At 41.9% G+C, this 288,358-nt stretch overlaps 1 protein-coding gene and 1 long non-coding RNA gene across 2 annotated transcripts; both read left to right on the top strand.

The window, feature by feature from the left end:
- Positions 1-170,972: 170,972 nt before the first annotated feature.
- znf536 (zinc finger protein 536) lies at positions 170,973-286,057 on the top strand. The gene is given in 6 exon segments (XM_085767663.1): positions 170,973-171,299; positions 174,791-177,093; positions 213,740-213,898; positions 221,753-223,516; positions 285,761-285,981; positions 285,983-286,057. Coding segments are annotated over 5 exon segments (4,506 nt in total). The 5' UTR covers positions 170,973-171,299; position 174,791; the 3' UTR covers positions 286,043-286,057.
- On the top strand, positions 237,678-266,467 carry LOC146990024 (uncharacterized). Its single transcript, XR_015034743.1, has 3 exons — positions 237,678-238,860; positions 239,417-239,522; positions 263,830-266,467. It is a non-coding gene; the product is annotated as an uncharacterized LOC146990024 (long non-coding RNA).
- Positions 286,058-288,358: the final 2,301 nt, after the last annotated feature.

Raw genomic sequence — 288,358 nt, 5'->3', positions numbered from 1 at the left:
GTTTTGTGTTAACGTGACGTGGGAATGCAGTTAATGGCAGTGATGATTTCAATAAGCGGGGAGGAAGATCGCGGTAACGATCGCACGTGGACGCACTAATCGGTAATCACACGCACCTAATGTGCACTATCTTTTGTCACCTCTTGAACCCACTAACAGCAGAACATTCAAGACTGTTTATTTCACACAAGACACTGATTACTCAGAGATTCATCTCCATGCAGAGTGATTGTTTATTAGGATGCATGTTCACTGCTGTCTGACGGCTGTCTGCTTTGTGCATTCAAATATTAACACTTAAGATACATTTTAGCAAAGTCTCATTCATAGAAAATCTAACCCTTTTTTATTTTTTAAGGTTTATCGCAGAAAGTAGAATCCAGGAAGTCTACCCTCTGGGCTTTATCTCCCCACGGCCTGCTGATTAAATATGAAAACCTATGGAAACATTTCCACTTCTGCACCTTAATCCAGCAAATAAGAGAGACCAAAGAGAAAGGGGATGAATGGTTGACAATGGCTTTCAATTCAAACACCCTTTCAGAGGAGAAAATCCTCACCTGTCACTCTTTAGTCTGTCTTGCAAAAAGTACAAATGATTGCAGTGCAACAGTACAACTTTGCTGCAAATCCAGTCTCCAGTGAATCAGTCCATCTTTAATATTTCCTACCAAGATCCGTCCTTTTTGCAAGTAAGTATTCATTGCAGGGGAATTTGTTTTTAGTTTTTGAATAGTTTAATGGCAGCTGTCATTAATAAAGGGAATATGGGTCGTCACATGCTACCGCTTTAACAAACGTGGATCTATTGGGGAATGGTGAAAAGGAAAAAGAGAAATAGAGGACAGTCATCCTCATGGCTCTGGTTAGGATTTTCTTTTCTCTCAATCTTCTCTTATAGATGCATATCAATACGTATCGTAGTGTCTGCATTGAGCCCGCCACATCCAATATCGCCTGGACATTTTACATAATTATTATTTTCAGGAGTCACTGAGGTCTCATAGAAGGGAATGTAAGTGACAGGCGTTTAAAATGGTTTTTAAATCATGCGGGATAACCAGGGCCTTTCAGAAATAATTGTGTCAAACTGCTTTTCACCTTTTCGCCAATCAATATGCACACTTATTCATGGGCAGACCACTATCCATCAAAAGCAGCGCTGCTCTTTAATATACATGCTTGCATTTTAATGGGCTACTTTCACAACAATACTGGAGACAACAATGTGTTTCTGTGTAATGTTCCCGAAAAAAAAAAAAAGATGATACAGCCACTTTCATATAAACCACAGCACAAGGCTCACTTGCTTTACTCTTGCATCTATATAAACACACACACACACACTCGCACAAATACACCTGTGCATTAGCAGCGGGTGCGCACACACACTTACACAGTTTGTTAAAGTGGTGGCCTAAGACGATGTAATCTCATTCGCTTTCTTACACGGCTCGTACATGATTTAAAACTAGATTTCATGCATGCTTTCATACTAATTCACTTGCTCATATTTTTCATTTGACTGCAAAAAACTCTGAGAACAATCAAGAATTACTCCATTCTCCAATTAAGCTTATAAACAGGACCAAGACAGGGGGAATCTATTCATTTTCTTTTGATTAAAATTATCGCCACTTGCAAGGAGCTTTGGGGTTTATATATTAAATAATGCATCATTTCATAATTATATAGAATATATAGATTTTTTTTAAATAGGATACTGGGCAAAATGGTAACTTTAATTAGATCGGTGTGTAAGATATCTCGGGGGTATGATAAAACAATGTTAAATATCTCACAATGACTGTAAAATATGTTCTGACAGATAATGAAACACAAATAGGGTCTCGCTTTACCATGGCTCCTATTTGTCGAAACATCCCCACATGCATTTTCTGAAATTTCATAATTATATTGAAAATGTGATCAGGGGATAACATAGCTAGGTGCTAAATATGAAGCCGCCAGTCCCCCACCTAGTCAGAAGGCATACATTATCATGCTATTACTATAAGAGCAAATTACTAGAGAGAGTCGACCATAACGTGCGTGGAGCGAGGTTGAGGTGGGGGGGGGGGGTTAGAAGGAAAGCAAATTCAGGGCAGAAGACTCCCTTAAGATGCCGCGTTTCATCTCCTGTCACACACACATTCACACAGACACATACACACACAGTACATCTGAGCTAATAAACAGGCCTAGAAAGTCATGGGTGGCGTAATATCCACACTAAGATGAGCTAAGGCCTAAGATTAGCAAAGAACTAAAGAGCACTTGGCAGAGTGAGAGGGGGGAGAGACGCTTTTACAATTAAAGCAGAATTAAAGATGCACTATAACAGCAACACTTTGCCAAGCAAACAATGCCTGCAGTCTCTTTCAAAATTACAGTAGGCTAATTTGAAATGAAGGACAAACAGTGGCTGTGTGTGCGTATGTGTGTGTATATGTGTGTGTGTTTCCACAACTTTCTCCTATTATGATTGCAGCCGTACAGATTGGTCTATATATAAAGTATGTAAATGTCGTCTGGCTGCGACAGTCAGAAGCGTCAATAGAAGTTGACAGCTGAATTATAACCGCAGCCGAATCCATCAGTCTTTTGTTTTAACCGGAGAATGGAGCATTTTTAAAACTCAACAAAGGCCTTTAATCAAATTCTCAAGGTTGTAGGCTTTAGCATTGTATTAGTTTAATAGTTTCTGCTGCACCATTGACGTTAATGACACATTCCTATGTAAATATAATGTGGCTCCCAGAAGCCATCAAAACATTTTAAGGTCCAGTGAATACAGTTGTATTTTTTTTCCTCCTCTCTCTCCCTCCTTCTCCTCCATACAGAAATGTCTTTTTATTTAGCAATCTCTGCGCAGTGCATGGTGATACAATAAAAAGGAGGGGAGATTGATTAATGGAGACTTTAAGGTAGTGATGCGCAGCACTGATACAAATAACTATGGAGAGACAGAGAGGAGAGAAGATTGTTCCTCCCCTCCCTGCCTCCCTCACCCTCCACCACCACTCACCAACACACACACCCTAATCTACACACACACAAGCCAGCACATGTATACACAAGACTTTTAAAGAATTCACATATGGAAACACACATTGACCGCAGCTGTGGGCGTGCATGTGCACACGCAAATGCGTACACACACAATACACACACACACACACATATGCAAATCTAAATAGCACGTACAGTTTAGAGGCCTTTGGCATAGATTCATCACCCACGTTTGAACGATAATGAAACTGCACATTTTCTCCGCATTCAGAGACTGATGAAAGCATTTAAGAGTAATATAGGAAAATGCATTAGAGGCTCTAGCATATTTTGGAAGCCTCATAGAAAAAAAAAGAAAAGAGAGAAAAAAACTTAGGACATATTGGTCCATATCTTAAGTACGGGTGATTAGCTTTTGTATGTATGAATTGCTTAATCAGCTCTTTGGGGGGATGTGCTGTATTAAAGTGGTTGTTGATAATTTTAAAAGAGGGAAATATCAGATACTTGAGAGCTGGCATTGAGATCACACCACATATGCAAATACGCTTGCACACACAAAACTGAGTTGGAGGGACAGAGAGATGTAATAGAGATTGCTCATGCTAGACATGTACATATTAGCTAAGAATCAGCATTCAATCATGAATTCATGTTGTGTTTTCTCGATTCTGTTGTTTCTCTTCATCCATTGTTTAATAGCTCAACTGACTGAAATTATCATCCATGCGTCTCATGTGATGGTCGACACCACACATTCTTTAAGAATCAGTATTAAAACATCCACAAGGTAAATGCACATTAGTTTTCCACAGAGCTGCCATACCTTACGTTAAAACATCAATGCCTCATTATATATATACTCAATTATAAAAACTAGAATTCAAAGTATTACTTATGTTAAAGTATTTACTTAGTTAGTTAGGTAGTATCGAGTATTATCAGCAAAATGTATGAAATGTACTATGTAATATATCATTATTATTATTATTATTATTATTATTATTATTATTATTATTATTATTATCTTAGATGTCAACATTATGTAAGGTTGTGACTTGTTGCAAATCAAATTGTAACAATTTCCTATCCTGTTGTATTTAGTAATCTATCTGTGATGTGTTGTGTTATGTGTTTTAAATATTTGTCTGTATCATGCCATTTTGTTTTTGCATATATCCACACATCTTATACAAGTAATGTCAAATCAGTTAGTTTAGTTTCTTTTCTTTTCCACATGATGGAATTCCATGATACGACTGTACTATGTATATCAAACATGTATGAGCAACAATTACAGCACAGCATCAACAGAAAAACAACAATCACAGCATTATCATGGAGGTCATGGAGGTTTCATTTATCTAAGGGAAATAAAATAAATCACAGATTATAAAAATACATAAAATGTGGCTTTGCATTCGTTGTAGCAGTGTTACTCTGTTGTGATGAAACTTTGTCGTGCCACAACATATCACCCCGTACTTTCTCACTGTTCAGTGTGTAATACAGTTTATATTATGTTCAGATTATTGTGATTACAATTTGCTCATAATCCATTTAGAAAGTGCTTATACTGCCTTATAATAGCATGTGAGCACCACTTGGAGAAAAGTGCCACCAAATAAAAGATCAAGTGCATCTGAGCATTTCCATTACACACACACACACACACGCTCACACACACACTCTGACTCCTACACACATTGTGCAGATTTCTCATGCATCGTCTTCCTGTGTGCTCTGGGCTGTAACATTTGCTTTGTTAGTCAAGGAGAACAATCTAATTTGCAGGGAAACAAATAAGAAAAAAAAAAGATGTAGCTGTAACAATACCTCAAATTCCATCCTACTAATTTTTCCCCTTTCTTCTTCTTTTTTAATTTACAATGCAAAGTGTAAAAATAAACATTGAAGGTTCAATTTAGTGTGGTTCTCAGCCGTGGCATCTAATCCCCCCACCCCACCCCTCATCACAATGTGCTGGAGGTTGTAGAGTTTCCCTGAGGGGTGGGGTGGGTGGGGTGGGGGGAGCTGGGTGGCAGGGTTCTCATCTAGTGAGAGATAGGTGGGCAAAGAGGAAGGTTCTTTCACATTTCACACTTTTACACACACACACACACACACACACACACACACACACACACACCGGGTGTACCCTCAGGCCCTAAGGGAGCCTCAACAATACAGGCTGTGCCATAATCTCTCTCTCTCTCACACACACACACACACACACACACACACACACGCACACACATGCATACGGTATAACAGATTCTTATTACCTATAAAGGTGTCACGGAAACAAAAACATGTATACGACTCTGCCACACACCACCGTGGAGAAACCGGGAGACGAGCAACTCTTAACACGCAGACAAACGAGGAGTTTGTTTGACAAGGATCTCCACAATGAAAAAAAAAAAAACACATTAAAAAGGAGAAAGCTGAACGGGAAGAGGTGAGAGAGGAAGATGAAGTGCTGCTGCGGCGTGCCCCTGAGTCATACGGCAGGCTTTAACCCAGTGCCTGCTGTCAGTCACAGCGGTGGCCCAAAATAAACAAACTGATCTTTTCTACTGATATCTTTGCATTAATTGACATGAGCTGAGTTTACACTGCTATATACTGCTTCCAGGAAATAGTCATATACGTGTATGTTTGTTCTATAATGTTTTGTATTTTTTGGGGGAAAACTTTTTTTTTTTAAGTAACCCAGATGGTCTTTATTGGTAGCATCTTTGTACCTATATTTTTCTCTTTTTTGGGACTCTCCATGGTATCAAAATCTACATATCAAATGTTAGACTGTCTCCTGACATCACATAACAGATGATTTGTCGTTACACATACAGCCTTCATGAAATAGCTGCACACACACACTCTAATTAATTAATTCTAACTGCTGACCATATACATTTAATAATGTTGGAGTAGCACACTAAAGTTTAGTTTTTGACTGACTGATATGTGTTTTTTCCCACTGGACTTTGCGAATCTGCCTTTACTTGCTGCTGAGAACATTCATTACCATAAACTGGCACAAACCTGTATTCCCGACTCTATTCAACTGGATTCAAACTGACTGCGGGTCTGGTACAGACTCACCACGCCACCATATAAGCCATATATGAAATTTCTTGGGACCAACAGGCCTTGCACGTTTCATTCATGAAAAACACAACTAACTAAGCACTACAGTCTTAAAGCATTAATTAAGAGTAAGTAGAGATGTACTTAATGTAAAATACACACAACATCAACACAATTATCACAAGTTAAGTAAAAACACTTGACTGATTTAAGTGATGCTATCAGGTGTGTGTTGTGCAGGTTATGATTTTGGGTGGTAGATTTTGTGTGTTGTCTTAGTACCATTTGATACCAGCATATCATGGGAAACTTGAAATATATACACTCAAAGCGCCACATAACTTATACCAAAGGAACAACAAAAAAAGAAAAGAAACACACAACGCACTTGAACATCCTGTCCCTGTGCGAGCTGTTCAGCTGGAGACATTTTTTCCATTTGTGTGACCTTCTGAAATGATTGCTCATCTGGATTCACTGCTTCTTCTCTCCTGCCTTTAAAGAAGAGAGATCAGAGGGAAGTTGGGGAAAGAATGTGTCATTTCAAAGCGTCTGCAACTCCCACTGATACGTGTAATCACTAAGCCAAACCCGTCTGATTGTTAGCCCCTTGTTCGCCTCTCCGACACACCTGAGCGCTACGCAGCAGGAGGCTATCTACGTGATGAGAAGGACCTCACAGCAGGAGGCACGGCAGGATTAGATCAACTGTCCCGAGCAGACGGACAGAGAGAAGGAACAAGGCAAAGAGAGAGTGAAGTTTCAGATAATTTTACTTGCTGCTGAGTAAACATACAATGTTTGTTAAGTCTGCTGCCATGGCCAAGCCAAGCGGCAAATGACGGATGCAACAGCGTGAGCTATAGCTGATTAAAGCCCTATCTTCTTCAAAGTAGGGGGGATTTTCACTCTGACATTTAAAGAACAAACACAATGCTCAGTTGGGTGGCATATTTGCCTATTGTTCCTTTTAAAGATAAAACTTATGTCCATGTGGAAGTTTAAATCGTCTTGGGTAGCTGTTGTATCTGAGTGTGTTTCTTTATGTCTGGGCGGCTCAGCTCCTCTGTTTGTGTGCATGTGTTTCTATATAGTTCTTCAAGGCCGTACATGTGTGTGCGTGCCCATGTGTGTTCCTGCATATAAACCCTCATTTAGATAGACCTCGGTCCAACTTTGGTGGTGGCCCTCGGCCACATGGACTGGTCTGATAGAGCACTGGGGTCTACGGGAGTCGCACACACTGCTGTTGTGTGGCGGGGCCTCTCTTATCGGAGCCGCCAGCACGGTAAGCTAGGATTAGCATCTAGATCTGCGAAGACTGGACGTCAGCACAGGGGACAATGGTGACAGAAGAGAGGAGAGCGCAGGATGAGAAGTTGGAGATAGAGGGGATGCATAGAAAGGGGCGGGTTACAGCAGATAGAGGGATGTCGTACTCACTAGTAGCGCAGAGAGAAAATGTTCTGCCATCCCCCACTTGCTGGTATGAACAGTTGTTTTCTTTCCTTTTTCTGCTCTTTTAAGCCACGTTGTTCCCTTTTCTTTCGCATCTTTTGTCCCCGTGGACAAAGTGCACGAGAGCAGCATGTGTCCATGCCTACTTGGACAGTTTTGGTGGTCTGATGTGGAGGACGCACTTCAAAACCACAGAAACATCACACTCATGGAGCAGGCTAAGTGGGCCCTGTTTTTGAAGTCTTTCTTTGAAATAAGCAAGGCAATCCCTTGGCCCAGGGATCATATTCTATTTACGTTCCCTTTGCCAACGACACAGGCAACGCTGGCCAAATTCACAAAAGAAGATCCACATTGGAAAATCCGGCTAATCCCTGATTGAAAGTTCATGTGTTGGCTTCGATGGATAAGCTCTGGCAGATTTTCCCAGGAAAGGGGAGTAAAGGAAAAAAAATGCAACAAAACTGGGATCCTTTTTGGTTAAAAAGTGGACTCAGTGTCAGTGCCAGGCAAGCAAAGCTCATGTCCGCATGTCAAGAGCTGCCTTTCATGCTCAAGGCTGCAGTAGGTTGTGTCTTCTCGCCCTCAAGGGGGGGTTATGTCGTTGTCTTCAGAAGTGGTAGGGGGTGAGTTGGTTGTTCCAAAGGTTGACTTAAGAGAAAGCACTCGGGAATGATGCTTAGTTTATTCGGCTCCTCTTTTTCCTCTTTGTACATTGCTTCCTCAAATTCTCACCCACTTCTTACTCTCTCATGTTCCCAGCCTGTGTCTTTCTCTTTTTCCTCCATCCTTCCCTCCCTCCCTCCCTCCCTCCCTCCCTGGCTGCCTCTCTCCTCTCTCTCTTCCAGGGGTGGTGGCTATGGCTAGAGAGCCTGCACAGATGGCAGGCCAGCTTGCCTTCAGGGGAAGGGCTCCACAGCTTAAACTTCCTCCATTTTCCCTCTTTTCTTCTTCTCTTTTCTTCAGCTCAAACTTTTGGCCTGTAACTTTTCATGCCTGGCGAGCCTTTATCTCGCCAAGCATGATGTCAGGGGGAAGGAAGAGTGGTTGAAGGGGGTGTGGGAGGTTTCGGGGGGGTGGGTTGGTTTAGCTGTCCTCAGATCAGAAGGGGCCATCGGTGTCGGTGGAAACGCAACACAGAGGCCGGTGGCGTGTTAGTAGTGGCTCTGTGAGGCCTCCGACTGGCCAATAGCACGGCCCTTGAAAATTGTTGTATTTTAAAGTCCAATCGTCCTACAGAAAGCTGTGTGTCCTGATTGATAAATTACAGGCACTACTGAGGGTTTTCTGCTTAAGTTCTCACATCCAGTCCTTTTTGCTGCCTCTTCACATCCACAGGCTTCTCTTAGACAATAGAAGCATTAACAAGCACAAGTGTTATCACAAGTCAGAGTTTACTACTTTGCGTTAACAAGAATCCTCAAGAATCCATCAATGTCTTCCAGAGATGACCCTGTGATAATGGTAATATCACCTTTCGCCATCTCTCCACATGTCATTTCACACTCGAGTCAATGTGAACGCTGTTCCTCTAATGGCTTGCTATACTTACAGCCATCACCACCATAAGTGGTCTTGTTAGCAGTGGCCCCTTGCCTCTTCATGGGATCAGCCCAACAACTTGACCCGTGTAAAGTGATTACCTGATAGCCAGCGCTCTGTGCTCGGCCTTCTCCCATTCAGCACAGCGAGACTCTTTAGACTCTCAGAACTTCTGACAGTGTACAGCAAATCATTTTAATTTAATCCAACCTAAGATACTGTAACACACCACGTGTTGTGTATGACTGTATGCACACGTCTCATGTCTGCTTGCAATCACAAGGTGTCACAAGACCACGTCTTACTGTTCTTTTACCACATCACTTCATTGAATTTCATCACTTTAGAAAAAAACATGTCAAGATTTACATCAACAAGCTTTTTCACAGAAAGAAATGAGCATGTCAGCTACATTAAGATAATAATAGTAAAAACGCTGTTCGATATGCATTTATGTCATAACTAAAGCAGGTGATGACAGCTCACGGTTGTCATAGTAAACTAATACACTTTCTGACACAGACATGGTGACTGTCAGAGAATTTGATGGAATGCATTGTGTAAGACAATTTGTGACGTCCACACAGTCTGACTCCAATCCAAAGCTAGGCCACATAGTTAAGCACTTTTGTGGAGAGTGTGAGGCTCCCTCATCTACAGGGAAAACCTGATAAGCTCAGGAGGCAACTGGAAAGTATACCAAGCAAATAAAATAATATTTCCAAAGCTAAAAAAGAAATCATGGGTGGGCATGCAACGAAAAAAAAAAAGTGTCTTATGTTTTAAAAGGCCACAATAAGGTAATGCAGTTTCTGCTCATCAAAAAAGTATTTGCAGCAGCAAACAAAATTAAAGAACAAAAATCAGAAGTTGGATGATAACTGGTGCATGTATCTTCAGTTCAGTTCAGTTCAGTTTTATTTAATTTTAATTTTATTTTTTATCTTAAGATGATTCAATATTGATTTTATATTTTATTTCAAAGGAAAGGTTCATTAATCTTCTGTTGTCTCTTCCAGCTGTACAATAGGTTTGAGTTAAATTGTGCAGAGGTGAGTTGAGTTGTTTCTCTCAGATTCGTGTCTCCACACAGGGTTAATGTGAGTGAACATACTGTATGTGTCTGTGTGTTGGTATATATGTGTCTTAGCCACTAGCTGTAAAGTGAATGTGAGAATAAAGCCATGAAAAAGACACCAACATTTAAGAAGATTTTGTTTAACTGTCCTGTTTTTTATTTTTTAGGCCTAATAATAACAATAACACTTTTTTAGCATTTTTCATTAATCTAACAGTGGTAGTGTTGTCATTGTGCTGCGGATGAGGTTTTGTGTGAGAATTAACACTCACCTTGACCTGTGACTTGCACTCTTAATTACGCATAAAATTCTAATTATATAGAGAGATTATAACATTTTTAAATATGATTGCAGCATTTAATACACTTTAAAAGTTGTACGTGCCGGTAGACTGGCTGTTTTTTTTTTTTTTTTTTACAACGTTCCTAATTAAAGATTAGAGAGGATTTGTCATCAGTGTGCTTCAAGCATGTCCTAATTCTCATTTTCATAAAACATCTGTGAAATACTCTATATTTAACACATGTGACAGCTATTTTATGCACTTTTTATGCTTGTTTCATGGACATCTTCATGTGCTGAATATGGTACAGTCAGCACGGTCGGGGGACTCGAGCACCCTTTTGCTGAGAGCAGAGGGCTGAGCACGTGCCTTCATGGAAGACAGGCAGAAGAGAGTCATATACAGAGAGAGGGAGAGACAGAGGAGGCAGAGGAAGGGGATTGAGGAGAGCTGAAAAATGATTCTGGACTTTGTCAGAGAAATCAATTGAGAAACACATAGACATGGACAGCAAATTGGGTGATAAGGCCCCCGTGTCCTCCCTCTTCTTAACGAGGAGCACTGAAGCATGAGGGTAAATAAAAGAGACATCTCTCACTTTCTATCTTTCCTACGTTTTCTCTCTTACACACACTCTTGTTCTTTTAGCAGCTCGGTCGCTCCCTCTTGTCATTATCTGTGTCTGTTTGTTTCATTAGACTCTGTCTTTTCTATATCTTTCTCCCTCTGTATCGATACATTTATGCATGTTAATAATGGCTGACAGGATGACAGGATGCTGCTGTGACGGCACTCTCTGGATGTGTGTGTGTGTGTGTGTGTGTGTGTGTGTGTGTGTGTGTGTTTAGGGATATAATGTAATCTGAAAGGCCTATCCTCTGTTCCCAGGTTTGGGTGAGGGCGACCAGAGGTTGTGGCAGAGTATGCCCGTACTTTGTGTAGAACAATGCGAGCAGGCAGGCAGTCGCAGCTCGGAGGTATTCTGCAGGTGTCGCAGAGAAGGACCCTTCTGTAGCAGTGTGTCTTGGAGCCGATCTCCACAAAGCTGCCTCTCCTGCTGCCAGATGGACCCATGCTTTTCCCCACACTCTTGCTCTCACAGCTAAGACCTAGGCTTTTCTCCCTCCTTTTTTTTCCCTCCCCCCCTCCAAGCCTCCCCCCTCACCACCCCCTACAAAAGAAAAGCGCTTTGGCTGAAAGAAAACCACAGCTGAATTTTATGGTGCCGCTTCTTTTGCCAAGCTGATTCCACAATTCAAAGGGACAGAGTGCATGGAAATGCTGTTTTTGAGCTGCGTTGTCGCTACGCCTTTTTAGATGCAAGTTTGCATTGGCGGATATGTTTGCCACACTAATATTTTTCTTCCCAGTGTGAAATCTTGATAATATTCAGAGTTGTGGAGTAACACAGCTCAGAGTGTGTTTGGAGTGGAGCTTGGAGCAGATCTTCCGAGGTCTAATTCCTACAAGACCTAAATAAGGTGACAACAGTGTCAGCGCTAAATGTGATCACACCGTCTATAGACATCGTGCATTGCACGTCACTCTGTGTGCGTGTGTGTTTTGGTGGTAATGTGTACGCCAGTGAATGTGTGCCAACACACACACACACAAATACTGGCACGCATTCTTTGGCACATATACCACCAAGCACAAAATCCATTAAGTTATAACAGCGCCCTCCCTGTACCTTAAATAACTGAACGAGATGCAACACAACTTCAATCGCACGACCCTGATACTGCTACACCTCGCACTGAGCGGAGGGAGCGCTTACTTACTCCGGGGACAGAATTAACATCCAATTTCCCACTTCTCATTACAATTCAATAAAAGCCAATCTGCTTTTACCTTTAGAGCACTGTTTTGGGTGGATGCTTTCAGGGGGCCCCACTCCACTCTGAGCCCAATTAAGAACATTTAAACATATTAAAATCTCCCAAGCTCTTCACTGTCCTGATTACTGCTTAAATATAATCTGCTTTTATATCCCCTCTCTGCCTCTTTGACTCATTTTTCCTCTAAAATTATATCCATCAGTGATGATTTTTTTTCTCTCGCTCTCACTCTCTCTCCAGGGGATTCAGGGTCGGGCGAGTAAGTATATCTACCTTCCATGCAAAGATATTGAACTGCCAAGTTTCTCATACATATTCTGCCTTTTCTTTACAATCAGCCACGCACTGCAGAGGACACAAACACACACACATGCCAGTGACTTTAACATCGCTTGACGTCCACCCTCGGCCCCTCGCACTGTTATTCTCACTCACTATCAGGCTTGACAAGGATGTATTGTGTGTTTAGAGAAGTGCATGGGTGAATATTGATGTGTATAAATGTTTCTGATAAAAAAAAAGGCCCCACACTCGCTCTCTCGTCATGTCACATCTATCACAGGAAATCCACTTTGCTCATCTCCATCACCAGTGTGCCATCCAATGAGGATGGCTAAATGGGCCACAAGTCACATTGGAGTGAGTGCTCACACAAATGCATGTTAACCCCTTATTTACATGATACAGATATTAACTGCCAACATACAGAGCTTTGTGATTTTTTTCTGAGATTGCCAATGATTCAGTGCTCGAAAGCTTCGCTGATAATATAAAGACAGTGCTGAGAAACCACAGGCTTCTTCAAGTTTATCTCATTTTAATGGCTTAATGAATTAGCAAAGACTATTTCTGTAATTCATGAAGCAAAAATGCCCTACAGTGGTGTGTTTTGGCAAAGACAAATAATGCTATGATTAAAAAAAAAGCTCTTCCTGCTTTTCTTCTAGATGTCCAGTTTGAAGCAGCTGTGTATCACCACAGCCAAGGTTTATCCATACACTGCTAAGCTTGGTGATGTAGTTACATCTTACAGGGCTCAAAGCCTCCTCTCTCCAGTTTGACTCAGAGACCTGGATGCCTTTTGGTTTTTAAAACCACAGATATATCTTCTTATTCATATCAACACTTCAAAATAAAGGTAAATTATGGGACATTCATAGGAGGAAAATTGACAGACATTGACATTGGGAAAACACGCTTTTTAAAAATAAGCATCTGACATTTAGCTCTGTGGCCTTTTCTGTCGGAGCAGTTGATACTCCTAACAGAGAAGGATATCTACAGGTGGATGGTGCAACACTGATGTTAAGTTGATTTTGAGTTTGAGTCAGTCTACTGACCAGGGTATTCATTCTGCTAATCCTTTTAGAGTCGCTAAAGCTGGTTGAGGGCACACAGAGTACCATGGAAAGACTGCCAGTCTTTCACAGGGCTGACATATAAAGACAAACAACCCATCAAACATGGGTCGTTTAGAGTTTCCATTTATCCTAATCTGCATGTAGTTGGATTGTGGGAGGAAGCTGGAGCATGAGGAGGAAACCCATCAGCAGATCTAAACCTTGAACCTGGAGTACTAACCACTACACCATGACCATAGTAATGGCCTCCAAAATAAGTAGTAGATTTAATCATTTTCAATCAACAAACCGGGCTGTCAAACTTTCTCACTATATAGCTGTGAATTTCCACCTAAAGGAGAGAAAGGCACATATGGAAGGTGTGTGTTTCGTGGTGTGAGATGTCAACTGTGAGCAGAACACAGAAATTGTTGGGGGTTTAACAATCCATAATAACAAGCAGAACATCTTTTTTTTTTTAAAGACATGAATGAAGTGAACCAAACAGACTCAATCATGATCACTTCTTTTAGAGTCTTTAAAAGGTTGCTCTTAGTGTAGTGAGGGCTGCTGGGAAATGACCCATTATTCCAAGCCTGCTGAGACTAAAAAGCACATTCTGCAGGTACATCTGCTCACTTAAAGACAGCTGAACTTCAAATTATTCACAAGGCATAATTCAGAGCCGTGTGTAAGTCAGGCATGTAAAAAAGGCACCTTAAATTATACCATGCAAACTCCAGTGTCTCATTAATATTACAGGGACTATTCTTTGACTTCATTTCATTTCACTTCTCCGTCTGAGCGGGGACAAACGTTGTAGGAGGGAGGAATTATAAGGTGTGCAAATCACATTTCAGGGTTCAGTGTACCAAAAAACTACTGAATTGTTTTAACCTTTCCTTCTCAGCTTCTGCTTCCTCTGAGCTTTTGAAAACTATATACTTGTTTTTTTTTTTAATATAACTATCCCTGTTTTATGGGGATGAATTTGTTGAGCCTTGTCAGGGTTGGCTGCTAACAGGACAAAGATCAGCTCTGTTTTCACTGTTTTTCAGCTGTGTGTGAATGCGTCCTTCCCCAGATAGTCATCTCTCTACAAAGACCTTCACAATATTCACAACTGTATTTTTTAAGGCAGATTTTATATCATCAGTGCAACCTATGGATGTGAATGGATGTTGCAGTGTTTCCACAGTGCTGTCTGTCTGGAACCACTTGAATGGGGCTGACCTTTGCCTTTGTTTGTTTGTTTGTTTTAAATTCTTTAACAGTGTGAAAAGTGAATCAAAAACGGTTGAATAGCATTGAAAGGTATATAATAATAATATTCTCTCATGTATATGATATAATACAAATTTAACAATGGGTGTAGCCATGATATGTAATATCCTAAGTTACAAAAGTGATGCTGAGAATGTGATATTACAGGCAGCACTGTGTTTTCAACAAGTTACTTAACTATACCACATGTGTTTAAAATAGAGACGGGGCTATCATGTGTTTTGTTTTTTTAATGATTCAGTAGACTATGCATACTTAAGGCAATTTTTATACTGTGTTTATGAACAAAATTAGTCAATAAATTATTCAGTGAGTGGGGAAGAGGCCAGTGGCATCAATTTGTATGCTGGATAACTAAGTTTCCTAGTCAGCTATAGCAGAACAAACAATGTAAAAACTTATCCCCGAGTGTCAACAACGGTCAGTTTAGAATTTAATGGTGCAGTTCCTTATTCTTCAACACTACAGTGACCGCGCGGGAGCTGTCCCTGTAAATGTCCAAAAACAGACTGGATAGAAAGGTGAGGAGCGGAGCAGACGTCAAACATTGTGCTTGTTTAGGCCCGTAGAGGAGGGTGGCTCCTAGCTACAGCAGCTTCGCAAATAAAGCGAGGGTTAGTGAGTGACATGGTTTTTGTTGTTTGTATCAGAAGATGTTAGCTAGGCACATTTGTTGGTTATAAAACTAAACAAAAACAAACTTGCTTTGCTCAAGGAGGTTCCTAAATTAAAGAGGAATGACCTGGCTGGAAATATCTGAGCAGGAGCCATGATAAGAGCTGGTTGAGGTCATGAAGAAAGGAGCTTCACTGCTTCCTATCTTATTTCCTTTAGCAGAGGAAACACTAGAGCTTCCTTTATGAAAGGAAAGTATACAACATTTCCTTGCTTCAGAATCATTTAAACTAATTAATGCTGTCTCATTGCACAGCCACAAAAGTTTTACGTTTTTGACCAGATCCAGAACTGATACCCGACAGAACTTTGTATAATTGACTGAAGACCAAATCTATATAGGGTTGGGAGGGTTACTTTAAAAATGTATTCCAGTACAATTACAAGTTACCTGTTAGAAAATGTAATTAGTAACTTACTCTAAGTACCACAAAATTAAAGTAATGTAACAGATTACATTTAGTTACTTTTGGATTACTTTAATACCAAACATGCAAATTCAGTCACGCACAAGTGGAACTCGCTGCAGAACCACAACTCCAGCATCAGCCCCGCCCACTCGCCAGCATCAGCCCCGCCCACCAGTTCCAGTTTCACCTCTCTGGAGGAGATCTATCTATCTATCTATCTACAGCACCAACTGCATTAAGATATAGGCTATTTGTGAAAGATGGTGACACAGGCTGTTAGTAAATCAATTTTCATATCACATTGATTACTGTTTTAACATCTGAACTGTACCGGTATATTTATAATATATATGTATGTAGCCTACCTGTTAAATAGATAGAAGTTCAAGGTATCTCTTGTGTAATATTGGTAGCGTAGTTGGTAGGAATGTTAACTTGATAACGGGGGATCGGTGTTCGATCCCCAAGGGAATCTTTTTTTTTTTTTTTAATTGCATTTTCCATTTTGTATCTTTAATATATATGTATATACTTGTGCTGTCAAAGTTAACGTGTTGATTTTGGAGATTAATTTTAAACATTTGACGTGTTAATTAATGCAATTCACGCCGTTTTGTTGGTGGCTGACCCGTTATGTGTGCAGGCAAGCATGTACCGGCTGTAGCGCTGTTATTCCTCACTTTATTCAGTTTTAATATTTTTTCATGCAAGTAAGTAACCGTTTAGATGACCAATATGCTGTTAGTTTATCCACATGATGATGCAGTTTGCTCCGACGACGGAGCAGTGACGCTCCACCAGCAGCGACCATAGCGGAGCATCACAGAGGCAGCAGCCCGGTCAGCGGAGCCGGTCGGCCGGGTACACAGCGCCGTCCCTGGGGTAAGTCAGAGAGCCGAGCAGCGACCGTAGCGGAGCATCACAGAGGCAACAGCCCGGTCTGCGTAGAGATTAATTAGTTTTTTGTTTTTTTTTTAAATCTATTGACCTGTTAAATTAATAGAAGTTCCAAGTGCCTTACTGTTCATATTACTGTGTAGGGTAATGCGCATTTACCAAAATCACTTTTGCCTCTGTGATGCTCCGCTACGGTCGCTGCTCGGCTCTCTGACTTACCCCAGGGACGGCGCTGTGTACCCGGCCGACCGGCTCCGCTGACCGGGCTGCTGCCTCCGTGATGCTCCGCTATGGTCGCTGCTGGTGGAGCGTCACTGCTCCGTCGTCGGAGCAAACTTCATCATCATGTGGATAAACTAACAGCATATTGGTCATCTAAACGGTTACTTACTCGCATGAAAAAATATTAAAACTGAATAAAGTGAAGAATAACAGCGCTACAGCCGGTACATGCTTTTGCCTGCACACATAATGGGTCAGCCACCACCGGAAGTAAACAAAACGGCGTGAATTGCATTTTTTTTTTTAATGCGTCAAATGTTTAAAATAATCTCCAAAATTAACACGTTAACTTTGACAGCACTAGTATATACATATATATTATAGATACAAAATGGAAAATGCAATTAAAAAAAAAAAAAAAAAAAGATTCCCTTGGGGATCGAACACCAATCTCCCCGTTATCAAGTTAACATTCCTACCAACTACGCTACCAACATTACACAAGTGATGCCTTCAACTTCTATCTATTTAACAGGTAGGCTACATACTGTTATAAATTTACCGGTACATACAGTTCAGTTGTTAAAACAGTAATCAATGTGATATGAAAATTGATTTACTAACAGCCTGTGTCACCATCTTTCACAAAATAGCCTATATCTTAATGTAGTTGGTGCTGTAGATAGATGCACTGTGTGTGCTTCTCCGCTCAGTCGCTCCAGAGAGGTGAAACTGGAACTGGTGGGCGGGGCTGATGCTGGCGAGTGGGCGGGGCTGATGCTGGTGGGCGGGACTGATGCTGGAGTTGTGGTTCTGCAGCGAGTACCTCCTCGTCACGCAGCCGTCACGCATCAATCCACGCAGAGGAAACAGGAAATGAAACGCACCGAGTATCCGCTAAATTTCAAAATAAAACACAATGGATAAACTCTCGATTGTAAATCATCACTTTATCAACATTAGTGACAGCCGCCGGCACAAACCACGAGTTTGGGGGGGTCACAACAAACAGGTTTGAGGTAAACAATGGTTTACACTTTGCACAGATAAGTCTTAAAGTGTGTTATTGCAACACCTTCTCATCACAATCCACGCCATCTAACTTACAGTGAGTACACAGATCAGCTGTTATTAAAACCCAACTCATAAGAAACAGAAAAATTAGCTACACAACAAACCGTTAACAATTAATCCACACTCAAACCGAAGCAACAACAATGTTAACTGTACTCAACAAGCTATTATTACAAGGCTTACAACATGACAGACAACCTGGGCTGTGTGTGTGTGTGTGTGTGTGTGTGTGTGTGTGTGTGTGTGTGTGTGTGTGTGTGTGTGTGTAAAGAAGAGAGGGAGAGAAAGTATGTAACCTGCTAGCTGTTAGCTACCGTAGCTCAGGCGTCGGTCTCCCGTCAGGTAAAAGCTGCCGTTTATTCCTCAAATGAAGCTCATTGCGTTGTTGAGCCTCTCCGGTACAGTTATCCATCACTGCAGTTGAATTAGCTGCTAAACTGCTGGACGCTAAAACCGAGGGAGCGTCTGTGTGTTTACAATTCACGAAAGCAACGTGAATTTACGTGCCGCTCACACTAGTAGAGTTACGCAATGAGGCAGCTAGCCTCAGCCACACACACACCGTACGGGCAGAAGAGGCAGAGCAGCTCTGTGCCTCTCCCCTGAAATACAACGAGACGGCGAGTGGCTTCTACGGCCGCTCTATAGCCTGTGGTTGATTTTTAAAATGTGAAGTCATCAGCCAAGTAGGCCTAATCTCAGTTTCTATCATGTACCGGTAATCTGATTACGGGTTCTTTTTCTGTACTTGTAACTGACTACAGTTACCTTTTTTTTGTATCCTGATTACGTAACGCCGTAGCCGTTACATGTAGTCCGTTACTCCCCAAGCATATATATATACCCCCAATTATTATTATTATATATTTATACTTAGTCACGTCTAATGTGTTCGGTTCAGTTAGAAGACCAAGCAAAACGCATAGACTGTAAAGGCAAAACGTCAGTTTTATAAAGTTATTTAAAAAAAAAAAAAAAGAGAGAGAGAGAGAGAAAAAGACGAGACGAGAAAGAAAAACTTGCATGAGGTCGGATTTTCCCCGCACAGCAGTTTCTTTCCTTGACTTCGTAACGTTTTACATCCTAGTCCAGGCTAAAAGTTCAGGGAAGAGGATTATTTTCGACTTTCGACAGGAGAATAATTAAACAAGACCAAACAACGTGGGAGTCGTCTGTCGCCGAGGGATGGCGGTAACTCGCATGGCGACTTCAATGTCTGCTGCCATTTAAACACTGAAGAAGAGGGCCAACGACCAATGTTGAAGCAGTGAGGAGGGAATTTACCTGAAGGTTACCACGGACTATACCTGACTGAATTACACAATGTTGGATACTTTTAGGGAAAACCTCTTCTTTTGGTCTGCAGACCTTTACAGTCAAGGAACACAAAGCAACAGATGGACAACGCAGCCTCATGGCCTTCAAAGGTAGGAAGTCAACACCATTTCACAGCTTTGCTGGTTTATGACATTGATGAATCTGAATATATTCATCCTTGTGCTCTCAGTTTCTGTGATATGAAATGAACAGGTGAATTGTAGGCTGGTCCACAGCAAGCAGATGGAGTTTAAGTTTCCTTAGTTTTATTTTTTCCACCTTCTGTTTAAAGTCTCCTGTAGAAATACTAAAAACCACAGTTACACTGGACCATCTGATTGTAGTAGAAAACAGCGGGACAGGACAGTTTTAATTTAGTCTTAAAAACACAAGAAAAAAAAAAAACTTGTCTCAGTTTAATATTTGGCAATGAAAAAATCTTTAAAAAGATCTAAAATTATATCCACTGAAAACCTTAACAACAGCCTAAAATTGTGGTGAATGATGCCTGTACTTGTTTTTCTTTAGAGAGAATTTTAATATGAGCTGTTTTTTTAATCAGATACATGAAACCTGGACTGCTCTGCTCTTCTCGCTCTCTCTTTTTTTTTTTAATCTCATAGATAAAATGTTGGAAATTTCAATTGCATATCTACTGTTTAACTAGAATTGTCCCTGGTTTTAATGTCAGAAATCTCATCACCTCATGTGAGTGTGGGATATTTAAGTAGCCTATCTAAGTGTATCCTGTGTTTTAAGTCTAGACAGAGATTTGGTATAGGTTATGCATAGTTTTGGCAATTTTTATACTGCGTTTATGAACAAAATTACTCAGTAAATTATTTATTGACGGAGGGATCCACTAACGAAACTGCTCTCCTGTCCTCGTCCCTAGCATCAATTTGCATGCTACCTAACTCGTTAGTTAACACTGGTCAGTATAAAGTCTGATGGTGTGGTCCGTATTCATGAATACCTCTGCCAGCAAAGTGCTGTTGATACATGGTGTATAACATCTGGCACGATGTTTGAGTGCTGTGTTTGAGTGCTGTGTTGCCTTGTTTTCCTCTACATGTATTGGGATTTTGGGTTTGCAGTGTATTTAGAGTTCTAAGTGTTGGATGTTTCTGTGCATAAACTTCAAGTTTGGCTAAGGTTTTGGGTATCTTGATACTAAGTGGAAGCAAAGCAGTCCTTGGTTGCTGTAGTTAACTTGAAGTTGATGAATCATGAGATCTAGGTGTCATTTCCGAGCTGTGATTGAGTCTCCATCCTTCCTATTGATCTACCTGGGCTCTCCACTTCAGCAAACTATCCAGAAGCTGGATTCACTCACTTTGTCACAATGCACTGTCTAGGCTTAGCCCAGATGGAGAAGCCAAAACGTCAGTTAAGGTAGTGATATTTCTCCTGGGAGAAGCTATATCTTATTATTATTATTGGTGTGCTATTCATCAAGCTCAGGTCACTCAGGTTGATGATATTAGCACAGGGGTGTCAAACCTACAGTATTTTAGTTCAGGGGCCACATACAGTGCAATCTGATCTCAAGTGGACCGGACCAGTAAAATAATAATAGCATTATAACCTATAAATAACCTCTGGAACTTTTCCCTTTTTTTTTTAGGGCAAAGTAGTACAGGTGCATTATTAAGATGTTCACATAATGAACTATCCTTTTACAAAAACATGTTATGAACAACCTCAAATTTCTTGAGAAAAAATATGTGCACTTTCAACAACATTCTGCCCCTTATGTCTATTATGTGATTTTCACTGGCGAATTCATCCTGCGGGCTGGATTGGACCCTCTGGTGGGCTGGTTTTGTCCCGCGGGCTGCGTGTTTGACACCCCAGTTTTAGTACATCAGTCTGTTTCTTTCAAGATCTAGTAACGAGGATGCAAGATTTTGTTAATTAATGCAACAGGTTAAGATAATTAAAAGCAGAGATATTTTGGGTGGTGCAGGACAAACTGCAAGTTTTTTTCCGCATGCAAGCCATTGAACAAGACTTTGCCTTCAAGCATTTGATGTGGGGTTGTGTGAGGTAGGTCAGTCTATCACCTGCAGTAGACTTAGATCGTTGCCGTCCCAGTTTGTAGAAGTAGACATTGGCACTGTCACGGAAGCCAAAGGATGTGTTTGATCAACAAACCCAGTTTTCTCAGTTGAAGTACAGCTGAACTGTGGTATTCCACACAAGCACACCTACGTTCAGCTCTTTGTGACTTAAATAGCTGCTCTGAGGCATAACACAGTGTGTGTGTTATAGGTTTAATTGTGTGTAAATGTTTTGATGACCTCTTACTGCTAGTCTAAGCCTAAATAAAAAAAACTGATAATATGTATTGAATAATACTCACTGAAAAAATCTGACATAAATTGAGGTGTACACTTTATTTTGAAAATGATCACAGCTTTCACGTCAAGACAGGTTAAATTGACAGGTTAGGAAAGCTGAACGGCCTCAGCAGCAGGTGCATGTTCAGACAGCTCATGGTGTGATTCTAGCGGTTTAAGAAGCTTTTCTGTTGTATTCACAACTCACTTCTTTTCAATAATCACAAAATAAACAAAATTCGGAAGTTTTGACTTAATTTTGATTGGAGTTTTTCTCAGTCAAAATGTTTCCCTTTGCACACACAAAAAGATTAGTTTGATGTTATTTGTGAGAAATCAGAAATAACCATTTTCATTCAAGACACAGAAAATAATAAAACAATAAAAATTACAACAAAAACCAATGAGATGACTAACGACTCGGAGGGGGCATCTTGAGTCTAAACATTTTACTCATCATTATAAAAAGCTTTTATTTCCTTGTGGCTCTTACTCTATATATCAAGACTGAGGTCATTGGCTCTCACATTAAAGATTCATAAAACCAGTTCTAGGGATATGGAGAATTTATGAAACACTCACTCTGCCAGCTTATTACTGTAAAATTGCTGATATGCCGGTGGGTGACGGTAAAAGAAAACAATGATAAATTTTTCTGCATACAGAAGCCACTGAAGATGCAAAAGAGTCGCGAGGAGCAGTCTGTAATGGAGGGCATCGGAGTAAGCGAATAAGTATTTCGATGCTAATATCGCCAACCTGATGATCTCTCACATACAATACCAGTTTTACACTCCCCCACAACCACTACTGTCTATGGAGGATCATTATGCATGGAAATGACTGGTGTCTTAGAGAGCTTGTTTAAACTGAGAGAGGGGCTACGCTGAGGAGAGATGGAGGGATGAAATAGATGAAGAAGACTTAGCTGTTTACTGTCAATGAGGTGAGATAAATCCAGAGTGAATTTGGAGGAAAGAGAGACAGACAGAGAGAGAGAGAGGGATGGATGGATGTGGGGAGGGAGGACGTGGGCAGATAAGTTAAATGACCTGTATATATGTGTAGACTTACTGTTTATGAAATGGAACTAATGGTGTCGGAGGTGGGATCTTCTGTCTGCTCCTCGATAGGGGAAATCTCTTTTTTCTCTTTGTGTTGAGACGGCGTGCGTCCGTCCACGCCTGTGTACCCTTAACACATATGCGTGTGTCGGTTGCATACTGTAGGTGTGTGTCCATCTTTGTCTCTTGGCAATACTTGTGGCCGTTGTGTGCGCTTGTGCGAATGTGTGTGTAAAAATTAATCAAAGCGGGGGCGATGATGAACAGTTTCTGTAGAATTCTGTCAAAGGTTAAGAGCTAGTTATTTTTAAGAATGACATGAATCTCGGAGAGACAGTGATTGCCTAAATGACCACTGTAATTACCAATTACTTCTTGAAGCAGAGAATATATTCACGGCATGTAGCCAGCTAAATACAGACAGGCATTAGCCCATTTACGTACTAATGCACATAATTTAGATCCTGAAAAGGGCAGATGGGAACACAATGGAAGATATAATAGATACCATCTAATATCATTCCAAAAAGAATATTGGATTCATAGGAGATGAATATTACTTTATGTCAGATTGTTTTTCCATAAAACATTCAAAATACATTTCATCTTTCTTGCTCTTGTTCTTGCTTTCCTCCCTCTCTCATTCCCTTTTGTATGCTACCACTGCCATGCTGTGATCGTTAACGAAGGGTACTGCAAAGGAGACTTGTGCGGAGACACTCGCCTGTTTGGCAGGCTATTATCCCCCTCTTTCTGCATTAAATGACAATGAGGGCTTGACACGTCTCACACAACTAGCCTGCCACCGTGCACTAGTTACCTGACCTTGTCTGTGGCACGCAGTTCAGAAGTTAAAACTTTTGCAGCGACGCCCACAAACAACAAAAGGGGCGCGAATCAGAGAGAATATATATCGTTCGGATTCCCAGACTTAATTTTTCTCTGTCACCCAGCGACTGGAGATGGAAGTGGTGGTGGTGGTGGGGGCAGAGACGGAGATGGGGGAGAACATAGGGAAGAGAGAAAAACAATGGCTGACAGGCCTGACTGGCAAAAGGATATTTACTAAATTAGACATAAACTGCAACGCTCTGCATCTCCACCAAGGAACTTGTAAAGTCTCATAAATAAGTAAAGCAAAATGACAGAGACAGAGCACGCAAACAAAAGTGGTGTACAAAATCAGACCGGAAAAATGTGAGTGCACACTGCATGCATGTGTTTGTGTGTGCTTGGGATGTTTTTTGGGGTTTGGGATAATGAGTTGTCATTTCGCTGCTCTTCTCCACTCAACAACAACCTTTCCCCCTCTCACTTACACTACATATTGCTCTCTTCCTCTCCACCCTCATTTCTAACTCTCACTCTGTCACCTCTGTTATTCTCAGTCTTATGAGTCCCTCCTTGGCAGGATAATAGGGACACATATTTGCTCTCGATGTAATCTTGTCTGTGTTCTATCTGATAAATACTTGGAGGAGAAGCAGATTATTATAGTTGGCGGTGGGGATCAAAGGGAGACGCGCCGAGAGAGGGGCGAGTGTTTTGAATCCAAACTTTGAGCATATGACTTCACCACCATCCTCCTCCTGCTGCTGCTCCCCTCACCGCGCCGCTGTCGCTCGCCTGCTGCAAAGTCATGTCCGAGCTGGCCGCGACCCGTTTGAAAGGGATTAGCTTATTCCATGTGGGGTTTTTCTTTAGCGAGTGCTGGCACTACATGGAAAGCAAATCCATAGGGGCCCTCGGATTCACATAGTAATGGTAGTAATAGCTATGGGGAAGAGAAAAAAAAACTTGCTTCAGAGCCATTTGAAAAGCTAGCCCTCTCTTCGCCAATATTATCCCACCCCCTTTATCCGCACACAGCCCCATCACAGAATGTGTCAAGATTTAAAACGGGACAGGATATTTTTAAGTAGCAGAAACAAAGTGTGTTGACTGTTTATTTCTTTCACTTGCTTCCTGTCATCTCTTGCCAAAGCTGTTTAGCAGCAGTTATTGTCACTCCTCTCTTTGCCACCGGCTCCATACTCTCACTTCTTCGTCTTCCTCGTTTTTTCTTTATCTTTAAACAATACCTGCGTTTTACAGTAGCAGCACTTTTTTAGCAGTGTCTTTATTTTCCCTCCTCTTTTTTTTTTTTGGCATCATCACTTTTGTTGGCAGTTGTCTTCAATAGTTAATGCCTCAATGAAAAGGGGTGACAAACAAAAAACCGTTGGGAAAGGGAGGTTTATTTGCTACATTTTAGAAGTGAATTTGTCTTTCTCCACCATCTGCACTAACCTTATACCAGATGCCCCTTGGTATTGAAAATAAACTGATCTTTATGTCTTTATGCCTTCGGAGGCCTTAATCTCACACTGACATCGGCCTTTTTGTTAGTATATTAGTTTGTTTTTAAGGCACAAACTGTTGAGTGTGGCCTCTAAAAGATAAAACACCACTTCTGTTTTTCCCCCCAAAAAAGCTGATATGAATAAACTTTAGCCTCACTTTACTAACCAGTGGAAAAGTAGCTTGTGCTATCCAGAGAGATCTTGCGGACAAGACAGGAAAACTGTCAGTTCTGTGCTCCGTCTGCGAGGACTTTGTACTTCTTGCATTTCAAAACAAATTCCTGACTCTATAATTTAGCAAGAAGCCAGACACGCTCGCTCTTTTGTTCATTTCATCTTCAGATTAGCTCAATGACACGAGGAAATAAGACAGTTTACAGATTCCTCATAGCAGACAGGATGATGCCAGTGTTTTCTAACAGAGCTCCATGCATGCTTTTAAACAGCGGACCACATGTCCCGTATTTATTTGTTCAGTTGATCAACGGAAATTTCCTTTGTAAGAATTCTGATAAATGATTAATCGTGCAAGCCATTTTTTAAAAATGTAAAAATCTATTTGATTTATTTAGGCAAATATGAGGAGCTTTGTTTTTCTTCCTCTCCTGTTGCACTAAATGAAATGAATGAATCCTGTTTAGTTTTTGAGCTGTTGGTTAAACAATACAAAATGTTTGAAATATTATTCACAAATTATTGACATTTTATTGAGCAAATAATTATTAGTGAAAATAACCAGCAGATCAGTCAATGATAGGGGTGATTATTAGTTGTTGTAGCCTATTGTTTGTTATCAAATATCGGACACATGATTCTTTTTGATGTGATAGCAATATCTACATTGAGTAAACTGTCTGCTCAATCATTAAAATTACAGGTGAAATTATAAAATGACTCTTCACACAGTTCTCGCGAAACCTCTCCTATCTGCCCCTTTTCTCAGTCATATATTATTTGAATAATGTATTCATAATAATCTAGTAATTATATCGTGTGAACATGTCATTATTGTGACCTTTGCGTCTTTCCTCAGTTATCTGTCACGTTGTTGATCAGAGACTTGAAGCTGGATCTTTCTCATCTCTGATAAATAAATAAAAATGTTATTTGAGTGGAAATTGAGTAAAAAGATAATTTTAGTGCAGTTCATCTACACATTGGTAAAAGTGAGAACACTGTTACCACCACAGATAAGTACTAACCCTGATGTACATGAGCATAGAAGTATGTGGTGGCTGCGAAGCCGTGGCATTTGAATGACACATTGATGGCCACGGCTCGTACGTGGCATGCCAAGAGTCCAGAAGATAGAACCAGTCTGGATCGGAGCAGGCCAAGAGCTTAGTGGGGAGTCCACAAACTGCTCAAAGCTGACATTTGTGCCTCCAGGAGGTACGCAAACAGGGATAGACAGACAGTCAGATCCAAACCCCCCCCTCTCCCCTCCCTCCTCCTACCTACCCCCCACCCAGTTGTCTTCATCTCTCCATCAATCTCATTTAATTGTTTTTCCATTGGAGATGTTGTACATAGATAACTCACTGTACATTATTCCTCCTCCTCCGTTTTCTTTCAGCAGAAGTGCCATTTTGAGAGCGGGCCCTGTCTCGGGCTGTCTGGGGGGACGGTGGGGAAACTGCTGATGTGCTTGTGGATCGTTTTTCCTCCAATAGCGCCGGAGTTCATTTAATGGGCTCAGGTTCTTGTTAAATCATGCAGACTGATTGCTTTTATGTACTACCGCACTGACTTTTCTATTTCGCCACAAAATAAACAAAGTGTTTAAATATGCAGAGTACACGAAGGGGGCGAAAGTTGCGCCTCAATGTTAGAACACGGACCACCGTAAAGTCAAATTTTCTGAGGAGAAGAAAGGGAATAAGACATGTATTTTTAATGATAGCAACATATCCTCAAACCTCAAACCAATATCTTTTATGAGTCCAGGAAACAGGGATTAAAGAAAGGGATTATGTCTTTCTCTTCATCCTCAAGGTTTCTGCCATTACTGCAGACACAATTCATAGAACATGTGTAATGAATGAACAGAAGAAGAGATTTTAAAGCCATAGCAGCTTTATTACACAGAAATTCTGATTCATGCCTGTTGCTGATTCATAGTATTGATTAAATCTGGTGTCTTGCAGTAAACATTTGAATCTTAAGTGAACGTCTGTTCACTGCAGTTTTATCTGTTGGCGTGTTGTTACCGACATCTGTTCCAAGAAATATTGAGACTTCTAAAATATAGAGATGGACTGGATTGTGGACCCACAGTCTATCTTTTTTAACCAGACGCAGTCAAAAGGCACAATGACCCGTCTGCCACCAAGTCCCTGTTTCAACATCGACCCAACTCCTGTTCACTGTGAAGACGCACTGTCCTGCATCTCCACTGCTCTCACTTAAAGGTCCCACATTTTACAAATTTACAAAGTTTCAATTTCCATAAGGAGATATATTTGTGGTTTAAAGACTCTGAGAGAAAGACTGTCCACAGAAAACCAACTTGTTAACATGCCGATATTTTGTTTTTTTCTATAATGCAACACCTCTAGTCTTTCTACAGAAACAGTGACAGTCTCATAAATACAGCCAGTTTCAGACAGCCAGAGTTTTTATACCTCATATAACCCAAATAACCATTCCTGTGGGACAGGGGGCGGGGCTAAATTAACCTGAAACATTGTCAGCACAAAATCTGAGAGTTAGCATTACCACAACGGCTAAGACTGTGTAAGCCACTGCCATTTATAAGCTAACAAACAGCATAAAATATGCTACCTACGCTAACTATTCTGATGTCTGCTAGTCTCTGGTTCTGGTCTCAACAGACTCTTGATCTGAGTCTGAGTCTAAATGAATAGTTGTGCTTTCAGCCAAATCAGAAGAGAGGGGGCTCTGAGCCTCTCCACTGATTGGCTGACTGTTTTTGAGTGAATACTCAGACAAACAGAGGTTACACAAGGAGTTAATGTGGGTGGGGCTTGGGGCCAGGCTGAAAAAAAATGTCTGCTGTGTTGTGACATCATAAAGTCACAATAGTCCTCATGGCTCAGGATCAATTTTCTGAATATACTGTAGACTGTGAGTGTCTCTCTGAGGACTGAGGCTTTGATACTTACGCAGTTTTGTTTTTTATACAACCTAGACCTGCTTTATAATCAACGACGCAGACATCTACCCTTACACAATTTGGGGCCTTAAATACAGTCTCGCTGCGGACTGAGTGAGATCAACTAAACTCCTCTGCACAGCGCCAACCAGCACTGATGACTTTCATAAGGATGCTTTCCAACAAAATTATGCAGGGCGCCATGAAAGTGGTATGCATCCACTTTAACAAGGACTCTTTGTTTTATGCTGTTGCTTGCCATGTGTCATTGACTTTAATGCCTTATAAATACCATTGATATATTAAATTGGTATTACACTGCCATATTTTTATAATCTCCATGCTTGTTTCTGGCACTTTTATAGCAGGAGGGAATAAGAAAAAAGAACAAAAGATGAAAAAGGCTTTTTTTTTTAAGGCTGATGGTTAGTTCTGTTCATTTCACTCAGGGCACTTTGTGTTGATAGCTTACTGTGCACATGAGAAGCGTGTGGTGCTAGAAATAATTGTTCTTTTCATGGTAAGAAAGGCCATATCAATTAAGGGTAAATAGTCTCCTTAGTTATTACAGTACAGCTCAGTGGTATGCCGTCAGTTTGTGCGCGCCTCTGTTCCCCTCTTTTCCCGCTGTACTGTATGTGCGCAAACTGTATTTAAGCCTTATGATGTTGTTATCAGCATTTGAAATGAAAAAATACTCACAATATGTGCTTATTTGTGAGTCATCGTGTAATGACTGTACACGGGGGGAAAAAAAAGAGGATGGCAATTTAAAAAAAAAAAAGTGCTCAAAGAAACTATTCATTTCCTACTTAAAACAGTTCTTTGTGGATGACATGCTTTTACCAATTACACAACGCTAACGTCTGGTCTGTCTATTAAGTGTTGACTCTGGCTCTTTGTTTTGATTTTTGCTCAGAAGCTTAGGGGTATATACTGAAGGCCTATTATTTCTCATTGCCTCGGGGACTTGCTCTTGAAAGGAAACAGACATATTGTTTAGAAAAAAAGCAGCTAGAAATCACTGGGGAACACAGTGATATGTTTGAAATATCCACAAGTAGGTTTCTTCATTCACATAATGCGTCTGTATTACATTCTCAAACATTTCCTGCAACACAGATGTGTCTATTATTACCTTGCTGATCCCCCCCTCCCATCTCTATATTTCATATTAGGGATGATACCATACATTATTCTCTTATGTATTTCATAATGTATATGCATCACCACCAATCCTCAGGCCTATCGTTTCATATTCTGCACCATGTTTAATGTATGTGCAGAGCTCCTAAGCTAACACTGTACCGTAACAGAGACATCAGCAACCCCAGCTAACCTCAATCCACTGTATAATCGTGTCTCAGTAGACGTAACATTAAACAAGTAGGAAAGATACAACTCATAGGGCAAATAAGCTCTGGTCTAATTGTTAGAGTGGGGTCGTACATCAGCCCTAGCCGTGATCTCAGGAGCGAGGAGATGATCATTATCACCTGTATTAATGAATGAAGGGGAGTGATAGTGTTTCATTAGGGTAACGACCTTTGACCTCCATGTGTGTTTCCAAAATGCTGTGTTGTATATGTAATCTTAGCTTAGATTTTTAAATGATGAGTTGTGAAAATGAGAAATGAGAGCAACAATAATAATTGTGTTTCCTCATCAGCTTCTGTTTTTGTAGTTTTGCAGGCCTTTTTCTTGGGTTTTTCTTAAAGTGACAGTGTCACTTTTTAAAGAGGAAACAACTCATTCTTTCCCTTCCAAATGAAGGGCTGGATTTATAAGCAATAAAATTCACCCATGTTTGTTTCATTACCCTCAGCCATATTTGGTCTGGTATGACCAATAGCTTAGTGCTCACTAAGTTAAGATAAACATTGCTGTGTCACTGACACAACTGAGTCAGAGAAATTAGTCTGATTACTGCTGCTCGTGAACTTTAGTTTAGCATTTACCATTAACCCCCATTTGCCATTAAAAGCTGTCCTGCATAGGTCTGCTTTAAGCAAAACTATCAGACACAGAAGAAGAATGACTCAAAAGAAATGTATCAAACAGCTGTGAGGTATTTCCATGTATGGTTCTTTACCCTTACCTAAGTGTTACATTTCACATTAAAGTCCAGAACCAGATCAAATGCATCGTTTACAGTTTAACCTTATTTTAAAGGTTAATTTGAACCTTGACATCTGTAACATTAAAATGCTCGGCAATAACAAAACAATAAAATAAAATGTAGAAACTAAAACACTTCAAAATGAATAATTCTGCTAAATGATTTTGATACTCCACATATTTAAATTCTGATGTAAAAGCAGAGTGTAAAGGTTTTAGTTTTGCTACTTTCATTCAAGTGAATAATCTGAAAACTTTAGTCAAGCAAGAATAAAAAGTGAATATTCAGAGTGAATATGATTTCTATTGTACTTGTTACATTTATATTTCTTTTGGTTTATTTTAAACAGTGCAATTTTATAAAAAAATACTTTTCTGCAAAATCATAATACATAATCTGAAATATGTTCAATATTTCCCAGTGTCAGACACTGTCCGGGACACGCAGCAGCACAGTACATGTCAGTGTGTCTGCACAGTCTGCTTACCCAAAGCAGAGCATTAGCAGATCAGCAGCCACAGTTGCAGTCCTCTGTTCATGTCTGCACAGGATGCATTAAGGTACAGCACTGAGTGTAGGTCACCCACATCTTAGCAGAACTCAGAGAAACTGAAAAAAAAAAAAACTGAAAAAAAGAAAGAAAAAGTTGGACCTTTAAAATTACACTTCAGGGTGCGTTTATGTGAGTACAGCTCAAAGTTAAACATGAGCTGAGGTGTGGCCTGTGTAGACAGCTGGATAGTTTAAACTGGAAGTGTATGTGATCCGTCAGACGTCTGTGAGGGGGACAACCGAGAAACTGATGTGTTTCCTGTGTAGACAGTCACAATCTGCAACACCGGCAATCACAGCGACAGGGCGTCAGTAAAAATAAACAAGCTCCTCTGTTTTTTGCATGTAGCCCGACCGTTTTAACGGCATGTGGCTTCATATTCGTGGTAAACTGGTGATTGTTTCACAGCTGCCACCGAACCCTGCGCCACAGCAGTGAGCAAACGCGGCTGTCTCTCCGTCTCCATCTTATATTTCTTAGCAGTGCAGTAAGATTTTTTGTGTGTAACAATGTTTAACCATGATCACAGGGCTTAATTACTGCCACACAAAAACATATAAGGTCATCTTTTATTCTTGCCTGTGGAGATGCAAGTTTCATGTGGGGACACATAAACACACCACTGCAATGTCACTGCAGCAAATGTAAAGCTTTCAAATAAAACCGCTCTATATAGATTTAGTTACTATGGATCACTGCTATTTTGCAAGCAAGCAATGACAAAGTATCTGTTCAAGATTTAGGATTTTGAGTGAGTAAATCATAGACGGTGTCTCATCCCCATTTATTTTTATAATATACAATAATACAATATATACTGCAGATCTTTTAACGTTAGAGTCTCTTGAATATTTTAAAGACAAATCAGTCTCAGACCAGATGAGACGGTGAGTATTTTGTACACTGAGTGACTTTGGGAGTGTCCGGGGAGAAAGAAGGTCAGGGATTACAAGTGAACAAGACCTTGGTCTCATCACCATGAGTGTATGATTGACTGGTGCCAAGTCTGGCCTTATGCTTTTTGTCATGGTGCCAGCTGCAACATCCCCTGGTAGTCCCCAGAATGATGCATCTTCTTTGATACATTCTTAAGTACACATCAGACACAGTCAAATATTAATCTGCCACGCTTGCCAGCCAAACAACATCTGTCTCAAAACATGAACTAACATTCTCAGTTTTTCTCTTTTTGGCTTGCAAGAATGTGCCCCGCTCAACTTCAGAACATCCATCCACACAGCTCTGCGTACATTTGTGCAGTTATTTACCAATTCATAAAAATTCAAATACTCAGAATAAAATGTAGCAAACAGAAGAGCAACCATAAGCATGAAAACACATCAGATTTATTCTGCCTGCCTTGTTTACCGGTTCACGGAACACTGCATGCAAACAGAATGCAAATGCATTTGATTGAATCAGGTGATGCCGAGGTAATTGTATTTGGAGAAATGTCCAAGATTTTTTTCATCATTATCAGTGGGGGGTTTCCTTTATGAAATCCATCTTAAACAAAAGCTATCGTCACTCCCGAGCCTTGTGATCTTCCTTTGTCACATGCGGATGTGGATGCGTCTTTAATTTCCTTTCAATTAAAAGTAAATATACGCCTTTATTTTTTTCCCCCACTGTGAAATCCAAACAAGAGGAGTCAACATGAGCAGACAGGTGAGGAATATTCATTTATATCTGCCTGCCGTTTTTTCCTTTTTTTCATTGTTGATGCAGATGATGTGCTTCAACAGGCAACACTGTGCCTGCATGCCTTCTATCAAACACACCCACGAGTTTGCAACCAAAAAAACAAAAAGAAGAAGAAGAAAAAAAGAAAACCTCTCTGCTGGCTTGTCTTGTTCAGAGCTAGATGGGAAAGACAAACAAACACCAAACAAGTGCAACACAACACAAACTTTACTTCATCATTAAATGGCTGTTAATCCACGTCTCCTGTAGCTGCAGTCGCTTTGATCAGAGCAAAATCGTTACTAAGACACAACTTTTTCTTTGTCTGGTAACTCGTCATTTTAGATATTCATGCAGTGACAGCAGTATTTCTTATTGACAGCCACTGCTGTGAATTTGTTTAAATCCATGTTACACTCCATCAGCCCAGTGTGTCGGATGATACATCTGAAAGCAGGTAGATGTTTTTGTGTTGTGAATAAACTTGCGCTGTGCCAAATTTACATACCATATTGGGAAGAAAATGGTACTTTCATTGTGCTGCAACTACAGTACTTATAGTACTAATACTCTTAATACAGTGATCACGAACCTTTTTAGGCCCAAGATCCCTGACCTCAGCCTTGGTGACAGGCAAGATCTACCTATTGAAACGTTGAGAGTAAACAACGGTCCAGATTGTATTTATAATTTGAGGCATTTTATCAAGCCTAACTGTATTGAATTACATCAAACACTTCGGTCGAGCTTTCCAATTGATGCCACCAAGAACTGCTGTAACTGTAAGGCCATCCCTGTCTTGTTAATAATTCACATTGCTGTATACTTTGATTCTAACTTAATTCCAGTGCATCACAAAAAATAAAGGCATGTGGCCTATTTCCCAGCTCTATGAGGAAATTTGATAATAGTAAACAATAAAGAAAAAAAAAACAGATCATACTAACTAACAGTATTAAGTGTTATGTTTATCAAGTGAAGCTTCATGCGAGTCACAACATAATCATATTTCAGAAAGAACTGTAATGTGTGCAGTATTCTGGCCCAACTTAGTTCGTATTACCAGGAGTTGGGGCTGTCCTAAACGATTATTTTTCTCCTGATTAATCAATCGACTATTTTTTTGATTGGTCGATTTGTCAGAAATACATTTTTCAACTAATCTAGAAATTATTTTTTGGTTGGCAATTATTAATTTACAAAAACACTGTGGTGCGCCATCTCCATTTTGCAAAGGCTGCAGATAGGGATGCACATGATTAATCATTTAACCTTTAACAGATAACAATAACTTTGCTGATTAATACTATTGGTTAACTTTTTGCCCACTTATGTTCCAGTTTTGCAGCACAGTCCCCATGATGGACATCTGCATGTTTGTCACTTGTAAGGACGGTGCATCTTAAAAAAAAAAAAAAAAAAGGACGGGGCTGCCTCACCTGCAGCTGACCGAGCTGTCAGAGGCGCTGTGCTGTTCCTCTCTCTTTCGCCTGGTGTTTGGCTGCACTTTGTACAAAAAGAGTTCAACATGTGAATTCCTAACCTCCATCTGAGCACCGTCATCTGAGCCAGAGCTCAATGGATGTGGAGCTGCACAGCTGTAGCAGCATGTGTGTTTCATAGCGGCAAAAAACAACAACACATCGATCGTCTTCTCAATTTGGGCTCACGTTGCTGATCGGCACAAGCCTAGTCACAGACATTCAATAGAGCATTATAATCTTATCAGTTAATGGTTATTAATCGGTTAACAGGAGTCCACTTCTGTTTGTGAATGTTAACGTCTGCTGTGTGTGTTTGTGTAAATTGCGTTATCGACAGTATGTTGTACTGTATGTGTCAACGTATTTACGTCACTGACGTAATTGATGAGATCGATTAATCGGGACAGCCCTAGTGTTATGTTGTTAAACAGTACTGACCAGAGATTATATTAAATAAAATCAGTATACTTTTACATGGATTAATAAGGAATACGTTGACATTTTTAGGGGTCAACATATTTGGTGTCTACCAGGAGCAATTTTTTCTCTTGAGTTGGTGGAGACCAAAACAGAGCTTCAAACAATATGAACATACATTTTTCAAGCCACCAGAATCACAATGTCAAATTAAAGTTTATGTTGCTCTTCTCATTGTCATTACAAAAATGGTGGCAGATTGGGACCGGATTCCCCCCAAAATCAGCAAAAGCATTTGTTGGCAGACCTGATAACCTCACTTATGTTTTCAAATCTTTGTGTCCCCTGGATGCTGTAAGTAAGTCTAAGTAGCCTTAGTTAACTGACCAGTTTATTAAGTACACATTACTTTCTTATTTTCACTGTTTCTTATACTTGAGTATGTACATTTTATGCTCCTTTTTACTTCAACTCCACTGTATTTCAATGGGAAATATTGTACTTTTCACTCCACTACAGTTATTTGACATCTTATTTAAAGCAGAAGTAAGTGGTCCGGTCGTTTTCGCTAATGCTGCGTTCCAGGCAGGCTTTTGAAATCGTAAATTACAGCTTCAAGTCACAACTTACGACTTTGTAGCTTTCCAGGCAACCCACTCGTGTTTTTCCGACCTGTTTTACCGGTGAAAGTCACTATAACGGCCACTCGTAACTTCCGACCGGTGAACTCGTACCAGATCGAACTGGTACGAGTTCACGGTCGGAAAAACACGAGTTTCCTTGAACGCACCATAACAGTCCTCGTCCCTACGTCGCCACATTCACGGCGTCCCTTGGCTGCACACACAGCCCTGCATGCCGTTCTCTCTCCTCATTGGATAAAAACTGTAGGATACGATAAATGTTTTCTCCTCGGCTCAGAGCAGAGCAGAGGGACTGAGAGACCCGTGTTTCGGTCCAAACACTCTAGGTAAGTGATTGCTGTTGGAAGATATAACTATTTAAGACTTATATTAACACAAATATATCACTTACTTCTGCTTTAAGCAACCAGGATACTGTAACCCTTTACAAAACCATGCACCTACTGCACTGGCTTCTCTTGCACCCTGTTTAGCAAAATTTGACCCACATGATTGTCATTTGTATAATTTCCACTCAGCTCATTGTGTCAATGAGACAATTTATTTTGCACAACAACTCTGTAGGATAACAATAAAACATGTGAGCCTGTGTCTTTTGGGTTATTTGAAGGCAGCTTTCATTGAGATTATCTCAGTATTTTTAAATTAATGATGATGTAACAATAATAATAATAATATTTTTCTGGCTGCCTCTGCTGCTCAGTAATTTGATAAGTAATGTAATTGCTTTATTCAAAAAGTTACAAGTAATAAGCAATTAATTCAATTTGTCCAGTAGCCTGTCCAACATTGACAACCAGTACTGTTCCTGCTAGCACTGCTACTAATCCTATCCACTGCTAACACCATTTCTAGTCAAAACTTCTACTGTCCCTGCTGTTATTATTGCTATTTATTGCTCCTGACAGCGGCTGCTACCAGAACCCACTTCTTAGAAACCATGTGCAGATACTTGATGTTTTCTTTCGTAAAATCATTTTGCACAAACTGCATCCAAAGTTGAAGCAGTAAGTAAAACCAACAACTCTGTATTCAATTTTCTCATTTCATATCAGGAAGGACACTGGTTTACCTTAAGTAATACTGAGTCAAGGACTTGATTGAATTTCACTGATATCATTAGGAGGTCACATTTCAGTGTGTAATATGATATAAATTTCGTTATCCCACCCCTCCCCTCTCCGTCTGCCCGCCCTGTGCTGGGGACTCTTGTTTGTGCTTTTAAGATAGCCTGCTTCCCTGTGCCCCACACAACATGATGGATGGTCCCATCCTTTACAAATGTTTTACTGCATCTGTCATTAGCCAAAGGTGGCGCAGGCATACTGTAAGAGTATGCATGTGTGTGTGAACCCACCTCGCTGCATGAAATCAGGTACACACACACACACACACACACACACACACAAAATTCAATCTCCTCTTCTCCCTTTCTTGAGCTTATACACAGGTGTGCAGCCTTTTGTGCAGACACACTCAAAGCTATAGAGCAACACCATGAATCAATCAGAACAGGGTAATCAAGGAAGGCCTGCTATGTACTGCGTGTGCATTAATTGAAATGGGTTGTATATTACATCTGGATACACATAGGAAAAAGTTGGTTTTCTAACTGTTCTTTAATGCCAGCCACAGGGAGTGCGACAAAGACTTTCAAATATCCTGAATTATACGGATTGATTTCTCGACAAATGTATTACAGGAAGACTGTTTTACAGACCATGGGTAGTTGTGTCTTCTTGAAAGACACAAGAAAGGCATCTATTGGAGAGTAATACTGAAGAGATACTATGAAGCTTTATTACTGGAAAATGTGGGATCCAGTATTTGAGACACATACAAGGGATTCTGCATACAGCATCAGTTTTGACTGGTCTTCAGTCTTTTGTAATCCACCCATTTCATTGGAACTGCCCTTTTAATTTGACTTTTGCCTTGACTTTAATGACTTCCTTCAGCAGGGCTGGGATTGCGGCCTTGTAGCTACACAATTGTAGGTCACCTTTATATCAAATTGACCTAAAAAAAAATACTGAGTAAAAATACTCACCCATACACAATCATCAAAGTGTACTGTATTTAGAATTATATTCTTTTAGTGTCACAATTATACAAAGTGTTTGTTTGATATAATTTTAGCTTACTCTCTGAGTAATTTGGTGTTACAAAAATTAACAACACAAGACAAAACAGAAAAAAGAGATATAAGCCACACTGGGGTTCAGCGTTTGGTTCATAAACCAGTATTGGACCAGGTTTGGTTTCTATGGGCCAAAAACCATGAAAAACAGAGGGACTGCTTTGTCTTATGGTGCAGTCATGGAGCTTTGTATCTGCTCGTCTTAACACATCTATGACATGGATTCAATGGGGATAAAGATCACAGAGATGAGACTGCTCAGTGTTTCCGCCTCGAGTTATGTCATTAAAGGCCTAGAATAAATACAAGTTTGCTGCTGCAGCTTCGGCTAGAGTTTACAAATCTAATCAAGCACTTAGACCTGCTTCACTGCAGTCCTGAGATCCATCCATGCTGCGGTCACAGCACTGGCTCTGTGAAAGACTAGTGGACAGGTGAAAAATAAAATTAGAAATAGAAATTTGGCTTATCAGGTTGGGCACCAGATAGGGGGAGGGAGGGGGGGGGGGGTTGTATGACCCTCGAAGGAAATCCAGGTTTGCTCTGCTGTAATGAATGCTTTTTATGCGGGCAGGGTGGTCTCTTTTGGGTGGCGGCTTGTCTTTCACATGCCAACCTTTCCTCTCCCTCCCTCCCTGTCTGTCTCGCTCTCTGTGAGGCTGCTGCAGTAGCCCAAGGTGAGTTATAGAGTTACACTGTCTGCCGCTTCCTCCTTGCTACTGTTTTGTTGTTTTGACCCTGCACCGTCTGAAGAATTTTTTGAATAACAGATCTTGCCGTCCTGGATGTTTTTCAGGGAGGCCTCATGCAAAATGAATAGGGGTGGCACGTTTTATTGAAGTTTGATTTAAGGGGGGTGGGGTGGGGTAAAAATGGAGGACATAGAGAGAAGAAAAGGCAAGAGAGAAAACGGAGGATCTTATCATAAATTATTTTACTCATATCCAGCACTGCTGATGTATGTTGGATTGGTAAATAATGTATCACCCCGGTGCATAATTAGGACAACAACACTATTCTTTTTCCTCACTCATGCTTCCAGATGACTATGTAGCTGTTGTTTGATTCCCTCTCCTCTTTAATGGATGAAGAGGCCACCTGACTGATCATGATTTGAAATAAAAAAAAAAGGCTCACTAAATGGCCTTTAAGTGCTTCTGTTCTTGTGTGAACTAAATTTTCTTTTTTAAATTCATGTTCATATCTACAGTGTATTGATATAGGTTATCATGTGGATGCTCATTAACATTTAGACACAAAATAAGCGGAGGTAATGTGTCCTCGAACACGGGATGTGCCCCGGTAATGTTTGTTGCCAGTCATGTACATGTACATTGGCTGCACAGACTCATTACAGACTGAACGCTGCTGCCATTGATTCTAATGCAATGTGACAAAATGCAAAGCGCTGTTAAAAGAAAGGCGGGAATAAGAGACAGGAAAGAAGAGAAGGTTATTATTAAATATATGTGTCTTTGTGTGTGTGTATGTGTGTGCGTGTGTGTGCGTTTTCCTCTCTCATCTTTCTTCGTAGGAGATAACACCTTTTGGAGGAACTGCCTTGAAGCATTATCCCCTAGACAGGATACATGGCTAATCTTCAGCTTTGAGCCATTACGCTATATTTATCTGTGACCCCCTCTCTCTTTATATTATTACAGTTAAAGTCCATAAAAGTGTGTTTAGACAAAGATGAAGGCATTACCTGCTCAGAAACCCCAAGTGCTATTAGAGGCTTAGGCCCCTGCCGATGTGCACTGGATATTAAATATCCTTTATCTTAAACTCTTTCTCTCTCTCTCTCACAGCTCTCTGGGTAAGCTGATATCTCACTCTGCCCTGCCTTATATTGCCATAGACGTAATAAATACACAGTAGTACATATCAATGGACCAAGTTTGTCCCAGTCCCAAACGATTATGTGAGGCATGCCTCCCCTTTATGTAGTGGGAGAAGCAGCAGCAGAGCTTTAATTTATTTCCGTGGGAGGTTAAGGACAGATATAGTTACAAAGTCAGACAGAGCGAGCAGAGCAGGTTATCTGCTGAACTGAGGGGACAGGGTGACCCACTCTGACCTCGATTTCACACAAATACACGCACGCACGCACGCACGCACGCACGCACGCACATCTGACTAACACTCACACAGCTGACAAACACAGTACAGTACTTTTACTCTATATTCTATCAAAGAGGGAATACAAATTGCATGTCAAGAAAATACACGAGCGTACAAGCATGCTACATAATCCATAATTAACATACAGTACACATGCACAGTCATCGTCAAATGAACAGGGAGGACTACCTAGGACAAAGAATTGACTTTATAGTTTTAAGGGCGCGTGTAATATACACCGAATCTTCACCCTGTAATATTCTTTGAAAAGGACACTTCTCTCTAGGGCACAGAAACTGGAGATCCAAATCTTTAACCTGTGATTTTATCACTGGAGCATTTGAGACTTAGGACCAAAGTTATCAGATTAAAACTAACATTAAGGTTTCTAGTCTGAGGGCAGTAAAATGGTGCACTGGGCTGACAACTCTTCAGTTCAGCACATTTCTGTCTTGATGTGGAGTTTTTTTATGTTGGAGGTTTTTTCTAATATTCATTTGACAGTAGGCAACTTAGTGCCTGTACATATGACCAACATATGCAGATGACATCCCTTTCTTATTTTGGAGGAAGTTTAAACAGCAGTACACTCAAATAATATACGACAAAACTTCCAGTTTTAGCATTCTCGGTGGAGGTGCAGCAAATGCCATGTCACCATGTTATTGTTCTCGTGTCGCATGTCGCACTTGTGACTCTTCCGGTGACAACGCTCTGGCCAATCAGTGGAAGGCAGGTGGACCTCACGTTTTAGTATAGATAGACTTTATTATTAGACTCCAGGTCCATTTAAAAAGACACATACAGCACACATTTGAAATGACAGTTTGTCATTTCACAAAAAAATCATATATCGGAAATCGTTTTTTGAGAGAAGAAAATCGGGATTTTATTTTTGGGCAAAATCGAACAGCTCTACTTCAAGTAAACAAACCCCTCGATGTATGTTTGAATAGCCATCGCTGCCTGTGGGAAAATATTTGTGGTTTTGAGGGATGTAAACAGCGTAAACAGGTAAGATTGGTCTGCTCCCATTATAAAGACTTATTGAAGATTATGAACTGACGTGAAAAAAACGTGACGAAAAAGCTGACGCTGGCCGGCCGGACAATCTGTATTACAACCATCCTTAATGCCTTGATTGTTTTCCTTTTTAACCAATTAATTATCTTAACTCAAATTCAAACTCTCAGTCAGGTCTGTGCCCCCACAGCACTGTTGTGAATGAGGGACAATTAATCAGCGTATTTTCGCCGCCTATGAGAAGTCCCGTCTCAAAATAATCCACCCTTTCAAGAGTACGATCTAAAGTAAAAAATAAACAATGCATCAGCTGGTCGGAAATAACGTTTTTTATTTTTTATTTTATCTGTCTATCCCTAGTTAGTTAGAAAATAAACAAGAACCTGTGAAGGACATGATTATGTGTTGCACTTTTTCTAACAAGCCTTAGACATTCATTTTTATTATACAAGAGTAATATGGTACGTTCTTAGTTTAAATGACTAAACACATAGTTAAAGGTATGCTTACAATGGAGTTTTTACTACCATGACAAGCATCCTTTTGCAAAATCTATTACAGCATAACAAAACTGTGAACAATTACATCAAAAGACTAAAATGAGACTAAAACTAAAACTGATTTCCACGGACTAAATTTTAACTTAAAAAAACTAAAATAAACTAAAATTTGACTTTAATAAAATCCAGTCTTTGGTGAGTGACTAAGACTAAAATTAAATTAAAAATTCTTGTCAAAATTAACACTGCTTGACTGTCATTGTAGACTGCAAAGGCTGAACTGAAATGAGATGATCTTGTCACCATAGGATTTATGCTATGCTTCACCAGCTGTCCAGTTGTGCCTGTCGTAACCATTGCATCGTAAAGCGTGGCCTTTGTCGCCAAGGAACCATGGCAACATTCAATTTTTTTTCACAAAACCTTGAGGTTTTAACACCCTTGGATTTAAGAGATTCACTGTTGGAACTGAGCTGAAGCCCAAAGCTTACTGTACATTTTTCTTTTTTTTTTTCTTTCATTACGGTCATGCAATGAATCTTGAGATTGGTTGGGCCAACAGGTGGATCCTTTGTTGCCCCAAGAAAAGAGAGCTGTTTGAAGGAGCCTCCGAAAACAGGACACTCTTGTTGCTCCGCTGTGACACAACCAGTCTTCAAATGCAGCCTCCAAAAGTTGAGACCCATATTTGGGACACAGCTACAGTGTGAGGTGTGGGAACTTGTGTGTAAACTACTATATCCAATCGATTCATTTTGCCACAGGTCGACGCCAATCAGGCTCTGGACACAATTAAGGATAATTAAGGCAAACAGGATGCATCTGGTCACCATTTGAGTGACACAGTAAAAGGAGAATTTTTTTTAATGACAGAATACATTTCAAAAAAATTCCCAAAACATGCTTTCACTTAATCATCATGAGTGATTGAGTGTAAAATGTGCAAATTAATTTATTTTATTAATTCAAAATGACATCTTTAGGACAAAATAGGAATTAAGTGTCACACATGTGCATGAAATCTAAACTGAATACTAACAGAGGTGATGCAGATTTTACGTAGGGTTGTGAGAATGGTCACTACTGTAGCAATCAGTTTGGCAAGGTGTGAATACTCAACCTGATGGCTGTAAACATACAAATACCTTGGTGACAATGCTGCATGACGGATGCTCTGGTGCTACCAGAAGACTACTTGAATTGAAGAATCAGAAGGGAGCACAAGCAGGCCCGGCTCTAGCCATTTTGGTGCCCTAGGCGAGATTACTCCCAGGCGCCCCCCCGTAACGTAGCAGTGTATCTGTCTGTCCCCTCTGACCCCGAGATACACAACTTGCACAACAATCAGTAAAATTTCATTAAGTAAATCCTGGGTGAAGACATGAAAAAAATTTGTCTGCAGTCATGAGAATAAACTGTTGTGGTGCTTGAAATGGGTATACGAAAGTCTTAGCTTCACAAAAGCAGTGGAATATACTGTATGAATAAAGGCTAATGGATAGGCTACGTGTGAAATTTTGTGAAATTGCTTTTTGAGCATAAATGTTATCTGTCATTCTATTTTCACCCAATGTCTCAAATGTAAAATAAAAGAAGCTGAATATTGACTTAACATTACATTTCAAACTTCATGAGATGTGTGTAGCCCTAAATGAGAAATTAGCCTTTTTTCTCCAAACAAAATATCAACTAAACAGACAAAAAACACAACATTTACAATATTTAACCTATCCATGTGTTGTTACTGTGGTGCTGTTTGAGAGGTTAAAAAAAAATGGTTTGAGAGCTCAGCAGGTCTGTATACAGAGCTGGAGCTGTGACCCTGCTGTCTAAGCAGGCTGAAGTCTCAACTCTCTCTTCTTTTTTCAATATCTTCCTCATCAAATGAGTCAGAATTTTCAGCTTCTGAAGCACCGTCATCATCCTCACTGCTTCTCTCTCTCTCCTAACGATTCTGCGGGTTCGAAGCGTTTCAAAGTTGTTCTTTTGATTGACAGGTCGTCAAGGGCGGCGTAAAATGACCAAAATATAAACAAAAACATATCGAGACGGTCGCGCAAACGAGCCGGCATTTGCGCCGACTTTGAGGATTAATGCAACCAAGTATCCACACATCTAATTAAAAATGTGGCGTTTATAACAAGAAAACGGCTTGAAAGCATTCCTGCTGCAGACAGGTACCTCTGCTGTGTGTGTGACTGCGGGGAGAGCGGAGGGCATGTACCAATGGGCATGTGGGGGGGGGGGGGCGACTTAGTAAATAATGTTGTAACATATTATATTAATACTTTTTAATAGGTATTGCTTTGCATTTAAATTAACGTGGGATTATTTTTTGTATTAAGAAATAATAGTACCAACTAGTTATAAAAATAGTGAAAGTTACACTTTTTTTTCTTTCCCATTTGTGGCGCTGGCGCCCCCTGGATGGACGGCGCCCTTAGCATTTGCCTATACGGCCTATGCCACGGGCCGGCCCTGAGCACAAGTGTTCAGGGACCACAATGATCATCTGGCTCATGACAATGACTGGATAAGAAGCCAATTTAGATTCCCCAGAGCCGTGGCCTTGGAACTGTGGGATGAAGTAGGTCCAGTACTAGAGCAATAGACAGACTGAACCGAGACAGCGCAAACCTTTCTTGCTTACCTCTGGGCTGTTTCCAGTGGGAATCAGTGGACAGGTACACTATATGTTTGATAAGAAAATTAAAATGGCCACGGTTACATTATGTTTTTTAATTCGGAATCAATAATTACGAATTAGATAGTTCAGAATTAAAATATTCCCCTTCAAGTTTACATGGAAATAGTAATTTCGAAATGGGGTTTACATGGAAAACACGTTAATTCGCCTTTATTATAACGTCTGGGGGTCAGGAAGGGTTCTGATTGGACAGGGGGCACACGTGTTTACGTATTTGCGTCTACCGGAAGAAAACAAACTCCATTCTCAGTGTGTGAAGAGAACTGCAGCCACTCCTAAACTAAACAACAACGACAACTTAGTAGAAGCAGAACATTTCTCCTCTTAAAGCAGAAGTAAGCGGAATGTTTGTGTTAATATAAGTCTTAAATAGTTATATTTTTCGACAGCAATCACTTATACTGTATACTGTAGAGCAGAGGTCCTCAACAGGGGGTCCGCGACCCCTAGGGGGTCCGCGGAGGTACTGCAGGGGGGTCGCGAAAGTTTTGGCTGAGGGAAAAAAAATATGAAAAAAGATATGAAAGTTATGAAAAAAAGATCCATTGTGAATATAGGGATGTTCCCTGCTGCTGAACATCTGATTTTTACATAGAAATCCTTTGTTTTCCTATAATATAGGTGTCAGGGAGCCTTTGTATTGTATCTGATACAAACACGGCGCACCGTCTCTCTCACTCTCTCTCGCTCACTCCCCCCCTCCGACCCCCCTCTAAAATCAGCCCCATCGCGCGCGCGCGCGCACACACACACACACACCACTGTCAATGGTGCTGTGACACTCGGTCCCTGAACCGTCGGCTACACAACACAACGATGGGACTTTAGTTTTCATTCTCCATACACACTCGTTAATTAACAGCACACACTCATACGACGGGGACATTTACGCGCGCCGCCACGTCTGCTCATAGCGCAGCAGTAATGAAGCAGCATCAGGCCGTCACTGAAACGCTCGGTGGAACCGAGACATGACACGGCGGGGCCGGGGCCGGGCCCGGTGTAAATGTTCCCAGAATCAGCTTTGGTGACCGCGGCGCTGACGATTGGGGGTGAGTCGCGAGTCTTGGTAGAGCACGGCCGCTGCAGCGACCCTCAGACAGTCCCATTGCTGCGTGTCAATCCCCCCTCTCACTTTCTCTCCGTGCCCCCGTCTCTCTCCAGCTGCCCTTTCAAAATAAATGCATAAAAAGCCAGAGAAAAAAACAAAGTAGGGGGCTTTGTTTTCTCTGTCTTTTTATGGTTTAGTCGTGAAATTCTTTCATTGGTGCAATAGCAGCGTTCAGTTACCGAGCGTAGTTGTGACCTGTTGTGATCATAGATGACATGGCATATATATTTTTATGTAAGTCCCTTTGAAATATAGGAGTCCCATGACCAGCCAGATTTATAGTCCAGAATATGGTACTTTTAGCATATGGCACCAGGGCCGTTGCTAGGAATTCTGGGCCCCCTGAAAGAATATTAAAGTGGGCCCCTGCCCCCTGACTTTTCCACTTTTTTTCATAGACTACGTTTGGTCATTTGTATTATTTTACTTTTTTTTGATGCTAATGCAGCACTTTGTTTTGTTGCTAATGCAGCATTATGAGTATAGTATCAGTCAGTCAGGGTCTTATGCAGAATAATTCAGTCATACAAAGATTAGACTACTGGGGTTTTTGTGGGCCCTACTGGGTGCTGGGCCCCTAGAATTATCATCACCTTTTTCCCCTATACAACAGCCCTGTATGGCACTACAGGACCAGTTAAATATAAAACACAATTTTATACAATATATATATAAGTAGGGGGTCCCTGCTCCATCTCTCCATCAGTTTGGGGGTCCTTGGCCTGGAAAACGTTGAAGACCCCTGCTGTAGAGTGTTTGGTCCGAAACATGGGTCTGTCAGTCACTCTGCTCTGCTGTAAACCGAGGAGACAACTTTCCTTGTATCTAGAGCACTGGAAAAGAGAGTAACGACACCACCATTGACTCCCGTGGTAAGGGTTTTGCGCCCTGAGTGGCAGGATATGGGTATTGCAATAGCGCCCAGAAAACTCATTCACTCCAATGTATGTGTGTTGCCCACTTGCCGTGTTTTTGTTTTTAGGTGTCTTGGTCATATCAGATTATACTTATAATTTGTTTATTACAAAATGTAGATTGAAACATTAATGTAGACAACTGTTTTTTTTTTACCTGCCTATGTGTTAATATTTATCTGTAAAGGATCCTCAATGATGCTATTAACGTGGGTGATCTATAAATGTCCTTAAATTATTGAAAATACCACACTTGCTCATTCACCAACAATGCAGAGATGTCAGTTCTTGGGCGCTTTTGCAATACCCATATTCCTCCATCAGGAGGCGCTTCCATTGAACCAATGTGTGTCGTTACTCTCTTTTCCAGTGCTCTACTTGTATCCTACAACCTTTATCCAATGAGGAGAGAGAACGGCATAAAGGGGCGGTCCTCTCTGTGTGTGCAGCCAAGGGATGCGCATGAATGTGGTGACATAGGGACGAGGGCGGGGACTGCTAACTCCATCGGCTGACAGAAAGTTAGCCAAAACGACCGGATTGCTTACTTCTGCTTTAACTGCCAGGATCGCCTTCCCTGGGTGTGTGGCCAGGCACCGGGGTCGTGGAACGGGTTCATGAAGTCTGGTTGTCCCGACATGACTCACTCACAACACCGCAGCCGTAACTTTATGTTGTGTGTGTGTGTTGTACTTTTGACAGTGAAGTTATCACCTCGACACACACAGAGCAGATAACGTCGAGTCAGTTAAGACGCATGTGTAGAATGACCGGAATTCATTTTAAGATGAATATCTATCTAACAACGTTTACATGATCGAGGAATTAATTTATTCGGATTTTTCAGATGTGGCGCATTCCATCCATCTCCTGAAGTGCAGATGGTGATGTTTGGATGCATCAGGAGGATGACATTTGTGTCATCAAGCACAAGCACCTTGATCTCTGTGTCAGAGAAGTTCCTCACCTTCACTTTCTCATCACTTGTTACCATGATTCATTGATCAATGCCATAAAGAACTGTTGATCAACAGGGTAATTCATGTGCATCAGCATTCATGAGGTGCTTTGCATTGACCATGTGCCCAGTTGGGTGCATGGAGGGCGGCACCCATGGGCGCTCATTTCCAAATTGATTGTGATTTTTGACAGGGAAGTTTGCCTGCACTTGTGCATGCACACTTTTTTTTTGTGTGTGTGTGTGTGTGTGTGTGTACACCGTTTTTCAGCTTTTATGCATACATGCTCTGACATTACATGTCTGTACTTTTTTATCCAAGTGCGACCACTGGTTGTTCCTGCACTTTTCTTGTTTTTGAACTGCAGCTGCAGTTGGAAAGAATTTGATGTCACATACTTCATTAAAGGATATCAGGATATACCACACATGTTTTAAATGTTATATCAGTGTTGCTGAAAATACATATATTATATAGTTTGATACTGAATAAATCATGAATGTTTTATGTCATAGAGGCCTCAGTTGGCTTGGGATAAATGACACCAAAGGTAAAAGTGTTGATGTTGTTGTGAATGACCACATTTGACAGTGGTGCAGAAAGTCTGCTGATGATTTGTGGTCTTAGCAAGTTCACTAGTACAAATGGAGGTAACAGTGCACATCCATATACAACTGTGCGAAGAATCAATGAGAGTTCAAACTGTTTATTTTCATATCTATGCATAACCAGTTCTCGGTTGGAGAGGCGTGTCAGATGAAGCATACTTAGGCCTTCAGATGTTTAAAGAATTACTTCAATTATTGTCCAAAAGAAATTAAACTGTATGAAACCTGTAAAATGAAGTAGGATTTTGCCACCGTGCTCACATTGCCAGTTATATTTGCTGTGCATGGATCAGCTTCAGACTGTTGCTAACTGCAGTCACATATCTTATCCAAGATCATTATGTAAATTCTCCTTTAGTGTGGATGTTCATTACGCCATAACACTAAAACCACTGTCTTTCTTTCACTCTAATAAGGCTAACAAAGCAGGCTCACTTTCCTCAGGTTTCCCCTTCTCTTTTTTCCCTCCTCCCTGCGCTCACATTTGCTCCCACTCCCCCTCACACACCAAGTCACTTTCACAACTTTCATTACCTCTCTGAGGGCAGGCTGAGCTAGGTGGCGGGGGAGATGGGTATATATCTCCTAACTATAACCCGTCATCCCCAGAGTGTGGAGGTCAATGAGATTAACCTATAGCTCCTTTTTTCCTTCATTACGCACTCCAAATTACACCCACTTACAGACGAAAGAAAGAAAGAGGGAATCATATATGAGCTGATATCTATTTAAAATCTAATCCCTTTGGGTGAATTGCTCAGCCTTTCCATTTCTCTTATGTTTCTGCCTATTGCCTCCGGGCTCGATTGTGCCGTGGTGCGCTGCGGTGCCATTTAGGAAGGTGCTATAACCTCGCCCCTGTTCGTATTAACTTTAGATTCATCTGTGGTAATATGGGAGACACTTCAGATTGTAACTTCCTATCTTTTGCTGTTGTTTCTTGCTTAAACATGAGAGACTTGCAATGAGCTAACCACTCGACTAGAGCTTCTTATTGACTGTGGATTTCTCTGGTTTACCTGCAGGCACATCATGGTCATCAAGGTAGGAGCTTGTCAGCATCCTGGTGCCTGTGTTTTCTGATTCAGTTTACCAGGCCATATTTAGCAATTCTGTAAATCCAAAAATGGTTCAAGTTTGTGACATAGTTTTCAGCTCTCTCTTTATAGCTGCGGTTTGAATGTTGTGATTGTTGACATACTCCCTGTGCATGTGCCATAGCAGCCAGTACATCTGAATTAGTAAAAGAATTCCTGTGTGACTCCAGTCAAATCAAGTGCTACATATTTCAAGAATGCCACTTAGTAAAGCACATACCTCAGCCAAGGCCAGACAGTCCCACTAAACTATACAAATTCATAGATCTCAACATCATACTGTAGATGAGTCTGATTTTTCATATCATGTGTTATTATCAAGAAATGCCCTTCCTGACAATATTAAGGAATGTGATGAAAGATTCTGTGATTCACTGCACAATTCAGCCGTCTTTACTCTGCTCCATGTACCGCCCTGCCACTAAATTTGGTGCTGACTGGTTTAGTACTTTTTGTATAACCCTTCCTAGAGATAAGAGAACTAACCTTCTTGGTACAATTCATAGCAAATCTAAATATTTTTGTAACATAATGAATTAACAAAAATCTCCAAAAACATGTTTTTACATGATTTTTTCCAGTTATTGAGTGGAGCTTAATGAGCAAAACTGGAGAACTTAATCCGCTAAAAAGTAAATCTACAACAAATTGAGGGAGTGTGAATACTCACGGAAGCCACTGTATGTCAGTAGTGACAAAACACAAGGAGACTGCTTTGACAAAGAGAAGGGTTGAAGCACAGTTTCAGAGGCCTTTTTTCCTGTTTCTTTTTTACATTTGTGTATTTGTTCAACCTCTGTACTTTAGTTGAATACCTTTATGTACAGAAGAGCAGCTATCTTGTGCCCCAATTGGCTGAAGTCATCTGCTGACTGATTCAAAGGAAACAAACGTGCTGACTACCGGCTTTCCAGATCAAATCCCCTAAACTAGCTAAACAGAGTCCGGTTGTGATAAATTGTCCCTGGAGATCTGAGGATATTTTGAAATGCAGATGCAGCTTTGAAGTATCAAGAACTTGAATCTTAAAGCTGTGCAAACCAATACGTCTGTATTAACTCTTTCGCGACCATTGACGAGTAAACTCGTCACAGCCTGCCGAACGTTTACAGATTATGATAATAGACACTCTGAGGTACCCTGTGTGTGAATATGGTAGTCCTCTGATATGTAAAAACTGTTTTAAACTAAAATCAAAACATAATGTTTTTTATAAACTGTGTGATCTTGGTTTTGTTTGAGTAATCGGTCTCCTTGAATGCTGCTCTGGGGACAGCGTGCAGCGCTGTGTGGCTGTCGGCTACAGTGTTGCGACTTTCTCGCTGAATCTGGCGACTTTCCAAACCCTCTTGGCGACTTTTTTTGTCAAGCGACTAGCGACAAATCTAGCGACTTTCTCCGGTGCTGTTACAAACGTTTCTGGTTTGGAGATTCGGATCTGAAAGCCCGTTATCTCTGCTGTTTTCACCGTGCAGCGGAGCGGGCGCTGTGAGCCAGCCGCCCCCGCCCCAGAGCACTCATCGCCGGCCAGTCACACAGGAGTGTCACGGAGCTGCTCCGCTGCAGCCAGAGACCCGCACCGCTGTACTCCACGCTGCCACACCCCCCAGATTTGCCTCTGAATATATTTATTTAGCCGTAGAAATGATTTGGGAGACATGCCACACTGCAGAGTAGCGGTAAAATGAGCCGATTGCCACTTGACACAAAAGTGCATTTTTCTCGGAAACTAGAGCGGGAGCTCCGTTTTTGGAGAAACCCAGCTCTCTTCTTCTCCTTCGTACTCACGAACGAAACAGCGGAAAAACTCGCTGTTTTTTCGAGGAGCACGTTGGAAAGTCACTCTTCAACCACGTGAAAACCATTTGTTTCTAGGTGATGTACAGAGTTCGGTTCGACGTGAGAAAAAAGGTAAAAAAATAGCCAAAAACATGTGGTCCTGAGCGGAAGTGATGAGAAATTTGTGTGGTCGCGAAAGAGTTAATGGTAATTAACTTATTGGATGAAAGACAAATGCACACCTGACTGTGCTCATTCTGATAGTTTTGGAGGGTTTTATTGTCTTTCAGCTGACTGTTTTGGCCTACAGCTCTGATCTTATTAATCTGTCCTCAAGCTAGCTCTCCCTGTCTGGTACCAAAGAGGAGATACAAGATGCTAGCAACTAAATAAACCAAATGGCCAGATGTTTCCCTCAGGAATGGGTGGGAGACCAAACCAAAAATCCTGCTATATTGCCGTCAAGGAAGACCCCTCACTATTTCGGCCGCTGCCACAGTCTCGTTTGGAAGAAATTATTATTGTTATCATTGTGTTTTTTTTTATAGCATTTCACCATCTCTCATCTTTGTCAATCAGCTCCTCCTCCTGCTGGACTCGGTCTCTCACGCAAACAAACACACAGACACGTGCGCATGGACAGCTGTCGTGCTGGAACGCTAATAAACTAAGGTCGTTTTCACACCTGACCAAGAAGACTCGGTTCGATTGGGGAGCTAAAAGTTGTAACATTGTTGCATTTATCACTTGGTTCGGTTCTGCTTTCGCACTGCCATTTCTGAAGCGCACCAAACTTTCTGAATAACGTCACGCAGTTGAAAAGGGCACTCGTCGATTGGGCAAATTCGGTGGGGAAATCCCTCCCTCCTGACCCACAAAAACAAACAGCAAACATGGAGCAGCATGTTAAATTAGCTGTTTTATTTTATATACGCCACCGTATGTGGTGTGTTGACCACAGTTACCTCCGTAATTATCCGCTTTGAGGATTGCGTTCTTTAAAAAACATTTTTTATCAGATGCACATGGCTCAGCAAGCCTGGCCATCAGGTTAGGCAGCGAGGCAGAGAACATTTCACTCTTACAGTGAGAAAATGAAAGAAAAATGGGACAGGAGGAAAATACGATCGATGACGGACTACGAGGTGTTTGTGTTGCTAATGTCACACAGACGCACTGTGTATAGATGTAGTGTGTATTGCGGCACTTTCTACATTTGGTCCTGTGTTTTGTCCAGTGAGCGTTCACACTGCATACGAACCGCATCATGGTTCACTTGCAAGCGAACCGAGACACATGTTTCGGGCGGCCCAGGGTTCGCTTGTCTGTTCTGCTCCAGAGTTCGGATGAGCTTTCATACATGCCCAAAGGAAGCAGACTATCCCAGGAAACAAACCCTGCTCTGTTTAAAGCAGACCAAACAGCTCTGGTGTGAAAGCGACCTAAATGTGGTAAATCGCGCTAAAATGAATTGTAAAACCAAAAACCTGCGATCCGTAAGGGCGTATTGTTTCGTGCAGGGCGGACTAAATCAAAGGTCAACAAACACGACCATGACAATGTATAAACAATTTATTAATTTGAATATCAGCAAGGAAAACCAAGGCAAAGTTTTATTGTGAATATTATAGCGTATTGCATATCTCAGCATATGGATATTGTAGTTTTATTTATGTTAGGTCCTTATCTTATCCTTTCTATTTAAGGGGCCTGTTATTAGTTTTTCACAATGCCCAAACATCTTGTCCTGGATCAGTCATTGCTTAACTCGCAGAGGCTTCCAGTGACACATACAGCAATTATCATCACCAGCACAGTTCAGAGATCAACCCCAATCGGACGCTGCCATGAGACAACAGGAAGCGACGTTCAACACTTATCTTAACAGGAGCGGTGACGAGCAAATTTGTTTGTCGGTGAGCACATCTGAGGTCGATCAGCTGGAGGATGGCGTGAATGATAGAGCATCAGTGTGGTGGGTGTGACTGAGTAGGCAGCAACCCGGCTCATGTAACTTCCTGGTTATGAATAGCCTCCGTGGAAAGGTCAGTGCCATGACAACATTGTGATGGATGTCACCGACGTCCAATTAAATTCTTCTAAAAAAGGCGCCTCGGAGGCTCTTGTGTGTGCTTATTAAATATAAAACAGCTAAATCAAAAGTCTGAGGGTCTGCTTCTCTGTGTCTAATGCCCACTAGGACAACCGAGAGCATTTTCTATTCCTCAATTATTCATGTTTTTGATGAGGGGGTCAATAAGGGGAAGAGCACTCGTTATGAATGTTTGGAACTAAGCACAAAGGTCACAACACAAAAACACACACAAGTACACATCTTTTTAGACACTTCTAACTTTTTTTTCCCTCCCTCACTTTTTCTCTTTGGATAGAGAGGAGCAAAGAACAATACTCCCGTGTTTTGAGGAATGCAAATATTTGTCGCCAGGTTGTTGAAGCTTTCTCCTCGGATTTATCTCTCTTTCTCGCTTGGTCTCCCTCTCTTACGCACACACACACACAAACACATGCGCACGCGCGTGTATGTAAACACACAAGCTGCTTTGAGGAAACTAGGACAGACAGTCATCCCATGAATAAGAGGATGCACGTTTTAATTTGTGTATTATTTGGGCCTTTGAAAATTCCAGCACATGTGGATGTGTGCACGCATACACACATGCACACATACACACACAAATCCAGCCTCAGTTTCCTTCCTCCAGTCCAACAGTAAAAGTCCTTTCACTTTTTATGCCTACCTTTGGTTGAACTTATGCTTCTCTTTTTTTCCCCCATGTCTTGTGTATCCACTCTGAAATTATAGATGGGGATAATAATAATAATGTCATTTTGTACCAGAATCTTAGTCATTACCTGCAGTAAAGTGCTTCTAATTGATACCACCAGAGAGATAATGATTGCAATGCCCTCCAGGAACATATTATTGCAATATTAACCTTTGTATATACTTTTATGCAGAAGACTCTGGCACATTAAAGGATCTCTAAATCTTACTTGTGTGGTGTAATGCCATTACAAAAGAATGGATACTCGGAGGTGTGCCCTTTTACTGATTAAGTGTGTCCAGGGGTTTGCAGCCATCTTCAGAAAATGGATGATATGGAAGTGCAATTTCCAATGTATCTCTGCTCTCTTGCTGGCTAAAGCTTTCTTTCTTTCTTTCTTTCTTTCTTTCTTTCTTTCTTTCTTTCTTTCTTTCTTTCTTTCTTTCTTTCTTTCTTTCTCATTCATTCTCATTCATTCTTTTCCAGCAGTGTGCTATTTTTCTCATGCTTGTACGTTCAAGTTTGTATATATCTTGTTTGCGTAATAGTCGTGTTTGCATGTTGCCATATCTCCAGCTGCATGTGTGTGACTGTCATATCAGCAGCGCGGTTATGAGTGTATGTATTTGTGTGTGCATCCTCAACATTTGGCCGAATGCGACGCCACACTTGAATGAACCCCCCCCCCCACACACACCCACCCACCCCACCCAAAGCAAGACTGCATCGAAACCAGAGGCTATTTTTGGACACAGCGCCCCCACCACGTTCTCCTGTTTACATTACACGATTGTAGACGGTCACATGGTTTTCCTTTACGTTTTTAATTCAATTAATAGGCTACGTTCTTTGTTACAACTCACCGTAATATAATAATCAGTCATCTTGGGGTGATGGTCCAGTCTACTCTGTAATCTTGATTTGCTGCTGTCACTGCAGAAAACTCAGCTTCACAAAGATGTTTGTAATGGAAGCAGGTTTTCAATGCTCTCGTGGCTTGGAGCCTGTGAATCACCTGTTGAACCCGTAATTTAAACAGGACTCTTGTTTTTTCTCTTAAAACATCTTTCTTTTTGTTGGCAGTCGTCGGGTCTTTTGTTGTCTCATTATTGAGTCTCTCCCGGCGACGTGTGATTTTTACTCTTCTGCTTGTGGACCTGCCTGTCAATTGTGCAGCGCTGGGAAGATGCACAGACGGAACTGGCAAATTTCCAAAATAAAACGACGGAAGTGTAAATTAAACAAAGCGAACGGTTTTATATTTTTTCATTCTCTCTCTGCGGCCTGGTACCAAATGATCCACAGCCCGGTTCCAGTCCACGGACCGGAGGTTGGGGACCATGGCACTATATGACCCCTCACTGCACTTTGGTTTATAGCTGTCTGACCATGGTATCTTTTAAGGCTACATGCGGCAGCGAGCTGATTCTGAAGATGAAATCCTGTGAGAAGATAGAGGGACCTTTTGCTTATGAGATCTCTCCGCAGCAAAGACCAGAGTACTGCTGACAGAGGGCAAAACAAATTAATTCAGTGAGGACTGCTGTTATATATCTGCGTGCTGTGTGTATGTGTGTGTGTGGGTGTATGAGTGTGTGTGCATTGGTGCGTGTGTCTAACTCATGACACAGTCCAAAACAGCTTCTTAAGACCTGGTGACACAGGACAGGAAATTGGGATATCTGAATACTCTGGAGACCTCTTGGCTTGGCCTCACACATGGCTCCCACCCCCGTCCTCCACCCACCTGCAGTAGCAGGCTTCAGCCTCTAGTGGGCAGAGTGCAGAGCACCCCTGGCAGGATTACAGTGTTGTGCTGTAGTCTTGGTTGAAGAGACCAAAAAACCTGCAGGAGTGCGTTTTTACAGACTGTGAGTTGGCTGTTTTGAGGTTCAGCACCAATGGAAAACTTTTATTATGTAGAGAAAGTAGATAAAGGAAGTCTCAAAAAACAAAATATATTTATGTTTAAATGATTCATCTTTTCAGTAGACATAGGAATTATAACAATTGACAGTAGTTTTAGAACTTGCTTCCTAAACAACACTATACACACATCTGTCTCTGCTAGGCCTGGGTCGATAATCAGTAAATCAATTAATCACACAATAAATGAAAATAAACTTGATAATTTTCTGGCCTCGATATATTGCCTTGTGCATGCACATGTGTTTGTTTTCCTTGAATCTCACCTCCAGATAGGCTGGATGACAAGAGGGTTCACTTGTTCCATAGCGGAATGAACGGAGTGAACCCTCTTGTCAGTCATCCAGTATCTTTGTTTCCCAGAATGCATTTCGTGACAACCGAGAGCAATGGCGGTAAAGCTAAGCAGCTAAAAGCTGTTTTAATTCTCGCTGCAGCGCTATTAATACGTCACTTTTTGAAGTTTTAATATTATTTCATGCAAGAAATTCACGGTTTAGATCCCCAGTCTGTGGTCAGTTTATCCAGATAACGCCTGTTAGGAGATTTCCTCCAACGTTATATGTTGGTCTCATTGATGAAATCTAGCAACTGTGGCAGTCACCTTAGTTTGTTCAAATGAAAAGTGAAGCTTCGGGTGTTTATTGGACAGAAGAGCTGCACTGTGCTGTTTATTATTTTTTGTTTGTTTTATTTATTTAGGATATTTAAAAGTTATTGACATTCCAACTACATGTACAGTGGTAAAAAATACTCATGAGAAATAAAAGTTTATTGCATTTGAAAGGGTGTACTTGCATTATTATGAAATATCATTATTACATTAGTGGTTAATTTGGTCTCAAAATAATGTTGACAATAATATCGTTTATCGGCAATAATTTGTGGGACAATATATCGTCCAGCAAAATTTGTTATCGTCAAAGGGGCCAAGTCTCTGTCTGAGTTAAAAGCCATTTTTAGCACCTTTCATGTTACTCAATTAATTTTTGCTTGCAGAAGATTTTTTATAATCCCAAAATGGGTGCTGTCTGTGTCCTGTTTTCAGTCTATTCACTGTGTTTTTCTGTCAGGACAATAGTGATGTTCTGTCTGGTGCAGTTTCTCTTGTAATACTACAGTACAACCAGATGGACAGATGTCAGGAATAGTTTAAATAATAGTATATGCAAAGAGCTACTGTATGTATGGACTATATTATTATTATTATTATAAAGCGGTGGTTACCCTTATGATTACATTAACACACACCTACTAGAAAAGTATAATTTATACTACTCAGGAGACAAATGTATTTATATGTTACCAATGGAACCAGTGACAGTGTGTAATGTGGAAGTTGTAGCTTGAGGTGATAAAACTGAGGCTAAATGTTTTTGGGTTGAAGGCAATTCAATGGCCATTTTCGTTTTTGTTGGGAGACCATAACGGAGTTGAAAAGGGAGTAAATATTGGTTTGGATTCATCAGGGTCCAAAGCTCAAATGAAAGATATTATAGCAACAACCTCTTTAGAATAGTTTTAGATCTGCAGCTTATGTGACGCACAAGTCCTGGGTCCTCGTCTGGCATCGGGGTCCTGGTCGGGTCAGATCCATCGGGCTTTCCCCTGAAGACCTTGACTGAGTGTCTTTCACAACAGACCGACTGAGTGCTATTACTGTTTTCTCAGCATTACCATAGTGTACTGCTGTGCCAAGCCAGTGACATGGTCAAGAGTACAACAGCTGTATTTACTGTGTCACGGGGTTTACTCAGTCCGGCTGCACGTCGTCCTCACAAGCATCACTCATCTGCAGCTCAATTGTTGAACACACGTACCTGTTTCTTATTTCCAAGGGTAGAAGATGGCCTGGAAAGATAGTTGATAGTTGGCCAGGAATTTTTTTTGTGTGTGTTTAGTATTCATCTCATAGTTGTAACACAAGGCCCACTTGTCCTTGACTGCTTGTTACAAATAACCCACATAATTCCCACAGGCTCAGAGATAATTCACTGATAATTTAAGGCACTGGTACTGTGTTGCATTTTCCCCTCACACACACACACACATTCACACACATACACACTCACAAAAATCAGCACATTCCTTTGTTTTTTTCCCTCATTGTTTCCCTGCTGCTCCTGAGCCTGACACTAACCTAGTAAAGCGTCTCTTTTGTTCTGGGTAACGGGAGACTGTTGCCGAAGTGTATACAGAGGTTAGTGCGACTGAGCCCTTTTGTGGTGCGGCGGCACCTTGCACTTTATCTGCCGTTTAGCTTCTCTTTTCACTGCGAAGCCACATTATCTGCTGATTTAAGGAAGCGCTGCTGAATCAGGTCAAGGTGGTGCAGCCAATTGTCAGCAAGGTAAGAAAAAAAAGGGCCTGAAGTGCCAACACTGAATGGCAAGCTTTTTAAAAAATGATTGAATTTACTCTGACACTGAAACCACTTTTATATGTTATTATACCGATAACCAGACCTTGTGTGAATGTAGCAATGAACATTCTCACTTAATGTAGTTTCCCAGCACCTACAGTACAGGAGGAATATTTTTGTATTGGGGCACCATAAAGAGATTAATTTTAGTGGTAGTCTTCCCACCAGGGAGTCAATGTAATCCTACAGAGCATTAGAGGAAAAGAAGACAAGGAGGAGGAGGAATGGACAAGAGAGAAGTGGAGAGATGAGAGCAGGAAAAGGAAGGGAAAGGAGAGAGCAGAGGAGTATGGGCGAACGCAGAGGGGGAGAGGAGTAATCACGTGTGTCCGGCGGAGGTCACCACTGGTCTGCAGGTTCTAATTATGTGCTAATAGCCACTGAGGAGGTCATTTGGAGCCATTAGCCAGCGCCTGTAGGTAGTTAACGGCCCACAGCATAACCCAGCCTCCTTAATGTTCCCTGTGAGGCCGTTAGCGCTCTGTCACCAGCCAGCTAGCTGCCTCGTTACTGCGATTAGAAACCAATTGATAGGTAATAGTAAAATATGATAGCGTACTATCCAGGAAATATGGACTCTGGTGGAAAGGTGAGAGGACAGAAGACAGGCGAGCGGGAGAGCTTGAGAGTGGAGGGCGAAAAGCAGACGTAGCTGCGAAGCTTATAGGGCAGCGACTGGTTGATAAACAGGTTGAGGAGTTGGAGCTGCACTTGGACGGTTAGCTGGTGTTGGAGGGCTGGACTCTTGGCACTGACTGACGCAGGATTACAAAAATATTAGTAACAACTAAAACACAGTTCGTGTTCTCCAAGTGTTAGAGTAACGTTGGAGCCACAAAGATAAGCATCCGATTTTCTAGTTTTGATGAAACTCAGTCCACAGTCACTCATTCACACCAATGACACATCAGGGGTAAATTGCGGTCATGTGAGGATATTTAGACATGCAGACCGAAGGGCCTGGGAATCGAACCACTGACCCTATCTATCTATCTATCTATCTATCTATCTATCTATCTATCTATCTATCTATCTATCTATCTATCTATCTATCTATCTATCTATCTATCTATCTATCTATCTATCTATCTATCTATCTATCTATCTATCTATCTATCTATCTATCTATCTATCTATCTATCTATCTATCTATCTATCTATCCTCAAGAGGATTGCTTTTCTTTTTTTTATTGAATGTTGTACAAAAAAAAGCAACAATACAACTTGTGACGCAATTTAAAATGTAACACCGAAAGTAACAGGGAACGTCTGTAAAGTGCGATACGAATGCATAAACAATGTTCTAATGGCGAAAGGAAACAAAAGTAAACTCGAGACAATACGCACATGTCAGTCACGAAGTAATCATTATATATCAGTGCAGAGTTCACAAGAACAAAAACAGTTTTTCGTGAATATTTTTCCATTCACATGTTTGGGAGAGTCTGTCTGGAGCACCTTCAGAACAGCAGTCAGTGTTGTTCAACGACCTTCTGGCTAGTTATATATTTTTGAAACCCAGACGCTCAGTGCATCAGCACACACAGCAGTTCCTTTTTCCCTTAGTCATGGATGAGAAAGAAATCAAATCAGTCTCAAAACAAGGATATTCTAGACCTACTATGCAGAACATTGTTCTTAATCAATTAGAGTCAGATGTTTTCATTTAGATATATTTTATTTCTGCTCTGGGCAGACTTCGATTCATATGATTTAAATTAAAATCACACTGGTTATCAGTCAATGGCGGTATACTTCCTGCTCCTCCACATTCGTCAAGCCCGGACAAGTTTGATCTCGGGTATACTCTCTGTCCGGGCGAATAAAGAAATACAGCGTTCCCTGAAGAATCGCAGATTTGTCCGTGATGAAATCTCCAGGCTGGGCCTCTAAATATTTGCCTGTACTGTATTTGTGTGAGCATTTCATTAACAATCAGAGCTGACAAACACGCACACTCGCTGACCCCGGCCATTGGGGGAGAGCTTGAGACAGTAGTGTGTATTTAGTGTGTATTTGTTGAAAACATAAATGCCTCACATGAAGGATTGATGTCACCAATAGGAGAGATGATTGCAGTGGAAATGAATCTGGTGTGGTGAGCGTTTTCCACAGCCGGGCTCCTGGCTCTTATTTAAGGCCCTGTCAGAACTTGAAAGTGTAATTGATATAAATTCTAAAGTTTAATTTTTAAAGTTTACAGTCACAGAGGGTTCAGAGCTTCAGATTGTTTAAAATTGCACTCACTCCCTTTTCATTAAAGCAGGATAGTCTGAAAACATTTGTTCATCAAAGGGTTGCTACAAATTAGACTTTGAGAAACTCAATTTGAAGTAAAGAAAAAGCATTTCTTTTCCTCTGGGGGAAGCCAAAGTCTCGTCTTGTTTGCATTTAAATATAAGCTGGGCACAATATCTGGCTTTAAAGATGCAGTCATTATACAGACACAAACTTGGAGGACTCACGCCACACTTGCCATATGCACACACTACACCCCCCAACTACATAATTTGATAGTTCCCTCTAAACTGGCGCATACGATGCCATGAAAACATTGCTATCATGTTGCACCCATGCTCTTAGCTTGTTGTGTCTAGTCCCTAAGAGTTGAAATTAGCAATAAGGCCTCTGAGGGAACAGGCGGGGTGTGTCGTTTAAAAAAAAAAAAAAAAAATCTGGTTCTGGTAAGGGTTAAAGAGAGACAGAGAGTCAGATAGAGACGACCAGAGCTGTGGAATAACGTCTTAATCTATCTGAGAAGTGAACAGTGGCTGGTCTGTGTTTTTTTTTTTTTTCTTTTTTTTTTTTGGAGCACGCTGTCTTGGATGACTCCCAAGCAGAGGGGCAGGGAGCAGAGCCATCTTCAGCTGCTAGTCACTAACATGGCAGTAATAAGGCAGTGATGACCCTCCTAGGACTGCCGGCCAACACTCCCTCTGCCTCTCCCTCTCCCCTCAGCACAAACACAGGCCGTACACTTGAGCAGACAGTCTATGTAGTGCAGCTCCACACTTCTCCCTCTCTCTCCCTCTGTGATATATAGTATGCTGACCTCCCTGCTGGCTCACCAGCGTCCATTCAACCTGAGTGAAACGTAATGTGCAGACGACCAGTAGGTTATGGCCCACAACCGTCAGGCTGCATGTTTGAAATGCGACCCTGAAATATAAAACCATTGAAGTATCATAAAGCTTCATATACTTAAATGCAAATAGAGAATTTAAACCAATGCTCAGGGGCGATTGTGCCGCTCTACACCTGTTGCAGAAACAAATGAAAACACTGCCGAACTGTCTCCTATCCATCTTTATAATGCCTGTCAGTCACATGCTGGACTTTATAAAATGAAATATAAAAAAATATAAACATGTTATCACATAATGCTGGAGCCTACAGAAGTTGAGGATTTAAACTTGTGAGTTTTATTAACTCAGTCAATGGCAGATAAGGCTTCACATGTAAAATAACTTGCATTAATCTGCATGAAAAATTATGCTGTAAATCATTTAAGCACTGTATTGAATATAAAACTATATACTGCATGTTTTTTTTTCATGAATGGCTTTTACCACCTTAAAAGCTTCTAACTCCGTGCAGCAGAAATTAGTTTCATACCACTCACTCTGCCTACAATTAATCTAAGCCAGTAAGATCTATGTCAGCCTGTACAATACAGGCTGGACAACAGTTTTGCGTGACTGCTTACACATATATATAGTGGTGTGCCTGTGAGAGTACAACCCTCACTGCTATGTATTGTTAGAAATTTGCATGCTTAAGTCCATATGGCAACTTCCTTTTGACCTGCTTTCCCATCCCCGATGCATTGTCAGGCCTGTCACCCGATAAAGAATCACTTGACTTGCTATAACAAGTTCAAAAGGAGCTGATGACGCGCTGTTGATCCATGGAGAATCGGCAAAAGGAACACCCCTACTGCTTGCTGCTATCACTCCCATAGAGATAGCAATATTATTGATGGGGAATGGTTATGCTAATTTCTGTAGGGGAGGAATTTTCTTTCTTTTTCTTTTTCTTTTTTTTTTTTTTTGGAAAATGCTCAAAAAAAAGAGGGGAAAAAAAAGAAATTCATATGCATCAAACTGAATTCCATATAACCATTTAAAGGAGCAGCATGAGAATCAGATTTTCATAGTGCATAATGAATGTGGAGTATCTTTTAAAGAGGAAGATATGTTTTGTCTGGGAAGTGGGAAGAAAGCATATTTAGGCTATCTATTAATGTCTCAGAACACACACACACACTCACATGTGCACGCACACACATATTGTTATGTAGAGTCTTTTAAAAAGCATAAATATTTAAGTATCAATGGAGTCAAAAGATCAAAAAAAAGAAAAGAAAGTGACAGATAACTTAATGTGTCTGATAATAATGATTTCTTTAAAAAGCTGCCAAAAAAGGGGGAAATGTTTTTCTCTAAATAGCAGTTTAGATTAAAAAGTTCCATAAACAGGCTGCCATAAATTCCCTAAATAATAAAAAATTATTATTATTAATAATAATAATAACTCTAATGTGCAGCTAGGAGCGGATTTGTGTCACCCAGGGATGGAGTGTGTTGCTCTCTGACAGAGTGACCATTTCCATGTGTGTATCTGCCTCTCTCTCTCTCTCCCTCTCTGACACATTGAGCATGGCACAAGCGGAGGGAGAGGATGATTTGAAGGGGAGAGGAGCTGGAGGAGGAGGAAAGGGGGGGCTGTCGTGGGGGAGAAGGAGGAGGGCTGTGTGTGTGTGTGTGTGTGTGTGGGTTGGTGTGGTGGTGGGAGGAGGGTGGGGGGTGTTACGCACAGGGGCTGTTATGAATATGACCCCGAGATATTCCATTGTGGGCCCATGTCCGGTTCTGAGCACATCTGATAGTATCTCAGTCAGTGGCTTTAATGTGTCTCTCGGTTCGACATTTTGAATAATCGGGGCTGTCTGCCGTCATCCTGCCACTAGCTGTCAGCAGCACCGTCTGTCTGTCTGTCTGTCTGTCTGTCTGTCTTATCACACTCCTCTACTCATGCACTTACATTATAGAAAACAAGCTGCCCGTGCAAGAGAGCGCTTGATACTTTTTTATTATTACCAAACCGTTCCCATAATTACCCCATAATCATTATATAATCCTGTAACAAAGCCTCTATTGAAGCCCTGTCTTTTGTCAACGCTGGGACACTGAATCTATAATTGCATTATTTAGTCTCTTCCAGCCCTCTATAGAAGCGTAATATATCAAAACCATCCCGCTAGGCAGGTTTTTTAGTTCCAACAAACACTTCGGCCTATGCGGGACGTCTTTTTTGGTCGTCTGTGTTTTTTTCCTCCCTTCTTTTTTAAACGCATCGCAAAAAGAAAAAGTTGTGCCAACTTCAAGTTCAGGGCTCCTGTTGGAAAATATCAAGGGAGACAGAGAAAAAAAGTATTTGCGTCTTTTTTTTCTTTCTTTTTTTTTGCTGACAGCGTGGCTTGCTCTCAAACATCTTCAGAGAGGTGTGTAGAAATGCACTCATTCACAAACTGGACCGCTCGCATCATTACTGCCATAGCATAGTCTCAAATAATTATGTTCATTCCCTCCTGCGCTCCCAGACAGAAAGAATAAATCGTCAATACAGTGAGAAAGAAAGAAAGAGGAGAAAAAAAAGCGAGTTCCTGAGGAGCGGCTTTGCGTTTGTGTGCACGGGGATTGGCAACACAACGGGGCTTATTTACATTAAATACGCCACAAGGTTACAGTGCAGATAGATGAGCGTCATTTTTATCACTCATTACTTCTCTTAAGCGGTGACTGACGCTCAGGACGCACAGGGAGGCACATCACTCATTTATCCTGGAGTTTTTGCTTTCTTTCTTCTCCTTCCAAAGCGAGCCAGAAGAAGAGGATTCACACTCGAAACAGTTCACTTAAAGAAAAAAAAGGTAATGAATTATACTTTTTTTTTTTTTTTGGAGTGAATTTGTGACCCGGGTGTCTTTTGCACAGAGGGGGCTGTTATCCAAGGCAATGCTGAACGCGCGGTGCCTCAGCGGCGAGACTGAGCTGTGTGTGAACGCTCATGTATTAGTGGAGAGAGGGATACGGTTTGAAATAAAGCACTGTTTGTGGACAGGTTCAAGGTCAGAAACAAAGTTAGGTGCTTTGGAATCGGCTTTTTTTCTTTTGCTCTCGTTGGGGTATCAAGGGGGAGGAGGAGGAGGGTTGAAGGGGCATGTAAACGTTGAGGAAGAGAAGGATGAAGGAGGAGGGGGGGTGGATTATTTCTTTAAACCAGGTTCTTGTTCACCGCTGGGCTCAGCTGCCTTTTTTATCACCCCCCCTCTCTGTCACAACGAGCGAATACCGCAAGACCCGGGCTGCATGTACCCACAGCCAGTCAAGCTCCGCGTTGCCTACAATGGAGTTCCCTTTTAACGGTAGCCGCGATGCGTTTCACCTACCAGATAGGGGGAGTTCAAGCTGAAGAGGGAATATGCTGATCTGATGCCCGGGGATCGGCATCAATGCAAACGTTTACTTTTAGCAGGCAAAGCGGCTCACACACAGAGAGAGGGAGAGGAGAGAGAAAGAGAGAGTGAGTGAGAGAGAGAAGGGGCAGAGTGGAGAAAAAAAAAAGGCAAGAAGAGAAGAGACAAGTAATAAAAAGCAGCGTTTTTCATTTCAAACTCGGGGTGCGCGGCAGGGAGCAGTTGTTGTGTTGTTAAGGGACAGGATCGAGGAGTGGACAGTATTTAACAGGTCCCGAAGCCACTTTTCAACACCCACGTCATCCGTAAAAGAATATGATCGGGTGAAATCATATGGACATGCCTCATTATTCAATGAACGCTGTCTCTCACAACGCGGCGTTTACGCGCAGGAGTTAACCGGCGCTTCGCCAAAAATTCAAAAAGGTAAGAAGTGTTTTGGGGGGGATGAAGCTTGCGGTATTATGAGTGTGTGCGTGTGTGTGTGCGCGCGCGCGTGTGTGGTGTGTGTATGTGGTGTGTGTGTGTGTGTGTGTGTGTGTGTGTGATCCCTTCTTCTTTTTTTATACTGGGGGGGTGCTTGGAGTGTGTTACTCAATGGGAAGTCAGTTTTTTGGGGAGGATTGTGGTTGTTTGTGCGGGAGCATCGCAGCGGGGGCCACCCCGATGTCTCCCCAGTCATGATTAGAAAATAACAGAGCAATTATCCGTAGCGAGTGACGATCGTAAAAAAAAAAAAAAAACGGTGACAAAATAGCAGCTGGGACCTTAAAAAACACAGACTGCCGTGCTCGACACCTTGCAACCAAAACGCGCAATAAACATTTTTTCTAAATTATTTTTTATTTATTCCATCGGAACGTCTAAATCCTCTAATGTGTTTATGTTTACCGCTGCGTGTTTCACTCTGTGGTGCGGGTTGCACCGCTTTGCAACATTTCAGCCCGCACAGATTCTCACATACAAAATCTGTCAGGAGTTTAGTTTTTTTTTTAATGTTGGAAAAGTCCAGCCGTGTTCCCCGAAGAGAGTGTGCACGGAAAACTTTTTCTACCGACACCCGCACTTGTGCTGAGTGGAGAGGGGGGGTAGTAGTGGTGGTGGTGGTGGTGCATGGTGAAAGAGAGGGGGGTATAGTAAAGTTTATTTTTTAATTTTAGTTTTTTTTTTTTGCGTTTGCTTCCATGTGTCAAAACTTGTGAGATGGAAGAAGAGCCGGTGAGACCTGCCATTTTGTGCAGTGATCGACCTCTTATGAATAAGAAGTCCCCGCATAATGCTTTGAGGAGACGGTTATGATGGCATTCACACGAGGGGCGTCCATGTCATATGTAAGGCAGAGGAGTAGGAGTGGGGGTTGGGGGGTCCTCATGGTAGCAGCCACGAAATTGACATTTTAGGGATCGGTGTCATATTTGACTCTGGGGAATGTGAGAGAAAGAGGGAAGTAGAAATTACACCAGAGTTTAGTCTGCTGTCAACAAAAAGATCCAGCAGGTTGAACTCTGGAATTCCCTCACAGTATCTCAATGATTATTATTATAAATATTATTATTATTATTATTATTCTCATTCATTTAGTCTATATGATGAGGGCAGCAAGTGAATTATCAGTTATATGTTGCAGCAGGGATGAGGCTTGTAATCCCATTTAAAGCCTCTGTCTCACCGTGCGTCTCGGGGCGGGGAGGAACCTCTTCTTGGAACTGGAGTTGACCCCTGAGTGATCTGACCTGGGTTATCCAGCCACTTCCAACAAGCTACCAGCGCTGCACAATGGCTGCGAAGACACATGTCATCTGTCTTAAAATACTCAACAATGTCTATCACATTGTTTCACACTGTTTCTCTAACCTTCCCCGAAGTTGTCTCGAGCCAAAACACAAGAGAGAGGAAAAAAAAAAATCTTCCTCAGATTCATTGCGGAAGGAAAAGGGATAAATAGATGTACTGTACGAGTTGAGATGCTGTCATTGTTTAATGGTATGCACAGGGCGGATATTATGTCTGAAATAGTGTCTGGGCGTAAACCCTTTTTTTGTCAGCTCCTTTCATTCCCACATTGGAGATGAAATAGCAAGTGGATAACTGTCCCTGCTCCTCTGACAGTTCAGGCTGCTTCGCAGACCTGTTTGCCCTTTCGCTGCACCTCCCTGCTCCGCTGCGAGCTGAAATGTTGTCATTCTTTTTGGGTGAAAATATTTGGGAAGAGACACAGTGTTTTAAGAGGAGGCCTAACTTTTCAGACTGGCCTGTGTTAAGGCCTCAGTGGTTTGTGTTAGCAAGTTATTTCATATTCATTAGGCCTAATTCTGCTTTATTTTTCTGCACTCATCTACTGGTGAGGTTGTGTGTGATATTACATGTTGCTCATTAATGAATTATACATTTAATTATAAACACTGCTGTCAGTGAAATAACTATTCTTATAAATTGTGCAAGCAGGATTTATCCTCACTTCAAGTCGGACAGATAAATGCGTGTTCAGTGTGAGATTTGTTAGAGTAAAAAAAACAACAACAACACACACGTTCCCCACACAAGTATTTTGACGTTTTCTCGTGCTGCAACTTTCTGACCAGTGGAGCTCAAAATCTGCTCTGCAGCGGCCGCTGCTGATCCTGTGTTAGTTGCTTTCCCACCTGTGCCCGTGTCAACGTTGCACATGGGGGCTGCGGGGTACGAGTGAGCGCGGCGATGCACGTCTCTCAGCTGAAAAACCAAGGAGAAGGGGAGTGATGGGAGAGACGGGAGGGAGAGAGGGAGAGAGAGAAGGAGAGAGAGGGAGCGTGGTATCCAAAGGATGGCATCAGAACAGTCCTCTTTTCACCAGGCTGTCAGTCAGTCAGTCAGCCACTCAGTTCACCGTGGAGTAGACCCACTCGACTGAAGCCGCCGCGTTGTCAGCCCGACTCACAGTGAATTATTTGCACGTTGACATGTACACAATCAGATTTTTTGAAGGAAAAAAAAAAAGGACTGAAAAAGCAGTACGGTGTAAAAAAAAAAAAAAATCCCACACTTGTTTAACAAATGCACATAAAGAAGACGGCACCACGAGCAGACATCGCAAAGACACACAAACCCACAGTGAAGTGGTTGCACAAATTACATAATCTCGCAGCACAGAAAATACATGTGTGTAATCAATTGGACAGCACATAATTCAAACACAAATAAGTTATCCTGCATCCTGTGATATATGCATCTGCAACACAGTGCAGTCCACAGTCAGACAGGCAGCCTGACTGTGGTTAGTTGATCCCCATCTCATGTAATTATAGGGGAGAGGGCTCCAGCTGTACAGGCTGCGAGGCCAGGGCTCCCAGTCCGCTGGGATCAGGGCGGTGGTGGGCAGGCCAGATCAGGCCGGCTCTGCTCATCAGCCAGCCATTAATTGATATGTGCAGTCATTGTAAAAGCAGCACCCCCCCACCACCTCATACCCCTCCCCCCTCCCCATCTATTTGTGTTCATTTCCATTCTGGTTCTGATCTGCAGCCGGGCAAGGCGGCTGACTACATGTATTCCAGTGTGTCAGTGTATTTGTGTGTGTGTGTGTGTGTCCCGTAGGAGGGTGCTAAAGGGGGCTGTAACACACAGGCGTTAGTCTGGGTTGAGCCTTGTAGCTCCGTGACCTTGATCTCCAGGGTTCAAGCCGGTGAGAGGGGAAAGATGCTGGCGAGCCGTGTGAGGCTAATATGACAAGCACACACACACACACACACACACACACACACACACACACACACACACACACACACCAAACACACTTAGACGCACACACACACACACAAACACAATCGAATGCCTTGGATCAAATTTGGGATGTGTAGTCAAGAAGCGACTTCCCCGACCACAAAACCTCACACACCAGATTACACACATTACAGAGAGAAATCTGAAAGAATTTTTTTTATCACATTTGTTTGAATTTCTGTCATCGTGATGAAGATTTGATTTATCCTGCCGTGGTGACAAATTGAAGGGGACACGAACGACTTCAGACTTTTATCAAGTTTGTGCCGCTGACCTTTGCTCATTATTTGGCCTTTTTAAGGCAGTGATGAGGGGGTTTTTTTGTGAAATGAATTGTAAACTGATGACAGAATGACTTCATCCTTTTGCACAGGACATGCGTGTCTCTCACAAGACAAGTCAAATATTAACTAAAAGCCAAGAAACAACGTAAAGAAAAAGGAATCAAGTGAAATTGTCTGGATAAGAATGTAAAGAAAGTGCTGTACCTCACTTATTCATGAGATAAAAAGAAATGGGAAATATGCAATGCACCATTAGCTAGAAATGAATATGCTATCAATTAAAATCTAGCTGTGTGAATGATCGTCTTTATTGAATTGTTGTTTAAATGAGACTTTATGTATAATTTTCCTGTTTAGTCTGTGTGTGTGTGTGTGCAGTATCGTGCTGTGTGAACGCTTCGTTCTGCACTCAGGAATGCGAGTGTATATTTTCCCTGATATTCTTCTGTGCTTGATAAAGATTGGGGCAGTAGATGGAGGAGCAGAGGGGTGGATGGGCCGGCTCGGTATGGGTGGGGGGGTGGATAATCACAGACGTCAGTTTGATCTAAGAATAAAGAGTGTGGGGCAGACGAGGCTCTGACAGATAGGCTTGACTCAGTCCTCTCATGCCGGGGTGCCATCACAAGGAGCGTCTGCCTGTCTGGGGCAGCTGGAGGAGTCGTGGGGTTGGGGGGGTGAGGGAGGGCGGGCGAGGTCTGGCTGATAAGAGGAAGTGGTCTCCATGAGGAGAGGTGGGCATGGGAGTGAGTAGGTGCAAGGGAGAGCCCCTTTTTTTTGCTGCAAAATCTTTTCCTCGTTACTGTTTCCAGCCACAGACTTTGTTAAATAAGCGTGAGAATGTGCGTTCAGGAACGTGTGCTGTGCATGGGAGTCTTGCGTTTGCATCTGTGCGCCTATGAACCTGCCGACTGCATGTGTTTATTTTTCGGGGCTGGTTTAACTGCTCAGTCTGGAGAAAGTCCAGTGTCAAGGTGACGGCCTGGCCTTGGCCTTTCTGTGTAATCAGTTGGCTTCAGCTCGCTTCAACAACACCAACGAGGAATGTGTTCGGAAAAAAATGTAAAACACCCAATCCTTACAACCCGTGATATTCCTCCTTTGTTTTTCACCCTGGCTTCCCTGTTGTTATCACCCCCCCCCACCCCAACCCCGACCCCAACCCACACCCTCTGACATTAAGACATTATTAAAGAGTTTGGCTCTATTTTGTTTTGTTTTTTTGTTGCTGTTTCTTTTTCCTCAAAGTTCGTTAGCACTTTGGATGTAAGGATATGTCATGCGATGTCATGACCATTTTCCCTTTTGATGTGTCGAACGGCGGCTGCGTTTTCAGCCGTGTCATTTCAGCAGACAACAGCTTAACACAAACAGGCAAGCACACATCAATCAGAGGTCCTGAAGCAGAGAATTGTTACTGCTTAGCATTCAGCCACGCTCAGCTAAGACTGTGGTAAATACCTCCAGTGTTCATGAAATGGAAGGTTACGCGCGTGTGTGTGTGTGTGTAAAGCGTGTGTGAGGCAGGTTATGTCTATTACCCACTTCACATACCATCACTGACTGCATCCCACATGTCATGTCTGCTCTTTAGCTGCTCTACCTCCCGGATGTGACCTCTGTGAAAGTCCCAGACCTCTGCTAATGAGCACGCCAAAGTAGCACAAGATAGAGGGATAGGAGGAAAAAAAAAGGAAGCAGAGGAGAGAAAAAAGAGGGAGAAAAGGGAGGGGATGACGATGCTGGAGAGAACTCCTGCACCTTTAATTATGATCAAGAGGTTTTCACCAAAGGACGGAGGCGTTGCAGTTCTGTTGCGCTCGTAAATCTGGCCCCGGATGCCGTATATTGTGTCGAACGATTACTGTACACCATTATAGTGCATATTCAACTGCCTCTCCAGCACCTGATTTGCATAATTGGATCTTTAATGAAACTTGCCTTGTGGAACAAAAAATACAAAAAGAGAGATGAAAAAAGTGGTTTGGCATGAGGGCGGGGGGTGAGAGAGAGAAAATAACATGATATAGATGAATGATCCCTCAAATATTTCTTGGACTCTTTTTTTTAATTTTTATTTTAAGAGTTTTAAAGATGTGGGAGAGGAGAAAGTGTGAGGAATTGACAGTGATTAAGAAAAAAAAAATAATAAAAAAAGATGGGGGTGGGGGTGACCTGCTCTGGCCCAGTCGCTCACACGTCAGTGGCAGTGCTACAAATAGGATGAGAAGTGACTGTGAAAGCTGTACATTCCCCGCCAGGTCTCGCGGGTTAAGACTACAATAGCGGGATATTCTCTAGCCCGGGGGGGATTTCAGCTCCTCTTCTGTCGACACTCATTGCACCAACTTGTTACTCAGGGAAGATCGCTCTTTTGTAGAGGAGCCGATTCCGCGCTCGCCTGGTGGAATTCCTCCATTGCAAATATTTTGACAATGCCTAATCAGGAGCCATCGTCTTTTTTTTTTATTCTTTATTTTTTTTTACTCTCCATTTTTTGTGGGGGTGGAGGGGCTTGCTTAGCGCCTTCTTCCACTGACAGAGCAGCAGCAGCAGTCTTTTCTTCCGTGTGTGTGTGTGTGCATTTTCATGCGAGTTAGGAACTCTTCTTCCATTCGAAGCAGCAATTTGTCTAATTCCCAGTTTCTGGTGTATGTTTATGTTTGTGTGTTTGCCTAAAAGTTCCCATTCTCTCTCCCCGCCACTTGTTTGTGGCTGTGGCACGACATCCGTCTAATTGCTTAATTAAATTCCAACGTGTCCTGTTTCCCTCGGCCTTCAGGAGGTGAAGGTTAAAATCCTCCTAGTGCCACTTTCACGCCAACGTGAGGGCCACGGATAATAGCAGGTTATTTGTCTTGTCTTGCTCAAGGATCTATTGCTTATAACTGACAGTGAGAGACAAAAAAAGACGGAAGAAAAAACTACATTTTTTAATCAACATGTCATGAGAGAGACTATTAGGTAGCTCTCTTGTTTCAGCTGTGAGTGCCCCTTCATTGAAAAGTGGGACAGGCAGTTGTTAATCGAGTGCTAATGTTAAAAAACAACCAAGCGTTGATGGCGCATTAAAGCGTTTGTGCGCGTTTAGCTGCCTGCAAGCAGTGGTTTCTCTCCATTTCTCTCTCTCTCTCTCTCTCTCTCTCTCGGTGTGAGTGTGTGTGTGTGTGTGTGTGTTTTTCCACTCTACATCTGTGGGAGTGGATCATGTGTCAAAGCGGTTTACAGGTGGCCTGCAGGGCAGCAGCTCTACAGAGAGGTGGAGGAAAGGCAGGCAAGGTTCAAGTACCTCAGAGGCTCTGACGGCGCTGAACTGAGCAATCCCAGCATCTGAGAGGACCCTTCAAAAGCCTCCTTATCGCACTCCTCATTCCACCATTTCACTCTTTTTTCTGCCTCTCTCCGCCGCAGCCTCTGTCATCTCTCCATCCTCTCTCCCACTCTTATCTCTTGCCCCCCCCCCTGCTATCTATCGTGTCTTTTTATATGTTGTTCTCTTTTTTTTTCTTCTTCTTCTGACACTCTATTCACAATTCTTTTTCATCGCCGGACTTGTTGCTGAAAATGACAATAAGTTACCTTTAATTTGCCACATACCACACCCTGCGAGCGGTGATTCATCGCACCGACTTAGTGAATCAGATCTTGTCTCTTCTTTAAGTGATAATAAATTTAAAGAAATAAATTGAATAGCGTGAGGAATGAGGAAAAACTTGTTGGAACTCAAGTCTGATTGTTTGTATAGCACCAAATCTTATAGTACAGTATAAAGTTATGCATATATAATCTGAAGGCCTGTGTTATATAGAGAGAGACCCAACAGTTGCCAAAAAACCAACCCATGCAACCTGCTCAGACGAGCTGCTGGAGGATGATCCATAGGCTTTTCTTTAAACTCATGACACCTCTGATGCTGTTAAATACAAAACAATTTTACCTCAGTGGCACAAGTGCTTTTGCACCCCAGGACTCATTAGGGATTTTTTTTTTGTTCTTTTAATTGGCCAAATTTAAAAATACTTACTACCTATTAGCCTACAAAGCACCACATCCATTGGAGCGGTAGATCCAGGGAGAAAAAGAGATGAATATACAGTAGGCAGAGCGATGACAGGACGGAGCGTGGAGAGAAATGCAGGGAGCAGGGAGGAGAGAAGGAGCGAGGCAGAGAGACAGAGAGGAGGGATGATGTACTTAACGGTATCTGTAGGCTTCCTCCTGAACAAGCTGCTGCCAACGATCCTGGGAGCCCGCCGTTGATAAATTCAGTTTGATAAAAGTCACTGAAATGCCGGCCTGTCTGCACACCTCTATTAAGCGCTGGTACATTTGTCACAGCCAGTGGAAGTCAACCAAAGGGTTTTAATGTCATATCAGGCTGAATTAAAGAATCAATCGAAAGCCCTGAAAGGTTTAGGTTTTTATTTCAAGTGACAGCGGTGGTGGTACATCTGTGGCTGGCGCTAAAGATTACTGGGCTCTAGTTGATCAAGGCAGTCGTTTTACGTTTTTATATTTGGCTATTGGGAATTTTGTGATTATTTTAGCCTGGATGCTCATTTTGTATCTGATGACTTTGAGTGAGGGAGGGGGGTGGGTGGGTGGGTATGTGTTTGTGTGTTTTTGGGGGGTGGGGGTGAGGGGGGTGAGGTAGAGTGGGGGTTGTGTGTGTGTGTGTGTGTGTGTGTCTGTCTGTGTGTTGGGGCTGAGCTCTTCTCATGCCTGGCATTATTTTCCTAATTTATTTTTTTAATCAAGAGAAATTAGATCTATGTTGCATCAATCATCAACCTTCCTTAATATAGAAAAACTGAGGGAGGCTACGTTTAAAAAAAACACACACACAACCTTCCCCCTGAGAAGCCCCTTAATACCACATTACTGTTCTCCATTTATGCAAAAGTAAATAAGTAAACCCAAAAGGCAAATGAGCATTCCAGGCGTTTAAACACACAGCCTTCTGTAAATGCCTGGTGCAGCCACGACCGCATCTCTGAGGCGTAACTGGCAAGAGACACAAAGTAGGGACTGCTACTGTGCTTTATATATATATATATATTTTAATTTTGAAAAACATATATGTTTTCTAGTTTATTCTTGCTCTAATTTGAGGACAGAGTCTCCAAAACAAGTTGTTTTTTTTATGTTTCCTCCACATCATTAAAAGGCCTCTGTTAAATTTCATTTGACAAGTTAGGGACTGTACAGAAATTATTTGAAGGAGGGGGCGGTGGGGTGGGGTGGGGGTTGGGATGGGGTGGTTGTATTAGCTTCACACACATTGTGTGACATTTAGGTCTTCACTAGTTCCTCTCTGAATGTTTCTCAACCTAAACCAACCGTCAGTTGCTGATGAAACCGCTAATGATGAACTTAATGAAATTCATCCAAAATGATCTTCTCCTTCTCTTCACCGCTTCCCCCTTCTTTCCTGTCCATGCGCACATGCACACACACACACACGTACACAAATGCACACACACATGCACACACTCGCAAACAATCAGTCGATACCACCTGGTGTTTTATTTAATTAGGTAAAATACACAGTACATGTGTGCGGGGGGCGCACGCGGCGTGAGGATGCATGTTTGTGTAAGTGTATTTGCTCGCCGAGAGCTGTCAGTCTTTCATGAACTGCGTTAAAAAGAGTTGTTCAAGGTGGGAGCTAAATACTATTCATCTATTATTTATCTGTGTTATTACTGGGGTTGAATTTAAAAAGAGAGAGCTCTCTGACGTGGGAGAATTCCCCCGGCGCCTGGCTCTTTCCTTTAACACCTCTTTTTAAGTCTTAAGATGAATTCCCACCCATGCTGAAAAAGAAACCTTTTACAGATCTCCCGCAATTTCCGACAGCTTTCTTAAATCGTTTTTTTTATTTATTTTTTATTTTTAAATGGCCCACCTCATCATCTTTCTCTCTCCCCATCCCCAACCACCTCCCCCTCCTCCTCCTCCTCCTCCTCCTCCTCCTCGCCTCTTTCCTTTTCCTCTTTTGTTTTTATCCCTGTCTTTTTGTTATTATTATTATTCTTGATCGTGAGCCGCAGTTGTTTTCTTCGTCTCAGAACTGCATTTTATCTCTTTTGTTGTGTCATTCACACCAATCGCAGTAATAGGGAGAGAGTTAAGTGGAAGTGCTGGGGCCCGGGCCCTTGTTCAGCTCGTCTGTCGGCTGCTCTGGTAAACAGGACTGTCAGATCTGCAGGGAGAGAGAGGGGGGAGTTGGGGGGGGGGATAAATATTTGAAGCATTTTCATCCACGTTGTGGTTGATGACACTGATAGGCTCAAAGGAGGGGAGTGAGTTCACACTTTAAGTTTGCTCAATGTGTGTCCCGAAAAACTGCGGGGTCATTTTGAACAGATTCACGGTTTCTAATCTTCTGTCACTCTGTAGCTTCCAGAGTAGAAGAGAAAGAAAAAAATTTCCTTATTTCTGAGTTTGAACTGCGCTGTGCACTGATGGTTTTGCAACTAAAATCACCAGCAGGAAAGTGACTTTTAAAGGATTGTTGGGGTTTACTGCAGCTTGGATCTTCTTGTCTACAGGTTACGGTGAGATTGTACGTACCAAAGCAAACGCTGAGATCTTGGACCGCGATTAAAAAGATGTCAGACGCAAGCGTTCAGACGTTTGGATGGGTTTTAAACAAACCCACTGAGCGGTGTGTGGCACAGTGTGTCAGCCTCACTGCCAGACTGTTTTAGAAACCAAGCAGGGTACCACACATACACACACACAAACACATAAAAATCCCTTATAAACCAAAACACATTTCTCCCGCAGGCCACCAGTATTAAAAAAAACCCAGGAAATCTCAAATTCCCAATAAAGAAAATTGGTGATACTACATAGCTGTATGGTTGTAGTGAAGGATAGTGATGCTTGTTGACTGGTCTATCTCCATCTTTGGTCTCGAGCAAAATGCCTCAACAAGTATTGGATGGCTTACCAGGAAATTTGTAAATTTTTGACCTTCATTGTTCCCGTAGGAGCTTGACGCCTGCTGATCATCTGACTTTTCCTCTTGTGCTGCCATCAGGGTGACATTTTTGGCCTTTAGTGAAATGTCTTGACAACTCTCAAATGGATTTCCGCGCATGCCGCGCACGCATGAACTTTGTTTTCATTTAGCACCATCATCAGGTCGAGAAATTTTCATTTGTTCAATACTTTGATTTTGGGCCGAACAATCCCCACCAGTCTGTGTTTAGTGTTAATATAACTCCCTGAAACCCAGCCGGTGAACGTGATAAATATTACACCTGCAAAGTTCATCCATCCTCACAGAGCTGTGAGACTCACAGTCATGTTGAATCATGAAGGTTCAGTATTTGTAAAACTTCCTCGGAGCCTGGAAACAGTTATTTTTATGTAGCTGTCATCTAGATTCAAAGTCTTGGGTTTTCATTTGAATCAATGGGAGCCATCATGGTCATATTTAGCTCTACAGCTTCCTGGTTCCCCCTCTGTTAGGTTAATGCAAACACAGTTTCTTATTTCCAACCCATCAGGCGTACAATTTCCAGTTTTGCCTCTAAATAAAGAGATTTATTATCAACCAGTTGGATTGTCTGACTGCTCTGGTTTTCTGGCTGTTTTTGACTCTTTGTTCCCAAATCTCAGTAATTATTCTCCCGCACAAAATCTCATCGTAACTGATAGAAGTGGGGGCCAAAACTGTGACAATGAGATCCAGGTTGTAGTAAACCTAGTTTTCCTCTCAGCCAGAATGGTTAGTAGAGAAATTCTTCAGTGTGGCTTAAACTGAGAAACAGCCCAATCGAACACCACACAGTATTCACTTATTGCCCCCTTCCTGCCCTGACCCACGCCTCCACACTTCACCCTGCCTATAATCCCCCCCCCCACACTCTTTGACCAGTACGCACTCTGCCACAGGAAGTCCTTAACTGCGTGTTCATATCCACCTAAACGCCCTCATCCCTCCCACCCAACAGGACAGTCTCATGGCAGAGCCGCTTCAGATCAGGGATCACAGAGGTTTGCTCCAGAAATCAGAGTTTATTTCTCTCTCTCTCCTGTAGCCTCAGTCTTTCTGATTGCCGATCAGCCCCTGAGGGCTTTGAGGCGCTCTTTTGCTAGATCCCTGTGATTAGACTAAATGCCCCCCTCCCCACTTCTGTCTTGCTTGCCGGAGATCAGGGTCGGTTTGCAGGGGTGGGAATGAGGTGGACTGAGGAGGATGAGGTGAACAGCTCAGAGAGAAAGAGGCAGGAGAGAAAGAGAGAGAGAGAGAGAGAGAGAGAGAGAGAGAGAGAAGGAAAGCAAAGAGCAGAGAGAGTAAAAGTGAGAACAGAGGGAATAAGTTAAGCGTGGGTTTGACCGCTGGTCACTGCGGAGGATGGAAAAGCAGGTTTGCATCAGATCAGATTTGTGATAAAAACGTCAAACATTAGCTGCCTGGTGGTGAGTTTCAAATCTGATGAGTGTGTGCCATTTATGTGTCCCACAAAAAATCAAACAAATCAGCAAATCTCAAGGTTTGAGGTGCAGCTCGTTAAATATTGAATAAATTATAACTGTATGAAATCTAGGAAATCATCTCTCAAAATAATGTGGCATCAGTTTTTTTCCACACTTAGCTGCTTTACATCAGTGGATGGATCACCTCTCCATGTAGTTTTCTTAGCCGAGACGTGTGTGTGTGTGTGCGCATGTGTGTGCGTGTGTGACCTGTAATGTAAGCCCCGAGGTGCTGGTTCCTCTCTGTGTCGTCTGCCTCTGCCTGTGAAGAAGCGTGGCGTTCCCTCTCTCCGCTGTCTCTGACTCTGCAGTATGTGCCGGTACCTGTCAAGTGTGTGTGTCTGTGTGTGTGTGTGTTAGTAAGTGGGAGAGTGTGCGGGGGTGGGGGGCATTTGATCCAGCTGTGGCTCGTGTTTGTGCGGAACTCTGCGGAGGTCAGTCTCCTCTTCAACACCCCTTTTTCATCCAATTTCTGTGGCTGCGGGCGGCCGCTCGCCGCGCTTTTGTTGCCGGAGGTAATCTGTGAAATGATCTTAATTATGGAGGTTCGGCCTGTTCTTCTTCTTCTTCTTCTTCTTCTCCCCCCCACCTCTTCCTCCTCACTCTCTCTCTCTCTCTCTTCATTCTTCCTCTCTCTCTCTTCCTCTCTGTACATGCTTTTAATCAAACAGTGTAGTTAGCTCGTAATGAGGGCGAGGAGAGCACGTGTGCTTCTGCTTACACATGCTGCAAGGCTTCAATGAGGAGGAGAAGGAGGATGATGAAGAGAGTGAGGAAGGGTGGGAAGGGTGGGAAGACAAATGATTATACAGTTTCCATGACAGGTTTGTCAAGAAAATTATAAGGCAGAACAGAAATCATAAATGTATCTTGGATCCTGCCATAACCAAAACCGAGTGCTATGAAAAGTGTTTGACTTTAAAATATCAATATATTGCCCAGAAGCACAAAGTATCCATCATTTTTACAGATTGTAATTAAAACAATTTGACCTCTATAGGTCAATTTATCAGGGTGGAAAAAGCCTCTAACCCCACATTTAAATCACCCCGAGGTGTTTTAGACTGAAAACATTATCAAAACTTTAAATATCACGGAAGAAACACATGACGTAGTCGGGAGGAGGATTTGGCTTTTTCCTTTTAGGGCTCTGGCAACGTACAAAACACTGAATGCAGATCTAAATCCACTGTCTAATATTAAAAAAAAAACAAAGGATGATTTATAAAATTGTTGTACTCCTCTTAAGAGCTCTGAGAGCGGTTATGAAGAAACCAAGGGGAAGATGTTGAGAGAGAGAGAGAGAGAGAGAGAGAGGAGGGAAAGGAGGGGAAGGTGTAGCAGGGGCAGAGGGGGCAGAGAGGAGGAGGAGGGAGGGGTGGGGGGGTGGGGGGGTTTAGCTGGGATCCATTACACATAAACAGCCGAGGCATTGATGAGATGATCCAGCGAAGATTAGGCCGACAATCCTGATGGACACTGAAAAGGTGACCACACGGGGAGGAGTGTGTGTGTGTGTGTGTAAGTCTGTGTATGTGTGTGTGTGTATGCTTATGCACACATGGGGGAAATGTGTGTGTGTGTGTGTGTGTGTGTGTTCGTAGCACAATAGCATATGCCATATGGCCTCATTATGATACTCCCCCCCTCCTCACCCATCTCTTCCTCCCTTTGCTGCCGCCGTTGCTCTTTAAGGTCGCGCTCGCAGCCATTTCCAGGTCACAGCGAGGCCAAAGGGCAGCGGCTCGGCCATGAATGCCAATCAAGTGGGAGCTGCTTCCCTTTGAATGCTCCTTGTTCCTCGTGTGTTGTGATATCACTTCGCTGGTTCGCTAGCTTAGCGTAGTCCTGCTTTGTAATTTCTCCAAAGGAAAGCAATGGGCTGTGCTGGAATTTGGTGGAAGAGCAAAGTCTTTCAACGGGTTCTTTTGCTGATAAATGATGGCCGAGACAATCAAATTGATCAGAAAAAATATTGATAATCAATAATGAAGACATTTTTCCAGTAAATATTCCCGACTGTTGCTGAGTTTTGCAATCTGAACATTGTCTGTGGCTCCGGGATGTTTTTGGAGGAATTTGTCCCTTTTTTTTCTAACATTTGGAGACTAAGAAAGAGATTAATCAATAATCAAATAATTCACAACTGAAACAAATTAATTGATATGTTGATTCTCAGAAAATGTATCTGCAGCAAATCTGTTGATTAATATTTTTTTTTATCTCTTTTGAAACAATAACAATAAAAAAACAGCCAGTGGCTTCAGCTCTGATTGATTTTGGACATTTAATCGACTCCTAATAAATCAATAAAGATCCTATGAGTCACCAAAAATCTGATCACAGGATTCTATTCTTTGTGTTCGCTTCAATAATCAAATGGTGTTGATTAAAAACTGAGGTAGCAAACTCCTTGTGTGAGACTGTGGGTGGAGGGTAGTTTGTCAGTTGAAGTGTGTGTGTGTGTGTGTGTGTGTGTGTGTGTTACAGTGAGGCTGTTAATTCCTTCAGGGTCAATGGGAGGGGCCGGGGTTAAATGCTGTGGCAGGGGAGGTCAACAGTGATTAGCTGCCATCTGAACTAATGGCTGGATGCTGAGGATGAGAATAGACAGGAAGAAGTAGAAGAGGAAGAAGAGTGGTAGGGGAGAGGGGAGCTTTCCCTGTCCCCCACCCTCCCACCCCTCCAGATTCTTCTTTCCCCTCTCTATTCCCTCCTTTCCTCATGTCCCTATATTATTAAAGGTTGCCTCTGTGCTTAAGTAAGGCAAAGCAGATGGCCCTTTTCATAAATCATGCTTATAAGATGATTATAGGCGTCGCCGCCCACCATTCTCCCCTTCACTTACAGTAGTGCTTACAGTTTTCCTCCAGGCCTACTAATCTGGCTGTATATTCAAAAAGAAACACAAAGCCACCAGTTAAGATAAAGTCTGATTATTTTAGCGAGCAGGGCCAAAGGAGGGGAAAAGTTTGAGAACCTAAAAGTGATAAAAGAAAAAAAACAAAAAAACACACACACACAGACAAAGGTGACAAGTCATGAGAAGAGAGAAAAAAAATGCAAAGATAAAATTCCATCCCCTGCCAATGCTGCCTCCTCTCTCTCTCTCCCTCTCTCTCTCCCTTCTGCAGCCTCTCAGCGTTACCCCCCACTTGTTATGTTCCTGAGCTTGGCACAAAGTTGCAGAACAGAACAGGATGTTAAATATATAGCACAGGGGAGGGAGAAGAAGAAGAAGAGGAAGAGAGATGGAAAAAGGAGTAAAAGGAGGGGTGCAAGTGCAATGTGTGTGTTGGATTATGTCTGTGCCGTTGCACTATTCCTTGATGTATGCGCCATGTCAGGCAGTCATTGTCTCCTGGGTAAAGAATGATAGTTCAAATACCTAGCATCTCTCCCTTGGTGCTCCAAATGCTCGCCTTTGAAGTTTTTATAATCCATCTGTCATCTGCGAGCAGGGAGGGCACATGTTCTGTACCACTCAATTACCAAATTCTCTTTTTGCCAGCTACAATGTGACAGGAAGCAAATAATATGGGTGACCCTGAAAAAAAAAAAAACTGGGGGGGGGGGGGGGGTGTTGGTTGGATGGTTGGATGGTTGGAGGGTTGGAGGGTGTTGGTGTGAGTGTGTGTGTGTGTGTGTGTGTGTGTGGGGGGGGGGTTGTATATAGAAAGAGAGCGAGAGAGAGAAAGAGGGGGGAATTGCTTGAAAATCCTATGTTCCTGGCTTTCTCACGCACTTGATTGTGTCCCTTCGCTGCCTCTCATAACAGGAGAACAAAGCCTGTTTGTTGTGGGTGGAATGCCTAAAATGCTTCCTACTGTTACAATTATGAAGAATTTGATTGAATGTGTATTGTTTCAAGGGTTTGGTGATTTTGATCTTTTTTTTTTTTTTTTTTTTTTTAAGTGCCTTAGATTGTTATTCCGCTTCCCCACTAGCAATAATAACCAGCCACTTAATCAAATTCCATTTGATATAAACATTTCACTAGTTTTAAAGGGCAGGTAGATGTTGTCAATGCAATGTGTGAAAGAAGAGGGAGAAAAAAATATAAGTGTGTGTTTTGATTATACATTATTCATTACCAACGTTTAAAGATGGCTTGTGAATGGCTCTTTGTCAGCAGCTAGATGGAGAATCTAATGAAGTTTTGCTGCAGTTCTTGGTGTTAAAATCGTCTTTAATTGGTGAGAGCTTTGTTGTGTGTCGCTTTAAAGCTGCACTGAGGCGACCAGAGAAACTTCTGATAACTGTCTGAAAAATAACAACAGCAGCAGTTGCAAATTATGGCTCTGAAACATATTTCATTTACATACACCACAGGCCCCTTTTAAGGCGTCTACCTTTTAATTCCTCTTCATATTTAACACTCAATACAAAACAATAAAAGCCTCAGATCTCTGTGTCTGTATCCTCGTTTACATCGAAAAATACCCCCCCCCCCTTCCCAACCCTCCACTCCTCATCCCCAGCCCCCCCCCCCCCCCATCTGAAAGCATCCTCACTGGGTAGAAGATGAAAAGATTGTTTTGAGAAACTCAAAAGGAAATTTGACATTCTTTGGTTGCTTCTGAAACTTCCAATATTCTGCCGTAATTGCTTCATACACGTTATATATCTTCATTTGGGGGAATGGTGGAGATGAAGAACATGTCGGCCTCTTTCTTCCTGAATAAAAGGCAGCAGAACCCATCTGGTTGGGTGATCCACGGCTGGCCCTCTCGCGCTCATCGCTGAAATAATACTCCCTCTAATGACTCCCACATATTCTGAAATCTCCCTTTTGAAATTGGTCTTGGCAGATTATTTGCAGGTACTTGAGTTGCATCTGTTTGCAATTTTGCAAATGTGGAAGACTTTAACGCTGGGCAGGGGCGGGTAGCAGGGAAGAGGCTATTTTAATCCCTGGGATAACACCGGCTGTCAGTGTGAACCGGCCCGGGCAGCGGCCTGCACCTTAGCCCAAATTCCGGTTTTCTTTACCCTGGTGACAATATGTTCATCTGTAGTACTCTTGCAAAATGCATCTTTCTCTATAAGGAGCAGATCTGGTTTTATTTTGAGCCCGTTTGGTCATTGCAGATGGTGGCGTTCATAAGGAAACATAATGATCAAAATAGAAGTGTAAATGCTTTGAATTACAGCACATAGAAGTAACTAAACAGATTCAGTAGTAATGGTAGTACAGATTTGAGTCATATGCCATCTTATATTTTTACCCTACTGACAGCTGTTGTCACTGTCGTGTATCTGCAAACTTTGGTGATATATTTTTCAGAAAATCTGAAGAGCTGAGTGTTTGTTCCTTCCTAGGTTGAGAAACGCCTCCTCCTCCTCCCTAAGTAGAATCATTAAGCTGAAAACAGGCCTGTTTCTCACGGCTCATGAAAAGCCAATGTTGGGGAGACGTATGATTTTGCAGGTTAGTTTCAAAATCTGGATTTTACATTGAATAACATGATCAGCTTATAAAAAAGTATTATCCTACCCATGATGTAGTTTGACTTTATTTAGTCCTGGACCAAGTACAACAATAAAATGTTACTCAAACATTAATGCACAAGCAATAACGATCTAGTAATAGGATCTGTATGATAGTGTAACATTAGAGTCCCTGCAGCCATGTTTTAGATTAGCTTTGAATTATGATTTACGGTCTGATGGAAGGAGAAACTAGAGCTACCTGATTAATTTTTTTTCTAGTGACATCCTCCCCTCATTGAAAAACCCAGACTCTGTCAATATGCGTATATTTGACGACTGTGTCGGTGTTTGTGCTACGCAGGCCTCAGGTTTCCACGTGTTGCCTGTTGGATCGGATTGGCTCCTAAACCAGTAGTGATATCACAAATCATGGTCGCGTGATGTTAGGTGAGCACAGAGGAACTTTCCACTCTTGAGTAGATGAACTGAACTGAGCAGAGAGGGTCAAACTTATAAAAGAACTAACATTGACCGGCACTTTTATGAGCGGAAAGAGAGACATGAAGTACATTTTGTAATACATATATACTTTTCCTGGAGTCAAATGCAGGACTTTTACTGATGAAGAATTATTTCCACAGTGTGTTATTTAGAAGATAAATACTCCTCGCTATTGTGTGTAGTCATTTAATCTGTGCAGCAAAGGGAACGTGTGTCAGAAAGGCCTGGATGCCCAGGAGTTTGTCAGGTGTTTGTATTGTCCAGTATAAAGTGCAGTGATCAGCAAAGCTAAACTAAAGCTGAAATGATTGTGACTTTAGTCCTTATTATTTCTACCATGTGGTGAGCAGCTGACCAGCTTAAGCCTCCCCCCCTCTGTTCACCCTCCTCTCCCTCCCTCCCCCTTTTAAAACTGTAATAAGGTGCCCTATTGTCCTATGGCAGGGTGTACTGGGGCCACAGCCGAGCCCACCCGGCTGACTGTAATTGCATAGGTGGTTACAATTACATTAATTACATATTTCATCAACAATGTTTATCCAGCCACACAGTAAATGAAGAAGCCAAACTTTTAACTCTGTCTTTTGTTTTTGCATTTCAGCCCCCCCCTCCCTCCTTTCCCACCCCAAACCCCTCTTTCTCTCTCCCCTGCTTTTTCTTCTTCTTCTTCTTCTTTTTTTTTTTTTTTTTTTTTTGTGGTTGTTTTAATAGGAGCAAGGGGAGGGGAGGTGCCAGAGGAGGAATTATGCTGAAAGTGTATGCCTTGCAACTTTTCCCCTCCCTGTTGGAAATGTTTATTTGAACAGTAAGCTCATGATTTGAATATTTGTAATCCATGCTTAAATTTACAGGCCAGATGAACTTTTTGGCACAGAATGGCAACCATAAGTAGGATTTTGAGAAAAGCTTTACAAAATTTTAAGCCATGTGCAAGGCTTATATAATTTAGAAGGGGGGAAATATGCACAAATAAAACAGGCTCTGTCTTATTTACTTTACATGGGCAGAAAAACTGCATCATATGGCGTCTGATGTATATATGCGTTGGTTATGTCTCCCTGTGCTTTTAGAGGACAGAATCTAAAGCTAACAATCAGTGCTCGTCTATGAATACGTGGAGGAATAAAATAGCCCCAGAGGCACCAGCACTTGAGTTGTTCTCCTATGTTGGATGTAAATTAGTTGTACTCCATATTGACTTGTGCTGGTGGGAATGCCACCCATCTTGTAGGCTGGGGAGGTGGGTGGGTTGCCCGGGTGAGTGGCAGAGAGTGATAGAGGGAGAGGTCACCGAGGCTGGCAGAAGACGAAAAGGAAGGCTTTCTTAAATGATGCTAATCAGTCCGGAGGGGCCTGGCCCTCTCTCCCTCATCAGCCTGCTGTAATTCAGATGTGCTGAGAACCTGGAATTAAATGTGTCACTGTAAGGGGCGCACGGGTGTGTGTGTGTGTGTGTGTGTTTGTGTGTGTGTGTGTGTGTGTTTGAGTGTGCACGTGCATGTGTTTGTCTGCCTCTGTTTGCCATGTATCCACTTCTGTGTGTGTGTGCATATGTGCGTGCGTGTGTATATGTGTGTGTGTGCGGGGTGTTTAGGGGTTAAGTAGAACCAAATTAGTCGATAGGAGAACTAACATCAGCAGTAGCTTTCTGTATGGCTACTTCTTGGTGAATGTCAAGATGATTTAGCTGCTCTTCTGCTCGCCGTCTGTCTCTGAGCACTGGCCCTCCAATCACTGCTCTGTGCTGTCTGTTCTGTGGCCTTCCGTGCAACAAATGAATATTAAATCTGCACTGGGCAACTTCACACACTAGCAAGAGGTTACAGTCCCAGAATAATTAAAGCCCGGAAATCCTGCAAGGTAACATCAGTAAACTGTCTTCTTCGGTGGTATCTGCAGATGGTGGAGGAGCTGTATGGAGAGAGAGGCTTCCTCTGCATTTGTGGATTTCATCAGTCAAACCTGCAATAATAAGTCATGGAGTCAGCCCCTTTATACATACATAGGCCTACACATATTGATAATTAGAAAACCATGGCGCTTTAACTTAATACAGACAACATTAGGTCATTGCTGAAATCTTTTTGATACTTATTTGATACAAGTTCATATAAAACTTACATTATTTGGATAACTTGCACTGAAGAATAGAGCATTTTACAATTTACAAAAACAAAAAACTTAAAAAAAAAAAAAAGAAGCTTAACATGATTTTTTTCATTTACAGACATCTGTGCAAAAAAAAAAAAAAAAAAAAAGAATTATTTCAGGAGCTGTCTGATAAGGTGGTGAGGAGGAGTACGACTCCATATCAGTTTTTGATACTTTTTTTTTTTTTTTTTTACCAAAACCAATATTGAGGTCTGAGCTGTATTGTTGTTCACTGTGTCCCTGCATGAGCTGACAAAGGTGTCTGTGTCGTCTTTCTTGCCAGCGACGGGTGTATGTGTGTAGTCTTGCTAACATATTGTGTGTATGTGTCTGTGTGTGTGTGTTGCGAGGGGTGTGGGAGTGGTGAGGGGGTGCTAGTGTGTGTGTGTGTGTGTGTGTGTGTGTGCGTGCGTGTGCGAGCGCAGGGACGCCAGTTGGGCTAACAGCTGAATCATGGCTCAGCCGCTGCCCCTCGTAGTCCTTGGCAGTTAGCGGTGTGAAAAAGCCTTCTCTTTGAGGGCATTATATAGATTAATGTGCTGTGCCTCGGGCAGAGACACACACACACCTCGCCAGGGAGGGATCTGACCGTGTGTGTGTGTGTGTGTGTGTGTGTGCGCAGGGAGGGAAAAGAGAATCAGAGGAGTATAGCAGCATAGGATTGTTGAGGTTTAAGTGTGGGTACATGTGAACATGTGCGTGTTTGTGATTGTGTGCATATGTAGTATGTGTAGATTTGAGAGGGGACAAGGGACTAAGAGAAGGTGCTGTGAGTAAGCTGTGTGTGTGTGTGTGTGTGTGTGTGTGTGTGTGTGTGTGTGTGTGTGTAAGAGAGAGGCATTAGTTGTATTCTTGGTCAATTTTCAAATGATTTGCAAAATTCACAGATATTAAAGTGCGGCCCTGCTTTATGAGTTTATGTATTGTACACTGCAGTAAAAACAAAATACAGGAAGTCACTTTCCACCTAATTTTTAAGTATTCAGAGAGGATCACCCTCTCCTATAAAACGACATATTACGACCTGTAGTTAGGTTTTACTGTTAGCTGATGTCGAGCGACTGTGCTAAGTACGACAGAAGCAAAACAGGAAGTCAGGTGGATGGATAAAAGTTACCAAAAGACACGACAGTGGTTCTGTTCCACAATTGTCACTGCATATGTATTATCGTATCCATGGTGACAATCTGTAACCCAAACAAGGGTGACACTTCAAAACTAACCAAGTTGTTTTTGTACCTTTTGTAGCTAACGTCTCCACGGCCTGCTACACCTGCCACCATAGGGGGCACTATTTCAGGACGTACTCCCAAAAGCCCTTTCCCTCACTATTTGATTTCAAAGCATATAGGAGGACCTGTGACCGACCTCTCAAATGCAAGTGTTTAGTTTTGTCCTTCTGGGCTACTGTAGAAACATGGTGAGCTCCCTGCGTGGAAGACTGGTTCTAAGCTAACACACACACAGTGATTCGTAGTTTCAGGTGATCATACATTAATGGAAACATAATTATAAACATTATAGATCCACCTCCTAAAGCCTATACACTGGTCCACTAAGCATTAAGCACCTGAATGTAAATCTGGTCAACGCGGTAGCCTGAACACTGGGGGCTGCAGGGGCGTCTGGGGAGGTGAGAGTTCTCTATCGAGGAATTTTTATGTGAATTAGAGGGGTGTTTATGAGGCCCGGGTGAGCCGAGAGGGGCGTCTCACCACCCAGAGACCCTCTCTCTCTGTCTTTCTCCCCACACTATCCTGCCATTAACTCTTGGGTTAGCCGTTAAGATCGGGGGTGTTGCCAAACTGATGTTCAGTATCACAAGAAATACACACTGATGCCACAGTTGCTGCAAGCAAACGAAAATGTAAAAGTATCACTGCTCCAGCTGAAGTTAAAGCAAAAGCCTTGTAGGGGTAAACAGGATACTTAAAACTTTTAAGGCCTCTCTCCTTCTCTCTCTGTCTCCTGGGCTGCGTGATTGCTCATATTTTGTGAGTTTCCCCTTTTTTTATTTTCCTCACTTTACCCCGTTATCAGGATTTTAGCACATTCCATTCAAGATTAGGCACATCTGTTGTTTTGTGTATGTTGGTGCATGTGACCAGAGGTTCTGCTCATGTACTGTAGCTGTGTATACATGCACATGAAAGTGCAATATGGAGTGTATATAGTATATGTCCTTATGTGTGAGCATGTGCATGTGTGTCTGCTCACACACCGTTCTCTCTAACCAGTGGTCTAAATAACCTACTTTTGTCTGACAACGGCATCAAGTCGTGGAGGTGCACATATGCAGAAAGCTATTTGGAAAGGCCTCCTCGTAGCTGTCAGCTTTTATTATGCGCTGAGGTGTCATGTTTGTTAGGAAGCTGAGTGCAGATGGCAGAGTGGAAGAAATGGATCACTAATTTTAACAATGATTAATGAACAGAGATGGAAAATGAATTACATTGGACTATTGGAGGCAAGGAATATTTTCTCTGAAAATGTTAACTTCGGCTGCCAGGCAGCCGGCCGTGTTGTGGGAGTATATTGAGGAAGGGGTGGGGGGGTTGGGGTGGGTGTATGTGTGTGTGTGTGTGTATGTGCATATATGTGTGTTTGCTTGTATTATGCCTATGTGTGTGTGTGTGTGTGCACCAGGGTGCAATTTTTACCCAGCATTTTATGTAGAATCAACACTTCACTGCTCTTGCCTATTACTTTACTGTTCGCCTGCTTAAACACTGCCAGCTTTATACACATCGCCCCCCACCCAGCCCCACCCCTTTGTGTATTGCACTACCAGTTAAGGTACACACTCTTTAATAAGGTAAACACAGGAAAGGTTAGACTGTCTTAAAATGTTAGCTACTTTCATTACTCTGCGGTGCGCTTTGATATCAAATCATAGATGTAAGAGATTTGATCGAGCATCAGGAGCTGTGGTATTTCATTTAGATAGAACAATAACCTACAGTATATACTGTGTATGTATAGTCTACTATAGCTACTTTCATGATTCCATATTTAGATGTCATCATCATATATAATTTAGAAAATGGTCCTCTAATTTTTAAGTCTAACACCTTTAATAATCATGTTCACACACATTAAAAATGAAGAGAAAATACACGTGTTTACCCGCTGTGCATCAGCATTACAGTATCATACAATAATATGTAAAACAGACATGACATTCCTCATTGCCTCTGAGAGGAGTTCCTTGTAAGCCTCTCCTGTCTTCCTACCACTTCTCTCCCTCTAAATGAAAACCTGCGCCCCTGCCTGTGCCGGTGTCTCTGTCGAGGTTTGTCTGGCGGGCGGCCGACTGGTGCAACATGGTTTGATAGGTAGATGTGAACTATTTTGAATTTAATTAAGGACCTGATGAGAAAAACGTAATGGGAGAAAACACAGCAAGTTGCAGCAACATTGTGTGTGTGTGTGTGTGTGTGTGTGTGTGTGTGTGCGTGCTTGTGTGTGTGCGAATGAGAGAAAGAGAGAGAGAGAGAGATCTCAGGTTACAGCAGCATATGCTAAGCACTCAAAAACATACACAATGCCTTTGGTGAACAAGGTAGTTGGTATGCCCTTGGGAGCCAATTTAGATTGTGACTTAAGGCAACGTCGTGGCTTTCTTTGTGTGTGTGTGTGTGTTTGTGTGTATGGATGAGAGTGTGTGTTCCCTGCATGTGAGTGTGAGTCTTACTCTTGACGCTCCATTAAAACAGTAGTGGTGGGTAGATCTGGGTGGCCCTCCTGCAGACCCTCCACATCTGTGCTACCCCCCCACCCCCACCACTGCTGCTGCAGGACTGAGCCCACCTCTCCGAGCGTGGCTGCCTCTGTCTGTCCGGGACAGTCAGTTTGCTGGGTTTTTTTTTTTCTGTTGCATCCTCCCTTCAAAAAATTTTAAAGCTAAAAACAAATGGTGACAGCGTTTTGCTCGCACCGTGACTGATCCTCAGCGTCGAGCACTTTGTGCCGAAGATCGAAGGTAAACACGCAAAAGCAGGTGATCTCGCAGATTACCATGGAAGCAAAGTTCAACAGATTTAAGCAAACATTTAAAATGTCATAAAAAGATGAAGCAGTTTTGTCAGCGGCGTCGAAAGAGATAAATTGGCTTCTTCAACAGAGAACAAAGCTATACCACTTTCTCAGATTTCCCCCACCTCGACTGAGCATCAAAACTTTTCACAGCAGGATTTAGGAAATATATATTTATTCTCTGTAATTTCATAAGTGTCGCCTCAAAAAAAAAAAAGGCAGTTCGCTGTCAGTTCCTCCGTGTCTCTCTGCGAGGCCTCGGCTCGGATGCCACTCACAGCTACATACTACTTTAAAGGGGAGTGGCAGTCTTTCACTTCACATACTTTCTGTCGGCTTGATTATTTTTCTGGTGTTAAGCGGCGAGGCTTCATGACTGGATCAGATAACATCCCCTCTGCTGCGCTGCTCTCACCCAAGTTTTCTGCTCACGAGAACAAAGCTGGCTGTTTTTTCTATTTTTTTTTTTTTTTTACTTATTTTAACTCCCAGTTGATAAAACCTCCCTGCATCTTTGTGTGATTCCCCTCGTCTTCAACTGGTATTACAATGTCAAATTAAAAAGTAATAATAAGAAAATGGAAAAAAAAATGCAGAGATTGATGTGCGCAGGCAATTACAGTTCATATATTTGTTAGCTTAGTCCTGGATGTGTAAATGACATCACGTCCTCGCAGGAAGTCCTGAGGAAAATAAACCTGGGTGGGGGGGTGGTGGTGGCGGAGAACACACAACATTTAATGGGTATTTCTCTTCTGTTGCCAGTGTTGCAAACTTGTCAAGCTTCAAATGCGGATGACTTGTGAATTTCCTGATGTGTGTGCTTTGTTTACAGACTCTGGTTGTCCCACCTTCTGCGGAGCTGTCGGCGCTCTTCCCTGACATCCGGCGTTCGTTGGAGAAAGCGGCAGACACGCAGGTACGATCACACCGATTGATCATGGGGAAAAGGGGAGGATATTAAAGGTGTCTGTCACACTTGCACACACACGCGCGTCCATGTGCATGTCTTTCTTTTTTTCATTTGAATCTTTGTTCATCTAGTGAAAGTCGACCGTGCCCTCACTCGTTCAGGCAGCGCCGTGCAGTCACACTGCCGAAGCGCTCGTTTTTGGGCGGCATCTGTTGGTGGGTCAACCGCTCACTTCATAGCACATCAAAGTTTTAGTTGAGTCAGTTCTTCACAATCACTACTTCCATCGTTCCAGGCAGACATAGTTTCAACCGAGCACCTACCAGCCACAAACCATCAACCACACTATGCTCACAACTATGTGCACTTTATGACAATGTGGCACTTTGGTTACAAGTTGGGGTGAATGAATGAACTGAACTTGGACATGAACTACTAGAAATGCTATAACCAACTTTACAGTGTGTTAAAAATCCCATTAAGACTGTATGTGTTTGCACCTTTGGCACCAACGACCTGCCAAACATGTTGGTGATGGTGCAAACTGACACCCAATGAAACACCTCGTTACTATTGCGAGAGCTACTTGGGTTTGGGATTTGAAAACATTTCTTACGATCTGAGCCCAGTGCACTAATGAATCTCGTTTGGTTTGGCTTTAAACATCTTTGAGGGATCACATTCATGACAATTAAAACTGAAGAATGAAATTGCGTCCTGTGATCATCTGGAATCACCTGTAGCCCCCAACTTATTTATAACCGTTTTGCTTGAGCTTCTTGCACCAAAAATGTAGTACTACTGGGATTAAAATATTGATTTGACATTCATTAAAGATTAACTGGGAAATCATGCAAAATGACACAGCGTGATCAGAACGCGCAATTCTTTTTTTTTTTTTTTTTTTTTTTTTTTTTGTAAAAGCAACAGTCAGCACTAGCTCTTCAAATCTGTACTGTGTCACAATGGAAAACTGGACTTAGAGAAGTATTCTGAATATTTATGGGAAGCACAGTTTGTCTTCTTGGGGAAGAAAATAAATAATAGTTTATTTATTTATCTATTTTATTTTTAACTTCAGTTTTTGGATTGATTAGCACAAAATTTGACTTTTTTAACTCTGGAACTATAATGTCATGACGACATGTGAATCAATTGACATTTATTAATTGTAGTTTATTGCCAATATACAGTATAAACAGCTAGTGATATAACTTAAAAAATGAGACTTCTCCGACTATAAAAGCCTTGTCTCAATGCCTTTACTTGGTTCCCCTTCAGTACCAACCGTGTGCAACACAAGCTAATGTTAGCTTACAACTGGCTTCCAGCACAACACCAATACACATAATAGACAAGCAAAAGACAAAAAAATAAATGGGCCTCTGCAATGGTGGGTTTTTACTGTCAGTCTCTTCTCTGGGCCACTCAGCGTGTCTGTCATTCAGGGTGCACATAGCCAGTAAATGTTCCTTCTATGGATTCGCTGTTACATCTCTGCCGGTCCCTCGTCTGCAATCCCTGTTAATCCCATTGAAACGTCCACATGGTCTAGCGGTGACAGAAGGGTAGACTGCTCCTTCTTCTTCTCCTCATAATCCTTAAACTGGCACAATCCAAGTGCCATACAGAGCCCAGTTTCTCTCCCAGTCCGACCATCTTGTCACTGGTTTGCCTGATGCTCTGGATGCTGGCCGATGGCCACTGGTGTCGTTAATGCAAAGTTAGTTCATGTTTTCGTCAAAGTTTTCTGAATATTACATGTAGAACTTTTAACACAAACAGTACTCTCCAAAATACACAAGATACTGTGTGCAAATGTGTCACCTTTTCAGTTACTAGCAATTTTCCTTTTTCATGCAACAAAGTAATGAAAAAAAAAGAAAGAAAATATTCTTTTATTACATTTAGAACTCGAAAGCACACAAGGAAACAAAACACAAGCCATACATGGTTAAAATTCATGTGACCTTTAAAGAATAGAGTCCCATTATCCAGAGTATAAAGATATATTGACATCTAGTCTTCAGTACAAATTAACAGCATGAACAAAATAGTTCCTACTTCTTTCCAAAATGTTGATGGGATCTGACCATTAGAGACGGAGACACTGTTCCCCTCGATGTTCTGTCTTTATGCTGTTGCCTATTGCTTCTTTTCAGATGTGTCATCACTCAGCATTAGAGCTCCACCTTTTTGTTTTCTCACTTTTTGGATGATTCCAATCACTTGAATATTATCACGCGCACTGGACAGTAACACAGTTAAACCCCTTCCCCCTTCCCCCTTCCCACGCCCACACACAAACACACACACAACCACTGCCTGTCAAAAAGCCACAATGCCGTCACTTCCTCTCTATGCAGCTCAAGGAGACGATTAGCAAACAGAAGTGACACGGTAAACAGGTGCTAGCCATTATTCCTGGAGCCGGAGGAGCGTGGCCACCCCATCTCTCAAAGTGATGGGCTGTTAAAGAGTGTGTGCTATATGTGTGTGTGCGTGTCTGTCTGTCTGTCTCTGTGTGTGTCAGTGAGTGATGCGGGTATCACATGACAAGTGCAAGTCAGGGATATGTTTACTTCTTGGGGTTAAGATGCTTCATCTCACTAATCAGCATGTTATGATGAGGATGATGATGATAATGATCGTCGTCATCATCATCATCCTCACCATTGTTGTTGTTTCTACTCAAACAGGAATCAGAGTCTTGTTCCCACGAAAGTCACATTCATCTTTGCTTCCTTTTAAATCCCTGCACATCTCTCCTCTTCCTTTCTTCCTCTCTCCAATAATTACTCATACGCTCTCACTTCCCTGTATTCTTTTAATTTGTAATAGACCATCGTCCTGAGAGTTGGCTTCCAGAAAGAGACGAGAGAGATGGAGGGGGGGGTCAGACCGGTTTGTAAAAATTGATTGCTTGTAAAGTGCTAATCAATTGAAACCTTTTCTCTTGAAGCTGGGAAAAAAATCATGTTATACCATTTATTATAAGATTCAGAGCAGCAGGGATTAAACATATATGGCAGCTGTCCTCTACAGCATGAGATGAGACAGCCGGCCTGTCTGAGTTAGCACCCTACAATAAGGTGAAAAATGGAAACATATTTAACTGCAAATGGTGCATTCAGACTAAATTACTTTTTGTAAAGATTCTATGCCCTACTCACAATTCGTATCATACTAATAATGATAATAATAATGGTGATGATGCTATTTCTTCCGACAGTCCCTGCCTCGGTGCTGGTCTGCTGGTGTTGGGCCACGTTTTTCAGGCTGTAGTTTTATTAATCAGATATAGCGCTGGTGAATCATGTGGCTTTGGCTTGTGTCATATAGGCGGTATGTGCCACAGATTTCCTTCATATTGGAAGCAGAGCAAACACATGCTCCCTTTGACGTATTCTCACACCATTTCTCGCACAACTTGCACACAAACCTGCAGACATGCACACACAATCAGATGGCTCAGCTACATAGAAAACAGATTCATAAATAGACCTGCACTACACACACACACACACACACATGCACACCCACGTATAAAATCTTTACAACTGATTCTGTAAAACAAACTGAGGGTGGGGGTGCATCCATAACTGTGATGTAACGTAAAAGAGCTTTGACTGAAGTATTGAAGTAAACAAAATCCCGAAAAAAGGAAAAAAAATTGTGTATTGAGGTTTGTGCAAAAGAAACAAAAATCTTGAATTTGGAATCCGTGTCCACAGAGAAACTGCTTGGACACCATTAGCTCTATTTAACTGCCACACACCATCAAATTATGAACTTCCAGGAACAATTAAGTGTAATTTATTTTTCCCACATAGCCTCAGTCCTCTAAATCCTGCCAGTGATTTCCTACATTTCCCAGAATGCATTATAGTAACCTCCAGAGAGCGTTAACTTTTTTTGCTCCTTCGTCCTCAGATAATTTGTGAACAACAATCAACAACACAACCTAGTGTTGTTGATTGATTGACTGACTCGTGTCTCTTGGCTCCGATGTGTTTCAGACTGGTACTCACTCTTCATTCTGAAACTGCTTTTCTAAATGAAAGATCTTCTTCACTAATGAAAAGAAGACACGGGTATGTTTAAAAAATGAGTTTGGAAACCATATCGTAAAGAAAAAAATGTTTGGACACTGTTGACACTATTTTGCTGCCAGACAAGTTTTTTTTTGTACGTTCCAGGAAAGATTAAGCGTAATTTATTTTTTTCTTAGCCTCAGCCTGTCTTCTAATCCTTTTGTTTTTGAAACTTTAATTTTTTAATTTTTTAAGTTGATGACATGTTGCCTCACACCCTAAAAAAACAAAACAAAACAAAAAAAAGTAATACTAATTAAGAAGTTTGAGTCTCTTATAAAGGAATATAACAGTGACAGTCAGTGACATCCCATTGTGACAACACCACTGTGTAAGACTGGTTTCCAATTCTTCTAATTCCAGTGAGCTCCTCCATTTCCTAGGATGCATTTCAGTAGACCCCAGAGAGAAGGTGTGAACTTTTTGCTTCTTCTTCATTAATGGTCGTATGAGTGTAGGTCGTTCATCTGGTTGTGGCTTTGATGCACTATGAGGCCATTCACAGTTACTCATCCTCTTTCACTCATTCTCACTAATCATCATTGCTACATTGTTTTAAACCACTGAACCTACTGTCAGAACAAGTACAGCATGTAACCTGCACTCTGTTTAGGATGTTTTTCTGTCTTTCCCTTTTTTTATTTTTTTTTGAAGAAATCATCAAATGAACAACATAAGGTGCAGGGGTGGTGGGTGGAGAGGGGTCAATTTTCCCACAGTTCCCCTCTTCAGTGTTGTAGGGTTAAGATTTTTACTGCTGTGTGGTGCTCTACCCTGCTGGTATAAATACAACATGATTGGCATTGCAGCACTCTCTCCCTCTCCCTCTCTGACAGCCTTCATTTACTGGAGGAGTGGCAGACATGGTGGGAGTTAATGATTATAATTATTTAGCTTTTTTTAATTTTTAATTTTTTTTTTTACATTGTGGGATAATTATTTAAGAGGTTTGTGTAGTCATTGTTGTAATCAGTAAAGAGAGATTACAGAAAATCCGCATGCCAACAGATGGTACTTGGCTGTTGTTGTTGCTTCATATTAAACCCAGTGCGGCGCTCGGTGGCAGGCAGGCAGGCAAAAGTGAGGGGACAATCAAAAAAAGGGGCCAAATTATAAAACAGTTTTTCCTTCATCATTAATCAATTTATTATATCACTCCATCCCAGAGAAGAATGAAGCACATATCATTCTGTGTGTGTGTGTGTTCATTCCCAATAACATACTCATTTTCACCAAGTGGTTGGGTGATGGTTTGGAGGCGTAGTGAGAGTCAGTGGTTAATTTACAAAAAAGCCTTTCAGTGCAGTGAACAGTGTTTGACCAGCGATGGCCCGACCCCATGACTTTATCTATTAGCACCACAGTGAATCGCCATAGTCGTTCACACGCAACCCGATTCACAAAGAAGGTCAACGCTTCGTTCCTCCGGGACACCAGCTGCTCCAGCCACCTACTGAACACTGAGCTGATGCTTCTGCCCGCTTTTTTTTTTTTTTACGGACACAAATTATTCCTTTTTCAATCTATTTTAGCTTTTTTTTTGACAAGTGAGAAAGAAACAGATAAATACAAAGTGAGGTGAGGGTACTTGATATCCAGGGTCGGGGAGCAGGAGGAACACCAAGGCTGCTGGCCTACATTCCTGACTAATTGTATAATTGGAAAAGCTCTCCAAATGAGCAAGCAAGCCCCCCCCTTTACCAACCACATCCCCCCTACTCACTTAACACCCCCATTCCCACACACACATTCACGCCCTTCAAAGCAAATCACAAAAGAGCATTTTGGGAATGATAATAATTTCAAAAAGCGTCCATTATTAATCCCACACACTAGCATCCCTGGCAGCAGCAGCTAGGCTGGTTAGCACACACACAAACACACACACAGAGTCATTATGACATACAATATAGTAGTTATCTATCCTTATTTTTTTTTTTTAAGTTAATGTCCAGTGGGAAAAAAACAAACACTTAATACAATTTTATTTATATTTTGTTATTGTTATTTTCACAAATAAAGAGAAACTTGATGCAAAAAAACAAGAAAACAAATGCAAACGCTGTTTAAAAGACCATTTCAGTAATAATAGTGATTGGTATTGAGATTTCATAAAATTGGGGGGCACATGGGAAACATTAAAATAAGAATGCGGCTGAGATATCTCGACTTGTTGCTCCCACGTCAATTTTCCACGCCTACAGTTCTGTTATGAATTTCAGATCTCAAATTTAAACTAAGGTAACCCTAATGACATCACCATCGGGGTTACTTTAAATCTCTGAATCTATAACTTTTTCCTCACAGTTCAAAAAGCTGAAAACACAAGTTTCAATTTTTTTTATTGTGGTATTAAAACATAGCATGGTATTGGAGGATCTACCTGCATGCTGTGCTAGTGCTCATATTTTACTTTTAGCACTGCTCATGGTCAGATTGGATTTCATGATTTATGGTTCCTGCCACATGCTGTTCCTTTCCATGGCTACTGAGGGACGGACGGGGCAGGCAGGGATGATTTCTGAGGTCGACGACGGTGTCTAACGGGATTGCAGGGTGCTGTTAAAACAAAGCCGTTAATTAATGCTATTGATCAGCAAAAAAATAAAGGCAAATGTGATTTGCATACAGCCCAAGTGATCAATACATTAACCGATTTTTTTTCTTCCCCCTTCTGAAATCTGATTTCCTGAGTTTTCAAAGTGAGAGAGAGAGAGAGAGAGAGAGTTCAGACTAATGTGGATCGATCGGGCTTCTCTCAGACAAGAATACAAAGCATTTTATTAGCCGATGAAGGGTGAAACATACCAGGACAGTCGACACGGTTTGAAGTTGGATTATGAATTTATGTCTCACTTCAGTGAGAGGACAGCTTTTACATATTTGTGAAAACTGATATCGACATTGTCACTCGCCCCGTCCACCTTCACATGGCGAACAGAAAACGCGTAATAAGGTGATATTTTCTGCAAGGCCCCCAAAAAGGCAGCAATGTAAAAAAAACAACAAAACAAAACATCAATGACAACAACAGGGGCATGAAAAAACAAAAACACAAGAGGTGTTAATAAAGCAATATGTTGTTTTTTTCTCCTTCTCCTTCCTTTCGCTCTCTGTCAAGAACAGCTTATTATAGCGTATTGATTTATAAAGCTTTAAATGTGATCCTCCATGTCCAAGTCAAGGGCAGGGAGTGAAAGAGAAAGAGGGATGAAGGGAGAGAGAGAGGGAGGGAGAGAGAGAGAGAGAAATGGAGAAAGAAAGAGAGAGAGAGAGAGAGAGAGAGAGAGAAGGAAAGAAAGAAAGATGAAAATGAAGGGGAGAAGGCGTCTGGAGACAGATAGAGATAGAAAGAGTGTCCACGACATGGGGAAGTGGCAGCAAGGCATTTTCAGAGCCGCTCTGGAACACAAAAGGGTAATTGTTTTAGCCCAGATGTTGCATTCGCACAACAAGCAGGATACAATGTTCCTACTGAGCTGATGAGCCCAATCAGTGAAATGATTAAAAATTGATTTTGTCCCTGTAATTACAGTATGTAAACTACTTAGCCGGGATTGCAAAGGAAGTGATTTTCTAATTACGTATATACTCTGGTGTCTAATGATTGGTTTTTTGAAGTAATGAAGAGAGGGTCCTAACGACTCCACTGTGTTCTGTTGTTGAAGGGAGAAGGCAAGAAGGGCTGTGGGGGTGGAGGGTGTGTTGGTGGGGTGGGTGAGGGAGCATCGTTAGGGCAAGACAGCAGGCTTAGATACAGAAAGGGGGAGGGTGGGGTGTGGGGAGGGGGGCAAGTGAAAATTGAATTTTTGCCAACCAGTGCTAGCACGCTAACACGGGGGCCCTGTGTTCGTTTGCATGGGATCTGGAAGCTAAATGGAGGCTGTGACTTCTCATGGGGGTCGCCAGGCCTTAACCAGCCCTGGCAATCTGGACCCTGCAATTAAAACCTCACGGGGGTTAGTGATTCAGGACATTACACATGCACAGGGGAATTAACACTCGCGCGAGCACACTCAGAAATAAGCATGTAGCTAGGCCCTTCTGCTCTGCACATATCTTCCCGAGCTTCATTCAAACAAGTCTGTAACTTTTCACAGGAACTTCCTCTGAAATGGAGGCAGCAGTTGGGCCTGTGTGCCCTTTAATAGATTATGTACAGTAATGATTTGAGTGCTCTCCAGGTAGAGCTCAGGTTACACGAAGAGTAGTTCAAGACTTCTAAATCGCAGATTAGCGAGACGCATGTTTCTCTTAAAAATGTCTGTCTGGAGCGGCTCATCACTGGAAATCAAGAGGAACTGAAAAAGAAGAGATTGACCGAAAGAGAAAGGAGAAAAAAAAAACAGGAAAATGTTGATATGGATGTTGGACGACTTTCTGTTTGAAAAGTCAAATGATTGGAAACGTTGTTCAACCCCTAGCCTGCGATAATCACAGCAGGGGAAGGTATTTTGGAAAGAGTGAGTTCCCTTCTGTCTGAAGGGTTACACTGTTATATGGTGCTGGACTCCATCAGTGTGGTGCATATGAGATCAACAGGGAGGGAACCAGGAGTAATAAAAGCTGAGCTCTGATCTCAACAGGACAAAGTGGATGTGCTCCATCATGAGCAGAGGGTGAATCTATTCAGAGTCTCAGCTCAGAAGCTCTACAAGAGCATTCAGCAAACATTATTTAGATTATAGTAGAAGTTGTCATATTTAATTAATTATACCAGCAGCTCATCTTAGTTAAAGAAGAAAACTAACATTTTATCCCATTTTTGGTCAAAAGGTAAAAAAGGAAAAAAAAAAAAAAAAAAAAAGATTGGACATTTCAGTCAAACCCAAGAATGAGCATTTTAGTCAAAGCTCAGCAGTTGGGTTTGCTGGTGCTTTCTAATGAGATTTAATCCAACTGATTTTCCGCTATAAGAAAATTAAAACAAAAGTAAGCCACAAAATGACAGGTTGTATGAGTAAGAAAGCGTGTCTGGTCTTATGTTATTAATTGAAGCGATACAGCCAGGCATGAAAGAGGATAAACAATTAAGTCTGGAAAGATGCAATGACATTAACAAATCCAGTGCAATCTCACACTTGTAATATGAGTTAATCATGAAGTATCCAGGAAAAAGAAATGCTCTTCACAATCAAAAAGAATCTTAAACAACAGACTTGCAGTGAATCTCATGCAGTCTTAATTTATCCTTTCATTTGGTGGAGTTTTTTTTAAACACTTTATTAAAGTCTTGTATTTTTTCGTCAACAATATCACATAGTGACAAGTGACACTAGTGACAATTTTTGTTAAATTATGTCAGTGCCAAGCAGAAAGTTGATCACCAACATTCCATCAAAGTCTTTATTGATGAAGTTCATAAAGTGTTGAAGTCTCCAACCTTATTTAAAGTTTTTTTTTTTTTTTTGCTATCTCCTCTCAGTGCTGAGACCATCACTAAACCAATCAAATAATGATCCCAAATTACCACTTAATTCCAGAGCCATTAACCTTATTATCGCTATGTATAAAATGTTCATCTCTCATCAATCATAGACTTCTCGATCATCTTGAGAGGCAAAGCTGAAACACACATTGATCGCGTATGAAGGACCAGTCTATGTTTGTACGTCAAAGTACAGAGATTTGTAACTTCCAGTGTAAAGTTTTAACTCCATCCAATTTCTATATCAAGCGCCTGTTCCTTGTGTTCAGGTTAATGAGTTCAGCACTGGATGGTTTCCCCAACAATTTGGTGTGAAACAAGGAGACGTGTTGTCACCAACTCTGTTTATGTTAATGATTGAGCTCTTCAGATTAAATCTCATGTCTGTGGGGTTAAAGTGGATGATTTGGTCATTACTATAGCACTTGATGCTGATGCGGAACATGAAAGAGATTTACAGAAAATTGTGCCTGAAAGGTGCTGGAAATAGAAATGTATTGTAAAGAAAAACTGCAGTGAAACAGTTTCACTTTTGTAATAACAAACTTCAAGAATTACCTCTCAAAAGAGACCAAGCCCTCGTTCCTTTATAATGATCAATCTACATGCATTTCCATAAGTAGTACTTAAGAATGAGTGCATGTGCATACGTCTTAATGTCGGCTGTCCGTGTTACTGAAGATGATGCTTAATACACTGTTAAGTAACTTTGCATATTTAACTGTCTGTAGAGCCTCAGAATTGTTCATAGGTCGCATTGTGAACGTCTCCCTGTTATCAGGCCTGTATCAGAACTGCTGTATGTATGTGATCCATTGGCTACACTGCTTATCCATGACATTGGGTGAGGGGTGTGGGGTACCCTGAACAGGTCACCAGTTTATTACAGGAGTCAATGACAAATAGAAATAGAAGAAAATAAAGAAAAAGAGAGTATAGACATTGGAAATATACCAGCAGTTCCGAGGCATTCACGCCAGTAGAAGAAAGGATTAGGTGAGGATGAGGGAGAGGATGACACATGAAACTCACTAAATTTTGTGTGTTAGCTGAGGTTCTTTTTATTTTATTTTTAATTTTTTTTTATATATATATTTTGAACATCATCACTCATCTTACATTAAGCAGCATTTAAAATAACCAAAATCTTTTCATCAGTTTTGATGAGTTTGGGAAACACCTCAAGGTTTAGATGAATTTTCACCTGAGCCCTCAGATTGTTTTTGGAAGCAGGATCCAGGATAAAGACTGAAATCAAGGCCAGTAACTGTTTTTATTTTGGGTTTATTATTTTCAGGCCGGTGCACAAAAAGTGTTCTGCTTGTTAAATCCTCTTGTTTCTGAAGGGAAGCATCGCTGTCCCTCTGTCCTCAATTAAAATTTTCCCCTTTTCCCATAAACCATCAAAGATGCAACCTTTGACTCAGGTTATAAATTAGAATCAACTATTAAGTTAGGTACACGGCATCATCGTGGCGAGGGATGGAGACAACCAAAGAGTCACTCTATCAGGCAGGGGAATATAGAGATAAACTTACAGGGTTGCAGAGCACATAAAGAGCACATAAATCATACCACACAGAATGAGTCACTGCCTCAGCCACGGTCTCGCTCTCCTTTCTTCTTTGCTCTTAACATATCTAACAGAGCTGAACATATTTTCCTTATCTTCTGTTCAATATTCAATATTTAATTATGACTTCATTCATTTATTTTTTAGAATAATTTTTCTGGAGAAATAAAAGGACGTGCGTTAAGCCTCTGATTATTGGGAGGGAAAGATCTGTGGTTTTTAGTTCCTCTGGAACATTAATAAGTGACAGAAAGCTAGATTAAGAAAGCTGGGATGCAGCTAGAAAGAAAAACGACAAAGCTTTGAAATGCTGCCAGTATCACCAACTGTACTCTTCTGACACAGCTGATTGTAAGAGAAGCCGGCGCAGCCAGCGTATGCCTTTAATAATGCATTTAGTTAGGCTATGATCTATCATTTTGTACCTTTTGACATGCGATATTGAAATTTAATATTGCATCAATACAAATGATGTATTGCCAGTCGTCGGGAGAAAGGATCTGGATTGCAGAAAGATCTCTGCAAATGTCTTTTTACTCTGAACTCTCTCTCTCTCCTTTCCAAAGCTTCATTGTGCTCTAGTAGGAAGACATAAGAGACATGTGTCTCCCACCCCCCACCCCTCTGCTGTTACACCCAGCTTTGATATGTGTGTTTAAAAAAATGACAACTTAAAAATGCTCAGGGAGAAAGTCTCCTGCTCAAACCAGAGTCAAAAGAGGCTTGGGAAGAAAAAAAAGGGGGTAGGGGGAAATGGAAGTAAGAAGCAGAGGGAACATGACAGCAGTGGCTGAGGGAGACGTCACGCATTGTAGAGATCTTTGACATGACTCTTTAGTCTGGTGAAATCCCACAGGCGATATTTGGGCTATGAGAGGAGTGTTAGGTGGAGGGAACCAAAGGCTGCTGTTGTGGTGTCAGTCTAGCCTGTCTGCACAGTAAGATAGGGCTGCACCGATAGCGACGCCAGACTGATGTCAGTCTGGAGTTGATTTTACGTGTCAAAGGATTTCCTCACCCTTCACCTTCATACAGGGAGACACAGCAAAAAACAAAAAAGATTTAAGATTTCCAGTGTTTCCACACTAATGAAAGATGTCAGTGTTGTTCAAGGCAGGTCATCACGCTGGGTACAGCATGCAGTCTTAGACAACTCAAAACTAACCACAGCAAAACCACAGCATTTCTATTGACAGAGAAGAAAAATCCTTGATGAAGACCGGTAACATAGACAAAAGTGTTTCAACAACTTTAGATAGGTAGAAAATGTTATGCTTGTTAATGTGGTTTGTAGCCAGGAAACAACAATGTCAGTTTAGGGAGAGATCATGGTTGAATGAACTGTTTTGACGTTAACATTGCATGTAATTTAAATCTAGTTTGGCAGTGTATCGACCTGTCAATCAATCTCTGAGTGGTAACACATCCCTGTACTTTACTCGATGGTGATGGTGTGAAGCTGTGGGATTGGTTAAAATAGATGACAGACACAGTGCAACCATTTTAACTGGACAGCAGTTGAGGAGGCATATAAACATGTCTGTTTAAATCTTAAATCTTTTAGTTTAGCTATTGCATAAATGCACAGCTAAAATTAGCAAGAGTTCACACAGCCTACCACTTGAGAGGAAATGTGAATTCAGCCTTAAAATGTAATCCTTTAGGCTACTCACAAACTGCAGTCGACAGAGGTGGAAACAAACACCAAAGTTATCTCTCGTCTCTATCACATCTTTTCTTCTACCGATGTTAGCATGCTAACAGGCTAACCGTCTCATCTCTTTACATAAGTGACTTATTGTAGCCTTCAATCTGCCCTGAAGACATAACCCTGCTCAGAGGACATATTATAGCCTCTTATTATATCTCATTACCTCTTATTATAACCATTGTGGCCCATTTCAGGCCCAATCTTTTTACTGTAGGTATATACACTTGAAAACCTGAGGAATTTTGAATTTATGTTCAGCATGAGTTAATTTTAGTAGTTCACTGTTCAACTGTTTTCCAAAGTTGCTTTAAATTAAATGCAGGACATTTCTGTGTCACTGTTTTCACTGTATCTGAAAATAGATGATGCTGGTAAATATATTGTAGGCATTTTTCCAAGGTTTTGAAATTTTAGATGGAAGGCAACTGCATTTGGTGAAAGAAATTTTCCAGACACACAAAAAATAAAATAAAATAGGCGTGTTCTCGATCTCAACTAAACTTGGTGTGAATATATCCTAGCACCACTTCATCACCATCCCTTGACTGCCCATGTCACAGTTATTGTTAAAAAAAAATATGGCTTTTGATGGACTTGATGATTGCAGATGACGGTGTTGACGATGATAGCGACGCTGTCAGTGACAATAATAATTACAACGCTACAGAAGGTGGTCATTACAGTCATACTAGTGAATTATTACATATTCAGCTAAGATGCACCGAACTTTCAGAGCTCTGACACATTTCTTATGTAGGTGTAAAATATTTTTCAGCAGACAGATAGATAGAAAAGCGCGTGCAACATGTGATTCGCTGTCGACTACAGCGTCTTTTCACAAGACTTGGGCTGATTCAGAGATGTTGACCTGTCATCGTACGTGCTTTGTGCAAACTCGTGTCACTCTTGTTCCAGAGATACTGATGACTGTGTGCGGCTGTGTCATTAACACCACATTTGTCTCTGTGTATTTGCATTTTGTGGCACGATGTACGGATGTCAATTAAACAGGGGAAGGAATAAACAGTGTAGGTGACGATTCCTGCATGTATTTATGGGCTATTTACAGCCTCTCGCTGATTTCCTCTTGGCCTGCTTCTCAGAAACGACGTTTGACACCGTTTCCGGTGATGTTGTCTGTTTGACTTGTAGCATTTGATTAGCTTGAGTAACTTTTGAAAAATCTTCAGTGTGGGAACAGCACATTGTTGCTAATTTCTGCATAGCCTCCAGGTATGTTGACTCTGAACATCGAGAATGTCTGATGTGTGTGTGGGTATGTTAACAGTGGGGAAGAGAGACCCAGTGAGAAAGGGAATTAGGTGCACTTGGGAGGTGCCTTGGGTTGCGCTGGGTCTTGGTGTGCTTCCCTGCTCTCTGCCTTATGTCAAGGCTTTATTATTTCACCTGCCAAGGTCCTGACCTGCTGCACTAAAAAAAAAAACAAACAACTTTGATAAAACCATGTTGAAAACCGTTATAAATGCAGGACAAATCAAACATGGCTGGTCATGTGCATCATAGTGCTGAAGTGATCGATAGAATCACCAGGAAAAACAAAAAACAAAACTATTTTCTCTATATAGTTTTAAATAGATTGTTTTTGGATTGTTAGTTGGACAAATCCATATGAAGTCAATGCAGAGTATTTTTGTCTGCATCTGTTGAACAGAGAGTTAAAGTGGTTTAGCAAGATAAATACATACATTAGAAAATTAAAAAAAAAACAATTAAAGTGAAGGAAAATCAGTTAAAACAGTAAAAGAAAAAAATATGTTAAAAAAATAAACTGAACAGCTAATTTATTATTTGAAAAAAATACAGATAAATGCTAACAATTGAAATAATCATTGCAGCTCTCTTCCATTGCTTGATGAGATTGGAAGCCAACTAAAGACCCTTAAAGAGGTTCCATACTCTAATACCCCATTCAAACAGGTTTTTACTCTCTTGGCAACCACAGTCCCTTAAAATCTCTGCTTGATATCTACTTTAGCTCTACTTTATCTTTCCTTATCTTTTCCTTCCTTCCATCCTTCCTTCCTTCCTTCCTTCCTTCCTGCATTTCTTCCTCAAGCCTCAGCGGTACATTTGGCAGGTCAACACCTCAGCGGGTGGGGCGTCGCGGGCCAGGTGACCTTTGTCTGTCATTGTTTTGCTCCTCACACCTCACCCAGGGAGAAGGGGAAGGAGCTTAGTGCCTTACACCTGCCACTGGCTTTTCTGTTACAGTGCTGGGTTATTGGCAACGGGCTGCGCTTGATTTTGGTGCACGAAGGACAGCGAGTCCCAGATGATTTGCATACACGGCCAACAGTTGATAAGTACACCTCAGAGAATGGGTGCGTAAGGTTGGCCTTTATATTGGCGTCTGCTCCGAGCCGCACTCGGAACCAAAAGGAAGCGGTTGCTACGAAGATAACCGCGCCGAAAGTGACGTTAGATTCCAAATGCGATTTGCATTCCTGCGTGTGGCATTGAGAGATAAATCAAATGTACCTCAAGTGAATAAGGCGATGGAGATGAAATGAAATACCCAAATGCTGCCTCCACTGGGGCCTGATTGAGTTCAGGTGGCTGGAAAGTGTCTCACCCAGGGCTAGTTGTCAGTGAAGGATCTGCTGTCTTCTCATCTCTCTGTGCTGCAGGGCTAACTAGTGAACATCGGGTGTGTTGCTTTGACGGATGTTTGTGTGCCTCCTGTGTTGCGGGGGGACGGGCCGTTGACACACTTCATATTTCAAAGGCAAGGTCTGAGGAAGAAATGAAGATTGATGTGGAAAAATAGCGCGGCAACCCGTTGCCCATTCCATACATATATTATCATTTATGCATACGTGACACCTTTTGCGGATGTCTTAACACGTATGTATACATATGCATGGGCATGATTCAAGGCGTTGCACACATTCACATTGAAAGGGGGGGGGTTCCTCTGTTATTATAGACATGTGATATAATTGCATTTGATCTCCAAATAAACAGGGAATCAGTCCATCTCCTTGGTGGAGATGGCAGATGTGATGGACGAGCGCATTAGTGGCGAGGACAACATTAGATTTGCTCAAAATTATTGATCTTTTGTTTGTGAGCCAAGTCGGCAATAAATAACAGTGCATGGGAGATGTGACTCATTATCACCGTGCCAAAAGCCCGACAGACCTCTGTCAACCCCCACCCCCCACCCCCCTCTTCCCTTCACTCTTCCTCCTTCCTTTCATCTCCGTCACTACAAACCAATTTAATCTGTTTTTAATCCTTCCCTCTTTTCTGTCGCCGGTGCATTTAATACAAGGCCCCACTGTCACTATCTGATTCCCTTAAAATTTTAATCCTGCACTGATAACCCCGTATTATTACACATTACACACAGGACACTCACACATACGTACGCATATACACATGCAAATATGTACACACGACGTTTAGTGGCTCTCTCAGTGTTTTATTCCTTTTTACCTTCTTAGTGAAGAAAAAATCCTTTTATCACACAATGGGTAATTTATATCCATTACCAGCGTTTTCAATCCTTTTCAGCGCGGCTGTCACTGCCTTTGGCACACTCGTGATTAATGTGATCTAATAATAGTCTGCCATTATATTTCCTTTAGTAAAACATGTACCAACATCCTATTCAGCTCCACGAAATTCATTGCCCCTTAAAATATTTTCCCCTTTTTGTTTGAAAGACAAGATTGCTGTTTTTTTTTTTTTTCCCTCCGTCTCGCTGCCTCCCAGGAGGTGATTATTTGTTGGGGTGGGGGTGGTGGGGGTTAGTGATGACACTACCCTTATTTTCAGACACTTATGAGAGTGATGAAAGGTGCTATGATTCAAGGTGGTTTGTGTGGAAGTGTGATTGTGTGTGTGTGTGTGTATGTGTGTGTGTCTACAGGTTGCTATAAGTGTGTGGTCCAGTATAACATGATGTGTGTGTTACTGTGTTGTTGAGGTTTAGAGCAGCCTCAGTTCAGATTATTTTGGTCTTGAAAAAGTAAAGTAAAACAATTTTGTGCTTTCTCCTTCTAATTTCGACAAAAATAAATTTTAATCAACACCAAAGGCGCATTTAGAAATATGTATGTTTTTAATAAATGTATATGGAACTCGTCTATATATATTGAATTAAACTATTTACATACAATTGTCCCCTGACCACAAATCAATCCATTTATTTCTTGTCTACATGGTTGGTAGGTAGGTAGTTTGGAATGGGTGATGGAGACGAAAGATGCTCTCCATGGAATGTGCCTAGGATTAGGTGTCTATGTTTGTGTGTTTGCATGTGTCTGACTGTGTGTGTCTGTGTGTGTGTGTGTGTGTCTGAGTGTGTGTATGTGTGTGTGTGTGTGTGTTGCCAGGGAGGTGGTCCAGCAGTGGGCTCTGCTCCCTCCCAGCCGGACAGCCTGAGCCAGTCTGCCACTCATGGGGCACGTTTCAGGCAGGGAGGTGCCAACACTTGCACACAAACACACACACACACACACACACACACACACACACACACACGCATGCATGCATGTATGAAGTTGCGCACACACACAGACACACACACACACACACACAGACACACACACACACACTGTCCTGGCTCTCTCCCACAAAGAGGGTTAACCCTTACTGGGTTCTTAGACTAGTATCCAGGATGAACAGGTGGTCCCACAAAACATGGGCATCCATTTCCTCATGACTTATCCCAGTGTGTGTATGTGTGTGCATGCGTGTGTGAGAAGGGAGGGGCAGACAGAGACACGGGGGTAGAGAGGGAGAGAAAGAGCACATGCGACCGTGTGGCTTCAGTACACCTTTCTGTATGTGTGCTGGTTTTGTTTGGTGCCGGGGTGGCTGGTGTACAGAGCAGCTTGTGGAGGGTCCCGCCACTGTGTGAAATTGACATCAGATGGCCGTCGTGACAAGACCAATATTACATCCAACTTCCATTTAGCAAGGGACAGCTAATATATGTGTGCCGTGTGAACATTTGTTTGTGTGTGTGTTCATCAGCACCTGACCCCAGAATCTGACCGCACCAAACACAGCTGCCAGCACTTTACATCTATATCTCCCCGCCCCTCCCCCCTTTCCCCGTCCGTGCCGCTGCGCTTTTTCCCCCCCTCTCATTTTCCCCCCTCAATCCCTTCATTCAGGACCCCTCCATTAAAGATAACTTGTATTGAGCCACATCTTATTCCCTTCAATCTGCCTCCCCCTCCTGTCTCAAGTGATCCCTTCCCAGCAGAGAAAATCGAAGGTAAACCACTTCTAAGGCAAAAAAAAAAGTGCACACCACTTTGGATGTTTTAAATATCACCCTCTCATGGAAGCGAGGTTGTGACAGTTGCTTTGGTAAAACATGTCAGAAAAACACAAAGTTTCCTCTTTGTCACCTGACGGCTGCGATAATGTTAAGTTACACTCAGCATCTGGATGTTTCAACACATGGCTGCGACTCGCTCTGCCTTTGATAACCTGGCTTTCATGTCGAGAGGGGAAACGCTCTGTTTTACTCCACTTTATTTGTTCTTCTCTGATTATTCTGTGGCTCAGCCCCTCCAAACCCCAGACACATGAAAACAGACAGACATTTTGGAAAATGTGAGTAAGTAAGCAAAGAGAAGGAGAAGAGAAGGCAGGGTGGTGGTGGTGATGGTGGTGGGGGGGGGTCGAGGAGATAAACATAAACAGAGCAGAGAGAGAGAAGGTTTCTCTCTTCGTCAGCGGCTTTTAGTAAAGTCTGATTAAACGAGGTGGGAAACCACACAGGGTAGTAAATAACAGAGGTGTCAAAATGTTGCTTAATGACCTGGATATCTACTGCATGAAATATGTAGCTGCACATCTACGTAGGAGCTGTATTTTTGTTCTTTAATGCCTTAATGTGCAGAAGGGGTGGGGGCAGTGGGGGTGGGTTGAGATGTTTAAAACAACTTAGTGTGAGCGGAGAAGTCGGGAACACAGAAAACCTGATACCGTCAAATGCACCATTTTGTTTTGATTAGGGAGATAATATTTGCTAACAAGTTTCTTTTGATTTGAACACTGTGTTTATAATTAATATTAACCGTATAACAATGTCTGTTCTTAATGAACTAACAATGAGTGGTGTTTTTTATTTTTTTTATTAATATTACTTTTGATTTTATATGATATCAAGACTTTTTCGAGCCCCAGTCTGCAGCTGAGATCACTTATTAGAAAGTTTTACAGAAAATTCTTAATGCAGATCCTAAAATACTGTGCAGAGTATAACTGTTATTTTTAACATCAACCTGACTTCATTGACTTGAGCCTGGTCACAGCTCTGTCAAAGCAGATAGCCAATGGTAGTATCCATAGGGAAAATGTTCATTAAAAAAAAGAAAAGAAAAGAAAAAAAACACACACACATCTGTACACACATCTGTTTTGTTGAAATTATCACAGTTATTTGCACTTTAACATTTTATTCGCAATATCGGGCTTCAATATAATTATTATGATATATTATGGCCTCAAATCAAATCAACAAGAACAATAGCTTGGCGGATAGAAAAAGGAAAAAAAAAAAACACTCATTGTGATCAGATTGTATTATCATTTATTTAAACTCAGTCATTCTAAACTAATAATAACTTACTGCCATACTTTTATGTTCTATGTCAGTGCAAGGGGTTTTGTTTCATACACAACAGCATTTATTTCATAGGACATCAATTTGATAACTTTATTACAAGTCAACACCTGATTTATTTAGTAATGAGCTCTGCTGTTTACCAGTGCACACCGACCCATTAAGAAACACAGAGAACAAAAAAGGCTCTGTCTGGATCTGTGTCAGAAAGAAGCTCCTACAAATCAAATTCATCGTCTTAGAACAATGACCAGAGATTTTATTTTATTATTTGGCCTCTTTTAAAGCTCAACATACTTTACACTGGAGACTAGCCTATACTGTATATCTGAGGGAAACAGACGGAGTAAACACAATGCTGGTATACTACATTGTATTTATTGGTACCTTTCAAAGCACTTAACAACGTACAACACACAGTAAAATATAAAACAGGATATACCAGGCATAAAACACAAAATTCATTAGAACAAATGTAATTGCTTAAAATAAATGATTGAAGTGAATATTGTGTTGGAGTTAAACATTTAAAGGTTTGCAGAGGTGGAATTTGACGAGAAATAATATCACAGTGCAGAGACACTGGACTTATCCTTTTTTTAAGTTTTGATAATGATATTTTATCATTTAGAGATTTTTCAAGTTCGTTTTTTGCCCATTGCTATTGGAATATTGACAACACATAAGATGGCAGATATAGATGAAAAAATAGTGAATTAAAAAAGAAAGCTAAAGAGCAGGCAGGAGAAAGGTTGGTGGATGAAGAGGAGGATGGGCAGAGCTGGTTGTGATCAGAGGTTATTGCAGAGCAGCACATCAGTCAGTTCACCTTCCCCTCCTTTTTCCAGGGTGGGGAACCCCTTCATGACGAGGGGACGCTAGAAGCAGAGAGGGAGGGGAGGAAGGGGAGCAGTGGTGAACTCAGCATTTTCCTTATCTCCTTTTCTTCTGTGTCTCCCTCCCTCTCTCTCTCTCTCTCTGTGTGTCTCCGTCTCTCTCTCTCTCTCTCAGGGCTCCCTGATCAGTGGCGACCAGACGTAGAGCTGAAGCTGACGCTGGCTTAACGAGGCTAAGCACACTGTCACGCTGTCTAAGACACTACCCACCCACTGTCTGAGGTGACTCAGGGCTTCTACACAAGAGGAGGTGAAGGAGGTAAGGGAGGGAAAATGGGGGGGGGATGGTTCAGGGGGGTGGGAGTAAAGGCCAAGAAGAGGGAACAATAACTTGGGGTTGTTGTCAGACAATTATTAGTTGCGGTGCTCCTCAGTGATTCACTAACACTTAAGTGGAAAAGAGAAGAAAGGAAGGGAGGAAGGAAGGAAGGAAGGAAATAAAGGAGATGGAGCACAGAGGAGAACTGTCCCATAAGGCTGCTTCTCTGGTTACAGTTATATGCACGATGATGCAATCAGTCTGGGGTGATGATGAGGATGATCATGATAATACACCCACACACACACACACACACACACACACACCCACCCACACACAGACACAGATACACTTTTGCAGGGACATCCGTTGTATGGACTGTAGATGTACAGAGGCCAGCATGGACATATCAACAGATAATTCCTATTTAAATAATCCCATCAGTTATCCGTTGTAGTAGGTTTACTCTGTCTCTCTTTAAGTACAAGCTGGCCGTCTCTTATCTCCTGTGTCATTCTTTTCTCCAAGTGTCCAGACCAGAAGCTTGTCTGTGTGTCTGTGTGTTGAGCATGGCCTATAGGTTATGTAACATAGGCATCCATGTGTCAGTGACTTGACCTACATTGTGAGGGTGAGCAGGGAGATGGGGTGGGAGGGAGGGGTGCAATAGGTGCAACCTGAAGGGTGAGGCGAAGTTTAGAGGGCGTCGTGCGTTTGACAGACCAAAGCGGAGAACCTGCAGGCCCCCGATGCTCCGAGGACACGAGGTTAGTTCACCCGACAGCTATTTCTTATCCAGCTGTGGAAATGCCTTTACCATCATATCAGGAATATCTAGCCGAGGTGCGGATGAACATGTTGCATTCGTCCGTTAATAGCAGAGGCCGGTGCATGCAGCCGCGGTAGTGATTTATTTCAATTGATATTAAAGTGTGGATTGACTGTGATGCTGCTTTGACATCTTAACTCAGTAACATGACAGAGTCAGTGAACTCTCCTCTCCTCACAGCACCTTCTCTCCTCCGCTCCTTTGCCAAATTTGGACGCTGACACTAAATGGATCTGCCATAATTCAGATGTGAGTGGGAGGATATATACGTGTGTGTGTGTGTGTGTGTGTGCAGCTGTGTGTGGTTGTAAAGTGAAGCATTATGGCAAAAAAAAAAATGTCTGAATAATTTAGCACTCACATTATTTTCTAATGCCATTCTTTAGAATCTGACTGCGTCACTCTAACAAATGCGTATGTTGGAAAGTTCAGGGGATTTTGGAGGGCGCTTGCGAACAGTGAGTGATGGCAACCAGCCGACTCTCAGCTCCCTCTTGTCTACTGACGGCTCCATGTGAGCCCCATGCACCATATTCCTTTCTCAGAACTAACGGCGTGGTGAATCGAAACAAAAAGGCCACATATTTTATTTATGTGTCAAAAGTGGGTTGAAAGGAGTGTAAGAAGGAGGGAGCGGGGGTGTGTGGGGGGGTGTATCACTCTATCCGTCGGTTGATATCATTCCACCCGTGCGGATCAATTCTCCCAGACAGAGGGAGATAAGAATGGAGCAGGCCACAGGACGGAGGGAGAGGGAGAGGTGGAGGAGGAAGAAGAGCTGAAATGGTGGTTGTATTGATTTGTCAAAGAAATACACCGTTGCGTGTTTTGCTTAAACATCCACATAAACCTGAGCTGTCAGAGGTGGGCGGGCTTACGCTGACATTTGACCACACAGACATGGATTGTGGATTTTCTGCTCGGCTTGGCTGTGCATAATTTTAACCGTCAGCTTCATGTGGAAACAGACACGAGACCGAACTGTGCTTTGTTTCATAATACGTTGCACTGGCTGAGTTAAGTCAAAGTCCACTTGCTTGGTTTTTATGGATGTTTCCACATTGCATTGCATTGCTCAGAGTTCTCTATGAGATACGTATATAACTTGGCCATTGAATTTAACTTTTTTTTTCCTTTCATGACAACATGCTAGTGTATAACCATTTTAAAAATGTAAGCTAATACAACACACATTATTCATGAGAGGTCCAGACAGTAATCTTCCAGGTAGAGGTTGACCTGAAAATGAACCCATGGAAATACTGATCTGATGAACATTAATTCATTTTCCCAAAAAAAGAAAAAGCCCAACATGTGTGAGACCCAGGAACAGCCAGACCTAAATAGACTGGAGGATGGCTCGACCTGATCCAAAATGCGGCCAACCCGAACCGACCCAAACAAAGAGAGAACACAACACTGACATGAGTTAATTCAGTCAATTAACAAGCAGCCGCAGAGAAAAAGAGCAGCAGGATAATAAGCACAACACCGTCAGAGCAAATGTAAAGCCAGTAAAGAAAACTAAAAAAAAAGTTTTTTACGGTATGAATCAGAGACCAGTTCATATGCAATGAGTCTTTTTTTTTTCCAGCTGCTGCACCATTCACCTGGATGTCAGCTTGACACACAACAATATTCTAGACCAGTGGTTCTCAATGTTTTATCACATTAAGTGGGACAAGAGGAACCCTCTATCTGAGAAGATTTTTGCTTTTCTTAGTGTTTGAAATCATCATCAAAGTCCTACCTTAATTTCCTCTCAGTGACCCCCAATGGTCTTTGGACCCTACTTTGAGAACCATGGTTCTAACCTAACATCAGTGAGTCAAACCCAGACAAATTGTTATTTAAAGTCAAAAATCCAGCTACTAATTTTCCTGAAATAAGTCCAGCTTCCGTTCCCTGGAGAGACCCAACTCAACCTGATTGGATTGGACCTGACCTGACTCAGATCTCAGTTTCTCAGAACTGAACAGACCTGTGAAATCCTTCATTTTAATTCCAGGAACTTCAGGTGTCTGTATTTAACAGATAAATCCACTGGTAGGCCAAATTCCAAAAGCATTGCATTCTCTTCACACCTGCCCGCTCCAGTCACACATTAAGATTTATTCAAAGCATAACTTTTCCATAATGACAATCACAACTCGACACCAATTCGACCTCATATTCCTATAAATTTCAGACCACAATAATCCCCCCAAAATTAGTTTTTTTTTTTTTAAACATGGTCATGCATCTGCAGCTGCTTAGACTCATCACATTCCTGAAATGTGAATAACAGCAGCCCTGGCAATAGAGGAAAGAAAGGAAAAAAAAAACATAATATACCCTCAATTAAGACCGCCCATGCAAATTTCGCTGACTGCGGTGAAATTCTCACATGTAGAAAAGATGTAGACAGCAACTTTGTGCTTAATTGGTTCAAGAAAACTGCCAGTGATACTGTCATGTCCATCCACTCTAACAAAAAAAAACAAAAAAAAAACAAAAAAACATGCAGTCAGTGCCATATTTGATCATGTGGAGATTGAGAGACCCTATTCCTCTCTGTGACTACCTACCTGGCACAAGGGAGGGCAGGAGCCGTTAAAGAAAACTGGAGAAAAGAGCAGAGAGTGTGCAGAGGGCCATAAAATGGATAGTTTAACCATTGATCGAGAGCAGTGGTGGAAATGGCAGCTGTAAATCAATTTTATCTTGGAGCAGCTAAAGAGTGTTTTCTAATGAGGTTAATGCCACATAATGGCTAAATTCCTCTGCTTAAAAGATGCCCTCAAGGTGGTGGCGAGAGATAGATGTCGCCACGGAAAGCTGAACACCTTCACTGTTCAACACAAAGCCGAGGGATGTATTTGTCTTACCGGGACTTTGTATCTTAAATGATGTTAAACCAGTATTTGTTACATTTCAAGTGGTAATTATATCAGTACACCTTTGTCTAGACAGCTTGTTACGTCAATAGACACATCCATCCATGGCTTAGATTGGGTGCTTTTCAAATGTATTTGTTTAAATGATTCAGTCTGGATTGAGTGAGGGCTAGGGTTCCACTCCATCTGAAGAATTCCTCCCAGACCACAACTACAGCATATACAACAAACAAACAATCACAGTCTGAGGGACAGAATTGCAAACCAAAAATGTATCAATCAAATTCAAACAACTATAGCAGTCCGTCATCTTAGTGCTAGGCAGGGTAGCATGTCAAACTGGACCAGGCTGGGTATTGCCACTAAAAAGACAAAGTGACCCAGAACTAATAGATTATGAATCAAGTTGACCTCTGGCAAATCGCCGTGTTTATGGAACCCATTATGTTATGGGAGATGAGGCCTGAGTGGTGGAGAGCAGAGAGCTTAGCAATGGCAACAAAACAAACATCTCTCTGTACAAGAGCACTGCATCCACACACACACACACACACACACACACACACACACACACACACACACACACACACACACACACACACACACACACAAGTTTTTCCTATTTTTCAACGGAGGTTAAATTGTAGTGGTTTTGTAAAGGTCAATACAGATGGATATCCTAAGGAGGTTATGTATTCACCAACATTTGTATGTGATATGGTTTTTATGTTTGATGGTCAGCTGGATTGTGCAAACAGAACTGATTTGCAACAAACTTGGTAGAGGTGTGGTGCCTAGATGGACAAACCCATTTGTCGTTGGTGAGCGCTTCTACAATTACGTCTGTTTTCCGTGAAATAATGAATCTTGATTGTTTTGCTTTGGTGAGGATACTCACTACCACTGAGTACCATTCTAGACCTTTTAGAGTACATTTTTCCCTTGCTAAATGTTACTTATCCAAGTCTGGGTCATGGTTGCTACAGGCTAGGCAAAGGACCTTGATGTCCTGGTCCCTAGAGAAGGTTAAAAGAAGGTTTATAGATGCAACAGAGCGTTGCAATGGCAGGCCTTTAAAAAGGCATCCTCAAAACAAAACCCCAGATGTGACCTAAGGGTGAAATACTACATTGTATAGTAGTACAAGTTTATTGTTTGTCTTAACCAGACATGAATATTCAGAGGTGAGCACATACCACCATGGTGAGTTCTCGGAAAAGCCACGAAAGTTGGTTTCAAACCCAAACTTTAGTCTAATTACAGTCTGCAAAAAGCAAACACAATACAAGATAATGTCAGCTAGTCTTGATTTGTTAGACAAGATTTAAAAAAAAAAAAATAAAGTTAAGCCTATTGCTTTGTGGAGAGAGGTAGATGGCAGACTGGAAGCACAACCGATATGTGCAGGGATTCCCAAAGCATCCAGTATCAAGATTTATCAGAAGTTAGCTAAGCTAGCATGTCAGCAAATGCAGACGTTTTGAAATATTACATTACACAAATTACATTAGATAGTAATGGAAGCATAAGGAATCCTCTTTGTCTTCAGTTAGAGTGATCCGAGGAGTCTGTAAGCTGTAAACTAGACTCCTCCATAACGTTGTTGATGGAAAGCAGCTCGCAATCAGCAAGTGTCTTTTTTTGTGATGTGGAGACATTGTGGGGCATTGCATTATGGGAGAGGCTTGGATAAGACGTCAAATGGGCTTTATGAATTTGCACTATTAGAGGAATACTGAATCATATCCATCAAATGGGTGGTGGATGTAGCACTGATGCAGTCTATTTAAAACTGACCATATGTATCTGTCAAACTCATTCAACACTGCCAGTAGTAAAATGACAAACTGCTGAAACGGGCAGAGGATATATAGTTTCACGTTTAAAATAACACTATCGTACAGCCCACTGCCTTCAAACCACTGTGATTTGTGTGTATGTGTATGAAAAAAATGAGTACAACCAGTGTGCAGCATGAAACTTAAGGAAAGTTCATCTCCACAGACCTCTAGCATTGATCACTGGGGCCCTAAAGCTATTATCATGATCTAATTAGGTTTAACATAAGTCTGTGTCACGGCCCGGTGCAAGGCTGCCTTGTCCCCAATTCCACACTTTCACAGCATCCCTATTTAAAAATAGCACACATGTGCCACGCATACATGCCGTGAATACTAATGCTTTTTTTCCCAGTTATACGGAGATCTACTTTAATGTCAGACAGAGGTCTAGGCCGGGAGAAATGATGTAATTCAGGAGGCAGTGAACAAGTGTGGGGCGATCTCGCAGGTTTCCCTTCTTTTGTAGACGCATGCTCACGTAATCTTGCACAGTAGAAAATGCAACAGTCATGGTGAACTGTAATGCTATTTGAGTCAGCAATGGTTTTAGAAAGCATGCAGCTTTAGTAATATTGGGAAGAATGGAATATCTTTTTCATATTCTAAATATAATCCTCAAAATTGTGAAACTTAAAGCTCCATATAGTTTACCTCTGTCTTCTGATTGGCTGACTGTTTTCAGAGTGATCCAGTCAAAATATAACAGATTTCAGGTAAACATTCAGAGAAATACATTTTTTCAAGGATGGATGCTTGATGTGGCTGAGAGCCGTGCTTGCTTTGTTGTGACATCACAAAGTTACAGAAGTCCTAACGGCTGGTTTTAAGGTTCAGTTTCTGACTGAGCCTTTGATACTTTCAGTGTAGATATCCAACTTAGACCTGCTTCATAGTCACACAACACATGGAAATGTAACCTTTAAAGACTAAACCATCTTCAGAGCTTCAACCTATTTTTCTTTATTACTGCTCTTTTATTGTTTAAATGACTCCATCCACAGTCAAATCTATTAGAAAATTGTACAACTTTTGGATTGTAACGGGAGTGGAATAGCTTCTTGAGTGTGTTTGATTTTTACAATTTGATACCTGTTTTCCGTCTCACAGCTCAGATGCAATTTGAACACCAGTTCTCTTCCCATCACCTCCATACGTATGTGTTTGAGCTCAGAGTCGGAGATGATATGAAACCCCATAGGCTCAAAAAGTGTACAAGGTGAAATGTGCAGCCAGTGACCTAATAAGAAGACCTTTTGAAGTACTCCCATTAATACAGCTGTCCAAAAATATTCTATAATAGAATACTATATCTAATTTGTTTTATGTACCTTATATCTGGGCTGCGGTGCTTTAATACAGCTGTGAATTACCTACTCTGACACCTTATTCATTTTCAACATGATTAGCGGCAGTGGTGTGCATGGCTGGCACAGTGGGTGGCTGTGGCCCACTGCACACACTCATGGGTTCATTACGCCATCGCACAGGTGTAATGGAGCCCTCCTCCCTCAAACACACACACATAGAGTCACACATACGAGTCCTCACATGTACACTCCAGAACATGAAAGCTTGCACACAGACTGAATACTTTGGACCCTCGTGGCCTCCTCACAAAGCAGCAACTCTTTTTTTTTTCTTTTTTTTGCAGTGTTGTACAATCTAGGCTTCCACTACAGTCTTATTATTTCAGGGCCAGGCTGAGGAGCCCCCATATAAGGGAAAGCAGGTCTAAAAAATAGTGTTAAGAGGACTCCCCTCCCTCCCATTACTCCCGTGTCTGCTGTTATTATGAATAGTAGCAGTAACACAGAAAAGCATATACTCCATTCGAAGCTGTTCATGGTGTTTGAAGGACCACTCTCAACTCACCCCCTTCTCCACTCACCAACCACCCACCCACCCACCACCCCCTCTGGTCTTTTGATTGATATGTGAAATCCGTCTCTCTGCGCAGCTCTAAAGGCAGTCCCTGTGTGTGTCTGAAAGGTGCTCATTGTTGAGCAGAGACCACTTTGTCAAGAAACAATCCTGTTCCCAAGGAAGCTGAGAATGTCTTAAAAAAGATACAGGCTCTTATTGTGTACATTGGGGAACTTTAATTTTGTGTGTGAGGTCATTTTAATCCTGATGAATTTTTATAGTAGCGGTTGAAGTTCAATGGCTGGTTGCCCTAATGCTCTAAAGAAGGAGCAAAATAAAGGAAGAATGGGAAAGAATGAAAAACCCACCCACAGGCCTGCTGAACAATCCTAAACTTAAAGTGTCACAGGGAGTGAGGAGGAAGGGTAGAGGCCTTTGTTGATGGACACATTGGGATGTATTTAAGTTCTACAAAGGAGATTCTCTGAATGGAGGCTTGATTTTTGCTACAAGGTTTAAAATACCCGCTCTAAGGATAGATTGGCATGGGATAAAGTTTGTGTAGGGTAATCTGATGTGAGTGAACCACCCAAGACATTGCCTCTGAACTTGTGCCAAAGAGGAAGGCGACAAACTCCTAGGCAGTGATGCCTCAGTGACACTGTTAATGATATGATTGAACATTTTTTTTCAAACTGCATTTTATCACATTTGACCCAGGGAAAACTTTACAATAGAAAATTTGGCTTATTCTTATGATAACAGCCCTTTAAGCTGTCTTCTTTTGTGCAAACTAATGGTCGTATTTGTGCAGCAGTTTGTCTTTTCATCTGAGCTGTGTGGCTATTTTGTTGTTGGTTTGCCCTCTGGCCTCTTGAAGGTTTTGACTGGATGCAAGCCTATTAGGCAGACAAGTTGAAATGTAAACAACAAGCAGCTGGATGTGATGCTTAAAAGTGGATAAACTTACTCGATTTGTGTGCATTTTAACAAATGAAAGCACTAGATAAACACACGACTTGTTTTATTTTGTTGCTTTCTTCGAAATGGTGCACCGTTGCAGGAGGCTCGCTCATCACCATGGTGGCTAAATGGAAACTGGATCTTGTTTGAGACATAGCAGGGTGAGACCAAACAGCGTGATTCATAATGCTTATTTATGTACCATGTAGCTGAGACTCAGCAGGGGGCAAAGGAATGCTTTTTACTAAGTACATCTCTCTCCGCTTAGTTTCTCCTCAGTTGGGCTTTGGGCCTGTCGTCTTGATAAATATTTCTGATACGGATACTAGAAAATACATCATCTTTATGTTTTTGATCATTCCCAAAATAACGAGTGTAGGAGTCTGCCGTTCTCGCGCAATAAGAAATGAGGTGCATTCAAGCAAGTTTCACTGGTGCATCATATCAGCTGAGCCAAAGACAGACAAACCAACACAGCTTGGGTTACCTCTAGTTTGGTGATAGATTCTCATATTGCCCCCGAATTCCAGCAGCTAGCAAACACAAAGAATAAACACAGCACCACTAATACTTGTTCTATGCATTAAAATTCAGTGGTGAGAAAGATTTTTTTTGTGTCTTTCCTCTAAATGCCCCTTTTTTCTTTCTCTAACTTTTCCCTCCTGCCTCTTTTCCCTCTGTTCTGAGATGCAGAGATCCAAGTGCGCGATGGTGCATTACTAAGGACACCTGCTCTGTTGATGTGGCCAGGCAGATTGACTGTGTGTGTGTGTGTGTATGCGCGCGCACATGCATGCTTTTATTCATTCATCAATTTTTAGGCTGAGGCTGGGACCAAACCTATCAAAATTGTTCTGAAGTCAATCTGTCCATTTCTGCCTCAAATTATGCATAATGGGCTTTTAATTTTGTGCCATGCAACTCGCTGAAACAGTGTCCTTTTCAGTGTTTGACTCCGGACACAGTAAGAAACTCAAACCTTGCATTTATATAGTGTTAAATGGTGAAATAGTAGTGAATTAGTCTAGGTCTGATCCTTACAACAACACATTTAGATATTTATATTAAATATCTAAAAGATTTGTGAATCATTTATTCGGTATAATGGGAAATGCCTATGTGTAGTTTGGTTATAATGAGCTCAAGGTTCGATATCAAGACATGTGAAAGTATCAAAGCCTCAGTCCACAGAGAAATACACACAACCTGGAAACAGAAACTGAGCCTTAAAGCCAGCTGTCAGGACTTCTGTAACTTTGTGATGTCACATCGAAGCAGTCATCAAGCCCCGCCCACCTGGACCCAGCCCCACTGTGCTTTACTGGAAATCTGCTCTGTTTTTATTAGATGACTCAGAAAACATGTAACTGGCCTGTTTTTTCTAGAGCTCAGCTACACTGACATTGATTTAGGTTCATAAAACCACAAATGCATCTTCATTGCAATCAACACTTGATGCTAACTGTTAAACAGCTAACCTGCTTATGGTAGCTGGCAAAGACAGTCCTTGTTTCCTACAGCCTTGGCGAGCTTGGCATTGAGCCACATGTACCAGTTCTCCACCGGAGCAGAACATAACCACCATCACCAGCTACAGGCCATCCGTGGGGCGAGAGACCTGCCTGCAGACAGGGAAACCCGAGGCGGTGCAGACTGAGGCTAGCTAGATGGTAGCTACTGAGCTTTCAAATAAAAACACTTAGCACATCATAAATAAATAACAGAGCTATCCAAACTAATGCTCCATAGAAACAAATCCAAGAGTTTTATTATAACGGGGACGAAACAAATGTCTTACTTTCAAAATAAATTTAGAGCTGGGACAGGATGCAGATCATGTTTCGGATTTTGGATTTTGATTCTACTCAAAAAGTTTGTCATGTGATCTTTTGGCCAGATCGCCCACCTCCAGTGAGTAGATACTGTTGGGTGTGTGAAAACAGTTTTGGAGGCTTGACTCTCTGTTGTGTTCTATCCCAAGGAAAAAGAAAAAAAAATCTAATTCCATAAAATGTAAAAAAAAAAAAAGAGAGATTCCTCTTTCCAGAGGGTAGAGATGAACAGAGGAGGGAGAGTTCAAAGCCTGGCAGTGAACAATATGTCCTGCTACATTATACTGTACTTTCACTTTTGCTCTGGGGGGAGAAATAGAGCGGCAGCAATGGAGGCAAACGGGGAGCGAAAAGAAATACTTGCTATTTTATTACTGACATTTGAATGAGTTCTGTTCACATTCCCTTCTTAACCCCCACCCTGTGCCCCTGTACACCCACCGCACCCCCAACTGAAATACAAAAAAAAAAAAAAAAAATTCTTATTCACTTTGTATGTAGGTCACATTACAGTGGTGTCTAGCTATTGGACATGGGCTTAGATAACTGTTTGTCGAGTATTAAATGCTTTCGCTGCCTCAGCAGCCTCTGCCACTGGTATTTCTCACACAGCTGTGCAACTGAAAGGAGGCAGCGCCGCAGCAAAAATCATGTCACACACACTCGCACACTAACACACACACAGACACATGCTTTCAACTTCTGATGCTTTTTGTGTACACTTTAAAAAAATCTTGTTTGCATAAAACATTTACTTTTCACATATAAAAATGTCTTATGTGGAGCTGAAAACAGGTCTTGAAAGCAGGTTAAAGCTCCATCTGTAAACGAGGACCGTGCTGCGGTGAATAGGAGGTAAACCCATTGACCTGAGGTGCTAACTCAAGCAGATGAATCTTTGCTTTTCTTTTCTCTTATCCCAGTTTGCTTTGGGTGACCTTGCACACCAGCCCCGATGCCGTGTGTTCACATAGCATTGGCCTAATGGCTTAGATAGGTCCCAGCATGGCCAATACTTTGCCCTGAAAACAACCCCCCCCCACCACTACCTCTTCAGTTTTTCACTTGCTGTTTGCTAGGACCACCACAACCTCCGATTTATAACAAATACGGAGGCGGAGGTGTGGGGCCGAGGAGGGAAATTGCACCTGCTTTTATAGCAGCAGGATCCAGAAGAGGAGTGAAGTGTTCACTTAAAACACAAAGGCAGGAGACAAGAGGGGCACCTCGCTGCTGTACATTTTTGCCCTCTGTTGTCTTTGCATGAAATGAAAGATGCAAGAAGTGTATGTGTGTGTGTGTCTGTTTATATGTGCGTGGTTTTGTGTGTTATTCTCCTTTCCCTCTGTCCTTTGTATGAAATGAGCCCAGATGGTGATTGATTTTTCAAGTGCTGACATCCCTGCTTGAGAAACACCCCTCCTTTCCACACACACACACAGACACACACATGCACACACAGACACACACACACATACCCTTCTTTGTGCCGAGCAAGTGAGGCACACTAACATCTCGGTGCCATCATCATCTTTGTGACTGCCAGCAACCACCATTGATTGACAAAAGTATGCATGCAAACAAACAGACACACACGCACACACGCACGCGCGCACACACACACACACACACACACACACACACACACTCACAGTCATCCAAACACACTATCACAGAGCGAGAGGTCATTTCCTCTCTTCCCATATTTGCAGATCCTGCTTTAAAAATGGCGAACATGTAAACACTGTCAAAATAAAATCCTCAAATTCATAAAGAAAATCTGTTTTGACTGGAATACTGTTGAAACCATTAGTTGATAAATTGTTCAGCTGATTGACAGAAAATTAATGAACACCCTTGATAATGAAAATAAAAATTATTTTGATTATTTATCACGCAAAAAAAAGCCAAACAATTATCTCCTTCCAGATTCCAAATGTGAGCATTTTGCTGATTTTCTCTGTTTAATTTATTTTGACTCGGACTGTTGGCTTGGTAAAATAAGTAATTTGAAAGTTAGTATTTTTCACTTCTTTATGACACTTTTAAATCAGTCTTGTTAACCAGTTTATTTGCTTAATCAAAGTGAAAATCACCAAATCACTATTATAATGGTGATTTTGTTTCACTTCACCCTAGACTTTTTGATACATGAACACAAGAGACTTACCTTTTATTACAGATAAAATGTAAACAATTTCAGTTTCTTTGAGAGCAAATGTTCAAATCAGACAAAAAAAGGTGTAAAACTGGTCGTACATATGCTGACCTTGTGAAAAGACAGCGATAAGAACAAAAATCACAACAATAAGGACAGTGACGGAGGAGAAACAGAGCGTTTCGAGAATCTCTCTGTGGTGAAAGACAGAGAGACATCGAACGATGGCAGGCAGGGGCAGGGTAAAGTGACAGAGAGCTGTACGCCACAGCAGCCCTATTGAGTTAAAGTGGCTGTGTGGCTAAATGATGTCATTGGCTAACTAGGCGTTCTCAGGCCATTGCCTCTGTTTGCGTGACTAAATACATACAATTAAGGCCTCGGCACTTCTCAATCTCTGTGAACTCATTGTTATCCCCGGGTTCAAGTGCACTGATAATGGGGGCCAGAGGAAAACAGGCGTAGCACTGAGAGAGACAGAGAGCTGGTGGGTAAAATAGACATCTCATTAATAGTGGCATTCTCTTTCACCCCAACAGCGCTACTAAAGCCTTGCTCACTCATCTGTCCCTTTTTCTGCCTCTTTTCCTTTTTTTTCTTTCCCGTAGCTCTCTCTTTCTCCATCTCTCTATCTTTCTCTGACTTTTCTCGTCTACCTATCTTTTGTGATATAGAAACATTTTTTTCCTCCGTCTTTCTGTCCCCTCTCCGTGTCTCTTACTGCTCTCCTCCTTTGTTATGTGAGGATGCTTTGTGTAAACAGTGGGAGGGTTTCACACAATATGACACACACACACCTTCTAACTGTTTTGAGCTGTCCCCACATTGTGGACGGACTGGACTGTTTCCCACAAGCCCCCAAATCCATCAGCGATCATGTGACAGGTTGCTGTGAAGCTGGTACGATGGTGGACAGGCAGACAAACCAAGAGGATGTAGCTTCTATCTAAAGTGAGTCTGTGTCTGTGTCTGGTGGCCACGATCCTATTTGAAACTGAAGAGTAGCTATAGCAACTTTTATTTTGAAGACTAAAACAAAAAACTACAAAATCATTCACAAAAAAAGAGAAAGAAAGCTGACCCTCAGTGTTGCCCAGCTACAGGAGTGGAGGTCACATTGTGGTCCCCCTCCCATGACACACTCACACACACACACACACACAAGGCAGATCGAGTGTAATTGTCTAACGCGAGACTTCCCTGATGGCCTCAACGCTTGACAGTGATGCCCTCAAGTCTCAGAGAAAACTCTGTAACTGGAGAACAATTGCTTCTGTCTGTCTTCAGTAACTGGATCACCTCACCGTCCTCCCTGCCCACAGGCACGCACATAGGCACACACGCACACATACAATCACACAACCATTGTTACTTATTAATGCCCGCTCACAAACAGTGCAAACATGTACATATTCTTCCTCGTACACGCACACAGGCATACTCCTATTAACAGGGGTGGAATGGCAGAAATCTCACACACACACACACACACATAGAAACAACCGGTATGCATGCATGTATGTGTGTGTGTGTGAGAGTGTGACACGAGGTGTGTTTGAGGTGCACTGGGGGGTGGCGGGGAGGGTGGCGCGTTCTCCTCCAGTCGTCGGCGGGGCGTGGTGGCGGCAGCCTAGGTAAATGGATCTTATTTAGCGGCGCGTCAACACGTGTAAGGGGGCTTACGGCTCATTACTCTGGGCCCCGATCCTCTCTGCTCACCCACTGATGGATGGCAAGGGCAGCTGGGAGGAGGTGCAGGTGGGGGCGGGGTGGGTGGGGGATGGGGGGGAGCGGGATGGACGGACATCGACCCTACCCTCCTTCCTGCCCAACCCCCCCACCCTCTTCTTCCATCCATCTTTGCCCTCTTGTTTTTACACTTCCTCCTCCGACCTCTTGCTTTGAATCTAATTTTCATGTAATGAACGAACTTCATCTTTTCTATGCAACTGACAGACACACTAAAGAGGAAATAACCAGCAAACCCATCTGTTGCACACAAGGTAGATTTTAATAACTTTTTTATTTACCTTCACATTTTATTTTCAAAGTACTGATGTTAACTTCATTAGTAGATATATTTTGATTCATCATTTTTACCAAAGCAGTGAACAAAATGTCAGAAAAGAAACATATTTAGTTTAAATGTCACATTATACAAAAGACATGTTAAGGCAGACACACAACAATTTCTAATTTTCCTTTTCTTATTCTTAGATTTTCTCTTTTTTATCAGTGTTTTCTTAATACACTAATTTCACATTTCTTGTTTTTCCATGCTGTTTGCATGTTGTGTCCCTTTAATGATTTACCCTGTTTTTCATTTCTTATCTTGCCTCATCAAAACTCAGGATCTAAGCGTTTTGGCGAACAATTTAAATCAGCATGGACACAAGATGATTGTTTGCCTTAATCTTTTGCAAATTCTCATTTCCTAAAGTTTTGTATATATAAAACAAAGAAACAGTACAAAAAGTACACCACAAACCCCAAAAGCCTGATTCCGCCTTAGTTGTATATACATATGTACAGTGTTACTCCAGAAAGAGGAAGGTAACTCGACAAACAGCGATTCACTTTACTGAAAACCACAAGATCCAGCTGAAAAGAAAATAAACACGTAGAGGCAGTGACAAGGTGCAGACGGCCTTTTCTTTCTTCTTTTTTCCGCTAAATATAATTTTGTCCAAACACATAGATGCATATCAACGTTATATTAAACTTTTACCCCTTGTACCTGTTGTTCCTCAGAGGTTTGCGAGCGCCTGGCTGTGATTGGCTCAGTGGGTGGTATACTGTAGGTGAGGCCTGCTGCTTTCCAACTCTCCATGCTCTTCAAATCCAGTTCTCTGTCTGTAGTGAACTTTTAAACTCTTCCATTAGCTCCCTGACACTTAATTGTTACCAGCACGCAAACCTGCGATGTAATCATCTGAGCCATGACATACAGCCACCACACACACTCACACATGTACTGTATACTTCTTCCAAAGCACTGAGTCAAGTCCCTCTCTCTTAAGCCTGTAGAGCATTCCTCTCATTTATGGAAGCAGGGCCCTCCTAGTGAAGCGCTTAATTGGCTGCAGATTGCTCTTTAACCTCAGGGTTACACCACACACACACGCACACACACACGCATACAAACACAGCGTGCACATGTAGACGGAGACAAACACACACGTTCACACTCACCACTTGTGCAGGCTGTTAACGTCTTAAGGGAAATGGAGTGTGGTTTTTACAACTCATTGGGGAGGTCAAAGGTCAGCAGATTTGTAACAGACAATCCCTAAGGATCCGTCAGTCAAGACTAAGATGCCACAATGACTGACCCACACACACACACGCATACATACATATATATTTGGATGCTTAAGTGAGGCTGCTTTGCTGTTTTTCTTCTTCCACTTCTCATCCATGTGATTTCTTCTTCTTCTTCTTGAAGTTGCAGTGTGGTCAAACTTGAGACCGACTCTACAAGACTCTAGATTCCAGGCAGAGCTAAGAAGTACACTATAAATTGAATACACTATAAAATGAATAAAAGTATAGTGTGGAAGTAGCCCAAAGTATAGTGTGGAAGTAGCCCAAGATTGAATCAGAAAATACACATTCTACAATTTGTTTAGACGTATAATTACATATGTGCAATAAAATTGCAATGGTAGTGGACATTTTTGAGATATGTCCTAATTTGATTTTAATACGTTTAGATATTTTTTGTTTTTTTCTCCCTCTCTCTCCTCTTCAAAAATAATTTAGGTCTGTGTTTCCCAGATTTGTACTTTTTCCACCTTGATCCCAGTTTCTTCCTGTTAATATCACTGTGTCTGACAGGAAGAGTGAGACGGGCCGAACGAGAGAGTCAAAGTGAACTTTATTGCCATTCACACCATACGACAAGGAGTCAACAGCAGAATAAGACTGCTCTCCACGTAGCTCAGTGTGCAGATGATTGACTTGAGTGAGACAAATGAGGATCTAACAAATAGCAGCACAATGTCATAACAGATTGTCATAATCAGCAGTCAGATTATGACACAGTATGATGTTATATGTATATTCATATATACACGCGCATGTGTATATAATATATATATATATATATATATATACATACATACATACATACATACATACATACATACATACATACATACATACATACATACATACATATATCTATGTACACACACATATGTATACATATATATCTGTATTAATGTGTATTTATATTTGAACACAGATTTTATGAAAGAAAGGACCCCAGTAGTGATTGCCCGCCAGTCCCTCCATTGTACAGGCTTATGAATGATTAAGCTACTGTAGCAACAAGGGCAGATCATATTACAGACGCCATTTTGTTAGTTCCCCCTGCAATCTTTCATATCTCCACCAGTTGTTTACCAGATTTATTCCAAACAGGATGATGGTGGTGTGTATATTTATGTGTGTGAGTGTGGAGTGTGTGTGTGTGTGTGTGTGTGTGTGTGTGTGCGTGCAGCCAGGGTGGCATGCTCAGAGTTAATGCCACAAATTGTTGTTAGATGCAGGTCTCCCTCTGCCATGCGTTTTGGACAGGAAGGCAACGTGATTGGCTTTGTTCAGTCTTCCTGGCAGCCGACACCAGCTGACATCTGTTCCCTCCTAACCACTCAGACTTATCTCCATCAGGGAACATGCACACACGCACACACATACACATACACACACACACAGGCAGGCAGGCACACAACAGAACAGACACGTGCACAAACTGATTCATGCAGTTACACACATACACAGCCGTACTTAAGCTCGTGAAAAGGAGGAGGAAAAAAAAGGCACACACTCTGTAGACACACACACACACACACATCATTCTCACTTTTACACACATGAGCTGATTTTTAAAAGTTAAAAGGATCAAATCAGGGGATTCAAATGTCTCAAATGCTTTAAAATACATAAAACACTCAAAGTACACGCACATACACACACATAACAGACCGGCTGTGTATACAATATATATATGAAGCACGTCTGCATCATCCTATGTGCTAAATTGTATTGTATTGAAATGATTGAGGAAAAAAAATCAGACTGTAAAGGAGTCGCAGAAAGCGGCTGATTTGCTTATGCATTCAGAGCTCATTGTGGCAGCATTGCAAATCTTATTGCATTGCTAATTTATATTATTGGTGGCTGAGTCGCTGGAACGGAGGCCTGGGCGTATATCTTAGACATGTGGAATCTGAAGGCAGAGTGGCACAAACACTCTCCGGGTAGACGAATAAAGAATTTCAGTCAGTTTTGCCTCTCTTAAGCAAATAACCGTCTGCAAAACTGGCCGCCGTATAAAAGACTGCCTTTCTTTTCCTCTGAGATGAGAGGATGAAAAAAAGGAGGAGAAGAAGAAGAGGAAGAAGAAGCAGGGGCGGGTGGAGAAAAAAGGACAGAGGTCTGCCGAGTAAGAAGGGGGAGGCTGTTTGAAATTAGCCCTCCACTCTGGGGTCCTGGGAAATGAACGTGACATGTCCAGATTTGGTGTTTTTGTTGCAATTACAAGAAAACACCAGATGAATTCTTTGCAAGCCATGTGTGCTGGTTTGTGTATGCATGAGCGTGTGTGTGTGTGTGTATGCTGAGTGTGTACACATATGGATGTATGTGTGTGTGTGTGCGTGCGTGTGTCTGTGTGTGAGCAGGTGGCGGGCATATTTGAAGATGACAGTAGGGGTCTGACCCATGCCAGGCCCAATAAAGCAGCCGTGTGATGGAGCTTATGTGACACACTATCCCCAGGGCTCTGAGGTCTCTCTCTCCCGCACACACGTGCACAACACACAAACTCACAGTGCCTCATTTCCCTCGCGGTGCTCTCCGTCAGATAGTGAAAGCTGCCATCGCTGCTACGGGATGCGTGCGAGGTCGGTGTGTGCGGTATGACGACGACGGCACTGTACACTCAGCACTAGCGCTAACGCTATTGATCCACGTTGTCACCTCGGCGTTTTACACACCAACTCATATTTCCACTAACAACCACCTACATCTGTTTTGAAATGTTTTGAATGCTGCTTACACTTGTGAAGTTGAGGTGAATCATTTGGAGCCAGGCAGCACTGTGCTGTGCGTCACACTAAACTGGAGAAACCACAGCAGAATACACAAAAGACTCACATGCACCATCATACAATAATAAAATGTAAAAACGCCATCTCTGAAAAATTGAACCCCATTCACATTCAAAGTTTGGAGATCAGAAATTGTGATAATTTCCACAGCTTAAACTTTTGATTGAGAGATTACTCAGTTAATATGCAGTGATAAAACTGCAATGATAGTTTTGGATGATTTCACATATCTGTACACGTTAACCCCATGGCAACCTTTCCTAAAAGCCTAGTTTGCAGAGAACCAGTGAAAAAAATATTTTTCATTTTGTTCTTCTCACCATTTGAAGCCTGAACCACTGTGCAACACATGTCTCTAGAACAGAAAGAGGCTCAGGCCCGGGCTTCCTCCAAGTGTTGAACACACTGTCTGTGAATACAGCCAGAAGGCTAACATGAAGAAGGGAAGTCAGAGTGGTTCCATCATAGATCAGCTTGACAGTAACGCTGTGAGGCAGACGCAACTGTCTCTGAGACAGAGAAGAAAACAGGTTGGATGCTACCTGTCAGAAAGACAAAAATCTATCTCGCCTCACGACTCGTACGCTCTCTATGAAGCTCTGCTTTGCTCACGTCCTCCATTGTGCTGCTGGGAGACCGAGGCTTCTTGTATGTGCTTCATCAGAAGAGGACAGAGGAATGGCTTTTTTTATGAGTGTGCTTACAGGGGCAAAAACTTCAAGAAACCTTGTACTTGTTCTGTGGGAAAACATGTATTCAAGAGACTGATTTTCATAGCAGATAATATAATTTCTGATAAATTTAATTTTGGCTTTGGCCAGCATCACAGCAGTGAGACTGCTCTTCTCAGAGTGACTAATGACCTTTTAATGACGGGATGTGCTCAGTTCTTGTTCCTGTGGACCTCAGCACTGCCTTTGACAGGCTGAGGCACTGAGTGGAAATATCTAGGACAGCTGTATAATTGTTCTCTTCATACCTGTTAAACTGGATAATCTGTTCCCCTGCAAAGGATGGTGTCCCTCAGGGTTCAATTTTGGGACCTATTTTATTTTCTCTGTACATCGTCTCCCAGCCGTCTCTACCTACGCTGATGATGCACAAATATACCTACCTGTTAGAGTCACTCATCCTGCCATGCTGGGTTCACTACTGAAGACCAATATAATGTAAAAAGCTACTGAAAATCACATCATATCCATCCTAGCCTCCTTGTACTGGCTCCCATTATATTTAACTTCATGGCCTTCCTCTGTGCTATATATCTCATCCCTTAGTTGTGTGTAAACCAAAGCATAGGCTTAGATCTTTTATCTGTTTCAGTGGTGCGCTTGAAAACGGAAGATGACACAGCATTCTCAGTCAGAGCCCTGAAGCTGTGGGACAAGCTGCCTGAGGAAATCAGGTCAGCAGAATGGGTGACCTCTTTTAAAACTCACATTTTGATTGTCATAGAACATTTACTGATTGTGCGTGATTTTTATGGATTGATTGATTGTTTTTTTTTTCCCTAATGTTTTTTATTTACTCTACACCATGGTGCCTACAATAAGAAATGAGAGAAAAGGGACATTATTCTGCTGATCTGGTCTTTTAGTTAACTGCCAATTACACCTCTTCTCATTTGCTGCCACAGTAAACCACACTAAAAAAAGTGATCTGATGTATTTGCACACATCTTTTTTTCAGCAGTATGACTTGCTGGAAAACAAGACCTGCAAGATAAAATCAGCCGATTGACAGACGGTGGTGCTTTTGCAGTTGCAGCCATCCTTTTTCTACATTTACCCTTTTTAACGCCTATGACATGGATTATGTTTTTTTCATACTTGAAGCTCCAGTGAAGTTAAGAACAAGATCTGATTATTCTGTGTGCCGGAGAGCAATCAAACAGGAAGTAGTAATGGTACACTAATTTGCACCCAAAATACAGATAAGACACTTATCATTATCATTATTAATCATCAGTGAAAGAAAAAGGACAAACAGAAAGGAAGCTAGCTAGTTTTGTGGAGCAAAGGGTTAAAACTAACGCCTCTCTTTAGGATTTTGTAACTAGTTTTGTTTTCCTCCCATTTTTTTCTGAGGATTAACCATCCTTAATGATTTCAAATTCAGTATACGTATGCTCAACCAGCCTTGCACTGAGAGTATTTACAGTGATTTTACCTCTTATGATCATGCATGTTTAAGTGTTTGGGGGGAAAAAAGCATTACTGTAGCTGTATATGACAAATAAAGTACCTTTACCTTTACCTTTACCGTACTCTTACCGTACACTTTGTAACGTCTGAAAAAAGGTTAAGGTGATAAAAGGTTTTTGTCCATCAGTCTCCCTCCCCCTCGGAGCTCTCTCCATGAAAAAGTGTGAACTAACAAGTGTCCAGCAGCTTGTAACACAAAGGGCCATCTACACATGTTATTCAAGAGAAGCAGTGGAGTCTGGCCAGGCATCGCCGTTAAAAAGAGCGAGAGGGGGGAGGAGGGGGAGTGAATGAGCCATGCTGTATAGTGATTTGCCATTTATAATTGGCCCGCAATGGTAGATGGTGGCTGGCAAGGACTTTTTCTTTTTTCTTTTTTTTTTTTTTTTTTTAAACACAATCTGTGCCTGCGGTCGGGGCGATGCTTCGCTAATGACAGAAAACCAGAGTGGTGTGGAAGCACAACAGCGCCTGGTGGCTACAAGGCCAGTGCTTGCAAATATGTTCACAATCAGATTTCAGAAAGATGATGTTTTGGGAGAGAGATGATGCGGCCATACAATTGTAGGCAGTTCTTTCAGTTTATGTGCTTATTGTCACAGGTGAAAAATTGTCAAAAGTCACGTTGAACATTATGAAGGATATTAAATACTTTGTAACGCTCTGCTCCTCCGTACTCCACAGTTACACTCACTCTCACTGGGAGTTGCACATTAAAAATACTGGAGCAGTTGGGGGTGAAGGTCGTTCAGAACCCAAACAACATGCAGAAACACACTTTCACAGAGATCTTATCAAAAAAGAGATCAGACGACACCGAGCTCCAGTCTGCGAACGACCGGAGGACAATTCAACACAAATCAAAATGTGGTCGACCGTATTAATCCTTACAATGCATCATTTAGCAAGCCGCCATGGTCAAAAAGAGATCTGACAACAAAAAATGTTTGTTGTTTTTATTGAATTATTAAAAGACAAGTGGACAATGTGGTGGCTTTCACTCAGCGCTGAATGCACCTGAGTAAACTGATGAGCCTCATCCACCACTAGGCCAGCCAAAGAAAAGACAGAGAAGTTCCTCCAGTAGGAAACAGGCCCAGAGATCATCAGTGCAGCAGGTAATGACCTATAGTTAAGTTTTGTTTCTATAGGTGACCTCTACTGGTTGTAGTAATTATGAGAGGCTTAGGCTTTGCCAGTACCTAAACATGTTTTTATCTAGTCTGCTGTTGCTACAGTTCCAGCTCTTGGTGTAAACTCTCACCTTAATACATTTTACCTCTGATTATGATCAGGGCTCATTCTGTCGTTATTAGACATTTTTACCACCAGTTCCAAAGCCCACATTAATATACTGGCACACTACAAAACTTGATCAGATAATCAGTAATTAAGACCCAGGTTGGTTATCGGTTACTAAAAGTAAGTGGACCTGTGACCTTCTAGCTGGGGGTTGAGTATCACGTTCAAGGGTGCTAAAGGGTAGTATTTAATAGAGCATATTGTTCCCCTATTTTTCCCCCACCCTACTCGAGACAGTTTTCAGTTTGGAGAAGCAAATCAAGAACCTTCAACAAAACCTCTTCTAATCTCTAGAACACACCCTACCCTCCTCACACTGCAGGGGAGGGACGCTCATGCAGGCAGAACAGCGCCCAGATGCCCAGCTATGGATACGTTTTTTTTTCTTTCTTTCTTTTCTTTTTTTTTTTTTGATAGAGAACCCCCCCCCCCCCCCAATCTCTTCTCCTTCCCGATGCCTTCTCCATAAACAATGAAAAGTTAATGAAGAGGTAACTTAATGATGTAATGAATATGGCAGAGCCCAAGGTCAAAGCTGGCTACAGTCTGGAGCTGGGCACAAGACAGGGCCAGGTGATAACACATGGTTTTATATGCACCCCCCCCACCCCCCATCCCTCTCGCTCTTACACAAACACGCACACACACAGACGCACACACAAAGACAATCACAGAAACACAGTCTCAATATTGCATGTAGTGCATGTAGATCTTAATATTATTTGTCAACTGGAATTGAGAGAACAGACCCTGGTTTTGAACTGTCTGCAGAAATATGCTTTGTTGCTCACATCTGTGCATCCATGTGTCTTTTTGAGTGTGATGGAGGGAGCTGTGTGTGTGTGTTTGTGTGTGTTTCTGTGTGTGTAGGAATGGAGGGCTAAGGGTGTTTGAAGTACTGTGGATAGTAAGAGTAGAGGGGTGTTTATGCGTGTTTTTAACTTTTGGTGTGCATGTGCAGCTGTGTGTGTTTGTGGTTTTTTGCATTCTTTCCTGTGTGTGTACAATAACTGTGTGTGTGTGTGTGTGGAGGGGTTTGGCAGTACAGGGACTTGTTCTGATGTTGGAGCTGGTGATTAAAAATTGAAAAGGTCTGAATGACACAGTAGAGGATTTGGCATAGCCAGGTACGATCGATAGAACTCTGGTGAATGGCTACTAGCCTCGCTTGTTGGCCTGGAGGGCACTTGGGAATAAGTGTGTGTGTGTGTGTGTGTGTGTGTGTGTGTGTGTGTGTGTGTGTGTGTATAAGGCAGAGGGTGTGCGATTTTGGGTGTGTATGCTATGACTCCAGATAGTGAGTAAACCAATGACTCTTTAAAAAGACACTATCTTCCTTGCAGCACTTCTACTGTTGGGGTCTTTTTGAGCAGCCTCAATATGTAACCATCTGTCTGACAGTGGCTGCTCTAATGTCTGACACTGAAGAAAATGTCAACTCAACATATCTGATTCATTTGGAAAAGAAATCAAAGGAAGAAGGGGCAGTGATGGTGCACAGGAGAAGGAGAGATGACAAGTAAGGAAGGAAGGAAAGAGAGGGTGGGAGTTCTAAGTGTGCAGCTTACCCAGCAGCTAGGTGCTCTTTAGCTTCGATCTGTTTGTCCTCCGCTGGGCTAAAGAAGTGTCTACATCTCACTTTATCCCCTTATAGCCTCTTACACCACAACATCTGGGAGACGGGAGGAGGAGGAGACTGAGAAAGGGCTGCACAGGATACAGAGGGAGGAAAGGAAAGGCAAGGATAGGAAAGGAAAGAAAAGGAAAGGAAGGAAAGGGAAATTAAAGGATGAAAGAAGGGGAAGAAATGGCGACGAGGAGGTGAGCCAGGAAGAGAAAAATCATTTGTACAATGCACACAGTCAGTGAGAGACAAAGGATCTGTGTTCTCGTGCTGCTGGTTAGCTAACTAGCTTTGATGACTTAGAGTATCTAGGCATTAAACGTTAGCTAACCCCTCTATTATCCTTGGTAACACAGTTTAAACTCGTCTTTATCCTGGTGTAAAACTGGTGTTTTGCTTTGTCTCTGCCTGTTGACCTTAGCCTCCACAATTGATATTATTTCTCCCTCCCCAGCAGCTCCACTAATAAGAAAAATTTGTTTAACTAAAACACAAATATTCCATGTGCTCACATACTCTGGTCCGTCTGGTCAGAGGCTTTGTTTAAGTAAAGCCTTGTGTGGCATTTATACATCACAGGGAGATAATACAGTAGACATAGCATAGCAGAGCAGCGCAGACACACAGCGAGCAGCGCAAAGGCCAACATGGGCCGTGTTATTGGCTCCCTTTCAGAATAAAACGGTTTGGTAGATTCCACCTTTCTCACAAGAATCCACAGGGAAAGTAGGAATGTTTTCTCATATGTGTTTCTCATCATTGTGATAAAACTGCAGTTTGTTCTGGTGGCAGTGTAAGGTCCTGACTCCTGTGTGTGTGTGCGTTTTCATAACAATAAAACATTGATTTTGTTAAAAGATTCTTGAAAAATCCTTTTTTTAATGTTTAATTTCTTTTTTTCATGTTTCTCCCACACACACGTCGCATATAAATTAGATGCAAAATTATTGAATTAATGACTCCTGACAGAGCTAAAAGGCCATTTCATAAAGATTTTCCCAATATGGTGTGTGAGAGATGGAGAGCTGCCTTGTAAGGCGTCGGCCCGCTTGACTAAGCCTTGAAGAGATGTCATTGCAAAACCGGTAGTTACTTGTTTTTCTTCCTACTACTGAGAGATCAGCCACTAGCCAGTACTTAAAAGATAATTCCAGTTCATTTCCATGTTTCCCATGTGGCTATTGTGACTTTGCACTCACCACCTATTGAGATCCAGGGAAACAGGGACTTGCACAACAACAACATAAAGCGTTGGCTTCGCACAGCTCTTCAAATAAACACGACTTTTACACAAATCATTTCAAATGTTTGAATCTGACTGAAAATAAACACAGAAATTAGCTGCTTGCTACAGTTTGTCAGTTGACCCGAGTGCCTTGCATATTCATCTGCACACTCTGGTTTGTTTACGTGTGTGTCGACTTTCACTGCTGTTGTACTGCAGTGGCATTATGTTATATCACAGGGACGAGTACTTTCGCCGTGCTGCTCGACTGTTTGCGTTCAAACAGGCGTTAACAGACGAGGAGATGAACTTAACGGGCACAAAAGCAGCGGCACCATCCTGAAAGACAACGAATATCGGGAAGCTGGCGTTGTTCTTGCGGTCGCTGCTCTCCACAGAAGGAAAACTTTAGAGACCTCTGGGAAAACAGATTTTGTGGCGCTTATCGACACTGTTGTTCTGGAGACTTTCATTTCGTATAGGCTGACTCCATGTGGTTCTAAAAAATGATTACAACAAGTAAAACACAGAGTGATGGATCATAATGTACCCAAGCATCTGGTTTTGTTCCGGGACCCAATAATACAGTTGTAGTCTCGAGAAAAAGTTACCGTAGTATTGGATTATTAAACCAAAGTAAAGGAAAAAAGGCCTATATCATCTTAGAATTGTGTTATTTATACAAGGTGAGGTGTATGAGGGTGTGGTGTAGGAATGTAATTTGTCAGAGTATGACTGTGACTTTTTCTGAGAGAAAAAAAAAAGTTTGCCTTTTTGTTTTTTTAGAGTACCTTCCTTGTATGTGTTATGTATACGAATGTCAGTGATCATGTGTTAAAAAGCAAACCAGTAGCCAGATCTCAGAGGACACACGAGACGGGGTGAGGCTGCATTAAAGTGTGTTGAAGTGTCAAAAGCAAGTTGTTTGGAGTCTCTGCTGTGTGTGCACCACTGTTATAGTAGGTCATGGTGTGTGAAGTCTTTGTACACAGCAGCGCCCGAGGCATCACTCACACTAACCCTCTATTGAAATCCATTTGTTGAAGTGTTTCTGGTGGTTCAGCAGGCTGCAGCCGTACGGCTCTCCTCGCTCGCAACCTTCGTCATGAGTCACTCTCTCCCTCTCGTGCACGTTAGTACTGTCAATCTTCTGTCTGTGCTAAAAGCAGAAAACACTAAACTTAGCTGTGATCAATCTGATTTGCTGGACTGCAGGCGTGATAATGCACAGGGCACCGAAAGGCGCTGTAGATATTATGAGCATGAATGCTCTATTATTACATGATAAGAGCAGACTCTCTGCTGCGAGTGTTTTATGAAGGTCATGGAATTGAATCAGGGATATTTCAGTGCTGATCTGGACTGTTTTTCATATTCTATATATTATCACACCGGTTGCGTTCTGATATTAATAAACCCCATAATCTAGTAGAATGTGGTTTTAATGATGCATTTATAGTTTGTGTTTATAAGGGACACGTTAACTAAGATGTGCATAAGACCGCAGCGGGAGGATGAGCTTTATCGTCTGGTTTCAATATAAATTTGTCTCCTGTCCAACGTCCAACTCTGCAGTTGGACTCGCATACAAAGAAAAACAAGGCGAATCAGAAGTGCTGCTAACGTGCTGACAGCTTACACCAGCTTAGCCGTCCACTTTTAAAACTCAAAATCTCACCAAATCAGTTTCCTCGTGAGGAAACGTGTAACCATTCTAGGCCGCGATCATATGTTCAACACAAGAGAGATTTGTTGCGGGAATAGACAAGCCCACGCTGCAGCACATGCAGAATTTTTTTTTTTTTTTTGACAGGACGCTCTTGTTGCACAGTTTGATCTGGCAAGTTGCATTGTTAACCCCCGTGAAAAAAACACCTGTGTGCGCCGAGGACTGTGTGTTCAACTCCGGGTCATTTTGACAAAGTGTAAACAGGCAATCTCCCCCCATCAAATTCCATTAAACTCTGTAAGAATACAAACACACACTCCAAAAAAGAAGCCCCCAAGCAGCGGCATTAAACAAGTGCTCTCATTTGGACATAAATAGTGTGATCTTACTCTCATAAATCATGCTGAGATTGTACATTTGGCCCAGTTGAAGGCTTCAGGTTCGCACAGACCTTCTGTAAACAGGTTCTCCTGTGGCCCCGCGCAACTTCTGTATGAGTCAGTAGATGTGTGTGTGTGTGTGTGTGTGTGTGTGTATGCAAGGTTACTGGGCTTGATCCATTTTAAAAAGAGTCTTGTTGTAATCAAAAACAATAACCGCTCAAAGCATAAACTCTTCCAAAGCCGCCCCCCACCACCCCTCTCCCTCTACACACACCCCCACCCTCCCCTTGATGTATGAAATAATATTCTGTGTGTGGGCCCTGGCCGAATGCTGAGAACGCAAACATTTCACAATAAAGTTGTTTAAATAAAGTCCTTGGCATAGATGGCTGGGAGATAAAGGACATGCTGCGTTAATTACAAGCGCCCGTTAAAATAAACCGCCGGTATAAAATATGACTCTCTCTCTCTCTCTCTCGCGCTCCCATTCTTGGGGATTTGAACCTATAAAATGTCACCGAGGTGTGCACCTCAGATGTGCTGTTTGGAGACCAAACACAACAGCAGCAGCTCGATTGGAAAAGAGTGATACAAAGAAAAAGAAGGAGGGAAAAAGAAGGGGAAGGGAAGGAGGGTGTGTGTGTGTGTGTGGGGGGGGGGGGGGGGTGCAAGATCCACAAAAAAACACAACAGAGCTCTACAATCAACAAAGAAAGCAGTGTTTACTCTGCATTTAAAGACTTATGAATTCTTCTCGCCCCCGCCTTGCCATTGCGTGGCATTAACTGAAAGGGAAAATAGCCCAGTTAAGCAGCCGGTTTATTATTCTTCAAACTCTTGTCTGAAAAGTAATATGCTTTAAAGGCACAGTAAACGTGCCGGTGCTCCCCCCCCCAACCCCTTCTGTATCTGTTTCAGCCTTTCCCCTTACCAAGCGGTATGTGTGTGTGTGTGTGAGTGTGAGTGTGAGTGAGTAAAGTTACATCGCGAAAAGAGAAGGCCGAGAGATGGATTATTTTTCCTGAAGGATGGACTTAAGTTTCTGCTCTCGGCTGCTGCTGGGTGGCCCACTCCTCTTTAGCCGTGTTAACATAAGAATAGAGTGGTGGCCAGGGGGGTGAGGGAGGAGAAGGAGGTGAGGAGAGGGCGGTGGGGAGGTGGGGGGCTTTAGCTGGGTAGCCGGTTTAAATTATTCTGCGCCTCCGCTGCTGCATAGCAGGAGCTGTTGTTATCCACTTAGAACATCAGACAATTTGTTCCTTCTCCCTCTTTCTTCTCTCCCTCACTCGACCCTGTGGGCGTCTTTATTCTGGACCCTTTGTACCAGTGTTATGTTATAACGCCTGTCCGGGTCCAGGATGTACCCTGTTCCCCAGGCCACTTCTCCTCAACTGCATTTCTTTTTTTTTTTTAACTGTAGTTGCTCATTTCAACCCCTTACTGCAAAAACCCAAAGTCAGAATTTAATTTAGTGTTTTACCTCAAACTGAGCTAAACTAATCAAGGGAGAGACTCTTCCCCTGTGAAGATTTACCTCAAAAATCTAAATATCAAATCTTAACTCTCCGTGCCGCGGGCTGTCATCCAAGCTTCAGTGACGAGCGCCGTGACGCTCACAGGCCCAGATGAGGAATGCAGTTATGAGGAGATGTTTGTATACATTCAGACTGTGTCTTGGAAAGCAGCGATGGCGGTTGAGCACAGCTTAAAGACATCTGGATGCGATGAAATGCCATTTGTCTAAACAATCAAGAGTCTTACCAAAGCCACCCAACGTGTGCTGTGCTTTTAGTACATACTTGTGCAATGTGCTTCAACTGAAACTGTTATTGACAAATATTTCATTGCGACAGCCTCATGAGATCTCATAACATTTTTTTTTCTTCTTCTTTTTTTTTTTTTTTTTTACATCATTCCAGCTCTTGGCTGTAAACATAAAGCATTTCTGACTGGTGTGCTCTCTACCATTAGATGTGGTCAAGTTTATTTCAAAAGAGACCGGGGAAGGTGGAAATAAAGAGACATAAAACCATGGTGGCATTTGATCATGAGTAAGACTGAGACAAATCATTGAGATCGTAATCTAAACACTTAAATTAAATGCTAATTCGTCTTACCAAACAATAAAGCGGGGTTGGGGGGGTTGACTAATAACCGCTCATATTTTGTGTTTGACCACCAGCCATCGCTGCGGTGAAGCATTCAGGAGAGTTTAAATGAACTTGTCTCGCAAAGAGATACAATATCAACATTGTCAGGATGGATTTTCTGTGCACGGCGAAGACACGAAATCACAAGATAAACACCCGCGCATGCAGAGAATGAGGCATCATGTGTCAAAAGAAATGCCACACCTATAGATTTATTTCCTCCTTAATTCCATTTAAACAAATGGTCTGAGCAGTCATGGCAGCCAGTGTTCTGACTATGCCAACGGTGTGTGTGTGTGTGTGTGGGGTGGCGGTGGTGAAGGGGGCAGGCAGACATGACTGGGATAATAAGCGTCATGGAATCTAATCAGATTTCTAAGAGGAATTGATTGTTGTGAGGCAGCCGGTGCAGGAGTAGGGTTGACAATAAGCTGAAATTTAAGTGTTAATTTTTATGCTAATCCTCTGGCATCTCTGTGTGATGCAATTTGGTCCAGCAGCCCCTCGACTTTGCGCCGCAGATATGAAATTGTCCCGCGCACAGAGAAAATGTCAGCTTGCCAGACCCTGAAAGCTTGTAATTTATTAGGTATGTTTCTATTAGTATGTGTCACAGTTGTTAGAGAGCCACATGCGCAGGCAGGCAGCCACACCACCCCATTCTCTCTCTCTCTCTCCCTCCCTTTCCTCTTCCCTCTTTCTCTCTATCTCATTCTCTACCCCATAACTTGCCTCATCCTCCTTTTCTCCAGCTTTTTTTTCCTCTGCCGCTCCAGCTCCACTTCTTTAGCACACATGCACAAGCACACGCACGAGCACGCACGTAATGACACACACCGTGCTTGTTCTTAAGATGGTCTCGGCTCAGTGGCTGCTACACTGGGGCCTTAATGTATTATCATATATCGGGTGGTCCTTGCCCCCTGGACAAAAGGCTATTTAATACAATTTAATGACATTCCCAAAGATTGGCGGTGGCGGCAGTGGTGGTGGTGGTGGTGGTGGAGGTGGTGGGGGGGTGTGGGATAGAAAAAAAAAGAAAAAAGAAAGAAAAAAAAAGGCAGAGGCCCAGATGAAAATAGCATCTGTGTTTTTCATGGCTCACCCATGCAAACATTGCAGTGTAAAAATGTGTGACTTTCCCTCCTCTTCCTCCTCCTCTACGTGTTCCTCTGTATCTGTATCTGTGTGTAAAGCTGAAGAACAAAATCTAGTTTTTGAGGGGACTGATAGAGCTTAAGATGAATAGACTTTGAAAATCACCTTCTTTCTTGGCCTTGGCAAACTGCTTGAGATGTCAAACAGTGGAAGAAACTCTTTTACTTTTTCACATCAGTAGAATGAGTAAAAAAAATAAAACAAAAGGACTCCACAGTGAAAGTCAGTGACATCATCTGACCCTTTGAATCTTCATGATATCAAACCCAATGTATGGTCGTATTATCAGTTTCAGTGTATTGCACTAGTGGTTTTCATTGTAACTGCCAAAGTGGGCTTTTCCTGTCCTGTATTTAGATTGCCAACCCATGCACGAGGGATTCACAGGAAATCATCTGTGCATGTGCTAGACATGATACAGAAGATAAAGCTGGTGCATGTGCACATGTCACACTACAATATGAAAAACATATAATTTCAGCCAGAGCCCATGGGACCCAACAGTGTCCTCAAAAAATGATGTTGAGCTCAACATGATGGGGAAACATATCAAGTGAATGTGGCTGCAAAGTTGAACAATTCTGCAAACACTGCTTTGGAAGGCTGGATTAACATTTTTTAAAGCAAGTGGGGACATGTCCCGAAAGCACAAAGCTTAATTCACCAAGTTGACGATCAAATATTTGTAATCATCAAGTGGTAGTTTGTATTGGAATATTATTTCAAATTAAGATATACAGTATAAAATTAACTATTGAAATTAATCCATTTTGTGAATAATGAAACATGTGAATTCAAGGGTGATTGGATGAGTACCCACTGAGGACCTCACAGATTGTAGTTTATTGTTAGAGAGGGAGACTCAGGCACTCCATTTCATTCAAACAATTAAATTAGTTCTAAAATGTGTGATACTCAGCGACTGGGTAGATGTAACAGTTTTTAAAAGCTAAAGCTTTGCGCACCGACCTAGACAACAGTATCAATAATTGATAGCCCGCCACCCACAACCTACTGTAAACCTGTCTCTCTGAAATCATCTTATATAATATAAATAAATAAATATAATATAACCACAAGCAGTGTAAATATTGAGAGGTTACATGTTTTTTTAATGTAGTGCCAAATGTATTAACAGCAGCTGCGACTGGCACACTGAGGCCAGAGTTAAGGCAAAGTTTAGTTAAGTTTAGGAAAAAAAAATAAAAATAAAGCACTTAATTTTGGGTAAGAGTCAGATTCAATAAACTAATTCACATTAAAGACTGAAGCTCTGTCCACACCTAAACATTTTTACATTTTAAAAAAGCAACAGCAACATTTTGAAACAAAAAACACCAAAGCAGTGTTAAATTCCGTATCAGAAATGATGCCCATCCATACTCACTTGCCTGAAGAAGCATATCACACGATCATTCACAGTCATGAGCTTACCATAGACAGTTATAATATTAAAACATTAGCACATTAGCTGTAGCAACGAGAACAAAGCCAGGACAAATGACACTTGAAAGCAATGTGATACATCATGATAGGCAAGACCCAAATCAGGAGGTGAATGTGGGTGTCTGGGTGATGATTTCCATAAAGTAAAAGACGCCCATGGAGTTTTCAAACTAAGCTGGGGGCAGGTATGTATCCAACAGTCACCTAGCTAGTCAGCTAGTCAGTCAGGTTGGGTCTCTTGAAACAGGGAGTGGGCCAATCAGAATCTAAAACAGATAATGCAATGACAACCTCACTCAACCCCACATTAAATAACCGGAACTAACCCTTTAAGAACTATAACTAAAGAGAAATTAAAATACATATTATCCACAATGCCTCCCTTACATATGACATACAGCAAATGATAACACTGCATTATCTTAATGACTGTATACGCATGTAAGCAACATTTTATCACTTGAAGCAATTTTACATTGTGTTGGGTAACTCAGTCTGTAACAAAATCTGAACAATATTTTATCAGCACATCAGTAGTAGTCTTTATGTAAAACACTTCTTCAAAGTAACATGTAAAAAAAAGCCTGCTTAATGAATCACACTGATAGGAGCGTAAATTAAAAAGACTCAGCTAAAATGTTCCCCCCAAAAATTGCAACAAAAAATACATAACTTGAGCGTTTCTGGGAGATTTCATCAGTAACAATGCAAAGTGTCTTTCCTCCTTCCCATAATTTGACTGTATTCCACTTTATTTTCAGTTGTCTCCGTCTTTATGTTTAAACACTGCTAACATCGCTGTGCTCCCTGCTCATATATTGAGTGGTACTAGAAAGCAAGTCAAAACCGTACTCAGTGGGCCCAGAAAACACAGTGAAAGGTTTGGATGCAATTCACATATAGGTCAATTAAATGCAACAACATCTGCTCTCTCCCTACCATTTGCATATAGCATTCATATGTTAATGATGTCCCTTGTTTTTTTTTTCTTTTCTTCCTGCATGTGTGTATGTGCATACGTGTTTATGTGCGCTATTTGTTTCTCTCTCTGTGTGTGTATTTTTTTCTGTACTTCCTCCCCTCCTCCCAGTCTCTTTGTATCACCAAACAAAAAGAGATGCAGAAAATTTGGATTCATACTTCCCTTTAAAAAAAAAAAAAAGAAAACACACATACACACACACAGAGATACGCCCGTCCTATTTTCACTTCCTCTCGCCTGACGATTAAAGGGGAGGTTAGACGAGTGCCACAGTTGTTCCATTGGCGTGCCCCTGATTTCGACAAGAAGCCCCTTTAACAGCAGAGAAGGCAAGGCCCTATCTCTTCTCCAAGCAGCTTAATGCTTTATAAATCAATGATGACACAGATGGACTAGCGATAATCTATTTAGAATGCCTCACAGCAAATATTGTTGTGCAGATGATTAGACAGACAGTTATTTTAACTCAGACCCCCTAAACCCAATCTTCCGCTTCTCATGATGCTCCTCAGATTTATAGTAGTAATTTGGGATTTGATATTTTCGTTATATGAAGTGAATTTGGCAAAAAAAGAGAGAGATGTACAAGATGGTAGTAATTAAAAGTGAAATCAAGTTGTCGCAGGGTGGTGTGTGTGTGTGTGTGTGTGTCTTTGTGTTAGTTTGTGTGTGTAAGAGAGAGACGTGTGTGTGTGTGTGTGTGTGCATTTGGGCAGCTTGAGGAACAAAAGACATGAAGAGGTGCTGGTGTCTGTGCCAAGGCCATAATGATAAGGCATGTTTCTTTAAAGAAGGGGGAGACAGACCTTTAGCAGAATTATATCTCCAGGGCGTGTGTGTATGTGTGTGTGTGTGTGTGTGTGTGTGTGTGTTAGACAGTCTAGTGACACAAGGGGGGTTAATGGCAATCCAGGATCTCTGCCCCTTTTCATGGTCGATGGGTCTCAATTTGGCGTGCAGAGGGTGGAGAGGAGGAGGAGGAAGGGAAGAAGAGGAGGAGGAGGAGGAAAGAGAAGAGGAGGAGTGCAAAAATGAAGTGGAGGTTGTCAGACGTGGCAGCTGCTCGGAGGCCCTGATAAATATAAGCCCTTATTGATCGGTTGAAAATGAAAGATCCCCGAGTGGCGTGCAGTATTTAGCTTCTTGTCTGCCTCACGTCAGCGGTGGCCTTGCCTTGGAGGGATAGATTTTCAGCTGTGCCTCCGGGCACCACAGCAAGCCAGCTTTGATTTCATCTTTAACCTTTTTCTGGCTGCATTCCCTTGACCTCTGCAGCGTCGCTTGCTGAATTTGTTAGATTTTCATCTCGACATTGACCCCCCTCCAACCCCCCCCGCCGCCTCACCTCATCTGCTTCTTCCTCCACGTCACCGTCTTCGCACCGCATCCCCTTGTCCATCTTCCTCTTCGCCTCTTCAGCTCTATATTTCATTATCACCTCTGCCTCTAATCTGTCCCCCTCCACTGTTTTCTCCCTCTAGGTGGCCATTCCAGTAAGCAGTAGTCAGTCAGGAGTGACAGCGAGAGGCCAGTTGATCCTGACAGACAGGTTGGACTCCAGTATGCAGCTGGTGTGTTAAGGTAAGCTCAACCTCCCACACGATTGGTACCTTCACCTGTAGCAATATGTTGTCGTCTTTGCAGCTCTAAAACCCTGTCTATTTGCTTCTCACACAGTAAGGATAAAAGAACAAGACACACACACACACTCACACTGACAAAAAATGCACACAAACACACACATACACACACTCCAACTGTTCGTCATTCACTCACCATTTAGTCTTATCCCCAAAGGCACTCCGTCTTAAACCAAAACACACACGCGCACACAGAGACAGTCACACAGCTACAGTACCCTGCTTGCTATGTGCGCAGACAGAACTTGTAACAATCTGGATTGTGATAATCTATGATAATCATCCACCACATGCCACCTAAAAACGCACATGGGTGGCATTCAACACCCACACTGGCACATTGCTTCCGTGCATCTTGTCTCTCTCTCCTGTTCTCCCCAATGTCACTACCTCCAGCGTCAATGTCACTACTTTGTTCCTTATTTCTTTTTTATGTATGAGGAGGCTTGTGCTATAACACACCGCGAAGGGGGGAAATAGGAACGAATCTTGAACAATTTATGTTTGGCATTAGTGTAATTGAATCCCACTCGTATATCAAAGAAAGAAAGTTGCGAGGTGTGGGTGATATAAATGCAAGCTAGGGATCCATGAAAACACGGATCTGTCCCTCCCCTTTTTCCTTGTCTTCTGAACAATGTCTCCCATCTCTTTTTTTTATTCTCTCCCTCTCTCCCCTCCTTTCGCTAGATGGATGATAAATTCCCAGCCAGAGAGCCAGCAACAGCTGTTGGCAGACAGGCCTGATATGAGAATAGCAGCATAGGATGAGCAGGCATTAAAAATTAATATGCTATTTAGCCTAGGTGTATTTTAGGTATTTGACATTTTCATGTCCGGGACAGACAAAATTTATTCATAGTACAGAAAAAAATAAAATAAAAATAGGAAGAGAGGAAGAGGTGTAGGGAGAGGGAGGAGGGACTGGGGGACATAGAAAGGGAGGGGGTGCAGGGAACACCAAGTGGGGTGGGGCGGGCGGGGTGGAGGGTGGAAGACCTTATATGTAATAGGATATGAGAAGGCTGGTAATGATGATCACACCACACAAGTGGAAACCGTTGTCATGGAGGGTCCATCTGAAAAAGTAGTGTATGCGCGAGCAGCACGATACCCAGCCAGCATGTTAAATGAGCTGTTAGTAAGCTTTGCAATAGCCACATAGCCAGTGTTAGCTTTAACAGCTGTTTACTAACCAGTCCAGAAGAAACATTGCGAGTTCAGCATGAAACCTCATCCATCTAGTCACCAGCAGCTGTCCAGCGTGGCAGGGCCGGCTGTGGCAATGTCGCCATCCTTGGCCAGATTTTTGATTGGTGCTTCCTGACTTGATAATGTCGTCCTTTTTTTGAACTAATTTTGCAGCTGCAGCTCAAAGGCAGACCTAGACAACGGTCTTGGATGATGCTTAATTTGCTGTATGCACTGGTTACATGCATCATGTCATGATAGCCGACAGTGCTCATCATGTTGTCAACTCGTGACCAACCAACCAACCAACCGATCTGTTGCAACAACCCCGCTGGCATTTTATTTCTAAAGGTGACGGCCTTTGTTGCCTATACCACAGGCCATTGCCATTGGTGTGTCGAGACACTATTGTATCTATCACATCTGCTCAGAGGACTTATTATAACATGTCTTTTTTTTAATAAAGACAATGAAAAAATGAAGCCCTTGTCAAATGCCACCACCAACAACAGCTCCCAGCAAGACGCAGTGTTTGGCAGCAGAGAAAACTTACAAATGGGCTCAGTTGAAGACATATTAATCAAATCGTGGGTTGGAGCTGCTGTGGCTAGTTTTGTGAAATCTCTACCTGAATAACTTCTACAGCAACATTAAAACTGGTTATAAATTGTTGTATCCCACTTTTCTATCCCACTTTTTTATGTCCATCTATCCAGTAGCTATAATGGTGTTTCTAATGAGAGTGACAGTGTACCAGGACAAGTCACCAGTCTTATTACAGGGCTGACATATACAGGTAGATTAACACTTAACGGCAATTTAGAAACACCAATTAACCTCCATGTCTTCAGACTGTAGGAGGAAGCCAGAGTATCCTCTGTACCTAGACAGGCCCCACCCAGTTAGCAGGGTAAAATCCGGAACCTTCTTGCTGTGAGGCCATAGTGCCAACCACTGCACCCCCATGACAGCACCAAAAGAAACACACGTGTTGTTCAGTGTTGAAACACTCCAACCAGTGTGTTTACTGTACATGAGTTTAAAGGTTCATTCTTGATTTTGGAAACAGCAGTATAACAACAGCTGATTTTCACAAGGTCCATTGATGTATTTGTGGAGCTTCTAACCATATTCCATGGCCCTCCTCAGCAGAAAGAGTTGCTTACTGTACAGTAGGTGTCATGGTAACAGTTTAGTTGTTTCATGTTATGTAAGTATGTAATTTTGTTGCTTGATAATAGGTGGTTGTACATAGGGGAGATCTTAACCCCCTGTCCATCCTTGAACAGAGATAGTGGCTACAATCTCCACCCATATAAGAGTACCCATTATCATGTGACCGAAATTCCACTTGCAAACACACATGGCCATGTGTCAGTAAGCGGAGCTTGACATGAGAATTTCTTGTCAAACCTTCATTTGCATTATCTGACAAGCAAACTATTGTGGCTGTGTGTGAATAATAACTATTGTCTCTCAGAAGCAAAGGCTGGAAGTGCGACTTTACAGCAGTAGAAAGAGGTCGGGTAAATGGTTTGCTCAACCAAGCATGTGACTTTGACACAGGAGACGGCACACATTCCCCTACGCTTTTTTAACAACAGTCATATTGGTTTATTTTACCATTGACCGCAATCTTTCATATAGAGACATCAGGTCAGAAAGTCCAGAGCCAGACTGATTTGTTTTGAATCTCCAAAGCTATTTAGTCTGGATGTGCAACTGTAAACCACCATCTGCTGCAAGACCCTGTCTAATGCCTGCTGCAAAATTTGACTGTAATCACTGTTAGAATTATTAGTTTTCACGAGTACTCATAGTATCTCTCTGTATCTCTTCCTCTCCCTCTCCAACCCAACCAGTCGAGTCAGATGGCTGCCCAACTTGAGTCTGGTTCTGCTTGATGTTTTTCCCTCATAAAAGCTTTTCCTCATGAATGTGGCCATGTCTGCTCGCTGTTGGGTCCCCATAACTACTTTTATGAAGAGAAGTTCTAGACCTGCTCTATTTGAAAAGTGCCTTGAGATAACGTCCGTTGTGATTTAGCACTATATCAATAAAATTAATTATATTGGTTTGACTTGAGATGATTGATTGGGTCTTCTGAAAGGTTCCAGTACCAAGAAGAGGACAACAATTGGTGAACACTGAATGTTTTTTTACAGGGTTGCTATTATAGTAACTCTTTCCTTTTGTATGGATCAGTTGAGTCAATGAGGAACAAAAAATAAATTCTGTACATGTAGAGTAGCAATATAAAGGCTCTCATTTTTCCCTCTATCCATCCATCCATCCTTCCATCCATCCATCCATCCATCCATCCATCCATCCATCCATCCATCCATCCATCCATCCATCCATTATCTATACCGCCCATCCTTTTAGGGTTGTGTGAGAGCTGGAGCCAATCCCAGCTAACACTGGGTGAGAGGCGGGTTACACTCCGGACATGATTAGATACAATTCCCTTCTACATGTACAGATATGTTGCATATATTCAGGTCTTGAATTTCTGGCTCCCAGGATTAAGAAGCTCATCTGCTGCTATTGAGCCACTCTTCTGTAGTCAAACAAGACCCCTGGAGGTCCAGACAGTAAAAGTGCAAGTCTCATGCTGAGCCATGATAGGACCTCTCTGTCTTTATCACTCCCTCTCTGTCTTTCTCCCTGTCTCTGTCTTTCCCTCTCTCTCCCTCCTTGGTGATTAATGGCTAATGCTGCTCCAGTACATCTCTATATCCTCTCTCATCCCTCCCTCGCTAATCGTTGTGAAATCTTAGACATGGCCTGGATCTGGCCTCCTGCAGAAAAAAATGGAGGATTGAATTGGATTGGGGAAGGAGGCAATTTCCACCTCCCACAGTATCCATATCTTTTGTTTTATTTTTTTTATATAACTGTTAAATTTACACCTTTACTCTTTTCCTTTCAGTCAAAGGTTTAGGTTATATGGGAGAGGGAGAGACACTCCCTTCGTCTGTGCAGTAACGAGGTACAATCCAATTCTAGCACAGTTTATGACACTTCAGAAAACAATTTTCTACAAATCACGGTTTATGTTTGGAGCAGCAAAGAATTAAAAGATTCTTTGGAAAATAGAGCACCGAAATTCACATTTCATTCAAAACTTAATTTTGACTTAAATAATGGAAAAAATGCACCGCTGGGCTCTTAAAGGTAGGGTTGGAGATCAGGCCATATTTTGAAAATACAAAAGTCCAAGCCCCTTTCCTCATACTTCTCTCTGAAGCCATGTCTCCAGAGCTCAGGAACACGCAACGCTTGCTCAGTGTTGGGTTCACATCAAGGTGAAGCCGTGAGGGTGTCGCACTCGCGGCGTGACCCAATGTAATCCCAATGTGAGCGACGCGGCTTTCTGCGATACTGTCGCTTGTCACTGAGCAGCATCGCTAACTGTCGGCCAGCTTTTTCTCATAGCTAATTAAGTTAATTTCTACACAGGTGACTCAACTAGCAGATCAACAGGTAAGAGAAAAGTCACAGAGTCACACTAAATGGAAGTTTTAAGAGTCTTCCTTTTGCTGATTTATAAAACTGACTTCCAGTCAAGTGTAAAAGCAACCTAAATGTGATTCACTCAAAAATAAAACAACTTTTTCTTGAAACCTATGTTATGAAAATGCTTTATAAATATAAAACAAAACTAGATGGAGATGGAAGGGTTAGAGTGGTTTGAATCCAGTCTCCCTCCCAACAGTCAGCGCTGGTGTTTTTGGTGGCACAGCATGGGCTCAACCAATTAGGGATTAGCGATCCAGGAAACTCATGCGTATCCCTGAGTTCTGTTCTATAACCCAATTCCTTTATAGATTGGGATCATAAAATAATTTATTTGATGTCCACATGATAAAGACATAAAAACAATGAATGGCCCCTTTGAATGGAAGATGTTGGAACCATGTGTTGACTGCCACAGTCTATACTTCAAATTTACTGTATTTGTTAGAGCTTTCAACCACAACCTTATATCTCGGTTATTGTCTCTGGCATTATTAATGCTGTGCTCTTTCTGCTAATTTAATCCTCTGTGCTGACTTCAATTCGTCAGTCTTTAAAAAATTTTGGTCACGAAAGACATAGTTGGACAGAGTCAAGACTGATTTTGAAGAAATTACAGATTCTATTAATCACAGCTCATCGTATAATTCCAGATGAACTGAAAACAGGAGCGGATAAATAGATTAAATGGCTGACAAGACTAAAAGGTGGATTTTTAACCCATGTAATCACAATCAGGATGCTTGCACCTGTGCTCACTCACAAACTAACAGTGTCACAACAGAGCAGCATTTGCGTCACTTGTCATTGTCTTTACATTTGCCACCTTCCATCTCTTTTTCAAAATGCACCCTTCATTTTTACCTCTTTCTCTGCTAATTATTTTATTTCCACTCTTTTTTTCCCAACCCCTCTTCACCCTCCCTCTCTGCTTCTCCTCTCCATCTCCATTCCCTCCACACTCGCTCTGAAACTTCCTGTCGCCGTACGGCACAGCACTGTATATATACTGACTGTTATTACCTTGGGGAACATTTAGCAGCTCCGTGTTTAACACCATAACCTCCGCTACATCAGCAGCGGCAACGGAGAGAAAAACCTGGGAGGTAGAAACTAGAGACGGCTTGTGTTAGGCGAGCGTTCGACTGATCACCACGATAAAGATGACAAGAGAGAGAGACACAGAGAGAGAGAGAGAGGGAGAGAGAGAGAGAGCGTGTGACAAGACTGCTTTATTTCAACCTATTGGATGATCAATGATTCTTAAGGGGAGGAATAATTTCTTGCGATATCTCTCACTACAAAGTAAATAGAAATCAAAGCCCTTCAAGCACTGAGACAAAAGCAATATATGAAAGAAACTATTGTAACAACTCCCTCATTTCTGCTCTTTTTTCCCTCTGTACTTCCCATTGATTTCACATAACCGATGTTAAGTGAAACTATTTGAGAAACAATGGATCCACTTGACTCTGTCTCAAATTGGCTTCCACTATAGTCAAATAAAATACTCTAACAAATCTGTCTTTGTTACAACATGTGTTTTTATTATTCCTGATGTGCGATCAGATTTCCTTTGATGTCCATTCAGCACATTTAAAAGTTAAACTGAGACATTAAGTTAAGTTTGTTTTTCCCACTGTGAGTTGCTCACAGGTTAGAAGTGCGTTCCTTTGAGTTTGTAGCCTCTGGGAAGATCACTGGCACTTACTTTCTCATCTCGCCAAACACCCCCATCCCACCCCAAAACATCCAGTCTATATCCCCCCCACTCTGTGACCCCCGCTCCACCTGATGATAGCGATCCGTTGACATTGATGTCTGCCTCACTGGAGTTTTAGAGGGTGTACAACTTGACAGATAACAGGGCAACCAAAGGAGTCAAACGAGTGTCGTGTCCATGTCCATCAATGTGTCGTGACCAGGATGTGCATGTGGACCAAACATTGACAGCAGCTCAGGGAGAGACAGGGAAGGACTGTCGGATGATTACAAAAAGAAAAAAAAAAGATCTCTCTCTCTCTCTCTCCATCGCTCTCTCGCTCTCTTTCTCTCTCTCACACACATCCGTTCAGGGGGGGTTTTCTGTCCGTCCCATCATCCTCCCAGGATATCAAGTTGTAATTGATATATGGGCTGGGCTGTCTCTCCCCACCTCACTCTCATACTCGTGTGTGTGCGTGCACATGTGTGTGTGTGTGTGTGTGTGTGTGTGTGTGTTTAGGTGGACTTATCTAGATTTCACCCATGATTCTTCCTCTTCCACCCTCACAGCCCCCTCCCCTCCTCCTCTGTGGGCTAACCAGTGACGTCCCCGTGTGGGATGGACAGAGATGGATGAGAAGACAAAGAAAAAACTTAGAAAAAAAAACAAAAACTTAAACAGTCCATCATTCCACAAAAGGCCTAATGTGTTATCAAAGTAACTTCCAGCATATTAGCAACAAGAAGCCCCCAACCCCCTCATATCCTCTCCCACCCCACCCCTCCCACCCCCGCGCCCACCACCCTCCCTCCCTCCCTCCCCTCCTTTGTGGCGTTGCTCGCTCGCCTCGGCAAGCTTCCTGAATTAAACTGCCGGCTTCCTGTTCTTTTATATGCACGGCCACATCTGGGGCGCCCGCTCGCAGGGCCCCGCCGCTTAATAACAATCACCTTCCCTTTCACTCGGCCCTGATTGTTTCTAATTCGCCCTGACAGATAGTAGCTGACAAGCCGCCCGCACCTCCCTCCCTCCGTGACCCGAGCTCACTCAGCACACTTATAAGGCCTGTCATTTTTAATATTTGATTTTCACTTCGTAAAAAGTTATGTGTTTTAGAGCTGCCACAGCCACAGCCACCATCGCCACCCCCTCCCTCCCCTCCCTCTCCTTCCCCAGTCGTATGATGAAATCAGTATTTAACTGAAACCACGTAGAGCAGCCGTCCCTCTCCTTCCTCGGCCCCTTTCAATTCATCCCCCCTTTTTTTAAGCCTCCTGCGCTCCATCTCTTCTTCCTCCTCTTTCATTAATTGTCTTTCTTTATCTCTTCCTGCCGTCATCACTTCCAACTTCTCCTTTCTTTCTGTCTCTTTCGCTCAATCTCTTCGTCTCTCTTACTTTTTTTTTTCTTTTAAGACAAGACAAAGAATGTAGTGGGATTGTACAGACTCACATGTAAGCCAGTCCCTAACCCGCAGTGAGCCACCTTTGCAGCCACACTCATCCAGGCGTATATAGTACAAAGCCACACGGCTAAGAGCAGAGCTGTGCGTATTGACAAATACCCAGCGTCCACATCCATCCGTCAGACATGCAGCTTACTGGCTTCCAGCTTTATTTGCTTTCCATTGATTCCCATTATAGGTATATGGAGCCATGTAAAATGCATATCAGGTAGGCTGATCATTAAATGAAAGGATGGATTCATCGACAGCTTGATGGATGACATTTTCCCGAGCGATCCCTATAGACCTTCGATAAAAACACAATTTGGAGCTTAAGACAAAAGAAAAAAAGAAAAGAAGAGAAGAAAAAGACGACATTTAAGATGGAGAAGGAGAGAAAGCAGTGATTAGAAGATGGATTTATAATAAGATGGCTTGTTGTTTGTATCCATCCACTGTTGTTTGTCCTTATGGATCACAGGAACTAAATGGGATGCATGGTTTGAGTCTGGCTGGGGATCAAACCAGACATTCAGTGCCAGTGCGGAAAGTGCTTGTAGCCTTTGTGTAGCAACGGTGCGGTCATGGATGTCAGTTTGGGGTCACTTCCTGTCAGGCTGTAGTTAATCTTCACCTTTTTATTAACTGCAACTACAGTATTTTTGCTTCCCAACCCTTAACCATACTGTTACCCAGTGGCAGGTGGTCAACAGAGGGCAAACATGCAGAATAACCACCAGTCAGTACGTTTAATTGCGAATCAGCAGGCTTAATACAACATTATTAAATATTTGAAATGAGAAAATTAATCTGGTTTGGACTTTTAATATGACTTAAAATGAAGTTATACAGAATAAAATTAGCAGTAAAAGTTGATCTTTCTTGTATTCTCTCTCAAGTTTGGTTTAGATACCGATTTTACACACATTGCAACCGAAGGTAGGTTAATTTTTTTCTATATTAAACAAGAAAACAGTCTTTCCATTGCTTAAACCAAATGCTGCAAGAGTGTAAACACAGCCGTAAATAAATGCCATAATACTGTCACAAAAAAAGGAAAGTTCATGTAATATACACTAATCAGTAGATTGAATTACACGACTGTTTCATGAAGTGTCATGAGACTGGGCTGGAATCACAGAGTGTCTCCTTCCATGGAGCTGGTGTATAACAGATCTCGGTCATTCCCCTGCCACTCTGCATTGCATTCATAACCAATGTTGTTTCCATACTTAGTGGAATACAAATGAATATTCAGCCCTGAATATCATAAATTTAACATTTAGTTGTGTTCAATGGTCTATGAAAATGACTTTTGCTGACCTCAGATTCTGAGACAGCACAGAAACACAGCATCGCCATCAAACGTGAACCATCATTGGATTAAATGAAAAACATGTTTGGTAATTATATAGTAACTAAAACTGGATTGTATGTTTTGGCCAGAAAACAAGCATAATATTGTGTGTGGTTTAGTTGTACAGAAACTTAGTTATTAGGATAAATGGCTGAGTTCAGGGGTTTATGGACCTGACTCCCCCCCTTTACTCCAAGTCTTTACTAATATGGGGGTAACGTGCCCAAAAAAACCACCCGACACTGGTCATACCGGCGCACTCCAATAAACAATCTATGCTGCCACTTTTCCTGTGAGGACAGCCCCCTCCTACAGAGTCACAAGGACACCGCCACGCTGGTCATATCATATTTGCAGGACAACAAATACAATATCATCATATCACTAAATCACCCGCCAACTCTGCAAACACTTTGCTCCCGTCATTGCACTATACACCCAAACACTGCCTAACAAACACACTTCCCCCCTCTAACCCACCCATCAAGACGTTACTTCCATTTTGGGACACCAAGGTGCCCGGGGCATACCCACTGCCATTCTCCGTCTTTACCCGACGACAAAAACACAACTAATTGGAGTACCACTGCATGTTTTCACTAAAGGCACAATTTAATTACATTTGAGCTGGGAATGAGTATTTTGGGAATGTCTGTATGTTCATTCAAACAAATGGAGCGAATGAAAAGCAATATTTGTTTTGCTTTGATTAGCAAACGGGCAGGGTAATTTGTTAAGGAGAAAAAGAGTGAGGGCAGAAAATCTGTGTTTAACCCCCAGCTTTCCAGCAGTAGACTGCACACACACACACGCACACACACACACACACACACACACACACACACACACACACACACACACACACACACACACACACACACACACACACACACACACACACACACACACACACATTTCTTCCCCTCCCTAAAACGTGCCCCTTCCATCCTAAACATTAATGAACTTTTGCTCCTGGCTTTGTGACTCTGCTGTCCCTCCTCTATTCTCTCTCTCTCTCTCTCTCTCTCTCTCTCTCTCTCTCTGTCTGTCTGTCTCTCCCTCTTCCTCCTTTCTTTCTTTTACTCTTTCTCTTCACCTCTTTTCTTTCTCCCCAGCCTCCTCTCCCTTTATCCTCCAGTCTCTGTCCTGTGGTCCTCCTGTTCATAAATCCTTTATTAATAACTCGGTGAATAATGTAAAGAGTATTGTTTTCTCCAAGGTTGTATTAATAAACATGAATGAATTTATTTGTCTTCACCAAAGCATGATTAATGCACATTAATGCCTGAATATAGCTCACTCTGCCCTGCATCATCAAGCACATATCACCCCACCCCCACGCTGTCACTCCCACAAAAAAAAAAGACCTATCAACATTAAATATTTATGGCATAATATTAATGGTTTTGTAAAGAAAATAACAAGTTATTAATCCTCTGATTAACAACTGATTAACCTTTTTTATTAAACACGTGATCCGTGCATCATCGACTCAGGATATGTCGACTGACTGCACTGCAGAATAATTATTTTTGTGTCTTTTCTAATTGCAAAAATCGCCTGGCTGAACTATATGTGTGTGTATGTGTTTTTTTTTGTTTTTTGTTTTTTTTTTCCCTTCGCCTTGCATAGATACACCACTCACACTTGTTCAAACAACACGAGAATGTATGTAGCCCGAGATGACGGTGGAGGATAAAGGAAAGGAAGAAAATAAAACACACAAACATAACATAGCTGGCACATTCTTTCACATGGAGGGGGGAACGACAGTGGCGCCTAAATTTAGCAGCAGATCTTTTTTAAAACAATGGGGTTTAATTCACATATCCGTTTATTCTGCAGTCACTGGCGTGGGGTGGGAAAGTGGAGTGAAAACATGGCTGAAGGACAAAACATTTTCTCTCCCCCTTTTTTTTGCCTCTGTTCATCTCAAAGCTATTGTCTGTATTTTTAGTTCTTGTCAACTGAAAGACAATTATGTTATGTTTTCTGACATAATTGTACTGACTTCAGATTGGAGAAGACTGAATTAAACACAATATGAAGCTCTAGTTCAAATCCGCCTAGTGGGTTTTTTTAAAATTAGTTTTGGAAACATGGCAGCAAAGTCTACATTTAAAAAAAAAAACACAAGTACTTATCCACATTTCTACATTCTAACTACAGTTTTTTCTCATGCTATTGAATTGCATTTTAATGTTAAAGCTGAGTCAGGTGGAACTAATTTGAGCTGTTTTGCTGGATGCATCACTCATATACATGTTCTTTACGTCAAACATTTAATGTTACTAGTAAATATAGCTGTGGTAAATGTAGCGGAAGTGAAAGAGCTGCATAGACTTTACAGTGCCACACCAGATCTGTTGTTGTTGCTGTTTAGAAAATTCTGCAACCATATTTCATCTTCTCATTTTTTAATCTCAAAATAAAAATGATGATGTTTTGTCCCACATGCCGGTTAATGTTTACCTCTCCAACAATGGTTTTAAAATGCAGGAAATATGTACGTACGTCATTGTTTAGCATGTGTTAGTCACAAGAACACCACAGGCTGCCCCCTGGCCAGTGTGTACTGGTTAATGTGATGATATGTCAAAGAGAAGTGTCTCCTCCCTGTTCCCTTCCTGTCTCATCCAACTCCACCTGTGGTCCTCCACAGGACTATCCTCAGTCTGTGGTGTCATGGTAGCCATCCACCCCGACCAACTCCTTGAAATGAATTGTTGCACTCGATTAAAGAAAAAATATGTCCAATTGAAAATCTAAATGAAAATTTTTGTCCATGTGCACAAATAATCAATTTTTTTTAACTAATTCACAAACTGCCATGGGAGTGGAGTGGTGATTTCAACAAGGTGAAACCTAAAATTAATCTCTCCACTCACACAAACTAGGGCATGGTTGCCATTTGTTCGCACATGTGCGCAGCCCCAGGTGTGGTCCTTTAAGTACAGTACTTGAGTAAATGTTTTTAAAGCCTTTCCACCCCTGTTATTCTCCAGGCCCACATGTTATTGTTATTTTGCAGTGTGTTAAAGTGGCGTTCAGGTCGTCATCTCACGGATCCATCAGCACACAATCAGGTGTATATTTTTATTTTGGCTGGAATGAGACAGAAAGTTTAGGTTCACAGTTTCAAATCAAGCATAAGCTGTAACAGACATAGTTCTGCTTCTTGTAGGTGATTTATGCATCTTTATAACTGCTGGATTTATGTAAGTACAATTTTACTCTTTTCAACTACCTTCATACTACTCTACTTTAAAGCACATTTTCCTTGGTTTAAATCAGGGCCATAGATTTTTTTCATTTCTTTTTCATTTTTTTTTTTAGCTCTTTTGACAGTTTCCCCACTTCCTTCCAGTAATAACTTCAAATGCAGGCCACTCTCTTCAACCTAAACACATATTGAGGTCAGAAAAAAACATAGTAGAACAAAATATCCACAGTATCTTGGATTATGGTTTTTAGGTAAATCAGTGAGGTTGATGGATGACAACACACATTTTCACAGTTTATTAAACAATCATTAATTAAGCTGTTTAACTACAGTGGTATTTATCACATTGATTCCATGAGGTTGCTGTTTCAACACACCCAAGAAGAATAAACAGGAACAGCATGTTGTATTTAACACAGCTTTATAAAACCAAGCTTGTCACATCAGCTCAGCTCTTTGTTTAAGCTCGCCGCCTCAGCCATTCGCCGCGCTGTTTAAAGAGGTGTGTGTGTTGGGGAACACTTGTTGTGACTTATTTTTATTTATTTATTTAGCTTGATTTTTTTCATGCCTTGCCTTATGATGCCTTGCCACAGTTCTGTCTCTTAAAGAACATACTGTCTCTGTGTCTCTCCATCTCCTATTCTTTCTCATTTTTAATTGTCTCTTTCAACTCCTGCCATCCTGGGAATCCACACAAAGCCGTTAAGCGCGCAAACTGAAAGGAAAAGGAAGGGAAAAAATGCCTCTGAACTTGCTTTTAGTGCTGTTTGTCCTAATTACAGATCATTTTATCGCTGTCGAAAAAAAATCTTCCCTTATTGTAACGTTGCCCTGGATGCTGATCTGGTTGAAGTTCAACCTTATTTCACTCTCCTGGAACTCCCCCTAAGACCTGAATTCATCACATCTATTCCCCATGGCACTTCACTCCGTCTCCTCTGTTCTTGCTGTCTTCAAATTTCTTCTCTTTTCTTTCTTTTTTCTTTTTTTTTTTGAAGACATCATTTTTTATGCTGTCATCAAAATGAATTAGTCTGATCCCAAAATATGCAGAAGGACATATGGTTTGGCCCAGTTTCTGAGAAGTGCTGGGTTCAGTTTTTGGTCATCCTGCGAAATGGGTGTGTGCGTGTTCTGATGTGTGTGTGTGTGTGTGTGTGTGTGTGTGCGCGTGTGTGTGTCTGCGCGTTTATACATTTACAAGTTGGATTTTCAGGGCCACTGGTGTTTTGGAGAGTATTAATAGCATGGCTCACACAAAGGTGGACTTCAGTAATTAAGAAAGCAGTAAAGGTGGTTAATTCTACTTTTCCAATCATTTTTTTTAATCTGTCTGTCTATTCTCGAAACGCACGCACACACATACACACAGAGCGGCAGGTACATGAGCCTTAAGCTTCTTATGACTCCTTGCCTCCATGCTGTGCAGACACAACACTGTGTCAGGGAGAGGTTTAGGCATGGTGCGGGCCTTCCTTAATTACTGGGGGATTGCTAAGTAGATACGACTGTGCTTTCACTGCAGTAGGTGCTGGGTCAGTGGCAGCCTACGGGATTAGCTGTACAGACCAGCTTCAATCACAAAATAAAAGAGAAACATTTTTCAAAGAGCTTCATTAGAGTTTAAGACAACGGACAGAGTTTACAGATTGCACCTTGCTGCTGAATTGCCACTTGTTTCTCATTCATCCCAGGTCATAAATTTGATGTGAGGTACTCACAAGTTTCTCAATAAAACTTCCTAAATTGCAACAGAAAGGCCTGTCTGCAGGAAACAAAAATGCATTTTTTTTTTGAAGTAATGTCACAAGGATATGTTTTGAATATATGTATTTAAGGACTTGCAATCCTGTCAATATTTATACATATCGGTGACATATTCATAGACAACCTATTTTAATATGCAGAAATAATCATTCTTCCAGTGCGTTATCCACACATACAGTAGCCTTGTCAAACTTTCCATAGCCATGTGTCATCGGTCTCAGATCTTACATTATGTTTACTGCAAAAAAAAAAGAAAAAGAAAAGTTCTAGATGACAGGGTTGAGTAGAGTATTTGTATCATGCAAGGAATGGGTTTCGAACACTTCTATTGGCTTTTCTGAACTCCAGTGAACTGGTAACAGCTGTGGCTGAAAACTGCCGTGGATCAGCTGTGAAGCCCCTGATGACATGTTGGAAACAGTTAGCACCAAATCAGCATCAGCCAGTGGGAGAAATTCAACACTTGGTCGACCCACCAAAGGTGTAACTTAGTCACTCACTCAACGCCATCACTCAGTCAGTCAGTCAGTCATGGACATTGATAACTGTAGTGCTGGCCTGTCGCCGGTCCAGTCAAACATAGTGGAGACGTGACGCATGACTGTCTATTTGTGGGGTTTCTAGTGAGAGTGTTTGAACCTGTGTGTAATTCTCACAGTCACATGCAATGTGTGTGATTTCTAGAAACATGTATTTTTATCTAACTATATTTATCAATAGTAGGCAACAAAAGGGGATGAAATTTAATATCCTCCTCCCGGGGAACAAGCGGTTTTGAATGGTTTGATGAGTATGGAAGTGTGATATGTGACTCATATGCTTGAGTCATACATCTTGAATTACACCTCCTCTCTAAAAAAGAAGGGAAGAAGAGGATGAACACACACTTTTGTCCTCTCTCCGGAGCACAGTGGTCTTTCACTCTGCTGTGCACACATTAAATTTGTCACAGAACAAATAGAGACACACAGAGCGCAGTCAAAACACTCGAAAACCGTCGCGAGTTTTCGGTGGGAGGAAGACATTTTCGCCTCCTTGTCACCAGCGTGAGTTTGGACGCACCATCACAGGAGTTTCGGTGACAGCCCAGTGAAGGCTGCTTTGTTTGCCTAAGTCATCTCCATTCCCTTTAATGAGCCATTATGGTTATGTTTTGTCTCAGTCGTGTACATTGGCTGGCTGAGTTTCTGAGATGACAAGACAGAGGAGAAATGGATAGGGAGGGGTGGGGGGGTGTTGTTGCTGGTGATGGTGCTGGTGGGGGTAGGCCCCGTCTTCAAACCTCCTGTTGCGGGAAAGAGAAGCTGTTGGAGAGAGATGACGTTGGAGAAAAAGTGAGAAAAGAACTGTTAAAAAAAAAGAAAAAAAGTTGCGCTGGTTTTTGATCAAAAAGTAGAACTAGTTAATGTTGTCTACTTTTGATGTCCTTGGCTCCTTGAGGATTTTCTGAAAGTATTAACAGAGAAATATTCAATAATAACTACATTACACTATCACATAAGTGTGATAAGTATCATAATTACCTGTAAAAGTTGTGTTAAGGTGGTTCTCTGTTTTCTGGTCGAGCTGTTCCTTTAAGAGAGTTACTTCAGCTCTTCACTTCACCTGAATCCCTTTCCATCACCTGTCTTGTCGCTCTTAAATGTTTCTAAAATCAAAGCCTTACCTCTCGAAGCCAAACTCTCCGCTATCTTCCTCTTCATCCTCCTTCCTCTTTTGTCTCCTCCATTTGCCTGAAGGTGCGAGGATCTTCCTCTCCTCAGCACGTGGTAAACCGAAACAGAGCGGGATGGAACGTGAAGGGATGTTGAAGGGGGGAATGTGAGGGGAGTTGGGTGGCTAAGCAGACACTGTGACAACCCACCTGTCAGCAGGTACTCAGTATAATTGGTAAACGAAGGCCGCGGGATAGTAGCGGGGCCCCTTCTCTACTCTCTGTCTTCTGCTCTGTTGTTTGTTTGATGGGTATTTGAAGTTGCCAGGCACTCGTTGGAAGCTTGTTCCTCCCTTGTTTGGTTCAGAGAAAGACAGAGGCTAAGCAGGAGAGAAGAAAGTGGGGGAAAAGGAAAGAGAAGAAAAGAACACATTTTAAATATGAATCACTGCCCTGGTAAGTTCACCAAAGGTGATTAGCTGAGGAGTGGACAGCTCCGCTTGTACATTTCATTGTAGACTGTGAATGGATAAATGTATTTCTCATCCGTATTAGACTCTTCCTCCTCTCTCAATGCCAATTCCAGCCATCAGGCTCTGTTTGCCCTCTAATGAAACATATTCATCTTCATCTCGCTCTCTTGCGGTTCTCAAACTCACTTTACAGCATAGTCAATTAAACCCTTAGGGGCCACTGTGTGCATAAAAGGATATATAATGCTTTGACATTTCAGCGAGTCCACATTAGGCACACCCATAGAGCATTCTGCTTTGAGCTGGATGGGAAAGAGTCAAAGCCAAGCCTAGAGGTAGAGGGAAGCCAGTCAGAGGGATTGGGTCTCTTATAAGCTAGTTATCTCTTAGGATTCAGTTACTTATGCTGATGTAATAGGGCAATTGTAAGCTGATACTGAAGTCTTTCTGTGACCCCTACACTGGCTCTTGTTCTCATATTAGGCTACCTAATATATTTTAATGCATATATAGTGTAACAAAAGCCTAATTAATAAATTACAAAAATGGACTGAACTCAATAGAAGAGTGTGTTAGAGTTGTGCATCATCATTTAGACTTCTTGAATCTTCACAACATCCTTCCAGCGGGACATTTGTTACATTCTGTTTTTTTTCTTTCTTCTAAATCTGTGATTGTGATTGGCTCTGTTAGCCTGAGCTGGTCTGTAAACTAGACTTTCATTCATACAGTCACTAGAACAACTGGGGTCAGCAGTGTAACGACACAAAGCAAGTTTCAGAACAAGCCAGCAGCTTCAGGGCTCGTGTGTGTTTGTGTGTGTGTAAAAGTGTCTGCCAGGCCTGTAGTTGATCCTGCGTCTTGATGGCATGAAACAGCTTGACAGGGCCAACTTATCCTTAAGGCTGAACATCACTCCCTTTCCCCTCTGTCAAACCAACCCCCCCCCCCCCGTCGACCTGGGGGCTCTTACTTGTGTGTGTATTCAAGTGCACACATCATCACATGCTTTTCTTGAAGGCAACTCTGTACCCAGTTAGGTCAAAAGTGTTGACTGGAGTCAGCGGTTTTGATTGCAGTGTTTTATAGTTGCATCAAATCACATACGGCAGGAGCTATCATTTCAAAACACCAGTGACAGACTACTTTGGAGTATTTTTTATTTTATTTTTTTTGTATATTTACACTGGCTGCATTTTCAACAACCAGAGATTCTGAGGTGAAAAGGGTAAAGGATGAAGGCAACTGTCACCAATATATATCCTTGAGCAAAGACAGACACAAACACTACAGCACTTCTTATCGCCATGAACCGAGTGCAAATTATCCAATGACAATCATCAGGGTCAACTCTTTCTCCAGGGTGACAGAAAGCCCAGTAGTGCTGGCATGTGCTGCAGTGAACTGAGGTGTTGGGCATGCACATACTTATTGTATATTGTTCAATTACCCAACAGTTAAAAATCTGTAAACTAACCTAACCATCAAATACAGTAACAAATCCTCCTTTCTCTTAATGAGTCATCAACAGTGATTGTTAACACTAGATAATTATGACATTTCATGTTGTTCTACTGTAAGCAAACATCAGAGATGAAAAGGCACACTATCAGCTAGCTAACATTAGTTAGCTAAACTACGACTATATTACATTCATGTTGATGATTCCACAACCCGTGATTGTCTCCCTTGTCTCGTGCGAATTACGTTGTATTGTACAAATTTGTTTTCTCATTTATGTCGAAATCACTGTTTGTGACAGGCTACTGTTTTCTATGTTATGTACATCAATGGTACTGGAATAGTAATTTAATTTAACCCTTATCCTGACAATTTCTGAAGAAACATTTTGCCAACACATAAAAACATGTTAAAAAGTGATGCCTTAAAACATGTTGCATATATATTTTGTATCGGGGGAAAGTATGAGTATAATATTAAGTCAAGATGAGGGTTTTAGAAATTTAAAAAAGAAAATAAAAATAAATCAAAGGCAGTGGGTTTGTAGGATAATTAATTATGAGAATCCTGCCTAACCACAGGGCTGTTAAATTTACATGCAACATTACATTTGCACTCCAGAGGCCTGAGAATATGATGTTGTCGTGTCATCAGACATATTTTACAGGACGAGAGCAAACTCCATAAATGGGCAGTCTAAGGATTTCAGCTTCATAGTTAAAACTCACGGGGTGTTATGACGTTCAGAATGTTAAAAACAAAAAAGGGTTTTGAAAGCAGGATTCCAGCTTGAAGTTGTTAACTTCATTAATATTGTATTCCTTCAGTTGTGTCCTGCTGTCATGTCCGATGGGCCAGCTTTTAATTCTGGGCAAGCCGACACAGACTTTCCATTGAAAGAGGGATAATACAGTTGTGCTTTTGTGGAGGATACTAATGTCGACTGTTTTATGGTGGATTGTACGTGATTTTCTATTTGTTGATTATGTTTGTTTGTATCAGTAGATCTGTGTGTGTGTAAGATGGGTAAACTCTATTTGGTATGCCCAGCCACCAATATGTAGAACAACAGTGCTAGGCCTCTATTGTCTTGCGCTGCTCTATAGGGGTTAGTTGGCACTGCATATGAACAGATGTGTTTCAAATCATTGTTGTTATTTACCAGTGATAGGGTAGAGCTCAAGAACATGCACCACCACCCCCCCACCCCCTCCCATTCTGATTTATTCATTCGGACAATGAATGTATGCAGAGATGCTGAAAACCTGGATCTTTTCTGCACGGATTGACAGGCAAATTTATTATTCATAAAAGCTAATGCATTGTTTCTGTTGCTTTAAATCTCTTTTTTGTTCTTTCATCCTGCTTTTTTCCCCCTCTTTCCCGCATTCTTCTTGATGGTGCACTGAATTCTCTTAGGCAAAGGTTGGCAGTTAAATGTCTGTGTTGAAATGAGAAGTTTGAAAGACGAAATGCTATCTCTGTATATGTGTGTGTGTGTGTGTGTGTGTAAACTGATTTAAATCGCTCTTTGAGCCCTACAGAATGGCGCTTTAAATGTTAAATGGGGGTTGAAGCCTGCCTGAACTAATTTGTAGGGCTTTGCACCGTGTTGACATTTAAATGTGATAAGAATAGCAAACTGTACCGCCGACCTATTTGGAAGATGCTTTCGGAATACATTCACATCAGCTGCGGCCTATAATTAATAAAAAAAGACAGGCCTCCCTCGCTCCAGATTTGATTATAATACAACCTTATAAACACACCAGGGATAGATGAGAGGAGACGAAGAAGGAGAACTAGGGGAGGGAAGAAAAGAGAAGAATAACAGGAATAAAAACAAGAGAAATGATGGGGGCAGGAATTAAGAGGGAGGTGGATTGCGAACACCTGGTCTTTGAGGCAGATTGCGTTGGCTGGCTGCTGTGCTATCACATTACTCTGATCCTGCCTCTCTTGTTTGTCAGGGAATTGAGGAGAAAGAGAGAGAGGGAGAGAGAGAGACAGAGGAAGAGAGGGAGAGAGAGAAAGAAAGAGAGAGCGGGTGGGGGTCTGCGAAAATCAGCATGCAAATAACACCACATTGTTAACTTAATCAGATGCAGGGGGAGAAAATATGGAGAGGGATGGGAGAAGTGTGGTGGGGGTGAGGGGAGAGAGGAGATTGCCAGGGAGGTGAGGCAGAAAGGAAGAGGGGTTTTGCGGTGATAGGAGATGGCAGAGGGCATGCAGATTATAACCACCCACACCCCAGTTCCACCTCCCACCACTGCCCACATCCAACACCCTGAGGCTGCTCTGGAACTTATGGAGGACAAGCTCCATGTGAGTGTGTGTGAGTGTGAGAGTGTGTGCGAGAAGTAGAATTTGAGGGAAGCTGATGTAAGTCTCTTCAGCGCTACATAAAGTGGCAGGCATAAGCACTTAGCAAGCGGCTACTAAGCTAGCCTGTCGTGGCCAGAGTGTCCAAAATGTCCATAATGCTACTGTAAATGTCAAGACATTTCTGTCATAAACAAGAGAAGTTGCAAGGTACAAGCCTACAACCCTCAGCAGGCACTTCCACACTAATGACCACAGCTGTGGCTCTCAGTAATACCCTATGGCCTCCGCTGAACTGTGGTGGATTTTGGTAATGCATTATTTTAGTTTAGCATCTGATCAAATAAATAATAATAATGATAAAAAAAACACAGAGCCCTCCCTCATGACCTCCCTGAGCAGCATGTTGATGTGTCTGTTATAGTTTGATGTATTCAATTCACCGCATAGCATATCATTACATGCATACACATTGCTTTTTTGTGTGTGTGTGTGTGTGTGTGTGTGTGTGGGTCTGTGGTGGGACAGTAGCAGAAGCATGTTTTTTTTTGTACGTTTCAATGTAGAAAGTGTGTGTGTGTGTGTGTGTGTGTGTGTGTGTGTGTGTGTGTGTGTGTGTGTGTGTATGTATGTCTTGAGGGGGAACTTCATATAGTGTACTACAAAGAGGCCATTTTTCATTATAAACATCCACTGCCTTAATGAACTTAGCCCCCCCACCAGAGCCACACATGCTCAAAAAAATGTGTGTGTGTGTGTGTGTGTCTTCTTAATGAGTGTGTGTACTGTAGCCTTTGTTGTGGAAGATAAGTCGGTGACGATGCTGAAGGTCAGGCAGGGCAGAGAAGAATGAGGAAAATGCAGTGTTGGCCGGGACACACTCCTCCGAACTGCAGACAGACACAAGGAATCCTGGGACACGGCCAGAGCAGACCTTCCCAGACTGACACATACACACACCACACACGGGTGCCACCATGAGCATCTTTATTGACAATTTACTGGATTTATTTTTTACTATATAACACGCCATTTAAATCCATATTTGATTCTAATGTCAACCATAAATCTGAACTCTAATCTGTCCCTTTACTGAAGTGAGAACTGGCCCCACTCTCAAGGATTTATCTGAACACACACAATTACTGCATGCATGATTTTCTTCTGTTGTGGTATGACTTTTGCACTGACAAAAGTGTGATGCCTACGTGCCTGTGTGTGAGTGTGTGTGTGTGTGTGTGTGTAACAGTGTGTTTTGTAGTCCGGTTCACAGACAGACCTGCGGGGAAGAAAAAAAAAGCTCCTCTGAGGTTTCACCCAACTTCTCTCTCTTGCTTTAATCATAGCTGCTTTTCACTGAGTTGTTGGCATTGATGCAGACGTTGCCTCGCTGCCATGTCTCTTCCTCTTTTACTTTTTTCCCACTTTATCCATCTTTCATTTCTTTTATTATGTCCTGTAAACCTTTTCATCCACCCCCCCTCCACACACACACACACACACACACAAACAAACCCCATCTCTGATCTTAAGAGCAGTCGCCACTGTGTTTTTCTGATAAAGTCTTATAGATAAACATGCTCTTATGTCCCTGAGGCCCTCCACCCTCTCTCCCGAGAGCACACCCTGTAAAGCACTTCCTCTGCTACAATTAGTCTGTAATAAATACACCCTGGCCTTAAAGTAGATAATGCTCTCTTGCTCACTTTTTTTTCTCTCTCTCTTTCTTCCCTTCTATATCAAGTGCCACATTAGTCCGCTGTACATATTTGACTTTGACACGAAGCGTGTGCGTGATTTATTTTTTCTTTTCTCTCTCTTCTTGTGGCAGAAGTGCGTGAGAACAATAGCGATCATAAGGCCACTATGAGATATTGTAACATATGCAGAGAATCACAAGCATTTCCACTCAAGTCTCAGCTTCCTGATGGCTTTGACAAGATTAGTTTGCTTTCTTAAACAGGAAGTGTGCTGCTTAAAGAAAAAAAAAAGACACAGCATGGTTACATAATAAGTTTGACTACTTCTCAGAGAGCTAAAGTTCCCTTCAAACTCCTCAGATTAAAAGAGGAGACACAGAAAGTGGGAGAGAAGAGAGATAGAAAGAGGGAGTTTATCAAAGTGATGGAATAAAGAGAGATTTAACACGGTCATATTAAAAAGACATGCGGCAGTTTCAATATTTAAAAATCCCATTTGCTTCGACAGAGGAGCTTTTTCATTCAAGAGCATATGGCAGCAGTACCTGTATTCAGCCTCTCTCTTATCTTCCTCAAAGACAAAGAGAAAGAACTGGTAAAAAGGGGTGGGAGGAGTAGGAGGAGGAGGAGGGGGTCGGGGGAGCCGAAGAGAAAGAGATACTTTCAAACAGACATTCAGACATTGAAGAATCATTCAATTATCGGCAGCATGATGTAAAATAATTACCTGACTCACTTCCTGTAATGAGTGCTGCTAATTAGCCATAGACTTTTGTTTTAGTTGAAAAAAGAAAGAGAAAGTCCCAAACTCCCAACAGCAGAGGAGCTGTGAAAAGATATGTTGTATGTTGAGGTAGCGCCCCATCTTTTCTCTAAACACACACACACACACACACACACACACACACACACACACATCACACATGCACAAAACAGGCAGTGTGACTCTCTGCTATAGGCTTACATGGCTTGAAGTCACAATTTACCTCCTGGTGTATGCACATACACACTCACACTCACACTCACATACACACACACAGAGACATACACCTCAGTAAATAGTCGAGAGTGCACAAAAGAACCTTCTTCTCTTAATTAGCTGTGTAACAATTAAAGTCTCCTCTTAGTAAATTGAACCTTTGTCTCCCTTGCCTCCCTAGTTTGATTTCAGCACCTGTCACAACAACCCCTCCCTTTACCACCACCTCCACCGCGCCACACACCCACCACTGTTACCTCCACACCCCCCCTTCCACTGTAGTCATTATGCAAAACTCAACCAGAATGCTCCCAGCATGAGTGGAAGAAAACAGCAATTATTTCTGATATTCTCTTATTGAGGCCATATTGACATTCAACTACTTTTTTCTCTCGCACAGAGTGAGGCTGAGGCTCCACTTTTGTTTCAGTCTCAGTCTTCAGTCTCGCACGTCATCGCCGTAGTCACTCTACATACAGACATACAGGCAGCACAGCTCCATAATGTGCCCTACACATTTCTCTGTGTGTGTGTTTGTGTGCAGCACTGACATGCAGTGCAGAGGGTGACCAGTGATGTAAGCTATGACAGATACACTGTCTTCATTGTCTCTCTGGCCTCTTTCTTCCTCCAGTCTAACCATGCGTGAGCGCTCTACACTACCATGTTTGTTTGTCTGACACACACACACACACACACACGCACACACACGCACGCACGCACACACACACACACACACACACACACACGCACACACACACACACACACAGTATTGTCGGTTTTAGACCGATCACCAGACAGGTACAGGTTCATTTTGAACAAGAGCGACACCATGCACCTGTTCTGAAGTTTGGCATTCATAGTTGTGCTTAGTGAAAATAAAAACACAAAAATATCTAAATAAATCAGGTGTATGAAATATGAAATAACTTTTATAAGGATAAGCAATAACACCTAAAATTTGGTTATGATGATGTAGCTGTGAGCAAACAAAAGATTATCAATCTTAAGGCAGGAAATTAGTTTTCTTTTTATTAAAGGCTGTGCTGGTGTTTTTCAGCTTAGGAAATAAAAATGTAAAGGTCCTATAATTGTATATAAAATACATTCATTAAAAATACATATATATATATTCGTGGTTTTAAGCACCTTAGTGTTTTAGTTTAACATCTCCACTCTCAGGCCTCTCTCTGGAGCTCTAGTAACAACAGGTCAGTGAGCCAATCAGAAGATAGGAGGCTCTGAATCTGTTTCCTTAGTGATTCGTCAAAAACATAGCAGATTTCAGGTAAAACACTCGTGCAAGGTTGGATGATGGATCCAAGAGAGCGGGGCTTGGTGCATGGCTTAGTGGCAACTGCATTATTGTGAAATCACAAAGTCATCATAAGTTTTTTTTAAGGTTTAGTTTCTGAATACAGGCTGTGTGCAATTCTCTGTGGACTGAGACTTTAATACTTTCACAGTGTTAATATAGAACCTAGACCTGCTTTACAATCACACTACACATTGACATACACATTTATACAACAGTGGACCTTTGAATTTTCTAGCCTGAGTGATTGAGACTTCTTTTTTTTAAAAAATAAGCCGCAGTAGTTGCAGTGCTAAAGTAGGATTGATATGGCATATCAGTGTAAGATGAGGCAATCTCACTATCATTATCATGTCAGCTCGTAATAATTTTAATTTATTTTTTGGCTTTCGCTCCCGTCACTGTACCTCACCAAAGAGAGACTGCTTTACAAATGTTTGGCACTATTAATCCTGTGCTCATCGCTCTGCTTTATTCGCTGCTGCAGGGGTCTGTCCGCGCCACTGTGACCACTATTGTAGCGCGCTCAGGAGGGGAGAGGTGTTCACAGATGTACATGCACACACACTCACACACACACATACCCTCACACACACACAGAGACAGAGACATCTGCAGGTCATCATCATCATAGTGGGAATAATACCAGGGATGGTTATCATAAAGGGAAGCTTTGAGCTCCCGGCCGTCTTGGGAAGATGATTTGGCTGGCCCAGAACAATGAACTGTGGGAATCCGCTTGTCCTGCATTGATCTTCCTCCCATGGCATCCCCTGCAAGGCTGTCAGAGCGACGGACGGATAAAAAGACCAAAAACATTCTTCTTTCTCTCTCTCTTGCTCTCTCCCGGTGTCTTTCTTTTCTCGCTGTCAGGAAGGCTCCCACTGATCAGCAGGGATGAGCTGAAAGTTGAACTACCTGTTGACAGGACCTCTTAAACAGCCCTCAATGACATATTGTTCAGTAGAAAGAGGGAGAGGCAGAGGCTCCTGTTCATTCACTCATTTGTCACTGCATCTATTGAGCCCTTGGTCTCAGTACATCCCTCGCTCCCTTGCTGTTATTTTCTCTGTGTTAAAGCAGAGTAAGGCGCTATGTTAATTTAGTGTTATTCATACATTTGAAACTGTTGGATATCCTGTGGTCATGTAAAATATTACGTCTCCTTTTTTTGTCTTGGCAGTAGTGTATTTTGGATGGTGCTCACACACACACACACTTTTGTCCAGCCAATAAGAACTTGGAGCACATACAGTATTCATCCATACACTTAATATATGTATGAATGCATTAGTTTTCTCGTAAAGTTTGTATGCTCATATGCATAAAATAAAACAAAAACAAACAAAAAACAACTTCAACAATCACTACTTTTAAAATTAAAACTCAATTAGATCTAATGGCGATCACGTCTGCAACTCTGCTTTTTTATTTCTTCTTCAAAATAGAAAAGATCAATTTCTGAAACTTCACGTCTATTTGATCGTGCAAAGTTATGAGTTTTGATCAAGAGGAGGCTTCAGGCATGGGATAGAGTTAGGATAGAATCTGGTACGGGTTGTGTGTGACTGCCTTCCGTGTACAGTTCAGAGTGTTTTCGCCTCATTACAGAAAGTAATAATGCAGTGAAGTCAAAGAGCGAGAGCGAGACAGAGGGGAAGGAAAACAAGGCAGCTTTTTTTATTAGATTAATTAAATACCTTGCAAAGACCACCTGCATCAGAACAAACCACAAGCCAGAAGGGAAAAAAAATGCATATCTGGTCTGTTTTACCTTCCCGCTCTAATCGCTCTAATTCCAACGAAACTAAACTTTTCTTGAAAAAAAAAGGAAAAGTAACAGATCTTTGAAAAGATGAAGAAGCTCTGTGTTCGTACTTTGAAAGCAGATTTACAGCTTTTGAATAGCTCATAACAACCTGCAGCTTTCAGTACATGTAACATATGGTAAACATCCACACTGTCCCTTCAACATCTGATTGCTGCAGCAACTCAGTCGTCTCATTAATGATTTGGTGCAAATATGATGGAATTCAGCACATTGTTAATAATGATTGATTTGTTTAACGCAGTGAGTTTGTTCATTAGGACTAAATGAGGTATTGCATTGTGATTAATCGATAGCTTTGGTGTCGATACATGCCAAAATAACAAAGTAAAGTCCAACTAATGGCTTTTCGATCCTTAAGTCCCCCCTCCCATATTGTGTCTTAAATGCCAGAAGAAAGTTTTATGACAAACTCAAGGCCTTGTGAATCAAGAATTTTGTTTGAAATTGCTGACTTTAATTTGAATTTATAATAGGTATCTCTTTCTAATATTGAAACTGCTTTTCACATACTTCAATAATTTATATGGTTACAATTAGAGAGGAGCACAAAAAGAAAATCCCATATGCATTTATGATGCTCGCTACTATTGATAAAGACAGAAATGAACTGAGCACATTCAAATGCTGAAATACACTTCCATTGTATTACAGATACCACTTATAATTAAGCTGAGGCTTGAAGAGAAAAGGAGCAGAGAAGAAAAATGCATTAAGAGAAGCAGAGTGACATTAGTTTCTCTGTGCGTGTATGTATGTGTATATGTACGGCAGATTTTCAGTGTTTACGGGTGCACGTGGTGCTTTGCTGAATATTAAACCACAAACTATAAAGACAACAACTGAACCATCGTGAGAAAATGCGAAAGGAAGTCTTTGTGGTTTTAGAGGTATCAGAGGAACCAGTAGTTTTAATGAGGCAGCATTGCTCTACATGCCAGGAAATAATAAGGTTATACAGGTTAGAATAACGGCACAAAGATACGGCAGAAGTGTAAAGCTACACAGTGGATGTGTTGTTCACAATGGATCCTACACAGGCTACGCAGCCGTGGCAGAGTCACAGTGGCCCCAGGTCTTTCCTTAATTCAACGGGTAAGAGTGACAATCCTTAGCCTTGATCTTCTGAAAGCATTATATCATTGTGTGGAGTTGTTTTCTTTTGTACATTCTGTACACTGTGTATTCTGCAACAGAAACAGTAAGGATGTCAAAAAAAGAGAGAGTTGTTGACGTGATTTCTGTAGGCAGTCATTTGATAGCACTGGGTGAGTTGCAACACACTCACCGTGTCTTTTAGAGGGCATTCGCATATTGAATTGTTGTCTGTAGTCAAAGGGGATGTGTGCGTGCATGCGCGTGTGTGTGTGCATATGCGTTCCTGCTTTTACACCACCCTCAAATTCCCTTGCATGTGTGTGTTGATATGAGCAGAGGGGGGATGTCACATAAGAAATGTCCTTTTTAATCAGGGGAAAAAATATAAAATGACTCGGGAGCAAAGCAAGCATATTAATGTGCCTCATTTGCATACGCTCGTCAGCCAGGATACGTTTATAAAAAACACAAACTGGATTCGTCAGTTCATTTCACATTATTCCATTGTCTATCTGCCTTTGTTATATGTTAAAGATAAAGGCAGAAATCAAATTGAAGAAAAGGGCAAGCTGCTATCTCCCCAAATGAGCAACAGCTCATCAGCCTAGTTTAAATCACAGATTTCTATTCCAAAAGGCAGCCGTCTCTGTAAAAAAGGCCCATTCAAATAAGGTCTTCGCCGATATAAGCACGCCTGGTGATGGAAGCTGGGGTGTCACATAAATACAATTTAAAAACTAAGTCATTTAAAGCAGCCTAACAAAGTTTTATCTTTCTTTGCAATTCTTTCCCTGTATTATTGTACACATCTATCCTATAGTATGTGTGTTTATATTTATGAATATATGTATGTACGACGTCTATATATACAGTATATATTTATGTGTGTGTATATATATATATATATATATATATATATGTTTGACATTTACAAAGTCTATTGCCTGAGTGTATGGTAAACATAGATTCATGAAGATGATTTTAAGAAAGATGAATTTTAAATCTTACATTTAATATAATCTTTTGATACAGCTGAATACACTTTTTCTTTCTTTCTTTCTTTCTTTCTTTCTTTCTTTCTTTCTTTCTTTCTTTCTTTCTTTCTTTCTTTCTTTCTTTCTTTCTTTCTTTCTTTCTTTCTTTCTACAAAGGAAAATAAATATTGTTAGGAAAGTTCATCCCAACACTGTTGCACAATTTCCCACCAATGTGTTGCACTTGTTCACTTTGCTTTTGCCTTCTGTCCAGTTCATCTTAAAGCAGCTATACAGGGACCAAACTCATTTTGAAACCATGGTCTCGTTCTGTTCCTCTAATAGTTTCAGGGTCTGTCTTCCTTAATTGTCTCTTTCTCACCATTCTGACTGCAGTATACAGCGCTACTTCCTGCATGGCAGTAAAAGCTCCCATATTGTTTTTAGATTTCCATGTCTCTGTAGAATATAATGCAAGTCTGGGTTAAAAGTATGCATGCCTCAGTCCGCAGAGAATTTACACAGCTGTGTTCAGAAACTGATACTTAAAATAACCTGTCAAGACTTCTGTAACTTTGTGGTGTTGTTATTTTGGTATAACATAATACATTATTCTTATAGATGTCAAACTTTCAAACAAAAAGAAATCAGAGTGTGTTGTAACAGTTTGATCTGATTGATTGTTTGTATTAACTTTTAAGGCTTCATTTACTTCATTTACACTACTGAGAAAAAGCCCAATTAGTTTGATATAAGTTTAGTTTTTATTAAGATGTGTTATTTCTTAGCTGAAAACACAATCGTAAGATATGTCATAGATTTAAGTAGGCTTTGACAGCAGCCCATCTCGCTTTGAGACGTAAGTCTGCAAAACATAGCATGGCCATTATATTGGTGATGAATTCAGTAGAATTTCTCCATCATACTTGTGGGGAGAATTCAAAAGGCAGCCCACAAGTGTCACATTCCTTTAAACACAAGTGGAAGCTGGTCACAGTCTCTAATTCATGTCCTCAAGATAAGAATCCAACCATCAACAATGTGTTGGAGGGGCCAGTGTCTCAAAGAACAGGCACCCCCTATGTCTACTAACCTCCTACTGATGGGAGAGAGAGAGAAAGAGAGAGAGAAAAAAATTCAAATGAATGAGAAAACAAATGAGCCTGGCACAATGAATGCAGAGTCCTCCATGCTGTAGAAACATACTGTAGGTGGAGAGAGAGAAACAGAAAGACAGAGTCTGGCAGGACCCTAGTTGCCCTTCGTACCTGTAAAGTGTATACTGAACATGTGTGAACATATTTAATGTGGGTGTGCCCCTCATGCTGCCAGATTGGGCCCATACGCCGTCAAAAATGATACCACCTTTTCTTGCATGTGAACTCACCTAATGCCTGCACTTTGCCTCCCCATGAAAGGCTTTTTGATGATTACAATAATGTGTAACAGCACTGTGGCTGCCACCGTTACCAGGCAGCATACTAATCAGTGTAATGAGATATTGTACAATATTTTGTTGACCAAAGCAGAACCGTGGTTATTGTTTCTGAGGGTTTGACCCCAGTCAGCAGCTAGAGGAAGTGTTCAGATAGATGTTTATACCTCACCATCTGGAGAGCAGATGGATCTGCATTAAAATCAATGCTATTCTTTAAAAAAAATATTATTTATGCACTGACGTTGTACATATGAAATGAAAACACTTACAGTGATAATACAGCATGTTCATAAAGTCATGATATATTTCAGTTGGCATGTATCATGCAGTAGATAGAGTGAACACAACAAAACAAGTGCTACCTGCTTATTTCTCTCAGAGTGGAGGGTGTGCTTATCTTACCTTCAGTTTTTTACTGCACAGAAAACTGTGTTTCCTCCTCCCTAGGAGCTGTAAACGAGTTGTGGAAAAGAGGATAGACAGAGAGAGAATTGGGAGAGTAGAAAAAAGCAGAAGCAAAGTGATTCAGATCAAATGTACTATGGTTCTTTAATGGAATATTGCGCCAAGACAAGTGTCATTGCACCAAGATAAGAGTGTTGTGTTTACTGGAGTAACCCCTTGGTTTTAAGTGCTATTGTTAATATCATAATTGTAGTATTGCGGTGGCTTCCTGACAATGCCGTTGCTCCATTTCATTAAGGCATGTAATTGGAAGAATTCTGATAGGATGGGCACAAGTAGTTTAATTATACACTGCTGACTGTGTTTACAGGGTAATTATTCCATCCAAAATGGTGTTACATTTTGAAAAAGTTCTACAGAGTCACAGCTTTTTCCAGGCCCTCGGTGCTAACAATTCAGGTGATGTTCTGTGTGTCAAAGACAAAAAAAAATTCAGGACAGGTGCTGTTTTCCTTAAATGTAGTAGCAATATTTCTGGCTGTTTGGTCGGACCATTGTCACATGGCCCTTCAGTGCCATTGAAAACATACGTTGTTTTGAAATGCAATATTTCTAATTCTGCAGTTCTATTATTTCTAATGTGGCACCTCCTGTTTTGTCTTGTTTTACAGGATGGAGGACTCTAGTTTGTGTCTTGGTGTGTCATCAGCTGTGCCTGATGCTGATGCCCATCTGAGCAGTGCAGTCTTGAATGGCCGCTACCCCATAAGTCAAAAGCTTCACCAGCTTACTGCCCAGCTAGGACACGCCTTCCCTGACCTACACCGCCCACAACAGATCCCTGAAGAGAAAGCAGCTACACCTTTGGACGAGAAGACCCACCACGCAGCCCTGGCTAGTCAACCTATAAGCAGTCAAATGGCCCTGCTAGCTAATCAACTCAACCGAGATATTGACGCAGGGGCACTAAGTGGGCTGAACGGACGCGTTGACCTGCAGCAATTTCTTAATGGCCAGAACTTGGGCATCATGTCCCAGATGAATGATATTGAAGATGATGCCCGCAAGAATAGGAAGTATCCCTGTCCTTTATGTGGCAAGCGCTTCCGTTTTAACAGCATCTTGTCACTGCACATGCGCACACACACAGGAGAGAAGCCTTTCAAGTGCCCCTACTGTGACCACCGAGCTGCTCAAAAGGGCAACTTGAAGATCCACCTCCGCACCCATAAGTTGGGTAATCTTGGGAAGGGCCGTGGCCGTGTCCGAGAGGAGAATAGACTGCTCCATGAACTGGAGGAAAGGGCCATTCTGAGGGACAAGCAGATGAGAGGGAGTGGCAGTCTCCTCCAGACACCTCCAACACCCCATCTGGGTCTCAATAACAGCTCTAACACCCATCAGCAGCAACTAGGCTCAGCCTGTGGTATCCTTCCCCCCTCTGGTCTTGCCACCGCAGACACAGTTTCCCAGCCTTCCTCTTCACCCAAGCCAGCTGGCACCCAGGATGAACAGTCCCTGAACCCAACTACAGGCTTCCGCTGCACCTTCTGCAAAGGGAAGTTCAAGAAGCGTGAGGAGCTGGACCGCCACATTCGCATACTCCACAAGCCCTACAAATGTACTCTGTGTGAGTTTGCTGCCTCCCATGAAGAGGAGCTGATAAGTCATGTAGAGAAGGCCCACATCACTGCTGAGACCACACAGGGCCAGGGTGGCACTGGTTCTGGCGGCACGCAAACGGCCACCGAATTCCGCTGTGATGTTTGTGGACAGGTGTTCAGCCAAGCTTGGTTCCTTAAGGGTCACATGCGCAAGCACAAGGACTCCTTTGAACACTGCTGCCAAATCTGTGGCCGTCGCTTTAAGGAACCGTGGTTCCTCAAGAACCATATGAAGGTACATCTGAACAAGTTGGCCATCAAGAGCAAGCCGCCCCAGCCCAGTGAGCAAGACATTGCTGCCGTCAATAGCATGACCAATCTGGCTCAAGAAGCTCATGCCAACCTTTACTCTCGCTACATCTCCTGTCTTCAGGGGGGCTTTCTTTCTCCAGACAAACAAGGTCTGAGTGAGCAGCACCAGATGTTGGCTAAAGCAGGGATAGCCATGAAGGAAAAAGAGATGTTAGGGAAACTGCTGGGGCCAATGGCAGGAGGTATGGGCCATGGGCTGGGTGAAAATGAGAAGCGCTCACTCCTGGGCTGTCTAAACCTTGTGCCACCACTGAAGTCGAGCTGCATGGAGCGCCTGCAGGCAGCTGCAAAAGTGGCAGAGATGGATTCCCTCAGTAGCTACCAAGCCTGGCAGATAATGGCTCGTGGCATGGCCATGGATAGGGCCTTCATGCCCAAGGAGCAGCACCAGCACCAGCACCAGCACCACATAGCCCCAGGCCAAGAAGATGATATGGGTAGTACTGGGGCCTTGGCTTCTTTCTCAAAGGATAAACAAGACTACTCCTTGATTTCTTCCAATGATAGCTCAAAGCAGAAGCAGCTCTCAGAGGCCTTGCAGGGAACCAAGGCCAGCGGGGCCATGATGTCAATGAAGGAGGATGGAAGAGGCTTTGACAGTCACCGTGACTTAATGTCTCACCATGGTAGTGCTGAGGCTCCTGGAGCCTTGGCCGGCTTGGGAAGCCCAAACATTGACTACAGCCTCTCCAGCCTCTCCAGCCTAAAGGAGAAGCCTTCAGAGTGCCCTGACTGTGGCCGCATCTTTAGAACCTATCATCAGATGGTTGTCCACTCCCGCATCCATGGCAAGGACAGGAGAGGCATTGACGAAGTGCTCCAGCAACAGAGTCTGGATGAACGCCGCGGGTCAGCCAGCGATCCTGAGTCCCAGTCAATCAGTCGCTCCACCACCCCTGGTTCCTCCAATGTGACAGAAGAGAGCGGAGCTGGAGGAGGACACTCCCAGACTGGAAGTGTCCAGGATGACAGCCCACATCCCTCCTCACCATCTTCAGGTAAGAGACAAGTCAGAGAATAAATGGTATTACTTGAATTCTTTGATCAGTCTAAATGGAAAGCTAAATTTATCTGTTGACATAAACCGGGGAAGTTTTTTTATTCATTCATTAGATTTTGCATTATTACTGTCCCACATTTTTATCTGTAGTTTTTTAGCAAGCTCTCTAATTGTGTAGCCATAATAGTGTGTCAAATCCCTCTCTTTAAAACTGGGATCAAAATGTATCCAAACACCCTCCAAAGAATCAGAACTCCACATTCTTCACATAACTTAGATACTTAAATTATGCTGTACATGGTAACAACAGTCCCCTGACATTGCTTGTTGCCACAATTCACATTAAACCAAACACAAGGCTCGAGAGAGCACAAACCAGGAAGAAACCTGCCCCACCACTGCATCCACATTTTGCAGGTTAGCGGCCTACTGTAGATCCCTGTGGAACACTGAGTAAAGACTGGGAGCGTGGGGACGAACTCGTTTTAACCACAGCGATTAATAAATGTCTTTAATAAACATGTTGGAGACAACCATACCCCTCCCCTCTCACTTCCCGGCAAATACAGGCCGGCCGGGGCTAGATAAGTGTATGTTTAGTGGGATTAAGGGAGGCTCGTTGCTAATGATTACACAAGTTTTTAAAGGTAACTTTCGCTTGCTCCTCAGGGCACTATTCTGGCGTTAAGTACATGCGTGGTAATTAGGTCACGACTATGCGATAATCAGTCGGTTTAAGCTAAACAAGACACTAATTAAAGCTATACATATAAAACAGGTCAAAAAAAAATTTGTGAACTTCATTTGCAAAAGCAAGGATGTGCTTTTAAGTCCTATGAGGAAAAATATAAATAAATATAAATATAAATCAGAGTGGCTTAGCTTAAGGCTGTAAGCAACTTAATTCCACCAGTGGAGACGAAATTGTTTATTTATTCACAGAGGCATAAAGTCCTTATCATGCCCGTGTAGTGTGATGGGTTTGAACATGGGATAGGCTATGTTTATTTTAATCTAAGAAATAATAACAGACAACCCCCCACCCCAATTAGGAATTAATGAAAATGAGAGTGAGATAAAAACCTATTTTCTTTATAGAGACTATTAAACATAACACTTTCTCAACAGGGTGGGGGTGTAGCGGATGTAATTATCTTCTGAATTTTAATGCTGGAAGTTTCTCTCTCCATCTGTCTCTCTCTCCCTCTCTCTGTATGTCTCTTTTGACTCAAGCACTTTGAATCTGATGGGTACAGCTTGTGGTGTTTCAACAGCTTCAGAAGTACTGTATTAACAATGAGTGTGCAGTATAAAAAAAGTGAATTAAAATAATAATTGACAAATAAAACTAGTAGAATTTACCAGCAAATGCTAACAAAGCACAAATGAATGCATTAGATTTCGTTGAGTGGTTAAATCTCGCCCCCTAGTCATTATTTTTTGGAGAAGGAGGGCAGGATTAAAGACAGAAATATAAGTCGAAAAATAAATTAAGATACGTGTTGGTAACATTGTACAAAAAAGCAAGTTGGTCTCCACAAGGCCTTCCTGCTGTTTGTGCATATGTGTATGGTTTGTGTACAGGTAGTCACAGAGATTAACAGGCGCTATTGAAACTCTGTCAGTCTTCCACTGTCCTATCTCAAAGGCTGTCCTTACACTGAGATTTGTGCCAAAACAGGATGTCAAACTGTAGCAGCTAGTGAGTGTGGTAAAGCTGATGAATATACTTTTTTTTTTAAAGTTTTTAGAATAAAATTAATAAGCAAGCACTTGATCTGAGAAATACACTTTTAAATTTGAGAAGTAAACAGATTTGACACATGAAAATGTTAAATATGCTTGTTTTGCTACTTCCTGTTTTTTGATTCAGAAGTAGTGAAACTTGTCTTTCTTCGCAACTTACACAATGTGATTCACATTAGGAGCTCAGGGACTCTCAAATTAGAAGCTTTGATGTGTGAGAAAAAATGTGTCTGAGTCTCATGTGGAGAAAGGTGTCATGCTTCTCCTCTGTATGCATGTTTTGTTGTGTGCGTGTGTGTTTCTGTGTGTGTGAGAAACAGAGAGGGGGTTATGTGCTTTACAGTATGTGTGCATATCACTCTCTTCTGTTGTGAACAGGATGTGGCTACTGTACCATTGTCTTTATCTTAATATGTCACGTTTAAAAAAGAAAAGCTTGTAATTCTCTCCAACTGTGTGTGTGTGCACCTGCAGACAAGAATGCATCTGTCTATGTGAGAGCCTCTGCCCCGCCACCTACCCACAGCAATTTTGAGTTAAACTTAAATTATAGTAATCAACAATAACATCTCAACTGTGAAAGAAGGTCAACTCCGCCGCTTTTGTCTTTGAGACGGCACTTGTTTAAAAGCAACGTGAGACAAAAAGAAAGAAGTGAGGAAGAAAAAGAGCAGAAAAACAAAGGCCTCTGTCAGAGATGTCCTTTAAAGACCTTCCTTGTTACAGGATAGCTCAGCAGCTAACCTTGAGCATGCTTCTTATTCAATAAAATTCTGTCTTTCTTTTTCTCTTTTTAAACAGTAAACAAAGAGGTAATTACATTTATGCCCATCACCATCCTTTTTTTTTGTTTAGTTATCCTTGGGCTGACTTCACTACATCATTATTGTTTCCTGTGATGATCATGCCTCAAAGAAAACTGTGTTTAGAGAAAACACGTTGCATGTTAGGGAGGTTCAGCAACAGGTAGACCTGTCGGGGGAATACAGCTCATCGCATCTTAAATAGACCATTGCGTTGGAAAGCTTTGCCTTTTTTGTGCCAGCTCTTACATCCCGTAACCCACCATTAAAAATCCTCATTTTGTACGATAGTGTCTCCCCCGTTCTGCTGCCATAGAGCGGGCGAAATGTAGCTGAATGTGTAAAAAATAGGCTTTTCTGCACTATACAAGGCCTAAAGCAGCAGAATTCCTTCTTACACGCACTTCCACAACCTTCCCACTATTCCTAAACCTCACTCCCACCTCTTGGCTCCGGGCTGTAAAAGACTCCAAATGCTCCCTCTAGCTCTCTCTTTCTCTCTCTCTCTCTCTTTCTCTCCAGAGAATCCCCCATGTCTACATTTTTTTTCTTTAAGAGGAACAGCATTTTAACATGGTGAGGATTAGCCTGCATATCCCTGGTCTTTACCGTGGCTCAAACAAGCAGGCAAAATGCTTGCTTCATACAAATTGAAATTGGATTTGCCAACTTGACGCCTTAGGTTATAAAGCGTGGATATTCATCTAATTGCGACAGTACAATGGGGGCGTAATTACACATGCAGACAAACTGTTACAGTGTAATTACTGTGTCATTAAAACAGAAATAAAGTAGACTTGAACAAGATCCATACTGCTATGAATATGCAACGTGACAAATCCAGTCTAACTAGCTAATATTAGCCAACGTGTTGTCAATACCAGCAGAAATACCTTCTGAGGATTATGAGTATTATGAATACTATGAAATATGTAATAAAACAAAAGAATAAATACATCCATGGGCATAGAGAGTAACCATTCAGTGTCAGGACAGTTTATTCATTGACCAAATATTGTGGGTTCTGAATGTTCTCGGAGAACTGTGTAAAAATGAACCAAGGGATGTATCCATACTGTACTTTCAAATGATCTAGGATTTACACACCTTAAGCCCTTTTTACACAGCCTGTTCAAGGCGGGAATGTTGCGCCTTCCCTGTCTCACCATACAGTGTGTACTGTGTGTGTAGTGTTACAGATTCTCTTAAGAAATTTGTAGCTAATGACTCGACACCCGAGCATCAATTTGAGATAATCTGATGTAGTTCATCTTGGGTTTACATGACCACTCTGGGTCGGCAGCTCCATGTCAGCTATTTGGTAGTTTTTAAGATATTTGTTCATGTCAGACGGGGGGCCTCGCAATGCTGTTTAGCTAGCGTTAGCATTAACAGCTTTTTACCTACTAGTTCCCAAGAGCTTTAGTTACAGTGGGTTTACAAGCTGCTCAGTCAGCACCCAGGCAGCACTGCCTCAGGTCCACTGCCTGTGGTGTAGTGTAAAGTTAAATGTGGCCTATGTCTTTTTAGGGTGAACTGAAAATTGTATGTACATGAGTAAGTGAAGAGTGTTCAGTATGATCAAAAACAAACATAATTGCAAACAGTTAACATTTGATTGTGTTCAGCATAGCCAAGTCAGTGAATCTGTCCCAGCTTATGTCTGTAAATGAGAACATGAAAAAAAGTTCACTTTGAAGAAAAAGTCAATGAGGTGCTAGAATGAACAAAGAGCAAATGAATTTGCAATCTACTATATACATGTAGGCTACTGAATACACAAATGAACTTGGGAGAGGAAATAAATCAATCTCTCATTGTCTGATGGTTTGACTATGGAACACCAAAACAAATAACATATATCTCCTCACTACAGTTCTACTTTTCCACCTCAAACCAAACTGTAAAATGAGGCCAGCCCTCTGTGAGTGTGTGCACCATAATATATGTGTGTAAAACTATGTGCATTAAAAAATAATGAATTATGTCTCTGATTTTTTTCCCATTTCTCCGCTCTGCATAAATTATTTTGTCTTTGTAATTGACATCCGTTCTTCTATACCCCCCCGCCCCACCCACCCCCAACCCTTCACACTATTCTTCTTCTCTCTATAATCAGAGAACTCAATGGTTACAAAACCTGAGCTTTCTACCCCCCGCTCATTTGAAGGAGCCTGGCCTGTCATATCTGTATTTTTTATGTGTCACCAAACTTAAATAGACAGTCATTGTATTACAGGCACATTCATTCCCCGAGCTGTATTTTTGTACAGTAGGTCAGGACTCTGGTGTCTGGTAAATGATAAAAGTTCTATTCAAACGCACTAATTGTCAGTGTGCTGTGCTGATTGACATGTCTCGGATAAATGCAGACTTAGTATTTTTGTACACGCTTGCACAATATAAAAGGGCAATTTATTTCTCTGTTCTTCTTTCTCTTTTTCCTTGCACAGTTCATTTGATTTCTTTCTTCCTTCCTTGCTCTCTCTTTTTCTCTCTCCTACCCCGTCTCTCAGACTCAATTTGTAAATATTACCCATGGTGGGAATTAGCCCAGGCTTTTTAGATATTTTAAAATTCCAATTGTATTCCGACGAGTGCGTTTGAGCGAAAGAAGGACTGCAAGACTCGGTTTGCTCCTCAGTATTCCTGGGTGGCTATCAGTGGCTAGTCTTGTTCTTATGAAACATTTATCAGCCCGTTTTATGTCTTAATGATCACGTTAGGATTCCCCATTTGGTTATGAAGCGGGGACAGAAGGAAGAAAAAGACTAGAAAAAAGACTGTTGAGAGAGTGGAGGAGAGGTGAAGAAAAAAATGACACGGGCAATCCAGAAGGAAGAGACTGAGTCGAGAGATGACAGGGCATCACATTCCTCCGTAAACAGCATCACATTATGCCATCCACTCTTTTCAACTCCAAATCTTTGCCAAAACATAGCGTACCTTTCTCCTAGAACAAGATTCCTTGGCTTACCCACACGCACACACTCAGGCGCATACACACCTCCACACCTCCTCCCCCTTCCTCTGTCTTCCCCCCCGTTTCTGTTTTATGTTTTTATAATTAAAACATAATATTTATCTTTCCATAACAGAAGGCTGCCTTACTCCGTCAGGTAGACTGTTTGCATATTAATATTCTTAATACATCAACAAGCTATCTTCTCCGGTGTCATTGCTGAAACTGAGCAAAAATAGAGGAAAGAGAAGTTGACTCGCAAAATGCAGGAGGAAGAGGAAGAGGAGATGGGTAAGAGTAGTTTTTGAAATGCAGGAGGAACTTAACTTGAATTCGCCTTGAACACACCAGAGAAAGAGACTTGAGAAAAAAAAAGAAAAGAAAGCGAGAGTAAAAGAAAGACATGAATTAACATCACAGTCACAACTTGTATGCAGTCCTGAGTGTGTTTACTGAGTCTCAACCTGAGGACACACATAAAAAATGCACAGATTCAGGCTGAGCAGGCGTTTGTCGCTCTTTCAGTCAAACTACACTGGCTAAAAAAAACAACAAAAAAACAGCAAAGTTTATCTTCTTTTGATTGTTTATGTGTGTGTGCTTAACGGATGGAGGGAGGGAGGGAGGGAAGGAGGGAGAGTGGGCAAAGCTGAATGAGGGTGAACGCCAAGTTCCCTTTTCTCTGTCTGGTGACAGCTGTCTGACTCTGTCAGTGTGGGATTCCTGTGAAATGAGGCAGGGTTCTTGGTCAAGGAATGCAAATGGACAGCGCTGGATGGTGGATAGACCAGGGCCAGACGTGGTGGTGGTGGGTGTGTGTGTGTGTGTGTGTGTGTGTGTGTGTGTGTGGGGGGGGCTTTGTTTGAACAAGTTAACTTGGGCTGATGATTGGGGTTCCTCCTGTAAGTGAAAGAGCAAGAGAATACATTGACCTTTGCCTCATTAAAAATGGAAGCCAGGCATGTGATACCATGACGAGGGAATCTCCTACATGCTCTTTTATTTCACTTTCTCATGCTTTCCCTCCGCTTTTTGTGCTTCTCTTCTTCCTTGCTCTGTCATTCTCTATTTTTGCCGCCCCCACCCTTCGCCCCCCTCGCCCATCCAAACCCCCTCCGACCCCTACCCCCCAATCTCTTCCTCTTAACCCCATTGACAGGTCACATAAAAAGCCTTTTGTATCAACATCAGGGTGCTGACATGAGAGCAGAGAGCAACATGAAAAATGTGCTTTTTTTCTTAGTTGTAGCTATCTCCTCATCACAAAAGAGAGAGAGAGAGAGAGGAGGAATGAGAGAGAGAGAGAGAGGGAGGGAGAGAAAGGGGGAAAAAAAGGAGAAGCAAAAAGTGAGGGAGGAATTAAGTCCAGGGATTAAGATCTCTGGCTTTGGTTTTTTTCACTCTCTCACCCTGCCACTTTCCAATTGTTCTTAAAATATTTGGCAATGTCAATTAGTAAGTGAGCAGAGCTAGCTGATGAACACAATTTTCCAGGCGACTGAGCACCCTATTGTTGTGGAGCGAACAGCAGATTTCTGAGGTCATTATCATTCCCTGTTAGCCGTGCCCAGCTGCTCTCCTCTTGGCTCCAGCCATCTCCGCTCCCTCTTTCCCTGTTCCTCCTACTCTTATACATCTCTCCTCTCCTCTCCTCTCCTCTCCTCTCCTCTCCTCTCCTCTCCTCTCCTCTCCTCTCCTCTCCTCTCCTCTCCTCTCCTCTCCTCTCCACTCCTCTCTTCTCCCTCTCTTCTCCCTCTCCTCTCCTCTCCTCTCTACACCATGTTCACCAGTTCAGGGCTGGTTGATAGCAAAGCAGCAACAGGGGGCCTTTCAACAAGGGGAGGGATGGGAGGAGCTTTGCTGGTAGAAAGAAAGAGGGAGAGAGTGAGATGAATATATTGCGAGAGTGGTAGTGGTGGTTGGGTTGGGGGGGTACAGTAAAGGCAAATGAGTGAGAGGGGAGGAGAAAGTGAGGGAGAAGAAGGGAAAAAAACAGAGAAGGGCATGGAGGCCAGCCGTTCGAAGACTCGGATCAGGTGGCAGCTGAACACAAGGGGGATGTTAAGAGTAAAATGGGAAGGAAGGATAGAGAGGAAAAAGAGAGTGAGATTACAGTTTGGACATGTAGTCTGAGAGACGGTTAGAAAGTGTAGAAGCATAAAGGGAGGATGAAAAAAACACTAGTCACACTTTACGTGACATTTGTCAAACCTTGTGGTCACACTTACATTTTCTCATATTGTGCAGCGCTTGGTGTGAACTGTGATGAGTCTGTGATCTGAGAGAAGTTGGAATAAACAGTGTTATTCTTCAAAGAAACAGACATAGTAGTCTGTAGTGACCTCAATTAAAAGCATTGTATATTCTGCACTTACGTAAAGCTGCGTTCATTGAAGAAAAATGCACATTGTAAACACATTGCTGTACTTTAAAGTGCGATGAACATGGTGCAGATGAGGTTCAAGATTAATAACAAAACAAGGCGAAAAAAAAAGAAAAAGCACCTGCCTGCTGTTACACTTTTATGTGAAAGAATTGAGTTTTCTTTCATTTGGCACAAAGCATCCAGGTATCTGCATCTAAACATCCAAAGGAGTTTTTTTTTTTTTTTTTGCTTAAGAAATGATGAAAGATCCCTTTGAGTCAAAACACAAAAAGAGAGAGAGAAAAAAAGGGAAATAAAAAATCCAAGACTTTTTTGTACTTGCCAGTTGTACATCTTAATGTGTTCCCAGAGGCCTTTTCACCCTCCTCCTCTTCCTCCTCTTCTCTCCTCCACCTCAGTGCAGCCCCCACCACCTCTCCTCTCACCCATGGGTGCACTCCCTCCTTCCTCTCCTCGCGCTGTCATGTTCACGACAGCAGATTTACACATCTTGGAAAGCAGAAGAAACTTAAATCTTTCATCCTTTGTCATTGTTTATTAAAAGATCTATTAAAAACATTAGAACCCACCCAACAAAGTAGTTGTTGTTAAAGATAACTACACTAGTAAATCTAGTTGTAAGGAGCAAAACTAAGGGACAGATCCACCTATACAACATTGAACAGCGCGGCAGGATTCAGTCATGACTCTTAACGCTCACTTCCTCCTCCTGTTTGTATTGTTTCTCTTGTCCAACCTGTAGAAAGTTAACACTGGTTGGTAGTGGGTGTGTAGGTTCTTCTCCGAGACAGTGTGTGTGTGTCTGTGTGTGTGTGAGAGAGAGAGGAAGAGGAAGAGAGACAGAGAGAGAGGGAGAGAGAGGAAGAGGAAGAGAGACAGAGAGAGAGGGAGAGAGAGAGTGAAAAAGGGTGAGCAGCATCAAAGCGTTGCTCTCAGCTGCAGCTGCCAAGCTTCCTCGTCCCCAGTTAGCAGCCATCCAGCTGTCAGGCTGCGCGAAGAGGAAGAGAGGGGGGGAAATCTCTCACCAGCCATATGGTCCCCAGTTCTGTCAGAGACACTCCACGCTCCGTGGGCAAATGGCAAACTCATATATCTAATCAACACTCTTAATATCCAGACCTGAGACCAGGGATATTTTCAGAGTCTTGCCTTTCAGCGGCGAGGCTAAAGGGAGTGTACGGGATATGACCGGGCACTTAGAGTATGTGCTTGTGGTGTCATGTAAGCTTTGCTAAGCACTGCACACACATTACAGGAGGGTACTGTGTATGTGTGTCTGGAAAGGCCTGTTTACACTGATTTTATAAGAAACTGCTGGTGTCGTTCTGTAGTTTCCTTATTGTCTCATGAAAAGACTTCTTCCCAAATCTATAATAAAATATATATTAAAATAGTTAAGTATTGTTTCATCAAATAATTTTCTTACAGCCAGGTACTGTAGTTTTTATCAACCATTAATTAAACACGAGTGAGTGGTGCATCTATATTCAGTGACTGAGTGATACACATTTTGGTGGACTAGTGCATGTTCATGCAGTAGGCGGAGTGAAACAGCGTTGAACCACTTCATAGTTTTTGGCTGACATTCTTTATTTTTCTTTAATCTTGTTTCATCTTTGAAATTGTTTCTCTGCTCTGTTGAGCTTTAAGATCTTCTGCATTTTTGCCAGTAAATAATAAAAAAAAATCTCTGGTTCACCAAATGTGTTTCTAACCACTTACTGCACAGACTGCCTCTATATGGCCCTGTGTTCCCCAAAACTGAAAGAGGCCTGTATGATTTAATATGTCTTTTAGATCTATTTAAAGGTCCCACATTTCTCATATTTGTTTCCTGTCTTTAATTTTTAGTGTTGATCTCTAAGAAGATATATTTTTGGTTTAAGGAATCAAAATTCAATGTAATTTTACATCTTCTCTCTCAGGCTTCACTCTAGAGCTCTAGTAACAACAGTTGGGTTAGCCAATCAGAAGAGAGCCTGTCTTTTGATTGGCTGTCTGTTTTATATGCGTTCCATTCTGAATATGGTAGATTTCAGGTTTACACTAAGAAAACAAATTCTGCAAAGTTTTAATGTTCTGTCCAGGTAGATGAGGCTTTGTGAATGACTGAGAGTGGTCACTGCTTCATTGTGACATCACAAAGTTACAGAAGTCTTGACACCTCAGTTTTTGAATACAGACAACTATTTAATAAGAACCTAGACCTGCTTTATAATCTATAAACACATATTTAGAAACACACAGGACTTTTAAGGGTAAATTTGTCCTGTTTAGTAGAAATGCAGCAAGTAAAGGAGAGCGAAAATTCTCTGTTTAGTTCCAGGATCTTGTGGCCATTAGCAGTTTCAATGGCCAATTTCATGGTTATGATGGGACAGGTCGCCCATTGCAACCCTGTGGCTCATTGTAGTGTTCTTAATAGTTTTTGAACAACAATGGAGCTTTATGGCGCAGGGAAATAAGATATATCCGGCTTTCAGAACTTAGACAATACTTGTTAGGAGGATAAATCCATTTGTTTTTCCCCAGCTTTTTTTCATGGCATTTGTTAACAATAAGAAAAATACAATGACATGTTTTAGCAATAGAACTATTGATTGAAGTTGACATAACAGCACAGACAGTTACCAAACCAAACAAACTTCCTGGAAAATGTTTTTCTATGAAACATTATCGTGGCAGTAATATTTGTAGTGGATTGACTTGAACCCTTGGTTTTAGTTTAGCAGAAGCTGTTAGCGTTAGCATAGCTAGCCCCAGAGAAAATGGCCTCGAATATGGCTTTGTGCTGTATCTTTTAGCGGGATGCTACACCTGCTCGTCTAATCCCGGCAGGCCTCTCCGCCTCTAGTCTCTCCAGCTGCAGAGTAACGGGTGCCTTATGGCACGGCAAAGCCGCACTGAATCATGGGGAGGTTTGTCGGTATTACAGCGACATGGCTGTGTAAAGCTTGGAAACAACCATCACCCCCCTCTTCCTCCTCCTCCTTGTGGGGAGCGAGGAGCACAAATCCCTCCCCAGTTTCTTTTCAGCAAACAGTCGTTAGTGTATGGAAGGAGCATGTAGCCCCGGACTGGAGGTGGTAGAGCAAGACAGACAGAGACAAAGAGAGAAAGAGAGAGAAAGTGAGTGATGTTGAGGAAGAGAGACAGCGGTGAAAAGGAGAAGAGGAGAGAGATTTAAATAGAAATCAAAAGATATGGACGTGGGTGGCGGGGGGGAAGAGAAGAGAGGAAGAGGGGGAGTGATCTGACTCCCACAAATCTTTGCTCAACCCAACAACCTGAAGCAGAGACCATTAAAAGGAGGGAGAGCTGGGTGAGATAGCAGCCTAGATGGATATGGTGGCAGCAATGGTTTGGAGGGATGGTAACTTTAATGGCCCCACTGGGTTTTTAATGAGTGTTGTGCCCCAAACAAAACGAGCTAATTAGTGTTATCATCCATACATCAGACCCTACACACACCCATTCCTTCTTAGGCAGACACATACACTCTGCTGTACACACTCACAAAAGCCTGCTCAAAAAACCCTCATCTTTTTTTGCCCCCAAATTCTACCTATATTCTTTTACTTTAAATCTTTTTTTTTTTTAATTACTTCCACCTTTTATCAAGGGTCAAAATTTAACCAACACTCCCTTTTCATTATCTCACCCCTGTGTTGTCACACTCCCATACAGAGCTATTTCATTCTATCCCACCCAGCCCACGCCACCCCCAACCCCCCCTCCATTCCCCTCTCCCCCCCACCCCCCAAATAACACACACACACACACTCTCAGACCGAGGAGGCCGTGCCCTGTTTGTGAGTGGAGCGATTATGTCTACACTGGTTTAAAAGCAGGATAACATTGCCATGAATGGGAGTTTGGAGAAAGAGAAAAAAGGGTTCAAGCCAATATCCTGGCATTTGGACTCTAGCCGCTGTTACCTGCCTGTAAGCCACGTGTTTGTCACGCCATCGCCTGTGGTTGACCACACCACCACCCCACCACCACCCCCCCCACTTTATTTCTCTTGCTCTAAGCCTATTATAAAATCAATAAACAATTGAGCTTTTTTTCCAGTGCTTTTAAATCTTTTTCTCCTCTATATATCCTCTGAGATGAAGGGGAGGCATGCAGGCGGTGGCAGTGAGGACTGTGTGTGTGTGTGTGTGTGTGTGTGGAGGGGGGTGGGTGTTAAAAGGAAAAAAGGAGAAAGGAAAACAGCTTTGTAACCGTTGCTTTCACAATCTTGAAGTCAAGTGAGCTTTTCACCAACCGGTGTCAGAGTTATTATCCAGTTTTGTTTATTCCAGGAGTGGGCTTCTTAGACTTTAACACAGTCATCACAGATGGCACTTCTGCTTCACATAAGAGTGTCTTCTTTTCATCTACTAAAAGGAGAAGTTTTACGTACAGACAAGCAAACGTTCCCCCCCGCATGATTTGAAATTAGTGACGTGGACACAGCGTGTTGTCGTCGTAACTCAGACTAGAATTTAGATTTGGCTTTTGTAGTTTGACCTGACAGACGAGGTTCAAAGTTTCCAACTGCACTTTCATCTACTTTTGTCACATCTCTTTATATCACTTTTCAACTTTTCATGGTTATAGAAAGCTCACGGGAATGATTGAGGGGTTTTTAATTGTCACATTCTCGAAATGTAATAACCCTTGAGTTGATAAAAATCAACAAACACCAACTCTGACAGCTGATTTTCAAATTAGGCATCAGAAAATGTGGCGTTTACAGATTTTAATTCCCTCTGTCAGTTTCAACTCATGTTTCAAACTCAGCAGCGCCGAGATGTCAATATAAACTTTTTATTCCACCAGTCGCACTGAAGTTGGAAATTACAATCCACAAACATACACACTGACACACTCACGTACACAGAAAGAGAGAGACACACACAAATGCGCGCTCACTCTCACATTGTTTACTCCTCCAGTCTTCTTGGAGTGCAGATACAGTAATTATCAGTGATCAAAAACAGCACAGGTTTTTCGGCTGATGTTTTTGATGTATTCATGATATTGTGTCGCCACATCATTTATCACACAGAAAGAAAGCAATTTGTGGGAAATAAGCTTTTTCCGAACATACTTGAGCAGATCCTTTGTAGACAGGATACAGTATTCAAGGGATTGTACCTAAAAGTGATGCTGGAGACGATGACAAGACCAACCCTGCACCAATTTGACAGTCTGTTGATTTTTTTTTTTTTTCATGTGAAAACACATTTGAATAAATCTTTCTTCAACTGTTATTGCAACTTCATTTCATGAGGTAGAAAAAAAAACAGTGATGTTGGCATGTGCAAAAGTTTGGGCACCTTGTCAGCACTTGGTCACTTGATTTGACAAAATTACACACACTTTTCCTGTGTGAACTAAAGCAAACCTGCAGGTTCCCTTTGGTTGGGAAGTCAAAAAGATGTTGTCTTCTTGACTTTCACACTTCCCTCTTAACTGCCATCTTCTCAGTGACATTTCAGACAGTGCTAAATTTCCAGCTTGAAGCGCTTTGATATCTTTTTATAGCCTCCCCTGCTTCCTAGGCATCTATTAGCTTCACTCTCAGATCCTCAGTCGGTTGCTTGGAGAAGCTCGTGCTGTTGAGGCTTCAAGGTTTGAAGAGTCAGAGAAATTATCACCTCTGGAAATTATCATCAGCTGACAATAATTAATGACAGTTTTTGACCTGCCTTACAAATCCTAATAAGTCAATTAAGGCCTGAGGAGTTGATGAAGTAATGAAACTTTTCGACATTCCATTGTTACTGTTTATTTTCTAAATTCATGAAATAAAAAGTAACATTATATTTCCAATATTGGCTTTCTACAGGGGTTGTATTATTTTCTTTTATATCAACAAAATATGTTTGTTTTTTTTAAGTATATTTTTGGGGCTTTTATTGCCTTTATTGATAGTGCAGTTGAGAGAGAGACAGGAAAATGGGGAGGCAGAGAGTGGGGGAATGACACGCAGGAAAGGGCCGTCCGACGTGGGACTTGAACCGGGGCCGCCTGCACCGAGGACTGAGCCTCAACATGGGGCGGCAGCTCTACCCAGTGAGCTGAACACCGCCCCAACAAAATATGTTATTTGCACAGAGAGGCAGAAACTTAGTACAACTTAATGCGTAAAACATCATTGCTACGGCAAATCTTAAACGCAGTATTAGATAATACAGAGCGGTTAAGCATTCTCTCCCAGCTCGTTGTTTTCCAGGCATTGGGCTTACTCTGATGCTCCATGCCTGCTGTATGCAGTCCAGTGGACGGACTTATGACTGCAACAGATTTCACCAAGCTGTTGATTACATCATCTTGGACTTTATTCTTCTAGCTAGCCTCCATTTTGGCTGACCCGCCCCTCAACATGGCTGCTATTGGCTGACCCACCGCATCCCCACGCCCACGGCCACTGCCACCACCAACCATACAACTACCACCACCCAACCCAACCCCACCCCTGCCTGTCTTCAGCCAAGCCTTGATTGGATGACTCAAAAGATCTCTGGAAAGCTCGTATCAGGATGGTGTAAATGAGTATAGATGTGGACTATCATGGTCAATCGTCCACGCTTTCCTTGGCTGCCACTTGGTCTTCGGAGACAGGGCCCACAATGCACCCACAGAGCGCCGATGCCGGACGAGCATTTTGGCTGGCTCGGCTTTGTCCCCGACAGAAACCCTGTGTGGGCCACTGGTGGTGACTGCGCTTCAGGCAGCATGGTGTGGCCATGTGTGTCACATCCCCCCTTGTCATCCCACCAGACGGAGGGCTGTATCATGGCTATCGTCCTGTCACACTTGGATGATGCTTCTTCGCCTCAGAGTTTGACAGTGACTTGCCTTAGTGACAATTACCACCAGAACCAGCTTTCTTATCCACCTGGTTCAAAAGGTCTGTGTGCTGGAGATTGGCAGGCATTTAATTTTCCCTCTCTCGCTGCTGTCATGCTGTGCTATTCATTTCAGTCCTCTGTTTGTGTTTCTATCTGCTCTTCTTTCATGATGCCATGTTAACTGTTCAGGCCTTTTCACATCATGATACCTCTACGCGTGTAGCCATCCTTGTGCCGATAGCAGGAAACCCCGGTCCCCATATGCAGGGCCTCTTGCCACTGTATCACACATCTATTCACCAGGAGAGCTGAAGAAAAAGAAATCCACTCTGTAAGCATTCGTTGTCCCTTCCTTTACTCCCAGTGTTTTGCTCCTTCTTCCCCTTATTTCCACTGGGAGGAACACTGACCTCATTTGTGAGGACAATAACCCCCTTGACTTTGGGGATTAAGACATGAAACCTTTGTGGATTAATTAGGTTCAGAGCTGAATTCATTTTGTCGCCATGGAAGGCAAAGAGGAAAGAGGCGGATATGGGCTGTAGGCTGTATTATGAATTTGCTGTTAGCCCAGATAGATATATTAAAAACAAATGTTGGAGCTGATCACATTTAAATCCTCCAGCAGAATGGAACTGCATTCATTCACATGGGCTGAGCATTAGCAATGGGAAGTAACAGTAACTAAACTGTCAAATCACAGCAAGCATTATAGAGTCTTAGAGCACATCAGTGCCGACTTCTAACCCGGGTTTTGCAATCATGGAGACAATGTTAGCTGCTGAGCTTAACTCTTTGGCAAGGTTACCCATGCAAATGTGGTTTGCCGGACTATCTTCTATCTGCAATAGGCTGGAGTCTGAATCAGTGCATTCATTCCTCTAGATCTACTCTTAAGCTTGTCACGCATAATGTAGCAAGTAGCAGTTCTGACAATGCCGCAGGAATCACATTATCTCAGTTGTCTTGGTAACAAAGCAAAGTGTTTGTTTTCCAAGATGTGGTGCAATTGCAATTTAGACGGTTTACACCTATTGTGTTTATTGTGTTTTTCTTTTTTTTTCCGTCAAGAGCATATGTTATTTGAATGTATCTTTAGCTCACAAAAAGGGGCTGTTAGTGAGATGTTTTGTTTACAAAATAACAAAGGTGTTTGTTTCACCAAAGGCACAACAGAAGATGTGTTAATGCATGTTTCATGTCACCTTGTGTTCGCTGTAAATAAAAGCGACTGTTGTCTTATTAGAGTAACACCTTCCGAATGCGACAGCCCCAGGTATAGCTCCCTTATGGACCAAGTGTTGAACATGTGCTTGATGAGGCGCCTTCCTAATGAACCCAAGTCTCGTCATCTCTCACAACTTCCTTATATTCTTTTTTCTGCCCCCGAGTAAATGTCGCCCGATGGTCCACGCGGCGAACATATGTTTATGTGGCGTTGTTATAGGAAGTGAATGTTTCTTGAATCCTCTCAGTGTGAAGCATAAATCTCCATGTGAGGATCTCAGACAGCCATTCTCAGAGCTAGATTAAGATCCCTGCTCGTAATACACATGGAGCTTCCAGGTCTTCCTAAATCAGGAGGCGTTTTACTGTAGGAGACAAGTTATTCAAGGACTTTCAGACAAACCTTAAAAGTGATGTCCAGGGGGAACCCAACTCCTTTCACACCTTTCTTCTACGACAACAAATTCCCCGTCTTTTTCCTCAACAACTTTACCAACCAAGGACACAGAAGGTTCCCTGGTTGAGACTTTCAGGAGACGTTGGTGTAGATTTGGGGGTTTCCTTTTTTTAACCCCTGGGCCTCCATCCAGCTGCCAGAAGTTAGCTCCTTCCCTCCTGAGGACACAGGTTTATCCGGGGCTTTCGTTGAGAAAGACTCACATTTCTCCCCAGTGGTCCTCCTCATTCCTCCTATCTCCCGTCTTAAGACATGGCGCTAAATCGAGGCTAAGCCACAAGCCACCCTCATGGGGGGACGGATCGACCAAATGCCACCTCTCCTGGCAGGCCTCGCATGTAAGGTGTAATTGTGCCGGTGCAGTACTCTCCGGGCCAGAATCAGGTATTTCCTATTAGACACAGAGATGATGAGTGGATTTTCAGGAGGAGGATGGGAAAGCTGTCTTGGTCAATCCTCCCTCCTTCTCAATATCTCAGTTCTTTTCCCTCATGCTCTCTGCCTCTTTTGTCCCCCCCCTCACCACCACCACCTCCTCCTCCCCCCTCCTCCCTTGCCTCCTGATCCTTGAGCCCACCCCCTACTTCACATTTCTACCTGTTTTGCTGGTACTTGACAAGACAGGATTTTGTCTTTTGTCTTCCTTGGCATTCCCTCTTTTCATCTTTTGGAGAGAAGGGCAAAAAGAGGATGAGGGATTGAAAGTTTGTGGAGGAAAGTTTTTGGAGGACGTTTCTGGATTATGTTCACAAGGCACAAGCTGCTCACAGTGTGAACATGGCACGTTGTCAATGAGATCTATTTCCATGACGATTATTTTTATACTCCAACAATCAGGGAGCCGACAGCACAGTGCCACAGGAGGAAAAAAAAAAGTCCTTCTTCCAATTCGATACACCCTCTGTAACATTTTAGCTGTAAATACTAACAAAGCCGTGAGGGAAAAGATAATGACAAGATACCAACCTTCTTTTCTGGCGTTACAAATTTCCATTCTAGCTTAACTAAGTGTCCTGTTGAGTTGTCAGGAGTAAGTGCACCAAACCTCAGGCTGCGCACATCTTCTGATCGGATGCTCTCCACTGTTCAGTGTTGCGGTAAATGCAACATCTGATGGCTCTCTGAAATCCGGTGTGTTGGACAGGTGAGATGCTGCAGCGAGTGTCACTTTTGAGATGTGAGTTAGCACCATGTCACCCTTCCCCATCTGTAAGCTTTCAAGATTGTGTTAGACTGTTTTTTTCTCTTCGGCATGTGTGCGTATGTTTCAGGGAGTCTGAAGTAATTCAAACTGGTTTTGTACACTTGTGTGTCCAAGAATTGTGATAAAAACTCTTGTAAGGAAAAAAAAAAAGAACATTTGTGCAGTATCAAGAATATGGCAACTAAACAACTGATTTGGAATTCACTGCCATATTCAGTGTCACTATTTGACTTGGTGTTTGGCAGACTAAAACAGGGTACAGATTGAGAGACAGTGTCACAGGGAGAAGGGAATGTCTTGTTCTTCATCTGCCATTTAGATTCCTTCCACTTATTGCTTTCCTAAGCTTTCTCCCTCGTTCCGACCTGAAAGAAAATGATCAGTCACCTTAACCTCCTGCTTTACGCCAAGTCAATGATGGCTGACAGGACATGTCAGATACGTCAAGACGTCTCGACGCATGTATGCGACTCCTCTCTCTCCCAGCGTCTTGTGTGCTCAGTGGGCTGTTGGAGGGCTTTCTGCTAGACAGAAGGGCTCGGCTGCAGAATGGGGCTCGAGCCAGGCATCTTGATGATTTTTTCAGGGTGCATCACCATCTCTCTGGAAGCGCCAAGTGTGCACCAAGGCCATGCCATTCACTGTAGAGAGTGTGTGATAGGGGGCACACCATCTCCCATCTCTTCCAGGCATCTCGTGGATCTCTGAAACAAAGATGAATCTGGTTGCCACATTAAAGACAAACGCTGTGATTTCTGTAAGCAATAAAATTGTAATTCAGCGAAGCTGTAATGAATGCAGTGAAATGGTTGTCTAGTGAAACATTTTGTGAACTCGATTAGAGGTGCTAAACCATTTATTTGTGAAGTCTGTTATTGCAGACATAATTTGCAGTGGCAGCACCAGTTTACCTAATTTTATTTATGTATTCCCTTGGTCAATGTTGTTTCTAAATGAATGTGAAATTTTTGTCTTGTTGTGGAGCGCTAATGCTGGGATTTTGTGTGTAAACCAAATAAAATTACATGTAACTGTCTGCTGTGTATTAACCAATCCATTCAGTCTCTGTGAACACCAGTCAAATAAAAACATGCATAGATTTCAAAAAGCGCAAATTAAGCCGTCTGCTCAGATCTCCCCATACTGACAAATGGTCTGATACAGTAAGACTTAATTTGAAATGTCCTACATGAACAGCTTTGTCCTCCTATGATTTGACCTTAAAGAACATGTAAAGCTTATTCCACCTCTTTTTTCCCTCTTTTTCTCTCCCCCTCCTCCTCTTCCTGCCTCCCCCATCTCTCCCAAGTCTAAATTAATGCCACATAACAGCGATCGATGGATCCCTGCTAATCGCGTTAGACGTTTTGTTTTAAAATACCAGAGCCCAGCTGGTGGCTTCTAGCACTCATCTGTTTGTCTCTGTTGTGCTGATCTCTGCCGCTCTTTTCTCCCTTCTCCTTCCTCGTCTCTCTGTTGCTCATTTTCTACCTCTGTCTTTCCATCCATCCATCCCTCCGTCCCTCCATCCCTCCCTCCCCTCACCTCCGTCCTTCTTTTTCTCTGCATCTCTATCTCTCCACAGTTTGTTTTGCAGACACGAGGGAGGGGTGAGGGGGAGAGAAAAAAATTGGCCCAAATCCTAGGTATCACATATCTGACCATATTTCAAGCCCAAATGAAGCATGTTAAAAAAAATCCCTTTTTCGCTTTAAAGGTCAGACATTAGCACTGGTAAAAACTGATCTGTGGATTTATGAATTTAGCCCCGTTGTTGGGGCTCCTTTGTAATGGAAGATTCAGTGGGGGAAGCTTAACATTGCATTGTTTTGCTTTGACAACGCAGCCACGAGAGCCCGTGCAGCTGTTCCCCATGCTCACAATGGCAGATTAATTAACACAATCATGTGGCGCTGGCTTGGGCTCAATAGCCAGGTCTGCTCAGGGATAGATAGGTAAATCCTATACATGCATTTCCAGACTACCACTGAACATTCTTGTGATGCTGTGCCATAACTCGATAGATTTGGTCACCAACTGGTCAGCTGTAGCCACAAAATTAATGTTGAATATTTTACTAATTGCACTGATGTTGTGTAAAGAGAGAGAGTGTGTGTGTGTCTTCGTGGCATCTGTAAGTGGCTGTGCATTCAAAATCAGTTTCTTTTCCTGGTTTTTGGTCATAAAATTGTAATTGTGCATAGTACAGATTTCTCTGTTGAGGTAACTATGTGCCAGTTAGTCTGTAAGTATTATATTCACACATATGTCAGCATTAACAGTTGTGCATGTGTGGCTGTGTGCGTGTGTGTGTATTTCTGCTAGACACTCATCAGCCAGTCTAGAAAGCCATCGCCATTAGACAGAGCCTCCTCTAATTAAGATTCTGCCGGTCGACCCGTCTCTCTTACTTACTTAGTTCCCTGACATTTTAAACTGTCTATTATGCCGCCTGGCTTTCAGGTGCAATGCTGTGTAAATGGCAAGTCAAAAAATTATGTATCTTTTACATACAGATATCCAACAGGGATGGGTGCTGGGGGCGGAGGGGGTGACAGATCGGACCGGGTCTTTAAATTATCACCAGGCTCTGTGATCTTTCTTGATTGATCATATCACTTCCCATCCTCACTGTCACTCCATTAGCACCTTTCTCTCTCCCTCACCCACCCTTCCCGCCCACTCTCCCCTCTTTGTGCTCTACTCTCTCCTTCTTATTGTCATTATTGTTATTTTTAATATTTCAACATCATCTACCGTGCAAAAAAAATGCACACCTCTTCCTGGTGTTTTGCACGGACATGACCACAGTTTGTCAATATTTTACCCTTGGACCATCCCCTGTGTTGATATAATGATCACTTAACAGTCAGGAGTAAGGCAAGAAGGAAATTAGGGCGTCGGCAGCAGAGAGGACAACAACACTGAAGCAATTATGTTTCTTTGAGCCCAAGCATTCTCACGTTAATGAAATCCCTTATCGTTAGGCGAAGAGGAAGGTGGGGAGGGGAGGACAGGTGCACGAAATGTACGTTGTTCATTTATCTTATTCTCTGAAATGAACGGAAGGAGCGGCGGGAATAATGTAGAGATAAAGTCCGGGCAACAAGTGTGTGTAGTTTTTTTTTTCCTTTTTTTCATATCCCTGGTCCTGCATTTTGCAATGACAGAGGAAGAAAAGAGAGAAAAGGAGATGAGTTTGTGAGGGCGACTTAGATAGAGAGAGAGAGGAGGTGGGAAGAAGAGGGAGGCAGGGGAGGAGGGCATGATGTATCACACGTTATCATCTTCCTAAAGGACAAATCGAAGAAACTCCATGCAAATATTAGAAGTATTTACCTTCCTGGAAAATGTCTGCCCTTTTCCTTTGATGATGAGATCAGTCAGTGTTCAAAAGTGACAGAGATCCAGCTGAAGAAGAGATGTCACAAGGGGAGTGATCAGGGACTGTGCAGTCATTTGTCATGATTATATTTATTTATTTTCACCCTCAAATTGTGAGCGAGAATTTATCAGCCGTATACATTTATTCCTTACAAGTAAACCTTACTATGAAAACACTGTTGAATACCATCAAAGCAAATGCTTCACTTACACAGATGTGTGAAGCAAATCTTGACATGCATCTGGATGAACACAGTAACACATAACAGCCTCATACAATAGGAACTCTTAACAGTCGTGGGATCTAAAACTGTAACCTTGCATATTTGGGAAATTAGTCTGTGGTGTTCATGTGCTGGTTTTCATTAAACTGTAAGTGAAGCCCAAAGTATGACTGCTTGACTAAACATGTTGCTTTTAATATAGATGTGACAGGAAGCCAGATTTAATCCTTCGTTGCTCAGGGGCAGCACCAGTATGAAGGCATCCAGGAGAACAGCACCATAAAGTATCCCTAAAGAGGTCTGACTACTGGTGTCATGGGTTTTTTAAATCATTATCAAATGGTGGTCTATGGTCAGTTTAGAGGGTCTTAACTTAAAAAGGTTTGAGAACCAGAAGCCCCAAACAACCAAGAGCTGCTTCGCGCTGGACCACAACCTGCTGGTGACACCAGATAAAAAGTCAGGGAAGGACAACAATCAATGGGTTGCTTCCTCAGGGGACAATGAATATGTGCAAAAATGTCACGACAGTTGTTTGGTACGGGAAGGAATTTTTTTAGCCAGTATACCTGATTAGCTTTAGAGCTGGTGCCATCAATATGTTTTTCAGTACAGGCTGAACAACTGCTGGAATGATTGCCATGACATTTTCATGCTCCCCGGAGGATGACCCCTTCTGATCTTGATGACCCTTTATTTTCCTTCTGGCACCATCAACAGTTGTGAAATTGTAAATCTTTCCAGACACGTTCAGTTTTTTTTTTTTTCCCCCAGTGTTGAGATTATTATTTATTTATTTTTTTTACATGGAGTTTTGCTGTTTTTAATTATAATATGAACCTTGTGCAGCCTATATATTTGTCAGCAGTAATTAATGTGTGTGTGTATGACTCGTGGTCAAGTGCATAGCACAAGTATTTTTAGGGCCTGTCCATGAAAGCAGGTGTGGAGTTGTATTTTCCATGAAATCCGCAGAGGGACAGGGGTGATCTCACCGCTGAGATACCACTGGGATGAGAATACATAGATAAATAAATGCCCCAGTCATTGTTAGCTGCTGCTATTAGTAGTGTCGGGCTGCAGTGACACTAATGTCTGCTTTGGGCTGCTGTGCTGAGGTTCACTCTATCTCTCCTGTAAAAGAAGGCTATCTGACTGGAAACAGATCTGGGGCACTGGGGGGGCTGGCCCCAGCTCGTTGGATTTAATGACCCATTTCCTCAGCTGCCTTGTGCCACAAGCAGTTAAACGACAGTCAAGGTGCCCAGAGGTTCCCTACCATGGGACCGGGGGATGGGGGGTTGTAGTGAGGGGGAGCACAGAGTACACTAGTTCTACAGACAGAGTGAGTAATAGAGAGCGACATACCCCGGCTACCAGGCAGCAAATCAAAGCCCATTTCCCCAGCAGGAAGTTAACTAGTACCCACCACAGACTCAAGTCAGATGTTCAGTGCATTCCAGGAGTTATTTCATGATCAAATGTTGGTATTTAATTCTTTTGGTGTAGCCAGGCTTTCAACAGCCACCGGAGGGGAAAAAAAAAAAGGTTGGTAGGTTGGTACACTTGTTGAATCCAGAGCAAGTGCAGAATGTGAATGAATAGGAATGCATGGCATCTTGGTCAAAGGGGTCTCCGTGCAGACATGTTTTCTCTCCTCGTCCTGATCAATGGCAGTTGGAAGGAACACAAACAGGGCAAAGTTTCCCAAATGCATCCTAGGGCTATCCATCTCACCACTGGGCCAGAGGATGTTTTTAAAAATGATCAGAAATTAACAGTAGCTCCATGGAGGATTAGAAAAGCATCTTGAGAGAACTGTGGAAGCGACATAAGGAAACTAAAACTATACATGTTTATTTAATTTTCTCTTGTTTGTTCTCACCGATGTTGTTAAGTGACATAAGATTAATACAAATTAAATGAGAAAAGAGACAGACACAAATCAAAATCATCAAACTTAATTTGTCGTAGTCATTTTCTTCTCCCTCTCCTCGCCACATCATCTCATCTGGCTGAGATGCTACTTCGGTTTTCTTTTGTTTGTTGTTAAATATGCATATATGTCATATTTTAATTTGTAGTTTATTTGCTGTTTACCATTTGCTTATTTGTTAAGCACAGAGATGATAAGGAATGACATCTGCAACATTCACCAAACTAACAGCCTTAAGCTTGTTTGAGGTTGAATATTTAATGTATAAAGAGTAACATCTGCCTCGAGAAGCAGTTAAATCAGCCCAAGTTTACTTTCCTGAACACAGTTCCACCCAGGAATATGAATTATAATGGTCAGCATTGCTGAAAGCTGCAGACTATTTACTGCACATTAGGCTGCGTTTTCATGCTGAACAATTATCCAAGTGTAAGATATTTCTTTGTAATGTAAATATTTTCAATATATGGCATGGCTAACAGACAGTAAAATATGCAAAGTTACCTTATAGTGCATTCAGCATCATCATCAGCACCACAAACAGCCTCAGTTCATAAGTTCTTAGTGGCATGCACTTGCACTTATTCTTGAGTGCCACTTTTGGAAACACATATAGGAATTTAAGAGCATTTGTGGAATAAATTGTAAAAGAAACACTCATAGCTGCTGAGATAGATCATCATCAGGAAACAGGATCTGGTTCAAAAATCCAGCCGTTCATAAAATTTGCTGGAAACTCCTGTTGGCTGGAGGCATTTTAGTGACATGCAAGGCTGGAAAAAACAATATCAGGTAGGTGTAAATTAACAAAAAACATGATTAACTCCAACAGATTGAGCAAACTGTATAAATTAGACTAAGATTTTAATCAGTATCAGTGATGCATAGTACCTCTGGCCGCCAGTGGCAGCATAAGTTGAGGAAGACATAGCCTATTTTTTCAGTTTCAACTATCAGTTTGTATTGAATTTAATGGCTGAGCTTTATTTAAATGCATATTCAGTTTTGGATCAGATCTAGTTTATGGTTGTTTCTTATGGCTGTTGGAAATTTGCAAAGTTTTTACAAAGAAAATCTTATCTTCATTGAAAACTAAAATGTATCAGTGATTTGGCACTTCAAAGTTTGAAACTCAAAATATGGCTGTGCAGTCATTTTTCCAGAACCTTAGAGCTGTGCAAATTACATTGAGAATTACTCTGCACTGATCTTGTCTCACATCAAATTGAATAGACCTCTGCCAATGGTATTGTGTTCCCTTCAACATTTTCATTTTGAGCATAACCAGAATTATCGCATATTCTTCTTGTCACAGTCTGACGCTTACGCGTCACTTACAAGGCAGTCCACATGGCCTGTGTGTCGTGCTAGCTGTGGCTAATCTGTCCACGAGCAGCTAGGTTCAGACAGACCTGAGGAGTGGCCTAGAAGTTATATTATGATTTTCAAATTTGTGGCTTTCATGTAGTTGCGTAAACCACTGCTAGCATTAGCTGTATACTCAACTGGACCGTTGTTGTCATGGTAACAGAGACACAATCTCTAGAAATGTGTCGATGTCAGACAATGCCATCATAGTAACAATCATAAACACACCATTAACGTTGTAGAACGGAGTTTGATAATGTTTAGACACATCCTACACAAGAAAAGATTTTGGGTTTCGCTTAAGTTATGTTCTTATTAAGGTGCGAAGACCTTCATCACCACAGCCACAAAAGGTTAGGTTTGTGAAAAATGGTGTTGATATTGGTTTCTTACAGGAAATGGACAGCAGCCTCCTTAATGGAAATCCATTTGAGTCCTAACAAGGCTTTTGTGACTTGCATATTAGGGTTACCCAAAGTTTCCTCTGGCAAAATTTACTGAAGCCACTTGAGGTCCTTAAGGTATCTAAAGGTCATAATAATCTGCTTGCAGAGATGACCTGTGGGATCATTTTTGTCTCAATTATGTTTGGTCTATTGAACTGTATGTTTATCACTCAAATTGATTCTGAATTCTTACTGTTGAAACATCCCATCAGACTCTTTAATAAGTCCAACAGAAAAGCGAGAATGTGCACAAGACAAAGCAGTTGAATACACACATGACCTCCTTTTGTTTAGGGCAATAGTGCTTTATTTACAATAATGAGCCCACTTGACCTTCTCCACAAGTATAGCAACTGTGCTCTAGGCCCTGAGGAGAGACCTAAAACGGCCATCAAACTTCCACCACTAAAAACTTGAGCACGTGCCGCCCTATCAAGCTAATGATCAATTATTAATATCCACAATCCGCAGCCTTGATGTGGCTGCTTGGATATAGAAAAGCAGGCAATTATGTGCTACTCTCTTTTGGGTTTTGGCCGCCTGCATCTGTGGCCTGCCTCTCCCTCTCCATGCGTTGAGCTCCCCTATAAATATATAACAGATAGTCCCTCTTAGCACACCACAAGTTCTTATTGGGGCCCTCTTATTGCAGATATCCAGATCCAGATTAATTTGTAATTAGTCTTGAGTTGTTGAGCCTCTGAAAGATAAAGGATTCCAACTCCCATTCTATTCGGCCCAAACGCTGACGATCACTTAAAAAGAACAAACGCTCTTGCGCGAGATAAAAATAGCTTAAGCTCGGACTTATTTGTTTGCCGACAAATGCCAGACACATATGTCTGAATGGCTGGGGTGATGCTAAAGCAGAGAATAAATGAGTTGGTCTATAATAAACTTGTCATTGTGTCTCTCTGCGTGTTTGTTTGTTTAAAAAAAAAAAAAAGAGGGGGAAAAATGGTTAACAATTCATCAGCTCAGCACAGGCAGCCCTGGCGTTTTCTCGTGCGCGAGACATCACTGTTAAAGCTTAAAGCGAGAAGCAAAGATGAGAATTAAAAAGCCGACTGCTTTACTTTTTTTTCTTCTTTTCACAGTGTAAGTCTCTTTCCAGGAGAGACCCCCTTAGCAGGTTCCTTTTAGGCTTCCCATTAATTTGCCCCCAAATGTCATATATCCCTCCACAGATAACACATGATGAATTTTTAGGCAGTACTTGTGTGGTGTGTGTGTCAAAAGATATACTGGAATTGTTTTTAGTCATTTAAGAAGACAGGGGGTGTAGAGGCAGGGGGACAAGGGGTGGGTGGGTGTGGGTGCACTTCAGTCTATTAATAGTTGAGTCATCAGTGCCTCAGTGTTCTGAAATGGCAAATTGTTAGATCCCCAATGGTGATTATTACTTTCTGTCAATGACCTTCATAACAAATTAAAATTATGCGACTGGGACAGAGCGTGCTCTTTAATAGGCGTTATGCATGGGATTGTGTGTGTGTGCATGCTATTGTGTGCATGTGTGTCCATGCATGTGTGTGTGTGTGTGTGTGTGTGTGTGTGTGTGTTTAAATGCAGGTGGCCACAGGGTGAAGGCCTCTAGCATTTAAAAACTTCCCCGCTCTCACTAAAACCAGGGCCTTCCTCTCATTTATTTTTAAAACACAGCTCTATCTCTTCTGGTCGTTGTTTCGTGTCACGTCTCACGTGCTTGTACGAACACACACACACACACACACACACACACACACACACACAGGAAGGATGTTTGCAGCTACAGTATAAATCTTTTTATTTCATTTTCCGAGACGCTGGACAAGTTCATAGAAGAGGAAAACGGGACGCGTCCTTGGTCTTTGGATTTACAGTCTGACCAGGATACGGTGTGAGCAGTAGTGTCTCTCGCTCTCTCTCTTTCTTACCCACCTACACTACACACACAGACAGACACACACACACAAATACACCACACAATATGTATGCATGACATGAAGCAGATTTACCCACTTTAGCTCCCCCTCCACTGTGGCCTTGTTAAAAGTGTTCATTGCCTCTTGTGGTAATATATGTCTTTAAGTGCACATTTATGCTCCCGAGCTATCGATCACTGTACATTCCCCACCAGATAATTACTCCACCTTAATATGCACCCTTAATGAGGCTTAATTGATTCATTTTCATTGATGGAAAATAACGGCACTAATGGCTGCGGTGTGCAGAGCATTGATGCCGCGTACAGTAAAGACTCTGACCGGTGCCAGGTGGATCGAGGGTGGGACACAAGTGGTAGTACTGTAGCTCAGTTTGATGATTGGACTATTGTGCATACTGTTGATTTAGCATGCGCGAGAATGAATAGGAAATCAATGGTGGCTTAGGAGGACTCCTACTTTATTCAGTGTTAAAGGGCCAGTGCAACAGGGTGGTTGTCATCTGTAGGCAACAGTCTATATGTGCACAGTGGCTTGATGTGTTTTCTTTTCCTTACACCTCACTTCGACTCAATTCATTTAGTTTCATTCCTGCTTTACTTTACCTACTCCTTTGTTCTGTCATCGTATGACATGTTTCCTTCCTCTTAGTTTTCTTTGCTAATTTTTAATAGCATCCTTCTATTTGTTGTTGTTTCACCCCTTGTTTTTTATCCTTCTCTTCCCTTTCATTTCCTCTCCTCTCCTGTCCTTCCCATCGTTTCCTTCATGTCTTGTCTCAAATCCTCACCTTTCCTTCTTTGTCCTTTCTTTTCGTTGTATTTATCCATCAAGAGGAAGCCAGCAGTATCCCAGTAAAAGACACAGCAACCTAGTCATCCTTCACTAATGGTAACCACACCACTTCCTGCCAACACAGACTGAGAGGGGGCATGATGAATATACACCCTAATTATTATAGCACAACACACTCAAATACACACACACACACATTGGCAAGTGTGTGTGTACACAAATGCACAGACAAACACATTAGTAATTGTTCTTGTCCTCATGTCCTAAAAGACACCCACCTCTGTCCCCATCTGCCTTTTGTGCTATCATGCAGGCAGTGGTGGACAGCATGCACACAAACATAAATGCACATGCACGTGCACACACACACGCGCACACACACACTCATACACCCTCAAGCATCATCCACAGCCTCTCAACGAGGCTATGATCACCCTGCTAGAATGATAAAGTTAGTGAGACATCAGTGCTCCCTCAGACGTTTGTATGTGCGTGTGTGTGTGCATATGTGTGTGTGTGTGTAGGTCTTTTTCCAATGCTCTTTGAAGCCTGAAACAGACTTGAGGAGGGGGGGAAACAAAGGTGGGCCGGTGCCAGGCACCATTCCTCTTCCCCTAGCCGGGCAGAGGCATAGCCTTTACTGAGGGAGAGAGCCACCTTCTGTCAGAATGTGAGCAAAGGAGGAGGAGGGGAGACGGAGGGATGGAGTGGTAGATGAGAGTGAGAGAAGTGGAAAGGAGAGAGGAATAGAGGTGAGGAAACACGTCCAAAAGAGAAGAAGAGGCAGTCATCAACACTGTCCATCATTTCCACCTGTGTAGTGGCAGGGACTAAGGGTTTGTCCCTTCACAAATGAAATTGCTTCTACAGATTTTGTGAAGCATCGGCTGCTTCTTTTTTATCTTTGTTTTAAATTTGTGGTTTCGTTTTTCGGAGCAGCGTCCTTCACCTAATAGTTTTGGAAAAATAATCCTCACAGCATGAAGATGACATTTTCCTGGAAGACATATCATGCACCCCCAAAGCCACCCTTCCATTCAAGAAAGTACTTCAAACAAATGTCTTTAACACAATTCTGCACAACAGAAACTACAACCCTTTCATTACACAGGTTGAAAAAGGGAACTAACTCTCCTCCTTCTGTTTTTCCCCATCCTCTCTTCTCCCCTCTCTCTTTTTTTCCCTCTCTCTCCTCCACAACTCCGGTTTTAGTGCGGGCGTTCACTAATAAATATAAATGTTTGTGATTAGCATCTCTGCAGCACAGGTGCATGTTTGTTGCGAGGGGAGGCTTGTTCATTAATTTTCAGCCATGAAAAGTGCAGCGCGCCATGAACGGAGAGTCCACATCGCACACACTGATAAATGAACGCACAGATTGTTAATGTACCATTGTAAGGCTGCTGCCTCCACCAGCTTTGAATAAAAAGGGCCTGCTGCCAAAAAGCAGGGCTATGAGCGCACACACACACACACACACATAAACACACTTGGTCTGAGAGGTGTGGCAGGATCCTATTCAAAGGTCTAGATTAAACCAAAAGAGCTTTAGAATTGGTGTTTTTAGCCTTACACATATAGCCAGGGATTATTTAGATTATATAGACAAGACACCCACTGCTGTGAGGCCTCTAATTAGATTCGGTAGAACAGGAACCTTGTGTCCTGGTCCTAGGGTGTTTTGGCATACTTGACTTTTTGGATTCGGCCTAACACATGAAAACATTTTAAACACTCAAACAGGATTTGTTGTAGGTTTATCTCAAGAAAACTGTGACCAATAACCCTCAAAGTATTCCTGTTATTATCATTATGATGATCATGGTTTCATATCAGGATTAAGCCCCTCCACCACCCTCCCCTCTCCGCCCTTAATCTGGGTGGACATACAGCACTTGCTTAGCTTGTGGACACAACATGTGTGCTGTGTGCATTATCAGAACCAGCACATACTGTATATTTTTTAATTAGATAATGCGCGCTAAATCTAGAACCCGATCCTCAGTGTTTTTTTGAGATATGCTCGCAACTGTTAACGTTCACAACAGGAGAGAGAAACACTGAGGAAGAGTTAACAAAAGGAGGAAAAATAAATAAAATTTGCCTCAGAATGGGTTGTTTTTCAGGAGCTGCGAAAATGTTTTATTAGGGGATTGCTGAACACCTGCCTTAAAATGTCGTTTCAACATCTCCCGAATGCCATTTTGCTTAATTGACTTGGAAATGGCCCAAATGTATTGCTGAATGCGGTCTAATTAATATTAATAATAAATGCCATTATTAACATCAAAGAACATCTGGTGCCCCTGTTTACCCCACCGCCTTATATGTAACACATTCTGCTGCTGTTTTCATCTCACAAACATTGCGGGGGTAAACAACAACTTGCATTTCTTTTATTTTTGTCGATTTCTTTTTTTTTCCCTCTCCTTCTTTTTCTTCTCCTTTGCACAATTTATTTTGCGTTTGGTCTTATCTGTGTTGCACGACAGGGTCAGGAGTAAAACAAAAAGTACGGGGTGAGGATGCTTCGTAAAAAAAAAGAAAGAAAATTTGGAGCACAGTTGTTCTTTGCCCCCTCCTCTTCCCCCTCTTTTCTCCTTCTTCTTCTTGGTCTAGACCTGGTTGCTGTAATACCTCAGAGACTTCTCATATCCCTGGTGAGCTCCCATAGAGGAAAAAAAAAAAAAAAAAAAAGCATCTGCACACAAGACACTAAGAGAGCCTTGCATTAGGACTTTCTCAATGCCCATAAATCATGGACCAAATAACTTTAATCTGAAATTTCATTAAGTAGTCCTTGTCAGGTAGTAAAAGGAGGGGGATAATGCAGTGGTGTTTAATGATAATTGGTGTTTGGTTAATAAATTCTGCGAGTTCAGATTACGTTCTAGCAGTGGCTAGAATGCTAGCATCAGCAGTGTAACTAAACCTCAAATTGATTAACTCGCATGAACCAGACGCTCACAAAGATGGCAGTGGTCCAAATCAAAAAAAGAACGAGAGGGGAATGGGGTGTTGGGAGGTGTGTATCTGTGTCTGTGTGTCTGTGTGTGTGTGTGTGTGTGTGTGAGAGAGAGAGAGAGAGAGACACAGAGAAAGAGAGAGAGGGAGAGCAAGCGAGCATCAGGCCGGATGGTGTTGTGTTGCTCTGGTGTAAGGAAATCAAGTCCCCCCGGGCGCATTTTTAAAAGCCTAATGCCTTTCAAATGATGTCATCACATTTTACTCTTTCTCTCTTTCCCCTCCCGCCCTCCCTCTCTCACCCAATCTCTCTTAATATCTTTCCCCTTTTCAAACTGTTTCCGTCAACCCCCTCCTCGCCACCACCACCACCACCAACACTACCACCACCTCCCCTCCTCTTCCTCCTCCTGCCCCCCCCCACCCCCCCCCCAGCCAGTTATTTGACTACGGGGAGAGGCCGCTGGGCTTCGACGGGAGTCACGTGACGCATTAGAATAATGGCTGAGCAAGACGCAAAACATCTTGTGTTTTTATGACTGATGTGCTTTTTTTCCCCTCCAGTTTTATTTCCTGAAAGTGATATCATACTAATCAAAACCACAGAACGTTTAGAGTGCAAAGTGTGATTGAAAGAGCACCATTAAGGACTGGCAACCCTCCTCCCCCACCACCACCACCAGCAGCAGCAGCAGCCCACACCCCTGGCACCATATATACACACATAATCATTGGCTTTGCTGTTTATTTTGCTGTTGTTGTTGATGATGATTTTTTTTCCCCCCTTTCTTCTTTTTTTTGTCCTCCATTAATGGGAACTGGGTGTGGCTGCTATAAAGAAGTAGGCAGCATGCCCTATCCCAGGGGTATCCACATGCACATCCACACACACACACACACACACACACACACGATAAACTGTATCTAAAGTTACACAATAGACGCTCTTCTATAACTGTCCCTTTACACTGTCCCATCACACACACACACACATACCTATCACACACAGACACATATCTAGAATCATGTGTTTGTGGATTTTTTGTTAGGATGTAATGAACTGAATATATCTTATACAATATATTATCAAAGCACAATCCATGTATCTGTCAGTCAAACGTTGAAGCTGCCCCCGTGGTGTAGCTCCGCAGTGGCAGCGGATCGTTTGTGGAGACTCACGGATGGAAGGCAGCGAGGTGTCTTACACACACACACACGCACGGAAAGAGAGACAGAGAGAGAGAGAGAGAGAGAGAGAGAGAGACACTTATGAACGCAGTTGCACTCTCGCACACAGTTAGTCAGAGGGGAAGTGTGTGTACATGAGTGTGAGTGCAGCAGACAGCAGGCAGAGTGACTGATACTCAGCCTGCCTCCCAGATGGCCTGCTCAACTCTGCTCCAATCTGATCTCAGAGCCTTTGTTCTGGCATGTTCCATTATGCCGCCGTGACACCAGTAAAGGCAGAGGGGAGAGGAGCTGGTCTCAGATCAGATACAGCTGAATTATACATGTATTTCTCTTTTTTCCCCCCTCTGTGATATTCTTGTACTAGCACAGTCGCAGTTCTGCATTTGTCATGTTTTTTCCTGGGTTAGAGGCGAGAGAGGTTCATAGACGACAGATTCAAACAGTGTGAATGTTTGAGTTTGATCGGGAGAATTTGGGGAGGGGGAAAAAAGGAAAAAGAAGTAGTAGTGGCTTGAATGTTTAATTAAAAGATGAGTGGTTTTCATTCTTGATATGGATTATGATCTATTGTGGGGATTAATGCCAGAAAATGAGGTCTGGCTGAAATAAAACATGTCAACTCCGTAGGGGCCTCTGACACTGGCAACAAATTTAGATGAGAGAGATGCATGGGCTGGTAAATACTGATCTTTCATTAAATGTCAAATATTAAATATCACATTTCTTTGTTTGTCTGTTACAAAGTTACAGAAAAAAATAATGACAAAATCTAATGATTTTCTTCTATTTTCTAATTTGTGTTTTCATTAAAAATTGAATCAATTTAAGGCAATGATACATGCAGGTCACTGAGTAGTTAAGGAGCAGACCTGACAACCCTGTATAATTTTTTTATTAGTATGTTGTTTTTAGTGTCCTAAATCAGGCCCCTGTGTTCATATTTATCTTTTTTAAATGCAAAACTGAGCCATTTGTCAACATGAAAATGGTAAAAAAAAAATAAAAAAAATATTGAGCTCTCTAATACAGTATAAGTGGAGGATTCCTAATTGTATAATACTGTGAGCAAAGTGGAAGAGTGATAGTAGCTGGCCTTTATAGGCTTGTATATGAAAAGCCAGAGGCTCACCTGTGACAATCACTTTAATGTTGCCTCTCCTACAGCGAATCTTGTTTGCATAAAAAAAAAGAAAAAAAAAAGGATGGAAGACAGGGAACGAAAATCAATACACAGAGGATTGTTACGGCTGGGTGTCAACAGGCGATCGAGAGTCTCTCCCCACATCGCACACCCAGCTGTGAACGATGATGCCTAATATACAGGGTGACCTTCAAAATGTCATAAATGTGTTGTGCAATAAAGTGTCAATATTTGCGGTTATATGAAGCAGGATGACTTTTACAGTAATTGGAACAGCCACATTAAAAGCTGCGGATCAGTCAACTGATTAAAAGACAAGCATGCTACTGCTGGACACCCAGCAAGAGCCTGGGCCGTGACGTGCAGCTTCACGCGTGTGCACATCTACATATGTTTTTGTGTGTGTGTGTATGTGCACTCACCTCACCAGAAAGAGCAAGGGAGCACACCAAAAGTTGTGTTTTACTTGTCTTTGTAGTGTGTGCTGCCTGTGTGTAGGAATGTGTGAAGCCCATTTATTATTGAAGGGCTGTTATATGCCAGGAGAGCACACTCTCATCCTCTCAGTAGTGTGTCTTCCACTTACAGGAGCACTATTAACCCTGACACACAAGAACGTGGGTGTGTGTGCATGTGTGAGTGAGAGAAAGAGAGAGACAGCCATGCAGAGCCTGTGTGTGTATGTGTGCACGTGTGTGTGTTTGGAAGTGTGGTCTGGTGTTTGTCCTGCTTCTAATCTGTGTTTTGGATTTTTTAATTTTATCCCCATCTGGGGTGGGCAGGTGGGCCAGTGTCTGTTACACGATCTGAGGAATCTTTGCCAAAAGGGGATCTGTACAGTAGACCGCTCAAAATATGTTTATGAGCAGGCAACTATGGCGACAGTATGGTGCAGTCCTGGACCAAGCACTGGGGGAATTGTATTCATTTTTATTTATTTATTTCCTGTCTACAGGATGTCTTTTAAATGCATTCAAATGAAAATGCAAAGAAGAATAGGCTTGGAGGGCAGGAAGGGAGGGGTGCAGTTGATATGTTCACACCGTGCTAAAATTATGCAGGAAATTAGATTTTCACCTGTGATATTTTACATACAATTTGTGTTTGAGTATAATTTGCATCAGGTGTCAAGTTTCACCAAAGCTATTAAACTGTTTTAAGTGATTTAGTTGGATATGATGAAGTGTACTTTTAATTCTACCTTTTAACAACCTAACCCCCTTTTTTTTTTTTTTAAGTTGCGATGTTGTTACATTTTTCGGGGGAAGAGTCAGTCCTCAGTCTTCATCACTATCCGGTGAAAAGAAAGAAAGTTATTCAGAGCTTCTCTGTGTGGGATTTCTTTCTTTCTCCGGCCCTCTGTCTGTGCTCTGTCACGTACTGTTTAAATTTATGTGAAAAGCGAGATCCACAGTTTAACATCTGCTTTTAAAACCTGTCTCCCAGCTTCTCTCTCCTTGTTAGTACACAGAATTAAACCACACATTTGCCAAGCCCAAGTAGAAGCAGCTGGTATTTAGTATCTGTGTATTGTCACAGACTTACATTTAGGTTGCCTTTCAGTTTCAGTTGTGATAAATAGCCTTCAGCCTGATAGCAGCATTGCTGAATGGAGCTGTGTGTCTAGTGTCAGTGCAGAGGGAGGGGGGATGGCGACTTGCTGACTTGGGTCTTTCCATTCTGTAAACCTTATTTGACTCCCCCGACAGAGGAGGGGTGGAATGGGGTGGGGAGCAACAGAAAAGAGAAAAGATTAGGCTACTGTTAAAAAATTTTCCTTATTGTGTGGCATGGTTGCCTAAGTGGGTTTCTCGATTTTGATTCTCTTTCTTTCTTCCCGACTCACCCCCCCATCCTTTCTACACGCATATCAAATCATGTGGCAGATTGGAAAATAAATAACATTTTAAACTCTATTTGTGCTTATTTGGGTCATGCACATTCTGACATGGGTTGAAATTTGTATTTATTTTTTTGACCATGCAGGCCACAGACACTCTTTGTTGTGTTTGTGATGAAAATACAGCCACAACAACCATGGGCTGTTTTTTCTGTATATTTCTTTATCTGCTCTGAAAAGTTCATGACTTCTCACCCTGGCTGAAATGTTGTCTGCAGGATAAGAAAACAAAAATCAAAAACAAACAAGCAATATTTAAACGTCCCATATTTCACATTTCCATATCTTCACTTCTTTTTGTTCCTGATGTTTCTTGATTCTCAAAGTTCTATATTAATATGGTGACACAGAAATGCACACGCAATCTGTATTGAGGAACTGAGCCCTAAAACCAGCCTTCAGGACTTGTATGACTTTGTGATGTCACAATAAAGCAACTGGACCCACTGTCCGTCCTTGCAGGATTCGGTTTCCAGAGTGTTTACCTGAAATTGAAATTGTCAGCCAATCAGAAAAGAGGCTAAAGTGGCATTTTAGTACTTGAATAAATCTTGTCGATATCAAAACGTCAAATAGAATACACAAAGCATGCCGCATATAACACCTTAAGAAAAGAAGGACAAACATTTTTATATGAACTTTTATTTTGCTATGATATGTGGAAATATTTCTTGACAGTTCTGAACCATGTGAGTTGATGATGAACCCTCTGCACAGTGACATCCATCAAATGCTATTTGAACTAGATATTTTTAATTTAACAGCTTCAACACAGAAAACAAATCAAACATCTGTTATGTATTTCTTTTCTTTTTTTAATTTAACTGTGTTGCTCAAGCCTTTAAACTCAGCACAGACTGTCAGCACATCACAGGCTCTTAACCTTTAGTACAACAAGGCCAGTGTGTACAATCTGATGATGACACCCTCACCTCAGATTGTGCTGCTGTCAACACATTCTCAGGTTGTTGCCACTCATCTTCTAGACTCATATTCAGAAAGGTGATTGTGTTGATAACAGAGTGCCGCCGCACTAAACTACGCATCATCGTTTTTTGGCGAGCGGCGGAGGAAGTGGCAGAGGGCGGGGTCAAAACCGTTATCACCCTATCATATCTCTGACAACTACCTGTCAAAATCAGGTCGCAGGAAGAGATGTGAGGAGATCCTGCGATGCTGACATAGCCCATTTTATCTCTCGCTTTTTTTTCTCTCTTTTTCTTTCTGTCTTATTTTGTATTGTTAATTTTCACTGCAATCTAGCATATGCTTAATAGGAATGATGATGATAGCAAAGGATAAAAAAAGAAAGAAAAACAGGAGGAGAAAAGGAGAGGCGGTAGTGGTGCAGGTGGCGGTGTTGAGGGAGGGTGTGCTTGAGTTGAGTGGGGGAGAAGATGTGTGTATGTGTGTGTGTGTGTGGTGGGTGGGTGGGTGGGTTGGGGTATCTCAGGACTATGGTGTCTCTAAAGAAACTGAAAAGCTTATGAACTGTCAGCGTTCTGTCAGTGAGGAAAATAGCGCGGCCCGTGAACCTGTTTGATGTGTTTGACTTTGTGTGGCGTTCGCACATTTGAGCAAGGGAAAACAGGGGACAATGAGAGACAGACAGAGGAGAAAGGGGGGAAAAAAATAAAAAAACGTGTTGTGTTGTGATGTGTGGAGGGGCGGTTTGAAGTGGCACTCAACACACCTTCAATTTGTCTCTCCCTCCTTGTGCTGTCTCTGTGTGTGCTCCAGATGTTGGGGAGGACCTGGGAAAGGCAGCGGGGAGCATTCAGCCGCCTCTGTCCCAGCATCGCGAGCGCAGCCTAGCCTCATCCTCCAAGGATTGCCCCTACTGTGGCAAGTCCTTCCGCACCTCTCATCATCTCAAAGTTCATCTGCGGATACACACAGGTCAGTATACGTCCAAGGATATCATTTCCCCAGCCAAGTCCAGGCTCAGTGCATTTCTCTCGCTATGAAACATTTATTGTACTTCATGCAAAATTTACTTTACTACTTGTACTGACATTCCTTCTGGGGTTAGACTGACATATTGGTTTATGAATATTGGCCTAATCAGATATTGGAGTCAATCTGCCACTGATATGATAGATACGATGCAGATGAATTGATTGCATATTTGTTTTGTAATTGATGAATACTGCATTAGTTTTCTCTGGGAAACATTCTGTTGTAATTTTTTTAGACAAAGGAATTAAAAAGTAACTCATAGAAAGAAAAATAGGTTAAAATAAGTCCACAAATGGTCATAGTATCCAAATTACATGTTCCGATCAGAGGAATTTAGATTTTGTTGTATTTTCTTTGAGCTTATCAGAAATAAAACAAAATAAAACTATTCATAAGACAGAACATATGTTTTCCAACAGTGTCCTTCATTGAGGTTTAAGGCCATTGTTATGCTTTTTTTTCATATTCATCATTTCATTGAGCTCTAATTAACACAACAAGGGTTCAGTGTCCTCTGATGACATCACTCAGAGGGCAATTTCACACTTGCTAACTCTGAATAACTTTCAAGCCAAAACAAAGCTGGCCTGTCCACAGTTTAGGGATATGCGTGAGATGATGTGCCTAATAGATTTAGTTTTATTTTTCAGTCACGCGTCCAAATCCTCTGAGCTGTGCTGTCCAGCCCATACATCTCACTAGCCCATGCTCAGGCAGATATCTGATGAACCTGCACACTGGTCATAGCTTGGAGGTTAAGGCTGCAGTCAGAGTAATGATGTGGACTATGGACAGTAGCCAGGTTTCTAACCCTCTGCAAGGTACGAACGCCCCAATGACTATCCAGGTTAAAGTCACAATTAGAAAACACCAAGGACAACTTCACAAGGACGCGCTGGTTCTAGGTGGTGGGGCTCTTAAGGTTATTCCTCGCATCCCAATTTCTCCCTCAGAGAGTAAGTGTTACTAAGACACTGTGCCTTTGGGACCAGGAGAACAGTACTAATGCTAATGCTTTTAAAATTGTTTATTACATTTATTACAGGCTAAGCGCTATTGCTATATAGCTAGCATTACAGTAATGTTAACCGCTGTTTACTTTCCAGTTTAGAAGAAATGTGAGTGTGTGAGTTCAGCAACAAAATTGGTTCCTTTAGGCTACTCACAACAATAACCTTCTACAGAGGTTAGCTAGTTAGCTCTAACCAGCTAACTCCAGCTCGGTCATCTTGTCACTTTTTGATACCTACTGTAGTCACTGTAGTGCCAAGTCTACTTTACAGGAGTAACTCTGCTCAGAGGGCGTATTATAACCTGTTGTATTGCAAACACAACGAAAAGGCCTAGGAACAATACACAATTCAAAAGTCCAAGCCCCTTTCCTCAGACTTCTCTCTGAAGCCACGACTCCAGAGCTCAGGAACACGCAACACTTGTTCAGCGTTGGGTTCACATCAAGGTGAAGCCCCACTATACGCGATGATATCGCGGAAAGCCGCGTCGCTAAGATTCAGATTACATTGGGCCACACTGCAAAAGCGATAACCTGCACTAAGGCTGGGATAGCCTACCTGACGGCGTGACCCTATGTAATCCCAATGTGAGCAACACACGAAGAGTGGTACGCGCAAAGGAGGTGTGAAGAGGATTACAAGCAATTCAGTCAAAAATGCTCCAGAATAAGATCTCCAACCCCACCTTTAACTTGAATGCAACTTCCTGGTTTAAACAGCCAACCTTAAAAGTCATTCCTAAAGGTGGTTCCAGAAAATAAATATGGCTGAGGTATTATTAGGGTTAGACACCACGCTCCCCCACCACCCGCACTTCTGGAGATTTACTTCCTGCTTCACTACATAAATGGTGCACTGCTTCCTGTTGAAAAGGAACCACCATTTGTGCAGTCAAAGGAACCTTGAACAAGGAATTAAGGTACTTAACCTCAGATTACTTGCGTCACCTGGATAGCCATGCAGCTTAATGTCTGTAATTTAGATATAAAAGCAGTGACATAAGGTTCTGTTTTTTTGGTCTGTATTCATAGTATTACATTACGTTAAATTAATGTCTGTAATGAAAAAGAGGCACAAAAACCTTCCTGACAATACACATGATTTCCGTTAATCAATCCAACACAGTGATATGAGAACACATGCGTGTGAGTATGGGGGGGTGCGGGGGTAGGGGGAGCAGGAGTTAAAGAAATTTCCTCTTCTGTCTGTCAAACATTTACCCCCCAGTTCCTCAAGATGTTCTTGAAAAGCTTGAGTTTGACCGTCCTGACCTTTTTGTTAGTTTCTACACTTCAGTATGAAATAATCCTTGGGTGCCAGCTGGGACGCCAAGGCTAAAATTCTCACAACTGAAAATGGAAATCCTTTACAGCTGAGAAGAATCAAAGCTCGCTTTTCTTTTTATTCTCCTTCTCTGTCTCCTTTGCTGTTTTTTCTTCTTCTTTTTTTCCATGTACTTAAAAGGCAGAATGAGAGACCACCAGCACAGTAACCCCCTTTTGCTCTCCTTAATAAGACACACATACTGTACCCTTAGATCTGCAAAGGAATTAGAGGAAACACTTTTTATTGTAGCATGCTACATCTGGTGTATACCCAAATAATTAAGATCCTTATGTTAAATAGTACAACCAGGTCACAGCCAGGCTGCGATAGAGATGGTGGTGGTTTTCGGGAAGCATCTGTTATCTGGTGGTGAGAGAGCTGAGTTATGTCTGCTTTGAGTAGTACAGTAAGGATACCCATGAGGGCCATATTTTATCATGGAGAAAGCAGAGACCTCAGCCCAGGTCTGGCGTTAATTCATTTGGCAAAACACACACAGACAAGTAGGTCCATCTAATTTCATCCACACCGTATATTCTGCATTTATCCATTCATATCTTTAAAATACAGTAGAGTAGACTACAGCTCTCTGCATCCAGGAGCATGAGTGAGGAAGGTTAGAAGGGATGTTGTCTTTTTGGAAAGGAATGTATCTTTGGACTTGAGCCTATCTAAGCACAGGTTTAGCATAGTCCTCTACACATGGAGAGAAAAACAGCTTGATGCATCCCCAATATGTGGCCTTTAAATCATTCCTATAACCTAATCATAGCAGCTCCACTGTGACATCCTGATTACATCCACGAGATGACTTTTACAGCAGCTAAAGATCCTCTCTGTGCTCTGGTGACAATGCAGAGAAATTCACAGATGACAGCCGAGCTCCCCTTCATCCTAATGCAATGTGAGTGACACAATGGAATTGCCTACCAAGCCGGTCGAGGCAGCATTGTGCAACGCAACGCAGAGATTAATGAGCGACTAACACCAGCTTGAAAGGAATGAAGTGAATTTAAATTTCTCCAAAAGTTAAAGAGCTAATGTTACAGTATTAATTTCCTCTTGAACAGTGAGTGGGAAAATATCCATTAGCAAAATTAACCACAGTTTTCTAGGTAGCTAACATTGTGCTGCTGTGGCGCTACAGTGTGGGGCCAGAGCTAATGAACACACTGCAGAGGGTGATATTTCATTATACAAATTAATGCTCACATTTTAATGGGAAAGTCACATAATGAATCTAGGCTTCAGTGACAGCAATTAGAGGCCCAGATTGTCCCCTTCTGGACAAGGCACTATTTAGCAGTAAGCAGCTGTGTGTAAAAAATAAAAAGGTCCTCGCTCTTGACAATAGCCACACATAACTTCAGGCAGGGCTGCATAACCAATAAGAGTCCCTGCTCACCTTTAAACGCTGAGAGGGGGAGACAAAGAGAGGGGGAAAGAGAAAGAGGAGAGCCAGGACTTGCCCATGTCACTTAACCTTAACCTAACCTTGTAATCAGGATGAATCAAGAGGGACCTGTGATCTCCCACTCCATCCCTCTCACTCCTTTGCCCCCTCCCTCCTCCCTTGACTCATTCTTTCAGTATCTCCTTCCTCATATATCCTAATATATTTCTTTTTTCTAAATTCTTCCTTTTTTTTCTTTCTGCATTCACATTCTCCACCATACATTATATTCAATGCAATAACGCTTATATGCACTTAGACACACACTCACCACAGAGCTCTGCTGTTGTCCAAAAACTATTAAAAACACATCAATGAAACAATAAAACACTGTTGCTCTGAGTGAGAGTCACCATAATGCATTGAGTCAATCCACATCAAACTGCCCTGGTGCTGTAAATACTCACTAAAGCACCTAAATGTGTATTAATATACTATTTACAACTGTTTGAGTGTTTTTCCAAAAAAAAAAAACTACTGCTGCTTTGGGAACTAGTGGTTTTTCAGGAACTGTACATTTTGTTTTACTATATTTTGGCTGTTTACTGAGTATAAGAAAAGTACTAAAGCATAACAGCCTTATACTTTAAAATGTAAAATATTTAACATTGGCTCATAATGTGCATCTGTATTGTAACTCGGCAGTATTAGAGCCATGTCCCACTGTACTGCTAACCACAAACTAAAGCAGACATACTTAAAACAGTTTCTATCCATTTTAAGACTCTCAAACCTTTAGTTTTTTCTTTCTTTCTTCAGGCAAATTGAAATCCATCTTATAGTGGGTCATATCTACCAAAGCCACTTTAATTGCCCCTCTGTACAGGGTTTTACGGTTATTTCTCTTTACTTGTATCTATGGTGCTGTCACACTTTACACTTAGCCAGAGGAGATAAGTACATATAACATGAAGTGCAGACACTCTGTGGTGGAGAAGATCCCTGTACAGCAATCAGGAGAATGATAATTTATAGCCACAAAGGCGTTGCGTAGATGTTTATGAGCTCAAGTTTTAAAAGTCAAAGATAGACAGCTACAGTGGTTCATGTATCATTCACGTTTGTCAGGAGGAAAACGTCCAAACGACGACAACAAAAAATCTAAAAGAAAAGAAATTGAAGGAAAAGTTTCCCGATCTATTTTTAACTCCCTAACAGCAATTTCCTGGTTTTGTGGTGGCAGTGATCTGTCATGTGGCTGGGAGGTTGTGCTGTTTGCGCTGATATCAATTAAAAGTGGATTAACGGGTACATAATGACCTTTAGCAGTAAATTGTGTGTAATGTTGCAAGGCAGGATACAGTATATTCCCCAGATGTCACACCAGGCCCCTGACGTATGATGGAGCAGATGTCTTAGCCAGTCCAAATGGCCCTCTAAGACACAAACACACACACATACATAGACACAGGCTCAGGCCCGACACACATGCATAAACATGTGTTCGCACACATTCCACATGGTGCACACGCACGCACCCACACGCACACACGCGTACGTAAACAGGAGTAGATGCAGCGATTCACTTGTCGTCTGTGTGATTCACTCCAGATATATTTAAAATCTTAATTTTAATAGAGAATTGGAATGAACCGATCGCTCTCCGTGGGCACCTGTGTTTATTCTCAGTTTACCTTCCTCTGTAAACATCAAAGGGGAGTGTCAAACATACAATCTGTGATTTTAATTCTCATTTTAGATATCTATATGCTACATTAATCTTTATTTTCCTCTCATGAACATTAACAACCTTTTATAAGGAAGGAAAAAAACAGAGGAGGGGAAAAAAAGAAAAGATCAGATCAGTCTAATTTCTGTCTAATTTGGCTCCTAGAATATCATTTTGTCCAGTTAGAGGAATTGAGAATGATCATTTGCATCAGGGACGTTTCCTTATTAAATCAGCACTGAGCCTCTGTTCAGCAGCTCACAGGAGAAGCACTTATTGGGTTAAAAGCTCATCTCGTATGGTTTATTTTAAATATACTCTATGCTTTATAGCCACTCTAGTGTAAGAGAAAAGATATCAAATCACTGTCTTTCTATCTATAGTCAGGGATATCTGTCTCTCTGCATGCTTTCTCTCTTTTTTTGTCTCCCTCATTCTTTGTCCCCCCTCTCCTCAGCATTTCCACCTTCAATTTTCTTTTGTATACCCTCCTTTTCTTTCCTCGCCTGTATCAATATTGTATTGAGTTGGTGTTTGTGGCCCTTTATTTGAGAACTCTGCAGTAGGTCTGCAGATCGCAGAGTCTTTTTCTGGAATGGTGCCCTCTAAATAATGATAAATTACTTGAGCAGTATGCCATTTGCTAATTATATCCATGATTTACTACACAGCCCGACTTAAATCATTCAAGCCAGCCTTGCGTAACAATGCCTTTTTTTCCTTTTATAAAATGGTTTCCATGTGTATAATCTAAACATTTTAAGACCCTATACCAAATGTGCAAATGCATATATATCTATATATAAATATAGAAGTGTGCAAACATACTGTACAAAACACAACTGCCATTCCTTTTTAAAAAAAAATCTTTTTTCCCCTCTCTGTTCAAACAGGCGCTGTTATCCCTCGAACAGAAATTCCACTCTGGGAACTTTTTATGTGTATACATTAAAAAAATAATAAATAAATAAATTAGGGGGAAAAAATCAAGCTTAGCATTTTTCCCCTCTCTGTTCATTGTTTAATGAATCCAAAGCTGGCTCAGACTCCAAGCCTATTATAATTGCTTGCAGGATGTGTTCTATTTCAACATAAGTATCATTGCAATGGAAGATCCACTTCTGGCAGAATAATTCTGGTGTTATACCATTATCAAGAATATTCATGAATATGTGTGAGCACCATAAATAAATATATGTAAATGTTACACAACAGATTCACCCCTCTTTTACCGTAATATAAATCACTTTGATCTGTGTATCCTGTGGTGAATCATATTGTTCTTTATCATAAGGCTTTACTGAAACTGCAAGCATGTGGTTCACATATGTCGCTTGCTCATTTCTTTTGCTATTTTCTTTAAATACCCATTGCCTTATTTTTGCATTGTGGTGCATCTTCCATATTTGTGTGCACAGTGCACTGCAGTGTGTGGCAGTGTTTGGGGAGATCTTGTGCTGTGGCTGATTTATGCTTCTCAAGATAAACTGCAAATAGGGAATATCTGAGAAATTGCATTCTCATCGGCAGGGCGCAGGTCTGACAGCAAACAAGGCCAGAACAGAGGCAGGATGACCCCCCTCAACACACACAAAGATCCACAGACACACACAACACACAAACAGAGATCTAGCCGCACCCCTCGCCCCTGCCCTTGCACATGCACGTGCAGATAGCATTGAGACAGTTTTGTCGTCAGTTGAAAAAATATTATCGCTTATAGTGGACTGAAAGCACCATATGGTGAAATGTTTTTTATTGTGCTGTTGTGAGTGATGGCTCACTTGCTGATGGCTCACTTGCTGGATCAAGCCGGATCGACCCATATTCAGATTCCTACACTCCCACAGCCACATCCCAACACAGGCGCAGTGACACACACACATACACATACATCAAGGGGCACAGAGCCGATGACTGCGGGAGAGAGAAGACATTGGATCATGTTCATTTTCAATTTGTTTTGCAGTTTGTTTTATTCTATTGTCCTTTTTTTTCTCAAAAGTGCTGTTTGTCATTTTTTTCACTTTCTTCCCTCTTCTTTTTTGAGGAGTTCAAAAAATCACATGTGTTTTGATGCTGATTGAAAGTGAGGCAGTTGCAAAAAATATCCTCTTTTTTATAGTACTTAATGAAATGCATATCTTTTTTGCGAGCTCAACTCATTTGACCTAATTTTCTTTGTTCAGGGAGGTTACATGACCCTAGGGTCCACATTCCCTGCTCCAATAAATAGATTTTGATATCCAGTCAATCTAATAATCAGGTTAATTATTCACTGTTTTCCCTGCCTTTCCCTTTTCTGTTTCTCTGTCTCTTTCTTGACCTCTCAGGAGAGAAACCCTACCGGTGCCCTCATTGTGACTATGCTGGCACCCAGTCTGCCAGTTTGAAGTATCACCTGGAGCGCCACCACCGTGAACGTCAAAATGGCTCCACCACCTCAGGCCAATCCTCTGGCCACACAGCTTCTTCTGAGCACAAAGAGGATCATGGGAAGGCAGCTGGTGGCGGCGGCGGCGTCTTTGCCCGACCAGATGTCCTCCGTAATGTTTTTAAGGGAATGCCTCCCAACCTGGACTTCAGGGCAGGTCCGTTGCTGCCGCATCAGTGGGCGTCAGCCGGCATCATGTCTCCGCACGACCGAGACCGTGAGCGCGGAGACCGTCGCTTTGACTCCGCCCCTTCAGCTGAAAATATGAAGACTGCTGATGGCCCATCCTCCCATTTATCGACTGCAACAGAAAGTCCTGCTAGCTTCTCTGACCTGAGCAGGGCTTACCAAAGCATGATGGGAAATGGAGTCCACTTCCAAGGCTCTCTTCAGGCATTCATGGACAACTTTGTCCTCAGCTCCATGAAGAAAGACATGAAAGACAACCAGAGTCCAGTCCAGCTCCAGGCCCAGCTCTACCATGATAACGGTGAGCCCAAAGCCAAACGGTCGGTCTCGGTTGACCAGGACAGAGAGGAGAAGGTTGAAGCCAAACCCAATTCACAGCCTGGAAAACCTGGGTCCCAGTACGAACCACTTGATCTCTCTGTATCAGTCCGGCCTGAGTCTGCATCTGGATCTCTTCCTGGCTCCTCCGTCACCATCCATGATAACGTGGCGTGGCACGGCTGCCTGTTCTGCTCCTTCTCCACCTCCTCATTGGAGCTGATGGCTCTGCACCTCCAGGCCAACCATCTGGGAAAGGCCCAGCTGCAGCGGTCTGATACAGGCAAGGAGCTTCATGGAGAGACTTCTCCCACCACCTCCACCATCCACTCCTCCAACACCAAGACCTCTGGTGTGGCCCTTGACAAAGATGGAGAAAGAGAGGGAGAGAAAGGCCTGGGAGGATGGAACAACCACATGGACCAACCCTACAACCCCTTCCAGAGTGACTTCTACAGAAGGTTTGGTGGCTTGTATGATGGATCACCCAGGTCCAACCAGGGGTATATCGCCTCAGCCGAGCAAGGTCTTGACCTACCTGGCCAGCCTTTTGTAGGAGCAGCTTCAGCTGTGGAAGACCAGATTGTTGAAAGGGGCTCCCATGGTGAGGCTGAAGAGGACCAGGTCGGATCAGATGAAGAGGCTGTAAAGGCCAGTGAGACCCCCTCAACCACCCCCAAGAGACAGCAGCAACAAAATCACTCAGACGAAGATGAAGAGGAGGGAGGAGTGGCTGAAGAGGAGGAGGAAAGAGATGAGGATGGGCCAATGGACATGGAGAGAGAGGAAGATGGAAGCCCATCTTCAGACCACCTCCAGAACCACCCCAAACACCTCCAAGATGACTCTTTACCCCCAAGGGGCGGAGCTGGTTTGGCAGCATCTTCCTCCAACATGGCGCCACTCTCTCTGCTTCCCCAAGCCCAGAACCAAGCTCTGCCGCTGGAGAAGCAGTGGCAGCAGGGCCTGGGCCTCCTGTCTCCTGGAGGCCCCCCAGGACTGTTGAAGGCCGAGCAGCAGACCCACCTAGAGCAGCAGATGAACATGCTGTCTGTCCTCAGAGCCTACAGCAATGACAACATCCCCGCGTTCAACGGCCTGGGAGGCGGCGCAGGAGGGGCACCCACAGGGGGCATGAAGAGGCCAGATGCACCTGGTAAGTGTGTTTATACCCCACTGTCACTGTAACTATAAAAAGCTACACACACACACAAACATATACTGTATATATATTCACCTGTACCAGCGGAAAAACCACACGCATAATACAGTCATGAATACACGTGTGTTTGAATCACAAATTGAGTTTTCCCTCCACTGCATACACAAAAACACTAAGCACACAAGACAAACATATATACACTTTTTCCCAGACACCCACAGAGGAATCTCAGACACTCACTAAAGGTCTTGAGATTGGCTCTGAAGTGATTTTAGCCTTATTTCAAGCAAGTTTAGAAGCTATCAGGCTGGCGACTAGCAACAGATTAATCTTTATTACACGTTTATATTACTGGGAGAGGAGCGCCTCCCTCCCACCCCACAGCATGCAGGGAATAACCCTGGATGAGTCAGAGCAGGACCTCAGCTCCCCATGCCATCTCCTCCACATGTCTCTTAACTATCTTAGCTCTCATAAAGCTGGCTCCCAAAAGCCCATTACTTTATAAGACTCGTCGATCTATGACCCTGTGAAAAATGAACTGTCAACTTTCATGATTCTGCTAAGGTTATAGCCGCTCCTTGAGACTGAAGAAGGAAGTCCTTTTTCTTTTTTTTTTCTTTCTTTCTTTCCTTTTTTTTTTTTTTACAATGCTCTTTTGCTGTTTAGGGCTGGTTTCTGAAGTGTCTCTATAGAAAGAAAGTAAAAATCCAAAGTTGGCATTGAGCTTTTAAACACTGACTTTATACACACTACAGAGGCAGAGGCTGAGATCCAGTCCGTTCCTTTAGATTGGAAATTAAGACATTTGAATTAGTTAGGAATTGGAAACCTTTGGAAATTCAAAACAGCAAATAATTAATAAACAGATACAGTACATACTGTACGTAAACAGCAGATTATAGAAGTTACCTGTATGAACAGAACAAAAAATTTCAATTTAGAAGATTAACACACCAACGTCAACCTGCTGAGTTGCAAACCAGCTAGACATGGCTGAGGGTGAGAGACATGTCAGGGGAAGGGGAGAGGCAGTGGGAGGATTGGTAAGACAGTATTACCGCTAGCTAGGGGAAAAGATTCACCTGAGGCAACGCAGTCACTAAAACCTTTATTTCTCAGCCTGTGAAGCTGAAAGAAAAATGACATGAACACCGTTTGAAGCTTCAGCTTTTGGCTGCAAATGTAAAATCAAGTCAGCAGACTTTTAAAGAAAAAAAAAACTGAGAATGTGTGCTTATTTTTCCATCCATTTACAATTTCCAAGGCAAAACTGGGGATGCGTAATAAAAATCAAAATGTTTGAATGAAAGTTTCTTTAGAAAACCCTCAATTTTAGTTGGTTGTTTCAATTTTAATACATTTCAAGGGGACAATTTAGGTATTGCTGCCAGATACAGGATGTTGTGTATGTATATTATTCTTTTCCTTGTGTCAGCTGCAGTACCGCCAAATGCAGTTCGCAATCATGAATATTTTCTTTTGTCTGGTTTGAAATAAATACATAAATCCCCCCCAAAAATGCAGCATTTTCCCCATGAAATGCAGAGCTCATGTTTACAGGCATGGCTTCATAAAGATACAGCAAGATGCATTAACCCATAGTAACAGTTACCCCTTTCATAATGAAGCAGTGCAGCTACATGTGTTCACCTGACCTTTCCATCTGACACTATATTACCTGCTGTGATGGTGCCAGGCTCTCTGCATATCTTAACATCATTAGGCCATTTTAACGATAAAATATTGATATATATAGTATTTATGTTAAGTTTAATAAAGAAATGGCTATGTACGATAATGCCCTACCTCTGAAATATATAAAATAAAAAAAACTTGACAGATCCTTTTCCAATTAGGACTGATTGATCTTTATGTATTCCTTTCTCTGTGGAACACATGCATTTGTTACATATTAGTTTGTCCTAGTCTCAGTCATACAGTATATCTTGATTAGAAATCCCAGAGTTATTCTGTTAAAATTAAACTTTGTGACAGTGGTTGTTTATCGTTCAGATTTCCTGGATGGCACTGAAGGTACAGTAGCATAAAAATGTGAAAATTAAAGACGGTTTGTTGAAGCACGCAGTCTTGACCCTGTGTGACATGGCCAGGAAAACTCTGCTGTTACAGTTTCAGCATAAGACTTTATTATATGTTTAAAGCTTGTACACTTGATATATCTGTAAAGTAAAGACGAAGAAGCTGAATTCAGAGTGTGAGGGAAGCTTAAGGTTCTTCACACAGTCCAAAGGCATGGAAGTGTCTTGTGTGAATATTTAATTATATTTGTCTGTTTTTAATAATTACTGCATGCTATTGCCCACCATGTTGCCCATAAAGTTGGAATAATTTTGTTTTCAGACACATTCCTCCATCAAGAATAACTCACACTATCACAATTGTTTCATGAGAAGAGGTAAAAAAAAATGTATTCCAACTTTATGGGCAACAGTGTACATAGCAAGAATTTATAGGACTGATACAGTGATCACCGTCAGTACATTGTCTCTACTGCTGTTATAATTACTATCACTGCTTCAAAAACAGCTCTACTTCTACTACCTTTGTTGGTATAAAAGCTATTACAGCTATTAGTATCACTGTCTATGCTGCTACTGATCAGACTGTAGTTGATACTTATACTTCTCAGTCCGCCATTTCTACTTTTACAACTACTGCAGTATCTAAAATGATTTCCTCTCCTTGTACTTAGACTGCTACTTGTGGTTGATCTTTTATTTTAAAACAAGAAATAAATACGACAGTGTAAAAGTAGTGCATTACCAGTCAGACACCTATATTTAAATACGTACGAGTGTCATGATAGCTAAATGTATGCACAAGTAGACAAGTAGACTCTCTCAATCTCAAAATTGTAGTTAAGTTTAGTAGTAGTGGGGAAATTTTGCTTCTTCCACTGTTGTTGATACCAGTGCTGCAACTGTCACTACTACTAATTTGACTGCTGCCAGTTTTGTCACATGCAACGTGTAGAAATAGTCAAGCACACTATTGCATTCTCACTTTACGTGTCCACTTGTAAACCCACCTCGTGCTTGGGGGTCACCCACAGCACGAAGAGCAAAAGCCACACATTCCAATGTTATTTGGTGGGTGGAGAAGGTGGGGGCAGCAAAGACGTCCGTAAAACTCAATTCAGACCTGGCAAAATGTGATTATCTGGAGTGGGTTTGCATTAGGTTTGTATGCAAATACAGCATAAATCATTAATATCGAAATTCTCCTCTGAATCTATGGGACTTGTTGTAGGGCACGCACCGCACGTCTGGAGTGGCCGTCGCTTCATTTGTATGCCCATAGGAGGAGGTTAAAAAAAAAGAAGGGGTGCCGTGCACATGAATCCGCCTGCACTTTGACATGTAACAAACACACACACTTACACACGCCTGAACGCTGACACATCTGTAGTTTTAAACAGCACCTCCCTAAATTGGCTGAGGATTTATCAATAAATGTCATTAACAGCAGCGGTGGCCCTGAGGTCTCTGTAATCAGACAAGGTATCTGGTTACTGAGGTACAATGCGCCGTGTAAAGATTGATATGAACCCCACACCATTTGCTGCACTGTAGATGTGCTTAACACAATCGATACTTGGCTGCAGTGGAGACCTATCTATAGCCATGCATTATCAAACATGAAGTATTACATTATTCAAACAGTGCTATACATGCCACCACTGCTTGCGAACATTGCTCCGCACATCGTGTTACTTACATTACCTCGAAGACCTCGTGCATTTAATATGTTTAACGTCGACCGAAACTTCAGATGGTTGGATTGACAAGTAAGAGAGAGAGAGAGAGAGAAAGAAAGGGGGGTCTCATGATAGAACTGTAGGACTGAGATGAGCAACGTTGACTAAGCTACTCGTAGCTGAGCACCTCTTGCAATTTGAGAAGTAGGCTACATAAACAGAGAGGTAGTGGGTAGGAGAGGAGAGGCTGTGGGGGAGGAAGGGTATATTCTCTCATCAATTAGAACCATCACTCCCAATTTACAAGTACTCTTGCGTCGTGCTCTGTAGTTCTCCTCAAACACGCCGCTGTTTGTCGGTGTTTGTTGCCACTGATAAAAACTCCAAGAGCGTCACCTCCCATACACATTAGATGATACTAAAAAGAGTCTATTTTTGTAGACTTGAGAGAATGACACATACAGTACGGCGGCGCTTCAGTGTTAGCAAATAACAAAGAGTAAACTGATGTAGCAGTTGTAGAAACGGAGGCTCTTGGACTGTACGTAGTGACGGAGAGTGGGCTGATTGAAACGTTAAATAAGGTTTAGGTTCTAGTTTAACAATACTGATGATTGACCTGAAATAAAAACCTTATGTTGAGTTTTTTTGTGTGTGTCAAATAGCAACAATGTGCGGTCTGCAAGACAAAGTCTTAATGCTGAACTGTGTAAAACTGTCAGTTTAAAGCATTTATTGTGGATACTTTTGGGCTTAATTTTGAAGACGCTGTAATTCATCCTGTTAGTAACTCTTCCATCTCTCACTTTTATTCTGACTCTTGTGCAAAAAGACATCCCACAAACTCCACAGGGAGTGATCAATCAAAAATGTCATGATCTTCACACACACACACTGACTGACTTTAGTAAACTAGAATACAGTTCAGTTTTTGTTGTCTTTTTGTGTTTGGAGAAAGTGTGGGTGAACAGTTAACAGTCAAGAAAACTTGAATATAGAGGCAGAGACACACAGATACATACCTACCTGTGTGTTTGTGTGTGTTTTCGTCTTAAATACAGCACTGGTTTTTTCACGAGTGACCAGTTACTCCCGTCAGAGGGTGCGTATTTCAGCTTGGAGGGTTCACACAATGAACAGTCAGGTCTTATTGGAACAATGTGCAAGAAATGCACACACACACACACACGCACAGCCATACATCTGTGTGCTCATGAGGCAACAGGCAAACACTCAAAAGCTTGCTTACATGCTTACGATAAAAGGCAGACGAGTGTGTGTTTGTGCGTGCTTGTGTGTGAGTGTGAAACAGGTTCTGTAAAGCAATGATGATAATTAAAGACATATGGTGGGATTGGTGGGCTCGCTGTGAAGCGCAGATGTAGTGGATCACAGTTGGCATTACTGGTGTAATTTTCACTTTTTCTGGTTTAAGTGGAAGAAAGGTAGGCATAACAAACGGAGCCTCTCTCTTTCTCTCTCTCACACACACACACACACACACACACATACACACACACACACACACACACACACACACACACACACACACACGCTACTAGATGCACATATGCTACAGTAGTAACACAGATACAGTAACCCAAATTGTCTGTTTGTGCATACTCACACATTCATTACAGCAAAGCCTTATGTATCAACCTGTAAAAAGTATACGGTAAACATTTTTATTTCTATAAGGATGGTATTTAAAATAGTTTTTAATTTTTTACATTCTGTGTGCTGGTGACAAGAATGAGACATAGGGTAAATCCTTGGCTCTGACAGTAATTTGAGTGGAAACTGGAGCACCTGATAAAAAGCACAAAAACCCATGAGTATCACATGCAACACGCAGACACACACAGACAGACAGACCTCAGCTGGCCGTCTCACTCAGACTTTGAGTCTTGTTTGTGGTAACAAGATGTTGGATCTGTTCTTGGATTGTGTTAGACATCGCTCACTTTTTTATTAGGCAACAGTGTCCAGCAACCATCTCTGACTCTTATCTCTGTTCTTACTGTCTGATGTAGGCACCTCGCTCGCGCTCTCTCTCTGTCTCGCTCATGCACACACATGCACCCACATGCACCCACATCTAAAATTTGCGATAATGCAGAAAATGATAATTGCCAATAATACTGTCCTCATCAGGTGGTTAATTACCATGAATTTGGTGGCTGCTCCTCTCAAACAAACACGCACACGTATGAGCGCTCACAGAAAATGCTTTGACAAGTGGAAAAGGGCTGGGGTATTTATTGCTCCCATACACCCCAGTGCTTACCTGCGTTGCTATAATTATTCTGTATGTTTAAAAGTAGATGTGAAAGTTCAGAGGTGTGACACCTGAGAAACCTGGAGGGAGCAGATGGTGTTTATCATCTGATTTGTTCTGACTAAACATAGACAGATTTCAGGTTTCAGTGTTGCTCTTTTCTCCCCCTGTTTAGTGTAGACAGTTCCACAATCCAACTCTGTATTAACAGCAACAAAAACATACATTTATGCCCTTGCAAACGCCTGTAAAGCAGGTCATACACAGTCCCTACAGGGTTGGATTGTGGGTAAGCGTTTCACAGTGTGTCTCTGGTTTCTCCTCCAAAATCCTCTGACTGAAGTGCGGGTCTGTTTAAAGCCAACATAACTGATGCTCCTTTTTTCCAACTCTTGCTAAAGAAGAGGAGAGAGGTCATTTAATAAGCAAACGGACTGTGATGCCAGTTACTTGATGATATCTGTGTTTTGCTATCACTCGCAAATTAGTCACACCAGGTCCAGTAATGCTGTTGCAGCAAAACTCCTGTGAGTATTGAACTGTGTTTTATTTTGCCTCTGTGTCACCTCCAGCCATGGCCAGAGGAATTATATCTTCAGTTGGTCTGTCACATTCTCCCGAACATGACATTTCTTCAAATTTGACACAAACATTCATTTTGACCCAAGAATGAACTGATTCAGTTTTGGTTGTCAAAAGTCACAAGTCAGGAAAAACACATTTTTGACCTTAACTGAAGAATTAATACGTGAATTGTCACTAAACACATTTTTTTGGTTTGTTTGTAGAACAAAAATCCCAGATTTCTAAATGAATTTATCTGTCAAGAAAATTCTGGCTCTGTTGCAAATGCCTCTCGTGATCAGAGTCGTTGCTGAAGCTCAGACTCGTGTCACTGCATCAGTCTCCTCGGCTAAATCGTTTATTCGCAGCAGATTCAATTGCAGGTTTGCAAAGGTTCTTGTAAACAGCTTAACCCAATTATAAACTTCAACCAGAGTTTGACCAATATCTGACTGACTTGTGCATCGAAGCTCAGCCACTGATGTCTCCTTCTGCTCAGACCAAAGCGAGTCCACCAGCTCTCCTTCCTCCTCCTCCTCAGATCTCTGCATTTTCACTTTCCCACACTCTGGGATCCTCCCTTTTCTTTATTTCTCGCGCTCTGTCTTTCTTTTTTCATCCTTTTTTGCTGGAGGGCATGGGGCTTCTCCAGTGATTAAGCCGTCTGGAGGCCTGTCTCTGACTGAGGAGAAGAAGAGAACGACTGTTGGTGATACCCGGCTCTCGCTGCGTGCCTTCGCGCTACGCCGAGATGACAGCTCTGTAGGCTGGGTGAAAGCGAGCCGCCGTTTCACATGTGCAACAATATTACCAGTTTAACTTGTGCAGAGGTGAATTATCACCTTGTCACCCAAAAGTGCAAATAGTGTAGTTTTCAAAGAGCAATTAAGTGTAATAGCTGCTGTCAAAAGCCCCGAGGAAGGTACCTGTTGCTCACTCTCTCTCCGCTTCTCTTTTCTCCTCGGCAGATGTGATAGCTCTAAAAATATTTTCCCCTCGCTAATTCCCCAGATATCAACTGCTGCGCCTGCTGAAAGGTCCCTTTTTGAAAAGGCTTCATATTCTTCCCGTGATCCTCTCTCAGCCATCTTCGCTAATAACACCGTTGATATTGGCCACATCACGTTTCCTGGAAGTGAAGTACAGTGAATGAAGGGCAGTATCGAGTTGCCCTTGATAAGGAAATGGAGACGAATGCGGGATGATTGCAAAGTTACATGACAATTATTCTATTCATTACTGTAGAAGCAGGAGTGAAGACAGCGTGGGAGCTCGGAGGTTACAGGGAGCTGGAGACCACGCTCATACACAATATACGTTTGTGTGTGTGTGTGTGTGTGTGTGTGTGTGAATGTTTGCAAGCGCCTTTAAGTATATATGTGAGTCTGTATACACCCCACTCCACCCCCCTCGTGCACTTATAGCTACGTTAGCGCGCTTCGTATTCAATATTGCAAAACATGAAACAATAGGTTATGAATTGGCCTTTCCAACCCAATATATTTGACATGATCTCTGCTTCCCATCTCGTTAGTTTGCTGTTTGTTTCTTTTCTTCCCTGACTCCTGTAGACTTTGTTCAGTTTGAGTTGCTCCTCTTAAGAATGCAACGTTCCCTTCCCCAGGCGCCCTGGAGATGTGAAGAGGACGCCTCAGAGGAGTTGTACTCATAAAGCTCCTCATCCTCCGAGGGAAAGACAGAGAGAGACAACAGAGAGTGAGAGAGAGAGAGAGAGAGAGAGAGGGAGAGAGAGACAGTACCGGCAGGCAAAGACACGCAGGCATAATAACTACACTTACACAGCTAGTCGACACATAATGAGACAATGCCGCAGCAACTTCAAGGAAGAACACAGATATATAAAAAACAACAGAGAGCGAGGCAGAGGGAGAGGGAAACTGGGGGTTGTGGGGAGAAGAAAAAAAAAGGAAGAAACTATGTCAACTTTTATTTCCTCTGTTATTCCACATCAATGGATGCATGCAGTGATACTAATAAAAACAAAAAAACATACACAGGTATAGACACATAGGCAGCGAGTTGGCGTGTTTGAAAAGCTCTGTGGCAATTAAGGACAAATAACTTGCATTATTTCCTGTAGTGAAGGATGATCCCGACCACTCGCTAAAAACATGTTTGATTTAAACATCAAAAAACCGCAGAGAAACAAATAAATAAGACTCAAATAAACAAAGTTGCGCTCAGGAAAAAAAAAAAAAAGAGAGAGAGAATAAGAGAGTGAGGGAGCACACAAACCGCAGGGGGAATAAGAATAAGAATAGCGAGCATCGAGACAAATAAGCCGGCAACATTATAACATTAGCAGTTAGAAAATACACTTAATTCCTCGGCAGAGATGGATATAAACTGCATTGTTGCGTTGCAAATCCCAGCGACCGGATTTAAACTGCTTGCATTGTTTTATTAGGGAAATATGGGGGTGGAGGAACACCGCTTGTTCTAATTACAGTGATTTAATCAGGATTAGAGAGGTTACCTGGATGAAGCTAGGGGGCATCCATGGCAAGGGCACATGCACTCAAACAAACTGGTTACATGTTTCGTGGTGCTGGTCCTTATCGAAGCTCATCTAGCGACAGTGACTTCAGCCCCTGAAACAATGACTTTCTTTGCTCTTGCATGAGTAAACACTGGCCCATTGTTCTGCCTCTCTTTCCCTCCTCTCTCTCTCTGTCTTTATTTCATTCCCCTTTTTTCCCCCTTCCTCCTGCCGAGTTAAACAGCAGGCAGAGGGAATCCATTTTAATCTGATTAATAACTTAGTTGATCACATATAACCCAATTTTCATTCAGTGCCGCCCTTGTCTGCCCGGGCCACACCCACGCTGACCTTTGGAGTTGCCACAGTAACAATAAAGCACAATAAGCACCATTGTCCTGTCAAAAAAGCTGAAAATGTTTTACATCATTACAAAAAATTTAAGGCTGCCATCTTTTTAAATTGAATGCTTTCCAGAAAAGGCCAGGCCCGCAATTGAATGTGTGTGTGTGTGTGTGTGTGTGTGGGATTCCAGTTTCCCGGGTTCTCAGGGATGGGAACAACTTTTGTCGTGCATTCACAGTAATATGAATCGTCCTTTTAAAACAGATATGGTTACATATTAGTTTTGAAAGGTACAGTAACTGGTTCAGCGTTAAGCTGCCTTCCAACACTGGGGCTCTTTGTTTCCCGGCCGAGCTAATAACTGGCCCCTGATCCTCATCTCTTACTGGTTGCGGAAGAACACTCTCAACTTTTTTTTTTTTCCTTTTTCTTTCTTCATCTTTATCCCCCTCCTCTCCTGAATGTATCTTTGATTACAGTGTTATATGAGCTTCGTTTTGTCATTTCAATTTCACTCAATGTGTTTAGCGCTGAGAGATTTGTATTCAGGATTGGCAATTATGATTAGAATGCCACAAAGTAAGCCTTGTGAGTTTTTGCAATGACAAGTGAAAGAGAGAGAGAGAGAGACAGAGAAATATCCTTCCTCCTTTTCTCTCCGTTTATTTCTCTCTCTCACACACACACGCATACACACACACACACACACACACACACAGGAAATATGAATCAAATATTCATGAAGTGGGCTGAGGTTCTCATACACCCATATGCTTCCTCGTTCTAGCAGCTTGCAGTGGACAGAGGCATCCATCCAGCTTGTATGACACAGCCGAGTGTGACAGAGAGCATGACAACACCCCTCCGCCACCTATCACCACAACCTCTGCCATCACGATAATCATCAAATAGGTCATAGCAAACATACACTCCTCTTCCTTCTCTTCTCTTTTTCCTCCTTCCCTTTGTCCTTGTTGCCCTCCGCCGTACCCCATGGCTTCCTCTTTCGTTTAATAATCTGCTGTGAGAGAGATGAGTCCTCCGAGCTCCGTGATTCACTGGCCAGGAATCCTTGTAAAATCAGGGCGCCCTGCATTTGCCAGTTTCCAGAAATTGTAAGAAGTTTATGGTTTATAGTTTTTTATTATGTCTCGGTAGGAATGAAAAGGGTGCCGTGAGGAGAGGGTGTGTGTGCGTGCGCGTGAGTGTGTGTATGTGTGTGTGTGTGGGATTAAAACTGGAGGGATTAGCACCATACTTTAAGATAAATCTTTTTAATGTGAAACCTCATCCCCGCTCATTCTGGGGTAACCACTCTTATTAACTGCTTTTCTTTCACTCCCTTTTATGCGGCCTATTTTTTTCGCCGAGCAACTTTAAGTACGGGGCTTTTTTGGACACGGCCGCGCACTGCTAACTCTGCCAGTTACACAAACAACGTCCCTTTTTAAGCTTTTAAACACAGAACAATGGCAAAGCACATAGCTGCGCACATTAATGCTTTTGTATATGGGAGGGGAAGGAGGAAAAAAATAGCAGGAAAAGCAGAGGAGAAGAAAAGAGATAAGCAGAGCTTGGCTGCGCTGCCCCTCCATCCATTTCTCTCTGTTTTCCTCTTTCTCCCTCAATCTATCTCTGTGAAAAAAAAAAAAAAAAAAATCTCTCTTTCCATCATCAAATCCAGGCTGATCTGTATGCGTCGGGGGCTAAACAGACAAACATCATATTCTCAGTCTCCAGACTCTAATTGACTGAACAAGGATTGGTCACACTTTTAAGAAGCGTTCCATAATGGATTTCCATGTTTGTGCCTCTTTTAACTGGCAGCGCGAATGGAAGGCATAAATGTTGTCTTTATTACCAAAAACAACAGCCCCTCGCTTTCTGTCTTTCTGTCTCCCTCTATCTCTTTATATCTCTCTCGCTCTGTTTTTTTTTCTTTTCTAAAAGATGATATCAGTGCAATGGTCGACGTTCGTTGCAAGGTCACCGCTGCCCGACAGATGACAAACGATCTCAAGATGGCCACATCATCTGTCCTGTAGTTGTTGGCTGCATGAAGAGATGAATGAACACATCCATTTTTTTTACATTTTTTTTTTAGTTTTAGTTTTGGTTTGTTTTTCTTCTTTCATTCTTCTTCTTCTTCACTTCTTTAATTTGATTATCACGTCGTGGGGGGGCGAAGCGACGAGAAAAAAACAGAAGAGAGAAAGGAACAAAAAAAAAAAAGCCAGCCACCTGATTATCCGTGATGGCGGCTAGAAGTGCTTCCAGGCCAAAAGCAAAACAATGTGTGGGGAGGAAGGGTGAACGAGAAGAAGAGGAAAAAAAAAAGAAATCTGCACTTATCGTGTTTCTGTATCAGGAAGCAGACTTGGCAAATGATTGGGATTCAGTATTATGGACAAGCTGCTCATCAGATGGGAGTTGGGTTTATTTCTGTGGCCCACCCTCCCTCCCCAACTCCCTCCCTCTCTCCCTCTCTCCCTCCCTCCCTCCCCCACTAAACTCCCTTCCATCCATCCATTCCTCCTCCCTCCCATCCTCTGCCACCCCTCTTGTTTGCTTCGTATCCAAGATGTGTCTCGTTTTCCCTGACTGGACAGCTACATCAGAAATGCCCAAAAGAACTTGGCGTCTCTGTGTGGACAGAACACAACTTTTCATTTTAATTATTTGATTAGTTTTCTCACTGTTTATTTTTTTCTTTCTTTATTTCTTTCTTTCTTCATCTTCTTCTTGTTCTTCTTTTTCGTCTTCTTCCTCCCTTCATCTTTCTCTTTCCTTTCACGGGCTCATTATCGAGAGTGGAAAAAAAATAAATAAGAGAAAACACCCACCCCCACACACACACACACACACACACTGAGCTAAAACTCCATCACCAGCAGTGACGGCCACTTTTGACAAAACACTAAGTGCGTTTCTTAATTATCTGACTTCTGTCTAATACAGTTGTCATCTCACAGACAGTCCCTCTCCTCACTCTCTGATGTTGTTATCATGTTCTCATTTGGACGCTGGCTCTCTGCAGGTAGTCATCCCCCACCATCCCTCATCATCTTCCCCCTCCTCTTCCTCACACACACAGTCATACACATGCTTCCACTAATTCTCCTCACTCATTGGCCCAGTGATAAACTTTTGCTTCGTCCCTTCATGTGATGTAAAAAAAGAAATAAAGAAATAAAAATTATTCAAGTTTGGTGAGGGGTTGTGTGATCAACGTCAATCCATCCAAGCCCAAACACACACACGCACACACATGTGTGCGCGCCCGTACAGCCGTCTTCCACCTCCTTCTCTTCCTCGTCATCTGACAAGTAAAACAAATAAATAAATAAGTAAAATATAAAATAAATTAATAAAAAGCTCGGCTTGTTAAGAAAAAAATACTCCACAACTTTATCAGGAGGGAGGCAGCAGGCACAACTCTTCCCTTTTTTTCCTCCCCTCCTCTTTGTGAAAGAATGCCGTCAGCTTACCTGAAGTTTTAGAAGAACACGTCTTTCTTCCAGGGTTCTTAACTTGAACACAATGCAGTGGTTTTTTTTTTGTTTATTTTTTCCTTGGTGGGGGGGTTAACCAGCTCATTCCCTTCAAGTATTAAAAGTTTACAATAAAAAATGCAGGAAGCCACCTGAGTCTAATGCAACTGCAGGCCCCTTCTAGGTATGTTGGTAACCTATCAAATGTGGCCCTATGTTAGATTTTCTTACACAATAAAGTGAGCCAAACTATTCTATTGGTTTTCTCTTTTAGGGGTGGCGGGGAGGGGGGCGGCTTGAATGCAGAGGTTTGCAGTATTGGATCTTACACCTATTGAAGCTGACGCAGTATAACAAAGCGTGCAGGGCCAAAAGTAATGATCATATACAAATATCAATATGAGAAAGAATGTGTGCTAAAGAAGACGCATGGCTATTGATGTTTAAATAACTGTAGTGTCAGAGAGATGGAGAGAGGGGTGAAAAAATGTGAATCATATTTTCTCACTATGTCTTGTGGAAAAAAAAAAAAGAAGCAACTAATCGAACACACTCGGTGAGGCACAAAAAGTAAAGCCAAGGGCGAGATAAAAACAGCACCTCTCCTCCGTCTTCTCTTCTCCTTCCCTCTGCCGGGTGAACATAACAACAAATGAATATATGAGCTGTTAGTCTGCCATTTTTGCTGTGAGCCACAATATCGTTGCCTCCCTCTGAAAAGGTTTGACAATGCAAACTCCGCTGATAAAAAACAGTAAAAAGTTATATCTTCAAAAGCGTTTTTTTTTTCTTTCTCCCCCCCACTCCTGTGTGTGTCTTTTAATTTGTCTGGGCATACGCAGCTGTATTTGCATTTCAAATACTCATATTTGAAGAGGGTGGTTTAAATGCCAAGACGCGAATTGATGACAATCACCTCGACTCAGAAGCATCGACGAAAACCCCTCTCTCCTCGCCGCTGACATTAAAACTAAAACCGACGGCCGCAACGCAAACACAATACAAATATATATTTATCTTCCCTGCCTTCCCTTCTTCCTCTATCAACCTTTCTCTTGCTCTTCCTCTCCTTCCATCTCATTATTTTAGTATCACTTTACATTTGAATATCAGTTCCTATACTCGCAGGGCAACAGTGTGTGAGCCGCCTCTAGCAAACTAAAATAAGAGAATAATCAGCGGGGTTTAGAATAAGGAGGAATTGATTCAGCGGCAAACAGTCGGGGTGCACACGCACACACGCGCACACACACACACACATACACAGACACTCACACACGCACACACTTTCGCACACACTCGCAGCCTCCACCCCTTTCGCTGCCTTTTCATCACTTTTCCATATTCATTTCTGTAATTTACAGTAAACCCAATAGCTGTCAGTCACACACTCACACGAATACACAAACACATACACTCACTCACACACACACAAAAGAATTAAAAAACACTGTAGATTTACAGCGTTGGGAAACAGCTGCTGCAACATTTACAGCAAAGACCACTCTAAAATATTAAAGATGTGTCATCACCGGTGTTCAGCTCTGCATCTGGAACCATCTGCTTTCTATTAAAACATTACACCCAAAAAAGCACATGCAGCCCACTCGCTCACCAATACTATTTCCAGCACTTTCTTTTTTTTCTTTTTCTTGCTCTGAAATGCGCTCGATGTCGATCCGGGGGAAACGCCGGTTACAGACAAACAGCCTTTTTGAGTCCTGCCGAACATCAATAAAACAAGTCCCCGAATATCTGCCGGACTTGTTGTACAACTTATTACAAGAAGTCTCAGGTTCATAAGTTTAAGTCAGGACCTGTCTCCTGTGCAGGAGGAGAGTTCACAGAAAACGGTTTATCACCTGTTTAGACTGTGATAAATCTTCCTTAGCAAAATCAATAGTGCCTCGTAGTGATGTTTGTTAGAATATTTTTATCTGAAATTATTGTTTTTCCTCTCACAGTTGTATTTTCCTTATGATGAATAATAACCGGAGGTCACACACACACAGCCCTTCCTCTTGATTTATTTCATTACATTACTGGTCCCGTCCGCATGTCCTTGAGCAAGACACTGAAGCCTCAAGTTGCCATGACTAAGAGCATCAGCTAAACGTCTAAATGTAAAATTACAGTCCTCGCTTCCCTGATGTCCTTGGGTTACTCAGGGGTGTGTAGGCATACAATGACTCAGAGTGTTTGGGGCGATGACATCTGTCCTGTTAGAACAGATAGAAAGAGGGAGAGAGAGAGAGAGAGAAAGAGGAGAGTGAGAGCCGGGCTTCTGAAAGCAGCGCCGCAAAAATATTATGTTACAACCCCGAACAGAGAGAGATGGGAGGAGAGACTTATGGGCCGAGTCAAAGGTAAACAATTACAACATCGTGAGTCACTTTTTTGGAGCGCGCCTAAAGGAAGATCATCTCTCCCACTTAATAGGTAATTTCCTTTGTCTTCTGAGGATCAGATCACATGTTGTTGCCTTCGACGGGGTGGTCTGCCGAGAGAAACGGCAAAAGAGAAAGAGAGAGAGAGAGAAAGAGAGGGGGGAGAAAAAAATTACAGATTGAAACTTGGCTGGAAAACTTTCACAACAGCGTTCCTTGAGAAACATTCTGTTCAAATTAAACAAGCGCCTGTTTGTGAGGAATGTAATGACAGATTCAGAGGGACATTTCCCAGTTTATGTCTTTTTTTTTGATATTTCATGCTTTCTGTCATCCTGTCTGTGCAAACCTAGTTGTCCATTTTTTTTTTTTTTTTTGGGAAGGGGGTCTGTCATCTCATCCTCCTTCATTTACAACCACTTTCCCCCCTTGTTTCCCTCCTTTCTCTCTCTCTCTCTACATCTCTCCATCACCCTCCCTTATGATGTCACTATCTCGGTGTGAATCATTAGGATATCAGTGTTCAGCCAGTGACAGAAAGTGCCTGATTAACAAGCTCTCTTGTTTTTCCTCTCCTCTTTATCCTCCTCCCTTTTTTCTGAAACGAGGACTCCCGCTGCTTCCAACGACATTTCTCCTCGTTCCGCCTCCCCCCTCCTCATCATCCCTCCTTCCCTTCTCTTCTTCCCTGTCGTGGATGGCAGGGAGTCACAGGTGTGTGACAATAATTACACATACACTCAGAAAAAAAATAATGTCGTTTCCTCCATTTAATAAGTTTGCAGTAAAATAGGCAGCGAGATAGCGAGAGAGGCAGAGAGCTCAAATCTTATCGGATACCCCAACCTCTAACTTAATCATATGGCTCTTAAGAGCAGCCCGCCACCAGCTGGGGCTCCGTAATATGCATGCAATATGTGTGTAAAACGATACGCTTTAATTTTGAGCCCACTTTAAGCAGCAACAAAATCTGTTTATATGGGAGACATTTAAAAAGAAGAGAGGGATGGAGAGAGGGTAAGGAGAGGATTGGGTTAACTCTTGCTCTCCATGCCTGACAAAAGCCATCTGTTGGGTGTCAACTAGTATCACTGTACACACTGTAATGTACAGAGTGGAGAACAAATGGGGAAAAAGTTCACTTTCTTTATATATATAAAATGGGGTGTAAGCTGAGTCCTTTGTTTCCCTCTTTTCTGTCCCCTGTAGTTGCTTTAAAGTCAGACTGAACTGTCTGAGTACATCATGCCTGAGATTGACTGGCGAGATGCCCAGTGTTAGCTGAGATAGCTTCAGACCTCCCACGACCCTCCAGGATAAGCATATAGCTAATGGATGTATGGATGGATGATGTTACTGAGCCAGTTTGGTGACCCTTCCATGCCTTGTGCTGCTCCCAGTGCAGCTCTTTTGCCACTAGTTCCATCTATTCGTGTGATACAACCTTTCAAAAATGACCAATAATAGTGTTTCTCATCTGTTTGAATTGATTTGGTTTAGGCACAAAAAGTATGACCTTTGTTTCTGTTGAAATGCTGAAGAAAGGTTGTATTTTGGCTTAAAAGGAAGTATATGGTGAGGTTACCTTCACCACTGTGCTTAAATCTTTGACTACTTGGTCACATGTTTTGTTGACTCAACCAATCATGGTGAGGATTTTGAGGCCATGTAGCAAAACTATGTTACACCTATTTATATACTCTCTCTACTCACAGACAGTCACATTTTATTTCCTGTGATTTAAGTTGCACACACACGTTTGAAGAATCAGTGCATATACTCTGTCTCCTGTGTAAAGCTGTAATCTTGTGGAAGATTTGGTAAACTGGTCAAACCCAAGAATTCGGCCTATATGGTTTCTTTTAAAACTTTTAGTGTCAGCCAGAATATAAAATAAAGTATCACAGATTATCCACTGGTATGTGGCGGGGGTCGTCTGGCTTGCATCTACTCGGAAATGATTCTTCCATAAAGAACAAGCTCCTTAAGTTGGTCTACCACACATGACCGTTTAGTACTCATGTGTCAGCAGAACTCTTTGCCCCAAAATATGTTTACATCCGAGTGTCAGAGCTCTCCAGTGGTTGTATTAATTATGACAGGAACAAAGGAGGGAGTTATTTGATGTTGTTTATAGTAACAATGTCTCCACAGGCTTCTTTAACATGGGAGATCAGTCTTCAGTTTTCTTTCAACCACAGCCAATGATTGTTCTATAACCCTAAACCTGTAAAACTGTGACATCAGAGGTCCTCTTACCTTAAGAAAGAAGATGTTTCTACTGACCCAAAAAGGTTGGGCTGTTTTTTTTTTTTTTTTACTAAACCAACCAAAGCTTTACCACAGAATGATAACATCATAAAAGTGCAACATATTTTCCATCAGTGAGTTTTATCTGTTACTATGTTTCATGTTCATCATGTGCTTCTGTAAGGGCGTTGATTCGAGAAACATCTCAGGAGGTGGCGAGAGATATATTATCATTTCAGGTTTAAAGAATTCGGTGTTATGTTTGCGTTGATTGATCACTTCTGTTGATTTGTGGGTTTATAGCAGAGTTACAGATGTTAGACAGGAGTTTTGCACTCAAAGGAAAACCAAACTGATGATGGTTAATGATTGCATTGCCATTGGTTTTTGGAAGTCTCTATGGGACGGGATCAGGGTAGACAAACTGAGCTGCCATTTGCTCCACCTGGACCTGGGGTGAGAGCAAAGGGTGACACAGAGTAAGAGAAGGCCAGAGAAAAGGAAGAGCAAGGCATCCGAGGACAAGGGAAGCAGAAGTGCTTTCAGGGAAGGAAGGAAGTAGTGGAACGGGAGGAAAGAGGGAGAGAAATGGAGGGGAGGGCCATGTGTAAACTTCAAAAAGCCTCTGACGGCTGCTGCTGCTGCCGCCGCCAGCCCTGACCACTCTACAGATGCTTTTGTTCCCCGCTCGGTCTCGCTTTCTTTTAGCGCCCTCCTCTCCATACACCACCACCCTCCTCCCCCCACCTCCTCCTCTTCTTTCTCCTCTCTTTTCGCCTGGTGTCTTTGGTGATCTAGTGCAAGAGGAGCGGGGGCTATCAAAGCCACCGCTGTCTGTTACAGACTTCAAAACCCGGGGCCCCCGTCCGTCCGTCAGCCCCAATCATCATATCTGCGAGGCCCCAACAGAAAGCCTCGTACACTGGAGGAGAAATATTTGATCTGTCCTCTTTGCAAGGATCAACAGTCACACAAATGACAGGGGGTGCCCTGGCATCGCAGAATGAGGAGGAAGGAGGAGGGAGGAAGAGGAAGTGAGAAGACTGGAGGAGGGCAGCGGGGGGTTAGGGAAATGAGGATGGGAACCATGAGGGAGTAAAGAAATAAAACAGACAAAAACACACCTCATATCACTTCACACCCGTTGCTCTCAGCCTTAACCCTTCCCCCAATGATTGCTTTCATTAATGATATTTATATACTTTGATATTGCTAACATCTGAACAGCATTTATATCGGAAAAGGACTTTGTGAATAGCTGAGTGAGAGGGAACTGTTGTCGCCACCATTTGTTTTTTAATTAAATTATTATTTTAAAGAAGAAAAAAAACTTTTAACTTTCTTCATTTGTCGTCGCTTTCCTTCCCCATCTTTCATTGCTATGCAGAGTAATAGGAAACTAAATCAGAGAGATATATTGCAGAATAAACCTAACTCATCTTATTTTAGCCATCTTTTTTATAAAGCATTTATGTGTTCAAATTTCCCTGACTCTGCAACGAAAGATTAAAATTCTTACCTGCTAAAACTAGTAAATTTTTTCTATTGAACGTTTTTATAAATTTTTAAATTCAAATGATTAGAACATGCAGTCAAAAGGGATTGAAAACATGAAGATCCTTTAAAAAATGCAGGATAATTAACCGTCTACAAAACCTCCAACTCCCCAAGTATGCAGGAATTAAATGTACAAATTAAGATTTAAACTACTTCGGTAAAATAATTGATAACAGTTAATAACAATTACAGTTATCAACTATAAATACCCGTTGTTTGTACTTGCTCCTGTGTTGGGGGATTTGTTGTTTTATTCTCTTGAATTTGTGTCTAAATCAAACGTTACATTAAATTATTGGGGGTATTATTAGTACATTTTATTACATAAATGATTAAAAATGAAATGACGGATTAATTGATCATGACAAAAATCTGTTACATAGTTGCAGCGATATACTGTATATATATATATATATGTATAAGTATGAGGGTATGAAATATCACAGTGTTTTACACCGACCTGACTACTGACATGTTTGTGAGTACGACCCTGGTTTACTCAGGTTTTTATTTGTCAGTACACAGTAACTTATTACTGCTCAGAATAGACTGATAGGCCTGTACCTATCCATGCATCTATCAATCTATTTAGCCATCTATCTGTCTATCTTACTGTCATATGACAGTTATTTATAGACATTAGCATGTGTGTCTCCAGGAGACGGCTGGTATAGTTAGCTCTTAAATCCTGTATGTGAGATCAGACTACATAATTACCTATCACATTAAGTCCTTTATGTCCACCAGACTTAGGCCTCTCTCTCTCTCTGCCTCTCCCTCTCTCTCACACACACTCTCTCTCTCTACTTCTCTCTCTCTCTCTCTCTCTCTCTCACTCTCTCACACACACACACACACACACACACACACACACACACACACACACACAGAGCAGCAGCAGTGGAGCAGCTGGTAGCATTATTGACACACAGTGTGCCTAGGGGGTGGGGGGCGGGCAGAGAGAATGAGAGAGAAAATCAAATGGGAAGAAGACGAATATGTGATTGGAAGGAGAGTCTACGTTAGTGTAGATCACTAACTTCAAAGCATTTTTTAAATAAATTGACCTACACACACATAGAATGCACCACAACTTCCTAACAGATACACACACACACACAAACAGCCTCCTTTTGGCGTGAATCTATTCAGACAGACTGCTATCAGCGATGCAGGCATGTCACTCATCACCCCATCGCATCCAACAGAAGAATCAGCAGGACATCATGTCAGGCTTCGTGGAACACACACACACACACACACACATACACACACACACACACCACCAGACATGCATGCATGTGCCAAGCTGCGAGTCCAGGGTTCATAAGGTTGAATGTTTCCAGAGCTAATCAGTGTGCGTCTTATGTCTTAGTACGGTACATAGCGTGATAGAAGATTGTACAAGAGTGGACATTGCTAATCTGCCAATATATGCGTGTGTGCATGTGTGTGTGTGCCAGTCTACCTGTCTGTCTCTTATTATATGATCAAGAACACAGAGGGATGATCCACACAGGTGAACTCCAGATTAGACTGGGCATGCAGACGTATACATATACATCACACACTCGCTCGGACACACGCAGGAAAATGTTTCACGTTGTCATTTAAACGTGACAAATGTCAGCGTCCTCTCATTCTAATCTGTTCTCTTTTATTCTTTAGACTTGTACTGTTGTTCATTCTCATCGTGGGCTCCATGTCCAAGTTTATGAATTTATCATGTTTCACGAGAAGCTAATTTTGGCATTGAACCCCCCCTCCCATCTCCTTATGTTCAATATAAAAAATGCATGTCTATACTGTACCAGCTTCTTTTGTTTGTGAACATGCAGAATTAATCATGCATCAAAATTAAAACCCATCATGATGAAAACATGCTGAGAAATTCAGAGATTTCGCAAGGCCTGTTTTGGGAGTCGCTGGTAATTCGCGGGTTGTCATGTCAGGTCTCTAACGTCAGTGCTGTGAGATTCAGCGGGTGATGTTAAAGGGTTGAGGAAAAGTGGATTTTTTTTTTTTTTTTTTTTTTTTTACTAACCCTGCTCAGCTGCAGATGGATGCAAAAAAAAATGTGTTTTCATTTTTGACAAGAAGAGACAAGTCCAACTCTGAGTATTATAGTCTCAAGGGAATTGGGTAAAGATGGCAGGTGATCTGCACTGTGTGTGCATATAAATGGGAATGTGTGTGCCATTGTCATCGCTTTCAGCAACAACAAAACAAATTAATTCTTTTCTTCCTTGAACGTAAAAATTTGGGGTGTCACTGTGCATGTGTGTGTGTGTGTGTGTGTTTGTGTTTGTCGTTACCCATGTTTGTGTGTGTGTGTGCGTGGTAACAGATGTCCACCCAGTGGCTGCTGGGAAGGCACTTCACATTCTACATGTGTTAAGTGACAGTGATGGACAGCAGGTAGTCTTTTTAATAATTCAATATATTTTAATCTTCTTTCCTCTCTCTCTCACTCACTGTATCTGTCTCTTTGTCAGGAGCCAAATAACACCAGTGACAAGAATATGATTACACAAATTGCTATCAAAAAATAAAACTTGAGGTGGTGTGAATGTGAAAACAATGCCGCCCTTCTCGCATGTATTCTAAACATCTCTCCATTTTAGAGAAAGACCCCCCCCCAAAAAAAAAAAAAACAGGCAGCGGCAGAGAGAATGAGCCAGATGCAGCCAGCCAGTCACTCACTCAGCCAGTCAGTCAGTCAGTCAGCCAGAGACATAGACATTTCCCCAACACCAGGATGCGGGTAAGTGAGCCTCAACTGACCAGAAAAAATTTGCCTCTGTCTGTTAGACACGTAATGGAGTCATTTAACTAGTCAAATTAGGAGCCGGCGAGATGCCGCATGCTTCATTACTGGGTTCCAATGGGCACTGCTCTACATTTACGTCAGAAATGATTTCAGGGCAAATTAATGTTTTTATTGTCCTGTGGAAAAAAAAAAACACACACACACACACATAATAATACACTCACACAACACAATACAGCTCAGGATGACTCTTACACATGTATGTCTACATTCTTGTGCACACATGGCTCAAGGCTCAAAATGCAATACAACAACACACACAGGTTGTTTGCACACAGTGCGACTGAGGCGCACATCTAAAAGATCAGCACCATCTAGAGGTCAAAACCAGACACTGTGTTCGTCTCACTGAGGAAAATTCAAGCGCTTATTTGTCTCCTCTCTTTTTCTTTTTTTTCTCCTTTTCTTTTTTTCCGAGGGGGTTGGGGGGGGCAGTGAGAAATGTTCCCCCGCAGCATGATTAGTTACACACCAAAATGATTGTTTCCTTAAAGCCATTTATTGAGAAGGAGGACATTTGTGGCCACAAGTGTGCAGCCTGTGAAAGATGCAGGAGGGCTTAACATTTGTTGAACAGCCACAATATTTATTTTTCTTTTATATAGGAAAAGAGCACATTCAGAAAAGGTGGAAAATCAAACCGGAGAGGGAAGGAGGGAGGGAGCGGGGGGGTTTAAAAGTAAATTTCAGCAGCAGAAAGGCAGCTAGTTAGCTATGCTGATTCTGTGAGTGACAGCTATTTAGCCTGGCTTGATCCAGCACTCCCTCTCCTGACCTCCAAATCAGAACCAGGTGATGACGGAAATAGGAAATAGAATATATCCACAAGGGAGAGATCAAAGACTGTGTGTGTGTGTGTGTGTGTGTGTGCGGTGGATGAGGAGTGGGAGGGAGGGGTGGGGGGGGGTGTACATGTAGACCTGCTCATCGTCGACAGGGAGGTCTGACAACTGGGATTATTGATGACAAGCAGAGCCCTGTTAGATTCTGAGCATAGGCACACAGACCTCTGGGATTTGGAGTCCTCATGTTGTTTATATGTCCGGCCGCCTCTGAAGACCACCGCCGATCATCTCACCGGCTTCAGCCGAGAGAGATGCAGAGGCTGAGCTGCACTTCAACCAGCCACTGTTTCCCCAAAGCCTTTGCGAACTTCACTCGGATTTCAGTTACAGTGCAGACGCGGTGAAGTTGCCTTTAATGGTCAGAATGAGACTAGGTTCACTCGGCGCTCTTTCCTGTGGCAGTTTTTTTTTTTTTTTTTTTTTTTCAGGCTTCCCGCAGCTGCTTGTATTTATGTTATCAGAGATTACAGCTGCATTGTTTGAAGTTGACTGACAGCCAGTGATATTTATGCTTATGCGTAACTGTGTATTTGGATTCCTTTGTTTTTGACGAGGCACACACACACACACATGCACACACGTAAACACACCAAGATGCGCCGGGGTAAAGATGCTGCGCACATACTCAGCTGTGCAGACAAACAATGCACGCACACACACACACACACACACACACACACACACACTCCCTCTGTCAGCTGCTCTTGTTCTTGACATTCTGTCGATATCATTGCGTCCAAAAGCTGTGTGTGTGTGTGTGTGCTTTTGATGCCACTCGCTGGCCGGAGCACTTTGACACACACACACACACACACACACACACACACACTCATCCACAATCTCTCACACTCCTCTTCTAAGACCTCTGCAGACATCTCCCTCTCTGTCTCTCTCTGTCCCTCTTGTTCATCATCCTCTTCATTCCTCTTCAGACTTCATCGCTGTCCCTCTGTGATAACCAGCCGTAGTGCCACATGGACAGATAGGTTTCAGTCGGGGAAGCGTGTCGACAAGAAGCCGCTGTTGGACTGAAATGCAAATATCTGAGAGAATGTAAGAAAAGTGAGGGGGCGGTCCTGACAGATTAACATGTTTTATGAGTGAGAATGCAGGGACGTACTGATTGATCCCTTCATCCGTCTTCGGGTCAAGCATCCCCCTCCCCACCAAATAAACACAGGCGTTTCATAGAAGCAGGCCTCAATGCAGCGATATTGTTTTTGACTCCGTGTTATGCATTGATCACCAGCTAGATGAATACGTGCACACACCGTCTCTCAAACACATGATGCTCACACACTCCTGGCCTTTCATTTGGACGAGACACTCAGTGTTGTCGCCACATTGCAGTGAAGGATGGAGGTGTGTATTTGTGTGTGTGTGTGTGTGTGAGACGTTCAAAACATCATCTGACTACTGATTCCTTGTCATCTTATTATTACCCGTCCACTCTAACATGAAGGCACCGTGTTGTCGCATGTTTTTGTGCATAGCTGAATTACTCAGGCAATGACTCCATCGCTAATTATAGCTTTCCACTTGAGCAGCGACACACAGACACGGGCCCTTGTGTTAACTTCTCTGGAACTCGAGAGTGTTGTGGTTATCAGATATATGTATTACTGTGCCGCGTTCAACTTTGTCATCTTAATGTTACTCTGACTTGAAAGCAGAGTCTGCGTGGCGCTTTGTGTTTTATGTGCCCTGTTGCGAAAGTTAGGGTGTGCGTGTGTGTGATGTGGGGGGGTTGGGGGGTTCAAGATGAAACTGACTATCAACATGCATCAACCAACACTGATGGGTGACAGTTCATATCTTCCTGAGGGAATAAATGTATACACCCCTGTACTGCTCCATGTACCCCAGAGTTCCTCAAACTCTTTCAGACTCAACAAAGAAAATACAACACACTGACTACCTAAATCGCTCCACACCCCAAAATCAATAGCACCTACCGCTTTTGTAGTTGGGTGGTAAAAACTTTTTTTTTTCTGTTCTTTCTTTTTTGGTCATTTTTTGGATAGGACAGTGAGTCCTCAGTCAAACCAGGAACTCACAACTCAAAGATTTTGCATCTACACCGTAATCTGCACATCAGCAAGTGATGCTATTTACATTGCATCATAATAATCAGACACATATGAACACCCTGATGTCATCAAATGCACCATGAATCTAAAATTGGGTGGTTTCATTGCTCTCCAAAAAGTCCAACAACACTTTAAAACAGCCAAATCAAACAATAATAACTCATACTGTATGTGGTAACACATACTTTGCTGAATCCTTAAATTTAAAACTTTAATGACTATAGTCGGCAAGTGACTTAGGGACCATTATACCCTGTTGCTTCCTGATGCAATAGGGAAACTTCCTCCTCCTCCTCTCGTCTTTGTGTAAATTTCATGCATCTTATTTATTTTTCTTCTAACTCCCTCCAGAAACTGTAAAAACTTTACCTCAGTTTGCGCTGGCATAACATAACATCCCTTTTTATAGCTGTCTTGTCTTCGAAAAAAATCTTTTTGTGCTATAAAGAAACCTGGCTCACAATGTAAAACACATTAAAGTCAGCAGTAGAAGCTGCCAATCTGGTTGGTTGGTTGGTTGTGGTACTGTAATTACATTAATCTCTACAAATTAATCTGGTTCAGATTTATTGATGTTAAAATGCTGCTATGTAGCACATTTTCCAATCTGAGATCTGCTGTAGTTGGTACAGCCTGATACAGTATAGAACCACCAACCCCAACAGAAGAACCTCTTGAAGACGCCTACTTTTTTTTCTGGGTGTTGAATGGCTGGATACACGGTTGAGTCCGAGCACCGATCAAGTCCTGGCTCAGTTGTCCAGTCCGTCCAGAAGGCAGCTCCACAGGATGTTAGCCGTCTCAGCATTCTGGGATAGCTGCCCGGGGGTCCCGGATGACCTCAAGAGTTAAAAGCAAACAGCGGGAGAGATAGACGAAGGCATGGAGGAAGCACAGAAACTGACACAGAGACAGGAGGGATGGAGGTATGTGAATGAAGGCAGAGAGGTTGAGGGAGATGGAAGAGAAGTGGCTGGTGGGAGGTTTTTAAGACATAAAGAAACTGAAAAGAGGCAGCAAAAAGATGTAGTGATCAAGACACACAAGGAAATCAACAAAATATGATTGCAAACAGCACGGCATTTGAAGATTTACAGAGAGAGAGGGGGGAAAAAAGAATGGTACGTTATATCACCAAAGCTACACACACAGACATACCAATATTATACAGTATAATAGACTTCCATTGAAGAGAAAGTTTAATGATGGGCACCCATTTAGTTATATGTAGAGTGCATATCATAAAAGCTCAGTCCAACCATCTCTTTTCACTGGCACTATAAAAATATATGCAAAAATAACTTTCAGAAAATCTTGATACTTATTTTTTTATTTACTAAAACCCCTGACAGTCTGTGTTATCTTAGCAAAGTGGAACTACCCTCTTCCTCCTGGAACATATTCATTCTGTCACACTTGATTGTACGTACAAAGACTACCACATGTTGTCTATATAATCTGGCCTCTCTCAGAATGAAGCCGACGTGCCTCTCCAAAAGTTAGGGTGAAAAAGTTCAAGGACAGGTGTTGTTCCACCATCTAATAAACGCTTCCATTGAAATACAGACCTCTTTATTGCCCAAAACTGGGCAACATCCCTCTGGTTGAGTGTTAGCAAGTTAAGCTCCAAAATCTCAAGGGAAAGCCCAAAAGCAGAGGATAAAAGTCTGTTATAGCCAGGTTTGAAACTTCATGCACTGGTAATAAAACTTTCAACAGTGATATATGAGCGTAATGTTTGCATGGTCACATAGTTTAGTCTAAAATGAGATACAACCATTCTGCTGTCTGTTTTAGAGCTGGTTCATGAAGAAAGAGCATGAATGAGCGAACCGTAGGTTTACAAGACAAACTTAGGGCACAGTGTGTGTGTGTGTGTGTGCATCTGTGCAAACAAGAGAGAGAGAACAATTGAGATTGTCATCCCTCAGATGGACCCGGTGAGCGACTTGTCATATCTGTCATTTCCCACATTGGTGGGCCCCACCCGCTTTCCCACAGTCCTCCTCTCCTTTGGCCTGATAATGACGCTTAAGAAGGTAATGGTGTAAATGAAAGCTGCTCACTATCTGCATGTCTCTCTACCTCTCTCTCTCTCTGGGGAACAAAGAGGCCTTATTATACCTCCCTGTCAGTGTCACTCTGTGTCTCACCACTGTACAATCACTGTTTTCAGCAGCACAACCAGCATGGGGTGAATGGAGAGAGAGACTGAAAGTGGGCGAGACAGGTGGAGAGAGAACGGGAATGTCTCCCTCCAGTAGCAGCATTCAACACTAGTTATCAAGAAGTGCTTTTTTTTGGGGGTGAGGGGTGGGGGGGGGTTTAAAGTGCACTGTTCGTTTGTTGAAAATGTCTTTGTGTGCAGCTTCTTCTTTTTTTTTTTTTCTTAAAGCTTAAACAGGCAGTGTAATTTATTAGAGCTGCACATTCACATGACACACATAGGAACACACACACACTTCTTAAGTCAAGCGATATCTTCTTATTGGGGAATCTTTCAATAAATCAATGTGACTTTAAACACATTTCCCAGGCGACGCGGCTGACCTGATAAGAAGTGAACTAATCTCTTTTGAGGCTGCTGGGAGAGCTTTGAACCAAATCTACTGTGCATCTATCACCAAGGTTATTTGTCAATGGCTGCTAATCCCAGGTAAATTTCCCTGGTTTTATATCAGGGGTTCTCATGTCTGAAGTTTCTTGGCCTTGGGAAAATAAGAGAGCAGGCTTATGGAAAGTAGGGGAACAAAAGAAATGTTATGGATTTTAACAGCAAAACAATGGTGCAGTGAGGGAAAGAGAGCAGGGAGGCAAGGAGGCGCAGGGAGAGTAGTTCTAAATCATTCTTTTACACACCAAAATCTGAAGTGGTATTGCAGTGCGTTTATCTTTATAAAATTATTTTAAATTGTCAGGCCCATGCGCGATCAAATGTAATGCGTTTAAGCACACACCTCGTACTGGTGATTTCACTCTCCTTTTGTTCAATATATCACTGCACCATATGCTCACAAAGTTTTAATGTCATCTGCCGTGTCTGCAGACCACTCAAGGTCAGAGCAGAAATCCTGGAATCTGTGCTTTGGTTACATTTGTGTAATTTATGAGGGCGCCCAATTAGCAGAGCACACAATGATTGTGACCAACGTCTGGTCTGCAATTAAAAAAAAACAAAACTTGTGTTCAGCCTTTGCCCATCGCACACGGCGTCGCTATCGTCACACACAGAAAAGTGATAAGTTTCTTGTCTTTGCCGTCTCGTGTGCTCCACTACCTCATGTGGAAAGAAACCTCTTTTTGATTTTCCTCTTTCTTCTCGTTTTTTCTTTTTCATTTTCATCCTGTCCACCACTCCCCACCTCCTCCTCCTCCTCCCCCTTCCTTTTTTATTTTTTCTTTCCATCCCTTGAAGTCCCCCCCATGTGCGCAGAAGATCATGGAAAATCACTTGCCATATCTGTCATCTGTCACGCTCTCTGATGAACAGTTTTGATCTCTCACTCCTCTGTTTATGGCCGTTGTCAAGCAAAAAGAGTCGTAGCCGAAAGTGCTTACACCAGCGCGTAAATAGTTTGACGTGTGGCTCTGTAACAAAGTTGTGGGAATAAATAAGGAACCAAACAACCACACAGAGTTGCAATTAAGTTGTATGTCTGCGTTATGAAATGTTTGGAGCAGCGTGATTTCTGTTCACCCTTTTACACATTTTTGATTCTTGATATCAAAAGTATGTATTTCTTTGTTCCTCGGCTGCGAGAGATCAAAGGGTAAGCACAGTATATTATGGAAAGCACTCAGCTACATACACACACATACACACACGCAGACACAGTGCGCAGTGGGATAGCAGAGGAATATGTGGAATATAATGTGATTGCTGCTCACTTCTTCCATTGTGAGGTCATGGTGTTAAGGTCCAAGTGAGATGAAGGATTTGTGAGAGAAGAAGATTTTCATAGCTGAATGGAACAGGCTTGAAATGTCAACATTAAAATCAAGACCGCTTTACAGCTATACGTCATTTAACATCTCGACAAAATGTAAAAAGTAATTAATAAGAAATGTAGGTCTAGATGAACAAAGTTAAGAAAAAATTAATATAGCAAAATCTAGATAAAATCAATAAAAATGTAAATTAATAAAGTCAGAGTTTCCTCTTTTGTTCCCAACAAGTCACAACAGTGATTACAATTTAATATGTATTTTGAAATCGGACTATTTTAGATGTCGGTTGCAGATAGTTACCATTGTTATTATTATATTTAATCACACATGTCTCAGATGTTTTGCATCTTTGTATAAATTGAGATCTGGCTACACGGCATTATGTAAAGATCAGAATGATCTGAAGTTGCTGTTTCTGAGAGCATTTTAATTGTGCCTTAAAGTATTTTAGTTTCAGAAGAACACAATACAAAACTATATGCTAACGAGGAAAAAGACTCAACTTTTAAAGGAATTAGCTATGACAGCCTGTAAAATGTCAATCAGCCTTTCTATGGTTAGATACACTGAGTTTAATGAAGGGAACAATGAGGAGCAAGGAAATATACAATGATATATTGTTCCTGGAAAAATGGGATAATAAGAAAGCACAGTTAATATGCATCTGACAGGACCTTCAAATGGAGATAGGCAGATTTGTTGTTTTGCGCTAAATGTGAAATTGGCATTCTAATGAATCACATACCAGCACATGCAGGTTTGATATGACTGCGTTCTCTACTGTAGATACAGAAAACAAGCTAGAAAAAAAAACTTCATGTCAATTTATTTTTCTGCACAATTTTATTTATTCAAGCGTTTTTTTTTTCTTTTGTTTTCTTTTTCTTGCATAACACATCACTTTAGTTGCAGAACCTGAAAGGATTCTGCAACAGACATTGGACTAAATGCTGTCTGTAACATTTCCACAATGGCAAGAATTAAAATCTTAGGTTCAGTGTTGACAGCTTCAAACACACACACACACACACACACACACACACACACACACACACACACACACACAAAAGTGGTGTCTTGGTCTTAAGAAACCCATATAATTTGAACCTAAGTTCATGGTTATTTGGACAGCTTAGAGACACATCAGTGTTACTGTCCAAGACTGACAGAAGGCAGAGGAAAGGCCCGAGAGGAAATGAATGAGACTGAGAGATACACAGAAAAAGAGAAAATGGAGAGCGAGTCGGAGAGAAGGCAAAGATGAGGAGGACAAGTGTGTGTGTGCGTGTGTTTGTGTGTGTGTGTGTGTGTGTGTGTGTGTGTGGAGCGTGGGGAGTGGGGGGCTGATCTTGGAAAGGTTTCGTATATCATAATTATCCCGTTAAGTAACAGCGGAGCGGCCTCCCCGAGGGAATTCGTCTTAAATGGAAGATTTGCAAGGAGAACGGGTCAGAGAGAGAGAGAAAAACGGCTTCCAGTCGGCAGGAAATCCTGTTTACATTTACATAATCATATCAACACTCACTCCTTCTTCTTCTTCGTTTTTTGAGTGCCGGGTGCCTCTTTTAAAGAAAAGGAAGGGGGGGGGGAGTGGAGAAGACAAATGAGGGAGGACTTTAGGTTTCTGCTTGTCAACATTTGTTGTTGTTTTATTTTCTTTTTTTTATTATCAGTATTATATTTTCTAAAAGGTAGTGCCAGTGTTGCCGACCATTGTTCCACCTTGTACCTCGTGTTGTCCTCCTTGAGTGGTGTTTGTCAGACCTTTTGGCCTCTTTCCCTTGTTTGTCATCTAAAAAAAAAAAAAAAAAAGCGAAAGCGAAAAAAAAAAAGAAAAGCTTAAGCACAAATATGGTGTTGCCGGCTGTGTGAGACTTAATTGAGATCTGCTAAGAGCAGGCAGCAGCTGTTTATAGCAGCAACTGTTGAATCATCAGAGACCACCGAAAGCCTGTGAAACCATGTTAAAAAGAAACCAGGTGCTCCTTTTTTCTTTTTTTATTCCTCACTTTCTCTTCCTTTTTCTCTCTCATTACGTCACGGAAAACTAATGTGGTGATGTAAAAATGTGTGTGTGGGGAGTTTGTGGGAGGAAGAACACAAATACACAGTTGCATCAAACTGTTGTTTAAGTTACGGCATCTTTATGTATCTGCCAAAAATAAAAGGAAGAAATGAGAAAATGTAAGTCAAACATGGAATAAAGAGCAACAACTCGAAAGATATTTAAAAATTATTTTTGGAGTGAAATATAGAGCTAGTTCTTAAATGTAAAGTTTACATTTATATTTATACATATGCACACATAAACAGAATCAACACCCACTTGTGATCTAATCAGACACATCATACCTCCACTATAGAAAGCTGTTTTCTTATTTAGTTCTAGCCTTTGCATACATGCTTTTCACTCCTTTCTTGATCTATTGTTCTTTTAAATGATAAAAGGCGGTGATAATGAATGATTAAGTACAAATGCTACAGTGAACTCAGATTAAAGCTGCTCCAGCAAACACTGAGAGTAAGCAGTAATTGAGAACTGTTTCAGCTTCCATAAATCTTGACAGTCTTGCCTAGTAGAGCTTTAACATATGGCAAGTGCCTGCACCTTAATATACTAAATTGATGCCCATGTTACAGTTGTTCACGGAGCCCACACCTCCCCCTCCTCCCTCTTCCTTCCCTTCCCGTCGACTCCAACCAACCAACCAACCAACCAACCAACCAGCCCTCAGAGCCATCTCCATATACTGCTCTCACTTACGTATCTCTAACACTCTCCTCATGCTGTGGTAACGCTGTGAACCAGCTCTGTGGTTTTAAGTGACAGCTGTGATAGCTGAGGCTGGATTGCTGTTACTCTTCTGTTTGTTTCCCTCTGTGGAGACATAGTTTCTCTGGGATTCTGCTCTGGTTTGTCTTGCCTTTTTTTCTTTTTTGTCCATTTTACCAGAGCTTAATTGATGCAAATATTTAAAATGATGGCATTGTGCTGAAACCGGTGATTGTTGAGATTTAAGGAAGAGCTGGAGGCTACTGACTCACCAGTATCCATATTTAATGAAAGGCCTGATATTTTGGCTTCATTATTTGAGGTTGAGATTTATCACTCTACTCAAAGTCTCTATTTTCCAGACTGTGTCTGTCTTTATAAGTGACTATATTATAGACCTCAGCAGGGCAACACACTTACTGCTGCCCTATATATGCATATTGCCCTATATAATATTGCCCTATTTGCTGCTGTGTCTCTAGTTCATTCTCTCCTCCCTCTGTGATCTACATAGTGTACATCCACCATACTTTGTCATCATAGTCTGTCCTCTTCTTCTGTCATGGTCAAGTGGACAGATTTGGGGACACAGTTCAATAGCCAATCTACATCCTACTTTTTCCTTCCCATCCCCCATCTGTGGCTTCATACTGCACTGAATCAGCATCCAGATGTGTCACCACCTCTGTGCTGGTGTGGATAACAGCAAACACTTCTAAGAGGGCCGCGGTTTGGCAGATTAGCGCTGACAATTAATGCAACAGACTCTAAGGAAGGCCGCGTGCCCTCTTGTGTTTGGTAGTGGGTAGGTGCAGTTGAAAAAAAAACAACAGCAAAGAAGTTTTCAAGACAGTGAAAGAAACTGTTTGTAATGGGAACTCAATTCCAGCTCTAAAGGTCACGAGAGGGCACTACAGATTGAGATGCAATTGCAATGTCACATTTCACAGTTTTCAGTAGTTTTTTACTTACTATCAATTGACACACAGAATGAATCCTCCCTTTGAAGAAATAAACATGTTCTTCTTCACCACAGTTCTGGTAGACATAGATGTAACAAGTGTAAGCAAATCCAACCACAGCAAAATCAAGTAGACTACACTGCAAGTTGAAACATTTGATACACAGATACACAGATAATCACATTAAAGACACTCGGTGGATCTGTTTCGTGAGATTATGCGGTTCGGGCAGTTTTCTTTCTTTTTCTTTCTTTCTTTCTTTCTGACAGACTGTACAGCTGAGGGCACTATAATTCAATCGAGAAGCCTTTAACCTTTGCTCATGTCTCAGAGAATGACAAAAGAATGTACTGTAAGGTCATGTCAGAACAAAGCTGACATGGACGTGAGGCATATGATCTCACCTGTTTGTGGTTCCTAAACGACAGCTTCCTGTTTCAAAACAGATGATGATGAGTAGGAGGAGGAGGAGGAGGAGGAGGAGGAGGAAGCTCCAAATCTGTGTTTTCCTCGCAAGAACGTGAAGGCAGCGTGAAGTTACAATGTTAAAGACGCACACACATAAAGTTGTGAAAGCACACAGCCACACCCAGAAGAGACAAGACAGAAAACAAGTCCTCCAAAATAAAAGCCTTCATTTGACCTTGATAGAACCAGGGCACATGGGTAATCTGGCAGTTTAATGATTTATTTCTCACTCTCTCTCACTCTCTCTCTCTCTCTTTTTTTTAATTTTCAGTGTCTTATTTTTTCTCCCCTCCCTCCCTCTTTCTCTCTCTCACTCTCTCTGTCTTTGTGTGTCACAAGCATTTAAGATGTGGCCTTTTTTCCCCTGCACATTCCAACGCCATTATGTTACATTGTTGCTGAATAAAAGGCCGTATTATGTTCCATCCCCCCCAGTAAAAGGGCAGAAGTGGACCCAGTTTTTATCTGCTGAACGAATCAATCAGGATTATGTCAGCTGAAAAGAATCACAGACAGCAGTCGCCAGGCACTGTGTCTCTGAGTGCCTGAGTGTGTGTGTTAGTGTGTATATCCCTCTTCTCTGTGTGTTAAAGGATGGGAAATTTGCTAAAAAAAGAAAAAAAAGGCGGAAAGCACTTGTTGGGTATGAACATACCCAGCTTGGTGACAGAGATGTCATTTTGGGTCTAAAAAGCAAGAGGATTTTTTATTTATGTGTTTACCCCCCCTCATCAACCTCCCCACCCCCCTCAATCAACCCCTTTCTCCTCCTCTGTGGGAGGATTGGAAGGGCACTAATTATCATTTCATCAGAAATGATTAGGAGATCAAACAGGGATCGAATGCCATTTCCTTCCATTAATGCAGGGGGTTTAGAGTGCCTGTCATGGCTTGGCTTGTCCTACGGCCTGTGGAGGGAGAGAGAGAGAGAGAGAGACAGAGAGACAGAGAGAGAGAAAAGAAAAATAATAGGGGGGTGGGGGGGGCAGAAGAGGGGAAGAATGGGGAAGAGGCTTAAGAGGAAGGGAGCAAGGGAGGGACAGAACGGGACAGGGGTTTGGCAACAGAAAGAGAGAAGAGCTATTCAGTTAAAAGGCCAATGGATTTTGCGAGTGTAAGCTGAACAGCAGAAAGCCATCATTTGAATGACGAAAGATAATTAGAACTACTATTTTTCTTGTGTGATTTTGTGGAAATCTGTACAAAAGCGGAACTCAAAATTCAATCTGCAGCGCGGCCTTTTAAGTGTTACCACAGAAGAAGACTGGTCTGACTTATAGTTCCCTCTCGAAGCCCTTAGTCAGAACTTGTGGAGGCTCTCTTGTGGCATTTCCCACAGAATACTTTCTCTTTTATTAATGATATATATTTTCTTAAAGGTCCAATATTGTATAGAGGTAAATGTCCATGTTTAGTTCGATTAGAAAGCTAGTCTAGGTTTTATATTATTAATGTAAAGTATCAGGTTAAGAGAAATGCACACTGCTGCTTGTATTCAGAAACTGAGCCTCAAATCCAGCCATCAGGACTTCTGTATCTTTGTGATGTCATAATGAAGCAGTCACTGCTCTCAGCCATGCCCAAGAGGTTCAGAGCCTTCTCTCTTCTGATTGGCTAACTGACCCTAAAGTGAATTGAACATTTTTGGATCCTGTATCTTCCTGTGGATCAACACTTAAACTAAAACCCAGGATAAATGTGAAACATGGGACTTTAAATAAGTGTCTCCTGATATTTTTTTGATCATAGCATCCCCGTTATAAGGTTCAACTTTGAAAGGTTTAAATGAGAAACGGGACTGTAACTAAGTGATGCTGAGTTGACACCTAACAAAGTTAAATGTTTCCATTAGACGATCAAAGAGACTTGAGGTGGATATGTGGAAGATTAGGGAGAAATGGCGAAGGCAGAGGGGCAGAATGGAGAGTGTGGATGAGGTTGTGATTGTTTCAGCACATCAGATGAGAGAAATGTCAAAGAGAATATGAGAGATGACCTCTGTGTTCATCGCCCATTAATGACCCTGCAGCTCCCAGCTTCATTTTCCCTCTCATCAAAAACATTAAAAAAAAAAAAAAAACATTTCCTCCTGTCTCCAATAGTCATTTCCCCCCGCATTGTATTTATGTATTGAAAAAAAAAAAGGTAATAGATCAAGCACATTCCATTATTCTCTTATAAGATCATTAGCAAATATAATTAGATATGAAAGAAAGTAATTTGGAGAGGAGAGGGGAGAAAAGCGCTATCAGGCAGAGAAGACAGATTGTAGCATCAGAGTGTTTGGGCTTAAATTGCTCAGCGGAGGTATTATCAAGCCGGCAATCTTTTAGCCTCAGAAATAGTTTTGGAGACAGAGAGCGAAAGATAGAAAGAGGCCACTAACATTCTCTTCATTGTGTTTCCCCAACTGCAATCATTCTTTTTTTTTTTTGTACATTTTACTCACTTTTTTCCTCTCCTCTCTGAATCTTTTCGTCCTGTCACATGCATCACCTCATACTAGACCCAAGAGTTTGCTGCGAAAACAAAACTGAGTTTATAAAAAGAAAACAAGTTGACATGGAGTCATCACACACACATAGACGTACACAAAAACACACACATTATAACAGACAACAGAAAACAGGTAGCCTTTTTACCCACCTCTCGCACATATTGATTTGCCTTTTGTATTATTTTTGTGACTTTAAAAAACAAGGAAATAACACACAAATTGTGTTCCACCTTGAAGTCAGCTTTGTGGAACCTTCTCGCTGCACATCTCATCTTTCTCTCTCTCTCCCTCTTGTGCGTATGCCCCCCACTCCCCCCACCCCTCCTTCCACTCTCCACCCGCACACAGGAGTTTTTCGTCACTCTTTGTTGCACCTTAACACCACACTCTGTTTGTCTAATAGGGATCTGAGTCGAAAGCAGAGTGAGAGCACAACAATCCTGCTGCGTTTCGCCACAAATTTGCTTTCTTTTTTTATTTTTCTCCCCCCTCTTCCCTCACCCCTTCTTCTTCTTTAGTAGTGCTTTGAGGGATTGGAGGGGGGGAGGAGGGTGGGAAGGGTGCAAAGGAGGGGTGGCGGGGTGGATGTGGATTTTTCTAGTCTTTTGTGCAAATCACAGGGAATGGTAACTATAAACATCCTGTATTCATTAAAACCATCTAAAAATACAATTTTTAGTTGGGGGGGAGGGGGTGGGTGGAGGGTTGGGAGGGGAGGAGGGGAGTGTGGGGGGGGGGTGGTTGGTTGTGTGCGCTCACTTCCTTGCCGCTCCTCCTTGGTGTATACAAGCGAGCCGTGTTATGCCTGGTGCCGCTCATATTTACATATTTATAAATACTGGGCTGTACAATGTGACGGGGCTGTGCCAAGAACAACACTTTTCTGCTAGTGCAGGGCCCGGAAGCCTGGGAGAGGGAACAAAGGAGCCACAGCCACCTTCAGTGGCACAGAGAGCATTCACAGAGCTCCACTTTACTCTCTGCTTAAGTCCATATGGACTGAGATGATCACACATGATCCACTGAACCCAGAGTACTGTCTGCTTGGCACAGAGTGTGCAATGATATATAACATAATTTTGTCTCATCTAGGAAGTTGCTATTTTGTCACTTGCATCTCTTGTACAAGTCACCAGTGTTTTATTTTGTTCATTTTAAAAGCCTGGACAGATAAGAAATGAAACATTCAATTTATCGGAAGAAAAAAAAATGTACCTTCGAAAATTCAATACTGTAAAAAGCAGAAATACAGTATATAATATGTGATTATTTTGTGACATCCAAACATGAGATGTCACACATGGTGATGTCTAGCCATGCAGATAGTTTTGGTTTGATGCAGCCAAATTTGGATTTCAGTCATGTCTACATTCACCTCGATACAATAGTGATGAGATTCACAGTAGTGAAAAGCAAAAGAATTCAACACACAGCCTTTCCAGAAACTGTATATTCTGATTACTCCAGATAATTTACCAAACTCACTGTAAAAAGTTTTTGTAAAGCCAAGGATATCCCCTGTGATAGTAATTGTTGACAGTTAAACTAAGTTTCATTCACCCCGCTGTATTAAAGTGGAGACCCCCCCCAGAAATTCAGCAGATTCAGCATCTTATAATGCAGCTTCTAAAGCTTGATTTAAAGTTGGACAAAAGGGCAGGATCAACTCATTTTATTATAAAACAAGTCTATATTAGCTTTACCTTAGTGCCACCAAAAATAAACAGAATGAAGTGGGAAGCAGTTGAGATGCACGCAGCAGCATATTTTAGTCACTCGTGTTTGGCTTTGACATGGAGAAATGCTCTACAAATGTGTCACACACTATACCAGTAGCAGGAATGGCAGGGTGTTACGCTGCAAAAAAAAGGCCAGCTTCTGCTCGGTGAGTGCCTGTTGTGTGATGTTTTCACAGACTGCTATTAATGTCAGGTGATACATCTGAGACCACACACTCACAGTCGCACGCACCCGCGCACACACTACACAGTCCACCGTATCCTAAGGCGGTCTGCGACACATGCTCAGAGTGCAGTGGTATGCCATTGTTCCACCCTCCGTCTCATTTATCCATTCTGTTAAGCATGACACATGTATTAACAGTGGATGGATCCTGGAGCTGTGTGTCCTCACGCCATATGTTTTCCTTTTCCTTGGTCTCCTCTTCTTCCCAATAACAACCCCTACTGCCATCTGCGGTTCTCAAAAGGCACCACAGGAGGGCGCACTTACTCTTTCACGTTGCGTTTTAAAAGTGTTGAGGAGATGTAGTGGTGTTGATCAGTTGCTCTGCTGATATATATATATAAATATATTTTGATCAATATCATAACATCATTGTGTTCCCATCATGTATGCGCGCTGCATCGGCTCCCAGGAAGGGCAGAGTCTTTGAAGGAAACAAACAGATAAGCTTTGAATTCATGTGATAAATGAATGCCAGGCAGGTTTTTCTGTGTCTGTGAGGTGCATCTGCCGCCTGCCCGAATGGGAAATTAAAAACTGTGAGGGGAAGTTATGCTAAATCTATAAAGTTGGCCAGGAAATCTCTCCCCCTTCGCAGCGGCAGTTGTTTGGGGAGAAGGAGCACCGTGCTTAAATAATAACATTCCAGGTGGCTTAGTTAATGAACAGTGAAAATCAAATATGGGGCCTAATCTGGAGCTCGTTACAGGAAGTTTCTTTACAGGGATGTCAAAGGCAGGAAGTGCCCTTGGGGAGAACAGACACTTTCTGAAGCTTCAAAACAAGGAAACTTTATTTAATAGAAAGTTTAATTTTAGGAAATTAAGAATATATAGACACATATATACACACACATCTTATCATAGCATAAGGAAATGAATAAATGACTGATGTTTAATATTGTCATTGTTCTCAGGGATTGTTTTTTTTTGGTAAATGATCTTAACACTTGTTATAACTATGACTATATGTTAAAACGGAATCTGAATCAGTAGGTAAATGACACGGTCTAAATGTATGTAGAGGTATGCTCAGCTATTGGTACAGAGGGTTCAGTGTCTTATTCACTGTCTTAGCTTGCCATCTTGTGGTGAAAGGTGGTTATGAACTAATATCCTCCACTAGAGCAGAATTAAAATCAGGGATGTGCTGCAACCCTAGAAAACCAACACCTCAATGCTTAATATGATTTAGACTATTATTTAGCATTAGGAATCACATTTTGTATATTACAGATTTTTTTCAAACAACGATCAATGGTTAAACACAGACACACATGTGTATGTATAATATCTATAATATTTATATATCTATATATATTTATATGTATATTTGTTATTATCCTTTCGAACGACAACAGCCTCCTGAAGTCAATAACATGGTGCACTAAAAGCAGAAATGTAAAATAAGTGTTGGTTACACAGTGATGTTGTGTTTGTTCCCTCGGCACAAATACAGCCAGAGAGTTGGTATTACTCAGAGTTAAATCTAAGAGATGTTTTATCATGTTATTAGCTCTTTATTTTCCCTCTGTTACCGTGGCACTTCCTTTCATTTTGATATCCATTTCCATCCTTGCGAAAGCACAGTTCAAATAAACCCGTGTTTTAATTTGGTTTTGTCAGATTCATAACGCCACTTTAAAAGAACATGACATGCAAATGTGTTCCGCAGTGTTTTATTGCAAAATAATTTTCGAAGAAGTAGCTGAGGGAATGAAAGTGTAGAAAAAGGAGGAGGGGTGCTGGGCTAGGAGGGGGACAAGTTGTATTATTTAGTGGCCGCTGCTATGGGACCTAATTACAGTTATGCATTTCATACTGTGTCACCGAATCTTAAAACTTTTTATTAGAATTACTCACTTCACTTCTCACCCACTGTCACACTTCCTGTCACACTTATTGAGCCAACCAAGTCGCTTGTAACAAGTATGAAACTACTCCTGTTGTCATAACCATAATGTGTTAGTGTCTCGTATCATTTTAGAAATTATTATCTCGCTGAGGAAGCTATCACAACCTCGCAGCGTAAACTTCTGTGCAGAGAAGATGCAAAAATAAAATTAGGGAGAAATAATCTGTAGTTTTGCACAGTAGATACAGCAAGCTGATGAAAGCTCTCCTGACTTTCTGGCAAAAACAGCACCTCACTCTTCTATTACGCACTGTTGCAGGAGATAAACAGGATAGACACAATAACAGGAACATGCTAGTAGGCACTGGAAACCATAGTGTTGCAATAAGTGGGCAACGCTTTTCATTTCAAATATATGGACTTTGGTAGTTATCTGGGGAATGTTGTGTTTCTGTTATTGTGTCCATTCTGTGACTTATTTACTAGCCACATACCACCATTTACAACACAACCGATGACAGTAACATGTTCTTCAAAAGCATAACATCAAAACTTACACCAAAGAAATACTCCTTTACAGAAACAGTAACGAAAGAGGTCTGTGGATTATCCAGCAATTATACTGTACATGCTATTGCAGTGTAATATTTTGTTCACCTCCAGTGTATTGGGGTTTAGATCCAGACACACAACCTGGAAAGATTTTTAAAAAAATAACAAAAAAAGAAAGAAAATGCCTTAAGATAAGTTATAGGTACATTTTCCTTGGTTCCTGTTTAAAGTCTCAAAGTCTTGACATCAACTGGCCATCACCCATTGTCCAAAGCTCTAATATCTAATCCATCCATCCCTACTGATCATATGATGCAATGCTGAAGGTGTGTGTGTATTTGTGAGTGTTTGTGTGTGTATGCTGTAGGGTGGGGTCAATTTTGTTGGGTCCGTGGTGCTAATCTGCCTCTTGTTCTCTCATTGGCCGTAGTGCATCTGTGGGTGGGAGAGGAGGACCAGCCCATGACCCATGACCCCGCGCTGACCCACGACCCCAACCATCTTAACAACGACCTTAACCACCCTAACAACCATAACCTAGGCGAACCTGAGGGGCTGGATGCCCAAGCTGTAAACAAAGACTAATGGGCTACCCCCCCCCCCTCCCAGACCGGAGCAAGGCAGGATGATGAAGGCGATGATGAGGAGGAGGATGAAGGATAAATGAAGGAATACACTATAACAAAGACTTTATTTAAGATGAAAAAACACATACTACCGTCAGAGTCAAGAGAAGGCGAGAACTATATGAAGGAAAGTTTGGGGACGGATTTAAGTGATGGACCTAATGGCTTTTGCAAGCGTTTGGACACTAAACAAAGTGACCGCAAATTTTCCTGTTTTGTCTCCTGTGGTCTGAATGCCCCATTGTCTTTGTTGTCTTATCTCTTATACAATGTTTGTTTTTTTTTTCTTTTGATGAAACTACCTGTCTGATTAGCAGTTCTTGTACCTGGCCCCACAATTTCTGATACATTCCTTGAGCTAGAAAGGTATGTTTTCTTTTGTTTTTTTTAGTTAGGACTGAAGTGTTGTGCTTATTAAAATGCTTTCAAAGACTTTTCTCTCCTGTTAAGTCCACGGACCACCATTATATTGTACTGGAATGTATTCTACTGTAGAATAGAAACTCAACTTTACCGGACTGTTGACAGAGACCAAGCACATTTCCTGTCAGACCAGCCACTTTTGGCTCTCCTATCAGCTGTCATAGAGTCACTATTTATGTCCCATTGCCATGCATTACACAGGGCACCACATGACAATCTACAATACAAGTTTGTTTCCAGAAATTATATGGTATTGCTGGAAGAAAAAAAAAAAATACCCATAGCGGACTTTTGATGATGGTGGTGCTAATGATAATTGTGAAAAGGACAGAATATCCAGACTGCCCTTAAATGTACTTTTACCAATACTAAATCCCCTCTCCATAACCAGGCCAGTACAGGCCTTCACCCTGCCATACGGCTTCCTTTGTCTATTTTTCTTGTTCTGTATCATCCATCACAGCGGCCATAGATGCTTAATGTACATAGAGAGATATACAGTAGTTTAAAAAAGGTGAGAACAAAAGTTTTAAAACATTTGTGACAAGGAAAAAGCAAAGAAGTGACAGTAGTTTGCACAGCCACGTTCTCAAAAAGGTTGACATACTTTTAGGGTTTGACAGAGAAGAATTGAAGAAAAAAAAAAAACAAGATCTCATAAACAAAAAAAGGGGGAACTGTTTCTTTCTTTATCACCCACCACCCCATTCACTTCATCTCTCATGTCAACCTCAAGGACTCTAGTGTTGCAGATGTTTGTAAAATACTGCCACCGATCATTGTTGCACAGTGTTAATGACTACTGAAAATGGTTTGATGTATTTACTTTAAGATGAAAAAAAAAGAACAAAAAACTGGGAAAAAAGACATATTGTGTATAGCCTTAGATACAAGTCATCTGTTATTGCTTCTACAAAAAAGCTATGTAGCTGTGCTAGACTGTAGGATGTAGGGTTGATTTTATTTTTAATTTTATATGTACTGTACATTAATGCCTTCTCCATTTACTGATCAAAAAAAAAAAAAAAAAAAAGAGGAAAAAAGATGACAATCGTCTCCTGTGCTGCAAACATATTTGCCCCCCATATACTGTATCCAGAGTCCATTATGAATAGAGGGACTTTATCCTTTCTTATTTCTTTCATTTGTTTTGGTTCTCAGAAGTATTTGGCACTGTGATAGTATTATAAACCCAACCTATACAGTATAAAACTAGCTAACTAACTAAACTGAAGGTGTGTGTTTGTGTGTCCCTTGGCTTTGTGAAATGTTTCTACGTCATTTTTTGTGAACCCAGAGAAAAATTCTAAGTCGGTATATACAGTCCAAATATAATACTACCTTTTTTTTTTAAGTTTGATCAACCTCTATACTGTATGTGGCTTTGACAAATTGTTACCCAGATTTCTTTTTGTATGCAAATCCCCTTTTGACCTGCAACATATAGGCCCATTACTGCTTCAGCAGCAGCAGCATGATTCAGTGCTCAAATTCCAACTCAAAGAGATTTTGCTGCAGTACAGCCTCTGATTTTTTTTTTCTTGAAGTCGATTCATGTAGATTACAATTAACCATTCTTTCATTTTCAATATACCAGGAAAAGAGGGGATTTAAAACTAAAATAATAACAGTGAGACATAAGAAAAGTGAGAAGTGAAGGTTGTAGGGAAATGCAACAGGGTGTTTGAAGGGAGGAATTCTGGGAATGGGGTCTGAGTGAACCAATCAGACTTGTCCTACTGGAGGCACTGACCAATGGCTTTGACCTCTGACCCTATCTCTGTTTTCCAGAGGTATAAAGATGAGAGATTAACGGTGAGAGTCTCACGTGGACTCTCTCCTCCTCTGAACCAGCTATAATGAGCATTCCACTCCACATATTATGTACAAAACCTGTCTTGTGAGCTGAAACACTCTTTATGTTTTGCTGTATCCTCATGGCAGATGCTTCGTTTTGTAACTACTGAACTGTACTTATAATAAAAATAAAATGTATTCAAACAAAAAAAAAAAAAAAAAGATTGTCACAGAGCAACAGCCTGTTTCATGTTTTTTAATTTCTTCATTTCTGACAGAGCGAGAATCAGGAAGGTGAGCGCCGCTGCTGCTTTGGAGTGTCGCTGTGTGATGAGACGTGGGTAAACTGTTTGGAGAGTAGTCCGTCACTTCCAATACGAGTTATTATCTCTCAGTCAGTTTGATGCTGAAGCTTCACGGACTGTGATCATGATGTCGAATACACACAGCTAAATTACTGTCTGCACCACTTCGTCTCCCAAAGGTGCTCGTGAAGTAGCTGTCATGAAACAACACTCAGGAAGTTCCATACAGCAACATGTAAAAGAAGTAGGCCTACTTACCTACAGCGGATTACGTCCAGATTAGATGCCTGCAGGTGTTTATCTCAGGTTGAGTCTCTATCTTCTTCTAGCCCACTCCACGTTTGACCAGTTAACACAACATAAAAACATGCATCACTATCACAGATAGGAAAATCAAACACCGCATCAAACTGCTGTCACCCAGCCCTGTGTATATGATGGAGCTATTACTCCAGATTAGATTAGATTATTTTCAGAAACTGATGTTTATCTGGAATGAATTAAGCTCTACATGCACTGTAAACTGAAGGTACAAGTGGATGCAAACTAGACAAAGGTTTCCATCCTGACTTCTGTCAATATGGCCAAGTGCAATATCCAAATCACATGAGCTGCAATTCTTCTGACCAGACCATAAATGAAGGGTTGGCACATTAAATTATACTCTTCATATGCAAGGAAAAATGTTTGTTTTGTGCAAGCTTGAACAAAAATAACATCATCATTTTTGCATATTTTTTACAGTGGAAATGCCACTCCCAAGTGAAATCGTGGCTCATATCAGAATCACAATGTCTGCCAAAATTATCACAGAATGTGATGTTTCATGCCCCAGTTAGTATTGTGTTTTTGGTTACATTGAAATAAACGTGGTGTCTTGAGTTACATGAACTTTTTTATTTCTACAGATCAGGCTATTTTCTTAACCTTACACAAGTCATGTTAGAGTCTTAACATAGCTGGCTGTACTGAATGTGCTCAATATCAACATTTTTGTGGCTAAATACATATTAGCAACATCTCTTTCTTGTAAACAGAAATGAACCCAGTCCCAATTTCTTGCACAATATATTTGCTGTAAAGTAAGGTGTTGGACTTAAAAATCCTCAGCCTTTTGATTTTCCCAGTGGTGCAGGATTCAATATTCCGTAATACTGTTGTTAATATTTATATTTTTTGTTACTGTCATTAACATAAGGCTTTTTTCTGCTTTAGCCCTCCATACACCTACGTGTGCACATGTTAATTTCCATGTCTTTGATATGTGTGCAGCACTGCTGCAGCACTTTTACATGTTTCCCTCTGACAATCAGGATGGCAGGGGGTGTATGACTTTTTGAAATCAGTGTTGAGAACCTTCATCACAGAGAGGCACTCCTTCAAAGAGGATGAAATAACAAATATACCACCCTTTTTTTAAATAAGGAATTTCTTCTGGGTACAAATTAGACTTTAGTATAACAATATGTGTGTCAAAAAATTTTGAAACTTTGAAATGAGTTATATGAGTGTACTTAAATAAAAGAATAAGGAAAACAAAACATGGTCTTTAGAAATTGTATTTCTTCCTTTAATTTCCTTTAGGTTCCTTTAATTCTTCTTGTCCTTCAAATTGAAGTTACATTGGTTTATCAAACAGACAGGCAGCCAGAAGTTAATGGCAGTATATAGTTGGTCAGGGTTTGTGTGTGTATGTATGGGTATTAAAGTATGCGCGTCTAAATAGATGCTGCAGTTTCCCCATCATAACAGTAAAAATGACAACAAATCTCCCAAACATCACAAGTTAACTCCAGCGAACAGTTTCCTCCCCACTCAGCCCGCTGGCTTCAGCTGACTCTGCTTTTCAAAGGGAGAAATATTTTACAGTTTCATTGCCTCCCTCTGTCATCTGAAACCTGATCCACGCCACATTGATGAAATCCGTGTTTGTGTTAACCTAACGTCAGGACCCCAAAGGCTGCCGAGCCGCTGGGAGGCTGCCCAGGTCAATGCCTGACTAATTTTTAAACGGATCAGCTGCAATGCACCAGATGTGGGAGGGCCTCATGCCACAAATCTCCCCAAGTCTGTTCTCAATAAAACTCACATCCGGAGAAAGTAGCTGTTTGACTGGTTTATATCTACACACACACGCACGCACACACACACACACATCGCCAAAAGACGGATGTTTCCAATGGCTGGATATGAGACTAAGCAGGAACAATCAGGATATTATTGCTTTGCCTCTGTGCGTGTGTGTGTACTGTAGGTTTTTGGTGCATGTGTTTTGTTTTTTTGGTTTTTTTTGTGTTTATATGGGGGTGTGGGCCTGCATGCATGAATGTGTGTGTATATACATTTCAGTAGGTGTGTGGCTCCATGTAACAGTGCACATGTGTCTGATTAAAGAACACATTAGGTCATCTTTCATTTCATCCGGCCTGATGTGCCCGATGGGTGTGTGTGTGTGTGTATGAATGTGTGCACGTGTGTTGCTGTTTGTTGCTCAGTTGAGCAATTTCAACATTTGAAGGGAGCCTTTTCACAGAGTGATGAACACCACTCTTTGCCCTTCATTTAACTTCCTCTCTCGTCATTTGCTCTGTCTCTCCCCTCCTCTCTCTCTCTCTCTTTCTCTCTCTCTCTCTCTCTCTCTCAGTATCCATTTCCTCTCATTTTCCTCCATGGCATGTTGTGCAGCCGTGTGTATAAGCACATGTTTGTGCATGCATGCTACCGTGTTTCTGTAATTGTCTGTTGTGTGCGTGTGCGTCTACGTGTGGATTGATGTGTTTAAGACGACGCTCTGCAGCGACTGCAGTTTCTTTGCGTTGGGTTTGGTCGTCGGGCAGATGGTGACCTGCAGATGAACCCATCTTTCTTCTCATTTGTTCAGCTGCCTCTAATTTTCCCTCCTCCTTTACATTAGAGAAGCTGGGGGCCTGAGCAGCGCTGCTCAGTGTTTTCACCACCAGAGGGCGGAGCAGACCAGCTTTTGTTGTGGAGCTGGTGGCGGGTACACGCTCCTCCGAGCAGGTTGCTTGTTGCAGTGAGGAGAGACAGACAGTGAACATGTTGTGAAATTTGTGTGGTTCCAGCACCTTTGTGTTGTTAAAATTCAACCATTTTAATCCACAGCTGAATCTCAAATAATCAGTTAGTTGACACTCCCTCCAGAAGTTTTAATCACAGCAGACATAGATGGAAGCAGCGTTTAAACCATTATTTAGAGAACAAACCACTGATCAGAACTAAACATTAAAAAAAGAAGAAATAACTAATATATGATCAATAATGAAAAGTCATTTTGAGGCTATGCAGGACATCTGAGTATTCTGAAAATCCTGGCAGCGGCTTTTCTTCAAATGGAGGGTCACACAGCACACACAGGCAGCTCTACGGATTTCAGTGTCTTGCTTAAAGGCACTACAGAAAAAAAGCGTGCTGTATGTCAGATGCTTTAGTGCACGTTGTAGGTTTCATCCATCATTGTTTTCAGTCTCGTGTATTTTCTGTTCCCTGACGGATTTTATGTTGCTCTCCACATTTCCCCCGGACTCTTCTTTGTGTGGTTCCTCTAACTTGTCCTTCTACACCACACAGATTATATTAATGTTTATTATTTCAGAAATGAGCCACTGCCACATGCTGCCTTCTTTTTTTTCACATGCATGTTCTTTTCTACTTCATAGTGTTTTGCGCTGCTGAGGTGGATGAGTTTGTTTTATTAAGTTCCTTTATTTGGGACAACCTGTGTTTACTTTTCTCCCTCTGTCTGTGTTGAAATCATTGTTTAATTACTATAAACACTACACTATACCAAACATAAGAAACTGCACAGCATACTCTACAAAACAGGTCATTGTAAAATGAAGGCACTGCTTTAGTTTACAAGGATCTGATGATTTTGCAACTGAAAAGCTGCATTTGTGTGTCATGATACTAGACTATACAACAGTTACGATTTATCAATTGACAGAAAATGTATTACCAGTAAAAAAAAAAAAAAAAAAACAGTCAAAAGATCCTGTATCCCTATCATCTTTCATGTGAGACTTTGCGGCCCTGCTCATTTTTTGTTGGAGAAAGCCATTTTGAAACTTTTACTTTGGCACCAAATCAGCATTTTTTTTAAAAAACTGTTTATAATCAAAACAATTCATAATTTTAAGAATGTTTTATTAGATTGATCGATAAACAAAGATGAGCAAGTCGCAGCCCTCATTTTAAGCTGATCGTATACTAACAAATGCTAATGTGACAGCTTGTCCCCTCATTCTCATGCATCCTTCTGTTTCCTGCTAAGCATCTGTGCTTATGTATGTGGGAGTGCTAACGTCTGCATGTGTGCCAGTGTGTATGTGTGAGTGTGTGTGCGTCTGTATGCAGGACTAGTGTCCTCCGGCCTCCCTCCTTCCCTCTCCTCAGCTCTTATGAATCGATGATCATGTGGTGTAAGGGAGATAGATGGCCCCCAGCTCCATCTTGTCTCCTCTAATTGTAAAATATTAGTTACATTAGACTCTGGCCCATGATTAATGGAACTTATTTGGAAGGTGGACTCTCACTCTCGCACACATGCTTTCTTTCTCCCTCTCTTCCTCTCTCTTGGTTACCACTGGTCTCCAAAGTCTCTTCTCTTGAAAGAATTGAGTGATTTCACTTAAAGCAGACAAATAGGCTTCCCCCCAACGGTAGGGAAAGTGAAGGCGAAAAAAAGACAGGAAGAAAAGAGGAGGAGAAGGAGAGGAAATAAGGAAGGGAGATAAAAAAACGAGGGGAGAGCTTATGAGAGAGGATAAATAACAGCTCTACAGGGAGAGGTCTTAAAAAGTTGTGGTGGTTGGATCTAAAGGGATTTAAGCTCCTTGGTAGATAATTCAAAGTTAGATTATTCTGCATGCAGGATCACATTTGCAAAATGCAAAACATGATCAAGTCCTGATCGTGTTTACAGGCTGATCTCTGTGAAAAAAGAGATATTCTAGTCTAATGCTAATGTTACCTGCCTCGCAAAATGCATCCGCAGAGGAGTTGATAAGTTCAGCTACACACACATAAACACACAAACACACATACACACACACACAGGCCATGCGATGGTGGTGTTTCTGTTTAACCATTCCTCTCTTCCTATTTGCACAAATTGTAAGTCCTTGAGGAGCACCTGGCCAAGGCAATGTGACACATACTAACACATGCCCAGGACTCAAGTGTGTGTGTGTGTGTGTGTGTGTGTGTGTGTGTGTGTGTGTACTGATAACATTTGCTGTTCTTCAGCTGCAGCTTGTTTCACTTTCAAGTGCTACCAGCAAACCCACATACATGATGAGCAAGAGTGGTGAGAGGAAAGGTTCTTGCACATCTGTCTCTCTGTCAGTGTCATTGAACTTGAAGTATTTCATGTTTTCAAAAAATGTTTATAGTTATCATTGTGATATCTTATTGATTTACATTACATGACTGACATGATTACTGCTGTGTGTTTGTCGCCTCTCTTGCGTTAAGCGTTGTCATTTTGCATCAGGTCAAACTTCATGTCAATGCCTGTCTTCAGAACAACATATCTGGGGCGGTGGTTAGCTCAGTTGGTAGAGCAGCCGCCCCATGTGTTGACGCAGCAGTCCTCACTGCAGGTGGCCCTGGTTTGAATCCCGCATCGAGCGGCCCTTTCCTGCATGTCGTTCCCGCCCTCTCTGCCTCCCCATTCCATGTCTCTTTCTCCACTGTGCTTTCCATTAAAAAGGCGAAAAATCCCCCCAAAAATACTTTAAAAAGAACAAAATATCTCTGTCTTCCAGGATGAAGATGACAAAAGAAATACTTCTCGCAGTAGAACCCTCCGCTTTAGTCTCTGATCCCTGATTTAGTTGGATTCGTCCTTTCTGGCACATTTTCCAAACTTTATTTTTCAGTGTGTTAATGAGCAGCAGAAAACAATTTGTATAAGTTTTCTCTAAAAGTTTGGCCTTTGTCCTCCTGCTTGCTAATTGCAAACAAATCACTAAATATGTAACAATTAGAAAAGTTTTAGAATGTGCTATTCCTAAAGCACCGGAAACCTGATTTGTGTTGTATTTTCACAGAATTTAAACAGTTTCAGTTATTTTCCACAGCCACTTGACTCAGTCAGAAAAGAAATACACAGATCACTCAGAGTTTGATGATGAGTGTATGTGGTGTTGTTTAATACAAAACAATGTAGCACAATTAACACAGGTGTCATGTGTTTATGCTATAAACTGGATTTATGGTTGTCAGATGAATGTAGTGGGGATATTGTCCTTGGATCACTGGGCACAAAATTACAGGGAAAATTCCTAACAGCAAATTAAAATGTACTATTTTCTTCCCCATGTTTCTTTCCTCTTTGTCTATTTTTATTATATAAAATGCTGCTTGATCCCCAAACACTATGATTATCTCTAATTTTCAGATTAAATGTTGCAAAACATATTTTTACTATTGTCTTTCTTAGATTTGTATGTGTGCAGTCATTGGTCACAGTCTTAACAAAAAATAAAACATTGTTTGAATCAGTTGACCCACTGGTCCCTGATGGGGCTCCTGGCAAAGAGGGAAATTACTGGTTTTCACCATAATTTCATCAATAAGTAACGCAATGACAGGATGTGTGACTCTTTTAGTTGTGGTTTTCAAACATTTTCTGTAATAAACAAAGACAACTCTTATCCTGTGTCTGCGTGAAGAGCGCTGCCCTAGATCTGTTGATTCTATTGGTGCAAAAAGGAAATGCAGGATCATGTCACTGCCACAGCTGTTGAGTGGCTATATGGCTCCAGTGTGTCCTACTACAGGCCTCATGTTTCATCATATATTTCAATTTTATTATTTCCCATCTTTCTGCCTCTGTACCTTTGGTCCGGTGTCTTATTCAGACTTTTTGGCTGTAAAATATGAAGAATGATAACTGTATTAAAAAAACGTGCTCAAACAACAGGTTATCTCACTGGTGCTTCAAGCTTTTGATCAGTTCTGGTGTACTCAGGTTATCAGAGTGTTTGGTTCAATCACTCGTTTTCTCCAGGTAAAGGTATTTATAATGTAAATAATTATAGTGTTTTTGTTCTGTAGTTTCTAACTGTTTCCCTAACTTCTCTGTGTTGTCACTGAGTGTTGAGGTCAGAAGAAGTTCATGGTGATTAATGCAGCAGAGCAGCCGATGCTCTTTGTGTCAGAATGTGAGTGAAAGGCAGGTGGCCGGCATATCCATCAACCCCCACCGCTCTCCATTTTTCCTTTTCTCTTCCTCTTCATTGCTGAGAAACACTGATGACAGCTTACACGTGCACGCACACACACACACACACACACACACACACACACACACACACACACACACAGACATACACACACACACACTCTGTCTGTTTGCAACGGCAGGTCAGCTGCATATTGCGCGTCGCTCGGCTCAGCAGGAAACATGAGGCAAAGTTTGGCGTCTGGCCTGCACACTCACACACACACACACACACAGATGCTGATGTGGTGGGGGAGTCAGCAAACAGATGAATGCAAACAAGTTTTTCACTTAGAAGCAAGAAAATGTGGGTAAGTGAACAATTGAGCACTGAAGAGTAATGAGATACAAATGAGTGGTTGAGTGTTTAGGTGGGGGTGCAGTGGTGAGCACGGCCTTTCATCCCAGGATCTAAAGATTGATACAGATTTTCTGGCTACTCTTTATTGCCCGGAGGATGTGAATGTGTGTTTCTCAATATGTAATCCGCGTGATATAGAGTGGTAACTGTCCACTCAGTGTCAGTGTCCAGTGTCTTGAGCAGAATTTCCACTTACATTGCTTTTCTAGACGTATTGGCCACTCAGAGTACTTTACACTTCAGTATGCCACAGTCACACATTCATACAGCACATCCATACACACTCTTACACTGAGAGAAACAGGAGGAGTCCCTCTGGTTATAGACAACCTGCTCCTGAGCCACAGTTACAGTACATTGAATAAGAGAAATTGATTCTTTAAATTTGTATTAGAGAGTCAATGATAGAGTGATTGTGTGAAAGAGAGGAAGTATGTTTCAGTGAATAGGTGAATGAATGAGTCAGACGTGCAAGCGAGGGATGAGCGAACAGAATGACTGAGTGAATAAACGAGAGAAAACAGGTGTGAATGAATGTGAAGCAATGAGAGAGCGTGAGCTACGATGCCACTGAGTCATTCACCGAATGTGAACACAGAGGAGTGAATGAGTGTGCATGAAGGAAACTTTGAGCATAAGCATAAAAAAACAAAACAAAAAAACGAACAACAGAAGACTCTGGAAAGAAGTGAAAATAGAACAAGAGATGAAGACAGAGAGGAAGGAGCTGCTATTTTGGGTTCTTATTAACAGGTCCTACTGGTGCAGCAATTAATAATCTAGTTCAGTATTTAACATGGGACCTGGTCCCTGGTGGGGACGTTTTAGCTGGCTTTGATGCTGAAAGAGCCCCCCCTCCCCTTCCCCAACTCTCCCCCCACAGTTCCTTTCCTCTCCTTAAGTGCCTCCCTTGGTGTTATTTGTGTGTTGGTTTTTCTTTAGTTAAGCTTAGAAACAGACCAAATTGTTATTCCCCAAACTTCAGGCCAATTTTCCATCAACACGGCAGCTCGTTGAGGGAAATGCTCTTAATTCATCAGAGGGAGTCTAGAGAAGGATAAATTCCCTTCAGGCTGTTTGAAGTAATGTAAATGTATTTATTTTTGGAGGGGGTTGGGGATGGCAAAAAAAAATTAAAAAATCAAATAAATAAGTATAACATAATATATATGTTTGAAATTATGGTATTATACAGTTGTATTAAAAAGTTTGGTCATCCCTGGGAAAATATATTGATAAATAAACAATTGTTAATCCTCTCTTATGTAACTCAAAGAAAGAACAGATACATGAAGTAACAGCATTCTGGCTGGTACAAACATTTGGGCACCCTATCACTATTTTTGCAAGATATTCAACAGCTTTCAGTTGGAGGGAATTTTCACCCACTCTTCTCTTCCAACAGATCATTTCAACTGCAGAGATATTTAGAGGCTGCTTTGCACATCTAACATGTTAATGATCCATACATCCCACAGATTTTCAATAATGGTCGGGGCAAGGGACTGTGAGGGCCAATCCAATACAGTTTGAGTTGTTAGGGCACATTGTCCTGTTGCAGAACTCAGACTTAGTCCTGGCGTGGCACAGTGATACAGTGGTTATCACAACTGCCTTTCAACAAGAAAGTTCTGGGTTGAATTCCTAGGCCTGGGGCCTTTTTGTGACCCCTGCACAGTACTATAGACTGTTCATATATATGGATAGCTAAGCCGCATTTCCACTGTGAGAGTTCCTGGTAATGAGAGGTGGTAGGAACTTTACAGCAAAAAATAACTAAAAGATCCACACACCATTACATTCCCATAAGGATATTTATTAAAGCAGAAGTAAGCGATATTTTTGTGTTAATATAAGTCTTAAATAGTTATATCTTCCGACAGCAATCACTTACATAGAGTGTTTGGACCGAAACACGGGTCTGTCAGTCACTCTGCTCTGCTCTGAGCCGAGGAGAAAACTTTTCTCGTATCCTACAATTTTTATCCAATGAGGAGAGAGAACGGCATGAAGGGCTGTGTGTGCAGCCAAGGGATGCGCGTGAATGTGGTGATGTAGGGACGAGGACTGTTATGGTGCGTTCAAGGCAGCCCGTAACTCGTGTTTTTCCGACCTGTGAAGTCGTACCAGTTCGATCGTTTTACACCCTCTTTGATAAATGAGGCCCCTGGCCCTGTAAAATGACCCCAGAGTTCCTGCAGTGGGAACATCCCTATGGACAGAAATCAGTATTTCACTGACTATGTATGCTGGGCAGAGAACATCGAGTTTGCGGTTAATATGACTACTAATCTTTGTTAACTTGTCTCTGATAACTTGTGAATCAGACATTTTTACAAACAGCCAAATAATTTTTGCAGTGGTGTTCTCCTCTCCATAACTAAGGCAGTGAACACTAAGGGGACTAAAACCATTGCACAGCAGCCTCGGGTTCATGTCATCCCTTCTCTCTCTCCCTGACCTTCCTGTCTTACTATATTCTGTTGAAAAATGCACAAAAAATAACCAAAAAATCTAAAATAAAATAAGGCATTAAACTGGATAAAGAGTAAATTTAGAAATTCTGGTAGGCAACAATAACACTGACACATGCACATGTATGTACACACATATGACATGTCACTGACAGGCAAGCAAATGAAACATACCGTTACCATGATTAAAATCACAGATTTCTCTGGTTTGAAATTTACAGGAAACACTTGTGATAAAGTAAGTACACAACTCAAAAATGTGTAACATTGTTGTAGTCATTTTAGACTTTTTAAAGTGGAAAAAGTTACATGAGAAATAAGATGAAGAAGTGGAGATGACACCTCTGATATGGACCTACATTTTGTTTGTTATTTTTGTGAAATAAATAGACACCTAACTACATCCAACATATACATGCATGCAGACTACTAGACAGATGGTTTAGCACATTTAATTGCTCACGCCCTCTGTGTGTCTCTGTACTGTACGTCCCCCTCTCTCTTTATATCTGTATCTTTGTCTATCTCTTACTCTGTCTTTGTCGTGTCATTTTAATGGCTTACATAAATAGTCCTCAGCTTAATTTTGTTTACAAGCTTCTGCTCTACACTTGTGTGTGTGCTTCATTTTTACATTTGTAACTTACTGTGCATTATAGAAAATGGATACATGAATGTATTTCAATCAGTAAAGGGTTATACAAGAAATAAAAGGAAGTAGATCATCATAGGCAGTGATCAAGTGATATGAAGTTAGTAGAAGAGCTCAGTGGGTAGGAAGGTTTTGATTAAAGAGGGGTCAAGTGGTGTGAGGTCGAAATTCTGATTCCATTTTTGATATTGCTTATCGATCCAATTCATCATCGATTCTCATTGGGTGAGGGAATAGTCAGAAAAGAGAAGAAAAGAAAAATTGGTTTGTTTGCATTAATGGTGCTAACATTAACAAAGTAGACAGGGCTACCTGGAGAGTTTAACACTAGAACCGGCGCCAAGACGTTCTGACAGACCGTCTGGGTGTTTCGTATGACAGCTATAGACCACTGCGACCTGCTGCCAGCTGTCGTCACAGGAGCTATTACAATGTTTCGATTTTGTGGTTTTCGTGCGACTGTATTTTTCTGTATTTTTTCATATAACAGTCGTTTTTACATGTGGATCGCGAGTGAGCGAACGAAAGAGAGAGAAAGCAAGCACAAGTGAAAAGACACTGGGTGCGCACCAGATTTCATGTAGCTACCAGCAAAACCTGAAACAAGTTGGTTGCAAATGAAGAGAGGAAAAACACACAAAGAATATACATGTTTATGTCCAGGAGACTTTATCCCGGACTCATGATGAGAGCAAGGGAGGATCGGATGGTGGCACAGGTTTAGCGATGAGGAAACTGTCACCGTCAGCTGCACATCTGTCAGCAGGTATTCTCCGCACTGACACTGCACAAACTTTATTTGGTGAGGACTAGATGTTGATTTTGTGAACAGTGACATTGTTGGATAAAAACACTAAAGCGCCATACTGTATATTCTCACCCTCATTCATTCATTCATTCAATGATTGTTGAATTGATTAATCTCTCAGCTGCTGTCCAGTCCAGTACAATCACCAGTCTCTGTGGGTGTGTAGGCCACATCATCTCTCGAACAACCTGGAGTTTATAAACTAAAGGCTCACAAAAATAACAACCCAGTAAACAGTGACATTGACTCTTGACATGAGGGCAGCGCTATCATACAGATGCAGATGTGTATCAGGTTACACACAGTACACGCCCCTGTGTGCTGGTGCACTCTACCCCCACACTTTAGAGCACTTCTGCCATGACACTGTTTCATTCATTCTGAACCAGAAGTGTGCGCATTTGCAAAGAAAGCAGATCCGATAAGCTGAATCGTTAAAGGGATAGTTCAACATTTTGGCGAATTGGCCCATAATATAATCCCTATAGTCATAGCAGTAGGTTTGTTACCTTTATTTGTCAGTGCAAGCTATTTTTAGAACCGCCGAGCGGCGAGCTGCTCAGAGCTACGCTACAGAGGCTCATGGAATTTCTTGGTTTCCCTCATCAAATACAGAATCCAACAACTCCATAACACTATCGTGGACAAGTTGTGACCTGCACATTCACCACGTTGATAGAATAATGGAACGTTATGAGATGGTGTCGTTTTAGAGGTAAATTCATGCAAAACCGCTGATGCGCGTTGCCTTCAGGGACAGTTTTTCTGCAAGCAGTCTCTGTATTTACCTCGAAAACAACTCTGTCTCGTAACATTCCGTTATTATCTCATAGCATGGTGAATGTGCAGGTCACAACTTGTCCACAAGAGCGTTTTGGAGTTGTTGGATTGTGTATTTGATGAGTTTGATGAGGGAAACCAACTAATCTCATGAGCCTCCGTAGCGTAGCTCTGAGCAGCTCGCGGCTGCGCTCGGCCATTCTAAAAATAGCTTGCACCGACAAATAATGGTAACGAACCTACTGCTATGACTATAGGGATTATGGCAATGGGCCAAATTGCCAAAATGTTGAACTATCCCTTTAAGCAGGCATGCAAACGGTCCCAAGGAATTGATCCCTGATTGGATAAAGACAAGAATCCAGTGGAGTTAAAGACCCCCTCCCATTAAAATCGTGTTTTTCGTGCTTTTCACATGTTCCTGTGGCATTTTTCTTGTGTTAGAGCACATATCAGCAGAAAAGGAAGTGCAAAATTGCATTTCTGAGTTTTTCTGCCTTCAAATTGCTGTGAACCAATGGCAGACGCAAACTGGCAGTTTCAGGGAGACTGGAGCTGACGTGTCACAGCTCCAGGGGAGGGCACTAGTGCTACAAGCTCCCGCCCCGTTCTGCATCTGGCTCAGAGGTGAAAGGCTTGACAGCTCAGTGCAGCTGTCAAGGTATAACAGGTATAGCTCACCTGGTTGAGCAGCTTGCACCGTGAGCAAGGACTATGTTCCAGTCTGGGATCGAATTCCAGTGTGGAGTTTTACGCTAAACGCACAGAATCTGTAATTGTACAATGTCCAGCTGTTAGCGAGCGACAAGGAGGTGGCTGGGCGGGTGCAGAGCAGCGCAGTCTCCGCCCACCCTCCAGAGGCGCATTGCTAATGAGCTGGTTTTAAAATGACCAAAAAGGGTCGCGGGAGGGGGACTTTAAGGGAGCAGGAACTAGGACCAGGGTTTCTGCTAGAAAAAATTGGTACCGGACAACGTGACCGGCAGGTTTTCAATTTGCCGGACAAATGTTTGAAATTACGGTCAAATATTATCTGAATTTATTGAGCTTAAAATGATAAATGATATGCAGGCTATAAGAATGATATCAAGGCATGTCAATGTATAATCTTTTTTAGTGGTACAACAGATCGTTGTTGAACTGTGATCTGTTCGGATCGTTCTCCACGGATCGGCACGCAAGTGGTCCGCGGATCAGTTGATGAAAAAAAAGAGGTGTGTAGTGTGGAAACATTTAGGCTTTTAAGATTTGCTTGTTTCGACATGTCCAACCTCTCCAGTTATTGTTGTTGTACAGTACTGCATGGTGCATGCTTTGTCAGAGTAAATGAAACAAATGCGACAGGTTTAGTTCTGCGTGAAAAAAGAAAAAGTTTCGTTCCAAATAGGCCTGGCCTAGACATTCATAAAAAATAATGTTCAGTTTTTCTAATATAAAATGACATGTGGAAATTGCCTATTTTACATTTTGACCAGAAGGGTTAAAAAATACTGGACTTTGGCAGATTTTACCAGTCCGGTAATTGCCGGATAACGGCTATGGACCTCGTCGTTTTGACTCAACTCTTACTGAGCTTCATTTCTGTGTTTTTCTGGAAACAGAACCTGTCAAATGTTGGTGTGTGTCATGAATTCAAAACACAAAGACATCACCCTCCTGCACTCACACACATAACCCCCCCTCTACCTGTGTCGTGTGTCCCCAGGCTTCTCCCTTTTATTCTTGTATGTTTCACATCCACTAACACACACTCATAAACACACATACAATTGTGCATATAATCACATTTACCAAACACTCGCATATAGAAACACATGAAAGGATGTGAACACATGCAAACCCACGCATACACAAGCATACAAAAAAACAATACCACACACACACACACACACACACACACACATGTTCAGAGGCGCATAAAGATTAGGAACAGTGTGTTGGCATCCAACCAAAAGCAGCCGTCCTTAAATGCCATTTGATGCCAGCACTGCCATCTGTTGCAATCCTAAGATAGCTCCTCATACAAGACACAAAGCAACACAACACCTTTGCTGAGATACACATGTATTCTTCACACACAGGCTACAAACCATTCAGTCTAAGAGCTGTAAGTAACAATATTGATACAATAACTGTCTCTCTCCTGTCCTTCATGTTACTTCTCACTGTCCAATAGAGAAGACAAGAGGAAAGAGAGAGAAAGAAAAAGGTTTTCCCAGCTGACGATCATATATTTGAATGTTAGGTTAGGGTAATCTAAGAACAGAGCCAATATTATTTTACTATGAAATGTACATGAACATTATAACGATATGAAACAAAACAACAAGACACCACAGGAGGAAGAAAAGGAGCCTGAACCCAGAGGGAAAGTAGATGAGAGATGGAGAAGTCCATCTTTAGTTGACCTTTGGCAGTGTGTGTGTGTGTGTGTGTGTGTGTGTGTGTGTGTGTGTGTGTGTGTGTGTGTGTGTGTGTGATAATTACAGTGGGCTAGGGGGGTTACTGTGGAGTGGGGGGGTTGGGGAAATGCATGTGTGACAGGTGGAACATGAGCATGTTTGTGGCAGTGGTGTGATTCTGTACGTCTATACACACACAAACCAGCACACACACACACACACACAAACACACACACACAGACACACACACACACACAGACACACATGCTGAATCCTCTCCTCTTGCCCTCCTCTCCACTCCCCCCCAACCCACCCACCCCACCCCTTTTCCTCTGATCTCCATGCAGAGGGCCTTCGGGGGTTAATTAACAGGCTTAGATAATACCACACTAATGAAAACAAGACCACTGTTTCTCCTCTCTCTTCCTGTTTGTCTCGTTCTCTTTTTCTCTGTGTCTTTATTCCTCTGTCCATGCTTCTTTTTCCTTTCCTTCATACAGTCTTAGAGGTTTGCAGCACAACGACCTACCCAGTGTGAAAACTTAGTAAAACCATAAAGGACAAATGACTTGGAGCAAAGGAAACATCACGATACACAACTTGTACAATGTCACTGGTGAGAACAAAGTTGGAGGTATAAATGTGGGTAAAAAGGAGGGAGGTTGGCAACTAGAATAAAGTTAGATGAGGGGAAGATTAAGATGCATACAAAAAGGTATGGTTAAATCTTTGTTTATTCTAGTCTTATTGGTTTAGGTTATGATAGGATCTGGGCGACAAGCTTTAATTGCGGCTCCACGATTTTTCAGCATTTATGTGAGATCTAATTCTACTTTTTAGGGCACACTTTGATACTGCACATCAGCATCAGATGTGAGTTGTCAACAGCAGAGCCATGTTCAGGACACACATCCTTTTTATGGCAGTGTTTGAAAACTGTGTCACAAAAGCCCAGCAAGGCCTATCCCATTCCAAACGCCACCCAAAAATGCATCCTGCATTTCCTGGCCAGCCTATCCAAAGACTCACTGCGTGCCAGTAATGAATCACTCTTCAAAAAGAGACTAAAACAGACTCTGCATGTAAAACAGAAGCTGAGGATAAATAGGAAATTCTCCATGAACCAGTATCAATTTGTTTAGAACAAATCACCCAAGGGATCTGGCCCCTGAATTTGGACTCAGCTCATGTTATTGCCAAAAATGTAAAAAAAAAAAAAAAAGAACAGGTTGCTTCCCAGATTTTCTCAAGTGGGTTTATAAAACAACAAGGCAACAAAGTATTTGCATAAAGTTATGGAAAGGTTGTAAATTTGGTTGAAAGTTTACAAAATAAGAAGCAGATCTAAAATGCCAGAAGTGAAACAGTAAATCATTACAGGAACTCATTAGAAGAAGGTGACGGAGTGACAGAGAGAAGTGTGACAGAGAACAGATGGATGAAAACAGACAGAAAAGAGTGGTAGAAAAAGGTTAATTTGACAGAGTGGTGGTTAATATGTTGCTGCTGGGCAACGGTCAGCATGTAAGCAGCTTTGGTTACTGGCACAGACCAGAGGACGTGGATTAATGATGGAAAGTCCGGCCTTTCACAGTAGCTGGACATGTGGATTGTTAATATGAGGGTGTGTGTGTGTGTGCGAGAGTGTGTGCAGGAAAGAGAAACACTCTCTTTAATTTTTAATCCAAAACAAAGTGTGGCCTGTGTGTCTCTAAGTTGCTCTGCAGAAGTCAATTTCAATCTCAACACTAACTCAAGTTTATACATCCTATCCAAACTTTTTTCAAGCCATGCAGTTCAGTTCACACTCCCTCTGTTTTTATCTTAACATCTCCCCTGAGATAAAAACCCGGCTTGATTTGTATTTATTTAGTCCGTGGAGACAAGCAGTGAGTAAAGCAGGGGGAGGGAGAGAGAAAAAACAAACAAACAAACAAATAAAAAAAATAGAGGAAGAAAGAAAAAGTTGAATTGTTTGGGGGCATAACTCACTCTCCCTAAGTGTAAAATGGGATGAGATATTCTGCCTCTTGGACTTAACGTAATGTAAGAGAGTGTGAAATTAAACTGCACACGAATAAAAGGGACCCTTCATTGTGTGCCGCAGACTAGCTTATCTGGAAATTCAGACAACTGGAACATCCAAAGCCTCCAAACTTGTAGCAATCTCCTTTGTCTGGCTCTGAAGCAAACAATGTAATATCAGAAAGCCAGAGAGGCTCCAAAGCCTGTGTCAGATTGCCAAACACAAAGTAGCTGCTTCCTGCGTTGCCTCGTTGCATCCTCGCATTGCTCCTGCGTGTGCGCTCGCGTGTATGTGTGTGTGTGTGTCCAGCTTTATACAGTTTAGTAGACTGTGCACTCACTCCCTACTAACCCAACGTAAGTGTGTGTGTGTGTGTGTGCCAGTGAGTGCTTCAAATAGAATGTTTCCTCTTTAATTCCTGGCCTTTTACCTATTTATATTCCCTGCACCTACATATCCCCGTGCTTCTTTGAAACCCTCTATGTTAATTTGATTTAGAGCATCTCAAATTGAATAAGAGATACAGGGGGAAAAAAAGACGGTAACTGCAAATGTACTGTTATTAATAACCTAAAGTACTAGACAGGGCTCAAACACTCTCCCTTCATTCTGCCCTCCCACTTCCTTCCTCCCTCCCTCTCCATTCCGCCCTCTCTCTCTCTCTCTTTCTGTCTGTGAGTGAGTGAACTAAGTGAAGTGGGTTATGATGGCAGTGTAATCGGCATCCCTCAAACAAACGGCTGGTGCTATTAAGGGCCATTGTGTTTGCTGCAGTGATGATCAGATTCAATCTAGGGAGAACATTTTGTGCCGGAGCTGTGGCAAGGTGGGGAGATAGAGAAAAATACCTCGGCTCATTCTGCTCCGCTATTGTGTTCAGGGGACTAGATGTATGCACGCTCTTCAAAAGATGCATATCGACTCGGGGAGCTGCAAAAGTTTAGTTCAAATGAATTTGTGGGGAGCTGTCTGACTGCAGAGAGCGAGGCGAGTTATTAAATGTCGGGTAATGTTTTGAGGATGTATTTGTATCAATAAGGAGCCGGAGCGGTGCTGCTGGGGTGGTGCAGATGAGAAAATCACTTTGCTTCTCCTCTTTGTCCTCAAATTTACCCTCTTCTACCAGTCTGCGTTCTTCAGTCTTATCCTTCATTGTGTTAATACACTTTTATAAGAGCAAGTAGAAGCCTGAAGGCCTCAGAGGTTGACTTGCTGTTTGAAGGTTCCCAGGGTCAATGTGGGGTTACAGTTAGGTTTGGATTCATCAGCCTGCTGCTGCTGCTGCTGCTGCTGCCTCTTCACGTGGAATTTGCATGAGCCTCTAGGTGGCAAGTGGCAATGGTTATCTGTCTGTATTTCATGTGTCGGACTGTATGTGAATGTAGAAGCGACACAGCAGAGATATTTATTTATTTATAGGTTCTGACCTTGTCACTCGCCACAAGCAAACATTAAGCTCACCAGTGCAGTTGGGTGGGGTGGGGTGGGGTGGGGGGGTGGGGGTAATAAAACTCCTCCAATGGGAGCAAAGACTCTGAGCCCACAGGTTGATGCTTGAATCGATGTGGGGCTTTTGAAATGCTTTATGAGCAGCAGTAGCAAGGGCAGCACTGATGGAGTAGCTTTGAGGTTTGCAGGCCAAAACACAACAGGTAATTTATAGTATGGTGAGGAGGAATCTTATCAGTCTGGAAACAGTACTTTTTATACTTTACATGGCAAAGTAACAATAAGTAGGACTGTGCCCGTGGATTTTTAGTTCTTATTGTTGGTAAATGGTATTCCCCACAGACCACAGATATAACAATCATCATATATCCTACAGTTAGGCTAAATCATTCAGTTAATGACATGCCGTCCATGTCAGGTGGGTGCTGCCATCCTTAGAAGAAATTAATTACACAATGCCAGTGAGGAGTTCTACTATCATATGATGCTTGTCTCAAAATACAGCTCCAAGCTATATGACCTTGTGGAGTGGAGTCTTTGACCACTCGGAACAATGCAGAGCCACTTTTGATGTCATTTGAAAGGTGGTGATAAGGAAATAATATCCCAACACAATACAGGGAGGGAAGGACTGAAAGTTGCAAGTTTTTATAAAACTGTTTTTGTAGATGGATTCAACACACTTGGTTGACTTAGCTTTAAGGATTCACACATACACAGTTTGCATTTAAATAGTCTATTGAACTTCCAATGGGTATCCATTTCACCAATATGCTTATATGACATCTGTTACTGTAACAGATCAGTGCCTCTCTTACATACAAACTGTTTACCCAGAGGCCCCTGCTCTGTATTCATCCGCCTATGCTTTAAATTGAAACTTTCTATGCTTTCTATAAGAGAGAATGTCTGACTGGACAAATCGCTTCTACATAGTGGCATGATGACATTTCCATGACTTCTTCTGGTTTTGATTAAAATGTTTATCTTCTTTCTCTGTTTCTGTCTCCAGGCTCGAGACCCTTCAAGTGCAGTTACTGCCCCTACAGCGCCTCCCAAAAGGGCAACCTGAAGACTCACGTGCTGTGCGTGCACCGCATGCCCTTTGACAACGCCCAGTACCCCGACCGACGCTTCAAACGCTCCCGCGCCGAGTCCGACGCCCTAGACAAGAGCCCCAACCATGCTTTCAGCGGTGTTACATCCAATCAACCAATAATGGAAGTAGATGGAGACCAGGGGGAGTAATGCTGCGCCGTTTGCCAACAAGGCCTCATCTTGTCAACAGGAGTGAAACCGCAGAGGGGCAGGGTTGATCTAATTACATCAGCGGAGGTTGTTGGACGATGCGTTATTTGAAATGTCATAGATTTGCATCATGGACAAACGCTCCCTGACGCACAACTCATCTCCAACAGAACTGTGCTGAAAACTTTGACCAAACAACAACAGTACCGGAGAGATCGACTGACCGACTGACCGAGAGACAAACTGAACTTCCTACATTACTGTATAAACAAAAAGTAAATATACTATGTGGGTTTTAGACGTCTGTGGACATTTACCAAGATTATAATCTATGTGTTTGTGATAAGGTGATTCAGCATTTTTGTTTGTCTTTTTTTTCTAACTACAGTGGATCATGTGCAAGAGTAGAGGGAGAAGAGGGTTAATGAAATCACAGTTTTCAGACAAATCATGGAGGACAGAGGCCATGAAGCAGGAGGGAAACCGGATGAACTTATCTAAAATCATTAGAGATTTTTCTCCAAAAATAATGCTTTTATCAGAAAAATGATCCATGTAAACGATTTAGTCGAACAGTTACTGTATGGAGGATGGAGGAGGATATGGAGGGGGGGAGAGGAGGAGGAGGAGGCGTCTTGAATGCACACCACCGCCATTGCCACCCTAGAACATAACACCAGTGGCTGCCATTTTTTTCTCCCAGTGCAATTGATGAGCACTGTATGTGTGTGTATGTGTTGCAGGGTGAGTGGCGGTGATGGTGCTGTGTGTGTGTGTTGGGGATGGAGGGGGGGGGGGGGGCATTGGTGCCAGCCTGACTGGGGCTGTCATCGCAGAGGAAATCAATTAAACAACAACACACACACTCGCACACACACAATCATACACTCAGGCTCGTACAGTGGTAACCCAACTCTGGACTCTCCGCCAGGGGGTCAAGTTGAGTCCCACCAGCTGGACGGAGCCCCTGAAGTCACCTCTCTCTCTCCCTCTCTCTCTCTCTCTCCTCCATCCTTCCCTTCACTCTCACTCATTCCTACTAAAATAAGCCCCGTCAGAACGGACAAGAAAACACAACACAAATCAATCAGCGGCATATTCTTGGGCATCCATTAGCCAACGTCAGGGCTCGTTTGGCTCCGGGTTTTTGTCAATGCAACGTCTGGACGTCACCTCACAGGCTCCATGCGAGAGGAGGACGGGAAGTTTCAACTGATTGCGATTTAGCTTGCGCCGCTTTGATGATGACAGATGACGGTTTTACAGTGGGGGGGTGGGAATCAGATATAACCGGCTGTGCATATAGAGAAAGGTGCGTGGCATCCACCTTGAAAATTGGACCGAGATGTTTGTAGAAGAAGCAGGAATAATATCCTGTTCAGATGAGGGTCAGACATGATGAAAAAGTAGATAATCATTCACTTTACCCCACTTTATGTATCTAATTATACTACCTATTCTATAAACAATGGGTTTCAAAAGTTGTTTGTTTATTTTCAAAGGAGGCATTCTTTGTGCATAGTAGTGTTATTTTTTATTCATATGGGTTTTACTCCTGAGGGGGGAAATGTAACATAAAACATTGAGAAACATTGTTTTGATCTTGTAAAAGTTGAACTTGATTGTTTTAAGGGCAGAAAAGTATCAGCTCTGATTGTACTTTGTTGTGTTGGCAGCTGTTGGTTACTACTGGGCAAGGAGAATAAGAAAGTATGGGGCTTTGTGTGGTATTGGTGTTGGGGTATTTGGGGGTTGAGGAGTGGGGGTGGGGGGCTGCTAATGTTTTTCTGATAAAGAGAAATGATCCGGACTATAAGAAAGTCAATATCTTCCGACGCAAACACGCATGCAGCGATGGGAAGGGCTAAACTCTTAAAACCCCTGGGTCTTAGTGCCACAGCTCTTCCTAAAGGAGTTTACAGTCCAACACAATGCACACATGTGCACGCACACAGATACACACACACACATACACATGCACATGATCAACAATAACAACAACTACAGGGTAAGAAATACAATCCTGCTGCGTTCATGGAGGGGAGAGCAGAGACACAGAAAGAGAGCGGAAGTGTGGAAGAAAGAATAAAAAGTATGTGCACATGGCTTGTTAGAGGAAGTTCAATATTCTGCTGCACTGCTGTAATTGTGGGTTTAATTGTGTTACTACATTTTGAACTTTTGAGCCTGACAGGAAACTACAATTTTTGCAGGAAAAATAGATTTTCTTTTCTTTTTTTTCTAGCCAACCAGACAGTATTTCTCACTGCCTTACAATACCTTACAGTGTGTTAACCCTCAACTTCACCCTATGAGATCCAGATTACTTACTGTAGTATAAGATATAGATTCCAATGCACTC

This window comes from Trachurus japonicus, chromosome 3, assembly GCF_045865225.1.
Source record: "Trachurus japonicus isolate A0001 chromosome 3, Traja_1.0".
In the NCBI taxonomy this organism is placed as follows: Eukaryota; Metazoa; Chordata; class Actinopteri; order Carangiformes; family Carangidae; genus Trachurus; species Trachurus japonicus.
This window is presented reverse-complemented; position numbering and strand designations above follow the sequence as displayed.